The sequence below is a fragment of the Crotalus tigris genome, unplaced genomic scaffold (genome assembly GCF_016545835.1).
Source record: "Crotalus tigris isolate CLP2741 ecotype Arizona unplaced genomic scaffold, ASM1654583v1 scf7180000019363.1367679, whole genome shotgun sequence".
NCBI lineage: Eukaryota > Metazoa > Chordata > Lepidosauria > Squamata > Viperidae > Crotalus > Crotalus tigris.
In genome coordinates, this window is record NW_024097499.1 from 553,579 (window position 1) to 841,936 (window position 288,358).

General features: G+C 41.0%; 5 protein-coding genes and 3 long non-coding RNA genes across 14 annotated transcripts; 4 read left to right on the forward strand and 4 right to left on the reverse strand.

The window, feature by feature from the left end:
- Positions 1–1,414: 1,414 nt before the first annotated feature.
- On the reverse strand, positions 1,415–57,903 carry SLC25A12 (solute carrier family 25 member 12). The gene is made up of 18 exons (XM_039361776.1): positions 57,795–57,903; positions 54,987–55,040; positions 50,033–50,175; positions 45,723–45,838; positions 40,418–40,557; positions 35,369–35,515; positions 33,981–34,119; positions 32,598–32,691; positions 31,581–31,665; positions 25,483–25,567; positions 23,265–23,423; positions 21,469–21,521; positions 21,113–21,193; positions 11,490–11,630; positions 8,751–8,889; positions 5,899–6,057; positions 3,687–3,777; positions 1,415–2,037 (listed from the first exon to the last, which is right to left on the reverse strand). Exons 1-18 carry the CDS (start codon positions 57,804–57,806, stop codon positions 1,848–1,850), a joined length of 2,028 nt encoding a protein of 675 aa, XP_039217710.1. The 5' UTR covers positions 57,807–57,903; the 3' UTR covers positions 1,415–1,847.
- Positions 57,904–61,101: 3,198 nt separating this feature from the next.
- LOC120316334 lies at positions 61,102–71,737 on the reverse strand. Its single transcript, XR_005558928.1, has 3 exons — positions 71,556–71,737; positions 65,143–65,399; positions 61,102–62,332 (listed from the first exon to the last, which is right to left on the reverse strand). It is a non-coding gene; the product is annotated as an uncharacterized LOC120316334 (long non-coding RNA).
- Positions 71,738–71,773: 36 nt separating this feature from the next.
- On the forward strand, positions 71,774–110,691 carry HAT1 (histone acetyltransferase 1). 3 transcript variants are annotated; one of them, XM_039361801.1, is made up of 11 exons: positions 71,774–71,900; positions 75,391–75,462; positions 77,147–77,222; positions 94,135–94,255; positions 98,953–99,132; positions 99,360–99,481; positions 99,985–100,089; positions 100,387–100,493; positions 108,070–108,221; positions 109,869–109,985; positions 110,292–110,691. In XM_039361801.1, exons 1-11 carry the CDS (start codon positions 71,894–71,896, stop codon positions 110,457–110,459), a joined length of 1,227 nt encoding a protein of 408 aa, XP_039217735.1. In that variant the 5' UTR covers positions 71,774–71,893; the 3' UTR covers positions 110,460–110,691. The 3 variants fall into 3 exon arrangements, with proteins under 3 accessions (XP_039217735.1, XP_039217736.1, XP_039217737.1); XM_039361802.1 differs by lacking the exon at positions 71,774–71,900 and adding an exon at positions 71,934–72,012; XM_039361803.1 differs by lacking the exon at positions 71,774–71,900 and adding an exon at positions 72,121–72,333.
- Positions 110,692–121,629: 10,938 nt separating this feature from the next.
- METAP1D (methionyl aminopeptidase type 1D, mitochondrial) lies at positions 121,630–202,606 on the forward strand. 4 transcript variants are annotated; one of them, XM_039361798.1, is made up of 11 exons: positions 121,753–121,842; positions 156,452–156,639; positions 159,711–159,874; positions 162,440–162,589; positions 175,234–175,382; positions 176,189–176,231; positions 182,500–182,663; positions 199,223–199,320; positions 200,762–200,809; positions 202,073–202,151; positions 202,314–202,606. In XM_039361798.1, exons 4-11 carry the CDS (start codon positions 162,485–162,487, stop codon positions 202,390–202,392), a joined length of 765 nt encoding a protein of 254 aa, XP_039217732.1. In that variant the 5' UTR covers positions 121,753–121,842; positions 156,452–156,639; positions 159,711–159,874; positions 162,440–162,484; the 3' UTR covers positions 202,393–202,606. The 4 variants fall into 4 exon arrangements, with proteins under 4 accessions (XP_039217730.1, XP_039217733.1, XP_039217732.1 ...); XM_039361796.1 differs by lacking the exon at positions 156,452–156,639 and having other exon boundaries at positions 121,630–121,842; XM_039361799.1 differs by lacking the exons at positions 156,452–156,639; positions 159,711–159,874 and having other exon boundaries at positions 121,719–121,842.
- Positions 202,607–210,201: 7,595 nt separating this feature from the next.
- Positions 210,202–213,842, forward strand: DLX1 (distal-less homeobox 1). 2 transcript variants are annotated; one of them, XM_039361804.1, is made up of 3 exons: positions 210,202–210,619; positions 211,425–211,624; positions 212,814–213,190. In XM_039361804.1, the coding sequence occupies exons 1-3, from the start codon at positions 210,307–210,309 to the stop codon at positions 213,066–213,068; spliced, it is 768 nt and encodes a 255-aa protein (XP_039217738.1). In that variant the 5' UTR covers positions 210,202–210,306; the 3' UTR covers positions 213,069–213,190. The 2 variants fall into 2 exon arrangements, with proteins under 2 accessions (XP_039217738.1, XP_039217739.1); XM_039361805.1 differs by lacking the exon at positions 211,425–211,624 and having other exon boundaries at positions 212,814–213,842.
- Positions 213,843–227,764: 13,922 nt separating this feature from the next.
- Positions 227,765–230,429, reverse strand: DLX2 (distal-less homeobox 2). Its single transcript, XM_039361806.1, has 3 exons — positions 230,042–230,429; positions 229,545–229,729; positions 227,765–228,448 (listed from the first exon to the last, which is right to left on the reverse strand). The coding sequence occupies exons 1-3, from the start codon at positions 230,427–230,429 to the stop codon at positions 228,047–228,049; spliced, it is 975 nt and encodes a 324-aa protein (XP_039217740.1). The 3' UTR covers positions 227,765–228,046.
- A 29,069-nt stretch (positions 230,430–259,498) lies between these two features.
- LOC120316339 lies at positions 259,499–264,822 on the forward strand. Its single transcript, XR_005558929.1, has 3 exons — positions 259,499–259,589; positions 260,055–260,112; positions 264,660–264,822. It is a non-coding gene; the product is annotated as an uncharacterized LOC120316339 (long non-coding RNA).
- Positions 264,823–268,481: 3,659 nt separating this feature from the next.
- LOC120316340 lies at positions 268,482–277,550 on the reverse strand. The gene is made up of 4 exons (XR_005558930.1): positions 277,304–277,550; positions 272,033–272,258; positions 271,064–271,163; positions 268,482–268,892 (listed from the first exon to the last, which is right to left on the reverse strand). It is a non-coding gene; the product is annotated as an uncharacterized LOC120316340 (long non-coding RNA).
- Positions 277,551–288,358: the final 10,808 nt, after the last annotated feature.

Consider the following 288,358-nt stretch of genomic DNA (forward strand, 5'->3'; position numbering starts at 1 on the left):
TACAGTATTATGAAAAAGTGGGTAAGCCTACCCTCGAAGCTTTTCTATGATTTAATTTTCACAATTGGCTTATCAGCAGTTGGTGCATTTTTCATGGTATTTGGTTAAAAAGTTTGAGGATCTGCTTATCTACAGATCAGAGTATCTGCAAGTATATAAGACATATATGGTGCTTTAAAGAAGCTAAGGGAACAACCTACTATGCATACTCGCAGATATGCCCATTTGCAGATAAGCCCAAACCAATTTTTTTAGTGGATTTTGACCCCTAAAATTCTTCCCTTATTTGCCACTATATATAGAAGGCTGAATATTTCAATCCTATTTCTCCCATCATGGCATCATGAGGCACTCTGCAGTCATCAGTGTCGTTTTAAAAAGTTGCTTACGTCAGAGTAGGACACAGGATGGTCTTGTTCAGATGGCGCCTTTAAAATGATCCGCATAGATACAAAATATTGTCTATAGCGGACACATATTTTAAAAATGATTTTGTAAAGAGTCTTCCATTCATATGGATGTCTTGGAATAGTGATGGATCAGCTTTGTTGCACATATTGGTAACCAGGTTCTCCAGCCGTTGGGAAGTGTTTGAGGTTTTTGCAGACATTTTTGCCTCATTTCCCTATGAGGCTTCCTTAGTGTAACAATTCAGAAGTGGGGGGAGGCAGTGGCCTTACAGTTTGTGCAAGACCTGGACTTGAGGGCAGTTGGTGGTAATTGGAAGTTTCCTTGGAGGTATCTATTAATTGGTTGTTGGAAATGGTGTTTCTATTTTGATGGGTTTATCACATCTGCCTGAGGTCTGGATCAGGCATCTGAGTGAGTATAGATTTTAACCAGCTCTATTGAACTGTTGATGGTTCATTACCTTGGTATTGATCTCCCAAAGATAGAGAACCCGATTCTAAGAAAGTCTTGCATTTTATATCTAGCACTTTCTATTCTAATGTTCACTATTTTTTGAAAGCTATATATGCATATAGGAGCTTATGGTTGTATAGCAGAGTTCCTTTGTAGATAAGCTGCCAGTTAAGAAGGAAATAGTCACATGGGTGCCTTGCCTGAAATTCTGTTGCCCTTGCATATTACCATGGCTTTATCATTAAGTAGCTCTCCTTGCATTCACTTAATTACTGGCAAAACAATAAGACCCCATTTCCGGGTCTTAAAAACATGCTGCATTTTTTCCCCTCAGTCTATAATGGGGAGGCCAGAGACATTACTAATTCTTCAGCTTCTTTGGGTTTTTTTAAAATTGTACACATACGCATATAAGGAAGTTTTTTTAAAAAAAACCCTAAACACCAGAGTATTAGAACATTATTGAGGAGCAACGTTGATAGGTTAATTTTATCTTCTTTAAAACTTAGTCTCTTAAAGATTCAGTATCAAGGAAAAGACACTACGGGGCTCTGGTTTTAAATACATTTTATTGTCACATGATTTTTAGTAAAACACTTTCAAAACAGTCTGTACATTTCAAACTATTTAGAACTGCAATATCTGTTTCTAGAAATGCAACTGCAATTTCAATGCCATAATTATGTCTCTGTACAAAGATGTACAATATGTACAGTAACATGGAGTGCAAGCTGTGCAAAGCCAAAGCCCTGGTTACTAATTCAAGCCATCAGAAGAGGAGAAAAGATCAATGACTTGATCATAAAGCCCCAATCAATCTCCTGTGGGCGAACAACAATTGTATCTTTGTATAGAAAGAAGCAATGATTCAGTGTTCTTTCTCTGTTCAGTAAAATGTCATGCAGCTGGCTGGAGAGCCAAGGACTGTTCTTGGATTTGTCGTCTGCGGCCGCTTTTGCCTGCTGGAAAAGTCAGCTCAGGATTCAAGCTGCTGCTTTGGTTTGCACAGGAGTGGCACTCGCTGCTCGAAATTTTGGAAGAGAAAGCCCAAATTTGTTTTCAATTCCCGCAAAAGTAGCTGTGGCAAGCCGATACCCACCAAGGTGATCAGGATTAACGGGAGGAAGGCCTGAGATTCGAGACTTGGGATGTGGTTCTGAGCCATAGGGCTTGCTAGTAAGAGACAAACAAGCAAACATTAGCCACATTCAGCTACTGTTAGCATAACTGTGTTACAGCATGTTCTGCTTTAATCCTGGTTCACTGACAACAACGGGCTTGGCTCACAAATACTGTATATAGCTAAATAACCATGACTTAGATTCAATCATTTGAATCCATTTTTTGTCACTGCTAAGTTTTATGCTTATGGCTTGTTCACCAGGTATGTACCTGATCACATGCTTATCACCATCCTCTTACATAGCGACTATTGGGGCTAAGGTGTAAGTCCATCCAGGGCCAGGTGATTCTTCCCTTAGGAAATTCATAGCCATGCTAATCTATGTATGATCTGGCCACATGTTAAAAAGTGTTTCTTTTTTCCAAGAAGCACTGTTTTGAACAGATGGTTAACAAGGCCGCAGAGGGTGGCTAAAAGAGTTTTGGCAATCCTAAATCTATATTATAAAGCATATACTTTGGCTTCTATCTAACATACTTCTGATCACTATTTTCTGGGTTTAATCCTGTTTCTCCTTAACTATAGCCTGCGGCTTTAACTTATCTGTGTGTTTGCACGCACACAGAGACATGCATGTGCATTAAAATGAGGGCTGTGCAGTGACTGCTATATTTGATTAGTATCCAACTTGGTAATTAAAAAAAAAATCATCCACCTTCGGACATTCCACACAAGATGTGGAAGTCTACTCGTCATCCCAGACAGTCATCTTTTCTAAACCAAGCCCAAACTGCCTGGGACTTGAAAAAAAGCTCTTTCTTGAGTGGAAGGAACTTTTACCCTCCTATCAATGTACAACACCTTAGTAGGTCCCATCAGGAGAATGCTGGTCTCCCTTTTAGTAACCCAGGCAAGAAAAGCAGGAATAAAATAAGCAAACTTCAATCAATTTCCTTTTCTTTTCTGCAATATCAGGCTGCCTGGAATTCTTATTTTATGTCTTTTGCGCAAAATAGGAATAAAAACATTTTTATTTTATGGAGTCCTTGGTGCTCTCTGAGCTTGTTTGCTTGCAGATGTCTCAATACCCAACTAGGTAACATCATCAGTGTGAGTGAGTGTGGGATTTGCTTCCTTCTTTATATACAGTAGCTTGTCCTGCAAGGTTTTTGGGGTGTGAATTTAGTGCTGGATGTAAATAGCCTTAACCATTTCCTGTGATTAGAAAGTACACTGGGTAGTAGTTACTCTATTTATTACCTTGCTATTTATCCATTTTTGTAAAGATTCTATTTAACTTCCAGTAGCACTGTACAATTAGTGAATTTGAGGATGGAAGTTCTTCAACCATTGTCATTTTACAGTTGTACTTCACAGACACTGTGGACAAAGTTTGACTTGAAATCCTATCCAATCCAGTCCCGTTTGAACCAGCTGATCTGCCATACTATGGCCCCATTCTCATAAAACCATTTCATGAAACTTTAATTGTATACTCTTCGATACGGGTGCTGCTTTCTACGAATGGGAAAGCTCCCTCTGATACAAATTGCTTTTACCTGATATTTTTTGTACTTATAAAAACAAAGAAAGGCAGAAATATTATACAATTTATGGATTTTCATCAGCAAAAAAAAAATGTAATGGGCTGGTACATAAGTCAACCTCGTTTAAAATTTAGATGATCATTTATACTTACATGCCTCCAAAATCCACATAGAGCCAGCGCTGCAGAAGTTCGTAAGTCACTAAAGTAACACCAAACTGGGGTGAGGATCTGAACACTCGGGCTGTTGAAAAGGAAGAGTTCAATGTAACACACATAAAATATACCGAAAACATTATTCCCCTCTCATAAGCACTGTTATGGAGAGCGTAGAAAGAACAAGAAATAACAAGCAAAATAAATATAACAGATGAGAGGGGAGAAAATCTAAATTTAATTTACACGACCACCATTCACAAATACCACTCCATAGTTTTCTGTCCTTGAAACCACAATTGCTGTCACCGTGTCCATAAACCACTTCATGCACTTTTTGTCCTTTAAATTTCTCACTTCTCCCTTTCTCCTAAGAATCACAACTCTATCCACCCATGATTTCACTTTTCCTTCTCATATTTGTTTGACATGCAACTTTTTTTTAATGTTCTCTGTATAACCAGGTCACCTCAACATACTTCTTTTTAAACTGGTCATTCACCTTTTTATTTAATCCACATTCATCAAGCACCCATTCATTTTTACCACTGCTTGTTTATACCCCTACCCACTGCACTCAAGTTGCTTTACATTCTCCTGATCTCCGATCCTCCCTTCTATAAAACAAAATGTTCATAAAAAAAGTCATTTCATTTCTTCTTGCAAAACACTTTCTTTGCAACAGATCACACATCAGCACATCAGCCACTATTTTTACATACATCTGTACATCTGAAAAATTCTCCATCCCATTTCTCTTTTTGGAAAAAAAAATATATAAAAATAAACTCTTCTACTTGCTCTAGATTTGGAGGGTGGGGTTGCCACTTATATATGCTTTGCAATTGTTCAGATCATCTCCCATGTCAAACCCAACTACTTTGGTTTGTGATGCATTAATTCACAGAGACATATTCTGCCTTGCTTCTATCTAACATACAGTGCAAATCATTTGGGCTCCCAGCCAACAACACAATATAAGCTGTTACAAAAATTCAACCACATTCTTGTCCCGAGCCTCTTGTGTCCCTGTAAACATTTCTCTATATTATAAACAAGCAATAGAGTATGACATACATTCGACTTCTTCTCTTTAGAGTCAAATTTCCATGGGCTACTGAAAGGCCAGTAGAATTGGGTTGTCTACATCTCCAGAGAAAGGCTATTACATAGGGCAGGTACTATTCTCGGGAACTATTCTTTTCTTATTTCCTCTCTATAAAGTCCCTGGGGAAAGTGATCCATTGAAACAGCAAAAAAGTCATCAGTATGCTCACTTCTAGCTTTGTATAAGATAACTGAACATATATTTTTCTAAATAAATAAATAAAATGTTGATGATACCCAACTATGCATCTTTGCCCCAGGCAAACTAGGTGATGCTATTGAGGTTCTGTTCCAGTATCCGGAGACTGCGGAGGTTAGGATGGAGAAGAAAGGTTTTCAGCTTAACCTTGGCAATATGGCATTGCTGTGGGTTTTAAGGCCTTCCAAATCCTGTGATTTTCCATTTTTATGTCTGATGGGGATAGCCCTCCTCCAGACAAAATTGGTGCACAGTTTGGGATTCCAGAAGGACTCCCAGTTCCTGTTCAAAGAACAGGTGATAGCTGTAGGGTCTTTGAGCAGGTTGTCTGTACCAGTTACGCTTATTCCTGGATTGGGAGACTTTACTCAGAGTTATTCAAGTCATGGGCATTAAAGACCGGGCTGTGCCTGTGGGCATTGGAGTCAGGAGATTAATCCTGTTGATAGATTTGTTGTTCGGTCTGTGCGGATTAATACAAGTCCCATAATTTTATAAGGTTTCTATTTTCTGGGTTGTGGGGTTTTTTTGTGGGTTTTAATCCTCTGCTGAGGTAGGTAGATGTATTAATTCCTTAATTAATATGACATCCAACGTTATCTAGTAATAGTAAAATCAGTACTAATCAATCAGCATGTCACAAGCACAACTAAAGAAAAATCTGTTCATGGTGTTCTATGAAAACTAGAATCTCTAATCTCTCCTGTAAATCATCACCTTGTTGTCCTCACTCCCACCAATGAGGCTATACATTCAATGTACTGATAAAGATATGAAGATTGATCTAAAGTTGCCAAAGGGGGAAACAGCTGCAAGGCTGCATCCAGTACTCTCACAATTTTAATACCATTCATTAATACAGATGAGTTCTCTACTGATGAGAATGTGAAATCTTTTTCTTGCCTGCAGCTCCCTTCCAAAAAGCAGACGGTCCTTCTTCCCGAAGTATCTTTGCAAAACAATCAATGACTCCACTGTATGTTGTCTGACCAGCACGAGCAGCCACTTGCAGTCTCGTCTTGATGACATCAGCAGGAGTCACCAAGGAAGCAGCAGGCACACCTTGGGGAGAAATGGGCTTCAGCTGAGTCTAAGTACTACTAGAAGTGAGAAATAGTACATAGAAATACCTCCAGGAGAAGTATTGAACTTTTAGAAGAACAGCTTCAGAGTTTCATTCAGAACTGTGACAAAAGAGGAGCTCCCCATAACTTCGTCCAAGAATGATGGGTTTTAAATAGCACTGTACAGGTAGTCCTTGACTTACAACAGTTCACTTAATGGCCATTCAAAATTACATCATTGGAAAAAAGTGACTTATGACCATTTTTCACATTTACAGTTGTTGCAGCATCCCCATGGTCATGTGATCAAAATTCAGATGCTTAACGATTGACTCATTCTTATGACGGTTGCAGTGTCCTGGAGTCATGTGATCCCCTTTTGTGACCTTCGGACAAGCAAAGTCAATGGGGGAGCCAGATTCACTTAACAACCACATCACTAACTTAACAATGGCAGTGATTCATTTAACAATTGTGGCTATATATTTGTTTTCTGAGGTTTTCGCGGGTGTTTGTATGTAGGTCTTTGGTTGTTCGGGTTTTCTCCCGCGTAAAATTGGAAGTGTCTTGGCGACGTTTCGATGAAGTCCCATTCGTCATCTTCAGGCTGGTGTTTTCAGCTTCATGCTTCGAGCAGCAATGTGTGGTCTTAGCTGTTTCTTCCTTTTAACTGCCAGTGGGGGTATGAACTGATTGGGTGGGAGCTTGCTGTGTTCTGATTGGGTGGAGGTGTGTTCTGATTGGTTAGGGGTGTGGCTGTGCTCTGATTGGCTGGGGGGTTGGCTGTGCTCTGATTGGCTGGGGGGTTGGCTGTGCTCTGATTGGCTGGGGGAGTGTTCTGTTTGGTTGTGCTCAGGTTAGTCTGAGTTGCAGAGGGGTTTAAGATTTTGGGCTGCCTTTCTATTTTTTGGCTTCGCATTCGTGGTCGTGCCTCATCTTCATGGAGGGTGTCAGTTTGCTTCATGTATGGATTGGAGGGGTTTAAAGTGGCTAATGATGCAGCTGTGGTCTGGCTTCTGGTTTGTGGTCGTGCCTCATCATCGGTGTAGCTTTGGGTTTGCTTTTTGCGTGGTGTGGTGGTGACATCCTAGGAGCACGAAGCCGAAGACACCAGCCTGAAGATGACGAATGAGACTTCATCGAAACGTCTCCAAGACACTTCCAATTTGACGCGGAAGAAAACCCGAATAACCAAAGACCTACATACAAACACCCGTGAAAACCTCAGAAAACAAATACACACACACACATACATACATATATATATATATACACACACAGTATATATATATATACACAGTATATATATATACATACACACATATATATATATATACACGAAGCACGTAGCTGAAAACATCAGCCTGAAGATGACGAGTGGGACTTCGTCGGGACGTTGCCAAGACACTTCCAATTTGACACGGGAGAAAACCCGAATAATCAAAGACCTACATACAAACACCCGTGAAAACCTCAGAAAACAAATATATATATATATATATACACACACACACACACACACACACACACACACACACACATATATACACACACAGTATATATATATATACACAGTATATATATATATATACACATATATATATATATATACACGAAGCACGTAGCTGAAAACACCAGCCTAAAGATGACGAGTGGGACTTCGTCGGGACGTCGCCAAGACACTTCCAATTTTATGCGGGAGAAAACCCGAACAACCAAAGACCTACATATATATGTATATGTATATATATATGGGGCAAAACTCGCTTAACAAATGTCACACTTAGCAAGAGAAAATTTGAACTCAGTTGAGGTCATAAGTTGAGGACTACCTGTATTCGACAAGGATGAGCCAAAAAAATGTTTGGGCCACATTTCTTCTCCCCCACCCCCACTCTGAATATTTCTTACTACAAATCTGGCAACACAGTAGATTGCACCAATTCTAAAGAACAATTCCTACAAGCAAATGTCAGTCCCCACTTGCTCTCAATCAGTTTGAGTGCTGTATGCACACAGGCTTAGAGAGGAGGAGGTTGCTAGGTAACCATATATGAAACTTAGGGGACCTCACATGATCAACAAGAACTGGCTTAATATATTGTTCCTAACTGAGTGGCAATGCGCCTAAATGAGAGCCGCCAGTGGAATGGAGAGGAGAAACTTCAAATAGATAAATGTCTTTTTTTCCCCACACCAAGATCAAGGACTAATTTCCTTTCCTCTTTTATAGACATATTTTAAGTTTCCCCTTCCAACCAATATGAGCACAGCTTCCCAAAACCGAACTGTAACTGCCTAAATTGGGCCTTTCATTTTGTATACCCTGCCAAAATTAAGAGTTTTGTTCCAAACGTAGGAAAAGACCATAGATTATTCTTACTGCCTTGAAAAACAGTCACCCAAGCTGAGAGCTTTGAAACAAGGACAAGTCCCAGCCAACCCACCAACCCAATTTGACTACATGTTGCTGAGCTGCATTAAGCTGTTTATCCACATTATGCAAATGTAATTAGCCATCATCAAAATTAGGCTACTTCCCACCAGGGATAAAGGTGATCAAATTTGGATTAAGTTAAACACAATAGTATATTAGCTTCCTATACGTGGTCTAATGAATACTAAATGTTGCCAAGAATTTGAATGCAGGGGGTGGGGTGGACTTATTTGCCAATTACTCAACAAAGTTACCTGCAATAGCACCAGCTGTAAGAAGATTAAGCCCTCCCACATGGCCATTTTCATCTGCAAGCATCAGTTTACAATGCGCATAGACAGGAAAATAGATTGCAGAAAAGGGAATGTCTCGGAGAAAACATGCCTTCGCTCCCTGTCATGTGGAAAAGAGAAACAAAGAATGAATCAGTCACGCATACAGGAGGAATTCTCACTGCCTCTGATCACAAGGCAACAGGGCACACAGTGGATATGGGAAGTGCAAATTATTATAGTGCCTAGAATGTGTTGGGCAAAAATGATTTTGTGACACAACAAACCAACCCAATAATCTTAAATCTCCTCCTGCGGAACTAAGAAAGTTCCAAACAACTAAGATAGAAAAATGGTACACCCTCCCCCTCCCCCAAAAGGCTTTGTGCTTCGATTGTGTTGAAACAAGGCAAGGAACGGGAATACCTTCTTGGCTAAAAGAATTTTTAAGGGTATTCTGAGATGGCAGATCTCAAGGATCTTCGGTCATTTGTTGGGTGGAAATAGAAGATGAGAGAAGAACAATTCCATTTTAAGACCAATTGGAGGACAATATAGGCCAGATAGAGGCTACCTTTTGCCACATTCATTCATCCCAAACATGGGCTCTGTTTGACACAGGGACATTTGGGATGAAAACTCTGCTTGAGATCTTCCAATTACCACCACCCGCATCCCATCCATGTACATTGATTGTGTATTATTCTTCTGATGCACTAGAGTCAATCCAAAACTCAACTGGTGGAGAAAGATCTGCAAAGCAGGAACTATGGATGGCTTGGGCCAATACATATTGTTGTTTTTTTTTTTAATCTATGGCCATATCTGTCCTCTTCAAAATCCATTAAGTCAATTAAGAAAGGGGTAGGCTGAGCGGTCCTTGGTGCTCTCTGAGCTTGGTTGTTTTGTTGCAGACATTTCATTACCTAAAACTAGGTAACATCATCAAGTGTAGTGATGATATTATCTAATTTGGGTAATGAAATGTCTGCAAGAAAACAAGCTAAGAGAACATCAAGGACCCCTCATTTCAATCCTGAGCTACAAATATTCTCCTTTATTGATAGGGGTAGGCTGCACATCTGGGAATCTGTGCAACCCTCATTTCAGATAAGCAAAACAGGAATTATTCACATTCTTTGCCTTAAAAAAAAAAAAAAAGCAAACTGCAATGAAATCTTGCTTGAAATTGCCCTTAAGAAAAGAAGAGTCTCTGCGTGAATTTTAAGTTGAAAGGGAAGTGGCTGTGCAATGTTCCTGTGCTCTTGTCACAAAGCCATGAACTAATGTGAGGTTCTATTTTATATAGAACCAACGAATTCTATTTTATAAGAGCACCATAGCTGCTACTATCTGTTGAATTTACATATTAGCCCCTTGCCCTGGTGAAGGGCAAAGGAATACCTCACCCAGTGTAAGAAAACGAATAGCTTTTGCTCCATTACCTCTTATTTACAATGATGGAAATAAGCAGACCTGCAGGGAAAGAATCTTGACTAGCATCTTCCGAAAGAGCAGGGCATCTTGGGTCTGGCTATTTTTTCTTTTTTAACAAAATCCATTCTAGACAAATCCCACCACATAACTCCTAAAAGATTGGAATCTTGCTAAATTCTACTACCATTTTCCTGTCGTCATATTAAGACAAAGAGAGTAGCCCGCTGCGAATGCAACAATAGAGACAGCACAGCTACAATAGAAATGTTCAAATAATTTAGGGCTGCACAACAAATATAAAAGAAAAGCAAAAAGAGTCTTTCTTTCTTTTCTCCCTTCTTCCCCACCCAGAAATGGAAAGCAGCAAAGCAGTGCCAATATTCAGCAGGTCTACAGTATTTTATCCCTGTAACTTTGGGTGAAAGTGCACACGGAATAAAGCAGAGATGACTTTCCACAAAAGCTTTGGCCACCAATATTCAAGTAGTCCTCAACTTACGACCACAATCGAGCCCAGAATTATGGTCCTTCGGCATTGTGGTCATTAAGCGAGCTGGCCACGTAATCCCAATTCTCCCTGTTGTGGTTGTTATGTGGTTGTTATTTGGAGCATATGGTGCCTCAGGGGATAGGCTGAGGCTGAAAAAATCGTAAGTTGAGGAGTACCTGTATAGGTGGATTTTTTCTCTCTCATTTTTGGCAATGGACCCCTGTGCCCAAAGAGAATATTTTTCAAATGTGAAAAGATTCCCCTATACCAGTGGTGGCGAACCTACGGCACGTGTGAAACCTCTCTGTGGGCACGCATGCCATCACCCCAGCCCCACCTCCCCCTGCAGCCCCCTCCTCACCAGCAGCTCCCCCCGGAGGAGAGTCACCCCAAAGCACAGCCCACGCGGAGCAGCGCAGCCAAGGACATGGCAGCTGGGCAGTGGGGACAAGACTCTGCCCTCGTGCCCCATCATGTGCAGTTGATGCTGTGGGGCATGGGCGGAGGGCATGGCCGCCATGGCACTGCTGGGCCACCTAGGTGGTCTGTGGCAGGCCATGGAGGCGGTAAGTAGCCCTGCAGGTGGGTGGGGGCGGGGTGGGGGCAGAGCAGGCAGGACAAGGGTGGGGGAGCAGGTTTTGGGCACTCGGTCTCTAAAATCACTGCCCTATACCCCATCACATATGAAGGTTTCTTTGCGGGGGGGGGGAGAGAGAGAGAATTGTTTCTTTCTGTCAACAGGCTCTCTGGCATATGATAAGAGAGTGAAAAAGCAAAACCAATAAAGAATATACCTTATACAGACCAAAAAGCCCCAAGTCCTTCAGAACGGTGAGGGCGCTAACTCTGGGTCCAGTGGTGATTTCTCCTGCTACCTGCAAGCGAATCTTGACAATCTCCAGTGGGTTCGTGAAGATGACTTGTGAACCTCCTGCCTGCAAAACCGTAAGAAAGGCAGTTCAGCTCAGCTCAGCTTCTTCCCAAGGTCAGCTACTGCCCACCAAGCAGCCAAGCCCGAGCTTTTAGATGCAACGGATTCTGTCAAATACACTAGGAGGAAGTGGCTAGGAATATTGTGTACCTTGTTAACTTGGATGAGAGTCTATAATTCAGAATCAGGCTAATTTTGCAGGACAAATAGGAAAGGAAAAAAAAATCCATCTACATCTCAGATCCCTGTGTTTTTATTTTAAAGAATTGGTTCCATTAACCTGCAGCAGCATTTACACGATTTAGTTATTCCAGCTGATTTATCCCAAATCAACAGTGCAACAAGCTGATAAAATTGCAAAAGCTAAATTGGTCACCACATTATAAATTAAATTAACAGTAACTAGAACGATATGAATTGCATTAGTGGGAGTTTTTTCAATCTGTAACGGTGTTTCTCCATCTTGTCAATTTTTTTTTTTTTTTTTAGCCTTGCAAACATTTATGAATTGGGAGAACAACTTATCAACTGATGTTAATCCAATTACTACTTCATTGCTAATACATGAAAATAACCAAAACAATGCATGGACATCACAAGGTGGAGCATACACAAAGCAAATATAATGGTACAAGGATCAGAGTCATGGCCAGCAGCTAACTATAAACACATCATGAACTTATTGTCCAAAGCACCTGAAGGCAGAACACGAAGCAATGGATGGAAACTAATCAAGGAGAGAAACAACCTAGAAGTATATATTATGTATGGCTGTAGTATTATTATCCTTCTTTATCTTCTTTACTCCTCCTCTTTTTTTTCTTTTTTTTTAATTGAAATTTTTTAAGTTTTACAAAACAATTCCCTTCCCCAAACCCTCCCAACCCTCCCCTACCCTCCCCCGACCTTCCCAGAGCTGAATACAGGCTTAATTAAAAAATTTTTTAAAAATCTTAAGACACATATAAACCATAAGCAAATCTAAATACATTAATTAAACAAATTATAAAATAGTTAACAACAATATATAATAAAATACAAGAAAGAAAAAAAGAAACAGAAAAAGAAAAAATCATATAAACAAGAAAAATAAAAAAAATAAAAAAATGTCTGTACAATATCTTAAATTTTAAATATAAGTTATTCAAAAACCAAATAATATTTTTATATCCAACTTATATTGTATGAAATCTATCCATTTTTTCCATACCAGGAAGTACTTCTCTTGCGGTTGATCTTTCAAGAAAGCTGAAATCTTTGCCATTTCCGCCAAATAAGAAACTTTAAGAAACCACTCTTGCAAAGTAGGCAAAGATTCCTTCTTCCAACATTGCCCTACTAACAACCTGGCCGCTGTGATTAAATTTAACATTAATATAGTCTCTTTACTATCACAATCAGAAACAACAGCTAACAAAAACAATTGTGGGGTAAATTTTATCCTTCTTCTAAAAATTCTTTGAACATCTTGTCAATTTTAAGGCGTGTGGGCTTTCGTTCTCCAGCCAGCAGGTATACATATAATATTGAAGATAAGCCCGAGGCAGGGAGTAAGCAGCAGTATATCGGCTGGATCACAGGCTTAATAAGGGTAGCAAGCCAAGCCTGAGGGCTCTACATGCAGCAGACTCTCTTGCCTGGAGTGGGGAAGAGGGGAAACATTAGATATGTGGCTTACCAGCTATTCCAGTGGGCAGTTTGCTAGATAATGCCAACTTCTCTTTTAGTGCCAGGAAACAAGGATGCAGAAGCAATCACAGCTAGTGTTGAGCAAGCACACAATCGCTAAGTGAGATTTTGATATTTCAGTATCCCACCTCTGTGCTAATACCACTCACCACAAAGGAGAATAGCAATAGCACTTAGACTTATATACTGCTTCCCAGTGCTTTACAGCCCTCTCTAAGCGGTTTATAGTGTCAGCATACTAGGTCCTCATTTTACTGATCTCAGAAGAATGGAAGGCTGAGTTAAACTTTAGCCGTTCAGGATCGAACTTCTTGGCTTTGGGCAGAGTTAGTTTGCACTACTGCATCCTAACCTTGCCCCACCACTTGCAGAATAGCCCAATGTCAACTTTCTGTCCTTCTGGAGCTGGACACAAAAACCATCTCCAGAACATACCAAATTCTTGATACAGTGCTTCAAAATATCGGATGGTTATTTGTCATATTTAAAGCACACTCATCTCTCTCAGACATCATCCAAGGTCATATGAGTGGACTTGCTTTGGACTTTTCCAAATCTGTCATGGAGGTTTCCTCAACCCTCTGGAACCCATGGCACGGAAGAAGGTATCACAGCAGGCTTCACTGCAAAACTGATCTACCAACATTGCCTGTTCTGTAGTTGTCATGACAGATGGAAGATGAAGATGGTAAAAGTGTAGCTTGACTTTTTCCCCAGTATCTAACCAATCCACTTGATAGCTAATGATGAGCTGAATCAAGATGACATTTTGTTATTTTAAATAAGTGGCATGGCTCTTAGGTTTGCCAGTGAAGCTTTTTACCATTTTCCCTGGAAATTCACTGTTTAATAGTGAATAATGGGTGCATCTCCATCATCACATCTGTTACAATAAAAAACAGAAATGTCTGTATGTGTGGGGAGGAGGGGTAGATACAGACAGAAACAAACACACTTTACCAATTTTTTTAGTCTGTACATGACACAAATTTAACAGCTGTCAAGGTTTTTTTAATATTTCATTAGTAGAACAAAGCATTATCCTTTGCAAGATGTTGCTGCATGAGCTATTCCTCATAAGTTGTGCATTTTGAGCCAAGACGCCCACAAAGCTGCATTTCAAATTTTACAGGAAGATTTAATATGACAGAAGCACAGAAACAGACCAGGATGAGATATGTTTAGGCTCTCCCTTGATAAGACTCACTTCTGGCAAAACAGAAAGGCTTTAATAGAGCCTTTTGTTATTTTCTGAAATGTATTCACCAGCTTAAAACTTGTGGTGTTCTAGATGGCCACAATTAGTAAGCATTTTTCTGTTCTGATTGAAAACATTTCTCAACTTCTTTACATTGAAGATTGTTCGAGAGGCAAAACAAATGGCACTTTTGTAGAACTAGGATCTGTTCAATAAGAATCTTTCACTGATCAGACAGAAATTACTGTAATTCTTTACCTCTGATTATTGTCATTTTATTTATACATATATTCTTAATACATGCATATATACATATACGTAGATTAACACATTTTAACAATGACCTGCAGTTTTTAAAACAAGATGCTTAGTTATGTAAAATTAATGAACTGAAAATTCTTACCTAATAAATACAGCCTTATTTAATTCTGCGAGGCCTGTAAATTCCTGCCTATTTACTTTGTGTTTTATTTTGGGGGTTTTGCCTCTTTCTTGTTTTTTTAAAAAAATTATTTTTCCTTCCTAAAAATATTCTGTAATTTTTCTGTCCTCCCCATATCCCCTGGTCCAGCAGGAATAAGAGCTGGCCTGTATAAATGGACAGTCATCCGTTTAAACTGTTGCTAGTCTATATTATTCACACTATGGGCACTGGAATAATATGCCATATTGGTCTCAGCGTGATAAGACATGGCTCCTGCCAATGCTTGAATTAAAAACTGCCTAGGAAGTCTATAGCCTCTGCTTGAGGTCTGTAATAGAAAGCAAGTATGAAGTAAATAACTTCAGAAATAAACCAGCGCTTTCAAATGGGACTTTCTCTATCCTATGCCTAGCCTAAACCTCACTATTTTCACATGAAACACAACTCCTAAACTTGACAGACAACTTTTCAGGCTGCACATGACAAACTCAGTTCTGAATGGAGGTTATTCATACCGCTCAGGCATATGAACAATCCGGCCTTCCTTAGTTAACCTCCGTGTCGTGAAAAATAAAGTCTCCATGAGGAACAAATGACAAAGAACTGGAACTGACAGCAAAGGTTATGAGAGGAGATGCCGCCTGAGATCCACCATAGACACTTCTCGACATGCCAGAGGCTGAAGGAAACGCAGCAGTGACCCTGCAACAGGAGACCTCTTGCCCTTTCCAATTCCACCCCCGAGGCACCAGCCACAAGAGACAGGAGGGTGGACAGTGGGGGGCCTGTTCCCAGTCGCTCCTCTGCTGCTGCTGCTGTTCAGCACAGACCATCCCAGGATAACATATTTTCCCTGCACAGGAAGCAACCCCTTAATACAGACTTCCTTCCAAGGCTTCTAGGTGCTCGACAGTCTCTGCCCGGGCAAAGCCAAGGCTTTTATATCCACTGTCTCCCCCAAGCCCTGAAGTCCCTCTCTCTTTTTTAGAGGCTCAAGTAAAAAAAGGGACAAGGAAACATTTCAGGGCAGAGTCAAGTTGTTTGGAATAGGCAAAAATCTTTGCAGCTACTTGTCTGCATGTCTTGTGAGGCTTTCCGAAATTCGAAACTCAGCAATTTTTTTTTTAATGTTTTAAAAAATCTTCCCTTGCCCGCCCCTTCACCCATGGTACTAAACCAATTTTTTTAAAAAAACACATTATGTTTTAGCTTAAGTGAACCCATTGAATATAACCTTATATGTGTTTTAGCTGTGTTTTTTTTAGTGATGATCATCCCATTAGCTGCTATAATATGGTAATTAATGCTTTTATGAATAAGTAAACTGCATACTGCACATAGATACATGTAAACATAGGTATATATCCTTGCAGAGCATTTTTTTAATATAAAGTAGGATACCCTGCCCAACTTTGTCTATTACCAGCTATAGATCAAGTATGCGTATACACACACACACACACGTCTGTCTATCTATCTATCTATCTATCTATCTATCTATCTATCTATCTATCTCTTATCTATCTCTCTATCTCTCTATCTATCTCTCTGTCTGTCTGACTCTCTGTCTATCTAGATATAGATTATATAGATATATAGATATAGATTATAGATTATAGATATATAGATATAGATAGATATATAGGTCATAGATATAGATAGACAGATAGACAGACAGATAGATAGATAGATAGATAGATAGATAGATAGATAGATAGATAGATAGAGAGATAGAGAGATAGATGCATATATGATATATAGATATAGATAGATATCATCTATCTATTGCAACTTTTTGATTTCTCACTTCTGCCATTTGAGTGCCAGGAGAGAACATTAAACTGGTAACAGGGAAGATGTTCCTTCATGTTTTCCAAGCTCAGCATATCTGCTAAAGGGAGAGAGAACTAAGAAATATCTTAAACTTTTTTGCTGGATTTACAATCCATTCCCAGGTCTGCAAATTATGGCAAATTATGGTGGAAGGAATGGAGAACATGCTTAATACAGGCTTTGCTAAGTGTGAATTATATTGTGGTACAAAATGATATTAACTTAGGAGCCTTGATTATCAGATTTCATTACAAAAAATGAAATTGCTAACATTTGTGACTGAACACAAGGCACAGCAGGGGGGGAAATATCCTAATGAATGCATACCTGAAAACATCTTTAAGCTGTTTTTTTAAATATGAACCCAGTCTAATTTAAATGTGCATATATTTCCATACAAATTACACTGCTTTTAACTGCACAGATTTCTTCACACAACCCCAGCAGACCTTCCCTTCCCCCATTACCCTCAGCAATGCGCCCAGTTGTTAGAGCAGAATTACAAAAGGGGCAAGGGTTAGCAGATGTGCTGAGCTTGGAAAGACTTTTATCTGCAGCATGGAAAGGATTCCGGCATATATGGCAGAGACGTTCAATGGGCCTTCCAGAACAGATGGAGATTCTCTCATAGTAATGAAAGACAGCTTGCTTGTTCTCTTTCCCCCAATTTAGATTTACAAGTGGACAATTAAAAGACTGAAGTATCAACAGAACTGCCACTCATAATCAGGAAAAACAAAAAGCAGTGTTACTTCAAGGCTGTCTTCTTGAATTTGCAGCTGGCAAAAGTCAACAGCTTTCTCATCCAAAATTTAGATAACAAGCCAAAGCAGTATAAGTCCATCCTGCTCAAGTAGAAGTTAATACAGTGGCTACATGAAACCCTCAATGAGTTACTATCTCTAAGATACTTGGAAGGGGCAACACATCCATGTCACCAATTAATTATTTCATTCTGTGGGGATGAAAGAGGACACGTTTGACAACCACTATCCAGGTTTTTAAAGATACAGAGGTTGTACTTAGCAATTGTGTAGGATACAGTCCCACCAAATATTTCAAATAACAAGCAAAGGCTGGGCACGTTTGTAATGTACATTTGAAGAAATAAATGCCAGATAAAGTTCACGGCTGATGTTAAAATGTTCTGCAACCTGCTGGGAAAATCTTGTCCCACTGGAAAAGTTACTGATAAATGATAAAAACCACGATAAACCAAAATACTTGCATTTCCTACAGATTTCAGTAGGACTGAGTTACGTATGTATGTTTAAAAGTCTTTCCCATCCAACTTAGAAAATCTTTCACCAATAGTTGTTTGTGGCTGCTCCTCAAGAACATCTGTCAGGGAAAGCATGACTAAAAAAAGTTAAAGGCTAAAAACATGGCATCAAATATTTTCACTCCCTATTATTACAGAAAAGGATATGTACTTCAAATATGTTAATATTAACGTAAGAAGGTTCCTAGGGTTTTAATGTTTATTTTGTACTACTGTATTTCTTTTGGTTTAAATCACTTTTTGTTGTTGCTGCTCCTTTTGAAATCTGCCATCATAAAACCATTCTCATTTGCACATTAATTGCTATGGTACAAATTACTGCTCAGCCAAAAAAAAAAATTGTTGTAGGTTATAGAAATGAAAGTCTCACTATTAGCAGTGGCCTATTTGTATACTTTCCCCAACTACTCAGAGAAAGAGATTGCTTTATGCAGTATTTTAAATCATGCATATGTGTTTGTCTATATGTGTGTGGTCTACAACCTGCCGATCATTTAATCTGCTTTAATTACATATCTTCAAAAGTTGTAGAATGTTGAGGTCAAGCTATAATCTGATTTGATTCTAATTATTTGTCCAGTTTGTCTTAATTGTAGAACAATCATGGAGTTAATAGTGATATATTCAGACAAAAGTCTCTAACCTTTGTGATTCTCTCAACTACCCAGATTTTAGTGGGGTAATGGGAAAGACCCAGAGGACATAAAAGTCAGCGCATGTTCCAGGTTGACAATAAAACTGTCAATTTCTTCTTGAGAAAATAAACCCTGGAAACCAAACATGTACTTGAACAGATGCTTCAATTAATCTTCTTTCTGCAGTAAAAGCTGTATAAATATAGCTGTTATCCATACCCCATGTTTATTTATTAATCAAATTTATTTATTAATCAAATTTATGTAGCCGCCCATCTCATAAGAAGTGACTCTGGGCAATCTACAGTAAGTAAAAAAGAATACATATATACACACATTAAGAATAGAAAAATCAAAGAATATAATACAATTAAAAATGTATCAGATATTAAATTAAATTGGTTGAATTTAATACAGTTAGAGAAATGGATAAAAATGGAAGAAAAATTCGAGGTGAAAGATAGACAGTTAACAAAATTTGAAATGATTATAAAAGAAAGTGAGGAAAATGAAGAATATATAGGTAAAGGAAGAATTGGGGAAATATACAAAATATTAACTAAACCAGAAGATCAGGCAAAAAGTTGAAAATTAATCTGGGAAACAGATTTAGGAGAAATAAACAATAAAGATTGGAAAAATATTTGGAACAGAAGAATATATAAGAATATGTCAGTTAGAGTTAAGGAAAATGGATATAAAGTGATATGGAGGTGGTACCTAACACCACGTAAATTAAATCAAATAGATGTTAAATATACAAATATTTGCTGGAGGTGCGAGAAAGAGATTGAAACATATAAACATATGTGGTGGGATTGTGATAGCGCACAAAAAATATGGGACATGGTGTTTAAGGAAATTAGAGAACTTTTGAAGGTAAATTTAGATGTGTCACCGAGGATTGCATTACTGCTACTGGTGGAAAAACAAGATATAAATGAAACAAAAAAGGAAATGATTGTAAATTTGATAATGGCAGCTAGATTAGTGATGGTTAAATATTGGAGATGGAATTGGGTTATTCAAAGAAATGAGTGGTATAATGAAATAAGGAATATGGCAACAAATGATAAATTAACAGAAATTAAATTTAAAAAAGGGATGATTAAAGTAAATAATTATAATGAAATATGGGATGATTTTATAAAAACAGTCTTGGTGGAAGGCAAAGGGAATAAACCTGCGCAAGAATATATGCTGTTTTGGAGGGGATAAGGGCACAATTGAAATATATTATATATTGTTAGTTGTTATATGAGAAGGAATATAAGTAATAAAAATGGTCTCCACAGGGGTGGGTGCACTGTAATATTTGTATTTTTATACTGTTTTTTATTTAGACTTATATGTATTATGTTTGTATTATTTGTATTTGAATAAAATTAAAATTAAAATTAAAAAAGAATAGAAAAATCACCATTAAAAATGGAGATGATTAAAACTAAATATATGTAGAGTGGGAGGGTGAGTATAGCTACTTCAATAAGGGACTCATCTAAACAAGTCTATGGTTCCTGGGACTCTTGATAACCTAACCAGGTCTTGAGGGACTTCCAGAACATTAAACGTGATGAAGCCCATCTAATGTCTGGGGTAGGGTGGGGTGAAGAATGTTTCATAAAACAGGTGCCACAGCAAAGAAGGTCTGCCATCTGGGACCCAACAAAGCTAGGACCCTGGCAGATGGTAACTGCAGCATGTCCCTCTTTTCTGGATCTAGTGGGCTGGCGTCCCTCAGATGACACAGTCCTGTCCATGAAGGACGTTAAAAGTTAAAATCAGCACCTTGAATTGGACTTGGAAGCAAACTGGCAACCCACGAGGCTTGCAGGGTAGAAGTATAATATGTACTATCCTAGGAGCACACATAACTGCTCACACTGCTACATTCTGTACTGGTTGAAACTTCTAAATACTCTCCAAGGGCAGCCCTATGTAGAGTGCATTACAATATTACTCTACAATAGAAAGCATTTTCAGATTTCCTGCAGGCACTAGCTAGCCAGACTTACTACCTTTTGAAAGCAAGTAGTATTTATTATAGCAAATGCACGATGGCTGAAGCAGTATTAACTCTGTTGCATAAAAATAGTCCATGAATGACTAGAACAGGCATGTCAAACTTGTGACGTCACATGACTCCGTGCAACGTATCTGGCCGGTTTTGCCATTGCCGGCAATGGGGTGGGTGCAGCTTCCATGTGACACGTCTGGCCCACGGGCCAGCAGTTTGACACCCCTGGACTAGAACCTATCCTATTTAAGCATAATTGTAGCATCAATAGGAAATGCTGATTGGTACATTCTCACCTTGAAACTCTAGCAGTTCTTCCCTTGACTTAATTAATAATTGAATTAAACTGTCACTGTAATACAAACAGAGAGCAGACAGCGGTATCCTTTCTACAACGGTAGTACTTACACAGCCTCCTGCAAAGATCTCTGCGAGCAGTGGAATGGAACCATCTCTCTCTGTGAATTTATCTCTGACAAAGTCATTGACCTAATTAAAAAAAACATACATTTTATACTATTATGCCACTTCCCATAATTTTCACTTCCCATAGTTTTCACTTGCAATTTAATACATTAAGAAGACCTGAAAATCAAAAGCAATTCCTTTCAAAGATAGATGACAATATTTGGGAAATTTCTGCATGTGTATTGCAGAAGTGTAAGCCCCAATGAATTAAACTTCTGAATAAATGTGTATATATACCATAAATCTTTCTGAAAAGAAAAGGGGAAAGGGGTTTGGTTGATCTTTAACAGACTTACTGTAAGCTTTATGGCTTTTTCTGGAGCAACACCGATCAGCTGTGGAAGTAACCCTGCATAAATAAAAAAAGATTTTTCACAATCACTGTACCTAGACCTACATAGATAGCACAAACATTTGGTTTTTCAACACTAATCCATTCACTTCCACATGAAGAATTTCCATGGACAATTATCTTCACAAATATGTTGATATGACTTTTTTTTAATTCTCACTGTACTACATATTGCAAGTCTATTGTTTGTAGGTGAGCAGTTTGATAATCTATTTTCATGACCATCAATTCCTGCTGAAATCAACTGCACTGCTGCCAGAGGATTCCCAAACTGTTTTTGCAATATGTTCTCAGTATACATTACGATCCTCTTCTCAACACAAAAAGACTCCTTGTTAGTTTGACCAATTGGCAATCAATTATTTGGAGACTTCATTAATTCCCATCAAATCATGGGGGTTTTTTTGGCTCGGAAATAGACAGGAACCACAGTGAGTCTGAAGATGCTTGAACAAAGCAGCATTATAAACACAACCAGACAACGTCCTTTCCTGTAACTAATTCATCAGGTGACAATAGTGGGGGCTTGAATCCTGGGAACCAGAAGCCATTATATACAATCCCTGGCATCCCTTTGCTACCCTGAACAATGAGAGATTGGGGGGTTGGGAAAGCTCCAAATCAGCAGAGATCTGCTCACATGAAGTTATTTTGTCCAATTTGGGACTGTAAATAGGAAGAGACAGGAAGCATCTTCCATGAGCAAAACCTATTACGTTTTGGAACTTTGCACGTTTGCTACAGTACCTTCACAGACCAATACAATGTATTAAAAGTCATAAGGTTTTTATGAGTTCATGTCATCATTTGAGAGGACATCTGAGGAAATGAGTTGTAGCACACACACACACACACAAACACACACACACACACAAAATGCCTTTTAATAAAATGTGGGACCAGACTCCATTTGATTTTTTGGGCCACCGCTGACTAACATTCTATAATGTGTACTTTGCAAAAAAGAAACTTTTTACAAATAGAGGACACTTGGCCAAAAAAAAAAAAAAAGCTATATTGCTCATGCTCCCATCCACTCATAAATCAGTTTCTACAGTTGTTTAGTGATGAGGGTGTATATCAGTGGTGGCGAACCTATGGTATGCGTGCCAGAGGCAGCACTCGGAGCTGTCTCTGTGGGCACACGTGCCGTTGCCCCAGCCTCACCTCCCCCCACGATCCCCTCACCAGCAGCCCCCCTGGAGGAGAGTCGCCCCCAAGTGTGGCCCACATGGAGCAGCGCAGCCAAAGACATGGCAGCCAGGCAGCGTAGACAAGACTCTGCCCTCATGCCTCATTGCACACAGTTGATGCTGCGGGGCGCGGGCAGAGGGCATGGTCGCCATGGTGCTGCTGGGCTGCCTGGGCGATCTGCAGCAGGCCCTGAAGGCGGTGACTGGCCCTGTAGGCAGGTGGGGTGGGGGACGGGGCCAGTTTTTGGGCACTGGGTCTCTAAAAGGTTCACCATCACTGCTGTATACAAATGTCACGGCCGCTCAGTGATTTGCAATCTTTGCAAAAGGACTGAGCCCATTAAAATAGGTGGCATCTATTGCTCCATTCCAACTATAGGCTCATCTCCTAACTTCAGCATAGACACTGAGCTACCTCGCAGCCCAGTGGGAGCTCTCCTCATTTCAGGAGACAAGGTCTTCCGAATTTAGAGCATACAAGATGAGGACCATGATACCCTTCAAATCCCCTGCAGGCAAATTTGAAGCACGCCCATTGCTCCCTTACCTCTGTAAAGGCCAAAAAAGCCTTCATAGCGCAAAACCTTCTTAAAACAATCGAAGCTGTTTTTGTACATCAGCTCTCCTACCACCGAGCCAGTGGAGCGCTGGTTCTGCATGCGAGTCTTTACCAAGTCAATAGGATACACAGCAGTAGCTCCCACAGCTGAGAAGAACAACCAAAAAAAGGACTTAATACTTTGATTTCTCATTGTGCACGCCCACAAAAATAGGTCACCGCTGATACTCACCTATGACCTTAGGTAACTGTAATTATGCCAGCCTTTCTCCACCTAGTGTCCAGTTCTTTAAAACTACAAATCCCAACACCCCAAAAATCTCTGGAGAGCATCCGGTTATGGGAGGTTCTTCTGAACCAAGAAGAAAATCCAAGGGGGAAAAAACAGGGAACGTTTAGGAGAGCAGAAGGTGAACTGGCTGTTTCTGAAATCTGCTTCTGAACTATAATCCTAAACATTTTAGATTCAGGTAAATATTCACGTTTTCTATTATATGTTGCTGCTGAGGTCTGACATTAAAATGAGGTTCAGGTGCCATATCTCAGACCAAATTAAGCTTTATTTCTTAAACTTGTGACATGGCAGAGAAAAGAATTTGCTTCTATTTTCTAATTTTGTATGGAGACATTTCTGTTTTGGAGAAAAATTCTCAGGTCAGATGGAAGTCATTTGATGTTAATATTATATGGATTCCTTTTTTCTTCCTTCTTTTTATTTCTGTTTTTCCCCTAAGGTTTTTTTTAAATAACCGTAATGCATATATTAATTTATTGCACTAGCCTTAATGGGTTTTGGTTGTTTGCTCTTACTAATAATACAAATATAAAAGGAAAAAGTGGGAGGGAAGAGCAGATGGAAACTCTGGCTTTATGTCCTGAAGAAGGACAAGTATTTGATCACATTTCTTACTTTCTAAAAAATTAGAAACCCAGTTTGGTGTAGTGGTTAAGACATCAGCCTAGAAACCAGGAGACCTTGAGTTCTATTCCCGCCCTAGTCACAAAGCCAACTGGATTATCTTGGACTAATCGCTTTCTCTCAATGAGGCAATGGCAAACTACTTCTGAAAAAAAAAAAAAACCTTGCCAAGAAAACTACAGGGACTTGTCCAGGCACTCTCTGAGAATCAGATACGATTGAACAGAAGGAAAAGTTTAAGTGGTATATTTGTACATCTTTGAACAAGTATCCCAAATCTGGAACGTCTTGTCACTGGAGGTGAGATCCACAATCACCCTTTTGACCTTTCAGGAGAGGCCTTAAACCTGGCTTCCAAGTTGGCTTGGGGCCCCATTGGGAGGGGTGGTTTTTGCTGGAGGAGATTGGTGGAGTGATAGATAAAAAAGCCCATGCCTGTACTCTTCATGCTTTTGATCTTTAGTCTTCATTTAATTGTTGCTAATTTTAATGCTTTTACATTTGTAAGTCTGTAAGCTCCATAAATCACTCAGAATTACTTCAGATAGTGAGATGGGTGGCATATAAATTGAATAAATAAATACATAAATCACTCTTTTTGAAGATTTGGGGCCTTTTGTACCTATAATGGGGATTGAAATGATGTCACTAAATTTCCAGGATGTTTCCACTTCTCTTATTATCTGTGTCATAACTATCACAAATACTTTTTTATAATAAGAGATTAAGATGCCATGTTTTCCCTTTGAAAATCGAGTAGCAGTTCTACCAAAATTTAATTTAAAAATGAGTCTGAAACTGCACCTGAGAAGATTCCTTAAGTCATTTCACAAGTTTGGCTTCAAAAACAGTCAGGAGCCAGATCTACTAAAGCAACAGTCTTGATACATTAAAAAAGAAAGAAAGGAAACGAAAGAAAGAACAATTTAGACTTCCGTTTAGAGCAGTAGTGGCGCAGTGGTTAGAATGCGGTATTGCAGGCAAACTCTGCATTGCACATCCTGGAGTTCGATCCTGACCAGCTCAAGGTTGATTCAGCTTTCCATCCTTCCAAGGTTACTAAAATGAGGACCCAGATTGTTGAGGGAAATATGCTGACTCTATAAATTGCTTAGAGAAGGCTGTAAAGCACTGTGAAGCGGTATATAAGTCTAAATGCTATTGCTATTTATACTTTTACCAACCTGGGAGAACAACCAACTCTGTCTCAACAGATCTACAACTACACTAGCCAGATAATATTACAACAGTCCTGTCTTGAAACATTCACAGTCACATGTTACTTACCTCCAGCAATTGAGCCCAAAGTGAATCTGTAAGCTGACTCAGCTACCTGGAGCCAGATAGGCCTGCCCAGATTACCGTAAGATTGCTGTGTGTGAAGAAGAGAATGGGACAGAAACAGAGAGAGCAAAGAAGGAAGGAGTAGGGGAAAGGAGAAGGCAAAGGTAAATAAGAGTCATATACGAAATTGGTCAGAAACTAATTCACGGCTAAAACCTGAGCAATGGTAAATATATTTTTTAAAAAATCCACTGAAATAATTGCCTTTCTTTTAAGATACAGCATTCAACCACAGCTTTATTTTTCCATGGCAAAAGTAGTACCTTTCAGAGATATAATCCTGGTCGGGATTAAGAAACAGGCACATAGTTAAAATAGTTCTTGCTCTAAAATTTGCTCTACTCCAGCTGCTATTTTGTAAAAGAAAAATGAAATACATGTTATAGACCAGACGTGTCAAACTTGTGACGTCACGTGATGTCGTGCAACGTATCGGGACTGTTTTGCCATTGCCGGCAATGGGGTGGGCGCAGCTTCTGTGTGACGCATCCGACCTGCGGGCCGGCAGTTTGACACCCCTGTTATAGACGATAGTCTGATCAACATTAAATCAAATTTGCTTCAAAAGAAGGCCTTTTTAAATATAGGCTCTGATGAAAACAACAAATAAAGATCCTTCCAAACAGGTTTGTTCCCCCTTCCTGTGATAATCTTAGTCATCTATTTTGTGAAAAAAAAAAGTGTCAACAGTTTAATAGTTGACAACAGTCAAGGAATGTGTGAACATAAAGTTCTGGGTACCTTGCATCCTTTCACATTCAAGCTGAGTTAAACCCTTGGTATTCCTAAGGAAAGAATTCAAAATCTCACATGATACTATCAGTAGCAAAGTCTTCATCTCAAGACCTCCCATATGCTATGATACTTGTGTAGAATTCCTACACCCGGCAGCCACTCCACAAGAAAAGTAGACTATTTGCCTCACTGGAGGGGCCACTCTTTCAAGCAGGAAGATTCTAGGCAATCATCTGGATTCAAAGCAAATGTGATGCCTGTTAGGAACAATGTATAGTTGTGCTAATATGCCAGAAAAGAAGTACTGTAATCTATAAGCTACTTAAGTTACGATGAACATACGAAGAACACTGAGAAATGAAGAATCGTAAAGAAGTGGGTTAAGAGGCTAGACTTGGAGCAGTGAGATCCAAGTTCAAATCCATCCTCAGCCACGGAAAAGTCCTGTTCTAAAGGTCTAAAGTTACCCTTCCTTAGCCCAATCACTCTCACAGGTAGTGGTTCTGGAATAAAATTGAGGGCCATCATGTAAAGCAGCATTTCTCAATCTGGGTATCTTTAAGATAGGTGGACTTCATGCTGACTGGTGAATTCTGAGAATTGAAGGCCACCTATTTTAAAGTCACCAAGCTTGAGAAGCACTGGTCTGGAGAAAAGGCATGATAGAAATGCAATGACAGAAATAATTTTAAAAAATATATATGCCATACTCTTTTCCTACCAAAACCTTGGCTCATTTCAATAGCTCTTTGGGCCTGTTCAAAATAAATCCAAAGTATTTAGAATTAGTGGCTGGGAACCAACAATCTTTACAACAGTGGAAAGGAAGAGGAAACCCTAAATGTAAGATATTTTTTTTTTCTGATTTCTCCTTTCAGTTGCAGCTTTCTCCACCTGATCCTTGTTCTCAGTGCAGCCTCTATTCCTAAGGCTACCATTCAGGCAATAAGAAGTTATAACAATGCAGATACTCTTTTTTCTTCTGATGGAAATATAACTTACAACCTATTTATGAAGATGCTTACTACATCCCATGGATTGCCTGCATTCAGATAGAAGATGCAAATTAGTAAAATTAATGCTATGGCTTTCAGAGCATGAATATTTATAAATAGGAAAATGACTGTCACAAGCATTTCTCCACAAAGCACCCGCCCATGGATATTAAGCAGCAAGACAAAGACATTTTTCCAGTGATCATATCAGCAGCCAATGTGATCGAAAGACTAGCTCCTATTCTTTTTTTGCTTGTAAAATAGGCAGAAAGAGTAAGTTAATAAAAAGTGGAGAATGCATCATGGATAGGCAGATTCAGACTGCATCCTGCTTCCTATTTTTTTGTCCAAAAGCCATGCCACAGAGTGCAGATGGTGTGCCTCAGAACAGAGGTCCTCCACAAGGCCTGCTCCCCCTTGCATTGCAGCCTGGGCCTATCCAAGAAGCAGCCAGGAATGCTATGACGCTGACATAAAGCCCACACATGGGTCTTTCCTGAAAAAGGCAGAACACAACAGAAATGAGAGGTCCTTGGTGCTCTCTGAGCTTGGTTGTTTTCTTGAAGACATTTCATTATCCAACTAGGTAACATAATCAGTGCTAATCACAAACAACAAATAATACAAATAACCTCCTTTATTGGTACAGCAGAAATATGCTGGGGTTCATTCCATCTCAACTTGAGATTGCAGTTTCTAGCAACCCCAGGCCACACTGGGAAACTCTGAATGATGTCTCTGCTGCCTACTGCAATTCAGTCATAATTAGACTTGGGGGGCTCTGCCTCCATTGGTTAGCATGACTATAAATCCTCAGTCCATCCCTTGCTTTTGGGTGACTGTGTGGTTCAAATCCAATGCAACTCCTTCTAGCAAGAACAAGCAAAGAAGGGGATGAACATCTAACTTTCCTTATCTGGTTTTATTTTCAGCAAGAATATATTTAAGATCAAATCCAATAGCAACATGGCAGAGAACTCAGAAAGGGTGCTTTGCAACCACATGTCTCTCAGAGAAGAAGATCTCAAAATAAGGACAGTACATGGCTAAGCCATGAACTGAAGCCATGTTGTCCAGAGGTACGTCGCTCCACAAAGCAGAATTAATTCCCTCTTCACTAAATGTTTGGTGTAAACTTTGCATTTGTATCAAATGAATTCTATAAAAATTAACGAAAACGGATCACTTCTTTGTCTTGTTTTTTTGTTGTTCTTAAATGTGTTGATTTTGCATAAATGGCAAAAGACTGCATTTTACCTACTCATTCACTGGAAGTATTAATTGTAATCTCTACATTCTCGCATTAGGTATTCTTCCTACAGACAACAGAGGTGATGTTAGTCCTTTTCTGACTATCTACTGGCTGCTTCCAGAGTGACCTGTTAATGGAGAAAGTTCAATATAATCATTTCAAAGGGTATCCAGACATATTCCCTGCCTTTAGTTATCAACCCGTATTATTTCCATCAATGTCCTTTGTGGCTTGGTAGAGATAATTTGTTTAGGCAGAAGGACCCAGAGTAGAAAAATAAACCTCAAAAATAGATATTCAATGCTAGAGTAAAACTGGATGGGTGGAGGTGAGGGGAAAGCTTAAATGTGAATAGTCACATTGATCAGTTCCCCTATATGTTTGCACTCCTCTGAATCCCTCAGTTGTGAACAGGATTTACAGTGAAATATGCACCTTTCTAGGGTACAGTACTGGGATTTTCAGCATTTTGAAACGATGTAAATTTGCCTTGAAACTACCTTTTTCATCTCTTCCCTGTATCTTTTCATCTTTCATCTTTAAAACAAAAACATTTTCCTGATATTACAAGTATGAACCTATCTACTAATAAAAACTGCTTCTTAGCAATATTCCTTTACACTGTGATGGTATGGAGGAAAAGTAATATGGTAGCGGTTTATTAAGAGAATGACCTTATGCAGTTGTTTTAAAGGTTTTAGTGGAAGAGCCGAGGTGGCGCAGCAGTTAGAGTGCAGTACTGCAGGCCACTTTAGCTGACTGTGTTCAGCAGGTCAGCGGTTCAAATCTCACCGGCTCAAGGTTGACTCAGCCTTCCGAGGTAGGTAAAATGAGGACCCAGATTGTTGGGGGCAATGTAAATATATATATACATTGCTTACTGGTGTACGCCGCTTAGAGTGTGCTTGCACTTAAAAGCGGTATATAAGTCTCATAAATAAATAAATAAATAAATCCCAATATGTATCACTTTCATAGGAGGAATTGGCAAGCTGAATTTCCAAATTTCCATTTAATATTACTTTTAAAAGTGCAATATTAAAAGAGGTGAATAAAACAAACATAATCAAAATAAATCCCAATATGATCTGTCTATTAGCAGCATTTACATTAAATCATCCTGAGTCAGAGCCAAGCAATGTTGAATCTTTTACTGAATTCAGTAAATTAATACAGACACCCAATTTTTATATAATTTTTCATCTCAAAAGGACAAGTAGAACACAGAACATACATTTCTATTCATTTTAATACAACCAATTTAAGCGGTGTTTTCCCACAATCCAGTTTAAATAATAAACGTGTAGCATTGCTATGGCAACAAGTTTAAAAAAAAAAAAAGCCAGCAAGCAACCTAAGTAAAATTCAATAAGACAGTCTAACTAAATTGTCCTGGTCAATCTCCATGATAATTAGTCTAACAAATCTTTCATATGTTGATTGTTAAAATATAATAATTGAATGGCATTATTGGCCAACAAAAGAAATATACTGAAATATTAGAGGCAAGTTAATTTTGAAAATGAGTTTTAATACAAATAGATAATGCAGTCATTTACAAACAGAGAAATTGGCATAACACAGACTCATAAAAATAATTCCACTAGCCTGTGTTTTCTTCCAGAACAAATCACACTCTGGCAGTTTGATTATATACTGCGAGCACTGAGATTTATTCCTTTTAAATGATCATCTCAGAGGTATTTCTTTTATTAGGAAATATTGGTTTTAAGAAATATAAAAACACAAGCTTTTGTGTGCACAGTTGTCAGAGGTCAGGCAGAAACACAATTGCTTATTTTTATGATAAAGAGCAACTTCCTTGAAAATTTGGGTTTGGGACTTAGAGGCACTTTCATCCCCAGAGAGTTGTCTACATCCCCCTGTAGGCAGCTACCACACCTCCAAGTTCTTTAAAAAAAATTAAGACTAGTAGAAGAATTGTTTAGAGAGCTCCTTAAAAGAATGGATCAGAGGCATCAGTTTTGCTTACATCATCCACCACTTCAGTCAACCCCTCACTACTACTACTACTACTACTACTACTACTACTACTACTACTATTATTATTATTATTATTATTATTATTGATCATCGCACAGTCAGCCAGATGTTCAGACTGGATTTGGCATTTTGTCTACCTATCGAGTCCTTACCCAGGACTTGGGATAGGCAGATGTGGATGTTTGATGGTATTACAGGTATCGTCGCAGGATGGAAGCGGTTCCTAATAAGGCCGCCTTTTGCAATTGACTAATAGCGAATTTGTCAATGCCAATGGTGTTCAAGTGGTGCTCCAGTTGTTTTGGGATTGCACCCAAGGAGCCTATGACTATTGGTACTACCCTTGCTTGCTTTTGCCACAGTCTTTCTATTTCTATTTGTAGGTCTTTGTATTTTGTTATCTTCTCCAGTTCTTTCTCTTCTATTCTGCTATCTCCAGGCACTGCCACGTCCACTATCCAGACTTTTTTGTCTTTCTTATCGACAATTGTTAAGTCTGGGGTGTTATGTTGCAGGTGCTTGTCTGTTTGAATTCTGAAGTCCCAGAGCAGTTTAATTTTACCGTTTTCTATGACTTTCTCTATTTTATGATCCCACCAGTTTTTGCTTACAGGCAACTGATATTTTTTGCAGATCTTCCAATGCACCATTGTTGCTACTTTGTCATGCCCCTGCTTGTAGTCAATCTGTGCAATCTTCTTGCAACAGCTTACCAGGTGGTCCACTGTTTCTTCAGCTTCTTTGCATAGGCAGCACTTACTGTCTGTTGCTGTCTTCTATTATTATTATTATTATTATTATTATTATTATTATTATTATTATTATTATTTGGAGCACTATGAAAAACATTTCAGTAGGTAAGTTGAGACATTTTTTTGGGGGGGGGGGAAACACCAGAGACTTGTGAATCAGTGAAATGTGCACCTTTTCAACAAACATCAATATAAATGTCACATAAATCTTTAAATGAAAAGTGTTTAACTTAATCTCAGGAGTCTTAACTTCCAACCATTTATTGGAATTGAAAGACTTAGCTTTTCTCTGAGATCACCTACCTGTCTCTGCAGTTCCGCCAGATTGTAAGGTAGGGCTCCTTCAGCCAAGGGTGCAATTCTCTCAATATCTGCCAGTGTCAATCGTCTACATACAAGTGCATGGAAAAGAGATCACTGTTAAAGAGAATTGTAAATAAAAACTACAATATATTCATTCCAGCACTCAGAAAACCATTACTTCAATGATATGTAAGAGTTTTCCTTCTATCTATCTGTCTTTCCTGTATAGAGAGCCTCTTATATGACAGCAATATTAAGATATGCATTTATTGCCTGTAATTCATAACTAAAAAAAAATTATAATTCCAATCTAACTGATGTTCTCTCTCAATGACTAATCTGCCATGGCTATATACCAAAACATGGAAGCCTATGTTGAAGTATCCCCTACTTAGCGAAAGGTATAAATATTCTGTATTAAACTTGTGGTGCCTGCTCTCAGACATGCTCATAGAAACCCTAAAAAACTCTCAAAATTCAACAACTTCCCACAAAGCCTTACAAGATGGTGCAAAATCCAGTTCCTGTGATATCAAGGATAATACAGAAGATGTTGATTATGCCGTAAAGCTATCTCTCAACCTGATTCCTATATTTCTTCCATAATTCCCAACCAGTATGGTCTTTGGCCAATTGTGTAGCATAAAACATCTGAAGGGTATAAAGTTAGGGGAAAGTGCTGTGAAGAATACAGTGGGACATCAGATCTCTAATTTTTAATATTAGACAGTCAAACAGCTGGTTTACAAAAGAAAAAAAATTGCCAGCAAAAAAAGAGTTTGGGGGATAGTAAAGGTTTAATTTTTCATGCATGTAATGTAAATGAATCAGAACACAGACTGAATATCCATATTGCTCTCCTTTAACATGGGGGAAGGAAGTAGGAAACTAGGTATGTTCTTGTGTATTCTTGTTCTCTTGCCAAATTACATGTACTCTGGCTGACATCCAACTTCTCAACATTTCACCATTCTGTACTACCATTCTATTTTCTTTAAAAAAAAAGTTCAAGATTACCCAGTAGCATTATACAAGTCAGCCAGCTGGTAGAGAATATCAATTTCCAAAGGTGTAACTTGTCCAAATTTGATGGCAGACTGAGAGAATTCCTCTGTTTTCAAAATATTTTCAAAAAGAGAGAGAAAGAATCAATTATTCATTATTTTTAATGCACAATCTGGCCTTTATCGCTTAGAAATTCTTGGAATTGTCCTTCAAGCACATCTAGAGGCTATCAGATTGGGAAAGCTTGATCTTTACCATTTGGCATACAAATTTATACATCAAATACAACATTTACAAAATGAGTCAACTAAATAAGCATTGAATCTTTTACAAAAGGGCAGTCTTGAAACCCTGAATAAAACTGACTCAGTGGTTTACAATATTCAGAAGCAGAAAACTAGCACTGCCAAAGAGACAGGATCTCGACTCAGTCAGAGAAAGAAAAGAATATAATGTAATCCCATTCAGGTATACTATACTAAGTGCCATGTGGCAAAATAAGGAAGCACAAGTTTAAATAGAAGTCTCACAGAATATCTGAAACAATCAAATTCATTTAGGTTTCACATCCCTTCATTCTAAAAATGCAAATGTGGAACTTTCTATCTAGTAGCATGCAGTATTATTCAACATTTGGCTTTGGCTTGCATAAAAGTCAATTGAGATTGTCCTTCAAGGACAAAGGAAGGAAATTTGTCAGGTGTCAAAATTTGTAACAGCCAGACATTATCCTACAACAAGAAAGCTTTCAAAGGAGCATGCCCAGGATTTAACCAACAACATTATGACATCACCGAAAGGAGACAGTCATTTTCAGCCTAGTATATGGTAGGGTTAAGGGTGAATTAAATAGTACCCATAACCCCCCCCCCCAAGTCTTGCAAAAACAAAACAAAAACAAGCAATAACTATTGTGAAAATTCTAAAGATGCTTAGGAGCCTAACTGAGGCCCAAAAGATCTGTATCATCTCTCAAACTTATATGCAACCCCAAAGTGTTTCCCAAAGTTCCAGCCAACTTAAAATACTTAAAAGATGGAACTTTATTCTGCCAGACACACTAACTGTTTGGGGTGCAACCGCCAAATCAAGTGGAGTCCCTGTACAACCTTGATTTGGCTCTTTGGCATCTCAGATAGAGGTCTTTCTGCATTAACAGAAAGTTGATTATCTTAATCCCATCCCCATCTTTCTCCATAAACATTAAAAGGCCAAAAATTTGGGAATGCCCACTCCAGCAAAACTCTACAGGAGACTTACAGTTTCGTTGGGAGACTATTTATCCACCATCCCTGACCTCAGGGGTTTGGAGTTAAAGATAGGATGCTCCAGCTTTGTTTCCTATGTAACATTAAGTATTAGTAATCTAAAAAATAATGAAATTGACTCCTTTACCTTTTGTGACTTCTACATCTTTTCTAGTGCCTGCTAGGAGACTGTATATCTTTCGAACAAGTTCCATGTTGTTCAGCAGAGCATTAAAAGCATTAAAATAGGAAAAGCTGACTTGATGAGAGACAGATCCACCTGCAGCCTTGAAGAAAGCAAAACACAGTAAGTCACATGGAGAAAATAGTCATGACTTTTAGGATTCCTCCCTACATGTCAATTCCCAAATAAGCAGGGAATGAAAAGACTAGAAATACTGTGACAAAAGCAAATTTCATAGATTTACATATTTATTAACAGACCTAGAAAGTGCTAAGATATACAAGGAGTTTCAATTAAAGGAATTTTTGCCACTGAAAACTGGGCAAATGAAAGCCCTCACCCCCAAATTCTTGGATAATTAAAAATTGGAATAGATATCTAAACCAACTCTCAGAGGGTGCAGAATACATCTGCATATTATTGTGCCCCAAGAATATCTCTGTATTACATATGCAGAATAGTGAGGAAAAAGTTCTTTAATCCTTAACTATAGGAGAAGGGCAGGCAGAGTTGGAGGGCGGAGTTAAACCGATCATCAGTTTAGAATCTTTGTATTGCCATAAGAGACCCAAGTCCAGACCCCCTTGAATTCCTTTGGCCCTTTTCTAGCACCAATTTAGTGCTGACTTTTAGTTGGCTAGATTCTTATGTACAGAAACTAACAATAAGTATTTCTGAGCTACAATTCAACCTATGGCTCTGATCCTTTGAGCCGGACACTAATGTTTACACCAGTTTGGAGAATGTGTGGAACTTTTGTATTCCCAGAAAAGTCCAGCACCCATCCATTCCACTCAGTCAGCTTGGTAATTGGGAGGGATTCTTCAAAAGTATCTAGAAAGTCATTGAACTTCCTTTCCAGTTTAAATGTGCTAGTCTTCAGCTCAAGGGTCTGACGTTAACTGATGATGTTTTAACATAACAGTTGTCATAAAAGCCATATAAACATATGTTAAGAAACATGAAGAGGAGGATTTGGATGGATGATTGATCCCCAGTCTGAAAATTTTTAAATGAAACAATTTTAGTAGTGAAATTATATACCAGCTTTCACGTTTCATAGGGGTATTAACACTTCAAAAATAATGGAAGACTCTAAAATGCTAGCTTTATTTTAATTGTACCAAATTCTAACTGAAAGAATTGATTCATCCACCACCAAGTACTGGAAGAATTACCATGCTCCTATTTTCTGATTCTGCAAATGGGTGTCAGCATTGTTAAGATGACCTTATTAAAACAATCCTAGTAGGGCTAAAATAATGTTGCATCAGTGACAGATTCCTCTCTATTTCCAGAGACAAAGATGACAATCTGAGCAACAGCTGATCCAGAGATTGACGGCTACTTACTGAGACTAGGTTTTCTTCCACAAAAGGAGTAAGCATGTGTGGACGGATAGTAACCATGATCTCGCTGAAATCCAGGCCGGTGATCAAGCCAGATTTGTTTTTGTCTTTCAGCGCAAATGCTTGCCGTGCGTGTTCTGACTGCAGCTCCTAAAATCATATTATAAGGGATAACGCTTGGTAAATCTTACTCTGAAAACCTATGTGAATAATGCATAGAATCCCCACTGAATCCATCTTTCCTCTGGCAACTGCATCCTTGCATTCTTCAAAAAAGTACCACTAAAGCTAACATTAGAAAGCTACACGTATGGAGTTCATTATTTGTTGTCATGTTGTAAGGATAGCAAGACTATTAACGACCTTGAATAACTCAAATCTGCAATGAGATTGGCAAGCCTTCCTCAGCCTATTCATATTTTCTAATCCATGTTTCTGGTCCACATGTGGGTGAGACTGGCTTTGAATAATTCTTAGTAAAGCTTCAGAAAGTAATGGAGCAAATTTCTATATTTTTCTAGAAATATAGTTTCAAGTTCCTTAAAACAGTTGTTCTCAAAGATATTGATTGACCGCTTAAAATGTTATACAATAATAAGCAATCCTTTGCAAAGTGATCTGATTTATAAATTTTGCAGAATTCATTTTTTTTCTGGGCATAGTTTGTCCAGATGTGAATTCTTTATACATTTCCTATACAAAATGTCAATGCTTCAAACAAAGCAAACCATTAAAGATATACCTAAGTAGCCAAAAGACTGATCATGCCAAATCACTTACTGTAAAGTTTTTCTTCCCCTCCTATCACTCTGATAAGTGGTCTAAAACTCTTAAACATGTACATGACAAATTAAGCATGTTAAATTCAACGCTCATAAAAAAGACATTAGATCAGTATGCAACCACAACAGTGAGTTTCTCGCGTGGATCATGATGTGGAAATAATTGTAAAGTGTTTTGGATTAGGGTACCATAAAAACACTTTGTCCCTGCCAGAGCACAACTAAATGCATCAGCAGAACAGTTTGCATCTACATATCAACACCTGTATTTCCAGACACCTCTACTAAAAATTGCTACAATGATGGAGACTTCCGGTTTTGTGCCATAGTGCAGGGCCGTGGAATTTGCGGATCTCTGCTCTCCATGGCTAGTTTCATCCCGCCAGGATACCCTAAATGGGTCAAAAGTCACCCCAATCATAGAATAATGGCAATCACAGAATAATGGCAGTCAATCCATTCAATCCAGGGGAAGTCCTCTAACCTGACAGGAGAAAGGCTAGCTGCATACCAGTGTCTAGCCCAAGCTACTTACAGCCGAAGTCCAAGAGCATGATCTAGAACAGCGGTGAACAGCATGTTTGGAATTGGTGAGAGTATTATCTTCTCTCTTCTATTTTGTAACTGATTCCTTGGAAAAAATCCCCAAAGTAAGAAATCCTCCGAAAGTGAAGGGAGGGAACTACACCCCCACTCCTCCATAGATGGAAGCAGTGAATTAATTTTTAAGGGGGAAAGAAATATGTTGAAATGAAATGTATAATACTACAGTCTGGATAAATCTAGAAACTAAGAAAATTATTAAGATTTTACACCCTAAAGAGTCCTGATGAAATTATATATATAAATAATAATAATTTTTTATTTGAAGAAGCTGGAAAACTAACAACTACTGACATCTAGTGGAGAATCAGAGTATAGAACATCAACAAGACTGATTCAGAAATTGGCAAGATGCCCAGAAACAAAGAATAATCTGTTCCCTTGAACTTTAATAACTCTCAAGAAGACAGCTGGGAACAAAGAAAGAAAACATACTGACCCAGCCATAAGATTAAAAATTGTCTCCAAAAAAAGAAATACTCTGACCTCTGTTTAAGCCCAAGAATTATTTAAAGAAAAAGAAAAACTTTGACTCTTGGCTAATCTCTCAGGGGGGAATTTACAGGAAGGACTCAAGGGGGCTAAATATACTGGATTGCAATTCTGACTGGTTGATAACTGACACCTGAATAGAAAAACTGTTATAAAATACTGCTTTCACTGATACCTTGACAATTGGAAACACATTAGATTACAAAAACCATATATAAAGATAAGAACTATATAAGATTGGGTTCTTTGGATTCTGATATTGGCTGGTTTGACAAGACTAATCATAGAGACTATGGCACTGATGAAAGATTATTTGGAGGGGGGAGACAATATGGATATTGTATACTTACCAAAAAACGACAGGAAACCACATCTAATATCTACTCCTGAAAGATCTAGCCTGGAATATCAGACATATTGTCTTGGAATATTCCAAGACAAGACAAATACTTGCCAGGATGAAATGTATGCAATACTATGACAGATACAAATGACAACCGATTTAAACCATGAGGAGACCAAAAACAACTTTGATGACATAAATGAGCACATCTCCAATCTAAACTTACAATCAAAAAACTCTCAGAAAATGATGATAAAGAATGAATAAACAAATCAGATAATAGAAGAAAATGACTTAAACAACGGAGCTACAAATGAAGAGAATTACATCTTAACACAAACAGGAAAAAATATACAAGATTTTGCCATAACAATAAAAATATTTGTCACGACATCAAAATAAACCCGAGGTCAAGAAAGAAGATTTAACAAAATGGACTATAGAATTGCCAGGAGAATCATTAGAGTTTGGGAGACAAAAAGCACATATCCTATGCAATTTGTCCTCCTCACTCCTAACAATACCCACAGGAACTTCCTGGCAAGCGAAATATATTAACTTGGAAAGCTACTTGGCAAAAGAAGAAGGCCAGAGTTAGTTTCAAAAGATTTGATTCACCTTACCAGAAGGAACACTACATGAACAAACACCTGTTTGAATATGGTTAAAAGAACAAATAATTTTGGATATAAAGGGGCTCTATAGTTAAGAGGGATAAGAGATATAAGTAGTATAGTATTTTTTACAATATATGAAATGTAAAAATATTGGGATGATATATGTAAATGAAAAATTTGAAATTTAAAGGTAATTAATTTGAAGAGAACTAGGACTAAGGAATGACCAAAATATTGAGGGAAAATTAAGCTTAAACAAGAATTTTTGAAAACAGGATATATAGTGAATGATGAAGATGTTATATGTAGATGTTATAAAATAGATAAGTAGTATAGTATCCTTATAACACATGAAATATGAAAATATTGGGATGATGTATGTAAATGGAAAGCTTGGATATTTAGATAAAATCATTGAGAAAATTATGACTGATAAAGATGGTTTAAATATTAAGAGGAAATTAAGCTTAAATAAGAATTATGAAAATACGATACATGATGAACTAATAAGATGATTTTTATAAATACAATACAAGTTGATTAGAAAAAATGTCATATGGACGTTATTATTATTTGTACAAACATGAAAAAAATGCCTATATTTAGTCATTTATGCATTGAAAATATTAAGAATTATACTGTTTTAAGGTTGATGAAGGAGAATACTATCGGAAGAAGGGAAGATCAAAGAAATATACTACTAATTCACTAATTATGGAATTATAAAAATTAATCATCATTGACTGTTAGTTAATTATTATTGATTTTTTTTTAAATATATGAACCAAGACAACACGCTGTTCACTAGGCACTAGGGATTGCGATTGTAAAATCAATAAAATATATTTAAAAAATAAAATAAAAATTGCTACAATGGTATTTTGATTAGCAAGTCTTTTAACATAATGCAGCCCGATTTACTGCAAGACCTACAGTAGCAATAAAGCTCAAGGGAGAGGATTTATCTTACAGATAGATGATCAGATAAAATGTAAGTAGGTTGCAATTATTTGCGAATTCAAATAATGTGATACTCCATTGAGTGCATTATACAAGTCACATTTACTGGGGGGCAAAATTCAGTTAATGCGAGGCTAGCATGTGCACAGTTGTCGTTGGGGTTTTAGATGCTAATTGTTGTGTGTCCAAACTGGAGACAAGGAAGGTTCCATTTGAGGAAAGTTCAAGACAGAAGAGGCTCACTTTGAAGAATTATAGCAGAATACAAGAGATAGCCGATATGCTTGGGTATGGGTTTATCCTCTTCTACTGTTATGTGGGATTTTACCAATAAACATATACATTTTGCCTATTTCCATCCAGCTGGAACCAATTACCTTCTTTTCCATAGAAAAACACTTTGAATAGTGTGAATTTGAATAATGGAATCTTTTCATAAAATTAACAGGTATGGGTAGTCTTCAATTAATGACAGTTATTGAGACAGAATTTCTGTTGCTAAGCAATGTGGTCGTAAAACACATCATGTGGGGGGAGGACGAGGCTTTGCACTATGACACTGAGGTGACCGGCCATGGAGCAGACCTCGAGGTGACTCTCCTCGGCAGAAGTGAGGAACCAGGGCAGAAGAGGTCCAGGGCCAAAATCAGCTGAGACTGTCAAGTGCCTACATTTTCATCATATGACAGGGGAGGAGCTACAACGGCTGTAATTTTGAGGACCCAACCTAATTACCATTCATTTGGTGCTGTCCTAACAACTGCTGAACAAATGGTTGTTAAGTGAGAAGTAGCTGTAATCAAGACTACCTATATGCAAATCTAATCTGATCAATTCATTTTAATGTAACTTTTACATCCATACCAACAAGAGAAGGCAACCTATTAAGTAATAAAAACATTTTAAAACCATCTCAAATGAGAATCTGCAAGTCCAGCAGTCTCAAAAATATTTTTCAAAATTAATGTGATCGTCCAAAATCCATTTTATTATCTAAGAAAAATGTTAGCAACTCACAATGTTTAGCTGCAATTTATATCTATATGATAGGCAGACAGACAGGAATAGATAGATAGACTGCACACACTTAATAAAAAAGATAATTCATAGCTTATTCACTATGAAGGAAGTTTTCTATTTGCATTAAAATGTAAAATACTGAAAACTGAAATAGCAATGCATTTTATTACTATTTTGCAAACATGTGCTCAACAAACATACATTATGTTACAGAGAAAAATGAATAAAAACTGACCTGCAAAAACTGAGTGAATTCTGAGTATGTCAGATGTTTCTTTCTATTATGTCCAAAGTGCAATCGAATGAATTCACAATCCCAGTTAAAAGGGATGTGGTGATGAATAATGGTCTGTCCAAATATTTCTTTTACATTTTCTTTAAAAAGAAGAAAAATGTTAGAAAGTAAAATGTCAGTCCTGCTTTACTTTAACAAAAAATGAAATTACTTTTCAAGAGCTCTTGAGTTTGTTTTTAACATATAGGTTAGAAAGCTATTTTTGCAGCACAAAAACTTTATATAGAATCTTTCCAAATTCCACTTCTGTGTTTATATTATGCAGATTCATGAGAAGCATGATTTTTCCTTGTTCAACTTTAATTAAGGAGCAATTTATTTTGTTCATTAGAAATACCTGGTGCTTTGCATGCTGATATAAAATCAGTGTTGTTTTTTCTTGATTCTCCAACTTGTCAAATTAAGACCTTATTGAAAAGCGATGAACACCCATATTTTTGTATACCACAATATTTTCCAGGCTATGCATGCTGTGATTGAGAGTTGATTATCATATTCACGCTTGTGCAAATGCCACTATTATGTATACGTATAAGAAACTTACGGCAAATCGTGTCATTAACAGTATGAAAAATACATCAACTATTTCAATATGATTGCTCTAAAAATGATTGTGACAGAATGTATACAAAAATTCAAATTATACTAATATTTAAAGTATCCCATTACTGGACCTATTTTGCCTTGGACAGTGAGATGGGTGGCACATAAATTTAATAAATAAATATTTGCTAAATAACATTTTTCTGCCCTGGAAAGTATGTTGGGATCTCACTCTTCAGGTGAAATCTTAATTATATCTGATCCAAGATATTTTCTCTTCCTGAAGGTGCCTATCAAAGCATCTTGCTGGGAATGGATTTGGGATTAGGGAGATTAGTCTCTATAAATACAGTAAATGGAGAATGGACTACATACAGTTGTTTTGTGTTGAAAAGGGATGTATAGGAGCTAGAAACTATTTTATTTCTGATATACTTCCATGCTAATCTCACATTAAGCTACCATTGATGTTATGTGCTCAATGAGCTTCATTATCTCACCTAAGGTTTCATAAGGGAAGATTCTTACCCCTTCATGAAAGGGACCAACACTTATCCTTAATAATAATAATAAAGTTGGAAGGGTCATCTAGCCCAACCCCCTGCTCAGGGAGGAAACCCTATACCATTTCAGATAAATGGCTGTCCAGTCTCTTCTTAAAAACTTCCAGTGTTTGAGCATTCACCACTTTTGGAGGCAGGTTGTTCCACTGGTTAATTGTTCTAACTGTCAGGAAGTTTCTCCTTAGTTCTAGGTTGCTTCTCTTCTTGATTAGTTTCCATCCATTGCTTCTTGTCCTGCCTTCAGATGCTTTGGAGAATAGCTTGACTCCCTCGTCTTTGTGGCAGCCCCTGAGATATTGGAACACTGCTATCATGTTCCCCCTCGTCCTTCTCTTCGTTAAACTAGACATACCCAATTCCAGCAACCGTTCCTTATATGTTTTAGCCTCCAGACCCCTAATTATCTTTGTTGCCCTTCTCTGTACTCTTTCTAGAGTCTCAACATCTTTTTTAAATTGTGGTGACCAAAACTAGATGCAGTATTCCAAGTGTGGCCTTACTAAAACTACACAAGTGACAGTACAGAAACCTCAACGTGGTCTTCTAAGCATTACACTTTTAAGGGTTTTTCTCCATCTTTTAAAATATTAAACCCTGGAGTCCTCCAATGAAACTGGAGTCATTGTATACACTGAACTTCATAAAACCTTACAGGTCTTCTGAGATTTAACTTTTCAAAGGATTAACCTGCAAGTTTATTCATTCTCTAAGTGACCTGCCCAAACCAACTCATGAGCACAAATATCTGAAATTCCTACTTAAAATCACAGCTACCTATTTATGTTCCCAATGGAACTCTGTTCAAAACAGCCACAATAGTCATAAAATCACGAGAACAGGATCAGAATGGAAATCACTATGAAAATGTTAAGAACTATTGGAGCCTCTTTACTGAATATACTTCACCACACTCTGTTGATAGATGATGATATGTGCAATTGCTTTATTTTATTCAATTTGAAAAATATACTGCATGCAAACAGTATAAACTTAACTGTATGCTCAAATTAAGACTGATGCCTATTAACAGGATACAGCCGTGCCCTCTTTTGGCAAAAATACAGAAATGGTTCACTTGCCCAGGAATAAAAAGGCTGCATAGTGGTTCACACAATCATAAAACAAAAAAGTTGGGGAGAAGCAGGGATCCTGGAGTGCACCAAAAAGAGATATCCATAAGTGTGTTGAATGTCATAGTGACAATTTCTTTTTTTTTTTAGCTAGCTCAGAGATACTTCTTGTTCTTTGCAATTTTATGTCCAACTGACTGCAATTTCCTCAGAACCTTTTCTTCATACTTTATAAAGCATAATTTGAATTATAATTTCAAGTTGTCTTGCGATACTCTATGCTTCTAAACAGTACACTGGGGCTTGACTCAACTTGTATTTTCTTCAGTGAGGAAAAAAGACTAGAAGCATTTGAGACTAGAAGTATTTGAAATGTGGATTTACAGGCAGCTGTTACATATAAGCTGGGCTGACAAGATCAGAAATGAGGAGGTGATAAGCCAACTGGGAAAGCCAAAGGAAATCATCAAAACCATTAAAAAACGGAAGTTAGAATATCTCAGACATGTGATGCGACACCCCCAAAAATACGGCATATTCCATTTAATCCTCCAGGGAAAGATTGAAGGCAAATGAGGTCTAGGCAGAAGAAATCTAAGGGACTGGTTTGGACAAAACTCAGCAGCACTTTTTCGTGCAGCTGCTGATAAAAACAGGATTGCCAATATGATTGCTAACATCCGATAAGGGATATGGCAGAAGAAGAAGAAGAAGAAGAAGAAGAAGAAGAAGAAGAAGAAGAAGAAGAAGAAGAAGAAGAAGAAGAAGAAGAAGAAGAAGAAGAAGAAGAAGAAGAAGAAGAAGAAGAAGAAGAAGAAGAAGAAGAAGAAGAAGAAGAAGAAGAAGAAGAAGAAGAAGAAGAAGAAGAAAAAAAAATGGAATGTAAGATGTACTACAACTATAATCCTGTCTCAAGAAACAAATAAGCTAAATGAGAAGAAACCTGTCATTGTTTTTACAGGTCACCTCATGAATTGGCAAACAAATAAGGGGGAAATATCTCAAATTCTTCATCAACCTGGCTGGATTATTTTTAATCCACAAGCCATGTTTATTTGATTGAAGCAGCCCATTCCCAAATATACATTCGAAACTAAAGCTTCTGAGGGCCTACTTGGAAAAGGAACACATACTGCTTCATATACTCAACAATGCTCCCGCCATTTCATTGTCTTCAAACAATAAAGGTAGGAATTATATATAATATAGAAGTATGTATACTTTCCCAGCAAATTATCTCCAGCAAAGTTGCCGTTTCATCCTGAAAGCCCTAGATAATACTGCAACATTCTGAATAGCATTCACTTCATTATTCTAGCGTTTTACAGAATGGACAATGCTTTCAATCAAAGTGAGTCAGTTTTGAAGTCAACTCAAACTACATTGTTTTCTGCAAAGTTACCAAGAGTAGTAGAAATCTAGTAGAGATTTAAGGGATGCCTGGTATTTTAATAGTTTCTAATATTTAACGAACCAAATTACACCTCTCTTATTCTCTTTTAATGTCAGACTTCTCTGTTTTATATAAATTCCATTCCTAGAAAAGAAAAGGAATTATTTTACTATGGTAATTCCAAAGCTACTATAGTACTCCTGTATCTCACATCAGAGTTTCTCAATGTTGGCCACTTGAACATGTGTGGACTTCAACTTTCATGCTGGTTGAGGGATTTTGGTAACTGAAGTCTAAACACCTTCAAGTTACCAATGTTGAGAACCACTTTCTTAGATGTACCGCCCAGACGTCTAATCTCATAGCCTTTTAATGTGGTGAGACAACAACTCCTAAATCCAATCCTGTGATTCTAGGAACTGTACATTTGATCCATTTAAAAATTTGATAAGGCTTGTTTTGTTGTAACAGAGCAACTAATTAGTATGGAATTCTTCAGTAAGGGAAATCTGAAACTCGTGCAGACAGCAACAATTTCAGGAAAAATCAGTAGAAAGCATATCAAATACATTGTTAAACTAATTTTTCTATTTGGCATATTTAATTAGGAAAGCAAGCATGTGCACAATTCAATCTACTTAGTACTAGCATGTGAACACAATTTTTGTTCTATATGCATAGGGACTTAGTCTGATCTCTACAATATGATTAAGTTGCATTGTATGCAAAAAGAACTGGAAAGGAAGAGACACACATAGACCTCCCATTCCTGGTGATTCCCAGCTGTGTTATGCCAATTAGACAGGGTAAATGGGACTGGTTCTTTTTACACACATATAAAATGTTCAGAGGGGACTATTAATACAGAAAATAAGTGACTTACATCCTCAAGCATAAAGTGTGGTACCTTTAACAGAAAACATTGGATAATGCCATTAATTTAATTACATTATAGGCCTATCAAAGCCATTAACATTCAATGTTTACCATCATAAAATTCTAGCCAGGAACAAAGCGATCTGAGGGCTGATTTTGGTATTAATAAATACATAAGAGAACAAGTGTAAAATGTAAACAAAACAGAAACAAGTCAGGAAACTCCATACTAGCAAAATATCCAGAAGGAAACTTGACACGTTAACTTGCAAAGTTTTGAAAATGCAGGTCACTCTTACTTCTTGCCTTATTTTTAAGCATATTTCTTTCCTTTCTTCCAATTTAAAGCAACAAAAAGACACATTCTTTTTTCCTTACACATGGACTCATCAGTACTATGACTGAGGTCATGACAATGGAATGCTGGGGAATATATTTCTAGGACCTTTTACATAGCAGGACAGTAAATAAGATCTCACATCAAACAGCTGATGTTTTGGCAAAAAAAATGAGTTGATAATGAGGCTTTCAAGTGTTATTCTGGAAACTCAGGGAAACCTTGAAGCTAGATTGGCCCAAAGACAAGCTTTGCACCAGTTATTTTAGGAATGTTCATGCACTGCAGTTAAACAATTATGCTGTGTGGTTTTAGAATGACTTTACATAGGTCCAGCACTTTAATCTACAAAGAAATATGCAGTTTGTCCTACAATGTTTATTTTGAGATTTCTGAAATAAAAACTCAAAATATTCTCTTTTCCCATGGCATAAATAATATTTAGCTCTAGATAAGCTCTTACCAAAGGTCACTTCGCCATTGCCACTCTTGTCAAACAACTGGAAAGCAACAATGAACATTGCATCTGGTGTGCATAAAACTGACTCAAATGCCAAGAACTCTTGGAAAGAAATTAACCTGTGAATCAAAAATCACAAATTTTAGTTCGGAAGGAGATGCAAAACTAGGGTAGAAAATATTACAAAAGGTTCAGTTATGAAACAATCAAATCTAATCAAATCTAGATGCTGGGCAAAATGCAGCAAATCCTAGGAAACTCAGACTCTAAGCAATTAATCAGAAGCAGGAAAACTCTCTTTCTGGTATGCTTTTAAAAAGGGACAAGGCAAATTCCACTTTGGCTTTGATCTTCCTTCCCTTTTACCAGGTAAGGAACACATCCCAACCTGGAAAAAGGCTAGAAAATCATTAAAAAATGACCATTTACTGAAAAATATGGAACTGGATGCACATTACCGTCCTTTTAAAATTTATGTTATGGATTGATCTGAGCTGGGGTTATTTGGGTCTTTAGTCCTCCAGTATTTTGTTTTGAATTTTGTGTTTGTCTAGATGCATATTTCTCCTGGAAATTTAGATATTAAGGTCTCCAGGATTCATTGTACTTTCCCTTTTGTTTTCTTCAATTACCTTCAATTCTGAATTAGCTTTTTAATCTTAATCTATATAATAAACAGCACACATCTTTCTATGAACTCAGCAGTGTTATTCCTTATACAAATTGGCCTATATCACAGTTCTCAGCCACTCCACTTACTATATAAAACAGAAAATAGAAAGGATAAGTAAAGATGTTCAGAGAACTTTACTAGCCTATAGAAGGTGGGGATCTCCTTTACATTTGCAATACAGCCAGAGACAAATCAAATAAAAAAAGTAACAAAGAACAGAAGTTCCCAACCTGAATCCCTAGAGCAGTGATGGCAAACCTTTTAGAGACCGAGTGCCCAAACTGCAACCCAAAACCCACTTATTTATTGCCTGGTGCCAGGTGGGCGTGGCCTACTGGGTGGGTGTGGGTGTGGTGGTCATGGCAGACTGGGTGGGTGTGGCCAAGGTAGGTGTGGTCACCTCAAAGTTGCTCGTGGGGAGGGATGCCTGTGGGGGCCGGGCAAGGTTGGGGGAGATCCAGGGGGTCTCTGGGAGGTGGGGTGGTGGGTAGGAGGCTCATCCTGCGGAGTGAGGCGAGTGGGGGTGAGTGGAGGTGCCATTATCTCAGGGCAAGACAAGGCAGGGGCCAAGGCAGCTGCTGCCTGACACCATCGGCCCCCGCATACAGAGGCCAGCGAGTGCATGGGGGCCGACAGTGTCCGTCAGCAGCCACAGCCTGCTAGCCCCTCAACTGGCACACACTGGGGCTCTGCAGCCCACCACCAGCAGTTCAGAGAAGTGCCCATAGAGAGGCCTCTGAGTGCCACCTCTGGCACGCGTGCCATAGGTTCGCCACCACTGCCCTAGAGACAACCCAAAGTCTCAGATACAGCCTTCAGGGACTTCCAAAAGTTATCCCCAAAATGTAATATTCATGTCACAGGAGAAAAATGAATAAATGCATAATTTTTCATATTAAATTTAAATAAGATCATATCAAACTTAGTTTTTGTTCTATCACCAATGACTATTTTGGGGATGTAACTACCAATATGTTAATAAAAGATGAAATGCAACTTCCTGCCTCTCAAAAATGCACTTCTCTTCTACAGCAACATTCACAGCCCCAGTAAGAAGATCTAAGAGGAAAAGCCAGCATGTCCTTTTATTGCAATGATATAAGGCTTGATTTCTGGCATGGTTAGAAATTAACACACCTATTTGGCAACTTATAGCTACTTATGCTTAATGAATAATAATAATAATAGTGCCAATAGTAATAGGCGCCTTGGGTGCAATCCCCAAACAACTGGAGCACCACTTGAACACCATTGGCATTGACAAATTTGCCATTAGTCAATTGCAAAAGGTGGCCTTACTAGGAATTGCTTCCATCCTGCGACGATACCTGTAATGCCATCAAACATCCACATCTGCCTATCCCAGGTCCTTGGTAAGGACTTGACAGGTAGACAAAAATGCCAAATCCAGTCTGAACATTTGGTTGATTGTGCGATGATCCACAATAATAATAATAATAATAATACCATCAAACATCCACATCTGCCTATCCCAGGTCCTGGGTAAGGACTCGATAGGTAGACAAAATGCCAAATCCAGTCTGAACATCTGGCTGACTGTGCGATGATCGATAATAATAATAATAAAAAATTCTATATTGTAATAACAATAAAGAAAGAATACTTTGTAATAATAGCAAAGGTTATATCTGCCCACCAAATAACCCTAAGGAATTTAAGAGGCTTTTAATTTGACAAAAAATAAAATTTAGATATTTATTCTGCCAGCCACCCACAAAAAAGGCTGCATTTACTTTTGAAAGTAACCTTTAATTGCCTCTATATCACAGTCCTCCAATGACATTAGTGGCCTTTGCACCCCACTGTGTTTAATTCTTGAATATTGACCAGAAACATCTGCCCTTCTCTAAAATAAAATTGGAGATCCAAAGAAAACAAAATGAGAAAAGGACGCCTGCTGAGCTGCTCTAAAACTGTGTGAGTTAAAAGGTTACGTCTGAAGAGAATGGATAATCTGTAAATTAGTTTCCACAAGCAATTTAAACTATAAAAATATTGTTGGCAAGAAATATTTAAAAGAAGCATTAACTTTGATTTGGCAAACAGTTTTCTTGCCATGTATAATAACATTTGTGATTCAGACTCCAGAAGCTTAGCTTGTCAAATTATCTTTTTAATGCCCAGAAATGTTATGGTATCACTAAAATATGCAAGGTTTTGGTAATCTCACTCTGAGGCTTGTAAAAGAATACCAAAATCCAATAAGATGTCTTAAGATGTCAGTCGTCTTACAGTCTGTTAAGATTTGGACATTTTAAAAAATTTTTTTTTAATGTAAATTCTTTTTAACTTAACTGGAGAGGAGACTCAGGGACACTGTTTAAGGGTGATATACTGTCCCAACACCTGCCGACACTGTATAGTTGATCCCTCCCTTAGAAACTACTACTGTATAACACATTATTATTTAGTCTATTTTTTCCTATATTCATATGTCTGCTCACAGAAACAACAAACACAGTATGGTTTCTCATTTATTAAGGAAGCAATCCAAAGATGCTATCTGTATACATAATTTAGACCAGGGGTCCCCAACCTACGGGCTGTGTCCTGGTAATGGGCTGTGGCCTACTGGCCACTGGACCATGGGACAGACTGGTCAGTGTGCACACATGTGCGCGCGCGCACACACACACACACACACACACACACACACACTAGCACCACAGCCACGGGTGCGAAAACAGGACGCCGCAACGTGGGCTACAAAAACGGGACGCCACCATGCCATGGGGCATGAAAGCAGGATGCCGACACACCACAGGGTGCAAAAATGGGCCACCGCCACACCTTGGGGCACAAAAATGGGCCGCCACCGTGCCATGGGGCATGAAATGGGCTGCCACTGCACAAAAACAAGACATGAAAACGTCGCTGCGCTGAGCAAGAATGGGGCAAGGCTAGTGAGTGTGACGCCAGTGCTAGCCCCATCCATTTGTGTTGCGCACATGCTTGTGGCCCCGTGCGCATGCGTGTAAAATGCTTCCTCCTCCCTTTCCCTCCAGTCTGCCAACCGAGAAAATTGGTGACCTCTGATTTAGACCATAGCATCTAATGGCCTAATCTTCATTTTTTAAATGATTCATTTATTAGATTGATTGATACCTGGCTCTTCAAGCAGTGTGTATGTACCTATCTTCTCCCATATTTCCCCCCAACAATTCTGTGAGACGGGCTGGTCTAAGACAGAAAGACTAGAATGAAGTCACCCAGGGAACTTCTGTGGCTGAGGTTGGTCTAGAACAGGCATGTCCAGCTCACGGCCCATGGGTTGCATGCAGTCCTGGATAGCTACTAGATTGTAACTTTTAATATTACTATGTGATTTTTATCAATAGCTACTATACTATATATGTTATATGTGGACCAAGGCAATTCCTCTTCTTCAATGTAGCCCAGGCAAGCCAAAATTCTCTCCTGTCCCAGTTCAACCCCTTAACCATTATAGCTGAAAAGACTGTTTTGAAAACTAAATAACAGTTTCGTAAACCAACTGAAGCTGCTGTAACATAAAATTAAAAAGAAAGTGATAACCTTTACATGGCTCTCATTTTTGGATTGCAATTTAAAATGGCATCATTGCCTATCAAAGGTTACAATCAAGTGGTAGATTGCTCACCCATCTTTTGTCTGATCTGCTACTCCTGCCAATAAATCCACTGTTTTAGGATTATAATGAGGTTCGGTGTACAGTCCTAGGTATCGCCGCACAAAATCTTCAGGTGTCATGTAACGTTCTCCACTTTGTTCAACAGTGGCATACTAAAGACAAAAGCAAGTAGAATTATTGTATATTTTGTCAGCATCTGCAACAGAATTGTTAATACCACAGGGCTGTTGTTAACGTTATGCAAACTGCTTTAACCTCTCTCTCTTTTTAAAATTATTGGATAAAAATCAGTGCTGCAATGATCAGAAAGCAAGCTTTCCCTTTTCTTCTCCAGGCGATGAAGTGATAGAAGAGATGTCTAGAGTACTGCAGGAGGATGGTAAAGAGTAAGTCTGAATAAATCAAAGACTACAGATTCCAGTTGGATTAAAATAAAGTAAGAATGTCATAAAAAACAAAAATAAAGCAAATCTGTACAATCTAGCACTCTGAAATACAGTATTGTAAACTGTTTTGCATATAAGGGACAGAAATTAAAACTGAGGTGGACCATAGAAAATGGACCACATACATTAAGAATGAAAAAAAATACTTCAACTTCAGGTTCAAACCAGTTTCAACTAAAATAACTTACTGGCTTCCACACAAAATCAAATTCTTTCCTATCAAGTTCTTGTTTGCATGGAAGAGAATGCGTGCAAAAGTTGTCCTCTTTCAGATATTGTTGCGAATATCTGAAAGAAATCTAAATAATGTTGGCAAGAAGTGGAATTTACCATATCTGTTGGCCTGAATAGGAACCAAACAAATGTTCACATTTTCTTAAGCAGTCTCTAAAAGTTGAAATAATCATTCCCCATCAAAATGAAGATTCCTGATAGAAAATAGAATTCTTGAAGTGTCTAGACAAATGAATATACTAAGGAAATTTATGTTCTGGAAAAAAAATCCATGTAAATAAAAAGTCAAGCAATCCAAACTATACAGAATAAGTCACATAAACCAAGAAAATAAACCAAGTGAAATTTTTTACAGTTTATTCTGCTGCTGAGGCCCAAATCACAAAGCATTTGGATTATTTATAGTCTACTACAAATTGCTGACAGAATAGTTTAAAAAGTTGTATATTATATTCAAAAACATACACATGCATACCACTGCCATACCAGCTATACTAAAATCCTGCAGATCTGCATGCAATCCATAGATGTCACACACAGAGTTCATTTTGTTTTACATGATGTTATCATTTGGGAACTTTCTAGAAAAAAAATGTCTTTATTGGAGACGCACAAACATAGGTTCCAAGATTTGATTGTAATAGGCCAGGCCAGACCAGAGAGGTTCCAGGACCTCCTTATTTTTTATCCAGCAGTTAGAGAAAGATAATATAGCTATGTGCCAGCTTTATCAGGGCAGACATGCACTTTCATTTGCCCACTTCAAGCCTCCCTAATTGTTTCATTTTCTTTTTTAGATGAAACTCACTCCCTTTCTAGGCAAGCAAACTAAATAGCAAAAATCCTAGAGCACAGGAAAACTACCAAAGCTGATATAGTTCCCATCTTCAAAAAAGGAAAAAAAAACGAATCCAGGAAATTATAGACCTATCAGCCTGACCTCATACCTGAGAAGATTCTGGAAAAAATAATCAAGCAGCGAATCAGTAAAACCTAGAGACAAACAAAGTCATTACCAAAAGCCAACATGGGTTTGTCAAAAAACAGATCATGTCAGACCAATCTTATTGCATTCTTTGACCAGGTGACAAAATTAGTGGACCAGAGGAATGCTGTGGATATAATTTACTTGGACGTCAGTAAGGCATTTGATAAAGTAGATCACAACTTACTACTAGATAAGATGGGATAAGATAAAATGTGGATTAGACAGCATCTCCACCAGATGGATTTGTAACTCACTGACCAACTTCACTCAACATGTAGCCCTCAATGGAACTACATCTACATGGAGGGAAGCATGCAGTGGGGACCCCAAGGCTCTCTTTTAGGCCTAGTACTCTTCAACATCTTCATCAATGATTTGGACGAGGGGATAGATGGGGAACTCATCATATTTGCAGATGATACCAAGCTGGCAGGAATAGCCAACACTGCAGAAGATAAGCTTAAGATACAGAAGGATCTCGACAGACTTGAGGATAGGGCACTATCTAACAAAATGAAATTCAATGGTGAAAAAAGTAAGGTTCTACATTTAGGCATGAAAAAACAAATGCACACGTACAGTATAGGTGTTACCTTGCTCAATAGTAGTAACTGTGAGAGGGATCTTGGAGTCCTAGTGGACAATCACTTAAATATGAGCCAGCAGTGTGCTGCAGCTGCCAAAAGAGCCAACATAGTTCTAGGCTACATTAACAGAGGGATAGAATCAAGATCACGTGAAGTGTTAATACCACTTTACAGTGCCATGGTAAGGCCACACTTGGAATACTGCATCCAGTTGTGGTCACCACGATATAAAAAAAGATGTTGAGACTCTAGAAAGACTGCAGAGAAGAACAACAAAGATGATCAAGGGACTGGAGGCTAAAACCTAAAGAACAGATGCTGGAATTGGGTATGTCTAGTTTAATGAAAAGAAGGACTAGGGGTGACATGATAACAGTGTTCCAATATCTCAGGGGTTGCCACAAAGAAGAGGAAGTCAAGCTATTCTCCAAAGCACCTAAGGGCAGGACAAGAAGCAATGGATGGAAACTAATCAAGGAGAGAAGCAACCTAAAATTAAATGAAATTTCCTGACAGAATAATTAATCAGTGGAATAACCTGCCTCCAGAAGTTGTGAATACTCCAACGCCAGAAGTTTTTAAGAAGAGATTGGACAACCATTTGTCTGGAATGGTATAGGGTTTCCTGCCTGAGCAGGGGGTTGGACTAGAAGACCCCCAAAGTCCCTTCCAACTCTGTTATTCTATTCTATTCTAGCTGTCTAGACTCACATTTGTTCTCAAAAGCATTTAAGGAACCATTTTTGTGTAAAATACTGTATGATGTTTGTACTTCATTTAAACAGGTTTTTCCTCAGTATGATGAAGAGAGGCTATAGAAAATTCTTGGGTTAACAGAGACATTTTGTTACTCATTGAACCCTGCATATTAATAAATTATAAAAGGAACAAACAATGCCATCCAAAATGGGGGGAAAATCCACAGTTTTATGATGGAATACATAGTTAATTATAATTCAGTTAACAAATAATTAAATATTCAGTGTTTGGATTCTCATTGTTTTCTCACATACTAAGATCTTATTTATTAATATGCACATTTACTTACTAAATTGAGGCATTTCTTTATTAATATGCATGTTTACTTACTGAATTGATGCATTGTATTTTATTGGTGTTTTTATTGGTTACTGCCCAGAGTCACTGTAAAGAGTTGAATGGCCCTACATAATTAATAATGTACATATATACAGGCTGTTTCATTTCCATAGACTACAGCTTGAAAAATATCACACAATATGGTGAAGGCTAATAAAGAACAAGAATATTAGTCAGCTAACGTACCACCTACTACAATCAGGGGAGATATGGTATCTGAGATCTTCCTTTCCCTGCTTTCTGAAACTCCCCAAAATGGTCCCATGGAAATTTGTGGCCAAACATAAAAATAATGCCTAAAATAAGTATGCTAAACAGAAGTGCATTTAATGCACATGTTTTGGTTAAAACTTCCAAAATGAAAACATCTGCCCCGAGTGAAGCAGAGGGAGAATTGAGAGGAGCTACTAATAATAAAGAAATCTACTGACCTACAAAATGAAGATAGCACTGTTGAATTAGACCAAAGGTTTATCAAGGTTAATGTCCTATTTCACAGTGGCCAACCAGATGCATTTGGAACCAGCTCTAGAGTTAATCATATTACAGTATTGATAAACTCTGGGAGCTGAAGTTATTTATTAGTAGCTCTGTTGAAGTACTAATAAACCACAAATCTAGTTTTTTCTCTTGATACACTACAGCTCTAGAGGCTGTCCCCTATTATAAGGCATTCTCGCTTTTCACTGCTTCACAGCTGCTTTTCTTATCATTTATTCTCCATATTTTTACATACAGAAATATAATGGCCTTGAAAATAACCACAAGTTGGTTTCAGGTTGTTTTTGAAGGACTGGATTATGAAAACCCTGGCAGTACTGAAGCACCCAGAGAACAGGAAAATATGAATTGAAACAAAACAGAATAGCACTGGAGAGGGAAAAAAGATGGTCTGCAGATAAACCGGAAAAGGTACATTCCAAAAAGGGTCTGGGTAAACATGTGAACTTTGAAAACAGAGAAAAAGATAAATGGGGACATGTTGAATTTGGTTAAATGCAAAAGACAAGAAAGATAATTAATGAACAGAAATGGATTTGACATTTTACAGACATGACAAGTCAGGTATAAAAGAAAGCACTGTGTTAAAATGTAGTGTAATATTTTTCTCATGTTAATTCTGTGGTGCTCCCCATCTGAATTAGTAAAAAGCTAGACCCTGTATTTACTTTACCACTGTAGATCAGGGATAGAGAGAAGACGTATGTCTGCAGTCCCCATAATGCTCTAGAAAAAAACCCTCCTGATCATTTTGTCTCAGTCCTGTCTAGACAGGAAAGACAGACAAATATTCTTGCTGGATGCTCCCAAAAGAAGTTAATCCCAATGATATCTAATTGATACTTCCAGTATCAAATTGAGCAGAATACCTAATTAAAGCTCTTTCTGCATTATCCTTTTGCAGAAAATATATTTTCTGCCATGCCACCAGAAAACAGCACATAACAAAAGGTAAAAATATAGAAACCTGCAAACATCAAACATTCCATACATCTGATGGAACAGATTATATTCTAAGAAAAGTTATAAAATGCTTAAGGACTACTAGAAATCTCTGTTATTTCTGTTATCCAGAGCTATCACAGCTCCCTTAGGAAAATATTACTCACCTGCAAAAATATGTTACGCAGCTCATTTGGATCTGCTCTTTTGGTTATCTGCACCTATAAAGACAATATCGAAAAAAATTAAGTTCACTGGTCAAGTTACTCAACAATCAAGGAGGAAAGCCTCTCATTGTACTCTTTGATAAAGGTTGTTGTTGTTGTTAGTTGCGAAGTCGCGACCCCATGGACAACGTTCCTCCAGGTCTTCCTGTCCTCTACCATTTTTTGGAGTCCATTTACGCTCACGCCTACTGCTTCAGTGACTCCATCCATGATAAAGGTAGCAAGTCTCTTATTTAAATGATAAAATGTTTACAATACTGTATTTACATACAGTTTTGTTTTATTTAACTTAAAGCAAATGAGGCGCTCGTATGATTGTCAAACTTGCCAAGAAAAGAACAGATCGTGTAAAAAAAGAAAAATAACAGAATTAACAGGATGCTTCTTGATGTCCTTCTTGATGCTACCAGTCAAACCACATTGCATTACTATTCTGTCTTTCCCTGTTGAATGGATTTTGTGGAAGAAAGAAAAATACAACAGAACCGTGAAAAACCAAGAAAGATATGAGAGTAACATCTGGCCTGCAATATAAAATTCTATGAACAAAGTAAGACTTTGGTATGATGGTCTCATGTGAAATTATCAAAATGTTCTAAACAGAAGGGCAACGACAACAGAGTAAACTCAAACATGATATTGTAGGTGCCAGAAAGTACAAGCAGGCATATACAAATAAATTAATCCCATTCCTGTTCCAAGAAGCAAGATCATATAACCTCTGCAATACAGCATGAATAAGAGAATAACTATGTTACTATGCATATGGATATTTTTTCTAGATGGACTCCAATTGAATAACCTAAAAATCTATAAAATAATCTTACACAGTCTCTTGCACTGGCCACCTACAAATATTGGGGAGAAGAGAGCATCAAAATATCCATATTTGTTATAATTAGTGACTATTTCAATCCTACTAAATCTTTTTTCAGAATCCCCTTTCTGTTCAGAATCACTTACATGTGGTTCTTACATTACTGTTACGTTATTCTTTATCAAGTGAGTGTCCTCCAACATGTGTTGAACTACAGGTCCCAGAATTCCTAGCTACATTGGCAAAGAATGATCTAATGATCTAGGCATCCCTCCAAAAACCAATCAAAGCACAGAGTAGGACTCTTGAAAAAACAGGGGTAGATATTCTAAGTTGAATTCTCACCTTCTTCTACATTAAATTGGAATATAAGATGGTTGTTTGTTGGGTTCCACATCCAAGAAATGTAACATAGCTAGCATGTATGTAGACTGTGAAAAATCAGATTTGTTTCTCTTACAGACTATCCAAACCTAAATCACTTAATGAGCACCTCTACTTTTACAGACCAAAGACTACATCTGTGTATTATATAAAATAATTAACTTTTTCCCAAATAATCCATACTTCAGCATTCCAACGGTCACTAAATCAGATTAGAGCACTATCCCACCATGCCCACAAATCAAAGACTGTGTAGATAGAATGTGTTGTGTGCTAGAAGAACCTGGATTCAAACTCAGGTGTATGCAGAGGCAGCTTTTAAAGACTCCTCCCCAAATTTCTGCTAAAAATCTCTTCCAGTTTGGGAGATTGGATACTGAGCTAGATGAACCACAACTACTTAAGTCAGTGATGGCGAACCTTTTAGACACCAAGTGCCCAAACTGCAACCCAAAACCCACTTATGCATCATCGGGTACCGGGTGGGTGTGGCCCATTTACTGGGCGTGGCCCATTGGCTGGGCATGGCTGCGGTGGTAATGGCAGACTGGGTGGGACTAAAAAGTTCAATCAATCAATTCCAACTTTGCAAGATATTTTTTCCCGCGAGAAGTTGAAATTGACTGATTGATTGAACTTTTTTTTTTTTTGCACACTGCGGCGGAGGCCTAAAGCGAAAAGGTTTTATAAAACCCAGCTGAAGGCCTAGGACTGGGGCAACAGTGCGCGTGCCCCCAGAGAGGGCTCTGAGTGCCACCTCTGGCACCCGTGCCATAGGTTTGCCACCACTGACTTAAGTGATCCCAATGTCAACTATTAACACCCCAGCAAAAGGCAAAATTCTTCTCTGAGGTTCTCAGAGAATCCAGGGGCGGCAGGGAGAAAATACTCCACCTTCAATGGTTTCAGACGGATTTGATCTTCATTACTTGCCGCTAAGTAATCGGGAATAACATATATACTGTATTCATCAGAGTTACTAAAACCAGGCAGCAACTACGTTTAGCTTAGATATATTTGGCATTTGGAGAAACCAGGTTGAGGAAAGCAAACCCAAATCATCCGGAGTTTATGCTTATCCAACGCGCCCTCCACCAGACCTCTACGATAACCTTCCCCAACTTGGGACTCTCCATATATGCTAGACTTCAACTCCCAGCCTCAGGGACGAGCCTACTTTGACCAAAATTCCCGGAAGACACCGGTCGAGGAAGGCTGTCGTATAGCTGCCCCTTCCTCGGCTCCACCGGCTGGAGTTTTCTTCGAGAGCCCCCCCCCTCCCTCTTTAGGGTCATTTTTTAATGTCCGGTTTTTGACAGAATCCGCCGTCGTCCCTCTAAAATCATTCCCGTTCCCGCTGCCCCTCGCGGTGCCCCCTCCCCCGGGGGAGGGTCGAAGCCTACTCAGGGGGCTGGCAGGACGGAGCCTCCTGTGCCCCCTCCCCGAAAGGCGCAGAGTGGCCCTGAACAACATTGCCCGTCCGTTCTGGAAGAAGCCAGCCGGCTTCTTAAGCAACAAGCAGAGAAGGAGAAGGGAAGGAGAGTCACCTTGACCGCCATGCTGCGCTCGGGAAAGCGGATGGAGAAGGAGGGAGGAGGAGGAGGAGCCTCTCGACGGCGCTGTCAAGCTGCGGAGCGCGCCGCCGCTGTCGCCGCCCGCCTACCCCAGCCGACCCTCTGCGAAGGAGGCCCCTCCGCTAAGTTTGGGCTCCGAGCTTGTCCCGGGCTGACCCCGGCCGCGGCACTCCGTGGCCGGAACGGGCTTGGTTCTAGAATCCCGGCGTCCTGGACGCTCCCGCGTTCTCACGAGCCGGCTTTGCCTTGTGGCCGGCGGGGAGCGAAAAGCCAACGTCCTCTGCGCTACGTTTGCTCCGCGTTCCCAAAACGCAGAAGCCCGCCGAGGCTAGCAAGTCGCTTAGCCTCCCGTAGTGCCACCTGGGCCCGGAGAGTAAGTTGTAAGTCCGATTGCGTGGGAATGCAGTTGGCACGCCGAGCCTTCATGACCAGTGGCGGTTTGTTCCTCTTGCATTCTGGCTTCCCCCGAACTTCGTGGCTGATAGAGAAATCAGCTTCGCTTGAAGGAATGTGGCTTTCATCGAAGGGGACGCTCTAGTAAAACCGCATGGCCGTGGATGAAAATACAGTTGCCAGGGTTATTGATCGTCGGGGCTCTTACGTTTAAAATGCTCATTTCAGGAAAACAACCTAGTGAAATTATTGTACCAGGTTTAAATAGGTCGTATTCAAAGGCAGAACTACTACACACAGAAGGTTAAAGATCAGTTCAGAAAAGCAAAAGTGGGATGGTCCTTCTCCTGTTCATAAAATTAAAATTTACCTCTGTTGAAAAATGCATCATTTTTTATTTTTAATATGGTAAAAATAAAGCTCTTTGGAGGTCCTCCGTAACTTTTGAAAGTGCAGAGGGTCCAGAGAGAAAAAAATTAAGAAACATTGAGCTAGCTAGAATATCAGCCAGGAGCTTATCCCCTATCTGAGATCTAGCAAATCTTTGCAGAGGCTTAGATATTTCATATTAAGACCAGTAATTAAAATATTCCATTTCCATTGCTTGAGAGCGATTCCAACTGATAAGTCATAGATGCTTTTTCCACCTGCATCTAAAAATGTACAAATATTCCCTGCTTCCAACATCTTTACTCTCTCATGTTCCAATGACAACAACAACAACAATAGAGTTGGGAAGGGCTTTGGAGGTCATCTAGTCCAACCCCCTGCTCAGGCAGGAAACCCTTTACCATTTCAAACAAATGGCTGTCCAGTCTCTTCTTTAAAACTTCCAGTGTTGGAGCATTCACCACTTATGGATGCAGGTTGCTCCATTAGTTAATTGTTCTGTCAGGAAGTTTCCCCCAGTGGCTGTTGGCTACCTCAGGCAGATGCAGCACACCTCTTCCCCTCTCATCCTCAGGTGCTTTCTTCCAATGTTGTTCCATTTTTCTCCTCCATTTGCAAAGAAGTGCAGAGGTGCTAAGTTTTGAATGAGTCATGCTCTCTTGAAAACAAGTGACAATGGTTTCATGAAAGCTTCAACTTCTGCAAACATGCTGAGCAGCTGTTTGGTGGGCTTCCCATGCGCACAGCATCCTGGTGAATCTGCTGGATAGTTCAGTTGACTTGCTGATGAGCACAGTTTTGAAAGAACTGCCCTTTCATGCCGTTGAAAGGTATGGCGAGGCTGTGAATTAGAATCTAGCTAGCCTGCTTTGCCATCTAAGGCTTCTCATCAGTTCTGCAAACCCTCTGGAGAGCTGTTCAGTGGGCTTGTTGGGGCTCTCACACATCAAAAGTAATAATTTGATAGTTATTACCAAAATAAGGAAAAGATAGGAGCAGCATCTCTAGCCCAAAGAAGAATCATTTCCAGCATGGAAAAGTGGGAGAAAGACACCCAGGAAACTTGAACATTGTTACACAGCAATGCCTATTTTTTTTTATCATTTCTGTAGCTTCATGGGTTTGCTACAGTAAATCTGTCTTGAGCCTTTGTGTCCTGAGAAATATATTGTTACCACATTTTACTTTGTTAATTGAACCAAGTACAGTAATCCAGCAACCTTTTTACTCTCTCTTCACAGGATGCAAACTTGGGAGTTTTCTTGATGCAGACCATAGCAACTGACTTTGTTGTCATGAAATTGACTGCTTCAGCACTGAAACTAGGTTTATTTATTTTAGAAAATTTATATACTGTAGCCACCTACTCGCTCATGACGACTCTAGGCAGATTACAAACAGTAAAAACACACAAACACACACACACAAAACAATTAACACCACACCCCACCCTCAGCAACAGCACATAATTAAATAAGCCATTTGATGGGCTTTGTTGCACTCTGGGTTTCCCAGGCCCGCTGCAAAACCAGGCCTTCAGGGCCTTCTGAAAGACTGTCAAAATGGGCGCCAGTCTAATTTCTGTGGGGATGAGGTTCCAAAGGGAAACAGCCCCATGGAGAAGGCCCTTCTTCTGGGTCCCGCTAGATGTACCTCCTTAGGGGATGGGACACTCAACATTTCATGCCTCCCCGCTCTAGTGGGTCGGGTGGATGTGACCAGCTAGAGACGGTCCCTCAGATGCAAGAGCAAGCCTCAGATCTGGTTTGTAAAAGTCTAAAAGACTAATATATGGAAGCAAAGATAATACAGGAAATTCCAATGTACTAGTTAGTCTAATCATTATATGGGCTTTTGAGCAACCCTTAGGCTGTTGCCCCAAATGACCATATGATGCAAATAATGAACCAACCAGCACACCAAATAGGACAGATTCACCAATTGCCAGGTTTTGCATAACTTCCTGTAGCTATGTTGCTTTGATCTTAGGATTTCTTGCCAGACATAACTTATGATGTTCCAAAGGCTATCACATAAGGCCTTTAACCCTTTATGAGAAATATTCCCCAGAATATCAGTTTTCTGAATTTTATTACTAACATGTATTATTGTACTTGTAACTTTAATGAAAAAGATTTCAGCCATGGATCCACTACAAACTACTGTAGCTGATTGGTTGTGAAATAGGGAGTGGGGCTTGAGATAGCAAGCACCTTTAGTTTGGCCAGCCAACTGTTGATCAAGATGGGTTGGTGAGGATCAGACAGCAAGCAGGTTCTGGTCACTTGAGTGATGCAAACATGAAAAAACTACAAAATATTGGGAAAGTTCTGATGGAGAAGCACTCATTTGTGGCCCACAAATGAGAATCACTAAGCTAAAACTATCAGATCTGGATGGCAAAAGTCTAAAAGACTAATATATGGGAACAAAGATCATACAGGACATTCCAACATACTAGTTAGTCTAGTCATTATATGGGTTTTTGTGGCCCAAACCTTGTTGCCTTAATTTAACTCAGTCTTAGAAAAAGTCCCATTTTTATATAAATTTCTTAGGATCTCTGGTTACAAATGCCCTGGCTTCTAAAACAGCATACATCTGTCAAGTGCTCATATCTCCTTCGTTATCGAAGCTCATTAATTCTGCTAGATCATTGGAAAGTAAGTAGGTGATGAATGGAAAGTTCTGAACTGTACAAAAAACAAGATCAACCATAGTTTGCGGCTTTCAATCTTCAATCCTAAGGATTGGACTGGGAGAAGACTTTTACAATTTTAAAACAACCTTATATAATTTTAAATAAATACATATTTTCAATCAATGTTTTCAATCAATTCAATGTTATATAGAGAAAGCATATTAAAAGTTGAAGCAAGAAATCAATAATTTGAGAATATTTAGCATTTTTGAAAGTGAGATTTGATATGTTACCAAATCAAAATCTACAAGGCAGATTGAAAACTATTCCATATTTTTTTAAAAAAAAATCTGTATCCCTGTGAAGCAGGAGCAATTTAAAAATGGTATCTGTGTACTTTTGTACTGTAATTTGTATATAGTTTTAAATACTATGTATCAGTTCAGATAGCAATTATTTCTACTTGTTCTTTATCTTTCATCAGATAAAGATGAGCACAACATGATGAAAGTTGGTGTTATATTCCATAATGTCAAAGAGAACAATGACTAAAGCTGTTATAGTGTACATTAGTAGATTATACATTTATTTTTTAAAATAAGTGTTTATTAATGAGTGGTGAGGAGCTGTTTTTAGTTTGTTAAGATGGCTAGCTTTTGATTGTAATAGTTGACTTGAACTATACATATCCATGGGTATAACAGGAATTATTTTCAGAACTTAATAGGCAGAATAATGGTGCAGACAAGACTATGAGCCCTTATGGTGCAGTGGTTAGAACGCAGTATTTCAGGCTAACTCTGTCCACTGCCAGGAGTTCGATCCCGACTGGCTCAAGATTAACTCAGCATTCCATCTTTCTGAGGTTGGTAAAATGAGGAATCAAATTGTTGGAGGCAATGTGTTGATGTTGTAAACCACTCTGAGAGTGGTATAAAGCACTATGGAACAGTATGTAAGTCTAAGTGCTATTGTTGATGCTAAGTGCTATTGTTTGGGATGAGGTCTCAAACCATTGAGGGATGAAATTACTCTCTGGGGAAGAACTACAGATGTTTGCTTCAATCCTCCAAATTTCATCATGGATCTGAGAAGAAAAAAAAAAAACCTTTTTGAAGTCTGGAGAGATTCTGATGATTAGCATTCAACCTTTTCAAACCTATGGCACTTAATCCATGTCCACTCAATAAACAGTCCTCTTTTATAGCCATTAATTAAATCATGAAAGTTGTATAAAAGAAATCATGTATTCCATATTATGATGATCAGGCTAACTATTTCTTTTTCTGTGATTACTGTAATTATTAGACTGTAATTATTAGACTCAATACACTCTAAAGAATTTCTGTGGTTCATAAAAGCACATCATCCCTTTATTTTGCATATCCCTTTACTTTGTCTAAGACACTAGATTAGGCCTCCAGTCCTGACTCTCTACAGCAATTCAGCCAGCAGATTTTGGCTATTGCAATATGGATAGTTTTGAATATATTGGGAGGAATAGTATCAAAATAGCATGTATATTATTTTTAAAAATATTGAACTTAAACATATTCTGAATTCTGCTCTATGTATATTTAAAACCTCAAGTCAAAATTGTAGTCACGTTTAAATAAACATTTATACAGTAATGAAATTTAAATACAGAATTAGCATAATGTTATACCTTCAACTGCATTTCCCAATTTACTTCCCATTATTGTTCACTTGTATCTTTTCCATTAAAGAGCTATGCATTCCATATTCATAAATTTGTTACTGAAATATTCACATCATTATATCTCCATTCGTTATTTCTTCTTGAATTCTGTTACTTGTGATTGGCATATTATCCTAAAACATCAGATGTCTTTATTTCACTGGATTGGAAATTTAGTATGAAGATGAAGTTTAAGTCATTTCAACTGTTTAACATGCACTTTAAACACTAATTTATCAAAATGATCCCATCCCTGTGATACATTTGTTCAAGAGCCAAAATAACTGAACTGGAGCAAGTATAGTAATTGTAGAATCTGACTGGTTTCCTTAAGTATGTTGCCATTGTATATAAAGTGATGTGAAGAACTGGAGATGTCTGACCTTTAAGTTATAGATAGTCCTTGACTTACAACAATTCATTTAGTGACTGTTGAAAGTTACAACAGCAATGAAAAAAGTGGCTTATGACTGTTTTTCGCACTTACAGCTATTGTAGCATTCCCATAGTCATGTGCTCAACTGACTATGGCAGTGGTTCTCAACCTTTCTAATGCCATGACCCCATAATACAGTTCCCCATGTTGTGGTGACCCCCAAGTGGGTGTGGCCACCAATAAGAGGGAGTAGGACAGCAAGGGAAAAGGGAAAAAAATGGCGGACAGCGTGGTTTGGCGACCCCCGTGAAATGGTCATTCGACCCCAAATGGGGTCCCGACCCACAGGTTGAGAACCACTGGACTATGGGGATGTTACAAATGGCTTATGGCAGTGTCCTGGGCTCATACGATCCCCTTTTGAGACATTCTGACAAGCAAAGTCAATGGGGAAGCCAGAGTCACTTAACAATCGTGTTACTAACTTAATCACTGCAGTGGTTCACTTAATAGTTATGGCAAGGAAGGTCATAAAATGGGGCAAAACTCACTTAACATCTGTCTTGCCTAGGAACTGAAATATTGGGCTCAATTGTGTTAAGTCGAGGACTATCTGTATAAAAGCCTTGTGCTGAGACAAGGTATCCTTACGTTACAGAATAGCTTGTAATGAGTGGAGAGTTTTCATACCTCAATTAAGCTATATATAAACAGGGATGATTGTGTTTGCATGACATTATTAGGCTAAACCAGTGCTTCTCAAATAGTGGGGCGCGCCCCCCAGGGGGGGCGCGAGGCTCCGTAAAGGGGGGCTCGTTTGACCTCAGCAAATACTGTCATATTGGATTTCTAGATCGGATCATCCAACTCACTCGCAAGCGGCAGCCCAACGTGGAGGACAACATGACTGCCAACGCACGTGACACATGCAAAGGACCCGATTGGATAGACATGATGCTCTATCCTGATTGGCCAAACCCACCCGTGTGACTTTTAGACCCGGAAATCGGTCCTCTGTACAGAAAAAATTTTTTTACAGTTGCGCGGGGGGTGCGAAATGTTTTCTTCTTCCTAGGGGGGCATGACAGAAAATAATTGAGAAGCACTGGGCTAAACTAACAAAAATGGATCATGGGGATCGTGCCAATGGCTGATTCTACCACTTACATGGTAAGTGAGGGGACAGATTAAAACTGCACATGCCTGTTTTATACCCTCTGAATACCCTGTTGTTTTACAACCTTAACATAACTTTTTATTCATCCACTACCAGCCAACTACCACTATTAAAGTCAGAAGTAATCCAACTTTTGTGGAGAAGTAATCTCCACAGAAACCAGGCACCATGGCTTGGCCCTTTCCATATTCTGTCCTTTTGTGTGTGCGAGAAAGGAGATTTATTTATTCTCAAAAGCAAAGAGGTTTTGGGGGGGGGTAGGCTACAGAGAAAATGGGGCACAGAACCTTGGTTTGGGCTTGGGGGGGCATGCTTTGTGTACATGCTGGTTCTAATGTGTGTCAAAGGGTAATTGTCCTTCCTGTGCAGATTGAGGTACTCCTACCCAGGGCTTTTGATCCTGAGGTGCATGTTAGGGTGTTGCCCTGAGGATGTGTGTTGTCCAGAAAGGAAGATCACCCTCAGATATGTAGATTCCTTGTGTGGAATTCTATTAAACTGATGTACTGGAATTACTTGAGCGACATCCCATACTCCATTTTATTTATTACACTTATATACCATTCATCTCACCCAGAGGTGACTTTCAACAAGATAATACATTAAATACTAACATAATAAATATTAACGTGAAAATTGACTTACAATTAGCAAGGATGGCAAGGAAGGGAGCAAGATGCAAATGGGAGGGAGATGGAATCTTATCTCAGTCAATTAACCTCCTTCAGAATGGCATGCCCCCATTGGAGCCAAAGGCCAATTGTCAGGTTTTCAAGCCCTTTCAGAAGGCCAAAAGGATGGAAGAAAAAGTTGTTCTTCTGGATCCCAGCAGCAGGAATTCCTTGACCAGCAGGGTATGCAGTATGTCCCTTCTGCTGGCATGGATGATTGGGCCAGTCCTCCTAGAACAAGGAGAATACACTGAAAGTAAGATCTCTACGAGATCCCATTTTCAAACAATGGACTTTCAGCAATAAAAAAAAAGATTTCTTAGTCTCACTTGAGAAAAGATTTATTTATTCAGAAGCTTTGTTTGGCCCGGACTTTCTCTGCTTTTAGAAAATCTATAGAAATGCATTTCTTTATACATTGAACATTTTGGCTGTACATTGAATTGAAATAAGTCAAATACTGAGCCCATTGCCAGAAGATCCAAAAGGATATAAAGAAAAATCCCTTAGACTTTACTTGTCCAGAAATTGTTAAATACATAGAGACAATCAATATATAGAGACAATCATCCTTATCAAAATATCTTGTTGAGTGATTTAAGAATCTTTCCATTTGTATTACCCAGATGAAAGAGAATACTAAGATAGTGATGAAAATGCCCTTAGGTTTGTGGGGAAGAATCAGTGTGGTGAGAATGAAGAGCGCATTAAAACTCATACATATTTGGAGAGCAATACCTGTGATGGTTCCACTTCCATCTTCTACCTTGTTCCATCCAGGTTCAAGACCGATCACAAGAATTAGAACAAGGGTAAGCTTCACAAAAACTCATGCAACATTAAATCAGGGAGGTGAAATTTAATTCTTGCCTTGATTTTTACATTCTCTATGCTCCCAGCTCAGAGAACATACAAACTGATTCCCTATCATGCAGAGCCTGTATAATTTTGTCTTGCGGGGAGGGGGGGGGAATGTCTATTTAAGATGCAGTCTAAAAAAACAAAAATAGTCTTTTGAAGCAATTTGGTGTATTATAAAAATAATATTTACAAACTATGCATCAGAAGACTTGTGTTATTTCCCACTCTAGTTAGCCTCTTTCACTTTTCAGTTCTGCTTGTTTGCCACCTCAGCCCTGGCAATAGATTCCAATGAGTTAATTCTTTGCCACTGGCCATGCAGAGAGTAATTTAGCATTTTCTGTTTATGTCTGCTATGCTCTTAGCTCAAGATGAGATTTGGGTGGTTTGTCCCTTTCTACCAGAATTCCTTGCTACTGGCTATTGCAAATAGTCTGCTCTCCTATTATATCTACCAACCCTTGCATATTCCCTTCCTTCACCAAGAGTAAGTCCAGAGGAGATTATCTAAGGCCATTTTTTACTTCTCGCTTTCTACCACTCTTTATGACCAATAGCTGTTGGTAGTTCTGGCTGTTTTCAGTGGCTGCCTGATTTTGTGGCTGTTCCTGCACAGGATCAGCAGTTGGTTCTTGTTTATTGCTGTTCTCTTCCTGTCTCAGCTTTTTGGATACCAAATCAAGTTGAAGTCTTCTCCCAACCTCTCCCCACAAGTAATTCCTAGAGCTGGTCCATGAAGTTTTAACCAGTCTCGGCTTTGGTCGGCTTCAGCTCTTTAGCACTGCTTCAGCCTAAACGATCCATCATGTGTCTTAGCTGCTGCCTCAATGCTCAGCTGTAGAATTTTCTATAGGAATGAGATTTGTCCATCTCTGAACTCTACAACATAAACCTATGCCAGGGGTAGGCAACCTTGGCTCTTTTATGACTCGTGGACTTCAACGCCCAGAATTCCTGAGCAGGCCATGTTGAGGGGAAAGGGAGAGTTTTCCAAGCTGAGCCATGCTGGCTCAGGAATTCTGGGAGTTGAAGTCCACGAGTCATAAAAGAGCCAAGGTTGCCTATCCCTGACCTATGCATATCTTCCTGTGGATCTGTAACTCCCTGGAATTTTCTTTTTCAAACCATTCTTCAAATCTTTATACACCAATACTATGCCATCATTTCAGCTCTTCCCTGACTATAAGAGAGTCAGCCTTTAAAAACTCTCATATATGCTGGCCTGTGTGCAACCCGAGACCACGTGCTTTGTGCAGAACTGCCCAGGTATTTCCAGTTAGAAACGTTGACATAAATTTAGTCCTTATGAAATGCCCGCAGCCATGATTGTGCAACTACAGTATTTTTCCACTTCTCATCCTATATTAACCTCAACTATTGACACTTTGGGGGCAGGGAAGCACTTTTTTTTTTTACTTTTATAAACAAGTGGACTTGCAGCAACAAAATCCACTATATGGGGTTGAGGATATGATTTTTCAGGAGAACATTCTTACTTCCTTCTTTTCTTGGGGCAGGGGGAAACTGCATTGAAATGGCTCTCTCTCTATATATTCCTCCTTCCTGCAGGAAAGAAGAGTTATATTGTCTTTTGACAATAAAACTGTTGGTCATTTTGGATTTTTTCAAACAAGCACCTTTTGCTCCAACATTTTTGGTAGCCTTTCAACAGAGATTTTAGAGACATAAAATCTTACCTCTCTTCTTGTCATTTGCTAATATCCTAAGTCTTTAACAATGGACCCATTGTTACATCCTATGATTTCTCTAAACTTATGGTAGCACAACAACATCTCAAAAAAAAGGGCTGTTTTTGTTCTCTCCACTAATCCTTCCAGAAAATTTATTGTTCTCTTTCTCACAACAGTTTAAGAGAATCATAAGGGAAATGGATCACTTTCCATTCAGGAAGCTGCCAAAATTGCTACACATTACTAAGGTGACCAACCGTCCTCCTTTAGGGAGGACAGTCCTCCTTTTGTAAGTTCTGTCCTCCCTCGAAAAGTGTCCTCCTTCATGTCCTCCTTTTCGATATTTGAAGACTAATCTGCAGGGCTTTTTTTTTTTTCCATAGAACACTCAGAATGGTGTTCCGGCACCTTTTTTTTGATGTTTTTTTTTCCAACTTTTGCATGAGCTGTGCTACTCCCACTATTGGCTTTTGAAAGCTAATAGGAATTGCTGCTGAGCACGCCAAAACACCCGGCTGGCAAACTTTGAACATGCAAGTTGTCTGTATTATTGTTGCAATGAATAAAATGTTTCTTTTATTTACAATATTTTTTTCTTCAATTTATTTGTGTCCTCCTTTTCATTGTAAAAAAGTTGGTCACCTTAACACAGTGGTTCTCAACCTTTTTAATGCCGCGACCCCCAACCGGTCGTAAGTTGAGGACTACTCAACTGGTGCAGCACCGTTTGCAGAATGGGACTTTTGGTGGGCTCAGCAGGGCAGAGACAGCCTGGACAATTCCTATTGGCTTTTGAAAGCCAATAGAATTAGAATCTATTCAAGAGAGTCTATTCTATTGGCTTTCAAAAGCCAATAGAATAAAAGGGAGTAGCACAGCTAAGGAAAAGGGGGGGAAAATGGCGGACTGCGTTGTTTGGTGACCCCCGTGAAATGGTCGTTCGACCCCAAATGGGGTCCCGACCCACAGGTTGAGAACCACTGCCTTAACATTACTTCAAAAAAAAAAATCCTATTTATGTTAAAGAAAATATATTTGCATTCCTTGAAGCTGATTGTGACCCAAGAATCTGTTAAGGGCTAAGCCACTCAGGATTGTTTGAACCACAAGATAGGTGGCAAATAAAATTGATAAATAAATAAAAAATAAAAAGTTATATTCTGGTCTCAGCAAGGAAACCAGGATGACTAGATAGCAATGGATAGTTTGCAACTCTTCAGTTCTAACTGAATTCTAATTCCTGCTCTGAATTCTTACTCTGCTCTGAGTAGCAATTTAATGGCTGGCTGATATTTGCTTAAAACAGGGGTTCCCAACCAGGGGTGCTCGCACCCCCTGGGGATGTGAGACAATATTCCAGGGGGTGCAAAAACTTGGATTTTCAAAATTATAGTGTATATACATAACTCGTTGCCGTTATTTCAAACTTTTGTAAGGGGTGCAAGAATATCTCAGAAGCGTTTTAGGGGTGCGGGGTATAGAAAACATTGGGAGCCGCTGGCTTAAAAGGATCCTTGAAGTTAGCTTTCAACTGTTACAAAATTAGCACCTTTGCCCAAATCAGGATTAGCCTTAATCAAAGGTTATCTACTTTGCAACTTACTCAGTCTTATACAGTCATTAGGCTTATCACAAATCCTATCCAAATCTGATCTCTTGAGAAATTCTTATCTCAGGGAGATATATAGCTTACCATAAAGAAAGCAGTAAATTTGACTCTTCCTCTTCATTTGTCCACAAAAATATTTCTGTCCACCACTGAATTTCATACAGCACTTGATTATGTTCATTCATTTTGGTTGCCTTGTGCTCCTTCCCCCCCCCCCCAATGTACTGGGGTTACAAATAATGGTTATCTTTGCAGATTTCTGTACCCACACCATAATCACAACAAGGATTTCATATCATTCAATTACAGTAGGGAGGAGACTTTTTAGACATGAGATTTTAACTTAATTGTAGGCAAAAAAGGAATAAAAGCTGTAAATTTGCTGACATTCTTGTATGTATTTCTCTGGCAACAAAGCAAACTTTTGATATCAAGAGGGCTGTAGGAGTAAGAGTGGTAACTGCTCTGGTAGCAGCTGCAAAATAAGCTTGTGCTCCCACAGTTGGTGATTCACCTCTTATGGAGTTAGCTGATTTTATATTCTTTTTTGAGTTAATTGATTCATGGTCTGAGCTATGGTAGTTGGTTCACTTTGACAGCTTTCTAATATTGATGCTTACAACTTAGTCAACAGTTAATAATAGTTCCCAGAAAGCTGGTAGCCATTATTCACATTCTAAAGTCATATTTGAGTAGTAGGGAAAGATAAGGACTATCAAAATGACAGGGTCATTAAGAAGACTTTGGCACAATTTCACAGAGATTTGACTCAGCATGACTTGGCTAGGCTCTAGGTTCATATTCAGCTTAATGCTCTCCAACATTTGGCAATGTTAGATAAGAATCTTTATTACATTGTAAACAGGAGTCACTAAAACAACTGGTTGTTTTCTATGAACATGAAAGTTTAATTCCGGCCTTTGTTTCTCCTGCCCTTGCACAGTTTATCAGACTATTCATCCTATGCTTCTTAGACTCAAAGCTGGGTGACTATGGATTGCTGACATAATTAACAACTTCTCTCTGAGGAATTCTGGATGTTGACACCTGCAGCTGGGTATCTCCAGCCAGCATCCAATGAAACATATATTTTACTCTTCACACGTGCAGGAGTATGAGCCACTAAAATGAGTTAAATGTTCCAAAAACTGCACTTAATGGCATAGGAAAGCACAGCTGGGCATTATCAAGAGCAATATGGAGAGCAACAACCCCTCACCAGTTGATGTCTCATTATAGGTAGTCCTCAACCTATGACCACCATTGAGCCCAACATTTCTGTTGCTAAGTGAGACATTTGTTAAATGAGTTTTGCCCCATTTTATGATCTTTCTTGCCAGTTGTTAAGTGAATCACTGCAGTTGATAAATTAGTAACATTGTGTTTAAATGAATTTGGCTTTCCCAATGACTTTGTTTGTCAGAATGTCACAAAAGGAGATCACATGACTCCAGGACACTGTAACCTCATAAATATGAATCAGTTGTTACACATCTGAATTTTGATCGTGTGACCATGGGGACGATGCAATGGTTGCAAATGTGAAAATTGGTCATAAGTTACTTTTTTTCAGTGCCGTTGTAACTTCAAATGGTCCCTAAACGAACTGTTCCAAGTTGAGGACTGTCTATACAGAGTATGTGAAGCAAAGTTCTTTGAGCAACTATTAAGCAGTCAGTTAAGTTAAATAACCAGGAAATGAGGACCACTCTTGTGGGATTAATTGCATAAATATGCCCATAGACATGCTCCCACAAAGTCCTTGAGATACCAAAATGGACTGCTCCAGACACGGAACACATTCATCAGCCATTTGGACAGGCTCTGATAAGAACAGGGGAAACAGGATACATGAATCATCACCCACCTGCATAGCCTTTCATCTGGAGAGTGTCTGTTATGTGATACATTGTAACCACCCCTACATACGTCTTTTGATTACGCTGTGTGATGTAAAAACTATAGTAGCAATAAAATAGGGTGTTGGAGTCAGCTCTGGGTTCCTATCCCGAGATACCTGCCTGCGTGTCTCATTCTCCATGGGAGACCACCACACACTCTGAGTGTACATAAATATATATGTATGCATAGATATAGCATTACTTCTTTTTGCAATTTGTGTTACAGAATTTTTAGCTCACCCAAACTTTACGGTATAATATAACAAGCCGTAACTACAGGGACATAAAAGCAGAATGAGAAGTACAAAAAATGAAAAGTTCTCACGCAGGAAATGTCCTCGGAAAAAGACTGGATCAAGATCAAAAAGACTGGATCAAAGACTGAAAAATGAAGGATCAAGTTGGGCGGACCTCTTCCGACACCCACCCAAGTCTTAAAGGAAGGTCAGCAATAACGGGAGGGGGTGGCATTTCCAAACTGCGCATGCGTATGGGGGAAAAAACCCCGAGGACGTCGCTCCCGTCTCTTCAGCGCAGAACGAGCGGAAGGGCAATTCCTTCCCCTGAGCACGTCATTTCCGGCGTGTGGGCGCGCGGCTTGATTCGCTCGGTTTGGCTGGGTCTGTTGGCTTCGCTGGCGCCGAGGCCGCCGCCGTTTGGGAAATGGCGGGTAAGGAGAGGACCCTCCGGGCACACAAACGGGGGCGGATTGGAGACCTCGGTCTCTGGTGTCCGCTCTGCGCACTCTCGGCGAGGGAGGTTTCTTAGTCAGAGTCTGGCAGGTGATGAGCGGGAAGCCCACCCTGTTTCCGACTCTTACCTACAGTCCCGGGAAGCTCAGTCTAATATATCCCTGCTGGGCGGGAAAAGTGTCTCCTGTATCTCGCTCTTTCTGCCGCGGAGAGGGGAAGGAGAACCGTCCCCCGCTGATGGAAATGGGCAATGCTTGACTTTCCCTCCAATTCGTGGCTGTTTCTCAACTCGCTTTGAAGATCGTTGACTGACGGATAGTTCACAGACGGCTCGGAGGAGAAAGGGGGTGCGCTAGTCCTTCAGGGTTCTTCCCCTGGAGTGGACCCGTGGGTAGGAGGAGAGGTTGATTGGTACGGTAGTATTTTCCCGCTAGAAGAGAATTAGGTCGCGTGGTTAATGGCAAAGCAGAGGTCCTCAAACTCTTCCGCTCATCGACCCCTTCATGAAGTTTCCGATTGTAGCGTCGACTTCCATGTATTGATTATGTGAAAATAATTTAACATATATCACTTGAATAGTTGTATGAATACTTACAACATCAACCCTTTGGATTGTTCCCTTGGGGATTGATGTTGACCACTTTGGAGAACCCTGGTGTAAACTACTAGATATTATAGCCCCTTACCTTTTAAGCTGTTGCAGAATAGTAGGTTTAGCCAATATGGGCAACCATGGTGTGACTATCATATCATTATCCTAAACAAAGAGGGTTCTCCAAGTAAATATCTGCACTAAATGTGAATATCATGTTTGAAAATATTGGAGCATATTACTCTACAACACAGCTTTTCCCAAACTGGTGCTCTCACAATCTGTTATGTCAGTTGACAGTCTGAATGTCATTAAATTGAGAGAAAAAACTAGTCAAAAACAAACATCCCAGTGCCTCTGTGTAATTTGGGAAACTACTGTTCCTCAAAACAGTAGTAATTCACCTGCTTATGTTCTTTGAAACTTATTATATTATGTTCCAGTATTAAGCATATGTTTTTGTCTCTTTTTGGAATGGAAAAGCTTATAGAATCTGTGATAATTCTAAGATACGGGCTTTTACATATCTATAGATAATTCGAGATTTTAGAGCAGAAAATTGTAGTCTTCCTTAGAATGTTGACCTCTTGAGTGTTGCAAAGTTCCTGCAGCCAGGAATTAATGAGTGATGAGAACATTGGGTTATATAACACTGAAACACTGATTTTGCACATCTGCCTTGTTTCTATCTTCATTCTTACAGGGAGGAAGAAAACGCTGAAAAAAATACTGATTAAAGCTAAAAATGTAACTTGCAGTGATGTGGATCTTTCCAGATATTTTGAGCTGTTGCAGCATCTTGTCAGCTAGTCTCTATACCTGCTAGTCAGAATGGGAGTTGTAGGCCAAAGCCTCTGAGAAATCCACGGTGCAGAAAGTTGCTCTGAAACACAAATAACTTCTGGCATAGGTGAAGTTATGGCAAATGTCACAAACCTGAATAAGGCTATACTCCAAAATTCTATGTGTTCACAAGGCTAAGTCCAATGTGTAGTGGTTTGTGTATCTTTGCTGTAAGTTTTCAAGCAGATACTAGATAGCCATATTTCTGGAATAGTTTAGTAAATTTCTGTTTGGACTAGAGAAATTTGGACTAGAGAGCCTTCAAGGTTTTGTCTAATTCATATATTCTATGATTTAATCACTTTTAAAAGTTTTAGGATGCCAGCCACTGTTGTAATAATTTGAACTAATATGTATAGGTTCTGAAGCAATTCATGCCTCTTTCATTCATTAATTGTGTGAAAGGATCTTTGCATAATTATCAGAAAATAGGATTACACTGCCATCCTTTTCTATCAGTCTTAGATGTAATATTAGTCTTCCTTTGAGTTCAGTATATTAGAGAAGTGTCTTTGCTAAATCTCAGAATAGCATCTGCTCATGTTGCATAGGAACAAGATAGCATACAACTAGAAGACATTATCACAGGTCTACGTGGTCATAGGTTGAGGGTCAGTATTGTGCGTCTATTTCTTAATTGCCACAAATGTTGTGTTCAAGCAGTTTTTCTTAAGCTATTTTGGAGGATCCCAAAAGTGACATGGATCTTTCCAGATGTTTGTTGGTATGGGTTATATTTATTGATATTTACCATATTAACTTAAAATTGACACATTCTTACAATATTTATTGTGTATCAAAATAACAGTATTAAACCAATTAACAAATACTTTCATAAAAACTATTCTAATAAATTAAAAATAGTAATGAGAAAAGTGCTATTGTTTTACATTTTTACATATGTAAAATAATATCTGACAAATAATTTTGAATTTGCAGAATCATGACATAATTTTGGGGGTACTCTCAGCGAGCCTAGGATCATACTCTTAAGAAACACTGCTTTAAGATGCAGTAGCTATTTTGTCAGTCCTTGAAAATAGATCATATTCTTTATTGCATAATATATTATGGTTGTGAATAACTAAATATCCAGAAAAAATACCAGGATGAGATTTGTTCAAATATATTTATGTCAATTTTCCAACCTAATATAGGATGAATTATAAATAAATCTGTTAGATGAGTATATAAATAGTTTAGTTTTCAGGTGCCTAAGTTACTTTATTCCACTGTGGAATAAAGCAGCAGTAGAACAGACTTGTGATTGTTGAGGTTGAAATTCTGAGTTAATTGGGCAAAATGAAGTGGTTTTCAGAGTCTAGGCACAGGATTTCTAATAACCAAGGAAGACGATGTACTGTACTAAAATCTTCTAATAATGGACTATGTTTTTCCCCTTGAGAAAGAAGACATTTCACTTCTGATCCAAGAAACTTAATCAGTTCTGGCTGGATGTGGGGGAAGGTGATGGAAGGATTAGTTCTGACAATAATTCCTTCCATTCTCCCCATCCCATCCCCTAACCATCCAGCCAGAACTGATGAAGCTTCTTGGATGAGAAGCGAAATATCGTCTTCTTCCTCAAGGGGAAAAAACAGTCCAGTTGCCTTTTGAAAAAGCATTTTTGAGACAGCCATGATCTGGATGACTGAGAATCTCAATAGACACTCTTAAAACAATACCCACTTTTGGAATGCAGTCTTTAATATGTTGTGTATAACCCTCAAGCCAATAGAAAGTGCATACATTCACAGCAAGAAATTGGATGCCTGAAAGAAAACAAGAATCCACTTGGTTAGGCATATTTTCTGGACCACACATTTTATTTCTGTTGGGCAAATGGCCTAATACAAACATGACATATAAATTACAAGATCATAGTGAAGAATTGTGTTTGTTAGACTATCTTTTGAGGTGCTTGTTTCCTTCCTTAATATCTTTGCTTTTATTTAAAATATATGTGAGCTAAAATATTTTGTTTAAATGCTTTTATATTGTGGCAAAAACTGATTTAAAATTCTTTTCCCTAGGTCTCTCTGCTATGGAAAAGAAATTGGCTGAGTTCAAGTGTAATACAAATGAAGCAATTCATCTAAAATTAGGTAAAATTTTAAAATATAGCTCTGATGTAACCCACTATTTCAGAAGTTTTGCTAAACAAAATGTATTTTTAAAGACTAGCAAAGTAACAGTAGCCTTTCATGTATATACTGGTATGGAAGAGCCGAGGTGGCACAGCAGTTAGAGTGCAGTACTGCAGGCCACTTTAGCTGACTGTGTTCAGCAGGTAGCAGTTCGAATCTCACCGGCTCAAGGTTGACTCAGCCTTCCATCCTTCCGAGGTAGGTAAAATGAGGACCCAGATTGTTGGGGGCAATGTAAATATATATATATACATTGCTTACTGGTGTACACCGCTTAGAAAGTGCTCGCACTTAAAGCGGTATATAAGTCTCATAAATAAATAAATAAATAAATGTGCATGCATCTTTATAGAATTAATGTAACAGTAGAATAATACGGTTCCTTTCACTTTTTAATGATTTGTAGCATATCTCTTGCTATGAGCTGAATATATTTAAATTGAAATTTATTTTGAGAGTATTGAACAGAAAGTAGGTATTTTCCATCAGATGGGTGTTAGAACTGGGCTTAAATATCACGTCAGCTCAAAATCATCTTCTGGAAAGTTGGTTAATTAGCAAAGGTAGAAATGTAAGATTTATTGCACAGTCTTCTGCTAACAACAGCCTCATTTTGGAATTGCTGATATTTTAAACATTTCCTTAGTCTTGTATAGGAAGTTCTCACTTATCAGTAGTATCAGGAACTCCATTGCTAAACTTCACAATCAGAATCCTGAGTGAATGTCACAAATGGTTATCATATTACTGTGGGACACAGTGAGCATAATAACTGTGAGCTTGTTGCTCAGTGCTGGAATATAAAGCTTATCATAAGTGCCCCTCGTTCAGCAGTGTCATAACTTCAAATGGTTACTGAACAAGTAGATGTTAAACAAGGACTACCTGTATTCAGTTGATTTGTGTACACATTTTTGCTTTTTGATATGGAAGTGGCAATGTGTGAAGAAGCCTTAGGAATTTAAGACTCTTTAAGTGATAAAACATAAAAGTACTGTGGAGAAAATAATGGAAAATAGATTCTCTTCCCTATCACTACATTCTGAATTAGAAATTGTACAGGATCTAATTATTTAATGAACTATATCTACAGTAGAGTCTTAAACTGGTTTTCTGTAACAAAGAAAACCTTGCTGTGACATGCATTAGAAACTGAAGAAAACATGAATTTATTAGGGCATGAGCAATTCTATGTTCCCAAAATGCATGGCTAAAGCAACATAGAAGGTTTTTGACTTACCTCTTCCAAGGTGTTCTCTTGGTGGTAACAGAAAGCTCTGCTTGCATTAGAATGTATACTCTGCCAGTAGTGGGATCAGACAAAATATATTTTAATGTTCTAGTGAGGAATGCTGGACTTTTACAGGTTCCTAGATTATCACAATTCCACTGTAATAATGCCAACTGAAGTGGTTGACTCCATCCTATTAGAAGTGGGTTCCAGGTGAGTGAGTGTAAGAGTTGAAAAATATCGGCTCAGTAGTAGGTAAGATTTCAGACATGGTGGCGTAGCCTCACTAGATGCACAGATACTCCTTTTTTTATACTGCTCTTCCCCATTGATACAATTTCTATAAATTAACCAAAATATGTTGGCAGACCACTACCAACTATTCAAATGCAAACAACTTTTTCTCATCAGTCCGCTTCCCAGAGGATTTGGAAGATGATAGTACAACATTTCATCCGGAGTTCAGCCATCAAGTCTTTGGGGATGAGTAAGTGATATAAGATATTATAAAAATAGTTTTAGAAGATTGGATTTTGTACCAATGCCATAAAATTTAACAGTATTTTTTATTAAATTGCATGCAGCTCTTTCAATAAATATGTGGATCTATAAATATTTTTGCCATATAATTAGCTGAGGTCAAGATCTATAGAACAATTGGCATTGCTTTTGTGTTATGTTATTTTCTAAAGTAACAGATTTTAATTTCAATTTATTGAATATTTTAATTAGAATGATAAAAATAATATAAACTAAATTCAGAAAGAAAGCAAAGTAAAAAAGAGTAAAGTGTAAAGAAGAAAGCAAAAGAAAAATATGACTTCTATATGTGTGTGTGTGTATATTTCCAATCTTCACAAATATTTTTTATAATCTTACTGTTTTTTAAGAAAAAAGATACAAAACACAAAAATACTTAAACAAATGCTTAAAAATATGTGAAAAAATCCATAAGAAAAATGTAAAGTATAATATCTTGTTACAGTAAACAGTTACAATTCTATATTCATACATACACACACACACCTATATACACTTGCAAGTAATAAAATACTAGAATTGGATGGATTCTCTAGAGCGATATAACATTTATAGATCTTTTGGTGGGAAAACGATCAATTGTACCATGAGATATTTGATAAGGAATATTATAAGAGCATGTAATCAGGCTTATATTACAGTTATACTTAAGAGCATACCTAATGTGCTAATTGTCATTCAAAGTCATTGATTAATGTTGACACAAAGGTCTTAACAGCAGTGTTAGCAAATAGATTAGAGCAATTGTTACCATTCGTTCTTAAAAATGATCAAGTAGGGTTTATGGTAATTTGTAGATTTGAATATAGGTAGTCCTCAACTTACGACCACAGTGGAGCCCAAATTCATGGGGATGCTGCAAACGTCGTAACTGAAAAACTGTCACAAATCACATTTTTCAGTGCTGTTGTAACTTTGAACGGTCACTAAGTGAACTGTTGTAAGTCTAGGAGTACCAGTGGCCAATTTGTAATCCTGTCATTATATGTGAAAAAGCTTTGACCAAATATATAGATAATAAATGTTTGCTGTGTTAAATAGTTTGGGATTTCCTTTAAAATTCTTAAAATGGATCAAAATATTATATGAGTCAGCCACATCTAAAGTAAAGATTAATGGTGTCTGGTAGCGGGCTGCATAGCCCGCTATGAATACCAGGCTGGCTCTCCAGCAGCAGCACTGCACCAGCACCGGCAGCACACAGAGTCGGGGAGCACGTGATGCGGACTGCTGGAGAGCAGGTCGCCACTGGTCATCTCATTAGCCCCCTCACAGATCTTGTCCTTGGCTCACAGGTAGAGTGTATTCCGCTCGCACACCTAGGTATCTGCCACGGCTACCAGCCGCTCACGCAGGTCCATTAGGCCACTGCCCAGAGCTGCAGTCCCGCCCAGCACGAAGGAGTCAAAGTGGTCAGCTAGGAAGCCCCGAGTGGCCGTGGCACCGATGGGGATCTGGCTTTCCCTGCTCAGGGTGGCCTTTTGCTTGCTAGGCATGGGTGTGTTCTACCACCTCTAGTCCAGTTTCCTAGCCGGCCACTTTGCCTCCTTCGTGCTGGGCGGGCCTATAACTCTGAGTGGCGGCATCAGCCTAATGGACCTGCACAAGCTGCTGGTGGTGATTTTCCGAGGTGGGGCCAAGGTGTATCGGGTGCGCGTGGGGAACAGGCTCCATGTGCAGACCAAGGGCAAGATCTGGGAGGGGGCCAGGGAGATGACCAGCAGTGACCTGCTCTCCAACCGCAAGCAAAAAGAGATGGGACGGAATAGATACGTCCGGCGGTCTGCATCACGTGCCCCCTCCCCTACTCTGCCTGCTGCTGAGGGCTGGCCTGGTATTTACAGCAGGCTGCAGAGCCCCAGTGTGCTGCAGTCATGGCGCCGGCAGGCTGTGGCTGCTGATGAACTCCAATCGGCCCTCATGCGCTCGCTGGCCTCTATGTGCGGGGGCCGATAGTGTCAGGCCTGCCCCCTGCCTGTTCTCGCCTCACCTCACCCCACAGGTTGAACCTCCTGCCCACCTCCCCACCTGCCAGAGACCCTCTGGATCTCCCGCAACCCTGCCCAGTCCCCACAGGCATCCCCCCCACGATCAACGTCAAGCTGGCCATGCCCACCCAGTTAGCTGGCCCCCCTGAGAGCACCACAGTGCTAATACAGCCCTCAATGACATTGAGTTTGATTTAGAGGAACTAAACAAGGATGTCCACTTTTACCTTTTTTATTATTTGTGTAGACTATTGGCTTGTGTTATTAGACAACAAAGAAAATGTATGGATAATTTTACTTAATTTAATTGAACATAAATTGATTTTATTTGTAGATGGCATTCTTCTGTTTATTTCTAAACCTTACATTATATTGCTATGTTAATGCAAATGATAAATAAAATAGCAGGATATTCCATCAAGTGGTTTAAATCGGAGGTGATGCCAGTAGGTGAAAATCTGATTACCCATCCATTTAAGGAATATCAGTTTCATATTTGTATCAAAACCATTAAATATTTAGGCATAGGTATAGAGAAAAATATAATTCCTATATATAAAGATTTCTTCAGATATGGGTAAGTGGGAATCATTTAAACCTCACTCTTTAGCTGAATAGTCTCAAAATAAATATTCCCGTATTAATTTATATTCTGGGAGGAATTCCTGCTCAAATATGACTTGTTTCTCATCTGTCATTTCTTCATAAGCATATTTTTAACACTACCCATAGAAGCAGACGTTGTTGATATTGTGGCTACTAATTTGTGGCCCCATTCTTTAAATATCTTCTTTAGTACTTAAAATATAACAGTATTTTGTGTCATTTTATAAATCCCAGTACTGATCAAAACCAAAAACAAATTTATACTTTCCCCTCTTTTTGGCCTGGAATCTTTAATCCTCTCTTGTGTCCAATTTCTAAAAACATAAAGTCTCCAATCTCTGTTATGAAATATAATAAACAAAATACTTTTATTTCTCATGGAAATATGTTTATTTTATATAGTTGGTTTCAAAAATCTTACACTAAAAGTTTCAATATTCCAAATTTACCTGGCCCCTTAACTTGCTTCTACTGTAGTATAACTTTCTTAGATCAAAATCTTCTTTACTTTTTGCCATTCATTTTAAATTCTTTAAACTCTTTACTTGTTAATTTCTCTTTTGTTCAGAAATGAAGATAGACTCACCAAATGGCTTTTCAAACATGTTCTAAAGATCTCTAACAGCTTTAAGATGATTAATAGGCAATTTCTGAAAGTGATTTGAAAGCAAGATTAGCAAACCTAGTGTACTTTAAAAGGTTCCATATAAGTGTGAGCTTGATAACTCATCTCTTTATCTCCCGTTGTTTGACTCTTTGTTCTAGAGTTTCCTCATGAGGAGCAACAGTGTAGAGCACATGTGGGTGATCTCCTGTCCTTTCCTTGTCCAATCAATCAGAATAGATTCTGGAAGGGGCCTTGGAGGTTTTCTAATCCAACCCCCCGCTCCCCCCCCCGCTCAAGCAGGAGACCGTATACCAGCAATGGCAAACCTTTTAGAGACTGAGTGCCCAAACTGCAACCCAAAACCCACTTTTTATCGCAAAGTGCCAACATAGCAATTTAACCTGAATACTGGTAAAATAACTCAAACATTAACATATTTTGTCTTAAAAAAAAAACACAATAACAGAGCTTTCAATGATACAAACAACTTTTTATTGAAAGGTAAAAGTTTGCATTTAGCATGCTTTTGAACAATTAATGTAATTTTTGCTGTTATATGCATGCTGATAATTTGTCTAATCTTGGCTCATACTTTGTAAGTTTGAGAGCAACACATGCAGCACTCAGGTCACCTGTTAGTTCTGTTACTGGTGTCAGATTTGATATAATTCATAAGATGATCCAAACAAGATAAGGAAAGCAATCCCAAGTGTTTTCATTGACTTAAAATTATTTGGCAGAGAATTCCACACTTTAAGGATTTCATTTTCAGAACTAACTGTGCTGTCCTATCTTCTCAAGTGTTTCACGCAGGTCACAGAATTTATTTTTCCAGATAGAGCTTTCTTGAAATTCTAATAGCTCTATTTCCAGATTTCCTAAATCTAACCAGTGTAAGCAGGAAAGATCAAGTTCTTCGAATTTGGTTTTATCTGGAGAAATAAGAAAATTCAGGGTTGTCCCCGTCTTACGGAACTGTAAAAATCTGTTACTAAAATTTACTTTTGCAGCTGCTACAATGCTAGAAAATTCCTTGTAGATTTCCTGATGGCTTGTAGGATTGTCTGCAAATGTTGTAGAATTTTCTAAATGCATTTTTAGATTTGGAAAATATTTCAGCTGGCCACTTTCAAGGTCTTTCAAAAACCTGCAGTTTTCTCTCAAATGTTTTGATATCACAAAACATCCTTTCTGCTCTTTTCCCTACACCTTGTAGTTGTTTGTTCAGTACATTGAATTGTACTGTAAAATCTGTAAAAAAAACAGATTGGTAACCCATGCCATATCAGTGAGCTGTGGATATTTTTGCCCTTTTTCATTCATTAAACAACCTAATTTCATCCAAGCAGGCTATAAATCTCTCCAGGACTCATCCACCGAACATTATTATACATAAGTAAACAATCATACTGTGCTTGAACCTCCTCAAAAGTGCTTGAAACTGTCGAAAACTGTCAAATTTTTTGCTGCTTTCCCTGGCACAGAGCTTCTTGATGTATAATACAGTGGAACTGAATGATTTGATGTTTTGTTTCTTTAATAAAGAACTGTATGAAACCAGATGTTGCCCTCACCGTAGAAGGTGCCCCATCACTAGTAATTGAAACCACTTTTTCTGGTCTTATGTCTTGTGGCAAAAAAGCCTCCATCACAACATTGTAGATATCTATCCCTTGTGTTCTTTCAGGCAAAGATACCAGTTTCACCAGCTCTTCTCTCATGATGTCACCAACAGCATAACACAAAATTACTGCTGGTCTTGCATGATTCTGTGCTTTCGTCCAAGCACACGGAGTAACAGGCTGCCTTTTGTAAGTCAGTGGTGAGCTGCTGACTAACATCACTTGCCATGCTCTGGACTCGATCTTTAACAGTATTTCTGCTAAGTGGCATCTCAGAGATGCATTGAATAATTTTATCCTTATTTGGGAAACCATGAAAAAGAGACAATATGGCCGTTTTGATAATATCCTCATCAGAGAGGGGCTTACCATGTTTTGCTATGCACAGTGAAATTTGAAAACTGGCAGCTGTCAGATGATTTGTTCTAGAAAGATAGTTGCAAAACCTAAGATACTGGGAATGATATTTCCTCAATTTCCCTTCAAGAAACTCTTTTCTTTCAGTTTCATCAAGTTTGGCAACACTTTTGTGGTTGGTATCAAAGTGCCGTCTGACACTTGATGTGCGATACAAAACACTTTCATTACACAGAATACATAACACTTTCCCATTGCGTTCAATCACTCCAAATGACTCTGTCCAGGCCTCTTGGAATAATCTTCCATTATCTGTTTTTGCTTTTTTTGCCATACTCATTTTGGGTGTTCAAGATGGAGCCTAAAAAAAAAACACAAAATTAAAAAAACATGAAGCACCCAATACAAATCTATCCCTATACCAAAAATAGCTAACACTATTAGTTAACATTAAAGAAATTGATATTCCCTGAATCAACAATCTACGGCAGTGATTGGGTGGCTGGCTGGCTGTATGAGTGGCTGGAACATAGGAACATAAGAAGAGTCCACTGGATCAGGCCAATGGCGCATCTAGTCCAGCTCTGTATCTCACAGTGGCCCACATCTATAATAAGGAGGTAGCACATACCCATCAGGGCTAGTAACCCATGATGGACTTTTCCTCCAGAAATTTGTCCAATCCCCTCCTGCTTGTGCGTGAATCAAACAAGCCACCAGAAACGTTACAGTAGTCAACAAGGGTTTATTGCTCTATGTTGAAAACAAAGTCAGCTCTGGGAAACTCCCCGTCCCAGTGTCCTAAATACAACCCGTCACCACACCCACCGCGCACACCCCAATTATCCCAATTACCCCCGTAGATTACAACCCCACCCACACCACACCCTGTCTCCCCATCTGTCGTCCATCGGTTCCATAGCATAGCGGCACAACCGCGCCTCCGTCCCGCCCCGTCTTCCCAGCGACCACGTCTTGTCAGACCCAGCGTTATAGTTCATCTACAGGTCAGCGTGTCCGTCCCGTATAGTCCCGGTATATCCTGTTCTATCGTTCTCCATACTAATTGGTCACGTGGTCCGCTCGTCACTGTGGAGGCGCCGGCAGCATCCCGGTAACGGCGCCGTTGATTCAGCTTACACAGGACTGCTTGGAGGAGCATGTACCGTTCAACGTCTGTAAGAAGGCCGGACTCTGGACCACATACAGGTAGGACTCACGCTGGGTCTGACATTCGGCTCCCCCTCACCACAGGGCCCTCTGAAATGGAATGTAAGAAGTTACGTATATCATCTAACCCATCCAGGGATTGTTATCTATCCCCCCTTTTCCTTGGCCTGTGCGGCCATGTCTTGTGATACCGACGGGTGAGGGCAGGGGCAAAGACATCCTCCCCCCGCACCCAGGAAGCATCAGATAAGGGGTACCCCTTCCATAATACCAGACAATACACGTTACCCCTCCGCCACCGTGAGTCTAGTATGTCTTGTATTTCATACCGTCCCGGAGTGATGGGTCCTGGAGGGTTTTTGTGGGTGTCCCCCTTTACAAGCTTCAACAAACTCACGTGGAAGACCGGGTGTATCTTACCAAATATTTCCGGCAATTGAAGTTGCACCGTAACAGGATTGATGATACGTACTATGCGGAAGGGCCCAATGTATTTTGGCGCTAGCTTCTTGCATGGTACCTGTAACTTAATATACTTGGTTGATAAGTATACCTGGTCACCCACTCGTAATTGAATTGGCATTCTACGACCCTTGTCAGCCTGATCTTTTGCTGCCTTTTCCGCTTGCTGCAATGCATGTTTTACTGTACCCCATACTTGACCTGCACGGGACAACCAATCCCCAGGTTGTTGGTCCAGGGCTTCCTGCGACCCGCCCCCGGGCAATGGAACTGGGTCGTACCCGTAAATTACTTGAAAGGGGGTTAGTCCGGTGCTTTTATGCACTGCGTTGTTATAAGCTAACTCTGCGAATGGCACGAAATCTATCCAATCCGACTGCTGGTAAGATACATAAGATCGTAGATATCGTGCAATTGCTGCGTTGGCCCGTTCCGCCGCCCCGTTGGTACAAGGATGGTATGCGGAGCTCAGTCCCTGTGTGGTTCCGATGCTTGCGAGGAATCGACGCCAGAATTGGGCCGTGAATTGAACGCCTCGGTCTGAAATAATTCGACGGGGCGCTCCATGTAGTCGATAAATGTGTTGCACAAACAATTTTGCTAACCTTCTTGCGGACGGCAGTCCCTTGCAGAGGGTAAAGTGCGCCTGCTTCGAGAATAGGTCAACTACCGTCCATATGACCGTGTAACCCCTGACGTTCGGCAACTCAACGATGAAATCCATCCCAATGTCCTGCCAGGGCCGAACTGGGTTAGATACCGATTGTAGCAATCCCATTGGTCTCTTCGGTACCACTTTCGCCTGTGCGCAAATATGACATTCCTTGACATACCGCTCAATGTCTTTCCTCAAGCTCGGCCACCAGAACCGGCGTCTCGCCAGGTGTAGCGTCTTTACAAATCCAAAATGACCTGCCACCTTGGAGTCGTGGCATTGGTGGTATACCCGATGACGCAACTCCTGAGGGATATATAACCTATTCCTATACCAGGCCAATCCATTACGATGGGTTAACAATCCGGGATTCGCCTGTAGCCAAGGATCAGTCAACAATACGGACTTCAGTTCCTCCTCAAACGTTACTACTTTTGCGCACCCATCCACCTGTGCGGAATCCATACTACATGGCGGCATAATAGCCTGGACCACCTGTTCCTTTTTACTATCGTATTGCGGTAGTCGGGAGAGTGCGTCTGCTAGGAAATTCTTTCCTCCAGGCACGACTTTCAGGTGAAATCTGAAACGCTGAAAATACTGCGCCCATTGAACGTGTTTCGGCGCCAATCTCCTTGGAGTCTGGAGGACCGTTAGGTTCTGGTGGTCCGTCCACACCTCGAAGGGGTACTGTGCACCCTCCAACAAATGGCGCCAGGTGGACAATGCCCATTTTACTGCAAATGCCTCCTTCTCCCACACCGCCCACCGTCGTTCTGTGTCGGTGAATTTTTTGGAGGTGTATGCGCACGGTTGTAGTTCACCTTGCTCATTACGTTGCATCAAGAGTGCTCCGACGGCCACATCACTGGCGTCGGCCTGTACAACGAATGGCCTACTCGGGTCAGGGTGTATTAACACCGGTTCCTCTGCAAATAGTCGTTTTAGAGACTCAAAGGCCTGTTGACAGGCCACAGTCCAATCTAATGATTGTTTCGGGTGGGGTTTTCCAGTTGTATTTTTGGTGCGTAATAATTGAGTTAACGGTAGGGCCACGTCAGCGAAAGAGGGGATGAATTGTCGGTAGAAATTGGCAAACCCCAAGAATCTCTGTAGTTGACGACGGGTTCTCGGGGCCTGCCATTCTAATACACTGCATACTTTACTAGGGTCCATTTCTATCCCCGCTGCTGACACTCTGAATCCTAAATAATCAATGCAATCTTTGTGGAACTCGCACTTTGATAATTTACAGTATAGGTTGGCATCCAATAATTTTCCCAATACCGTCCGTACTAATTGTACATGGTCCTCTAACGTCTGTGGGTAGATGAGTATGTCATCCAGATATACAAGAACGCCTCTATATAGATGGTCATGCAACACTTCGTTGATCAGCTGCATAAATACAGCTGGCGCTCCTTGTAATCCGAAAGGCATCACCTTGAATTGATAACTGCCCAGTGGACAGTTAAACGCTGTTTTCCACTCATCCCCTTCTCTAATTCGTACCCTGTAGTATGCCTCACGGAGGTCTAGTTTTGTAAAGATTTTCCCGGCCGCCAAATGGGCAAGGAGGTCTTTCATAAGTGGCAGGGGATATACTTGTTCTATACACACAGCGTTCAGACCTCGAAAGTCTACACATAACCTTAACCCCCCGTCCTTTTTCCCCTGGAATATGACGGGGGCCGCTATCTTCGAACGTGCTGGCTCTATAAAGCCCCTAGCCAGGTTTTTATCAATGTATTTCCTCATCTCCTGCAATTCTGCGAATGTCATAGGGTACATCCTGGGTTTGGGTAGCTTGGCACCAGGAACAAGTTCGATGGCACAATCTGTCGGTCTGTGAGGTGGCAAACTGTCACACTCCTGCTCGCTGAACACCGCCGCGAGATCATCATATACCTGTGGGTACTGGACCTCACCCCTCTCCTGCACCGTTTTTGAGGCGTTCAATTTCCTATCCCTATCCTGGTCATACGGGGCCCGTGGTTGGGGACCCACTGCAAGCCTTAGATGCCGAGAGCCATCCGTCCACCAGATGGTTGGTGTCCACTTATCCATCCACGCCAATCCAAGAATAACAGATTCGGACATAGTAGGAACGACTATAAATCTTATAATTTCCCAATGACCCCCTATATCCATTCTGACAGGTTCTGTCACCAATGTGGTTGGGGCCCCTCCTAACAAAGAGCCATCCACCTGCTCGAAGCGAATTGGAGACTTTAGTCGGGCCACCCTAATCCGCATCTGTTGCACTACTCCCTTACTGATTAGGCACCTGGTGCACCCTGTGTCTAGTAATGCCGGAAAGGGCATCGACTCACCAGTAACCGGGCTTGTCAACATGATCGGGATGGTGAAGGGGACGATGGGTTCACTCACCATTGGATCCTCCACCGACCCTTCCTCCTCGTATTCCTGCAATATAGGGGACGCATCATCAGGGGGTTGCTGGATGGGCGTCTGTCCCAGTTGGTAGGCAACCCGTGACTTCTCTGCTGTTCTCTTTGGTGTGGCGCCTGGTGTACCAATCGCCGTTGGTGTACCTATTGGCTTGGGTATTCCACACTCCGCAGCCCGGTGGCCCGGCCGGTTGCAGCGGAAGCATCTGAAGATGGGCCTTGGACGTACCGTACCCGGCACGGCCTGCATGGCGCCATCCACGGGCTGGTCCTGAGTCCGGCGGGGTCTATCCCCACGCCCTCCGGGACGATCCCGCAACCCAATGTCCAACTCTACTGCTGCCCTAAACCAATCAGCCAGACGCCCCACCACCCCCCTGACTATACATGCTTGACGTATGGTGGTATCCAGGCCAGTGCGGAAGTGGTGAATTAGCAAGCTGTCTGGCCACGACCTAAGTCTCCCTGCCACCCTTTGGAACTCGCGAATGTATTCCTGCACTGGTCTACCCTTTTGCTGCAAACCCACTAACTGGGCCTCTGCCCGTTGTAGGCGTGTTGGGTCCTCAAACCTCATTTTCAGTGCATCGAGGAAAAGGCCCACGTCGGCTAGCTCCCTAGCCTGGTCGCTATATAGGTCTGCGGCCCAAGCAGCGGCCTCTCCTTGCAAGCTCCCGGTTACCGCGACCACCATTGCCCAATTGGACGAGTACAGGGTTGTATAACGGTCCAGATGGTTAAGTAGGTGGCTAAGGAATACTGCCAGGCGATCCGGATCTCCGTCGAATGTGAGTGAAATCGGTGGAGGATTCCATATCATATGCTGAGGCCATGGGGCCGACACCTGGCCACCATACGGGGCCGTCTCTGGATGCGCCATAGGACGGGATCCTGCTCCCAGGGATCCCGCCCCGTCCCCATCAGGACCTTCCGGTTGAGCCCGCACTCCCCGTGTATCCAGTCCATACCGTGGGCGCTCGGTTCCGGTTTGCCTTGCCACTGGGTCCCGGAGTGTAAAGCGACCACCTGGCTGTAGTTTAAACTCTGGGCTTGATAATTGGAAATGGGACACATAAGTTGGGCTGTCCTTAGCAGGGCTGCGGATGGTAGCTGGATAAATACGTTCCCCGAATTGTTCCCTAAGAACCTCTAACGTATATTGTCCTGGGGCTGTGGAACAGCTCCAGTCCTCTTCATCATCTCCGGTCATCCGGCATTCCCTCCAGCCGGTGAAACTGGGTGCCAATCGCCGTCCCCTACCATCCTCCGGGAGGCCTGAGGCTGAACTGAGCCACCACTCGCCGTCTGCCGACGTTGGTCTGCGCTGCCTGGTCCCTAGCTCCGCAGCCGCAGGGATGCGTCCCCTCTCCTTCGGGCGCACCGCTGGCTGCTCCTCCCCCCCGACTCCGGCATCCGGGCTCTCCAGCTGCTCGTCGGCCTCCGTAGGCTCCTCGCCAACAACCGGGTCCTCTCCCTGTGTCCCCTCGGCCATAGCTCCGCAGTACCAGCTGGCCGCGAAGTGAGTGTGAGAGCTGACTTAATGTAAGAACGTCCTGCTTGTGCGTGAATCAAACAAGCCACCAGGAACGTTGCAGTAGTCAACAAGGGTTTATTGCTCTATGTTGAAAACAAAGTCAGCTCTGGGAAACTCCCCGTCCCAGTGTCCTAAATACAACCCGTCACCACACCCACCGCGCACGCCCCAATTATCCCAATTACCCCCGTAGATTACAACCCCACCCACACCACACCCTGTCTCCCCATCTGTCGTCCATCGGTTCCATAGCATAGCGGCACAACCGCGCCTCCGTCCCGCCCCATCTTCCCAGCGACCACGTCTTGTCAGACCCAGCGTTATAGTTCATCTACAGGTCAGCGTGTCCGTCCCATATAGTCCCGGTATATCCTGTTCTATCGTTCTCCATACTAATTGGTCACGTGGTCCGCTCGTCACTGTGGAGGCGCCGGCAGCATCCCGGTAACGGCGCCGTTGATTCAGCTTACACAGGACTGCTTGGAGGAGCATGTACCGTTCAACGTCTGTAAGAAGGCCGGACTCTGGACCACACACAGGTAGGACTCATGCTGGGTCTGACAGCATCTAGGCTAGATGCCATCGCCACATCCTGTGGCAAGGAGGTCCACAAATTAATTACATGCTGTGTAAGTGGATGTTCCTCTTTTATTGAGCAGGGGGAGAGTAACTGGTCCTCTGCACCCCAGCAGTGTCTTTTCTGGTGGCTGTCTGCTGGTGTTCTTTTGCTTCTTTTTACATTGTGAGCCCCTTAGGGAGAGGGAGCAGTTAGAAAAGTGAAATATAAATACTGTCAATAATAGTAATACTGTGCAAGATTGCATTTATTGTTTTATTAAGCCAGCAGTTTCCTAGTTGGATGGCTGCATCATGCTATATTTCAGAGGCCCTGAAACTTTTTAAACGGGGCCAGTTCATTGTTCCTCAGACTATTGGGGGGGGGGCAGACTATAGTTTGAAAAAATTAATGATTATAGAACAATGTAAAACCAAGAATAAAATGAAAAAATGAAACAAGAAAAATGAATTGGTTAATTATTTGAATGAGTTTCTAAGCGAAGAAAATATACAAGAGGATACTTTTTAAAATTTCTAAGAGGGAAGTGGAATGTATTTTAAGTTTTTATTAAAAAATATCTGAATTAATTGTTTGTCTATATTTGAATATTTTATTCTGGGTTCATTTTTTTACTTGCACTGAAAGAATTCTTATGCACATTGCACGTATCCTATTTGTAGTGCAAAAAAAACAGGACAAAACAATACAATATTTAAAATGAAGAATAATTTTAAAAACATGAGCCAGGGCTTTTCAACTTTTTCAGAAATTGTACTACTTTTAGGACATGACAATATTCGAGTACCACCAGTGCTTACCAAGATGTCAAAAACTTGATGACTAAAAAAAAGAGGGGGATTTTGAGTTTTATTGGTTAGATCATTTGTTGTTATAGAAATGGCTAGTTTATAATATTATGGAAAAGTAAAAAGTTGAGGTTCATTGTTAATGCTTCCTTCTACTCCTGCAACAGAGAAAGTTAGAAGTCAGTGCCTTTTCTTTTTCCCTTCTCCTCCTCACTTTTCCCTTTTTCTCACACCCTTCGCTAGCAAAAGCCCCCCCCCTCACACTTTGCTCATAAAAGCCTCCACTCACTCTCACTCACTCCTCCGTCTCTTTCAAAGGCACCTTGTCGGTCTCTCCCTCACTCACTCCGTCTCTTTCAAAGGCCTCTTGCTCGCTCGCTCACTTGCCCTGTCGCTTCCAAATGCCACTTGCTCACTCACTCGTTCACTTAATGCCCCATCACTTTCAAACGCCACTTGCTCGCTCGCTCACTCTCTCACTCACTGCCCCAGAGGGGAGCAGCCCAGCTCTGCGTCTCTCTGACTTTCTAGTAACGAACTCTGGAGAACTCTGTGCTGGGGCGACAGCGTGCATGCCCACAGAGAGGGCTCTGAGTGCCCCCTCTGGCACACCTGTTATAGGTTCGCCACCACTGCCCTATACTATTTCAGACTGCTGGCTGTCCAGTCTTTTCTTAAAAACCTCTAGTGATGAAACAGCTACAAAGTCTAAAGGCAAGCTATTCCACTGGTTAATTATCCTCACTGTTAGGAAGTTTCTCCTTAATTCTAGGTTGCTTCTGTCCTTGATTAGTTTCTATCCATTGTTTCTTGTCTTGCCTTCTGGTGCTTTAGAAAATAAATTGACCCTCTCTTCTTTGTGGCAGCCCCTCAAATATTGGAATACTGCTATCATGTCATTCTAGTCCTTCTTCCCTCTAGACTGGCCATACTCAATTCCTGCAACTGTTCTTCATATATTTTGTCTCCAGGCCCTTAATCATTTTAGTTGCTCTTCTTTGCACTTTTTCCAGAGTCTCAACATCTTTTTTGTAATGTGGTGACCAAAACTGGATGCAGTAGTCCAGGTGTGGTCTTTCTAAGGATTTATAAAGAGGTACTAATATTTCATGTGATTTTGATTCTATACCTCTGTTTATACAACCAAGAATTGTATTAGCTTTTTTGGCTGCACATGCACACTGCTGACTCATGTTTAAGTGATCGTCCACTAGGACTCCAAGGTCCCTCTCATGGTTACTGTTCTTGAGCCAAGTTTTACCTAATCTGTATTTGTACCTTTGGTTTTTCCTGCCTATGTGTAAAACCTTGCTTTTCTCCACATTAAATTTCATCTTGTTGGATAGGGCCCGTTGTTCAAGTCTGTCAAGATATTTTTGGATCCTGAGCTTGTCTTCTGTGGTGTTGGCTATTCCTGCCAGCTTAGCGTCATCTGCAAATTTGATGAGTTCGCCTTTTATTCCCTCATCTAAGTCATTTATGAAGAAATTGAAGACGGAATCTTGTGGTACCCCACTGCTTTCTTCTCTCCATGTAGATGTAGTACCATTAAGGACTAGTTGAGTACAATTTGTCAGCCATCTATTTAGTGGTAATGCTGTCTATCCCACATTTTTCTAGTTTACCAAGAAGTAGGTTGTGGTCAAATGCCTTGCTGAACTCAAAGTATGATACGTCCACAGCATTTCATTGGTCGACTAATTTAGTCACTTTGTCAAAGAATGAAATAAGATTGGTTTGGCATGATCTATTTTTTACTAGTGCTGGCTACTAGTTATAACTTTATTTGTTTCTAGATGCTCACAGATCTGGTTTTTTTATTATTATTATTTTTTCCCGTATCTTCCCAGGTACTGATGTTGGGCTGATTGGTCTGTAGTTTCCTATGCCTGGTTTGTTTGTTTGTTTCCTTTTTTGAAGATGGGAACCACATCAGCTCTTTTCCAATCCTCTGGCAGTTTCCCAGTACTCCTGGATTATTTAAAGATATAGTACAAGTATAGTTCTGAGATAATATCTGCCAGAACTATACTTGGGATCCATCCATCAAGTACTGGTGATTTATATCAATCAAGATCAGATAGGTGTTCTCTTACCATTTTCTTGCTTATTTTAATTTTTATTTCTAGTTTGTCTTTTACAGTACATTTTTGGTACGTTGGGCTATAATTTATTTTTGTGTGAAGATTGATGCAAAGAATGAGTTAAGCAGCTGTTTTTTCCCTACTGCCGGTTACTTCCTTGCCATCTTCTCTCTTTAGTGGACTGACTGTTTCCTTGACTTTTTTCTTGTTATTTATATTGTATGTGGAAAGAAACTTTTTTTGATTATCTTTGACTTTTGCTGCAAGTCTTCGTTCATTCTGAGCCTTTGCTTTCCTGATATCTTTGCAGATTCGGGCTATCTGCTGATGTTCTGCCTTAATTATGTGTCCCTCTTTTCATTTTTTTGTACTTGTCCTTTTTGTCTTTCAGTTTATCAGAGAGATCGTTGCACATTACAGTGCTTTTGGAGGTTCCCTAAAGTGTAGAACTAGATTTGTCATATGAAATAATAAGCTGCTATTTTAGAAATATGAACCTTAATGTCTTTTGGGTATGTGGTTCTTTAGCTCTGATTAAAGCTAGAGCTTAATTGTTATGAATGTCATGGCACTCAATTTTTCTTTATTGTTTAAACTTTTATGCCAACATACTCTATTTCACTCCAAGAAGTTAACAACAATAACAAAAATTCTTCAATGTAGTTTAAACATCCATGGTAAACAGGAACACAATTACTTTAAATTAAGTTTAAAATAAAGATAAAAATGAGCAGCACCAATGTTAACAAATTAACAAGTCTACCTTTTGGTATGTGTGTGTGTGCGTCTGTGTGTGGAGAAATTATACCAGGAGGTGTATGATGCAATATTGGAAACTACTGAATTTCTGGATGAATGAATTAAAGTTGAATCCAAACAAGACTGGGTAATTATTGTCCATCACATGGTCTGACATCTCCAGTGTTGTCTAACAGTATCATTGTCCATGAAGATACAAGTTTGCAATTTGATTCTGCTGGATGGGGCTTTCACCCAACTTCATCTGGTGCATTAATTGCTATCTTACCTAAATTTAAGGACTTTGCAATAGGGCTTACACCCTCATTTTCACTTGCTTAAATTAATACAATGTGCTATATATGATTGCCTGTGAACACCACCCAGAAACTTCAGAATGCAACAGCAGCCTAACTACTAGCTAGCCTGTATCAATTATAAGCACATTACACCTGTGTTCTAGGCCCCACACTGGCTTGCTGTTGACTTTAAAGTTCTATTTTTGACCTTTTAAATCCTGGACTTGGGTCTACTATAAAGTATCTTCAGGACTATTTTCAATCTGCTACAACTTTTGTAAATTGCTTAACCTGAATATTTGGAATATTTGACTTTGATTGCTGCCATCCATTTATTTATAAGTTTTTAAATTATTTTTGTAATTGTTTTTATGTATTATATATTATATGTGTATTTCATTGATTTTTATGCTATAATATTACAGCATAATAATATGTTTTATTGCTAATGCCTGAATACATTGGGGAAGCTTATAAAATAATACTAAAAGATTTTTCTCCGGGTACTCATGGCAAATGAATTATAATTTCAATGAGAAATAATATCTTTGTGATTGTGTTGGCACATCTCAGCAGTGATTTGTTCTGTGTTTCTAGCTGAATTGTTTTAGGTGAATAAATCAAATTAGAAACAATTAGTTGTCAATTGCATCCAAGTGACTTGGAATGATATATAAATATTAATGGTTTTCAGGGTTATTCTTGGTTCATTTTTATACTCTACCAAATCCAGTAATAAATCCCCAGAGGTACAAAGCAAGAACAACTAAAATTGAAATAATGAAATCAGAAGTTGGCCAAACAACTCAATTTCTCATCTACAAGATGGTCTTGCTCAAGAAACTATAATTAATTAAAACAAATTATGGATTACTGTGATGTATGATCATTGTCTTAGGAATTGACTAGTTTTCAACTGTAGACGGGTATTTCAGTAATTGAATTTGTGTTTCTCCTACAGTGAGGTTGCCTTTGGTTACAAGGGACTGAAGATTCTTTTGTACTACGTCGCTGGTAACTTGTCAACACTCTTTCGCATTGATTATACATCAAAAGTTAATGAGAATTTTGAGTGTGTGGAGGTAAAATCAAATATTCAGATGTCATCTAAACTCGCTAAGGTTGCTTCTCTTCAACTTTTTATGCTCACATGTTTATTTTCAAATTCCTTCACTACCATATAATCCATATACATTGTATTGATTGTGGTTTAATCAGGCTCTTTTGCTTAATTTTAAAATGTGATTTGAAATGTGTACAATAATTTTCCATTGTAACGACTCTGAACACAGTAACTAAAATGAGTAGAGCTATTGAACATTTTTTTTCTGCTTAAAAGCATGTTTTATATATTTTATTATTGTCCTCAGAATAATGTTTAATGAGTATTGTAAACAAGCTTTCTATGAATTTGTCATCCTTTATACAAGTAAATTGCATACGCATCAGAAGTCTAACATTATTTCATGCTTCAGGTATAAACCGCTGAAGAAATTCTCACTTATATGGTTGTATTTATCTGTATCTAGTAGTTTGAAATAGAACTGATGTAAAACTATAATTTGTCTGCTCTCATGGGCCACTTCAGAATTACCACATGGCAGCTCTAAATATAAGAAATTCTATTTTATATTGCTGGTCATTTCTGAGTATTGTGAGAATGTGATAATGCTAGGTTTAAGGTAGGAAGCTACAGCTCTCTTTTCATCAGGACCAAAACATTGTTGCTTTTCAGCATTTGATATTGGTATTCTTAATCATCAGAACTAAAGTAGACTGTTGGTTGGGCTCAAGAATTCAAACTGTTTCTCAGGAATCCTTTTACTTATGTGCTGGTACTCTTTTTTTTACTTTTGAGTACCAAAACTAGGAAGATGGATAGAATGCCCTTGGAATGCTTTCCATATTGCAGAGTAATTTAGATATATTTTTGTTTATATTTTGATATTTTTTGACATTGAAAATTAAGATAAAGGTAGATTATAGATTTAGGCTAACAATATGTGAAAAAAACCCTGAGCCGTAAATATATTATTTTATTTTTTAATGTGGGGGAGGGGAGTTGTGGAATTATGCTAATAAAATATTACCTCAGTGTTTACATTGAATCTGCTTTTACTTGTCCACAATTTTGGCAACCCAGACCAGTTGGTTCAGTTGATGCAAAAAAATGATAGGCTGTTAACCAGCACACAAGACCAGAAACATTAGCCTGAGTTATTGACAATGGCTTGTTTTTATGGCATTTTACCTATATTAATAGTTGGCTTGAGCGCCTTGTGAATAAAAAAATGGGATATAAATCAAAAGGAAGAACTATCTTTTTTTAGATCAATGCTGACTTTCATGAGCCTAATGATAGGATGTTTAACATGGTGGGATAAAAATGTATTACAGAATAATGCTACATTAAAAATAGCTAGGTTTTATTTCTTGGCCTTCTGTTTTTATTATAATAGTTTATAAGAGTTACGTTGGCAACTGTAGCACAGTTAAAGGCAGCCTTCTTGTATTTTTACAAACATAGATTTAGTTTAGAAAAAAATGTCTTTTAGCCTTGTTCAGACTACTTTAATCAGTTCCATAAGATGAAAGCAAATTTGTAGAACTGTGAACCTTAATTACACAACAACATCTTAGAAATATAAAGTTGATATATGAATGTTAATAGCATCCAGGGGTTAAGAATGAAGTATGCAATGGCTGAACTCTATCCATACTCTGCATCCCAAAATATAGCTAATAGTGAAGTATTATTCCTTTGCAGGTGCATTGCTTCTACTTAGGGGGATAACAGTTGAAAGGACTGCCATTAGCAGTGTGTTGTATTAGCCTTTTGTAGTGTATTTTGTCCTAAGCATCTTAATTTCCCAGTTTTGAATGCTAAGTAGCAAAGGTCTTGGTTTAGAATTAATACTCATCATGCATGTAAGCGGTGTGAAAGAGCTGCTTAGTAAGTTAACACAAAGTGTTCTTGTGTCAATCCTTATGGAAATAGATACAATACAAACATTACAGCTGAACTCATGACAAACTCCATTAAGTAAAAACCTGGGCTCATTGTTCAGAGCATGGTTTGAATAGAATGTAAGCTCATTTTGTTGAACGTAATGTCAGGCTTTTAGGAGTTGTATTGAGGGGGAAGGGTTTTGTTAAGTTGAGACCAATTCATTAAGTTTTATTGCCTGGTGAGAAGCAGCAATACATTATTATTAAACTTCATCAGATATTCATGGCTAAAGAGAAGTAGTAAATGTATTCAATCAAATGGCCGTTTGGGGGCCTGAAAAGGATTATGATGTCTGCTCAGCTGATAGTCTATCACATTTACTTTGACTATTTAATAAGGCTACTCTTAATTCAGTTTTTGCTTATAAAATGTGTACTGTTTTTCTCATCCTTTGGTTAAATTAGATTTAAAAATAAGTTCTCTACTTATAGTTGTTTGCAGTCATTAAATTGCTAAAGTAATTTGAGGTAGGATAGTATTTTCTGGCCTTTCTTGATATTTGCGTGATTGGATTTTTCTTCAGTTGATCTTCATACTGGGGCTGTCAAGCCCTAATTTGTTTGGGTTGCTTTTGTTTAGCTTCAAGGATATAAGAATGGATGGAATATGCACTGCTCAGAAATAGCAATCATATGGAGGGTGTGTCTTTTTAAATTTTCTTTTATTTACTGGATAGTCACATAGTGCTGGCCAAGTGCACAACATAATCCCATGCCATTAGTTTTCTTCCCACTGCTGCACTCAAGCTCTCAAAATATTGGTCATGCTTTTGTAAATAATCATTATATTAGTAAAAATATACAGATAGCCTCGACTTACAACAGTTCATTTAGTGACCATTCAAAGTAACAAGAATACTGAAAAAAGTGATTCATGACCATATTTCACATGATTGTTGCAGCATCCCCACGATCACGTGATCAAAATTCAGATGCTTGGCAACTGGTTCGTATTTATGACCGTTGCAGTGTCTCGGGGTCATGTGATCACCTTTTGCAATCTTCTGACAAGCAAAGGAAATGGGAAAGCCAGGTTCATTTAACAATCTTGTTACTAACTTAACAACTACAGTGATTCACTTAACAACTGTGGCAAGAAAGGTCATAAAAATGAGGCAAAATTCACTTAACAATCGTCTCACTTAGCAATATAAATTTGGGACTCAGTTGTGGTTATATGTTGAGGACTATCTGTACTGGGAATAGGAAATATTGTGTCAGGTGAAATATTTTTCTGAAAATAAAAATGCATATGTACTCTTCAAAATCAGTATTTTTTAAAAAAAGAAAATCCCTTTTCTGTAATTTATGCTTTCTCTTGGTCTTTTTTATTATGACTTTGATTTATAGGTAGTCCTTAACTTACAACCATAATTGAACCCGAAATTTAGGTCATAAGTTGTTATGATAGTTAAGTGAAATGCCCACATGACTGCCTTGCTCAAGGACAGCAATCCTGGCTCTCACCATTGCAATTGTTAAGCAGACACAGCAACAGAACAGCAGCTCCCATTCTTACACAAAAGAGAACTGCAGACCTGGGCTGGAGAAAAGAAGCTTAGATCTTTGTGATCAAAGCTTCTTTTCTCTAGCCCAGCAGTACAATTCCCTTTCCTTTTGTGGGCAGAAGGGAACTTCGCCCCAAATTCCAAGCATAATTTTGTCACAAAACATCTGCAGCATTGGGCATTTGGAGCCAACCCCACAAATGAGAGGGAGCTGCCTCATTTCTGAGAATTGGGTGCAAACACCCTGTGCTGCAAATGCTCCATGCCAAAATCCTGTTTGGATTTCAGCCTGGGCTTTTTCAGCCAGTTTTCCTGAAAGCAAAACTACTTGGCAGACAGACTCCACCTTGTGTCAGGTGAAAACGATCCCAGCAGGCAGCACTCTTACTCTCAAAAGAGGCTGGATGAAAAAGTTCCTTAGTGTCCCCAGTGTCCTTGATAGTAAAACCACTGCTTGGCAAAGAGACTCTTCTCTGCACAGGATGAAACCCATCTGTCAAACCCCGCTATTGCTCTCAAGGAGGCTGGGTGAAAAAAACCTCCTGAAATCCAAGCTTGGATTTTGTGACAGACCTGTTTCAGCCAGCCCCCAGAAACCAGAGGGAGTCCTCTTGACAGACAGCAACAGCTTGCAATCTTACCTGCTGGCTTCCCCATTGACTTTCTGGGGAAGCCAGCAGGGAGGCAGGGATGGTGCTCCACATGGCGATCACATGATTGCAGGGTGCTTGGCAACCTGCCTTAAGTGCAAACAAGTTACTAAGTGCCCAGATTGCAATCATGGGACAGCATGGGTGATGCAGTAGCCATAAAATTTGGGCATGGGTCGTAAATCTGTTCAGCTCCATCATAATTTTGAATGGTCACCGAACAAAAAGTGCTTAAGCAAGGACTACCTGTTTGATTTCTTAATTATTTTTAAGAAGAAATATTGTCCAAGTATCACCATTTTCTTTTATGAATAGCTGACACCTATTTCTGTTTGTATTTTGAAGAAATCATTTCATCTATTTTACTACAATCCCCTATCCTCCAGTAACCAAAATGCAAAATAGCTAGGGTTGGGCCTTTTTTGTTTCTCATCTTTTTGAAAGCAGAACTAAGAGTTTCCCTTAGTGAAAACTAAGTAGGAAGAATACAGCAACTTTCTGATGAATTTTAGAGGGATTCCTTCAAGGGGTAGATATGAATAATATTAGTTTACATTTAACCTTCCAGTAACTGAGCTTATATTCTCATTTCTTTTCCTTCTTTGTTTTCAGGCAGATGATGTGGAAAGTAAAATTAGAGAAATTATTCCACCAGGCTTTAGCAGAAGTGTAGATGACTTTGTATCTTTGCTGGAAAAAGAAGTTAACTTTAAGCCATTTGGGATATTACTGCATACATATTCTTTGCATAGTGAAGAAGCAGGTGAAGACATAACATATCAAATATACAAGGTAAAAAAATAAAGACACGTTTTGCCCAAAGTGACCAATTTTCATGACAACTTTTAAATGACATTCAGTTAATTGCTTGTGATATATGTAAAAAAAAAACTTATTTGGGGGTCATATCACTTTTTTGCACTCCTAGTTGCCTGCCAAAGAATCTGAATATACCCTTCTAAGAGCTGTTTTCACTTCTGTGAAGAGTTTCACCTGACTTCTTCTAGCTTTTTCCCTAGGCTGACATGACATGCCCAGGCTTTCGAGAGTATCATGAAAGGCTTCAGACCTTCTTGATGTGGTTTATTGAAACAGCGAGCTTTATTGACGTGGATGATGAAAGATGGAACTACTTTCTAGTGTAGGTACAATTCTAAAGCAATAGTGGACCTTATTACCTCTATAAAGGCTGCATTTTAATTGTGGCTGGCCAATTATTGGGACGGTATAATGATACTTTTTCTCAGGACAGGAAAAACTATTGTTTATCAAGCTGGAGTTTGCATCCATTATGTTTTGCAAGACCTTGAGAATAGAGCCAAATTAAATGCTGTTGTCCATTGGAGCTCTGAATGTAGGGCTTAAACAGTAAAATGAGCTTTGCCTGTGTTTTCTTTTACTTGCCACCTATTCATCGTTATAATAGGCAAGTGTGGGGAAGTGCTGTAAAGAGGTCTGATTTATCCAAGTTGCTGCACGCCAATTAAGTGAATTGTACATTCAGAACATAGCAGGTGTACCCATTGGGCCCTCACAGAGTAGCTTGCTGACACTGAAAATTCAGTCACAGAATAGAAAAGAAAATGGACACTGCATGGGAGCGCGACTGTAATTGACCTGCTTGGCTTTCTGTTTTATCTGCAGATTTGAGAAGTATAATAAGGACGGAGCGACACTCTCTGCGACTGTAGGCTATATGACAGTCTATAATTACTATGTGTACCCAGACAAAACCCGGCCACGTGTAAGGTAATTGGAAGCATAACACGTGCCTTGCCTTTTATTTCAGCAAGAGAGGACTGTTGAAATTCCCAATAATAGTTGATGATGGTTTTAATTTTGGGAGGGGGGGTTATTCTTTTATTCAAGATTTTGGTTAGCTTTGCGTTTTTAAAAATGTTGTTCTTTGCATCTAAAGTGGGAAAGAATCTCAGAGTTAACTTGTATATGAAGCCCTATATGTATATATATAGCAAATCATTATAAATAAGTTTCAAAAGTAAAATGTACAGCTTTTAGTTACCTTTTTTTTCCTTCTTCCTGTAGCCAAATGCTGATATTGCCTCCGTTCCAAGGAGAAGGCCATGGAGCTCGGCTATTAGAAACTGTCCATAGATACTACATGTCATCTCCTACAGTGCTTGATATAACAGGTATGTGAAATGAATCTTTATTGAAGCTTTTGAAATTCATCTGTCAAAATGAAGTGAACTTTCAAAGTTCAACTAAACAGAGGTCAAGATAATACTATCCTTTCTTACCTAAGAACTCCGTACAATATAACTCTTCGAATACTTTTCTTACTGAGAAGAGTGCATCATGAAAATCCATCCCTTTTGCTCAAGGATTACCAGATAATTAGGCATTTTGGTTGCAAAGCACATAGTTGGCTTGACAAGGAATCTAAGTTGTTGTAGGGAGGTTTAATTGCCTGGGAGAGATTGTTTTCTTGAGGCAAAGTGTTAAATCAAAAATTACTCTTATGGATATTATTTCTCTTACTCATAGAGTTGTGTTTAGAGATTAGGTGTATATGTGTATTTGTTTCTGATAAATATCAGGAATATCATGAGGTGATATTCAGGAAAGATAAAACATTTCTACTATTTTTATCCAAAACGTAAGAGGGGAAGCAATCTTTATTGACTCTTGCCCCTTTACTTCACTGTCTGAAGCAGTCACTCCACATCAAAGAAATCATAGGGAATAAGGGAATGTGGTAGAAATTGTTTCATCCTCATTTCAATCAAGAAAATATATAGTTTGAGCAGAAAACTCTAATACAGCTGCCCCCAACATTTTGGGCACCAAGGACTGATTCTGTGAAGAGAGGTTTTCCCACGGATCAGAGGGGGCCTGGTTTCTCATGCTGCCTGCATCCCGTGGAGTGGGCTTTTCTTGTTTGCACGGACCGGAGGTTGGGGACCCATGCTCTGTGCTTCCATGGAGGTTAGTCTCCAAGCTATTGTTTTCTGATGCAGCGTAAAGAAGACTACCGCCTAGTACAAGAGTTCCCCAACTTTTCAGGATTGGCAGCCCAGAGCGGGGGGGAGGGTGAAGTAGGGATGGTTTTGTGAGGGGTGAACGCATGCGTATGTGCACAAACACCCATTGTGCAAGTGGGGCCGCAAACACCACAATGCTCGCATCAACACTTGTGCGAATGGGGCCATGAGTTCGGGTGCAAACACCTGTGATGCTCGCAGCAATCTCACGTGAATGGGGCCACGAATGCCTGCAACGCTTGCACGAGTTGGGCCAAAAACACCCACGACGCTTGCCCAAATGGGGCCACGAATGCCCACGTGCGCATGTCCACACCGGCCAGCCACTCACGCAACCCAGTGGCCAATAGGCCATGGCCCACAAGTTGGGGACCCCTGCTCCATACATATATAATAAAAGAGTATGATATGTTAGCAAAATAAATATAAATTATATTTACATAGATCCATAGGTTCATTTTATTTATTTATTTGTGCCTATCTCGCTGCATGACTACTCTTATCTCCTTGCCAGTTATTCTTTGTGCTGCAGATTTTGCCATATTTCATATCTTTTTATAAGTCCCTGTCTTTTAGAAGAAGCCATTAGAAGGGGACAGTCATAAAACTTATTTTAAATGTTTATGATCCAAGGCCCTTTTGTGAAAGGGGCAATGATTAAACCTCTTTGGTATCCTGTATGTTAGTTCATTTGAACTCATATTTGTTCCTGTGCTATATTGAAAGCGTGACATGGTCTTTATAAGTGGTTTTTGTATACTTTCATGTTTTGTGTTTCTTAAACCAAAATTGATATACTTTCACAAACCACTTTTCAAAACCCACAGGGCCATTCTTGTATTATAATGTAGGGGTGTGCCATGCTTTGGATTCAAAGGCAAAAGGGTGTTTTGGAGTGAGCAGGGTTCTTATATAGCACTCGTCTGCAACTCAAAGCAGCTGTGTCTCTTTCTGGGATTGCATGTCTGCTCCCCGCAGCTGCTGAAAAGTCTTGGGAAAAGATATATTTGGTTTTAGGGGTTGCAGGTGGTACAGGTGGTACATTGGTTCCTCTGCATGCTCCAAGTCACCTTTTTGCCTTTCAGTCTGAAGTATCATGCAACCTTATTATAATGTGTATTTTAACATATTCTTTACAAATCAGTGAAGGATTATATTTGATGGCAGGATAGTGGTGGGGAAAGAAATGCTGGTAGCATTAAGTGTATTGGAAGCAAATTACTACCATGTAAATCTTTAGTCACATTATGTGCCTTTTATGCAGTTGAATGAATGTGCTTAGAAAATCTAAACCTGTGACATTTGTATATTGCATCTAAACTGTACGACAATTTTCTAAATTTTAAAAATTGCTTCCCATTTGATGGTGGCATGATAAAAACACAGAAAGATTCATGTACCGTTAAATAATGTAATTAATTTAGACATATACCTGAATGGCTAACGCGTTTCTGTACTTGAACGTCAGTCTCATTTATAAAAGCCATATAACATTGCACATGATACCATTTTATCACCCTACACACATACACATACACACACACACACACACACACACACACACACACTGCCCTAGCTGGTGCCTATCAGCCCTCCAGGGTAAACCAGACAGGAAACACAACTAAGTGTACTAAATCTATTTTAACGAAGTCTTATCATAAGACTACATTAACAGAATTGTGTAAGTCTGAAGTTACAAACTTTCACTTGCCCCTTTTAGGATGTTTCTTTCCTAAGTTTCTTTCTCTGGGTGTTAAGTGACTATAGGCTTCTTTTTCTCCTGTCTGATTGTTCCCTAGCCATCATCTCTTTCCCTTGTCCCTCAAGGTCATCCACACATCCCATACCATTTACTAAAGATAATGTAAATGTCAATTTTAAAAATTCTGTCTGAATTTTTTTTATACATATTTACTGTGTTACTTACAGTACATAGAAATGGAACTGCCAGTACAATACTGTAGCAGACAAAACAGGGCTCTTGCCTCATTTCGTGGAGCGTGATGCGTATTTTCTTCAGTAAAAGTACTCTAAAACAGATTAAATTGCCCTGTAGAATAATTTGCTAGGGAACATGCTGTTTTTGACTAGGAGCTTGAAATGGAGAGATGGATCTCTGTTTTTCATCTATTTCTCACTGCTGCTGTTAAAAGACAACTGGGTTTGACAAATGAGAACAGGATAGAAAATTATGAAAGTGAGATGATATTGAAAGTTATCACGTGGTTATATAAAAATGCATCAAACTAAAGAAGATACCCAAGCTAGTTGCATTTGTAAAGTAGTTATTGATAATAAGCTGGTTAACCTTTTGATTAAATTCTAGCAGTTTGAGGGAACAATTTTTTTATTGAGAGCTTCAACACACGATATATAACATAGTTTTGATATAAGGAAAGAACCACCTGAGCAAACTAAAATTCTCTTGAGTTTGACTTGTAGCGAGAATGGTGGTATCTGGCATTATTACACAAACAAATCCTCCTTTTTTTTTTCCTCATTCATGTTCGAATCTGTATTGGTACCCCTCAATCTTTTGAAAGTACAGGCACGAAGAGGAATGTGTTGGCGCTTCTGTATATTATTCTGTCAACAGAATTGCACCATTTCATACAGCCTAGCTTCCTTAACTTAATAGTATCAAAAGAGATAAATTCCTGACATTAATGCTTAGCGAAGAAAATGGTTTTATTACTTAGCATTGTTACTATCCTGGAAAGTTCTTGGTAATGCTTTGTCACAAGGGCTTCCTGTAGATTCTCAAGATTTTACATATGAACTCGTTATAAACTATTTCAGGTTATTTTTTTCTTTTATTCAAAAAGCCAGACATAAAGCAAGCAAGTTATTTTTGTTAAGAATCTAGTCTTGATTTCCTAATTGCATTCCTTTGTAGATTTAGCAAATTTATTTACATCCAGAAATGTTAAACTTGGACTCTCCCACCTGTGCTTTTCTTTTAAAAAGTATAAATTTTATGAAGATTTTAACATAGCTAATAGATAAACACGAAAATATATAAATAAGTTAGAAAAAAGAAGAAAGTTAAAAGAAAAAGTTTAAAAAACAGCACAGGTAGAAAAAGAAAAGGGATAATCAAAGAAGCAATTTCCAATCTTTTTTGTAGCAGCTATAAGCTTAATTATCATTACTCCCTCTTTAAAATTACATTACAAAAATCCCTCTGTTCCATACTCAACCCTTTTTTTTTTTTTAATCAACAAACGCAGAAATCACCATTTCATTCTTTTTTTCATTTTCAGGGAAAAAAAGCCCATAAAAGGTTTCCAGTTTTGTATAAAATTACTTCTTTTATCCCTGGCCAGATAAATCAGTTTAGCCATTTCTGCTAATCCACCTCCTCTTTTCCATTTCTAGATAAACATAGCTGGTTGAGGTTCTGAACTGCAGAGTGACCTAATCTTTTCTCTCTGCTTAATATTATGTGACATAAGTATTTTCTGTCTGGAATGCATATGAACTCTATAATGTTGACTTAATATATATGAGCACTGCTTACTTCATAATTTAGAATTTAGGACAGTCTTACAAATACTGGGAGCAATTTTCCCTCTGTGAGTCTGGCTGCCAGCTGGTTCTACTCTAGTTGGTAAAACCTTTGATCTTCCATGCTCTTCCCATCTGCCTGTACAACTACATCCTGCAACACTACCCTCCTCTTTGGATCTTCAGCATTCTTCTCTGGATTTATCTTCAAATCAACAAGGCTTCAATGTAACTACTACCCAATTTAAGTCAGGTTTCACAGCTCACTTTTTGTTTTGTTTTTTAATTTAACCTCATTTATCTTTCAAGTTCTTCTCCAGTTCTTACATTTTTAAAATAATGCATCTACTGCCAGTCTAGGATCTGTGGCCCTTCCCTCTTTCCCCTGTGGGAACATTTCTTGTATAAAAACTAAATCCCTCTTTTCCCATCTTTTCCTTATCAGCAAAACTAGCACAAAGTGTTTATTTGAATACATGAATAGGCAGCAGAAAGCTATAGCTAAATTCAGGCCATTGCACATTTCTTATATTCATTCTCTGGTCCCAGTGCCCTCATGGCTTCTGAAACTTTGGATGCAATGAACATACATGAGAGGTCTTTACTGAGACCAAACATCTTTTTACACAAAAATAATTTTGGAGCAAAGAATGGAGTATTCCATATTAGTTAGTGGCTTCAGTTTTTAAAAAATATTAGATATATTTATTATGCCTTAGTGAATTATATTGTGTAATTTTGCCTCTTTTGATTCAGTTAATTTAAACTGGCAAATTTAATTAAATCAACATAATAGAATTGATCAAACCATAAACACTTTTTATAACAATCCAAGCTTAATATTCATCTCATTGTTCATAGACGGAGAGAATCCAGAATTGGGAGATACTGTATAATTTAACAAAAAATTAAAAAATGTATTAATTGGATTGATTTGGGTAATCCTGGTATGAGATGGGATAAACTTTATAAGGATGAGTAAAAATCTCTTCCACTGAAGCATGACAAGCTTGATCATAGTGCCTTTAAGTAAAATCCTATGTGGGAGGAAACAAAAATATATTAGGGAAAAGTGCTTCTTTACCACAAGGAATTACAGTGGCCTATTAAATCAACCTGGGAGAAATAAAAAAAAATATTCAAAATTCATGGCTTTCATTATCAAATATGGATGTATACATATATATGTATGAAAAGTTAAATATGCAAAGATAAGACTCTGGGGGTTGGTGAGATATAGACTAGAAATTCATTTAATGTTCCAGTGTTTAGAATAATCTTGAAAACATTTATTTAAAAATGTTTTAATGGTTAAGATCATTGTCATTTGCAGATGCCTAAGAATGACACTTAAGTATTATGATACATTGTTTTATTGATTGTGCTTGTGTTTATATTGCAAATCATTATGAGTCTTTGCGAGTGTAGTAGTATAAGCATGATGGATATATATGTGTGTTTGCGTTACATTTAGCGAACTAAAATGTAGGAAGTAGATGTGATGCATGTAGAATGAAATGGAATATTATTGTATCTGAGTCATTATTGGAATATTCAGAAGAGAAAAATGGGAGCTAGTTTTTACAATCTATGGTGTTTGAAATGTGTTGTATGAATTTACATTCAAAGTGTTCTTTGTTTTGGAGCAGGGCAGTACCAGGGTTGGATATGTGCTTGCAGGACTCAGAATAGATTTTGAGGAGGGTTAAGTATGTTGCAAAGAGTTAACGTTTTGAAGTGAGGTTAGGAACTCTTCCATTGTGCTGGGAACTGGGGAATAGTGGAGCTGTCCTGGCCCTTCTTAATACAGGGAACCAGAGTGTTATGGTGGTTCTTCTCCTTTCTCCAAGGCCATAGGGAAAAGAGGTTGAGCCTGAAGCCTCTGCTCTGTGGGGTTCCTTAGGACTGTACATTCTCTATCCCTAACAGCTAAACGAAGCTACTAGATGAGGTCATCCATTGAGACAAAGTATAGTATCACCAGTATGCTGCTGAGTCTGGAGTTGCTAGTGTCTGAAGGCTGTGAAGGCCTGGATGGAGAAGAACAGGCTCCAGCTCAGTTTGGCATAACTGGGTAGCTATGGGGAGGGTTGGATTTAGAAACTTTCCATCATTTCCTCGGAAAGAACTGGTGTGCAGTTTGGAGGTCTTATTGAGATAATTGTTCTGCTCAAAGAGCAACTGGTAGCTGTGGCCAGGAAAGGCCTTGCACAGCTTTCTATAGATTTACAGGTGGTTCTTGTTTAATCATTCAATGACCATTTGAACTTGGTACTGAATGGCACTGAACAAGTGGCAGTTACAATTGGTCCTCATATTTATGGCTGTCATAACTTCCCATGGTCATGTGTTCATGATTTACAACCTTTCCTGCTGGCTTCCAACAAGCCGAGTCAATGGGGAAGCTGGCAGAAAGTCACATAAGGGGTTCTTACTTAATGACAGCAACCAGGACTGCCAGAACTGCCACCGCTAAACAGTGTGGTCACGTGCTGTTGTTGTTTTTCAACTCATAACCACATCTCTTAATGGAATTTCTGGTCCCAATTAGCTTCATTAAGGAAAACTACCGGTATTTGAACTTATTAGCTGCCCAATTCTAATGGGCTTTCTGTATGAGGAAGCACTGCTCCTCCCATTTGTATTACTGTAATATACTCTACTTGGGTCTGCCCTTGAAAAATATTCAGAAGATGCAACTTGCCCTGAATGCAGCAGGATGCAGCATTTCAGCAATTCCAGGTATTTCCTAATACATTCTTGCCTGCTATTTGAGCTGCAGTAGTTTCCAGTGGGTTCCAGATGCACCAGCTTCCACTGAACTTCCAAGTGCAGTTCAAAGAGCTCATTATTGCCTGTAAAGCCTTAGAAGGCATAGGACCAGGTTACTTGCAAGTCCACTAATCTCCAATTGCTTGTGCTTGTGGTTTGTTCTTGTGTTGTTCCACCTGCTCGCTGGAACAATACCAACCCCCACCACTTTCATAAAGCAACGAAGGTATTTTGGGTATTTGAATGAGAATGTTAAGCAAGCCTGTTGGTAGATATGCTGGATATTTTTTTTTAGTGACAGCAGCTATGGAATATTTTCAGGCCTGGGTATGGATATATTGATAACCGTGGATGTTTCTTTAACTATTTTGAATGGTCTTGTAGTATTAATTCATAAAGGGAAACTTCTGGTTACAAATCTAGCCTCTGTCTTTTTTTCTTTTAGCTGAAGATCCATCTGAAAGCTATGTGAAATTGCGAGATTTTGTATTAGTAAAATTGTGTCAAGATTTACCCCGCTTTTCTCCAGAGAATCTTAAGCAAGGCTTCAGTCAAGATATGGTAATAGAAGCTCAACAGAAGCTGAAAGTAAATAAGGTATTGATAATATTTTAAATGTATCCAGTACTGACATTTTGCAAATTGGTGTCCTATTTGAAGAAATATTCTATATCCAACATGAGACTTTGCTAAATAAGATTTTATTTATTTGCAGCTGCAGAGAATGTAGAATGATAGAGCTATAGGCAATCCTTGACTTATGATGGCAATTGGCATCAGAATTTCTGTTGCTAAGCTTGATGTCATCACTAGGGACAGCAATCCTTACAGTCCCAGTTGCCCCTGTTACATTATCATTAGACAAGGCAACTTCCTGCCTGCTTCCCATAACCAAAGTCAATGGGGAAGCTGGCAGGAAGTTGCATGTCCCAGATTAGCAAGCTGGGGGAGATAATGAGATGCGGGGAGGGTCAGGGTGGGTTCACAAGAGTCACAGGTCAGGAAAGGTACATGAGGGGGTATGCAAGAGTCATGGCCCGAGTCAGTGAGAGCATGAGGAAGGCGTGACAAGGGCTGGGAAAAGTGCATGGGGCTTATGATTGCAGCGCAAGTGCAGAGGATCTGCAGAAAGGTGAGCAGGTGGGGGATACCTATCCCGTTGAGTTGTGACTTTCCCTGATTGATAGCTTTCCAATTGACTTTTTGAGTAAGCCAGCAGGGAAGATTGCAAATGGTGATCATGTGATTGTAGAGCACTGCAATTGGTTGTGTGAACTGCTTGCCAAGTGCCCAGATTGCAATCACATGACCATAGGGGTGCTAGGATGGTCAGAATTCTGAGGACTGGTTATAGCTATCATTTTTCAGTGCTGTTGTGACTTTGAATGGTCACTGAACAAATGGCTCTGGGTCTAGGACTTCTGTAAAGTGCCTTAGATGAAACATTTCATTTACAGAAGGACTACATTGAAACTAAAACTATAGATAATAGTTATTATTTTGAAAACTATTTAGTATAATACAGCTTCTTTTACTGATAGATTCTGCAAACCCCATATGTTTTAAGGTAGCTTTTTGAATTTTTAGACAATGTTTCTAGGTCAAGATATTATTTTTCAAGCTCATGATAATATTGTATTGGTTACCAACAGTCAATTTCAAATTGTTGTTGAGATCTGACTTTTATATAGCTATTCAATAAAATCTTTGAGGAATTTAGGACACCAATTTTCTAAGGAGAAAAGGTTCAGAAGACTCAACTATTTGAAACTTACAGATTGCAAAATGAAAATAAATATTTTGCCTAGAATGAAAATGTGAGAGTAAATTGTAACATACACCTCATCCGTTCTCCCAGAATTATTTATTTGCATATTAGAATTTTATGTGCCACTTTTCGATCCAGACTTTAGTGTGGATGGTCTGCCATGTTTTCACAATTTATATCTGTTGCTGAGGTTAGATTTTGATATGTTTGAGTTTTATATATTAATCATACTGTTTTAAACCACCTGGAGTTATGTAGGTTAGGTAGTACATAAGTGGTATAAATGAATAAGATTTGAGAAAGCTAGGTCCTTGAAAAAGGAGGATAGATTAAAGGTAATATGATGAATTGTACAGTGACTGCTGAAATTTAAGGAATGGAAACAGTAGTCAAGAAGAAAAGATAGTAGGCAAGATTTTTAACTTTGCACATTGGGAGCAATAATTCCAACTCTTTTTATATGTTTTTCTTTTTAGCAACATACACGGCGAGTTTATGAAATTCTCCGGTTACATGCAACAGACATGAGTAATGCAGAACAATCCAGAAGTTATAGATTGGATGTAAAAAGAAGATTGATGGGCCCATATAAGGTGGCTTTTCTATCATTTTTTTTAAATTTGAATTTATTATGAAAGGAAAGAGTTAATGAACACTTTGTCTACCATTTAGACTTTCCCAAATGCCAACTTCCTTTCCTTCTTTTTATTTTGTCTGAATATCCCTTCTCCAAGTTCTTCTAGCTTTCTGCTTCCATTCTTAGTAAGGAAATCTCCAGTTAACCTTTAATGTATTTTAGTAGGATACAAATCTATCATTTCATCACAGTGCCAATGAACTTGCTGGAGGTGGTGAAATATGGTAATGTTCTTCATATGTGTAAATCCTTTGTTTTCTAGAAAAAGCAGAGAGAGATTGCCAAGATGAGAAGATGTTTAAGACCAGAAGAGTTGACCAATCAATTGAACCAAATAGACATAAATTTACAACATAAACAATTGGAAGAGACGTTCCAGCAACTTATTTCAGATTATCGACGAGTCCTAGAACGACTTGCTCAGTCCTGAGGATTCTCTATAAGAAACACACAAACTTCTGCCTATTGCATTGTGAAATATATTCATGATCACTGCTCCACTGCAAAATTTCATGTGACATTTTAATCACTTTCAAAATGACTGTGGTTTTCTGTATTTTGGATTTTTTATATTTTTGTGTTGTAGATTCTAAAAAAACCAGTGCCTCATTCTGCTGGTACTTTGCTGAAATAAAGAAAGTAGATTACAAGCTTTAGCAAAACTGGTCTGAATCCTGCATAGTATGTGTAAGATCTAGCTCACCAATTGAGATGATGCAACAAGATACCAAAGTACAATGGCATATATATTAATACTCTGTGAAACTATGCTCAGTAATAATGAGTAAAACAAAACATGGCTTGCATCAGAAATTGGATCCCATTAATGGAAAGTGGATTTATTTATTTAAAACACTTATATAACGCTTCAAATTAAAAATATGAAAGCAGTTAACAATTACATTTAAATAATAAATAAAGGATAAGCTAATATCAGCTATGAATCTTTTTTTCATTAAACAATCAAGTCTGATTTGGACCAATCCTGCCCTATATAAATTATCAGACTTTGGTTCATCTTATCATAGTGAAATTCTCTCTATACAAATTCCAGAGACAGACTGCACCCCTGCTGAAAAGAAGTACTCACCAATCTCTGTAAATATATATATATATTACCTGCCTATCAGCTCTAGTTAATAAATTATTTCTCTAATAATTGTTTCTCCAGCACTGGAGATGGATAATCCACTAATGGGTTAACTTAATCCTCCTGCCCAATCAGATCAAGTCAGCCAAACTTGCCACGCCTGTCCTGGGCCTGTTTTCCCAGTCTCGACTTGATCTTGCCCATGAACAGACGTACAGGTTTGGCTCACAGACAGATAGTTACCTATTAGTGGATTATCCATTAAACTTTATTAACTATTAGATTGCTAAAATCCCTTTGACTTTAGTCCCCTGAGTAGCGTTGGGACCAGCGCTCCTCTAGAGGACTATTCCTTTACTGATTCCTATTGGGATTCAGTTTTTCAAACGGAGGACTCCATTTTCTATCCAAATTCCCCCCCCCATTCCCTCTTCTGGGAAAGGGGGTGTTTTTTTTCTGTCTTCCTTCCAGTGCAGCGCCCTTCCAAAATTCCCCCCCATTCCCACCAACTCTCCTCCGGTGTCGGAGCTTGCGGCTGCAGCTCTGACAGCCTTAAAAAGCCTGGCTTGACTCGTCGAGGCTGCAGGGGCCTTGGATTGTCTTGGTGCGTTTCCGATCATTCCGGAGGTTTGCAGATTCGCTCTAAACGCCAACAATCAGCTGGGCAGGGTGTTTTTGGCCCTGTCTCCCCCCGAGAAGTGCATGACAGGCTGGGTGAGTTCCGATTGTTTCGGAACCGGAGGGAGTGACCGAGCTGAGTCGCAGCCGCCATTTTGCAACCGCGTGGTCACAAAGCCTTGCTGACTGCAAGGGAAGGTGGGGTGGTGAAAAAGGACCTTTCCACCTATTTCAGCAGTGATTAGTTAATGGCACTTTCTGTCTCAGCCCCTGGGTTCTCATCTGCCCTAAGTGAAGGCCTAGATCTGCACAGGGGCCCCGCAGTCCACGGCTGCCATTTTGGAAGCTTCAGCTTTCTCCCAAAGCCGCCATTTTAGAGCACTCTAGTCTTCCGATTAAGGCCTCACTGAGGCCTCCTTTGGCAAGGGCCTTTCCCAGGTCATAACAGCCAAGGTTTGCCTGGAGGGGGGAATAAATTCTCTCAGGTCATCCTTGGAGATTCCCTTTGTGGCATTTGGAATTTATCCTTTTATCCTTGGCATAGGCCCAAGAGTTTTTATTGGACCTTCTGGTGTCTCAAGTTCTGGTCACCTCTTGGCTTGCTGATCACTACAGTAGTTCCTAGCCTCTGACACTGTACTGTTGCCACCTTTTTATATTACTGGCCTGGCAACACAGCAAGCCTCACTAGCAGGCCGCAATCCACTTTCCGGTGGAAGTCATAGCGGCTGCAAGTAGAACTGGTTTTTTGGATACCACTGGTTCGGTGACTGGGGGGGGGGTAGGGCAGCCTAATTCCAGTCTTTGCCCTACACCTTTATCAGCCAATTGATCCCTTTCCCAGGTGCGCCTTCTCGCACACCTGAAGATTTCACACCAGCATGGAGGATAACACGGCTTCCCAATCCAGGGCTGCCTCTCCTTCCTCTTCAGTCCGGAAAAGGCACAGATCTCCTACCCAAGAGGCTGCTGGTAGGATCGCAGCCAAGGTCAAACCCAAGGCTGCCTCTGGGGGGGGGGGAACCTCCAAATTGGCTGAAAAACAGGCCAGCAGGAGACACCAGGCATTGGAAAAAGAGTTTTCAAAGGCTCAAAAACAGGCCAGGGCTGAGACTACTCAGACTGAGTCCACCTTTTTTTATTTGCCTCTAGGTCTTTCTTCTCAGGAAGTCTGGGCACCGGCAGAACCTTCCATCTCTTATGGCCAAGCCGATGTGGAACCTGAGGCACATACATTCAGGTCTCCTACTACCTGACGGGCCCTGCAGGCCCCGGAAGCCACCTTTACGCCCACGGCCGCAGGGATTAGAGGGGAGGAATCGCCCCTTCCATCCTTGGACGATAGGATCCAGTTCCTGGTGGCTCAAGTGGTGGAGCGGGCCCTTGCGGTCAGGACTCCATTGGTGCCCAGAGCGGAATCCTCGCTTTCCCGTCCTCTCTCATCCAGTGCATCACAGTTCTCGTGACCCTCCTTCCCATTCTTCCTTTAGTGGGGTCTCATTAACCCCGGAGCAGGATCAGGCACTTGACGCCTCGTGGTCAGAGAAGGAGGAACTGGCACCGGATCCACCCCCGTTCGGCAGCCTATTTAATCCATCCCTTTTTCTACCCCTGCTTCGCAAGGCTAGCTCTGCAGCACACGTGGGACCTGACTGGTCCGCTCCAGCGGCTTCTACAATAGATTCAGAGGCAGACCGCGTCTTCGTTGAACCAGTGGTCACTCAGCACCATGTTCCATGTCCAGCTTTGTTCCTCAATGCAGTTAAGAAACAATGGGCTTCCCCGGGTACCTTCCCTCTTCCAGGTGGGAATGATAAGAAGTTGTTTAGCATGGCCTCAGAATTAGATGAGGCATTGAATGTTCCCACAATGGATGAGCCTGTTCTCCCCTTCCACTATTTCGGGGGATATGGCTGAGGCTTTAAAGTCTGAGGAATGCAGATCGGAAATGGCATTTAGAAGGTCACACCAGGCGGTGGTGTGATCTATCAGGGCTTCCACTTCAGCCTCCTTCACTAGATCCGCCCTTATCTGGCTTCATCAGCTTCAGGCCAGAATTTCCCCGGACGATGTCCGCACACATCAGGACCTGAGCAAGCTAATGGCCGCGATGGAGTACGCCTCTGATGCGACTCTACACATTGCTCAGTTTTCCTCCAGATCCTTGGTGTCCAACGTGACAGCCTGCCGCATGCTCTGGCTAAGACACTGGCAGGCAGATACCAAGTCCAAGGGGTGTTTAGCTGTAGTCCCATACCAAGGTAGCAAATTATTTGGGGATGCCTTAGCTCCGTTTCTGATGGAGAATAAAGATAAAAAGAAAATTCTGGCCCACCTTACTAAGAGGTCTGACAGGAGGACTACTCCTTACACTCGTAGGCAGTTATTTCGGTCTACCACTGCTCCTCCAACCATTCAGTCTTCTCAGCCCTTTACTCCCAGGCAGGACCGGTCAGTTGACAGACTGGCCCCAAGGCCCAGACAGCAGTTCCATTCCAAACGGCCCTTTTGAGGAGGGGGACGTCCCTTCTGCAGGAAATTACTCCCCAGTGGATCCTCCCATAGGGGGAAGGCTTTCCCTCTTTGTTACTCAATGGGAGGTCACCATCACAGACGCCTGGGTCCTGGAAACCATTCGTCACAGCCTGTCTCTGGAATTCATTTCCAGTCCACCAAGAAGGTTCATTTCTTGTTCCCAACCAAAAATGTCTCTAAGGAAAGGTCTCATGCACGAGGCCATCCGTCACTTATTGGACATAAGGGCCATAGAACCAGTGCCTGCGGCCCAACAGGGTCGTGGATTTTACTCCATTCTCTTTGTGGTCCCCAAGACCTCGGGAGGATGGAGGGCAATCTTAGACCTAAAACGCCTGAACCTTTATCTGGCATACCGAAGGTTCAAAATGCAAACACTTCAGTCCATCCTAGGCAGCATCCGAATAGGGGAATTTCTCATTTCCGTGGACCTCACGGAGGCATACCTTCACATCCCCATCATTCCCGGCCACCACCATTTTCTCAGGTTCAATTACATGGGGCATCATTATCAGTACAGGGCACTTCCATTCGGGCTGTCGTCAGCCCCAAGGGTCTTTTCCAAGGTTCTGGCAGTTCTTGCGGCATACCTGAGATTGATACCAGTTCGGGTGCAATGCTACCTGGACGATATCTTAATATAGTTGTCCTCTCCCCGAGGGGCTCTGACAGACCTGAGACTGGTGATCGAGGTCCTCCAGAGTCACGGCTTTTCGGTCAACTTCAGGAAAAGTCAGACAGTTCCATCGACCAGAGTGCTCCACTTAGGGGCCATAATAGACATAGTAGAGTGCCAGGTTTATCTGTCCCAGGAACGCAGGGACAGTATACGGGAACTGATTCTCAAGGTCTGCAGAGAAAAGACTCTGTCACCTGCCGGTCTTTCCCAGCTTCTGGGAAAAATGGTATCTTGTATCTCGATCATTCCCTGGGCCAGGTTACACTCGCGGTCCCTCCAATGGTTTCTGCTTCCCTATCAGAAGCAGGGGACCAGCACTTCCACCCGAGAAGTATGGATTCCACCACAGGTCCTACATTCACTCAGATGGTGGTTCTCTCCAGCCATGACCAGAGAGTCTCTTTTCAAGGAGCCGGGTCGGCTCATGATCACGACGACGCCAGCCTGTTCAGCTGGGGAGCACACTATCAGACACAATGGGCCCAAGGATGGTGGTCTCAGTCAGATGTGAGACACAATATCAATTGGCTGGAACTCAGGGCCATACATCTAGCCCTTCGCCACTTTCGCCACAGCATAGCGAAGCAACATGTGCTTGTCCTGACAGACAACGTGGCGGCAAAGGCCCATGTGAACTGGCAGGGGGGCACCCAATCCCGTGCGCTCCTGACCAAGGCCCAGAAACTGGAATCCTGAGCAGAAACCAACCTCACCTCGATCAGGGCAGACCACATCTCGGGGGAAGCAAACAAGAGGGCAGACTTCCTGAGCAGGTCAAGGGTAGACCACTCGGAATGGCATCTGCACCCAAGTTATTCAGGGAAATCACCCACAGATTCGGTCTTCCCATCATAGATCTGTTTGTCTCCCAGACAAACACGCAACTCCCGCAGTTCTTTTTGCGCTTCCCAGTTCAGGGGGCAGAGGGAGTGGATGCCCTTCGGGTTCCATGGCCGGATGGCCTCCTCTATGTTTTTTCCCCTCTCCCCCTTCTCCCAGTGGTCATCCGCAAGCTCCTGCAGGAGAGGGCAGAGGTTCTCTTGGTAGCCCCCTTCAGGCCGCAGAGACCTTGGTTCGCCGACCTTGTTGGTCTTTCCTTGTCGCGACCTTGGAAAAATCCTCCAGACTGAGTGTCACTGACCCAGGGGGATCTGATTCACCCGGACCCTCAATGGCTTCAGTTAGCCGTTTGGCACTTGAGCGCTGGCTCCTATCCCAGGAGTCCTGTTCGCCAGGGGTCATTGACATAATTCAGGCTTCCCATAGGCCGGCTACCAACCACATCTATGAGGCCACGTGGTGGAACTTTTGTCGGTGGTGTTCCACCCATCAACTACCCTTATCAGGATTGACCGTCCCTCACATATTGGATTATTTGCTGTAGGGGCTGAATAAAGGTCTGGTGCCTAACACCTTGCACAGACAGGTGGCAGCCCTTTCTACCTTGATTTCTTGCAATACTGTTAACTCTCTGGGTCAACATCCCTTGTTCCATTCTTTCCTCAAGGGTGCTACCAATACCAGGCCACCTGTAGTCCACAGGTATCCCTCGTGGGAATTGCCTCGGGTCCTTCAGGCTCTTACAAAGGCTCCTTTTGAACTCCTCAGTTCGTGCGACATGAGATCCTTATCCCTTAAGGTTGCTTTCTTGGTGGCTATTACTTCAGCCTGGCATATTTCTGAGATGGCAGCTCTCTCAGTCAGGGAGGATCTGTGTGTCTTTCACCAGGATCGGGTCACCCTTCGTTTAGACCCCACCTTTGTCCCCAAAGTTAATTCTCTTTCATAGGGCCCAGGATATTGTCCTTCCTGATTTCTGTCCTAATCCTTTCCACGATCTGGAATGTCAATGGCATTCACTGGACGTCCATCGGGCTCTCCATTATTATATCAAATGGACGGCTGCCTTCCGCAGCTCTGAGGCACTTTTTGTCTCCTTCCACCCTTCTTCTAAGGGTTGGAAGGTTTCGGCCTCCACGATCGGCCAGTGGATAAGAGCTTGCATTGCAGGGGCGTACCAGTCCAATTCCTTGCTGGTTCCACATCATGTCACAGCCCACTCTACGCACAGTGCGGCCACTTCTGTGACTTGGGCCATGCAGGCTTCCATCAAGGAAGTCTGTAGGGCGGCCACGTGGTCTTCCCCTTCGCCTTTTATACGGCATTATAAACTGGACAGGTACGCATCCACCGAGGCATCCTTTGGCAGGAGGGTTCTCTAGCAGGTGGTGTCTCGTGACACGGTTCCAAACTTGCCCGCTTCCCTCCCGTAGGACAAGTGGGCATTGGTGTGTCCCATTAGTGGATTATCCATCTCCAGTGCTGGAGAAGGGGCGTTGCCTTACCTGAACGCCTTTTCTCAGCACAGAAATGGATAATCCTCACCTAACCATTCAGGTCATTAGGCCTAGGGTCAGTTTCTGTGAGCCAACATGTCCTGCTATCAGTCATTAGCTACGCCCTCATCGAGACTGGGAAAACAGGCCCAGGACAGGCGTGGCAAGTTTGGCTGACTTGATCTGATTGGGCAGGAGGATTAAGTTAACCCATCAGTGGATTATCCATCTCCATGCTGAGAAAAGGCATTCAGGTAAGACAACGCCCCTTCTCTAATGTCATGGTTTGGAATAACAGTGAATCTTTCCAAGTGTGGCTGTTTGTCAAAGTCATACCAACGGCATAATATCAGATAGGCCAGGAAATCCCAAAGGACTCAAGAACAATAAAAATTGCAAGCCCTCTCTTGTCTTTGAGAATATTAGGATTCATGATCCAAATCACTAAAATCTGCAGTATTTCACAACATAATACTTATGGGTTGACTATCATGCAGAACTTTAGATGCAACATAGAAAGGCATGGTGGGGAATTTAAAGACTAAAACCTAGTCATTCTAATGGATCTAATGCCTAAAAGTATAAATTATTATGAATTGGTGTACCAAACTGAATAAAATTAGCACCTAACTACATTTAATGACAGTTACTGACCATTTGTGGCTGAAGTTCACAGATCACAGATAGTATTACAATTTTATTACTTTCCATGAGTTAAATCCATGAGATTTGGTATAAATATGAACTGCATTTGGGAACTAAAATTCTGTTAACAGTATTTATAAATACATCCCATGAGAGGGCAGCAGATTCTGCTTGACCTTCTATGTCAAATCCTTGTCTTAAAGTTAATTTAGCTTGAAAAATGGTAGATTAGCAGAACTGGAAAAACCATAATTTAATTTCGTTTGGATTGCTTTTTACCCAGGAGTATTTGAAATTATCTGCCAATGTTAGGTGGACCAGTCTAATACAATTGCAGAATAATGTCATCCAGTAAGTAAAAATATTTATCCAGGTTTACTGGATAATCAGATGTATTGACTCCTGCTTTCTGCCAAAGTACTGCATTCAAGATGCAGCAGATAACTTGGAAAATTATTTGGGATTCTCTAGGTAACCATATTGTTACATGGTCCTAATTCCATATAGCTACTGTGCTCAAACTTTAGCTGCAACCAATTTTAATGCAGCAAATGTAAACCCTCATGAAAAAAGAATAGCTGAATCTGGATGTTCTCAATAAATTAATACTTCCAAATTGTATTTTTTTTCAACAAATCCAATTTTCAGAAGGAACAGTAAGGGGGAATTATATTTCTGCTGGTATTGAAGCAACCAAATGCTACACAAACTATTTAAAAATTCAATGGAGGTAATTATTCTCTTGTTTAATTAGGGCTGTCCAAACTTGTCTTTCCCAGCATTTGTATAAGACATCAAACTAGATGTAGTAACAACACAGCTATTTGTTTAATCTCATATTTGTTACCTGTAATCATATAGAAAACAGGAGTCAAGTTATAGAAGCAGAAAGGTATAAATGACAAGGGTAGAACTAAGCTCTAATTTTATTAGTGGGTGGGGGACATTGAGCTTTTATCAGAATCAGCTGATTAACAAGCTATTAGCTACAAACTTAGTATCTTTCTGGTCTCAATTCAAAATGTGGCAATTAATATACTTAAACTCATTTGTAATTTGGTTGGTAATTTGACAACAGAGACCCTTTTCAGATGCCTCATCTTCCTAGTAAGATCCCTCAGAGTAGCAGGAATGACACTTTCTTGGTTGTAGCCATATGATTGTGGAACTTCACCCTCAAGAACGGGTCTTCAGACTCAGCGTGCTGGCTGAGGAATTCTGGGAGTTGAAGTCCACAAGTCATAAAAGGACCAAGTTTGAAGGTCCCTGCTCAAGAGCAAGAGCTTAAATTCAGATACTCTTAAAAAAAGTTTATAGACCTGCCGATGGTCTGTAATTCAATGTATTTTAATTATTTCTGCTCTCCTGGTATTAGTAAATTTGTGGCAGCTTACTTCTACACAAATACATATGGTACTTTAATCTCTGTAATAACATTTTGCATTTTATCATTTGCTTTGCATTCTTTATCACCCAGAAAGATGGAATACACAACATTAATAAATGCAACTTCAAAATTTCTGTGGCAATGACAGGAGAATGTACAGAAATACATCATGCAGTGATAATTGGCAAAGTGCAACTACCTGGACTAGCTCTGTTTTATTGGCAAGGATTTTTGGAAGTGGTTTGCTGTTGCCTGATACCTATAGCTCTGATTGTTCAGGATTACTCAGCTGGCATGCCTCCTGTTTCTAGTCATGATGCCTTAGCCCAGACATGTCAAACACAAGGCCCGGGGGCCGGATGCGGCCCGCAAAGTGGTTTCATGTAGCCTGCGAAGCCATCCTGGAAACTGAGAGAACGGCCCCCGCTGCCTTGGCCCTGGCCCAGGCCGGCTGGGAGCCAATGTACAATTTTGTGGTGACCATCTATGCTGAAACGCATTCAATCTTAGCTCCACAAGGCCGTCTAGAAACAGCGAGGAACCAGCCCCTGCCGTGTTGGCCCCGCCCCCTGGGTGCATGCTGGGGAGGTGACACCCTTTGAGAGGAATGAAGAAATGGACCATGCCCTGGCGCTTGCCCCGGTCCCACCCCTTTCTGCCAGAGACCCTCAGATCTGTCTCAGTCCTGCCCAGGCCCCCACAGGCACCCTTGACACGAATGATGTAGAGCTGGTCATGCCCACCCAGTAGGCCACACCCACTCCATCCATGCCCACCCAGTAGGCTGCACCCACCCTAGCCACACACACCCAGCCCCCCCAAGGGCAACCGCAATGCTGATGCGGCCCTCAAGGAAATTGAGTTTGACACCCCTGCCTTAGCCACTACACTAAACTGGCTCTTAAATCAATCAGTCAATAATCGTGATCATCATGTATTTGGAACACCAGTACTACAGGTAGTCCCTAACTTACGACTGCAACTGAGCCCAAAATTTGCTAAGCGAGACATTTGTTACATGTATTTTGCCCCATTTTATGACCTTTCTTGCCACAGTTGTTAAGTGAATCACTGTAGTTGTAAAGTTAGTGACACAGTTAAGTGAATCTGGCTTCCCCAATGACTTGGTTTATCAGAAGGTCGCAAAAGGGGATCACTTGACCCGGGGACCTTGCAACCATTATAAATATGAATCAATTGCCAAGCATCTTAATTCTGATCACATGACCGTGTGGATGCTGCAATGTTCATAAGTGTGAAAAACGGTCATAAGTCACTTTTTCAGTGCTGTTGTAACTGGTCACTAAATGAACTGTTGTAAATCGAGGACTACTTGTATATTATATGGGGGAAAATACAGCAGTCCCAGATATTTACAGGCAGTCAACTGGGACTGCTCGGAGCCATATGGTTAAACATTTAGTGAAAAAAAATCAGCAGCATATTTTCACTTTACTCGTTGCCTTTTTGGGGGGAGGGGGCTCCACATCCCATTTGTGGATAAAAAGATGAAGAATTTCAAGGGGTGCCCGAAGCGAGGCAGGTGGCTGAGTCCCCAGTGAGGGTGATTTGGGGCGGGCGAGAGCAGGCTAAGGAGAAGCCCATCCAGAGCGGCAGCTGCACATTTTGTGCCTTCATAATTAGAAAGGATTGAGCCGTCACAATAGAACTCTTAAAAGATGTAGTTGAGACGTATCTCGGCTTGCAGATATGGTTTGTATTGGCACTCTTTCCCCCCCCCCCCGCTGTTCAAAAAAGGCCCTGATTTGTCCTAACAAACCAAGAGTATTGAAACATTTCAAGGTTTCCTGCAAGGAGAAAAAGATATCCAAGCATCTTTTTCTACATCGCCCAAGGGATGCTGCTGGCTTGCACTACAGCAGCACGACAGCCCGCAAACCCTTTTTTCTTTAGGCAGTCAGGAGTTTATGTGCGTTTTTCCAGCAGGAATCTTGACGGAAAGGGGAAGAATACATTTCAGAGTTGGTAACAATGTTCCCGTATATACAGGAACTCAAGATTGTCTTTTCTCTGCAGGGAAGCATCCTGCTATCGCAGTTAACTTCTCTCCTCTTCGTCTATGGAGATTTTCAATCATCCAGGTTATGGTTGTCCCAAAGGACTACCTGAGTATAAATAGCTGATTTTTTTCAAAAGGCAACTGGACTTTCTTGGGTTTTCCTTGAAGAAGAAGCTTCTTCAGATCTTCTGAAAAGCGGAAATGCCTTCACCCAAGAAAAGTCCAAGTTGCCTTTTGAAAAAAAAAAAAAACCCCTTCGCGCTCTTTACTCATCAAGCAATCGTGAAAGTTAAGACGAGCAACAGCCGGGGAAGGGGCGCGGCTTCCTCTCGGCACCTCCCCTTTCCCTTCGCGCGCGCATTTTGCTCCCTTCGCTAAATTGCTGTCGTCTCCCGGCTCAGTTGCGGACATGGGTGGGAGTGTAACACTGCTCCCACGTGACTGACGTTTATGCAAAATGGCGGCGCCCAGGGGTGCTGTTGGTGTGCTGCGGCTGTTCATGGGTAAGTGCAATCTGTGACTGTCTCAGAACTGACTGTGAAAAGCGATTTCACACGCGAGGAAAGCGGATGCCTAGTTTGCACGCCTGAAAACTGACTTCCGCCCTGAGTTATAATAGCTTTTCTGTCTAGCAGGAAGGACCCGATTAAGTTTTTCTCCTTTATTTAGTAATGCTATTATTTTAGAGAAACTCGGGTTAGAATTTCCAAGTTTACTAATTTTCAGGAAAAAAATCCAAAGCCATTACAACAAAAGGAACAGTGATGTACTCTCCCCACGATGAGAATTTTGCTTTAAATTTGCTGCTGTAATTATATCTTAAGCATGCTTTCTTGTTACTTGTAGTCCATTCTGACTGTAGAAATTATTGTATATGGACGAAAGTTTCCTGTAACTTCATAAACGTTAAATGCTTTAATCTGAAATGAAGTTTGCAAATGAAGTTTGCAAATCTTGATCAGTGTCTGGTTATTTAAAGTTTGAGTGATCGACGAGATATATCAATGGGATACATGTTGTTGCATCGACAGAATTTATGTTTAGTATAAATAGCTGATTTTCGAAATTTAAACAGGATTGGAGTTGGTTAATTGAAGGAAGAACCATCAGGGAAGAAGGCTGTGACAAACTGCTTCCATATTGCTGCCAAAAATCCCACATGAAATACTGTATCTATGAAATCAACAGGAGTCAGATATGACTTGTAGGAGGGGTTGCCTTCATAGACTTGTGTAATTTATTCTTGGACTTCCATTAATGACTTATTGTTAGATAAGTATAGGTTTGGAATGGCAATTGCAGCTAATGTGTCTCTTTGATCACAAAGTCTAACTTTTGTTGGATTGAAAGCTATGGATTGTAGTAGTTTGAAAGAGGAGACTTCTGATGAACTTGGATACTTTTTCTTTAAGAAAGCAAATGTGAATATAAATTTAAAGCAATTCATAAGTTGTCTGTCTAAACTCTGGCATAGCCTGTCTACAGGAATATGATTGATTGCACTATTGGAGTAGATTGTAAATGTTCTGATTATGCATTGGAACAATTTTCAAGGATTAATAATTTCCTTAGAATAATATTCTAATTGCTTAATAACAAAAATCAGGATAATACTGTCTGAAATGTATCTTAATGGTCATGAGAGACTGCAATATCCTTATATGCACTGATTTGCTGATTTTAAAAAGCGAAATTATTATGAAGTAGGCACTCTTTCCATCTTTGGATAAGTGGCTCTCAATCTTTTAAAATATTCAGTTTCTAATAAAAGCCTGATTTATATCTGGAATTCAAAAACAAATAGGAAGGTTATAGTTGTATTTGTGTCTCCTTGAAAGTGCACATGTTGACCTGTAAACAAAATGTGTTTACAAGTAGTCATTTGATAGATCACTTCTTGCTTTTGGGTTCATGCTAGTAAAAGTATGTTTATTTCTGTTGCTGCAAAAAAAAAGAGCTACCAAGTGATGGTTAATATGCTAGTATGTATTTCTAGCCCATGTTAACTAGTTGTGTACCCATATTAGAGCATAGAATATAGAATCACAGGGTTTGATGGGATCTTGGTTTTCCAGTCCAACCCTCTGTTCTAGGCAGGACATCTTATACTATCCTGGTCAAATGGTGGTCCAGTCTATTTTTGAAAACCTCCAGTGAAGGAGTACCCACAAATCTGGGAAGCAAGCTATTCCATTGATTAATTGTTCCCACTGTCAGGAAAGCTCTCCTAAGTTGTATAGAATTTCTGTCACATCCCAGAATAAAAATGCAAGGTAGAATTTAACTTTTGACAACTTATACCTACATACCCATAATATAGATTGAATTTTTTGTTATGTATTCTGTACTCTTAAACTGGGAAAATAGAATGACTCTGATGAACTGATAATTAATTATAACAATTAACAACAACAATAAACAAGAGAATAGGAATATTGGCCTAACTGTGAAATCGTGCCATCCAACATTAAAAGAGAAAGAGAAATAAAGCTGCAATAACATTGGAGTATTTCATTTGTATTTATACAAATGAAGTGAAAAGGATGGAATTCAGCTAGTGTGTTCCATCAGCTGTGTCTTTTTGTTAGCAGAAAGAGGTAGAGAACAAAATAATGTTTAACAATTCTCATTTCTCCAGAGTATTCTATTGCTCCCCAGTTTGTCCAGAGTACAGGTAGTTCTTGCCTGGTGATCACAGTTGGCACCAGCAACTTGGTCAGTAAGTGCCATGGTTACTAAGTAGAAAATCACATGATGCAGCAGGCTTAGGACCTTAGATTAGGGGTCCCCCAGCCCCTGGGCCATGGCCCACTACCACTATTCAGAACCAGGCCACACGAGTGGCTCGCTGGCGCGCATATACACAGCACAAACTCACACAAGTCGAGCTGCATGTGTGCATGCGGCAGGTTGCTGCTCACGTGGCCCGATACCCCTTTCTCTCCACAGCAGGGCTGCCAAGCCGCAAAGGTTGGGGGCCACTGCCTTAGATTGCTTTAAGTGGAGACAATGTTTAGTTAAACGTTTCTCAATTTGACCATGATAATAGATTCAAGGCAGTGAAAAGAAAACACTGCATGCATTGTATAATTACCAAATTCCTGCCATAAAATAGAGTGGAATGTGTGACCTAGATGGCTTCAAAAGGAATTAAATGAAGCTACCAGTAGGAATCAGAGCCCTTTTGGTGTAATGGTTAAGGCACCAGGCTAGAAATGGGAGACCATGCGTTCTGGTGCTACCTTTGGCCCAAGACTAGCTGGATGACCATGAGTTAGCCAGAACAAGTAAAAGATCTTTAATTCCCTAGCAATAGGTGCATCATGCAACAGTAAGAAAAAAATAACAGCAGCCTTGATAACTAGACCAATTCCCCCACCCCACCCAAAATCCATCCCATTTAGCTCATAACCTTGTGCATGTTATATTCAGGATACTGTACTTTTGGTTCTCATGAAGAGAAGATAGTTTTTTTTTGTTACCTTTTATTTCACTTTTTTCTCCAGCTTTGCAGTTCTTGTCCATTTGTACAAGCCGATCTTGAAGATCCTATTGATGTATTCATAGTCTTGGAGAACCTAGCTCTGTGACAAATATTTGAAACATATCCCTTATTCAGTTTTAGTTATCTCATGGTGAACTGTGAACCTAATTTCTGAATTAACCACAAATAAAACAAATTCTGAAGGTAGAGGCAGAATAGTTAGAAAGCAAAATAGTGAGGCTTCAGTTTGGCTTAATGGAAGTATTTTAGGACAGTTTGCCTTGTTGAAATAAGGAAAGCGTGCAGGAAGCTTTGATTCTGCACAAAGTTTTATTCATTTGCCATCCTTTAAGTCAGTGATGGCAAACCTTTTAGAGACCGAGTGCCCAAACTGCAACCCAAAACCCACTTATTTATTGCTGGGTGCCAGGTGGGCGTGGCCCACTGGGTGGGCATGGCTGTGGTGGTCATGGCAGACTGGGTGGGTGTGGCCATGGTGGGCATGGTCACCTCAATGTTGCCTGTGGGGAGGGATGCTTGTGGGGTGCCAGGCAGGGTTGGAAGAGATCCAGGGGGTCTCTGGCAGGTGGGGTGGTGGGTAGGAGGCTCGTCCTGCGAGGTGAGGCGAGGCAGGGTGGGGGTGCCATTATCTCAGGGCAAGGCAAGGCAGGGGCCGGGGCAGCTACCGCCTGACACCATCGTCCCCCACACACAGAGGCCAGTGAGCACATGGAGGCCAACAGTGTCTGTCAGCAGCCACAGCCTGCCAGCCCTTCGACTGGCACATTTTGGGGCTCCACAGCCCACCACCAGCAGTTCAGAGAAGTGCCCACAGAGAGGGCTCTGAGTGCCGCCTCTGGCACGTGTGCCATAGGTTCGCCACCACTGCTTTAAGTGGTTCCTCCCATTTCCTTTTTCCTTTTTCTTTAAAATAATTGTGTGTGCAAGACAGTCTCTTCAGAGTGGATTTGTTCGATTCATATATTCAAGAGCAATCCTAAACTTGCCCAATAAATATAATTTAAGGATTGCATCATGCAGTCTATTAATTGCATCATGCAGTCTATTAAGAATTGACAACACAATCCTATATATGTCTACCCTGAAGCTAATCCTGTTGAACTAAGTAGGCTTCTTCCCATAGGTCAATATGGCTAGAGCCTAAAAAGATATATATATTTGCATATGAATCAAACAATCCTTTTTGCTTTGTGGGATTTCTGTTCACTTTGGTGGGAGGTAACTGGATAAATTTGCCCTCTTCAAACTCATAATTTTCTGTGCTGCAGGATACTATTTGCTCAAAAGTGGAAAGCAATGGAAGTACCGAGTGGGGAAGCACTAATAAAGAAAATTACGTATTGCGCAGAACTAGATAGGATAACTAAAAGATTAAAAAATCAGGAAGAAACAGAATTTTATCAAATATGGAATAAATTTTATAGATGGAAAAAAATGGAGGTCACAGTAAAGAGGTAAACTGAGATAGAGACTAGAAATGTATAGTTGTATATAGGTATATTATATGTAATTAATGTACAATATGGACTGAAATGTCAGTCAAAGACGATTTACCATGTTCAATGTTTTTAATCCTTTTTTTTCTTTGTACTTAATAAAAATAAAAAAATAATTTTCTATGCTGCAGTTAGGAGATGGAATGTTCTGATATTTTGGAAAAGAGGTGAAGAAACTGAAACGTTTCTTAACCATAAATTGAATCCATTCATTATTAACCCTGCATTCTCCCATGCATTGACTTAAATAAATGTACTGAGGGTAGATGTGTAAAACAAAGAAAATCTGCTCAAATTCTCCTATGGATGTTGAAGACCATAGGTTGTAGCCTTTTATAATTTTCCTATAATTTATGGCCTATATATACTCTTGGTATTCATTAAAATGAAAAGTAGTAAATATATAGTTTACTGAAGATTCCTGTTATTACAGGATATTATGTGATAATAACCTGTTCCTTTGACTGTCAGTTCATATCATTTAGTTTAATACCAAGGCTAAGAATAGCCTTCCAGAACCCTTATATTGGAATGGAAGTCTGAAAGTTGTAATTCCGTTCATTCTACTAATGCAGAAAAATTGAATAATCTTTCTACATAAAATATAAATACCAATATCTGCCCCCACCCCATCCCGAAGTAAGAGATTATAGGATCATAAAAAGAAAAATATTCTATTTCTTTTATTTCACTTTTTATGTGTTTTATCCTTATGCTTTGATATCATAAAAAGTTAGGAGGCAACATGTAGGAATTCTAGTTCATTTAAAAGATCTGGTCCTCCTAAAGATTGACATTTCTTTCAATGGTGTTACAATCTTCTGAATAAGATTTGGCCACCAATGGACAATCTTCTGAATAAGATTTGGCCACCAATTTGCCACAACTCTTTGAGTTTACAATATAGTAGAAACCCAGAATCTAGTAAAGCAGCTAATCTCTATTTTTTTTACTTTGGAGGAACCCTTGAAATAATTTTCAGATCTCAAGGAACCTCTGCAAAAAAGCATGAAAAGTTCACAAAATAATTTACTTCTAACCTATATATTGTTTTACAACTTTTACAAGACCAGCAAGCTAACTAACATTGTGTGGTATACAAAGTTAAAAAAAACCAACAACTTTTTTTTCCATCAGAGTCTATCACAGAACCAGGGCTTCGGCACAACACCAGAAAGCTTCCCTAGAGTTTGGAATTAAAATAATATATGGAAGCCCATGTAAGAATGATCTTTCATTAATAGTACTGATGTACAGGGAGTCACTTTGTTGCTGCTATTAAACATTTTGGAACATTAAACTATTAAACATTTTGGAATAAAAAAAAAAGATCTTATCTCTATCCTCTGCTCATCATGTCATAATCAAAAATTATAAATAAGTCATCCTCCGGTGTTATTCAGTTGGTGCCAAACTTGATATTTGTTTGTAAGAAAGTTGAAAGAAAGTCTGCTCAGACTTCATAGTATATTCTGCTGTACGGGAATTTCTTATTTAAGCAGGTGGAATAAATTTCAAAATTAAAACATGCTGTTCCTGGTTACAGGTAGTCCTCAACTTACGACCACAATTGAGCCCAATTTTTCTGTTAAGTGAGTTTTGCCCCATTTTATGATCTTTCTGTGTCTTCTAGTTACTGCATGCTGTGGAAAGAAGACCTTTAGTTAAAGCAGTGTAATAATTTCATTTGTTATCAGTTACAAGCTTCTGACAGGCTTTCTGATCACAACTGTTATCTGGTGGCGCCTAATTTTTCATCAGTGTTAGACAGGCAGACTAGCTGGATCTGAGCCCAACTTTATCATTCTAAGTTGTGAACGTGATCCCTTGTGTTAAGGAATTCAGGGGTGAATATTGGAAATCACAGGGGAGTTGAAAGAAAACTGTTCAAGGCTCAGCTCTCATTTTCATCCTTCTCTTTATGGTTGTTATACGATTCTGAGTTATGGTACAGAATGAAATTCTGTGTCAGTAAAGGTGTCAGTAAAATCTCTTATGTAAAATAAGCACAACCCATTAAATACTCACCGAGTCTTGATTGCTGTTTAGAGATGAACTGACAACAGTGACTAAAGAAAGTAGAGCTTATTTGTGTCAAAAACAATTAATGATAACACTAACGGAATAATTTTATTCCATCCATTTACATGACTCTTGTTCCTTTTGAAATTAAGCTGGGCTATTTTAAAATAAAAATGGTAATGGTAGCTATGCATATTTCAAAGTTGAGGAGCAGTTGTATGGTTCTTAAATTACACATTGAGCAATGAAGCCAAGTAGGATAATCTATAATAGAAGAAGATGTGAATACATTTGGATGCATCATACCTGAAGGCTTTCATACATGATTATTATCTTGATGTTGCTGTAGTTATACTTTTTCTTGGTTCAAGGAAATTGTCTGAAATATCTTTCAAAAAACAGCAGAAACAACAAATGCATATCTAAATTAGAAATAATAGCAGAAACAATATCAAAAAATGACAAAGAATGAACAACCGCTTAGAGAGGCTATAAAGCACTGTGAAGTGGTATATAAGACCAAGTGCTATTGTTACCTACTAACAAATGGTTCCAGATATGACTAGTCACAAGAACTATTAAGTATAGAACTTAACACTCATTATAGATACTCATTATTTGCAGTTGTCAAGCTATGAACCCGACTGCCTTTAGGACCGCTGCGTGCCTTTAGTTTGCCTACAGAGCAGGGAGGAGAAATGGGGAAAGAGTGGAATCCACAGGTGGTTTATCATCATGAGAAAGCTAGAGAAGTGAAAGTTCTGTTTTGGCTCAACATCTATTGGAGAATGTGACCTGACCGATCAGAGGAGAGAGGAGGAGAGTTATTCTTTTAATTAATCGCTTCCTGCCTTTTCGTTAGAGCCAGCTTTCGCCTTCTAACTTGCTGCTATGATTCAGCCCAATTAAAGATAATATTAGAGGACTTTTTGGCTCTGGTGTGTTTCTTGGTGGGGATTTCAGGCAGAGGTTCACCCAATGTTTTTCATCACTAGAAATAATGAGTATCCATTGTCTACCATGGGTGTTTTCTGTACTATCCAACAGTTCCTGTGACTGGCCATATCTGGAACCATTTATTAGTAGGTAGCAATAGCACTTAGATGTATATACCAGGGCTTTTCAACCAGTGGTACAGGTACCACCTGTGGTACATTGGCACCTGGCAGGTGGTACGCAACCATCCCAGAAAAGTGGTAGTGGGGGAGGGGAATGAGCTGAACCGGTGGCAGCACTGCACAAGCCTGAGCAAGAGATGGCTGGAGCTGCAGGGCTGTCAGGGCTCAGCAGAAGCGCCAGGATCAGCGCTTCTTCTTGACTGTCAGGGCGCAGTGGAAGCATCAGGATCAGCGCCAGGCTCCAGCTGGAGCTCGGCGCTGATCCAGGCGCTTCTGCTGAGCCCAGAAGAAGCGCCGATTAACTGGAATGTTGCAGCATCTCCAGGGTCTTGTGATTTACATTCACATGCTTGGCAACTGATTCATATTTATGACAATCACAGTGTCCCAGGGTCATGTGAAGTGACCAAAACCTGCTGTAACCACCCAGCAGACGGGGAGAATAAAAACCAAACACCCCCCACCCCGCCCCTGCTGCTAATCCTCAACAGAAATGCTCACAACAATGAAAACCTCAAACAGGAGGAAGAGCACTGCCGGGTGGGCAGGCAAGTGTCTTGCTCGGCTGTGGCTTGGGGGCACTTTTTTCAGTGCCATTGTAACTTCGAATAGTCACTAAGCAAACTATTGTAAGTCCAGGACTACCTGTACTTCATCACTTTTTTCTTCTTTTCTTTTTTTCGGTCATCAGGTTTTTGACACCTTGCTAGGCGACTGGTGGTACTCGGATATTGCCATATCCTAAAAGTGGTACAGTGGGTGAAAAGACTGAAAAGCCCTGGTATATACCACTTCACAGTACTTTACAGCCCTCTCTAAGCAGTTTACAGAGTCAATCTATGGCCCCCAACAACCTGGATCCTCATTTTACCAACCTCGAGCCTGGTGAGATTCGTACTGCCAAATTGCAGGCAGCTGGCAGGCAGCAGAAGTAGCTTGCAGTACAGTACTGCATTCTAACCATTGCGCCACCACAGATTATTGTGCCATGTCTGGATGCACTTGAGAAAAAAAACCCAGCAGAATGCTGCATTGCATAGTTCAGACCAGAGACCCCCAACCTTTTGGGCACCAGGGACCGGTTCCGTGGAGAGAGGTTTTTCCGCAGACCAGAGGGTGCATGGTTTTGTGTGCTGCCTGTATCCCGTGGATGGGGCTTTGCTTGTTTGTGCAGACCGGTTGCTGCCATGCAACGGTACTGGTCCACGGACCGGAGGTTGGGGACTCCTGGTTCAGACAACAGGTTGACTAAAATGGAGTTGCATCCAGGTTCACAAAGCGGTGATGAGACAGGAAAACCTTCATTAGCATTAGGTTATCTTTTTTTTTTTAGTAAGGTATTAATATATGGTTTCTGGTGAGCTGCCTTGACTGAGAATGTGCCAGTAGTTTATTTAATGAGCAAGAAATTTAAGGTTCTGTATGTTAAAAATCCAACCTGTATCTCATCCAGGAGTGTCAAGTTGTCTGTTCTTGGGTCATAATGTAATAATGGAAGGTCAGATGAAATTCATAAACAAAAATACTTTCATTCAATTGCTTATTAGTTGCAGGGATCCCATATTTCTTCTCTGTGTTTTTCAGAATCTTGCTAGCCACATAGAAAAGGGCTTCTCATCTTTTTAATATTTTTTTTCTTTCTGAAATTACTATGTTTGGGCTGCAGTTTTAATTATTGAAAAAAATATACAATTAAGCAGGAAATTGACCGAAAGCAAAACACCTTTCAGCCACATGCAGACTTCATGTACTTAAGAATTAAAAAAAAATGACGTGGCTGTAGGCCAGTCTGCTTTGTTTGCAAGTAAACCCACCTACCCGGAAAAAAGTATAAATAAATTGTAAATTGATGTGGTCAAGAACATCCTGGAGAGTTAAAGTGGGTGGCAAGGAGCTTCTGAGGCAGCCCCATGTAGAGCAAATTGCAGTAATCTAAGTGACAAGGTTTTTGTCACTTTGCCAGGGTTTTCTTCTCCAGGAAAAGGTACAAAAGCCTCAGCAGCTGAAGCTGGGTACAGGTCCTCTAGCCCAGTAGTAACCATGGATCTAGATAACCCCCAAGTTGGAGATCTGCTGCTTCAGAGCCAGTATTGTCTTTGCAGAGCTACCAAGCCAGATAGTTTTTGCTGGGAATTCAATTCAAGATATAAAGTTAGGATTTCTGCCCCATCAAGGCTTGACCTGGATAGAAATATATTTAGCTATCCTTGCCTTATTGATGACACCTCCTCCTGAACTGATCGATTACTTTATTCAGTGGCTTCATATGAATGTTAAATAGTAAGGCAGAGCCAGAAGAGATCTATAGCATTCCACGTTGCAGTAGCCAATTACTCTCCAATTATCACTGACTGGAACCATCTACTCACTACTAGGTACAAAACAATCCACCCAGTTCTCAGCCTGCGGTGGGGGGGGGAGGGAGGGCAGGAGAGGAGCCAGAAAGATACTATTGTCCATAGTACTGAATATCACTGAAAGATTTCACAGAACAGGAGGGATAGACTCTTATTGAAGCTTTGTTTCATCCATCCTAGTCTAGTGCAACCATTACAGGGTCTGTATCATGTCTAGATCTGAATACTGACTGAAAGGAAGTTAGGAACCCAAATAAACCACTTCCACGATGCTTTGCAATTGGGAAATCACTTTTTTTAGAACCTTCCCTAGAGGAAGAAGTTAGTTGATTAATGAATAATAATTGTTGAACCTGACTGGTCCAGAAAGGCTTCTGGACCCCACTACCCTGAACAAACCAGGGAAAATGGGTCCAGTTCACAAATGGCACTCATACTGCCCAACATCCTTTCTATTTTCATAGAACAAGAGAAATCCCACCAATATCACAGGGTTCTTTCTTGATTCTGCCCATGGAGAATCAAGATTTGAGTTATTCTATCAGCAAAAAATTGATCCAAATTTTCACAGCAACCCGTTACCACCTGGTTTGCTGGTTTTGGGCCCTTACAAGGGGAACAGTATATTTATTATACTTGAAATAATTTTGTTCCAAGAATGTATTTTTGTAAATACTGGGTTATTTATATCAGAGGCCCCCAACCTTTTAGGCACCAGGGACCAGTTCTGTGGAGAAAAGTTTTTCCACAGACTGGAGGAGGCATGGTTTTTAGTGCTACCTGCGTTCCGTGAATGTGGCTTTGCTTGTTTGCACAGACTGGTTGCTAAAATGCAGGACAGGGGATCGGGGACCCCTGATTTATGTCATCCACACATGCAAAGAACTGCCACTATTCTCCATCTACCAAGTGTGCATAAAACTCATTTAGATAAGTGGCACTTACATCATCAAGCAGCCTTTGCATGATACACTGACTTTCCTAGGAGCAAAGATAGGAGATTTCACAAATAATATATTAAATTGAGAAACATACAGATGAAGAATGTATTGGAATAATGCAAAAGTAGTATTGTGGTTGCTATTTACTTATTGAAACTCCCATGTACAGCAATATCATCTTGTTTAAGTTGATGTCTCTTGGGATTTAGGACATGGCTATGAAGTTGGTACCCACTATAATAATGACATTGTAGTTAATACTTTTAGACAGATGTTTGCATCAAGTTACTGATGTTTATAACTGATGTATTTCAGACAAAAGTGAAATTTTTCATCAAAATTGATGTGAATTAAAATCATGGTGAAAAAGAAAAACTTGCTATACGTGTCAACAACTCATTGATATATTATTAAAAGTAATTTCAATTTTAAGCTGGTCAAAGGCACAGTAGCTGAGAATGTATATAATTTATTTAGATTTATATCCTGCCTTTAATTTGCACAATTCAAGGAGGTGTACATAGTGCTCAGAACTTCCAAGAAGTATCACGGTGGGGAAGAATACATTATCCCTCATATCTAATATAATCTACACAAGCCTAGCCTTTATCTTTGGAGTTGTGTCTATTCCCCTAGCCTGTAGCTACTAATAAGAATAAAAATAGCTAATCCTCCATGATGATACCTCATTTTGAAAATTCAACTAGTGTAAGTGGGTAGTTCTGCAGAAAGCTGATATATTTTGATTGATATATTACATTTATTAGTAAATTGGAATGAAAGCTGTAGCCTTTGAATTACCAAAAACTAGAAATAGTTCACCACCCATTTCCTTCAAAGATGTAATTCAGCCTTCCCCAACCTGATCTTGTCAAGATGTGCTTTGCCACAAGTGCCATATGTTGTGTTATTCCTCCATTAATATGTTCTCCTTTACGTAGCATTGGTGGCCCTTTTCATATTAATGGCTGTAAACATTCATCCTAGCCATTTAAATCCTAAAATTCCCTAGTGCAACCTAATCTAAGAGATCCCAGAGTTCTCCACAGGGACCTGCCATCATGGAAATCCTCTATTAGAAATTAGAACGGCCAGATATCAAGCTGTTAGAACAGTGAAAATCCCAACCGTTTTAATCTTAGGTCTCATTTTACTTGCCATCACATCATCTTCTGAAACCAACATTTGTTTTGAACCGAAAGGATCTGATATTAATCAGTGACTGCAGTTCACTTTTTATTTCTTACTAAAAGAGTCTCCATTTGCACTTCTACTCCATTGTCATTCAGTCCTTTTATCTTGCCTTTGCTATAAAGCAACACACTTATTTGAACCATAAGAAAACCACTGGAATGAAGTAAACTGTCCATAGAATATCCATAGAATAAAGATCAAATTATTACCTCAGGAAAATACTTCAAAATAAGTTGGTCACAGATGCTAGAAGTTTTTTTTTTCTGAAAGAAACTGCATTTGGAAAGGCTAGTGTAATTTTAGATACTTCGTATACTTTAGCTTACCAATAACCAGCATGTTGCAGTGATTAAATTGCTGGTCTAGGAGAGAGAACCAGGTTCAAATCCTTTGTAGGACTGAATAGCCAATCATTCTCTTTGAGCCCTAACCAACATCAAGCTCTGGGACAAACCAGCTGAAAAAACAAGCCCCTCCTCAGATCATATATTGATAGGCTGCATTGTAAGAAAATGTAGGACAAGTGCTGAGAACAGCAACAAAACATATTTAATATTTGATTAAACTTTCAATTTATAATCATATATCTTTACATATTGAATCTGAAAATCATGGTATTGGCTTTGAAATTTACAATGCTGAAGGAAACAGCTGTCCTTTTAGAGACATACCCATAAATGTCCTGAACATTTACATGGGAAACTTTCCATCAAGATGAATGAAACATCCCGTAGTAATGTTATGTTTCTGATTTCTATTTCCATTCAGATTCAACAATACACCTCTCTGTGAAATAGACAAATTGATTGAATAAGGAAACTCCTTTCCCTAAGGATGCTATGACATACAGGTAGTCCTCGACTTATAACCCATTCATTTCATGACCGTTCAAAGTTACAACAGCTGTGAAAAAAGTGACTTATGACTGTTTTTCATATTTACAACCATTGCACCATCTCCATGGTCATGTGATCAAAATTTGGACGGTTGGCAACTGGTTCATATTTATCACGGTTGCAGTGTCCCATGGTCATGTGATCAATTTTTGCAACTTCCTGACGAACAAAGTCAATGGGGAAGCCAGATTCACTCAACAACTGTGTTATTAACTTAACAACTGCCGTGATTCACTTAACAGCTATGGCAAGAAAGGTCATAAAATGGGGCAAAATTCACTTAACTATCTCGCTTAGTGAGAGAAATTTTGGGCTCAGTTGTGGCCATACGTCGAGGATTACCTGTAGTAATTACACAAAGTGCATATATTGTGTCTTTAGACTTCCTTTTTAGGATGTTGAGTGGTTACATTGCCAGGAAAACAAATTGCAAAAAGTTTCCCTAAGATCCAAAATTGTGTGATGCTAAACATTAGTTGCTGAAATCCTGAACCATGGAAGGGAGGGAGGGAGGGAGGGAAAGAAAAAGAAAGAAAAAGAAAAAGAAAGAAAGAAGACAACCAGCAGCAAAGTGAATGGACTAAGTTACAACGGTGATGAGCACACTGTTGGAAGACCTGAAAGAATGAGTTAGGGATAGATTGACATGGAGAAAACCCATGTGGTCGCTAGGAGTTAAAACCAACTTCATGGCACGTAATAAATCAGTAAATCAAAGGAGACAGCGTTGTTTTCATAATATTTGGAATAAAGACAAACATCTAAAACCCCAGACAAAGTTCCAGGTGGCTACTTATAGTCCAGGAAACATGTTTATTATTGTGGACAAAATTGAGTGCTGTTGTCTTAGAGCCTTGTATATGCAAACTGCTGCAAATGAACAGTGTAATTAAGACCAGGGACTTGTTTCTGCACGCTGTCACCTTCCTTTTGAACAACGTCAGACTATAAAGTTGCTCTTTTGTGAACCACCCATGTCTTCCAGAAGGCTGACTAATGCAACAGTGGATAAAAACTGCATTAATGCTTTAACTCAGTGGTTCTCAACCTTTTTAATGCCGCAACCCCCAACCGGTCGTAAGTCGAGGACTACTCAACTGGTGCAGCACCGTTTGCAGAATGGAACTTTTGGCGGGCTCAGCAGGGCAGAAACAGCCTGGACAATTCCTATTGGCTTTTGAAAGCCAATAGAATTAGACTCTATTCAAGAGAGTCTATTCTATTGGTTTTCAAAAGCCAATAGAATAAAAGGGAGTAGCACAGCTAAGGAAAAGGGGGAAAAAATGGTGGACAGTGTTGTTTGGCGACCCCCGTGAAATGGTCGTTCGACCCCAAATGGGGTCCCGACCCACAGATTGAGAACCACTGCTTTAACTAGTCAACCTGTAAACTTTGAATAAAATTGTGGTGGTTGAATTCACAGATAAAGCTAAACCAGAAGGTTTCTGGATACTACTGGAATATGCTCCCTTTCTGGTTCTGTATTGTACTGTTTTTTTACCCACATTATTATTCTCTTTTCTTTGGTGACCCTAGTATAAAGTTATTGGAAGGCGAGCGTGTACATTTTGGGGCAAAAGAACAAGTAGAAACAAATGAGTTGTCAATTTCTTTGTTTATTACCATGGTAAAGATAGGTCTCACAGCAGTTGTGCCCACTTTTGCTTCTAACCATGACCCCTTTTCTCCTTTTAATTTTCCTAGAGAAATACCTCTTCACAAAATAGATGCTATTATGGATATAGCTACCATTTCATTCAGCTAATGTGTTTGCCCATTGTGATGAACATGATTTGTCTAACAATGCTTTACTATTAAAAAAATACATTTGTCTAAGTGCATTAATAAACCTTTATTATTTCCATAAATATTGTCCAAGCCTAAATGGTTCTTGTAGATATTCTTAGATAAAAGTGATCGGATTCAACCAGTTCTTTTCTCCTGGAAATGTGCTTACCTGTTCTGAAAAAAAGAAAGACAAAGATGAGCTGGAGTGCTAGAGAACTTTCTAAGGGATCGATATTTAGGCAGGTTATACTTAAAAAGCCCCAGTGAAATAAAAAGAACAAAACGCACAATCGGAGAAAAAAAATATCACACCAAAACAAACCAATAGGGCAGCAGTCTCCAATCTTTCCAATTCGGCTGACCAGTGGCGTCTGGGGGGTGGGTAGAGAAGGGATGGTTTTGCATGCATGCAGCTTACACAAATGCAGCTTTGTGCACACACATGCTTGCTCACCCACTACTTCCATGGCCCAGTTCTGAACGTGCTGCAGCCTGGCAGAGAGCCGCCAACCAGGGGTTGGGGACCCCAGCAATAAGGGTCTCAACAACTACTCTACCCCCAGAGCCTGGCAGAACAGACATGTTTTCAAGGATTTTCAGAGTATTTATCAGAGTGAGAACCATACAGATCTTGGAAGGGATGCCGTTGTAATGGAGAAGGTGCACTTCTTAAGCCTGATAGACAAATGGTTTAACTGAAGGGGCCTGAAATGCACCTGCTTTGTCTACTTTTCCTGGGAAGACAAAAAAAAACTGTTGGAGAAAAACAGACCTTAATGCCATGAAGGGTTTTTTGGGTAACCAGCACAAAAGTCTATTCAGTCTAGCATTATGTTCCAGACTGATTAACACTGGCCAGTGACAACTACACAAACAATACGTTTTGTGCTCTGCTGGAAATATTATGCAAAACAGGAGGTGCAGAACCTAAGGCAGCGGTTCTCAACCTATGGATCGTGACCCCATTTGGGGTCAATCGACCATTTCACAGGGGTCGCCAAGCAAGGCTGTCCGCCATTTTTTTCCCCCTTTTCTGGCGGGTGCCTTACCTCCCTTGGGCTGGGCCAGCTGGTGGCCCAGGCGGTGGTCGGCCTGCTTCGTCTCTGCCACTTGCCAGCTACGCCTTGGCCAGCGCAGGGGGCGGCACCACGCATGCGCGGCACTCCCGGGCAGGGAAAGTCCTCGACTTACGACCGGTTGGGTAGTCCTCGACTTACGACCAGTTTAGTCCTCAGCTTACGACCGGTTTAGTCCTCGACCTACGACCGGTTTAGTCCTCGACTTACGACCGGTTGGGGGGGGGGTCGCGGCATTAAAAAGGTTGAGAACCACTGACCTAAGGGAAGATTCTGTATGCTGCAACAAACACAGAACCACGTTGACGGTTGGTCCTGTTACTAAAGTTCATTCTTTGGCAGGAACAAATGGCCTCTTTGACTGTTTCTCACTCGTTTCTGCCTATGAAAATTAGTTTATATCGTTTGTATTGAGTGGCAATAGATTTTCCCTGAAGCATGCCCCAGTCTCCGTCTAACACAGAAAGCAGACTTATTCTGTGGAGGAGAGGTAATGCAAAGAAGCATATTAAATGCATGCTGTTTTGGTGCTGCGGTCCTTTATTTCTAATATATCTGTTTTGAATAGAAAGGTGTTCTGAAATAGGGCCCTCAGAGAAGCCTGTTGAATAGATGATTAATTGCCTACCTGCTGATTAAAAAATTGGAGCTGCTGAATCTATCTAAGCTACTTTCCATGGTTGTTATAATACATGGCAGCAAAACACCAGCTGTTTTTTTTCTCTCTCTTTAAAATATGAGTTGTGGACACCTGTTCTCTGCCCATCCCATTGTTTAGTCACTAGGTTCTTCTATCCCTTGTGCTCTGGCACTTAGAAGCTTGCTGCTTGCTCTAAAAACAAATGTACAATGTGGATGTGCATATGTATTGTGGTAATCTGCAGGTGCTAATTTCAGACTTCATTGTCCCTACACAAATAAATCTGAGTAGACTTTCTTCACACTGGTTATCCTATCCTTGCCTCTTTTCTCTTCTTAAAGAGAAGAGGCATGTAGAACAGTACAATACTTGACTTCCAACAGTCCATTTAGTTCAAAGTTACAATGCTCCTGAAAAAAGTGACTTAGGACCATTTTTCACACTTACGATGGTTGCAGCATCCCCATGACCACATGATCAAAATTCAGATGCTTGGCAACTGACTCGTATTTATGATGTTTGCAGTGCCTTGGGGTCATGTGATCAGCTTTTGCAACCTTCTGATAAGCAAAGTTAATGGAGAAACCCAATTCACTTAACCATGTTACTAAGTTAACAACTGCCGTGATTTACTTAACTGTGGCAAGAAAGGTTGTAAGATGGGGCAAAATTCACTTAAGAAATGTTTCACTTAGCAACATAAATTTTGGGCTCAGTTGTGGTCATAAGTTAAGGACTACCTGTATCAGAGCTTAGAACTCTTATCTCTCCTAATCTGATCCCTGGGTATCTCTTGCTTAATGGAAATTTGTGCTCAGGCAGCAAGTGAGAATATGGTTGCTGCAGATCTCTGTAATAGTTGTATTTTGGATGGTCAGGAAACACCATGGCTCCAAAAATATTACAAAAATAGGATAATTTGGCCTTGCTGTCCTTTTTCGACTATAAAAATCCAACAGATTCTAAGAAAATATTGGCAAGGTAAATGTCTTTTTGTAATTCCACAGCTACAGTAAGTTTTGTAACTCTAGGTGACTACACAGAAGAAAGAAACCAGTTTTCCACTTATACCTGTTACTGTTCAACAAAGACCTTTCAACCAGTTTGAGTTTAAGTGGCCAGTTTGCCATCTTAATCAAAAAAGTGAAATGTCACCAGGGGGTGACACGTCTGATCAGGTTTGGACTATTTTAACAGGTTTGTTGCATGACTGCAAAATAACGAGATCAGGTCAGCCCAATCGCTTCTCTGCCAAAACAATATCCCATGGTAGCTTTTCAGTGTTAGCAATTGTGTGAAATCTCCCATCAGAATCCTTTGTGTGCTTTTATAGAGATGTGAGGTCTTCTATTTCTGTCTCATTTCTACCCAGGCAAGTGTCCTTCAACAGCTCGTTCATCACCAGTTAACCTAGCAGGGGTTGTGATCAAATGTCATCATTCCATGCCATTGCACCCAGTGATTTGATGCAATTTATTTTTTATGACTCTATGTGGAGTTTTGAGGCTGCTTCAGAGTAGGAAAAAAAACATGATGGGTGAGATAATGTAGCAAAATCCTTGTGCTATAGTTCACATGGATTGACGTACACAGTTCTCTGCTCATCCCATTGCCAGGGCAGAGAGTAGCATTCAGACATTTGGAAGATAGCACATATCTTTGTTTTACCTCAGTTAATACAAGAATATCCTATAGTTCAATCTTACAGGATATGTTTTGCGTACAGAGGTGTTCAGTTCCTCAAGTTCAGTTCCTAGCTTCTCCAAGTCAAGGGATCAAGAAGCAGATGATAGCAAAGTTCTTAGCCTGGGGCCCTGGAGAATTGCTGCCAGTCAAAGTAAATTACTCTTTTCCTGCATGGGGCCCCTCACAACTCCCATATCTTCATTCAGCATAATCAATAGATGATGAAACCCAACATACCTAGAGAGACTAGGTTGAGAAAGACTGGAGAAGGCAATTACAGGTGAAGTAGGCAAACAGGGTTATCACACAGCATGGCCCTGGTTGAATACATCTCTGGAGGCTCGGTTCGCATAAAACATAAAACTATAAAGCACGATTTACAAATCATAGTGGCTGACTTCACCCATTATGTTAAGCCTAAGCTATATATATTATGGTTTAACACATTAAGTTATTAGGTGTGAAATAGATTCCTTACACTCTTGGGTTTGAGAGCCATTGCACAGAAACTGTGTAATACAGAACTTATGAAATGTTATGTATGTCTCTATGAATCAAGTAGTTCCAGTAACTCAGTAGTGAAATCAAAGTGATCAATGACCTCTGTCGTGAAGTGAAATTTGTACTGAGTTGTGAAATGTGGTGTGTTTCAACCAATCCTGAAAACAAAAAAGAAGGTATGTGCATATTAATGCACTAGACTAGATAATGAAAGTGGTAATACAAAGGAGGAAAAAGGGCACTGCTGTTTGTATGGTTGTAAGGGGGAAAACAAGACTCCAAGTGTTTTGAACAAAGCCTACTAACCGGATTAAAATATGCAAGTCCCTTGGACACCAAAGAGAAAATCTTGAGATGTCTGGATTAGAGATAACAACAGGGAGGACTGAAAGAATCAGTTTGTGAGTGCTGGATACTTCTTAATTTGTTTTCAAGGCTGTTTTTATGTGCTTTGAACAGCTCACTGCATGCTCAGTCCATGCTCAGAAGACGTTCACTTCTGCACACTAAAATTTATTTACAGATTACAATGTCCTGACAATTTGCTATGTATAAAAATTGGCCTTACACATGACAGTCTCTTAATTTGAGAATGGAAGCTGTGGCCTTGACACTTTCTGGGAACCACTCAGCCCTGCCTTATTTTCTTCAGTTACAACCTGAATTCTTATCAATAAATGCCTGTGTTTATTTTTCTCTACTCTATGTTTTTCACTGAGGCAAATTTCCTTTCAGGACCAAAGCAAACAGTGGACCTGTGTGTATGTATGTCCGTGTTTGTGTGAACACGTGTGTGCTGATAATCCATTGAAACTACCAATCATAGTGGAAATTTAGTCCCTCAAGTGTGAACACAAACACCTCCTTTTTTATTTTTCATTTGCCTAGGATTTGGAAGTAGCATGTATGAGTGGTTTTTAAATACAACTTTCATCTTTTCAGCACTTTTTACATTAACTGTTTGAATGATTAATGTTAATAAGAAAATACTCTTGACCCATTTAACATTGGAGAATATCCAATGTTCAGCTGAAAAATGAAATACACACCAAACATTAAATATTAAGCTTTCAGGCTAGTGAGCTACAAATACATTTTAAATTATGAAATAATTATATAGCATTTAGCAGTAATAATAGTATAAAATATTACTCAACCATGTTTATTGTCATTATCAAGGGCTATATGCTAAAAATACTATTATTAATTTAGTTACAATGGATAAATCACAGCATAATCCCATATGTGTCTCCTGAGAAATAAGTCACTTAGCTTTTCTTTCTCCTTCTGCTTTTTGTAAAAAATTGTGATGAAAATTCATTTGTGATAAACCAACATTTTGCTGTTAATATTTCATATATCATTTTGTGTTCTACTTTAACATAGTAATATTAATTTGTGAGAATAAAATGTATTGATTGTTTTTCATAACACACAGTTTATCTTTAATTTTAAAAGGCAAATTATCAATAATTGAAATGGGAAAAAATCATTGTCAGCAGCAGTTAGGAAACAAAAGAAAACAGTCAGAGCCTTTAAAATAAAACCCAAAAATTTTATAAAGAGGGACATAATTTGCAGCTTTTTAAAATAAACGTAAAGTTAAGAATGCCAAACTTATTCTGTGGGGTTTCTGTGGTTACCCACCTTTTAACAGATTTGTAAGATGTGTAAGGGATTTATATAATTATTCGTTTCTCGTTTGTTATATTGGAGACCTTGTGTTCAGTTTGCATCTAATATAGTTTCCTTCCCATGCTTGGCTTTATGTATATTTTATCTTATATGATTGACAGTGATTGAGCAATCTTTATGGAGTGCTTGCTTTTTATCTATCATAAATGATGCATGTTGATAGTGTTGAAAAAGTAAACAATTTTACTTGGTTCACAATTTTCAATAAACATGGATTCTTTTTATGCAAGAAAGAAGAAAAAATGTATAGCTTGTTCTTTAATTTTTGTCTGCTTCAAACAGGTTTGTAACCCAGTCTGTTAAATGTATTCATCTAATCAAATGCCACACACGTATGGATAAATATTTCTAGATACCCAAAAATGAAACACTTTAATGGTGGTATGACATGAAAACAAACACTGACAATAAATGCACCACACTTTAGTCCCTATTGGACTTTTGCCTGGTACATTTTCCTTACACAATATGTTATTTGTGATAACAAAAATATATTTTCAAACTCCATCTGCATCTTAAAAATGTCTGACAACCTGTTGGTTTCACCCACTACATCCCTGTCCACCCACGACCCTGTTAGTTTGCACACCCCAAAAGAAACATAAATGTCTTTGTTCAAATTTTATGAAAAATACTTTAATTTTGCAGTGGAATCAGAGTTATCTAAAATATACCCCTTTTCATGGGCATGCTGAGGAATTTATACCTGTAACTTGCATTTGTAAATTCTTTCTCGATAGGAGGTTAGCCCCATAATGTATAAAACAATGTTTTCTGATGCTTCAACTGCTGCTTATAAAACAAGATAATGCAGGTAATTAACCAAACCTGACACAGAGGAGGAAACACTCACTGCTAGATGTCATTTCAAACCAAGCAGCATTTTATTAAATGCTTTCTTTCAGATTTCAACTACTCTTACTGCAGTTGCTCAGGTGTATTGAAATTAGAATCACAAAGTTGCACTTGTGGAATTGCAATATGCTTTATTTGGTGTTAAGAATGCCAACAATCACTTGACTATGGAAAGTCAAAAAAAAAATTCACCTACATCTGCAGCACCCACTTACAGTTTTGTTCCTCGGTGACTTTTGTAAAGGAGATAATATATTCATTAAAGGTGTTTTAGGAGAGTACAGTGTTATGAACTAACCTTAAAACAATGGCATTGAAGTGATTACTCCCTTAACCCTTCCTGTCCCTCTATTTGTATGTGTTAGCATGCTGGACCACAAGACTAATGTGTACTTTACACATAGCAACAGTTTTTGTAGATACAATTCTTTTTGCTGTTTTCATTTTTACAAAAGATAATAGGATTTTTTTTTCTAGGTAAACTGTATGGATATCTGCAAATGTGCATTAATATGTTCCCAGTGGGCAGTTAGGATCCTGTTATTTTCCTTAACATCAGTTTATTAGGAAGCTTGTGGAAATAATTTAAAAATCTAAATATTAAACCTGATGAGCAATAGTTCCCTCTTACAATTGACAGAGAGGTTTATGGGTTTTGTAATAGTGACAGTGGAAATTTTTGCTTGCTATCATGGTGTATGGACTTTAAATCCTTTAATGCATTAAACAAAGGAACAATTTGTATCTTCTCACAAATACGTTAAAGTTTTCCCATTTTAAGTGACATGCTGGCAGTTTGATAGGGCTGTTTTGACTAGTTTTTTTTTTTTTTTTTAAGTTGAAATTTCCCAGATGCCACTAGCTTGTTTGAGACTTTATTCCCTTGGTTAATAACCATGTGTGAACCTTTTTTTAAAAAAAAAATAAATGCTGTGTCCAGCCTTTGGAACCAGTGTTTCATTTATCAGTGCTGCTGCCTTATTCTGCATAAGACTAAAATTGGCTATTTATGTAATCTGGGCAGGGGAAAGGAATATGGAGATTGCTGCTTTCTTAGGAATCTTTTTGCTATGCTGAAAGTAAAGATATATATCTTTCATCAAAGAAATACCAGTGGTGTTTTTAAAAAATGTTAAGAATCTCAGTTTTTAAAAATAGAAAGCTCTTCACATCTAGTCATGGTTTTATTAATAGACAATGGAATCCCTTTGGTGAATGCATGAATGATGGAGGCTCATAAAAGCTTTGCTATGGTTATTGTCCTCCCCCCCCCGTACTAGAGCATTTTGTTTAATGGAGCATTAATTTAACTAATCTTACTGTCTTTTCAAAAAACAAAGCACAAAATTCTGAACAACTGCTAGAGCAATCATGGGGGGGGGGAAGAGTTCTGAATTTGTTTTTAAGGGTGTAAAATGAGATGTCTTCTGTCTTCCAGGCTTGTTAAAGTTGCACAGTATCAATTGCCATTGATAAAAAGCGGCTCCAAGCCAACTTCCTGAGGGGGCTCTGAGGAAGGGTCATAATTTGTCATGACCCAGGCACGATTACTTGAATGTTGTTATTATTGGAGTAGAGGACCCTTAGGCTGTCATCCTTCCTGTTCAGCAGCCTTCCCCAACCTAGTGCTCTCCAGATGTGTAGCTCCAGAATTCAACCCCCATCACTCCTATGTCTTAGCTGGAAATGCAGGATTTTGTGTTCTACACATCTAGAGAGCACATAATTAGGATAAATATACATATATATTTACATTTACATAGGAGTTTGATTCTCTAGCATGTTCCAATTTTCTGCTTTCCTACTTTTTTTCTGCATGGCACAGGGAATTGCAAAAAAAACAACTCAACAACGTTCTCAGACTTCATGCTTTCTGAAGAATGTTAAACAGTGGACTGAGGAAATTAAAATAAGCTGTATCATAACTGAAAATGTCAAGATGACATGTAGTTAGTACATAACCACAAGGGAAATTTTGTACATTAAGCGTAGCCCGACGACTTTTGAAGATATTAAAAAAAACCTATTTGTTCGCTGAGAAGAATCCTTGTTCAATTTGAAACTGTCATGGAGTCTAATAAGTTCTGAATTAAACTTTGATAGCTGCCTCAATTTATGTGGTCATAAAAGTACTGCTAGACAAGATTAGTGATCCATTATACACTGTGGGTGGTCAGCCAGCAACATGAGAGCCACATGTGCTACAGGAGCAGAAATATATTGCGTGCTTAGACTGGTACAAGGAGGCTTATGGTTCTGACTCTGAAATCACAAGGCCTATGCTCCTGCATCCTCTCTAGCTTTCTTCTTTCTTTCTTTCTTTCTTTCTTTCTTTCTTTCTTTCTTTCTTTCTTTCTTTCTTTCTTTCTTTCTTTCTTTTTTCTTTTGGCTTTGCCACACTGTACAATCAGGAAGGCATTCATGTCTATGCCCTCAGTGCTAGAGACATGGCTTTTCATGCTTGGGATTTGCCCAATATTTGACTGCAGTTGATCTGCCTATTCCAGACACCTTAGTAAAATATTTGAAGAAATAATATCTTCCCCATTTTTCATGTTGCCATGCCCTAAAACTGGGATAGAAGTTAACTCCCAAATTTCTCATTATAATGCTTATTGGAGACTGTGACTGAGACTTGTTCATTGATGTTGAAATAGTGTCACATTCCAGGGAACCATCAAGAAACTATCAATGTCCAGGATCAAGTACAAAGATGCAATAGTAATAGAGAATATCCTTTGTTCACCACATATCAAACAGCCACACTCCTCCTAATCTTTTCAATCTGACAGCTCCCAAGTATGTCAGATTGCATCTTATCATCACTGTGAATGGCCATTCCACATATTTGAAGACAACAGTCTGAAGAAAGTTGTCCTAGACTTTAAAACCATTTGCTTGAGAATCCTTGTAGTTATCCAATAATACATTGAATAATGCTAAACTTGACAAACCCTTTCAATTTATATGAAAATAAACCTAGGCCAGTCACTTTTTTCCACTTCCACTTGTATTTTAAATAATTTACTTTAAAATGCATTATCCATCCAGTTTGAACTATTGACTTTTGAATTAATAATTAGTGGGTAATGCAGCAGTATAATAAAACTGCTGCTTTGCATATGTATTTCAAATCACTATTTTTGTGGCCATGTTGGTGTGCCATTACTTTTTATTCCATTTCTATTAAGTGACATTTATCCTGCCTAGCCATAATGGCCATTCTGATGGTAGAAAATAGCAGGTAGGTTATGTATATGGTATGTATAGAATAGAATGTATATATTGCATTGTATGTAGTGTGTATTATGAAGCCTGTGTTCAGTTTTTGTGGCTAAGTAGGCTATGCAATTTTGCCTATCTGACTTGAGAGAAGAAAACAAGAACTATCTAGCAGCTATCCGAGCAAAACTATAACCCATTTTCTAGAGCTATCAAATATACATCGTCTATGTAATTTATGTTTTGATACTGTCAAACCTTGATTTTAAGTTTTCTTGAATGATGAGAAACATTTTATTTTACAGAGAAACTAAAAGTGTTTCTAAGGCACTACTGGGTGGAAGTTAATCCTGGCTTGAGGTGAATTGTTTTCAAGGGAAGAAATTAATTCAGCTTGTTAACTCCCATATTTATTCTCGCAAAATGGTATAAAACTAAACCATCTTTTCTTTAGTTCCATTTATTTAAAATTTGTAAAAACAAATTACAAATCCTTCAAAATAAATGTTTTATTCAAATCTAATCTCCATTTTTTAATATTATCAATAAAATAGTTCCCAGATGCTTAGCTTCTTGGCTTCTCTTCACAGGTGTTTTTTCTGAAAGAAATGCCTGATAGATGGTTAAAATAATTATAAATCTCCCTCAGGTACTAGATAAGTTTATATATACCTCCCAAATTGATTTTTTTTCTTTTTTCCAATGTTTGCTTCTGTGTTGTTTTCTTATCATTCTGTTCTTTTTAATCCAATATTTGCTAGACTCCTGCTTCAATTAATTTAAAAATAAGAAAAAGGAAAGGGTATGAACATTAGAAATTGCTTGCTTCCATTTAACAATACCCTAGCTAGCAGTTCCATAGAACTGAAAACTGAAGAACAGGTAGTCTTTGACTTATTACCAAAGTTGGGACTTCTGTCACTCAGTGGTGTAGTTATTGAGTCACGCCTAATTTTATGACCTTTTTTGTTGCAGTCGTTAAGTGAATCCAGTTTCTTCCATTGACTTAGCTTGTCAGAAGCCACCTGGGAAGGTCACAAATGGCAATCATGTGGCCCACGAGACATTGCAACCATCATTAATACATACCAGTTGCCAAGTGCCTAAATTTTGATCTTGGCAGTAAATGCAAGGACCAAGCGTAGGTCACTTTTTTCAGTGCCATTATAATTTTGAATGGCCATTAAACAATTGGTCATAAGTTGAGGACTACCTGTAGCTCTTTCTTTTTGTAATTGTGGTAGGCAGATTCTTCAAACTGTGTCTTGCTTCTCGATGGGACAATCATAGGTAATATTTGGTATGGGTGGGAGGTGTATTTTCACAGCTTTTCCTAGTTCTCTAAAAGGAGCAGAATCCAGGATAACATGTGCACATGTTACGAGTGCAGTGGTTGAAACTGAGACTTCTTTTTGATAGCCAAGCCTTTTTTATCAGCACAGTCACTATATCAAATTAATAATATGCCATTCAGGTCAGCATCTATTTTTGTTTTGATCTACAAGGGAGGAGACATCTTTCCGTCTATAGAGAAAGAGGCATTTTTGACCCCTGTTTAGGATGGGTTTGCGATTGGCTGGCATAATCTGGCCTAATATAATTATGTTTTTGGCTCCTCCTCCTTTTGTCCAGAATTCCAAGTTCTTTTGGGGAGGAGGAAATCTGCCTGTCTGTCTACCTACCTACCTACCTAATTACCTACCTACCTAGAGTTGAAAGGGTTCCACAAACTTCCTTGCAATTGGAAATCCCAGTGAGGAAGTTTCTTCCTGATTAGGGATGGGGCGTTTGGAACACACTTTCAGCCTCCTTCCCCCGTCCTAGCCAATGTGAACTGCACCAGCTGTATCAGGGCAGCCCTTTTCCAGATTCATAACGCTTGCCTATCTTTCCTCCAGTTGAATAAAATACCTAACAAATAAATATCTAATGGGTGAGCTTTGGCATAATTTATAGTTTTGGAAGTAGTAGGCAGTAATTCTGTCTATACCCAGAATTAATGCAGGGTCTAGTATTAGCTGGACACTGGGGAAAGTACTTTTTGATTATAACCCTGGGGATTCATTGGTGGCCCTCAAATCCCCAACCCCAAAGTTGGGAGGTCCCAAATATTTGGGACTGCGAGGTGGGGTTTTAGCTTTTCATTACTTCTTGAACAAAAATAAAGAGCATAATCATAATAACTGTGAACCATTCCTCAATCTGACCTGGGCTTTCCCCCCCCCCATTTTGGGTGTTAAGGCCTCCTTTTTGCTTCCGAAACCCCAAAAGTTTAGTTGATACAGTTGGTATTTGCTCTTGGGAATCATACAGCTAACTGTGACCTTCTCCACACATCTTTAACTATGCTGTGCTTTACTTTTATTTTTAGTTAGAAATTAACGCCCGATATAGTGAGCAATGTCTGCCCCACTGGCATCCAGCATGCTCAGGTGCTGCTCTTGGGCCTGTTCCCCATGCTCAAATTGCCATCCATGCTCTGGAACATCCCATGGCAGCGTCTAGGTCTTATGGCAAAAAAGATCAAGACTATTGAACCCAGAGCACCATTGTTCTTAAAACATCTGTCAAGGTGTGCATCCCTACAGGAGACCTACTTCTATGGTCCTGAGTATCACAGCCCTACTCCTTCTCCTTTATGGCTCCCAATTCACCAGTGTGGGCAAACAAAATGGGAAGATTGAAGAAAGGCCTTGAATTATTTCCTTCTGGACAGCTATAATTACAGTGACTGTACATCCCTTATTATAAAGGACAGTCCTTTATACCAGAAACATGTCCTTTAATTTTATTTAATGCAATTATTTCTCTCCTTGATTTTCCTCTTGAATTTTCCTTTGTGAAATCAAAGTTATAAACATAAACAATAGTTTATTTTCATCTTTTAGATTTGCCCCTTTTTCAAGTTTGTCCCTTATTTTTTTCCCAAGAAGAATGGACACAGTAGCTATAATATAGAGGACCAAAAGGGAAAGATTAAACAAATACACAGTCATTGTTAGTGACAAGGACACGGCTTAAATTCTTCTTTTTTTAAGTCTATGGGGACAGCTATTTGTAAGGCAAAGATGAGATTGGCATCTTGCCCAGTGGCCTCCCACTCAAAAGCCAATGCCTTCAGAAACATTTTTGACTAATGTATAAGTTCTGTGTATATCTTCTGCAAAATTAAAAAACGGAAGGCATGAAAGTGGTTTTAAGGATTCTGAATATTTTTTTTCTTAATACAGATGCATGAGAGAAGTAGGGTAGGTGGGGAGGATTCCTGCCTGCTGGATCAGTCCTAAGAGAGGAGAAGAAGAAATGCAGAATTATCTTCCTTGAGGGCTAAACATTTCTTGCAAGAATCTGTCCATAGCATGCTATTTGGCCATGGAGAAGAGTGCAAAGCATCTGGAGAAAAGGAGACTTTCTTTACCAGCTTGTTTCCTGCAAGTTAAATTGGAAGACCTTGTCTGTGCAAATAGATTTCAAAATAGAGCCTGCCCTTTGACTGTGTCTGTAATTGCACAGCTCACACAGTGTTTTATTTGGCTGCCAAAGTAGTTAACCCCTATAACTTAAAGGCTATGGATGGCGTGACCAGCACGGGTGTGCAGACATGAGCATGTGAATGCCTTGTTGTTTAAATAAGCCTGCTTATGCCAGACTCTTCTTATAAATCTGGGGGTTGGGGTCACATACACACACACACACACACACACACACACACACACACGTTTAAGGTAAAGATAAAACTTTTGGGTATGCAGATAATGAGATTTTAGTAGCTAACTTTCAAGGAAGAAAAAAGTTTTTTCATTTCTTTGATGTAACCAACATCTGTCAACAGGGTAAATTTGCTTTTAATTTCGAGAGCTCTTGTGCTTCCTTCTATGTCCAATCATTTTAAGCTTCTGCCTGAGGCACTCCCTGTGTTGTTCTTTTCTTCTACCAATGCGCAGGTTATTGCATGTGAAATGTGAGCCTCACTTCTCTTGCACAGGTTACAAAGAGTTGCAGATAGCTTTTATCATTTATATGGGGTGGCTTTCAAGCATATGTGCATTAATCCTTCTCTTCTATTTACACAGGTCCTTATGTCACTGAGCATTTTAGGACTTTCCTTCATAAAATTTATATTGTTTCTTATTTGTTGCAAGATTTGGTAACTTTTTTTAAAAAAAAACTTGAATAGCTTACCAATTAAAAATGTACATGTTCCAATTTAATTTGTTAGACTCCATAGTCATTCTACCTTCTTTTTTGAAATTTAAAACTGTCATACCTGTTGCAAATGATTTTATTTTTTATATAGAGAGAATTAATCAGGAAACCAGATTAAACGTGTGTGGGTAAATGTTAACTATGTCAGCATGATAGTTGTAGATAAACCAAGTAATTTTATGCTTGACTTGCTCATCCAGTAATCAATTGCTTATCTTGAATAGCTTGTTGGCCATTGTTCTGAATATCATTTCAGTTATTTATTTGTGATTTGGTACATGGTTGAGGTTTGCAACTTATACTAATATAGTTTAGCATTTTGAAGAGTTCAATTTTTTGCATTTGAATATATGTGGGTGGGCATAAATGGGTAGATACTGAAATAGACACATAAATTATATAAAATTTATGTTCCTGTCATTACACTGAGAATCTACAGTAACCTTTTAGCATGTTGATTGAAGTTTAAACAAGTTTTTAAATCGCTTGATGAAACATGAGAGAATTTTTACTAATGTATGTTGGAAATTATGTGGTTTTCTGATTCTTATAGCTCTTTAAAATATAAAGCAATTATTGTTGCTACTATTAAATTGATTGGGGTGTGTTCAGAATGAATCTTGTTGACCAGAAGAAAAATCATATGTGAATTACTAAAATCTCCTTAATTAAGGGTCATTATGGAATACACATAAAAATCTTACTACTAAGTAGTGAAATGGGAGCATTTCATTATATACTTTAACACGCGTGAACCGATAACAATTAAAATAAACGTAGAGTAAAAAAAGGATAATAAATCTGAGGCATACTTTAATTAAAAATATTTTTATTTTTATGTTTATTATCAGACCATTTCTGTGTACATCTTTAGTTAAGAGAAATTATTATCTAGTACATTTTTCATGAAGCTTGAGGGGAGTGAAATAATAAAGATGAAGCCTGCTAATTAACTATTGTTTAATATCATAAAGATATACCAAGAGCTATCGAATTTACAGAAGGCACAAACACATTTTTTCTGATTTATTATTTCAGCAGTAAAGAAATGCTGATAGGGTTTTTTTTAATTTCAAACATATTCTAAATATTTTGTTTAATTCACCAGAATCTGCCGTGACTTGCTGTTCCTAAAATAAGATGGTAAATAATCAACACAGCACTACATTTTTTTCAAAGGAAACATTAAACTGGTAAAATATTTTAAAACTAAAATGTTACATAGTCTTTCTGAAAATTAAAAAATTCTAAAGAAAAAGGTGTACAATTTCTAAAACAATGTTTCATCCACTTAGAGAAATGTAGTTAAGTATTGTATTTAATGCATGAAAAAGATATTAGATATTGTGGGTTTTATTTGACATAATTTGACAACTGCAATTTTTATAAAGTAGGAGACAGAGAATTATGAATTGGACTGAAGTATGCAATCAGTAATTGAAGAAGTCAGTATGGCAAATCGTTGTGAAACTTGGCAGATTTGAAGTTTAAAACAACATTCTTTGTTAAAGAAAAAAATTCTAGCCCAATTAAATTTTCAGTTTCTCTGAAAAGCTCTCCTCGGGATGATTTTCCTCGATCAGCTTTTTTAATTATGTTTTCTAATGCAAAGTTTTATGTTAACACAGGGAAAAAAGATTAATTTTATACAGTTTAGATTGCATTAGATTACATAGTGCTTTCTTATACCGTATGCCTTGTTGCCAATGGTTGCATTCCATGGTTTAAATCATGCAAAGCAGGTTTCCATTTATGCCTAAACAGCTGCTGTAAAATCCTCTGAGAGAGAAAAAAACAGAGCTTTGTAAGATGTTTTTTCCGCTTGCAATTAAAAGCAAGGAAAAATCCCTTGCTACAGCTCTTGGCAGTCACAAGAGGGAGCTGGGGACTTGATCCACATCTAGAGCCCAAGAAACCTATCTCTTATCGATACCCACCTGATAAGATCTGCCAAAGCAAATGGATGCAACCCCTTTGGACCGTCCTGATTATAATCCTGTTTTCTTCTACTTTTACGCAGCAATTCATAAAATTTGGCTTTATGTGCAGTGTGTTTTAAATTCTGTCTTACAAGTAACAACCACACAACAGGAACAGTTCCCTGTGTTCTGCTCTCATTTGATTACATGCTTTTAAAAATGTATTTCTTGGGATTTCAATGAGAAATAGAAGAAAATGTGGCCATTGTCAAGAGGAGTGATGGGAAATCTGGATTCTCTTGGATTCTGTTTTCCATTAAGTCTAGAAAGCCAGGTCTTAAGGTTGGTACCACAGTTAGATTCACATAAATCCTTTGATACCCATTGAACCTGCTGTCCCTCTCTAGTAAAAAAAAAAATGTTCCTGAAATTTTACCAAGTTTCCAGTGGCCTTCTGAAGAAAAGAAGAGGATGGAAAGAAGACCAAAAAGGAAGGGCAAGGAAAGTGGCAGGATGAGAAAAGGAGAGTGTGCTCCCAGTAAAAATAAAACAATTTAATGAAAGGAGGAGGCGAGGCTGGTGCAAAGCATCATCAGCTTTCCATATGGCCCAGATTGCACACTGCATTACTTTTGTGCATTTTCCTTCCCTTGTCTCTTTTCCACTCTAAGTCCTCTTGTTAAAATTTTTGTGGTAACAAAATTGATGGGAAAGGAGTTGGTATCCTCTAGAGAATTACAAATAATAGGCATTTTTTTTTTCTCAGCTCTGTCCCATGACATTCCATGAAGTACGCCAGCTACATAAGACATGGCTATTTTAGAATCTCCCAGAAGAAGAACCTATCTATTCACTTACAGAGAGAATAGGGCAACTCTCTCAAAGTTTTTTATTAGTTGTATATTTCCCAATCCATGATAGATAATTGTTAGTAGTGCCGAGTGCCTAATACCCCCTAAAAGGTTGGAGAGTGCTGGAGATGATAGACATTGGAGTTCAACATCTGGAAAGTTGCAGATTTTCTATCCTTAATCAGGAATCATCTTAGCTTGCTTGAGAAATAAAACTATAAACTTTGTTTTATCATACTCATCTTTATAGAACAGTGGTTCTCAACCTTTTTAATGCCGCGACCCCCCAACCGGTCGTAAGTTGAGGACTACTCAACCGGTTGTAAGTCGAGGACTACTCAACTGGTGCAGCACCGTTTGCAGAATGGGACTTTTGGTGGGCTTAGCAGGGCAGAGACAGCCTGGACAATTCCTATTGGCTTTTGAAAGCCAATAGAATTAGACTCTATTCAAGAGAGCCTATTCTATTGGCTTTCAAAGCCAATAGAATAAAAGGGAGTAGCACAGCTAAGGAAAAGGGGAAAAAATTGGCGGACTGTGTTGTTTGGCAACCCCTGTGAAATGGTCGTTCGACCCCAAATGGGGTCCCGACCCACAGGTTGAGAACTACTGTTATAGAAAGTTAGGCTATAGAGATCTATGTCTGATGAGAAATTTAAATCCTTAATGGGAATAATTCTGAATTGTGATGTTTCATGAAACTGCATATCACTAAATTCAAAAGAATGCTGGTTTACTTCCCCCCCCCCCAAATATCTATCCAGTCAGTAAGGGTGTTTTGACTGAAACTTACTTTTTAGATAAGGAAACTGATCAGTGGATTAATTTGGCATGATTTACAGCACAATGTAATTTCATACATATTTTTATAGAAAAAGTACCATCCATTGGTTCAGTGGATCTTATTTAGTTTTTATATAATTTATTTGCTCTTGCTGTATTGAGTAACTATAGCTCTTCATATGGATCTCCAAAATGTTTAGCAGGTGTAATGAATGATTAGTTTTTGCTGTATGTTCTAATGATAGCCAAGAAATATAGTTGACTCAACTTGCAATAGCAGTTACTTTTATGCTGATAATGCATTTGTGTCAGCATAATCATTGTACTGAAGAAACTTTGCTGAGATGCAGTGTGAAGTGTCTTTCAAAAAACCTGAGCAATATTGATCTCTTGGAGCAGGAGAACCTGACAACTAAGAAAATCTGGGTTATCTCTATTCCAAGAAATCCATAGTAACTCACCACTTTTCCAATTTGTTCCCTGATCAATACTTTGGTATTGATCTCCTGAAACCAGGAAAGCCTGTATATAAGTATGTAAAAATGGTGGTGGTTATAAACAGGGCTTGGAAATAATAACTGAGTTCATTGCTCTGTCCTGAGAATGTGCCAGTGCGCTAGTGAAAAGTTTGGTAATGAATAGAGCTTTCAGTATCCAGAATGTATTGACATTTATTAAGAAGCGAGAAAGGAGAATAAATCTCAACCATCTTAGATGCTTAATAGATGCTTAGATGCTTAGAAGGGAGAATGTAAACAGGATTTCACTTTGGGGGGGGTTGGGTTTAGAGGTATAGCTTAACCCTACTTATAATTAGCAGAATATCCAAAATGATCAGATGATGCAAAAAAATTGACTTTATAGAACGCATATGCATTATTTAATTGGTTTTAATTTATTTTTTATTTTTACACACCTGGTATTAGTTTATTAGCTTACAGTATTTTTATTTTAATATTATGGACCTGAGAATGAATGTAATTGTAACACAGGACGGAAGAGAGGATGTAGTTGTAACAGCAAGAGTGAAAGATGGCCTTAGAAGAGGCATGAAAGCATGTTAGAGCTGGCTTCAGTAACTCATATGGGAGATAGCCGAGCAATGTTTTTTGGTATGAGTTTTATAAAACTGCAAGGATTACATTTTTACTTCCAGAGTATCTTAGCCAATAGGACCTGATAAATGGCTTGAATATGTACAGAAAAGAGATGTTGAATCAAATATTGGATCTAAGATTGAGAATTAGTAGTATTTTGTGCAATCACAGAAAAATCTGTTGAGGAAGAAAGTTAAAGATATCCCTTATTTACAGGTTTGAATTTGGGGTGTTAAGAGGATTGTGATCAAAAGGCCATTTTATAAAGAAACATAAAGGAGAAGAATGGGAGTTAATTTATGGTATTTATGTTACATGAGGTAGTGTGCACTTTGAAAAATGAAGAGAAAAAGTCAGACGAGAAATAGGTGATGTTTGCAAGAGAATGGAAAAAGCACGCTATTATAAAAATAATACAAATGCTTTTTTATCAAGTTGGAGTAGGTAATTAAAAAGCTTCAAGTTTTCTTGAATTAAGCCTGGGTCCTCATTATTACACGGATATGTCCAAATCATATTTTGTACAATAGTAGGTAATTGAGTTGCCATTGCCTTCTTCACTATTTAGTTAATTTGCTTTGTAATTGACTGCTGTTTAGAAAAAAATGTGTTGTTCTCCACCAAAATTGTGGCTTCTGCTGCATGATGCAGTGATCAAAGAATGCATCCTCACAGTGAGTCTGGCTGTCTAATAGTCCAAGTGGGGGTCCCCAATACAGTTTTTGCTCCAATCCATGCACAGGACAAGATATTTTATTTCCTAGTTGGGAGAAGAATGTACAAAGTCTGCACAAAGAAATAATTAGAAAACCATTTCTAAAATGAAGGAAAAAGAAAAACCAAGGGATGCTAAGTTTGAATTTTCCTCTTCCTCCAATGCTTCTGCCATTTTGTCCATTGAAAGGAGCATATTGGGCTCAGGAGGCCATTGTACTTTCCATCCCTGTCATACTTTTGATCCATGAGATCTACCGGAGAAAATGCCATTTGTGCTGCTCTGCTGATCAGTGTTGTCATTCGTATTGCTTGAGCTGATATATGTCACTTCCACAGCTGCAGAGTTATTTACCAAGAAGGAAATGAGTCTCTGCAGATTTTAGTCTCTGTTAGTTATTGCTAGTCTCCATTTTGAGGCCATGAGGCAACACTGTCCAAAGAAGTTTCTGCGGTCGTGTGCCCAACATGATGTCACGGAGTGCTGTTTCCTCTCCATCAAAGTGGTACCTATTTATCTACTTGCATTTGCTTGCTTTTGAACTGCTAGGTGAAGACGGGCGTTCATCCCGCCGCATGACAATCAGGTCTTGAACCCGGGCTGTGGGCTTTTCAGCTGACAAGCCCAGCATCTTAACCACTGAGCCATCAGGTCGCCATCTACCAATGAGAGATTGCATGTATTCAATTGACACTCTGTGAAATGCTCGAGATATACGTTTTCATGAATCTGTTCAGGTATCTTTCACATACATTTGTCATTTATATCTTTACAAACTTAGGAATAGTGTACTGACTTGTAGAAACCAAGAGTAAAGTTCTTTTCCTTGTTACCAGAGAATGTTCCTTAATATTTCCATCTTGCTTGAAAGATTTGGGTTTAAGCGCCATACAATCCATTTTCTGCCCCATTAGTCTAGTCATATACTAGACCTGTGGAATAATGGAGAAAAGAAAGTTGCCTGTAATATGTTGATCCTTGGTCATCCCTTGAGGTGCTATACAAACCTAAGCCATTTTCATTTACTTGCCTGGAAAGAACATTATGAACCCTGCAGAAAGTCTTAAAATGGCAGCTCCTATTCAGCCTTGCCTTTTGTTCAGCATTTTTTGGGCTCCTGAAAGGAGTGTCCCACTGCTCCAATTATAATAAATGGGTATATTTCATGTATTCTGTATTTCATGTGTTCTGTGGAATACTAGAAAGAGGAGGGAGCATAAAAGAAGCCAAATATTTTATAAATGTAAAGGGAAAATGTCTCTAAAGCTACAAAGGAGAGAAATTAGTAGGATTGAAAAACTACTATCCGCAAAGAAATCTATGTTTTTTTTCTCAAAATTCTAAAATATATTTTGAAACATTTTAAGGAAATCACTGCATTGGACATGAAGATGCATATAACACGACTCTGGGGTTTGGATGTTCAAAAGGGCAATTGTGGAGCTGATATATCCCAGAAACTTCCCTTCTTGTCTGCCAGGCTCCATGCCCCACATGATTTTATTCTGGGTTATTTTTATTACTTTAATTTAAAAAACTAAAATAAAAATCCACCATGTTTTAAAGTAAAGCTCCAACCATGAGGATAATCTTTATGTCTAAGAATGTTTCTGTGCCCCTGTATCTAGCCCTAAGGTAGGCTTTGAAAATAAAACACTATGGGGTTATCACCACTGCTTTCTTTGGAATTATGCCCATCTGCCCAGAAGAAAAGGAAATAAACTGAGACAGGATGGGAAGGAAGAAGCCTTGTTTGTTTGCCTTTCATAAATGAGTAGGTATTTGTATTTGTATTTAGTCACACTAAATAGTAGCTCTTTGGTCAGTGTGCCTATAACATATGAGGATACCTATAATTTGCTTGCTCGAAGAGGTTGGGGTTCCCTGTTGTAGAATTTAGCCTGGATATAGATACATGACGAATCATAGCTTTTGCATTGTTTTTTAATCAATTTCTCTACCTTGATGAAATCCTGCAATTCAGGATGCAAATCATGGGAAATTCATCTTATTTTATACTGATTCTGCAAATATCCAGTATTCTGGTTAAAATTTGAATTCAGTGAGATTTGTAAATGGACTTAAGATAATTCACAACTTTAAATAATGATAATTATTTGGCTTACTGATTAATTAGCTTATCTTTGATTGTAATTGTGCAGTTTTCCTTCTTATTTTTGGCAAGTAATCTATGTCTTTCTTCTGGCATATCCAGATTCTGATTAATTTGCTTAGCATAGCTCACCTTATAGGGAGGCAGAGGAGGTGGTGATAGCTGCCTTTGATACTATCACTATATAGTGTTTGTAATTTGTAGAGCCAGTTTGGTATAATGATTAATGCACCAGGCTAGACACTGAGGAACTGAGTTCCAGTCCTGCCTGAGGCATGAAGTCAGCTGGGTGACTTGGGACAGTCACTCTCTCAGCCTTAGGAAGCAGGCAAGGGCAAATCAAATCTGACATCTTGCCAAGGAAACTGGAGGGACTGCTTGTCAATGCTGACTCAGGCATAACAAAGTATTTTTATCTTCAACATGGAACAGCGGTGAGATTTTCAGAGCCAAGATTTCTTGAGAGACGTTTCCTTGACTTTACCCTTCAGACAGTAAAATATTTTGGGCCGCTCACTCCTGCTGTTCGTTATCGTAACAAATACACCTGTATTAATTCCATCATTGCTATCCTTTTGCCTGACTCCCCTCTTCATGTTTTTCCCTACAGTATTGCGCTATTTCTATCATTTCATAATAGCAAAGAGGCTTAGATTCAAAGATGTCTTTGGCTTGCACAAAGCAGCCTCACTCCCTATTTTGTTGCAGCCCCCTTTGCTCCTCTATCTTGCTGCTAAGGATGTATCAATTGCCCAAGCAGAATTTTATGTGTTTGTTGTGAAATCTAATTTATTATTGGTGTTCTTTTCTGTAATATTATACTGTGCGTGCTGTGCAGGCATTTTGAGAATGATGGCTACATGAAGTAGAACTAGTAATTACACCAAAAAAAAACCCATTCAGAATGCTAATAGAAAGAGTCTATCTTTTTATTTTAGAGGTAAAATTTAAATGAAACCTTTTTTATTATTGGTATGGGAAAAAATCTAATATATTTGCTGGAGAAAAGAAAAGAAAGAGGAAGGAAGGAAGGAAGGAAGGAAGGAAGGAAGGAAGGAAGGAAGGAAGGAAGGAAGGAGTGGGAATAGATGTCATTAAAAGACAAGATTCTCCTTTGAATTAAGCTTGGCTCATGCTTTCTGCATCGAGTTTCTCCAAGTATAGTTTTTCAGCTTCTCAATCCTGAAATTTTCTGTTGCTCTCCCATCCAAATGCTAACCAAATCTGACCATGCTTAGCATTTTTTAGCCAACATTGTATAATTGGTTTTTTTTCCCCCTTAGGGGATACTTTTACTCACAATAGATAGTATTTATTCTCCCTTTATAATACACTAAATAAACTAGCTTTCTTAAGCCTGCTGTATATATATTAGAAAGATGTGATGTATCTTAGCTCCTCCCAAGTTTTCACTGGAATTTAATATGATGTGGTTGATGGTAAGCCATGATCCTCTTTTGGACATGTTAATTGATTAAAAATAAAAGATAAGTCTTGTTTTGAGCCACATTAGATCTTAATGTCATATCAAGCAATCATGTTCTCTGAGTGTGCACATGGTATATTTGCGAGGGTAGAACAAAGCCAAACTTTCTTTAAAAAAAGTATTAATGTTATCATTAATATGATTACATGGTAATAAATGGTAATTTATTCCATTGATGCAGATACTGTACCATATATATTTATCCATAGGCCATGTGACTGGCTGTCAGCGTGTTTTCTACTCATCAGTTAATCATATCTACTTATACCGGTCAAGCATTCATCAAAGAAGATATCTTTTTTGCCACAGACAGAAAAATGCTTATCAGGTAGTTTGGCCAGCTGATGTGTCTCCTGCTCATCCAGTTCCTAAGGTACTATCATTTCTATTGTACTATTGCACCTTTCATCAGTCAATATAGAGAATTATTAAATGAATAATCAAGTACATCCCAACAACTGCAGTTTGAATCATGGTTTTGTTACCAGGGCTGGAATTTGATACCAGAATATAAGTGCACAAAGTAGCATTCAGTCAATTTCTCAGCTAGTCTCAGTCTGATACTCCTGCTGCTGCTAAGTCCCAATGTGACTTTTTTTGGTTAGCCTCTTGTTTATAAAATGATGAAATTGGTTATATAATCATGTAAATAGGGATTGGCCATATATCACCAATTCTCTTTATATCCATTTTTAAATTAGCAAATCCAAAAACAGTTCTTCCTCTCTTTGTTGAGTAGCATGCTGCCAGCTAACAACGTTCATATTAAAAAATTGTTCAATTGTCATGATATGTATCTTAACAAATTAATTATTATTATACTGCTTAAAGCAAGTAATAGAAAAATGGTCACATAGTACAATATGTTTCAAATAACTGGCATATTTCATTGTTTAATCCTTGAGTCAGACAGATTCTTAGAAAATGAATGGTGATGTTGTTTTTGTTTCATGTTCATTAACAATTTTTGAATTGTGGTGGCTTTAATTATTGAAATTACTTCGTAATTTGTAAACTATTACTTTCAAAATATTGGAAATATCTTTGTATGTATTAATGTGTGTGTGTGTGTGTGTGTGTGTGTGTGTGTGTGTGTGTGTGTGTGTGTGTGTGTCTGGGTATAGACCTTGTTGTAAACTTCTTTGAGTGAAGTTTGATCCCTGAGGACAACATGGATAGATTCTTATTATTTTCTTTGCAGTAAGCTGATGAAAGTGATCTGCCACTGCCATCTTCTCATTTATTTTAACAATTTCTAAGACTTGTCTAAAGCCTGGGGTGCTGGATTTTTTTCAGGTTGGAGGGGTTGTGAGATTAGGGATGGTTTGCCTCTCAGAGGATTCTGGTACTGCTGAACTAGAAAGGTGAAAAAAAGTCTCCTGCCTGCCTAGGTATTGAATGCTGTAGTGCAGTGGTTCTCAACCTTTTTAATACCGCGACCCCCAACCTATCGTAAGTCGAGAACTACCCAACTGGTCGTAAGTCGAGGACTACCCAACCAGTCATAAGTTGAGGACTTTCCCTGCCCGGGAGCGCCGCGCATGCGTGGTGCCGCCCCCTGCGCCGGCTGAGGTGTAGCTTGCAAGTGGCAGAGATGGCGCAGGCCGACCACCGGCTGGGCTACCAGCTGGCCCAGCCCAAGGGAGGTAAGGCACCCGCTGGGCCCCACGCGCGCCAACAACCCTCCCTGCACCGGCCGGCCTCCCACCTCCCACCCCTGGCCCTCTTTTACTTACATTTTTAGTAGTTGCTCAGCAGGGAGGGGTGGAAACTTCCAGACAGCTCGCCTTCTCTGCAGACAACTTGCAGCACTGTTTGCAGAATGGGACTTTTGGTGGGCTCAGCGGGGCAGAGACAGCCTGGACAATTCCTATTGGCTTTTGAAAGCCAATAGAATTAAACTCTATTCAAGAGAGTCTATTCTATTGGCTTTCAAAAGCCAATAGAATAAAAGGGAGTAGCACAGCTAAGGAAAAGGGGGAAAAATGGCGGACTGCGTTGTTTGGCGATCCCCGTGAAATGGTCGTTTGACCCCAAATGGGGTCCCGACCCACAGGTTGAGAACCGCTGCTGTAGTGCCATTATGGTACGGGCATTACACTTAGCCTAGGTTGGATAGGGTAGAGGAGAGCCACTCAGTCACGGAAGCACCTAATGATTTGGGGGTTTGTTCACCATCTTAAACTCCTGAAGAAAAAGAAGGATGGAAATCTATCTCACAAATAAATAAATGAATGAATAAAATACCAGCCAGTGTTGAGGTCTAATGTCTTTCATGTTAGAAACATAACACATCAGGAGTATTTATATTTAAAAATTATACACACACGTACGCACACATACACACACGCGCACACACAACAGAGAGAGAGACATGAAGACACATATCCATATACACAGACCTATAGACACACTTTATGTTATACCTGTGCAAGAGTATGGAATAATTTTGAATAACTGCTACCATTGATAATTCTCCTCTACAGAGTCAGAGTTCTTATCCACTTTTATGGGATTCGGGATTTAGACTTTTTCCTTCCATTCATATATCAGTTCAGAACTCTGTGAAGTTACCTGGCTTATTTTGAAAATGTGGATTTTTTCTTTTTTTTTCTTTTTTTTTTCTTTTTTTAAAAAAAGGGCAAACTAGAAGTGAGAGTGCCATTAGGAATCTTTGGTCTGAGTGAAAAGCTGCTGTGATACCCTGAATTTCTGTGCTGTAGGGCTAACAGGCTCTGCAAGTAACAAACACTGTGAAGTTCAAAAGGGCAGTGGGACAAATACTGGGGCAGGCTTCAGGGTTTGCCCTGATGGCTTAGGAAGGTCACTCAGATAACCAATAAGACAGGCTGAAGGGGGGGGGGAGCTGTATCTGAGAAAATGATCCCATTGTCATGCTCCATGTTCTGATTTTCGTTTTTGTTCCTTCATTTCCAAGCATATAAAGCAGCCAGACTATGTGACGACAGGCATTTTGCCTGACATGGGAGATGAAATAGACCTTAAGAATGAAGATCAGATTCAACGGCTTTGTCAGGCTTGTCAGCTGGCCCGTCATGTCCTGCTTCTGGCTGTGAGGAGTGTAAAGGTAACACAAGCTTGGCAGCTCCTGGCTTTGCTTTTTGAAATTTCATAACATTTCCTTTTACATATATGCATTTCACAGTTATTTATTGTACATTATAAACTCTGTAGACTGATTACAATAGAATTCCTACTTTTCACATGCGTCCTTCAACAAACCAGCTTGATTATTCGTAAGCTGCCCTCCTTGATCCATCTTCCCCCCCATCTGTATCCATACCAAACCACCAAAATCTAATTCCAATATATGCCTTGAAAATTAAGCAGTTTCTTTTCAAGTATTTATTTTATTTGGCTTGTATGTTTGGAATTTTTAAATTTCTGTCTTTCACCCTGTGGAAGACCAGAAGGAGACAATGATTTGTGCCTATGAGAAATACAGAAATTCTGCTGCCTTGACTATTGTAAAAAAAAGGAGAATAAGAGCTTGTCTTTATAAACTGAACAATTAAAAGCACATGATTAAACTCTGGATTTGCTCTGCTCAAAGCTGAGTAGAGTTTATTATGTATCTGAAGCTTTCTAAAATCCTTGTGGTTTTAATAGTCAGAGTTTGGGGTCCAATTCTTTTGACTAAATGTATCAGCAATTTATGTTACTTATCTCTGTGTGAAGGCAGATGAGCATCTCCATTGTTTGGTCATAGGCAAATTCCTGGTTCAAACTTGCTGATGTTCAGCTGTATAGGTATTACATTTGATTGATTTGTACAGTACAAGTAGTCCTCAACATACAACCACAGCTGAGCCCAAAATTTCTGTTGCTAAGCAAGTTGTTAAGTCAGTTTATGACCTTTCTTGCCAAAGTTCTTAAGTGAATCATCACAGTTGTTAAGTTAGTAACACGCTTGTTAAGTGAATCCGGTTTCCCCATTGACTTTGCTTGTCAGAAGATCACAAAAGGTGATCGCAGGAGCCCAGGACACTGCAACCCTCATAAATACGTATCAGCTGCCAAGTGTTCACATTTTAATCATGTGACCGTGGGGATGCTGCAATGGACATAAGTTTGAAAAATGGTCGTAAGTCACTGTTTTAAGTGCCACTGTAACTTTGAAGGGACACTAAAGAAATGGTTGTAAGTTGAGAACTACCTGTATTGTTTTTCTAGATATTTTTCTGTCTTCCTTTTCTTCTAAACCAGTGGTTCTCAACTTTTTAATGCCGTGACCCCAACCGGCCGTAAGTCGAGGACTACCCACCCGGTCGTAAGTTGAGGACTTTCTCTGCCTGGGAGCGCCGTGCATGCGTGGTGCCACCCCCTGCGCCGGCCGAAGCGTAGCTGGCAAGCAGCAGAAACGGAGCAGGCCGACCAACGGCTGGGCTACCAGCTGGCCCACCCCAAGGGAGTTAAGGCATCCGCCAGACCCCACATGTGCCAGCAACCCTCCCTGCGCCCACTAGCCTCCCACCTCCCACCCCTGGTCCTCTTTTACTTACATTTTTAGTAATTGCTCAGCAGGGAGGGGTGGAAACTTCCAGACAGCTCATTTTCGCTGCAGACAACTTGCAGCAGCGTTTGCAGAATGGGACTTTTGGTGGGCTCCGCAGGGCAGAGACAGCCTGGACAATTCCTATTGGCTTTTGAAAGCCAATAGAATTAGACTCTATTCAAGAGAGTCTATTCTATTGGCTTTCAAAAGCCAATAGAATAAAAGGGAATAGTACAGCTAAGGAAAAGGGGAAAAAATGGCAGACTGCGTTGTTTGGTGACCCCCATGAAATGGTCGTTCGACCCCAAATAGGGTCGCGACCCACAGGTTGAGAACCGCTGTTCTAAACATATTCTGGATTTGTAACTTGTTTGTAAACCATACCATGGCACAATGTCTATACCATTTATTACGCTAAATCTATAAGGAAACATGCAGTCCCAGTGGGGGGAAAATCGTATTTTAAAACAACACACATTTTTTAAAAGTATGGTTACTTAGTGCATTTACATTCCACATTTTCCCAGATTTTCCAAAACACATATAGGAGGTCTTCTCTCCTTTTACCTCCACAACAATCCTGTGTGGTAGGCTTGACTGAAAGAGGGGGACTAACTCAAATTCATCCAACGAGCCCCATATCCTAGCGAAGAGCTGAACCTGTCCAATACTTAACTACTTTTCCACATATATTGGTGGTAATATTGTGGCAATAATTTAAAATCATGTATTTTAGCTCTTTTAAAGGAGATTTGGGGGCAGAGAAAGAAGCCCTACATGCTCCCTTCAGCACTATTGGCCAGATTAATATCTCATTCCTAAACTGAGGATACTCTTTCAAAATTATAAACTGAGGAATGCACAACAAGGTATATAACTATATGTACTATAACTATATATACTCAAGGACCAAAAAGCCACCTAGCCCTAACCCCAAGGTTTGTAATTTTAACATGATGACAAATTTTAAATGATGAATTTTGCAGCTCATCTTTGCACGAAATGGACAGAAAAAGAACTTCTGTAGTGGAAAGGGGCTCTGCTTGTATTAATCAAAAATTTGCGAAGTTCCTTTCATACAATCCAAATGGCAAATACGATTGTGTTTGAGCTTTGCTGACCTATCCTTTAGGCATAAAATATTATCAATAAATTAACTGGGACTATCTAGCCAGAGAAGGGGGCAGAGATGGAAAACAGAAATGGAGGGCAGTGTAGAAAAAAAATGAATTAGAATGAACAGCCTGAGCCTGCCGAGATGTAAATGTAACCTAAAGAAGTTTCTAGTGAAGATGAAAGGAAAATAAGGGCTAGAATAGAGAACAAAAGAAAAAGAAGAATCAGATGGCTGAAATCACAAGCACTTGAATATGTCAAGCAGCTAGATTAAGGACCAAAACGAAAGGTACAAGATATGAATGATGAAGCCCAAGAAAAATATTGCAGTAATGGGGATGAGGCTTCATAAGGTTTTAGCTATGTCACAAGAAAGGTAAGGACCAATTTTTCCAATGTTCCAAAGATGAAAACAAAGTTTGAATGAGAGACTGGCTGGATAGAAAAATTAAGATGAGAATTGGATGTTCATAGATGTTATTGACTTGAATAGGTGAAGAATCTTAAGAATGAAAGTATGGTAAGATTAGATGGAAAAAGCAAAAGAATAAACATACCAGTAATGTTCAGATGCTGTGATAAACATCTTCAGAAAAAAAACAATAGACAAGGCCAAACTTACAAAGGAAATTAAAAAATTATTGAAATCAAAAGAGGAGGGGAAAAATCTAATGTAAGGAAGCGATATAGAAAAGTAAGAAGAGTCAAGAATTTGAGTTCAACCGAGGAAAAGAAATATATGAAGTAGTTAATGGACAATTATAAGCTGACATTTTAAAATGTGTGTTTTAAACCAATAAACATAAATAAAAATAAATTCAAACAAGAGGAATAAACGAGAAATTAAAAAGAAAAATTGCAACAAGAAGTCATAGAAAGTTTTGCATAGAAGCATTGATATGGTGGATGTCGTTCCATTGGGAGATGTGTGCCATAGACAATCCTACACCTTGGCAATTTTGTCTGGCCTTGGAAACTACACAAGGTTTACTAATGTTAATGCTTGGATGGAAGACCATCAAGGAATTCCAGACTATAAGCTAGAAGAGAAAGTTTTTGAAAAGAATATCTCAGAAGAAGGCAAGGGCAAACTTTCCCTTATATATATTGTTACCAAGAAAACTGCATAGATGAATCGATTGGTAACCAGACATAGAGCTGGACTCAGAGATGTCTTTATTTTTTATTTAAATGGAATGGAATCATACAACAGCCCACATGATGTTAAAAACATTTAAGAAGTGGAAAGAAGAACAGTGAAAAATAGGACCTTATTACAGAAAGGATAAACAATTTTAAATGAGTAGAGCAGACATGTCAAACACAAGGCCCGGGACCCAGATGCAGCCCGCGAAGTGGTTTCATTTGGCCCGAGAAGCCATCCTGGAAACAGTGAGGGAACGGCCCCCGCTGCTTTGACCCTGGCCCAGGCCGGCCGAGAGCCAATGTGCAATTTTGTGGTGGCCATCTATGCTGAAACACATTCAGTCTTAGCTCCACAAGGCTGTCTGAAAACAGCAAGGGACTGGCCCCTGCCGCTGTTGGCCCCGCCCCCTGGGTGCATGCTGGGGAGGTGTCACCCTTTGTGAGGAATGAAGAAATGGACCTTGGTGCTTGCCCCGGTCCCACCCCCTTCTGCCAGAGACCCTCAGATCTGTCCCACTCCTACCCAGGCCCCCACAGGCACCCTTGACGCGAATGATGTAGAGCTGGCCATGCCCACCCAGTAGGCCACACCCACTCCAGCCACACCCACCTAGTAGGCCACACCCACCCTGGCCACACCCACCCAGCCCCCTGAGGGCAACCGCAGTGCTGATGCAGCCCTCAATGAAATTGAGTTTGACACCCCTGGAGTAGAGTATTAACATAAGATCAATCTAGAAGACTGCAGAAAGGAAAGGCTTTCTTAAATGATAGTTCAGACAACCAAACGAAGAGAAAGGAGGTGTGTGTTTATATAATACGATAGAATAAAGAACAGATGAATAGGTACTTGATATAGGGGTGAGGAATGGGAACAACAATAAAATAATATTGGATATTTCATTCTGCTGGTTCCTGTTCAGTATTTACATTTCACCACCCATACCTTTTTACACGATAATGAATAAGTGGTAAGTTATTCAGACAGACTGATTTGTATCCCTTGTTTCCCACTTTTCTTTTCCATCATTTCATACCTCTGCTTCTTGGTAGCTTGTATACCGAAGGGGGGACTTTGATGATTCTTGAAAAATATGCTCTGTACTTCTGCAGACTTCAGGATTTCCTCAAGCATGCCGAGATCCCCCTCTGGTTTCTCTGCAAACTAATTTTGCCTCCATTTTTCTTGGCAGTGAGTTTTCTATTAGAGAGAATGGTATCCAGCAAGAACTGCATGAAATAATACAAAATGGAATAAAGAGGGGGGGAAAGGAACACTAAAAAGAGAACAATTTAACCCTTTCCCCATACTTCATTTTCTCTAAAAAGCTGCCCCATCTGAACTGTTGCTTGACCTATCAGTAAAAGCATTCTTCTAGTTAGGAAGAACTTTTTTTAAAAAAAAAAATGATGGCTTTAAAACCATCTGATAAATTTATAAACTAGACAGTTTCTTCAAAGTTTTTATAGGGCTCACTGATTTTTAAAATACACGATACTGTACATTGAAAATTGAAAACTCTTTCCTTTTAAGATCATTTTTGAGTCACTACTAGACACAGGAACTGAACTTTCTTCTTTAGAATCCAAACCTGAAATGTTCATATTAGATCTTGCTGAGTTCTCTATGTCAAGCTGCTGTTGAATCTAATATTATTTAACATGTTAATCTAATGCAGCCAAAGTTTTGATGCAAAAGCCAGGGATTCTGTATGAAAAAAAAATACAACAAAAGCAGTTGATCAAAATCAACTAATGTTACTTTCGCTTCTTTAAAATGAAATATACACATTTGCTAATATTGCATTGAACAAATAATGCAATATTAAACTGAATTTAAATTTCATATATTATTCTGGTTCCAGGGCAAATGTGCAAGGTTTAGGAGAATGTTTTAGTATTTCAGTTCATAAATCTTCGATTCTAAAATAGTCTGCTTTTAATAAAACAAAGAATTCCATTTGCAACAAAACTTGTAAGGTCCGAAGATTTAATCTATACTGTACATATCTTGCCCCCAATGGTAAATGGATACTTTAACATTGCTTTGCTGTTGCAATTTCCATACAAAATCCATTGAGAAATATTTCATTGTATTGCCAGCCATTTCTTTAAAAAAATCACTTGAATTATTTAAATTTGAACTTATTTAAAATTGAATATGATTTTTCTTTGTAAAATATCTAAGAGTTTATAACAGAAAGTGAGTTTGTGTGTATGCATTTGTTTACTACATAGACCAAGACCTTTTGAAATTGCAGAAGAAAAAAAAAGAGAAAGGGAAAAATGTATAAAAGAAAGGAAAAGGTGGGATACAGAATTTGACCATGAGTAGAGTTAAAATGGAGGAAAAAAATAATAAAGCAAACTGAAAAATATGAATCTAATTTTAAAGGTGCATGGACTATAACCTAAAGGAGGGATCACATCCCTCCCATTTCAGCCACAAAAACAGTTTCCACAGTGACAGACAAACATGCCATTGGATTCCATTCTAAACCCCGAATGTTAAGGAGCATGTTAATGGAAGATATATATTGAACAACGGTGTTTTAGAAGATAGGATGATTTCTTCGATATGTATTTATCAAGAAATCCAACTGTGTTCTTTAATGTAATTGTTGAATCTGATAAAGGAGAAATCATGATGATAAGTGACTTTAACAGAATATGTTATGCTGCTAAAGCCGGTAAATATATTTAAAAAAAAAAGTTTGGAAAAGTTCCATTTCATCGAATTACTATGTGTCTATTTCCCTCAGATTATACATCATACATACACAGGAATATATTTGCTTCTGATAGCTCCTACAACCTAATATGATTCTATGATAATATATGAGATTTATTCTAGCAATAGAAAAGTTGAATAAATCTCATATATTATCATATTACACCTCCTTAATTTTGTGAATCAAAATCCAAGATTCAGCCTTTATACAAAATGTGAATTATTGAGAGAATGTTTTTTATCAATATGTGATACCATATAAGTTGATCAACATGCAATCCTGGGTATATATAAAGCTTATATATGACATTTCTTTTGACTAAAAGAAATACAGTATCAAAGATAGTTGTAATAAAATAGCTATAATGAAAGAGTTTTGAGATAGAACATATGTTTGAATCTTTAAAAACAAAAAAAGTAGAAAATTGTGAAGTTCATAAAAGCAAAGTTCTTGAGGATTACCAGATATATCTAGAGGAGAAAATGTAAGATGAATTGTTCGATACAAATTGTATTATGTAACAAATCAGCAAAAGAAGAGGTTCATTTCATCAATATTATTTTAATGTAGTCTAATGCAAACTTAATAAATTCATAGCCTCTTTGAGGAATAATGCATCATATGATGTGTGAAATAAAATAACTGTTTTCTTTAAAATATCAACATTAAGAAAACTAAAAAAAAAATCCTCAAAAAGAAAAGATTAAACAGTAAGAGCTTAACCTAAAATAAAATTCCTGGTCTTTATAGTTTTCAAACTAAATTTGGTAAATATAGATGCTTTACTCTGTGATTACAATTGAATCATGTGCAGAATGAGAAAAAAATAGAACTAGGTGTATATCAAAAAAGGACCCTAATTTACCACAAAGATTTTAAAACATAATTGTTACATGCATACAACATTAATTTGAAGACTTAGTAGAATTAACTATTATTTCTAGAGCAGTTAATTCTGCTATGTCCAGCTAATGTCATTTAAAGTAGATTAACGAGAACCGTGGTGGCACAGTGGTTAGAATGCAGTACTTCAGGCTAACTCACTGCTCAGTCCAGGAGTTCGATTCTGAATGACTCAGAGTTGACTCAGCCTTCCATCCTTCCAAAGTTGATAAAATGAGGACCCGGATTGTTGGGGGGCAATATGCTGACTCTGTAAAAACCGCTTAGAGAGGGCTGTAAAGCACTGTGAAGCAATATATAAATCTAAGCGCTATTACTATTGTATTATATATCAGTTCTTCCCTTTAAAAAAATGCCACAGGAAGATTCCTTATATTTTCCATTCCATGGTTGGAGACAAGTCTTCAAACTCAAAGGGAAAAATCAGGTCTTGGATATGCTTCTATAGCTGGGTTCTGCCAAAATCGGATAATCTCAGCTCTTGAAATAGGGTTGGGTTGGCAACAGGAACTTGGATCCAAAGTATTCCTAAAGTATCCCACCTACAGTAAAATGTCCCTGCTGGGGATATTTAAGAGAGTAGGCATATTTAAAACAAATTTCAATTTGATCTATACTTTTCCATCCCATTCCTCACAGTGAGAAAAAAGTGGAGATAGCGATCCCTTCCAAGAAGAGTAGATGTTTTTATATCTACTTTGCCAGTTTGCACCTATCAGTGGATTTTTCAGAGTAGCCCAACTTTTAGAATTTCTTTTAATTATGCAGACCATCTGTGCTGGAAAAACTCATGGCTTTTTTTAAAAAACTAAATCTTCCTTCCTAAGAAGGCTTTTGATAGACCTGAATGATAAATATGTTTACCTTCCACAAATTTATTATACTAAACTGTTCTTTAATTGTGCAAGGTCACTACAATATTGCTAATGTTATTTCCAGTCCTTTTCCTAACGTTCTCTAGTGTGGAATCTGCCTTTTTTCATAGCTGCTGCAGCTTGAGTTCACATTTTCATGATCCTAATATTTTGTTCTTGCTTAGTTACACACATCTCAGACCACCATCAGTTTATATGTAAAGTTAGGACTATTTGCCCCTGCATGCCTTATTTTGCCTACATGTTTAAAACTGAACCACATTTGCCTCTCAATGTTGATTCACCAGTTTGAAGAGATTCCTCTGGAGCGCTTTATGGTTGTGTTTGGTTTTTACCACCCTGATTGATTTGTTATAATTTGGAAACTGGTCTTGCTCAAGACTTCCTCCTTTCCAGTCAAGATCTGTTTATGAACAAATTAAGAAGCACAGCTCCCCATACAGCTACTTGAGGCATTCTGTTTTTTTCTTTCTTCCTGTAAGAAAATTGGCCATCTACTGCTATTTTTTGTTTTCTGCTTTTAGCCAATTGGCAGCCTATAAAAGGGCAGATTCTTTTATTGTATGATTGCTAAGTTTACTCAAAAACTTAGTTCCTAGTTTTTACTCAAAGACTTTTGGTGGGGATGTTTGTTCTAAGTCGAAAGCCACTTGGTAAAATTATTAGAGAGGATCATATTATTAAACTATATTAAATAACATCTATTATATGCAGGTGGCTAAATGAAGACTTAGCATTTTATGACATCATGTAAAATTGCAGGTTATAAATTAAACAGAACCAAGATGAAATTAATGGAAATAAATATTTAAGACTGTGACAATGGAAAAATATTCAAATTGAATAACCTGAAATGATCAAGCAAGCCTGAAATATTCAGAATTACAAACTCTAAATTAAGCACAGCTATAGGGGAAAATGCACACACACACACACACACACACACACACACACACACACACACAAATTGAACAGTGCTTGACTTCACAGTGTTGTTTGATTAAAAATGATATAACCGTAAAAATATTCCAAGTGAGATACCTTTAAAGACCTGGCATTCTGGCAAAAAGATTAACTGGTTTTGTATTATCAGATAATAAATTGAGATAGAACTTGCAATACAGTAAAGACTGAAACCTGAAGACTCATGTTAGATGCAAATATTATACAACATGATTCGGTAATGACATAATGGTAGTAATAAGGGCGATCACTTAAAACCAAGGACATGCAATTCTTGTCAGCCCAGAATTTCATTTACCTTTTGATGGTATTCCAGGGATCACATTTTAACAAATGGACAGAGCCAGAAAAAACAGTACATTACCAATAAAGGAGAATATTTGTAGCTGAGGGTTGAAATGAGGGGTCCTTAGTGCTCTATGAGCTTGGTTATTTTCTTGCAAACTTTTCATTATATCAAATAATGTAAACTAGGTAATATCAGTACTAGTCAGTGCTAGACTAGGTAATATCAGTACTAGTCAGTGCTAGACTAGCACTAATGATATTACCTAGTTTGGGTAATGAAACATCTGCAAGAAAACAATCAAGCTCAGAGTGCACATTTGATAAAAAGAAACTTAAATTACTTTTGAAGCACCCATTCTTACCTTAATTAGTTTGATGTCAACTTTTAGAGAGACTCTACTAAGACTTGGGCTGGGGGAATGGCAAAATTATCTTAAGATATTAAATTGCATATCCTCTTCCCAAGTATAATAAATATTGGAATGAAATAGTTGTGTGTGTGTGTGTGTGTGTGTGTGTGTGAGTGTGTGTAATCTTATAATGACTCTTTCAAATAGTGACTCTTTAAGATTAGTATTAAATACATTTTTAAAAAATGAACTTTAGAAGTAAAAATGTTTAAATGTCTGTTATTAAACATGCCTGTCTATTTTGGACAAAAGCAATTACAATATTACTTTAGTATATTAATGGAAATTAATATTTACAAGTGTCAAACTCTATTTGGGTTGCTTTTAAAAAGAATTAGTAAATCCATGATGTGTAGTGTATAAAAATGTTACTTATGTAATCATATTTGCATATATAAGTGAAGATTGGTTAAATAGGCTTTTTATCTAAAATCCATGTTATTTTTTCAGTGAGATGCGTATCAGTCAGTGAAAACTAATTTTGAGGGCTGCAGAATTAATCACAATTAATCACAGGAAAATTCAGAAAAATGCTACTAATTATATGTATGGATTAGTAAATTGCAGCAAACAATGCAATTACAGAAAATCAGGCAGATTGGCACTAGTAAAATCCAAGATTTTTGAGCAAATAGAATCTATATATTGAATATTATACTGATTATTCAAGGAAATTAATGACTAATAATGTTTCCATATTTCTCAATTAACTATTTTCACAGAATTTTAATGAAATATTAAGATGCATTTTCATTTTATTACTATATAAGAATGGATAAATTGGTTTTGCACATTATTTGTATACTGAAATGATTAGTATCATTTTCTTTTCTTTATTACAGTTTTACTATTGCTTACTCAGTGGTTTTATTTCAACAATAGCTAAAAATACCCTAAAAAAAATATACATATAGACTGACACACTCATAAAATGTTAATTAAATATGTACAAGGGACATAATTGGAGAATTAATTAGCAACCATATATACCAATAGACAGCAATTTTGTTGCCTTGTTTATTTAGAGGTTGCATCTTAGCTGGAAAGCACTGAGGGCACGGCCCATCTCTGGAATTAATGGGATTCTTACTGTGAAAGAGACGTAATAGATTTAAATTGCTGAAGTCCATCATGTTTTTTACCCAAACTTTGTTATCCAAGTTTGATGAGATAACAATTTATCTCTTTGTTTCTCCCTGTCTTTAGTCACAATATCTATTTTAATGAAAAATGGAATTCCGCAATAGTTTTATGCTTCTAATTCCTAATTATTTTGCTGCATTGCAAGTAACTGCACATCTTTGCAAAGTAAGAAAGCTACTGATAATTTATACCCATAATAATTCTTTTGTTAAAGTATCATATTCATGGGCTTATAGCTCATTCAAATCACAGCCAATTTTCGCAGGAACACTCAAAGCCACTTCTTGACAATGAGAGAGGTTTTTCTACTAAATTTCAAAGTTCAGCCCTACCTATTTCCTATCTTGGCATTGTTCCAGGAAAAGGAGTTGCAATGATAATATTTAAAGTATATTTTCCCATATTTTACTTATATTCAAACATGATATGGACCTTTGTTGCAAACTCTTACCAGAAATAATCAATTCCGGTATGACTCAACATCTAGAAAATTTGAGCTGCAAAATGAATGTTTCTGGAAATGATAGGTATCTAAAATTGGAGTGCTGGATTGGAAATGCTAATACAGGAATAATGGCATTGTAGTCACTGCTGCTTACATTGATATAGACACTGCTTCCAAGGATAGGTTGAAATATTAAAATAGGATGGCAATTCTAAAGGCAGGGAATAATACAGTCAGCAATGCACAGTGTAAAATCATGTTGATTGTGGGAAAAATAAAATTATTTTGCCTATGTTGCTGAGAAGAAGATGGTTGTATGGAGAATGCAGATGTGGTTAAAATAACCATACTGTTTTCCTGTATTTATATAGCAATCTCAACAAACATACACACGGGATTTTAGAACATCAGATGAGCAAAAAGGCAGGGCCTGATACCAAGTAATTGCATTTCTCTGATGCTTGACAGTGGACTGGGAATGCAAGAGAGGATTATGTGGACAGAATTTACTTAAACCATGTGAACAAGGACAAAGTGGGTTATTTCCTAGGACTCCCAACTTTTGTATAGCAAAGGATTTATTTTCCCAAGAGTGATGCCTTTCTTGTTCTGTATGGGAGCCTCCAAGAAGTCTGACTGCAGCATGATAGAATATGCCATTTGCACTATCCATTTCTTCCATTTTCAGGTCAGAGTTACAGCTGGAGCAGGATGCAGAGGCAGTGTTCCCTAAAAAGACCTCGAAGCAATGGAATAGTGTTTGACATCTCAAATCTTCCCTGCAGCTAAAAAACTAATACTTTATGTTGAATGGAGAAGTTTCAAAATAGGTAGTTGTTTACTTGAGGCAAGATCTTTATTTAGAGGAGCAGTCACATATGCAACCCATCATCTGCCATAAGAAGTGGTAGAATGTATTTGACTGTACTTTTCTGATTTTCTGCTTCACATATAAATCAGATCAAAGGAAGCTTGGAGAGGCAACCTTGCCTGTTAGTAGTATTTGGGAAGGGGATGGATGGGGGTCCTAGAGATGCCCCAATGCTTCCTAGAAGAATGCATTGATACTAAGCCATTCTATCGAAATGGAGTGTGCATTTAAAAAATTTAAAAAAATGCTTTAGCCATGTTTGTTTAATATGGAGACTGCACTATGCACTTAATTCAGCACAAATTTGAAATTGTGATCTTTCAGGTTGGCATGACTACAGAAGAAATAGATTATTTGGTTCACCATGAAATAATCAAGCATAATGGTTACCCGTCACCTCTAGGATTTAAAGGTTTTCCAAAATCTGTTTGTACTTCAGTAAACAACGTGGTAAGCCATGGAATTCCTGACAGGTATTCATGTTTTTGTTATTGCAAATTAAGATTATGTGGCTACTCATGTCTTTTTTCCTCGTGACACACTCATAACATAGTATCCACTCAGCCTACTTAATATGCCACATTACAGATCATTACATATTCCATGTGGTTTGCATGGAAGTTCTCCTTTAATCCAAATGAATGGAGATGAATACAGCAGCCGGGTTCGGTCACTGTATTTTATTAAAACCAAGTATCACCGGTTGCTGTGCGGTAAGAAAATGATGTTGGCACTTATCAAAGGAGGATAATAATAATAAAAGCAAAGATTATTGCTTCGCCATCTCTTTTCCCAGCATGGTATAGCACCTCAGTCTGGGATATATAATCAAAAACAGAAAAGTCACTCAACAGAAAAATTATACTAATTTTCTGGAAATCTAAAGGTGGAGTGTGTGTGTTAATTATACATGAATATGTTGCTAATTATTAATGAATATTACCTGTTCAGAAAATAAGAGGTGCCAAATGTCAGTCTTTCCATGATGATAAGATAATCATAATGGTGATTTTTGTTCCTTTGCTTTATATTATGGATTCTTTCTTTTATTTAAATTATTGTTTAGAGTTAATTTGAACTGGTAGGAATCTCAATATTAAAAGTAGTTATCTCCTTTGCCTCTTTCCATTCTACTTGACAATTATATTGATACTTTTCATGTAGCTTTGAGGTATATGGGATAAAGTGTATTTGTTTTGTTACTCTGTCTTAACTAAGATTTGCCTGTCATCATTAAATGTATCTTTTTTTTCCCCTTTACCTTCTGATTATGCTTAAGCCGCCCTCTCCAGGATGGCGATATTATTAACATTGATGTCACAGTAAGTAATTTGTTTATTATTATTATTCCTTTGGATCGACTTTAAAAATGTATAACCACAGTAGGAAGAACACTAAATTACAAATGTGCAAGGGTGAGCTTGACAGTTTTACTCCAAAGCTAAGGCGAGAGCAGTTAGTTTCCTCTTTTGTTGTTATTGTTTTTTTCCTCTCCATGCTTATTCTAACTAGACCTAGGCTTGACTTGAATTTAGGGCTGGAATCAGATTCACTGAGATCAGTGTTGGCCTAAGTGAAATGTCAGCCCAATCCTGCTATGTGTCATGTTTTTGAGAAGATGTAATTGTTATTGATCCACTGTGTAGTTAATGCAGAGCGCCCCAGTACTGGGGCAGCAGCTGAAGGCAGATATGTATGAGATGAGCTAACATGAAGAAAGACGGCATTTTTCCTTCGCTCTGCCAAGATTGATCTTCCTCTTCCTGCTGATTTTGAGTGGGGCCTGTCATTATCTTACTCTGTCATTAGAAGCTACATTGGCCTGTGTGTCAGTCTATTTGGACAGCAACCCTTTGGCTGGCTGTGTTCCCTACATTTATTAAAATCCTCAAAGGCAGCGTTGTGTTCTGTTTGTGGCGTAAGAGCCTTGAACTCTTTACTCATGAATGCACAACCTGATCCACAGCCTACTTAATCCAAAGTACTTGGGTATTCCCGTGGGATTGATTCCATTTCAACCCAATTCCTTGACTTAGCTGGCTTGTAGAACCCACTGGGTGCACAAAGTATATACGTGGACTTAAAATATGGACAAAAACAAACATTTGCTATTATTCAAAATAAAATGTAGTGATATATGAGCAAAAAAAAAACATAAAGGGTTTTTTGTCCTCATTTGCATATCTTTAGAAAAATATTTCAAAAAATGTTATGAACATATTTTTCTTCAACTCCTGAAATTTTGAATATATTTTCCCCAGAATGTTGAAGATTGAAATCCTATGTGAATTGAACTTATAAACGTTACAGCAACAAATGCTTCCTTGATTTTAATAATGGTTTTAGTTTTATCCCATCCTACAATATCTGTCTTTTCAACTGTCTTTGTTTTTTTTTATCATAATCATTGCTTTCTCAGTGTTTGCTTCTTTGTCTCAGAGTCAGCTAATGGTGACTTTTAGAATATTGATCTAAAATGTCCATTCAGTTTGTCTCTGTATGTGTAACTTATGAATTGTAGCCATGGCCTGTACTTTTGATTATGGTTTAGATAAGATAGTTAGATTGTTATATTATAGTAAGTATTAATTTGTGATTGGGTGCAAAATTCTGTGTTCTGATCCTCAGAATATTTTTTTTTCTCTCCAAACAAACTGATCCATCCATTCTTATTCTTCAGTAGTGTATCTTCCAGGAACTGTTTCCTGCTTTTCTGTTTCGAGCCCATTTTGTTTCATTCAGAATATCAGAAACCCCTTCTCCTAGAAGATTGCTTTTCATAAAATTATAACCACCACAAAAATAGCCAGATTGACCAATTCTGGGAGAAAAACAATATTTTCTGGGGAATACAAGAATGTTCTATAACCAGAATGTCAAATTTTGTATGTCCCTTTTTGTGTTTCTAGTTATTTGATTAAACATGCCTACCATAATCCATACAACACTAACAATTTTAATATCAACTTTTTAAGTGATTCAATATATATATATATATATATATATATATATATATATATATATATATATATATGTCTTTGGTTGTTCGGGTTTTCTCCCGCGTAAAATTGGAAGTGTCTTGGCGACGTTTCGACTTTGTCGAAACGTCGCCAAGACACTTCCAATTTTACGCGGGAGAAAACCCGAACACCCAAAGACCTACATACAAACACAAAACCTCAAAAAATATATATATATATATATATATATATATATATATGTATATATATATATATATATATATATATATATATATATATATATATAAAAACCTTAACAAGTTACAAGGTGACCTGATAAAGGAGAATGGGGGGGGGAGCTAAAATCAGCTCCCACCAAAATATACATTCTCAGAAAACTAAACTCTCAGTCCAGCCTTAACACATTTAGAAGATACTGGGAAAGCAAAGCAAGATAAAGAAACATGTTTGTGAAATACTGCCTCTTTGTTTTCTCAAAATCCCCATTGTCTTTGTAGTCCTGTCTCATCATCTCATGTATCCCATTGCCTGCCTTATTGACTTCATCAGATACATGATGTACTATATACAGTCAAATACTTGTGGTTTATAGCTAATCAAATACCTTGCTGCTTGCAAAATGTACTCTAGTTTGTTAAATCTTTAAAGAGGGCTGTAGTCCCTTCTGTCTTTAGACCTGTTTTTGCTTCCAGCATTGCCACCACTAAACCAGGTTTTGCTTCAGTCTAATTATGTCCTGGTCTCCAATTCAAATATATTCTTGAGAAAATTTTCCTACACCCAATTTCTCCAATAGAGTATAATCAAGCTTATACAAAGCTATTTCATCCTGCTAAGCATGCATCTTTCACCTGACAGGGTAGGGGCGATTTGGAGTAGAAAGATTTGGAGTAGAAAAAAATGAAGAGTGAGTAAGAAAGAAACATTTTGTTCCTCACCCAATCATGGCCACCTACACTGTGCATACATTTGAGGGATCCGAATCTTACTTTATGAAAACAGCTTTTCTACACATTGATGTGAAATGTGTCCTTCTCCCAGGAATACCTAAGTTTTCCAGGTGCCTTTGATGGGATAATGTCAAGTGTATTAGGGCACCAACTGGGGAATTTCATAAACAGTGGCATAGGCAACCTGATGCTCTCCAGATGTTTTGACTCCTATAAGCTCTGATCATTCATCATGCTGACTATATCTTGTGGGAACTATAATCCAAAACACCTTCAGGACATCAGCCGGTATGCATTAGGGCTATGCATATATGGCCTTTTTTAGACTTCAGCTTTCAAAACTTGGAGGGAGTCCTGGGGCCTCCAGCTGTGCATTGCTGGTCCAGATGTTTGTTGTTCATTTATTTATACATCCAGTGATTTGCACATTCTCCCATGGGCTTGTTGCCTAAGGATTTTTCTCTTTAAAGCTTGAACACCCCATTCTCAGACATTTCCTGTAGTTGTCATAGTGCACATAGTGGGTCACTACAGCTGTTTGCATGATGAAAGCTACAGGAACTATCTAAAAATAGAAAGTTCAGCATCTCTCCAGATCTCGCTAGGTAATCTATTCCGCTTCCTACCTGTGATTGCTGCTTCCTGTGTATGTTCACTGTTTCTTGGTTTTTTTTTGAATTAGCCATTTAATTTCAATAGCACCTATATCCCAAAGGTGCTTTTCAAAAGGCAACTCGCCTTTCTTGGTTTTTTTTTTCCCTTGAAAACATTTCACTTCTCATCCAACTCAGTCATCCGACTGAGTCAGAAGTGAAGAAGCTTCTTAGATGAGAAACAAAACATTTTCAAAGAGAAAAAAATCAAGGAAGTCCAGTTGCCTTTTGAAAAACACCTTTGGGACAACCATAGATAATAGCACCTATGCTTGCAGTGGAAACTAGAATCTTTTGAGACTGCATGTACCAGATTTTGACCACTTCTTCACTCATTGGATACCAGTTTCTCCCTGCTTTGGGATCTTCTACCCATTGTTTCCTAGCAATAATATGTGAATTCTACTGAATGCAGTGCCACTTACTTTTGAGTAAACATAGTGTGAAACTGAGAGCAAGAGTCAAATTACACAATGCATTCAGTATATGAATGCTGCTCTCTTAATGTTTTTGTTTCACCCAGATGAAGACCATAGTATGCAATGAGTTGAAGTTTAATCCCTTTCTGTATGTGACTGTTCCCCTCTGTTTAAAACAAAAAACAAAAAATATGCCTGGATATGCTGCAGCTGAATAAGAAAATACAAAAAAAAAAAGGAAGAACTTTGGCATGCACTTCAGCCCACATTTACTTGCTTCATTCTCACTAAATTCTAGTTAAAAGAACATTTCAAATATTTCCTTATCAGAAAATCTTTGCTGTTACAGTAAAATGATGGCAAGTTAAACATCCAAGAAAAACCACTTCTACAATCATTGTTTATCCTTTTTGTATAATGACTGAAAAGATTGCTGCTCTGTAATAATTTGTTGGATTTAATGAATTTGAGGAAGCATTATTTGATCTTTCCAAATGGCATAACTAAGCCATTTTATAGGTAGAAAAAACTATTATGAACCAAAAAAGGACAATTACAGTAGATGACATTTTAGAATAATTTGTTTGTGATTGTACACAAGATAAAATGATTAAATAATCTATCCAATGTAAATTCTCTTCTGTAACTGCAGATTTTTAAAGAATAATGAACTAAAGTTCACTTATTTTTGAAAAAATAGAGAGTACTTAAAACATGTTTTAGACGCTTCATTCACCTGAGCTTCGTATATTGTTTAAAGAATTAGAGAAACCAATTAGTTTTCTTCAGTGGCCATCAACCCATTACAGCTCTTAACCAATAATGATCACACAGTTAGTCTATACATTAATAGACAATCATAATTTAGCAAATAATAATTATTCTTATGACCAAATTTTATGTATATTTACTTGAGAATCTGTCTCTCTGTATAAAAGGAGTATTTTAATGGAAGCTGGTGTAGAATATCATAGATTTTTGCATGGGGTTGTGTTTAGTAGCTTTCATTAATTTAAAAAGAAATATTTGAGAAATCAAGAGGCAGCCAAAACAATGCTTCTTAGCTACACTTTTATTGATCAGTTATTTCAATGTAGTCTTTAATTCCAGATGTAAAGCTTTACAGTGGTTAGCACTAAAATACTCATCTGTTGAGGAATTTATAAAACACTGTAACATAAAATCTTTCAGTTACTGAAAGTTCCACTTCCATAAAATCACAATGACAAGAGAAATATTTTTTTTTTGTTTGAGAACATTGTTTCCTGTTGCATGAAAATCCATGTCTGGACTTATGGAAGATTATCAAATAATCTTTTTTAAAAAAATATCAAATGACAATAAGCAGTTGTAAATGCTGGCTTAGATTTGAATTAATAGAATCCAAAGGTATTGAAAGCATAGTTGTTCATACCAATAATAACTGAGCCTAGTTCTCAAATACAGTATTTCTTAATTTTAAGACCATTTGTAGGAGGGATTCCATTATTCTCAAATGACTGTTAAATATGAAAGTACCATTATGACAGTTTGTCATTTTGCTTAATTATACCAATGCACATATTACATACATTTCCATGAATGTGGCAAAATTAAACACAAATGTCACTGCCTCACCCAAATTAATTGTTATGCAGCAGAATTATCCTTTATTTGGGGGAAATGTTTGGATGCAAATTTGGTCTGTTGCATCCAAAGTCTGCTGTGGGAGTCCATTAAACAGAGGCTTGACTGCATAAGAATAAATAAGTACTCTCTGCTGTTCTGCATAATTATTTGCTTTTTATTTATTTTGCACATGTGCTAAAGCAAATGACAAGTGTAGTTCATGATAGACTTTTAAAGAAAACTTGTAACCTGTTCCATAGGACATCAGTACTACCTACTGCACCTTTTAACATTTTCTTGAAAGTTAGGCCTGTTGTTGTCTATTCTTTATTGGCTTACTTTATATTCTCTGTCATAAACAGATCTAATCTGACATAACAGATAATAGGAGAACGTTCACACAAGAATCATGAGATTAAAATGTATGTGTACATTCAGTCACTCCTCAGTAAATGAGGAAAGGATCTCAACTGAAAATTATGGGTGACATATAAATGTCTCTTCTTACACCGATGACCAGCTGTGGCTAAAACAGTAGGTGATGCTTCCCATTCCCTACTTTATTCTTCCTTCTTACTGGAGAATTTGTCCATAGTCAAATCTTTTTCTCAATTTTAATTTTTCACTGTGAGATCCTATGGACATCAGTGGGACTTGCATAACTTAATTGTACAGAACTGCAGCCTTAATTTGAAATTGTTGCTTTCGTGGCTTGCATCTTGGAAAGAAACCTATACTTCCAATGTTTTTGTGATGCTGACTGTCTTCACAGCTTCTTGTATGATCAGAGTTATAGAGAAAATTTACTATTGCTTCCCCCCCCTTTTTTTTCTCAAAAGCCTATTCCCTGTTTGATTGGGGTTTTTTGGTTTTGCAAATTAAAGTGAACTGCCCCTGACACCCAAGGTGTATCCTAGTTAAGCTTCCATCTGAGAGCCACTGAAAAAGCGTTTCTTTTTACATTTTTGCATCTGTTTAGGTGTACCTCAACGGCTACCATGGTGATACATCCGAAACACTGTTAGTGGGGAATGTGGATAAGGCTGGTCAAAAGTTAGTGGAGGTTGCTAGGAAATGCAGAGATGAAGGAATTGCAGTTTGCAGACCCGGGGCTCCTTTCTCCATAATTGGAAACACAATCAGGTAAGCCTTATGCTGAGAAGTAATGAGAAAGCTGCCCAAATAGGACAAAGGCTATTGGTGGCTTGGTTTAAAGCTGATGGCATGTTTTATGATTCAGAACCATCATTTCAGTCTGATATCACTATGTGTGAACTCCATTGTTCCCCAGGGTGGTAAGAAAGGATTTTAAATGGTAAATTATGCAAGGCCAGGTCAGGAAAACTATCTGGAAAAAAAAGAAGTAAAAAATGTTTCTAAATGTGACTGCACTCGCCCTTTCCCCAATATAATCACTAGCAGTTTGCACTGCCTTAATACAATATGGCTGTATTAAGGTTTATGTAAGTTCATCTGTTTCTTGCATGATAACAAATAGTGCCAGTAAGGTGTTTGCTAATGTGATGAAGGACTTGAAAATGTATCCTTTATGCCAAAAACATGAGTGTAAAAAAATGATGGCTCCTTTGGGGCATTTCTTTCTCCTGGCCTTGATACCGCTGTATTGGCCTAGCGTGTTCATCTTGATTAAAATATATTAACCAGGTTTTTCATAGCTTCTGCATGGATCTTTTTTTTTTTTAAGAATCCATCTTGTTTTTGCCTGTGTTTACTAATGCTATTAGGAGAGGCATATAAGTATCTTAAGGCTATAAAACATGCATTGCTCAGCATCCTGAGAATATGCTATTTTTATACTCCCCCCTCCCCCAAATGCTTTACAAAAAATAAGAAAAGAGAGCAGCAAAATATCAGTTTGATGTATTTATAGCTTTAAAAATATTGTAACCGAGTCTGAATCAAACTTTAGTAAAACCACTTTGGGTTATATCCGAGAAGCTTTTATTGAAGACTTTGTATAAAATTGTGTTTTTGACAGTTTTAAATTATAGGCTAATTAGCCTGGGGAAAAAGGATAGTGTCTTTTCTGTTCTTTCATAGGAAATGTTGAATCAGACCCCTACTGGGAAAAGAAATTTAATGCATATCTCACTATCTTACTGTCCATGAATATAATAGAAGTGAATTCAAAATGCAGTTTTATTTTTGCAAATGGGATGAGTCGATGGATGCACCTCCGTATTTTTGAACACCTAGAGTTCAACAAATTTACTGGTGGTACGCTTGCATTTTAACAAAATTTATGCTTGAGTCGAAGGGGGCAGAGAAGACAAGATTCTTATTCAAGCGTTCTCTCGAGCACGGCATTCATGGCAGTGTCTAAAGGGCATGTCAGCCTTTGATTCTCTCTGAGAGGTAATTATCCTTTTCCTGTCACAGAACAACAAATGATAGCTAACTACAGAGGCACATTTGCAGTAGTCACATTCATCAACTGTAGGGGAAAAAAATTCAATTTAATTGTGCAACACAGCTGCACACAGGCTTTTTGAGCATTTGTGTTGTTCTCCCTGTCTTGCTATTCCTTCCTACCAGATCTATTTTTTAAACTTTTTTCCCCTCCTTGCTTTTTTCTCCCTTCCCCCTCCTCTTTATTTTATTTTTTTTATTTTTTTGTCTCTTCTTCCATTTTTACTCTCTGTACTTTCTTGTTAAAGTAATTTTCCTTTGTGACTCTCATTCTTTTTCCCCCCCATTGAAGGCTATGAATGTAGAAAATTATCACAATTACTCATATAATTGAGCCTCTTTGTAGCAAGTGCAACTCCAGTAGCCTTTCTCCATCATGAAAATGGTTTCATTATAGGGTTTTTCATATTCTCTGACACCATCTACCCAAAGGAACAGGCGTGCAGATGAGATGTGCTAGGAATAGGGTAGATCAGGAAGGTCACAGTGGGAATAATTAGCTCTGCTATGGAAAGAGCATCTAGGCCTTTTACTGCTACATAAATGTACTGTCCATGGCTTTTAGGCACAAAAAAACTTACTAACAAATGGAGCTCCCGCCTACTACTTTGAAAAAAAGATTTGTATCAACACTACAATTTTCCATCATTAAGACTAATAACACAGAGCCTCGTATACATCAAGGGGAATAAAAAGAAAAATCTCACATTCAAGTGGCGACTGGGTGCTGACCTTTGTTCCCCTTTTTTGTGTACGACTTAACTCTTTACAAAAAAGAGCCACACGCCACACCAACAGGCAGGTGAACTCCAGCCAGTGCTGGCGAAGTGCTGTGTTCAACTTGAAAAACCGGGAGAAAGCTCCTTGTTGGATAATGTGTTTCATTAGATTCACTCCATTAATTCTGGCTACATTAAAAGTGAGACACAGAAGGATCACAACTGAAAGTAGCTTTAATCTTCCCCTTCCTTCCTTCCTTCCTTCCTTCCTTCCTTCCTTCCTTCCTTCCTTCCTTCCTTCCTTCCTTCCTTCTTCTCCCTCACTTTTCTTTTACAGTGTTGATGCAGAGATCAGTATTTTCACAGCATGGAAATATGTATGCAAAGCTCTGTTGAAAAGCAAATTAAACCAGATTGATCCATAGTCACAATTGCAGACAGAATAACAAATCACAATCAACTCGCTCCCCCCTTCCTCCTTTAATATTTCCTTTTGAATTTATATATGCTAGTGTTATTTAAGTCTTCATGCCACTAAAGATTTTTCTGACCTAAGCTGTCATATATCTCTGAGCTTTGATACTTTTAAACTAGCATTAAAAATGTATAAAATTTTCATCATGTTTATGGTGATACTTATTAAGATCTAATTGTATGTCTTCTATCTGCCATGTGTTCAGAATGTTTGTAGATTTTTTTATAGACACCATCCTATATATTAATATATAGGATTGATGTGACTATGGTCTGAATTCCAGAATATCCTGTAATTTAATCTTAAAGGCTCATGGCTTAATTTGGGCTAGATTCAATCAAACGAATGAAAATATTTATGAAATGTATATTGTACATTAGTCAATTCTTAGTGAAAAATCAAGCTGCTTTTGTTCAAATCCCTTACATTGCTCACCAAAATTCAAATGGAAAGTACTGTGATCATAACTACATAGGAATGTTCTTTACATATAACGTAGCCTTTTTAATATGATTATTACAATCATATCAATTACAGTTTTTAAAATAGAGAATCTGGATCTCTGAAAATGACTTATAGAACCAAACAAATATAAGCATAGTTAAATCAAGACAGTTTTAATTCTGTTGTTAACATTATTGAGATAAGAGTATCAATAAATGGTTTCTAAATGTTTTAAATTATAAATACAATGTTTTGATATTACCTTAGAACAATACAAAAGCAGGGTTTTTTTAAAAAAAGAAATCTGTTTCTATCAGATTATGCACATTTAAACAATAAGTGGCTCAGGCAAAATAAGTCATTTTAATGTCATCAGTGATAGATTTTCTTTGACAGCTACTGTAAATTACAATTACACTCCTTCTCCTTTGAAAGTAAGCATTGCAATAAATTATCTTTTATTTCAGTCCATCAAGACTGCCTTTCAGAAATGAAACACCTCAAATAAAAGTTCAGCAGTAGTGTAAGAAAAATATAGTAATTTGTGTTAGTTTGAAACCAAAAATGTACCTTTCTTTATAAAGAAAGTCCACAATTGTGGGTTTTCAAAAATATGGTTAATTATACCTCATCATCCGTTGTCATTAGAGGGAATCCCTGAAATTGTACATTCCATTAGTCTAGGATATTTATAGAAGGAATACCTTAAACTCCCCCCAACAGACAGTTGGGTAAGTCAGTACAATACTATTGGTCAAATTAACATAAACTAACCTTTGTTTAAATAGCTTTAAAAATTAGATTATATCTGCATTGCTATTTGTGCTGTTGAGTTGTAGAGCTAAACCAAGGCAGCTACTGAGAATATGTGATCCTGGGGCCCTTCAAATGCTAAGAGCTAGATCTTCATGTATTGATCCGTTTACCTGTACATTGAGGCTTTCCTGTCCTGCCCATCTCCCCTCTAAGTGGTCCCAGAACCCTTCAAGGAATCATTTGAAGCTATATGGACAACCTCTGTTTCTAGATGCCACTAATACTGCATCTAGTTTTGGTCACCACGATGTAAAAAAGATGTTGAGACTCTAGAAAGAGTACAGAGAAGAGCAACAAAGATGATTAGGGGACTGGAGGTTAAAACATATGAGGAACGGTTGCTGGAATTGAGTATGTCTAGTGTAACGAAGAGAAGGACGAGGGGGGACATGATAGAGATGTTCCAATATCTCAGGGGCTGCCACAAAGAAGAGGGAGTCAGGCTATTCTCCAAAGCGCCTGAGGGCAGGACAAGAAGCAACGGATGGAAACTAATCAAGGAGAGAAGCAACCTAGAACTAAGAAGAAACTTCCTGACAGTTAGAACAATTAACCAATGGAACAACCTGCCTCCAGAAGCGGTGAAAGCTCCAACACTGGAAGTTTTTAAGAAGAAACTGGACAGCCATTTGTCCAAAATGGTATAGGGTTTCCTGCCTGCCTGAGCAGGGGGTTGGACTAGATGACCTCCAAGTTCCCTTCCAACATTATTATTATTATTATTATTATTATTAGTAGTAGTAGTAGTAGTAGTAGTAGTAGTAGTAGAAATTAGCATTTGATTCCATCATATAGATGATAACCATGACTTGGTCTCCTTCCACTCTCCTGGAGTGGCTTTCATTTTTCTCCCTCTTGATATTAAATCACTTAAAAGGAGTGTAGTTTTAAATCTGATAGTTATCATCGTCTTCAAATTTTTCCCTAAAGTAGTTTGCTATTAGTTGAAACAAGCAGATCTTTTGTTCCTCAGAGAAATACATACAAAATCTAAAGAAAAAAATCTGTAAACTCATCTTTCAGACCAGAATGTGGATTAAAAAAGGAGCTTGATTCCAGCCATGGGAAATAGATGTCTATGTGTAGAAATACCAGTTCAGTACTATATTTTCATGGGTTTTTTTCTTGCACCACAGTAACCTAGCTCTTACAAAGGAAGAGGATATTGGTTCACATGGGGAAACCTGAACAGCATCAACTAGTCAGATTTTTTTAATTGTGGATTCATTGAGGTAGTTGGTTTCATGAACGTAATTATATTTTTAATACATTGTAATCATGTAAGCTCAATTCAGGTATTGTTAACATGAGCTATTTTTCATTAAGAGTATACCCATTTATTTACTTTTATTAAAAATATTTGTAGACCGTCCATTATCCAGGGGATCTTGTGACAGGTTGAAATTTGGCATGTGACAGATAATGCACTGTTTAAGCTAGAACAAAGATTGCAAGATAACTGTACTGCGGATTTGCAATGCCACTGTGTTTTCATGCATGCCTCTAATTGTTTCTTTACCTGTACTGACAGTCTAATGCTAACAAAGCTTTGGCTTGACCTGTTATTTTGGTATGCAGAAGGCTATTAAAATCTTTCAGAAAAGCAAATCCACTGTGAACTTGTGTGAGATAGTACTGTTGTATGAGGAAGTTCCAAGGTATGCCTTGTTGAATTGGTCCTTTGTCACCAATTTAAAAAAATCAGATGGCTCAAATCAATTTCCTAAATGCTCATCCATATGTCCTAGTTGCCATGATATTAAGATATCTCACTGTTTGCAAAGGTCATGACCTCACCATGGTGCTTCCATCTTGTTGACAACCCACTGAAGCCAATCCGTGGCATTTGATTTGAAAGTGGTGTTTTCCCTGCTGTAGAAGAACTCTCTAGTATGGATAGAGGAAGTCAACAGCAAGCTGGAGTCCATTTGGCCTGTAGTATGACTTCTAGTCTGGTTGAAGGGCTCCTCGCCATTTTTTGTGAAGTCTGATATGGGACTATTAATCTCATCCATGATCAACAGGTTTACCAGGAACTCAATATTCCCATCAGTAAGCAAAAACGAGAAAGGCAGATCTTTGACTAGCAAATTGTTCCCCCAATGGGCAGGTGAGGTGAGGGGCAAGTAGAAAGGAGCGAACAGGGCATCCTGATCATATTCTAGCCAGGATCTGGAAATAAGTCGTGCTGAACTCAGGAGAGCTCAATCTGAATCTATATCTATACTAAATGATCTTTATGGTGGGATTTACTGAACTCAAAGTTTTACTGGATTCAGAGAAAGAGAGAAAGACACACATCCTAAAATACTCTTCCCTTTCCCCTTCCAATAAACACAAATGGGATGTTCCATTGGTTGCATTCCTTGAAATTTGACTGCTCTATCCAGGTATATTGATTTGGAAGTAAGTCCCACATCTTTAGTAGAGGCATTTCCTAAAGCAGGTGTGCAAAGAGGCAGCAAGAATAATTATTTGGAGGGGGTAGTGGACAATTTTCCAAATAGGAAGGCTACTTTCAGTTGGAAGGAGGGAGTTGTGCTATCCAGCTCTGCCCCATCATATGTTCGGGGGAGTGGCTCATTCATTTTCCCATTGGTAAGTATTACTGGGTGGGAGGAGAAAGGATGACGACTTCCACCAATCACTGCCCTGAAACTACTGCATGTTACAGTGCATATAGTAGCCTCTTCCCATGTATATCAACTCGCCTCCTTATATCTGGCAGAGAAGGCATGCTGCAAACATCTTCTACCACAGACTTACATTTGGTAGGTCCTAGGTGGCAAGCCTTCTCTGCCGTGCACCCATCTTAGGGAACATGAAATTAGACTAGCTCCATCTCTTGTTCAGAAGTCCCTCAAGACCTGGTTATGTCATCAGGCTTGGGGCTTCTGGAGAATTGGAGATATATCTCAGTGACTCCACTATTGAGAGGTATATATTCATTTTCTGCTTGGCATTTGTATATTTTCAATGTTAATTAACTTCCATTTTTTAATGTTGGTTTGTTATACTTTTTAAATGCTTATTTTTATGTATCTATTGTTTTCTATTTGATTGTTGTATGCTGCCCAGAGTCACTTCTCATGAGATGGGATGCTATATAAATTTGATTAATAAATAAATAAATGAACATTTGACTGACCCCAGGGCCAAGGCACAGTGTCTGTAGGCTGTGGGGCAGTGTTTTTCAATCAGCATGCTTTCCTCCTGACATAAGGATGGAAGAAAAACACATTAAAGCAAATGTGGAGAAGAGCTTGTTATCTCTTCTCCCTTTTCAGTACCCAGTTGGAAGGACACTATAGTTATCATCTATAAGTCACACACTATGCCACAATATTATTAGGCCATATGATTTGGTTCATGCATCACACTAGGTAATAAACTATGTTTTACAAATCACCATAGCTGGATTTACGCCATACAGTAAACCAAAGCAAGAAAACATTATGCCTTAGTGTAGTGTGTGGCCCCCATCAGAGAGCCCGATTTGGGTTTTCCAAGAGTGCAAGCCACGTCTGCCCTTCTTTAATTAACTTTTTCAGAAATAGCTGCTTTGTACTTCAACTGCCAAAAAATAACAGAGGTAATTGGGGGATTTCTTAAATCTTAAAATACTTCAGTTAGACTTTATTTCACTTCAAGCGCAACATCTCTTCCCCCAAGGTGAAGTAATCGTCGCTCCCTCTTTGAGCTTTCTTATCTCTGTGAGTTCTACTGAAATACAGAATCATGGGGTGGGAAGAGACCTTAGAGGTCTTCTAGTCCGGCCTCCAGTAGTGGAAACCAAGAGAATCCTCCATTTTCTGCAGACATGCTATCCCTTGCCTGCCATTTGAGCTATCAATACTAGCGTTTTGAAAAGAAAAGAAAAAAAACAAACAAACTTTTTCTCTAAAGAGTTTATAAAGAGTATTCACACTACCAGTTTTTTTCCCCTTAGATCAGTGTTTCTCAACCTTGACAATTTTAAGGCATGTGGACTTCAACTCCCAGAATTCCACAGCCAGCAATGCTGGCTGTGGAATTCTGGGAGTTGAAATCCACATGCCTTAAAATTGTCAAGGTTGAGAAACACTGCCTTAGATCTTAAGTGAGGTGGGAAATGCATTCCCTCCCTTTGGGCAACTTGCACTGGGCTGAGCTCAACACAAGGGAAGTGGGACAGCATCTAATCAATAGAGGTGCTTCCTACTCAGTGCAAGCATCATAGGCAAGATCTCCTTTCACAGTGTGACAAGATCTTATGTGCTCAGAGTTGCACAGAGGGCAACAAAAAGACCAGGGTTTCGATGCCACTTTTGCTAAATAACAGTTTGTTATTATTGCAAACAATAGATTCTTGCAGCATACCGAGTCATAATGGTTTCCCCCCCCCTTTAATTTGGGTTAGTCTGTGCTGGGAATATATCCATTGTGGTTGTAAACCCAACTTATCATGGCCTCATCCAAAAACCCAACCTAAATATTACTTTGAAAGTAATTTGGCCCGGACAGCCTGAAATATGCTGATTTTGATATTGGTCATTAATGAATAATAACCTTTCCACAGACCTTTATTTTTATATTAGGTTTAGCCACTGTAGAAACAAAACCTCAGGTGGGAGGGGCAGCAGAAATGTTGACTAAGCTACCAGAGTAGGATAAGCAAATATATTAAGGAAAACCCAAATCATATGCAATGTAAGGAAATTATTATTATAGTTGCATAGCCAGGTAATAATTTCCATTTATTATTTATGGATCATTGTAACTTATTATTTAAACTTGCTTGCCACCTGACTCTCAAGGATTCTGGGCAACTCAAAACCATCAATGAAATTATAGTAAAATCAGTAAAAAAAAAAAAAAGATAAAAGATGGCCTTACAGTTATGTAATCTTACTCTGTGTGGAGTCAGTGCTTAATAAGCATTGAAGACAAATAAATGCAAAGCTGCTCCTGTACTATTTTGTCTATGTGCATCACATTTTTTTCTGTGTTGAAAATGTTGAAAACAGCCTTTGTCTTCAATACTGCCAATAAAATGCAGCAACAGAAAGCTAGATACTTCGATCAGCTTGATCCAGTTCAGTTGAAATGTTTGTTACTTTACACCTTATTGACCCAACTAAGAAAAATAGAAATGATTTGTTTAAATCCAAGTGTTCTAAATTTACTGATTTGGCAGAAGCTTGAATAAAGTGCTGGAACTGAATTGGTGCAAACCACCATAATAGAAAACTTTACTATCGTCTTTCAAGCTGATAAAGATGATGATCCTAGTTCCAGTTGCTGGCATTTGGGGCTGTGTAACATTTTTGTAAAATAGTAAGCCAAATAAGAGGAATTTGTCCTCTTCAATCAGGTGTAATTTGCAGTACAGTAAAACAGCATGAGACTGCGCTTAGGCAGATACCCATCTATTGTTAGAATAGATGCTCAATAAGGTACATCATGCAGAAGTACACTACACTGCCACTCTGATTATTTATACATTAGCCCCAGCTTGCTGCTGATCCACAAAAAAGAAGGGGGAGCCTGACTTGCAACAGATTTTATCTCCCATCCTGATGGTGTACTGGAAGGCCTTAAAAGTCTGGCTATTCTCCCAGGCCTTGAGGTAGAATGGGTGGCACCTCTTATGGTTAGCTGTGCTTGACATAATGCTGTAGCCTATGCTTAGGGACGCGTGGAATTTTCTGTCTTCGTTCCCTTTACTGTATTTTTACCTGGTGGTATTTTTTATCTTGCCTTCTTTTTATTGTGAGCCACCCAGAGTCATTTTTAAATCAGGCAGTGCCAAAATCAGATGAAGTACATAAATACTGCTCTTCACAGTCATTTCCCTCCCTCCTGCCCCCATCCTGTTAATCTCTCAATATTTTGGACTACAAGATCCATAACTGTCAATGCAACATTACCGTGTAAAATGGGAGAAACTGCTATCATAAATGGACAGGCCTTTAACGCTGAATTTGTGCTACTGATCGCCTATGAATCTTGTTCCTGTTGCCCTGGAGTCAAAAGGCTTCTCTGACAAATTTTTCAGCAGAAAATATTGAGAACGAGGAAAGGAACAGTGTCACCAAATATCTACAAAATGATAACCACAAATCAAATGATGTTAAAGCCGTGGACATTTTTTTAAACGTATGGAAGGGTTTTGTTTCGTTTTTTGATGTTCTCATTGTTCATTCTTAAGCCCAATTTCCTTTCTCAGTCGCACACAGGCACATACATCACTACCTTACCCAACACTTCATCACCATCTCAATGTAGCCCCATGAAATAGGTCTCCTCCACTGGCAGTGTAGCTTTTTGTGCTCCCAATATGCACAGGCATTTGTTTTGGGTATTCGGTTGTGCAAAGCATTCAGAGAGATGCATCACAAAAAACGGTCTGAGTGTGAGCAAAGGCTCAGGGTATTGTTTCAGAGGCAGGAAGGAAAACAGCTGTGCATGCTGGGGCAGTTGCATGTGAAGATGGGTTGGGGGAGCCCACAAAACCACAGCTGAGCTTTCTGGAGGAGGCAGTTGCCCCAGTGCTTCAAGAAGAGGGCAATTTACTCTCATTAAATGATTTTTGGAAAATGCGCCCTTGAATCATTTGCCAAGAGAAACACCAACAAAGGGATTCAACAAAAGTCAGTCCAGAGGACTTGTTTCAGTGAAACAAAGACATACAAAGTTTTATAGCCAACAAATGCTGTGCACACATGTTGTATGTGACATGTTTATTTATTCAGTTTCTATAGCTGCCCATCTCAAGCAAGTGACAATCCTAAAACAATTAAAAACAGTTACAAAATAATAGAAAATTAACCAGGTATTCCTAGACTTACAACCATTTGTTTAGTGACCCTTCTAAGTTACAATGGCACTGAAAAAAAAGTGACTTGTGACTGTTTTTCACAGCATCCCCATGGTCACGTGATCAAAATTTGAACACCTGACAATTTATTTATGACAGTTGCAGTGTCCTGGGGTCATGTGATCACTTTTTGTGGCCTTCTGACAAGCAAAGTCAATGGGAAAGCCAGATTCACTTAGCAACCAAGTGACTAACTTAACAATTGCTGTGATTCACTTACAACTATGGCAAGAAAAGTTGTAAAATGGGGCAAAACTCACTTAACAACTGTCTTGCTTAGCAACAGAAATGTTGGGCTCAATAGACTATCTGTATATATGGCAGCTGAGAAAAAAAAATCATACATATCAATACAGCCAGGAAATGGGGCCCTTCACACATACAGGGCTCCAAGCCCAGGCACAAATCGAGGTCTTTTAAGACCTTACGAATGGCCAGCAAGATTAGGGTCATCTCAACCCATAAGAGAGAATCTTTCAGAGCACAAGGGCTACATTAGAGAAGGCACATTTCCTATTCCTCGCCGGTCAACTTTCCATGTTATGAGTGCTTCATTATTCCAAATTAAAGAACCATGTTTTTCTCTAATACATTTAAGTGTCCTGTACTTGATTTGACAAATTCTTCGTATTTCTACAGATTGGCTTTCACATTTTTGGTAAGTCATCAGCTGGAGGCTTTTAGCCAAATAATTGGCGGAGAAATTTAAATTGATATTTACATTTTTCTGTGAAATTCAGTCCTACTCACTAAGACCTCTGTTTCCTTGGCTTCTAGGTTTAATCTCTCTACAACAGCCTTGTCACTTCATTCTGCTCTATAATTTACATGAAGTTTGGGATGTTATTTTGCCTCCTTTCTCTTTAGGGTCTTCTTTCACGTATTATTTCCTTGGCTTCCTGTTCTTCAGTTCCTTTCCTACGTTTTCAGACTATCTAAATCTACAGATAGATTTTTCTCTCATACTACTCATATCTTCTCCTTAACATCCAGGTTGTTGCCCCAGATTCCTTGCCCCAGGTTCTATGTCTCCTATTTTCTTGGTTCTCTTCCTGCTTTTCCAATGGCCATGCAAAGCTATTCCTCTCCATGAGAGATTTATTCTACTCAGAGAATTATCCTTTATTTCCTTCAATGTAATAAGATTGTACATACGGACAGCTCTGATGTGACAAGTTTAGTTTGTAAAGGCTAAATTAAATTCATTATTTAATTAATTTTAAAGGCCAGAAACACAATGTAAAGCAGATTTATATGTATATCAAACCATATTGGGTCAGATCTTTAGACCCAATGTAGGAGTTTAAATTGCTCTTGGTGAAGTGTGCTTACATTTCGCCTCAAGTCAATCTTACACAATAGTACATCCAATGGCGATACTCAATGACTACAGGATTCCCACTGATCTAAAATGGGCACTAGATTTCAGACACGTATTAGAAACCGCATCCAAATAAATGGAATTGCTTTGATTATAGTGGTGGTTATATAAACCGCTTAAAACCTTCATACTGTCAACTAGGAATGTTCTATTTGTCAACTAGGAATGTGCAAATCATGCAATATCTTATTTGAACTAGTTTGGCGGCAATTAATTAGAAAGGATGATTCAGTCAAAGCTTTGAATAGAAGCTTGGCGTAACTATAATAACATCTCTCTCTCAGCGACTGATTTATTGCAGAGATGGGAGAAATCCAGGTCCCAGGATTTCCGTGTTTTAATTTCAACTCCAAAACTAAAGGCAGCTTAGTATAAAGCTATACAGTTAGGATTAAAGAATTTGGAAGTCAAAAACTTGCTTTGAGTATCCTACTTCTACCTTAGAATTTTTTTTCTTAAAAAAAAAAGCACTTTAGTGCTGCAAAATAATAGGTATGAATAAACCCAAATAAAAAATTAATCCAATTACTTTGGCACTAGCAAACTTGGAAGAAAAAGTATAGAACTATAAAAAGGCTGTTGCTGCATTGTTCAAGAAACAGACTCATTATTTTCTCTTTAGCCTGTTCATTTTTATGTACCAATGTGGACACTGTTAATTTTCTGGCTTCTTTTCATTCTCATTTTTCCTGGGGACTCCAATTAAACCTTTCAAATCCTATCAAGACTGATTTTCTACCCATCTTTTAACTTCCATGTTCCTGCTTCTTTGTGTCATTACTTAACTCCCTGCGAGTAGTTAGGTGATCCATAAAGACATTTCAGCTATCATGCATTTGAGATCTATACTCTGTTGTGCACCAGAATCACGCAAAATACTGTAATGGCTAAAGATTTTTGTTGGTAGTGTTGGTAGGCAAGCAGTAGCTAATCTATAGAACCTGTTCAGAAAAATCCATTCAAGGTGTTATCTGTGAACATAATGAAAAGTTATTGACCTACTTCTCCACTTTGCAATAGTTGGGAGTCTTCTGTATCCTGGTAGCACTTGATTGTGGCCATGCACTCGTGAGCATTGGGGCAAAAGGGCATGGCCTGATGTGATGTGTAAAATAAATGGGAGAAAAGAAACCAATTCCTCGCCTTTACAGACACACAGGTCTTTGAAACAGAAAAGACTATTCACTTTTTTAAATACGAGTTCTCACAATACCTCCAAATTGTAATTTTGTTGAGCTAACACTATCTCATGCCAACAGAACTCCATCAACAGCCATAATTATATATATAGCATTGTAAGACTGCTGTTTTTCATGCATATCAATTCTGGACTCAATTCATGAGTGCCAGTGGTCACAGCCATCTCTATCATGTTCCTGTGGAAGTGTACAGTATGTCCAAACAGAGGCCTTTATTTAATGAAAGAATTGGAGCAATAAGGCCTTTCAACTGCCTTTCCTTTTCCGTGACCGACTTTCAGTGACTATGGCATTGTTAAAGAATATTTGCCTTGAATATTCTAGAAAATATTCTAGAAAATATGGTTTCAGTCTTCAAAGGTGGAAGTTGGGAATTTGGGATGCGAAAGTATATGTTGCATCAATTTTTCCTACAATGCCTCTAAAAAGGAACTAAAATGAGGCCACCAAGCAATAACAAATGTGTCACTGTATATGCACTCCTATGCATACCTAGAGAACTGAAAGAGGTCCTCTCTTTGTTGTTGTTGTTTTAACAAAGACAAGTCCAAAGAGGATTAAGCCCAGTTAGCAGCATTAGGAGCCACCATATGCTGAGTGAATTGAAAAATACAAAGACAATGGGAATTGTGGAGTCCAGGGGCTCCATGGTTCAATCCTGAGCTATGTATGTTTTCTTATACTGGAACAGTGGGAACTGAATTAGCTTGAACCCTTAACAGTTTATTAACCCAGAGGAAGACACATCCCGTTAGTGATGATGAAGTTGTATTGCAGGGATAGGCAGCAGAGTGCCATCCAGTTGTTTTCAACTATTCCTCCTACTGTTCTTTGCTATTAATCAGACTGACTGGCAGTGATTGAATTTGATCAAAACATTTGGTGTTCCTTACCCCAATATGCTGCAACATTTGTTTGTGGTCTAATCTCAAGTTGCTAAACTATGGTGTTTTCACTTGCAAGATTCACACTCATGGTTAGCAAATTTTGCCCTCATTCCTACTATGCTTTCAACATATTATATTGGACAAAAAGTTCGCCCTAATTTAACTAATATAAAAGATCAATCTAGTACCCCATGCCTAATTCTTTTATAATGTTCATTATATTTAAAGCTGTGGGGCTGTGATGGCTCAGCAGTTAAAGATGATGAGCTTGTCTTCTGGAAAGCTGACAGCCTAGGTTCAAGACCCAAGCACCGTACCACGGGGGGGGGGCTCCCTTGTCCCAGCTCCTGCCAACCTAGCAGTTTGAAAGCATTCAAATGTGAGTAGATAAATAGGTACCACTTCGGTGGGAAGGTAACAGCATTCTGTGCACCTTAGCGTATAGTCATGGACAACGGACAACGCTGGCTCTCTCAGCTAAGAAACAGAGATGAGCACCACCCTCTAGACCAGTGGTTCTCAACCTGTGGGTCGGGACCCCATTTGGGGTCGAACGACCATTTCATGGGGTCGCCAAACGACACAGTCCGCCATTTTTTTCCCCTTTTCCTTAGCTGTGCTACTCCCTTTTATTCTATTGGCTTTTGAAAGCCAATAGAATAGACTCTCTTGAATAGAGTCTAATTCTATTGGCTTTCAAAAGCCAATAGGAATTGTCCAGGCTGTCTCTGCCCTGTTGAGCCTGCCAAAAGTCCCATTCTGCAAACGGTGCTGCACCAGTTGAGTAGTCCTCGATTTACGACCGGTTGGGGATCGCGGCATTAAAAAGGTTGAGAACCACTGCTCTAGAGTCAGACACAACTGGACAGGGACTTTTACTTTATATTTAAAGCCACACGCACATAAAGCTATTAACAGATCCTTAACCTTTGCAAACATATGCTAATGTGGCTCAGTGCTACCTTTTAAAATATTTTATGTTAAAACACCATGGTTAAGGCTGACCGCAATAAATTGCCAGGCTTTAGGTTCCAATGTAATCCAGTAGAGAGGGCAACATGCGTTTTTTATTTAAGTGCATGAAACGGCATTTGAGAAAAGTTGCCTGTCATCTCTATTGTACTACCTATAGTGGTCTGGGAATGCCTTTAAAGGAAAATGCCCCAATCTTCGGGTTTCTGAGTTTCTTCTGAATGAAAAGCAACAGTTACCCAGTTCTGCAAATTCTGGAGGATCCTACTGGAGATAAAACCAACTCCACTCAACTAAAGGGAACCATGGCTGTGATTCTGTTTAAGACCAGAGATGAGCCTATCAATTTGGGGGTTTCGTATTGGGTCTTTCTCACTTTTGCAAATAGATTGCTTGCTTCATCAAACATAAGGACTTGTTTTTAAAGAAATCTGAATTAAACGTGTATGAGTTTTGAAAACCATTTCTCCAAGTGTGCATTTTTCTTTCCTGTAATGCAGTGTATTTTGCCTATTTTGCTTATTTTTATTTATTTATATCCTGCCTTTATTATTTTTACCAATAACTCAAAGTGGTGAACGTATCCAATATATCTTCCTCCTTCTATTTTCCCCACAACAACAACTCTGTGAAGCGGGTGGGGCTGAGAGAGAGTGACTGGCCAGGGTGACCCAGCTGGCTTTCATGGCTAAGGCGGGACTAGAACTCACCATCTCCAGCTTTCTAGCCTGGTGCCTGAACCACTTGACCATGCTGACTTTAATATATGCATTTTGTGTAATCTTTTCCCTAATGTATTTTTTAATTGTTGAGGTGTATTGTAAGTTCAAAAGACTGCAAATTTTGAACTGTGGCAAAATTTTGGTCCAAATAATGCTTTGAAACTGTAGGTAAGTAGGTAAGTTCATAGTCAAATACAAACTAAACAAATTCTGTCCTATCTCTATTTAAGGCAGGATTATAGAAAGCACTAAACAAGAATTGGAAGCACTACGGCTGCAAAATCTTCCTCTTATAAATGCTTGTATGCCTAAAATGCACAATTTTGGATACAGATTCCCAGCTTTACAAATAATGAAAGTACTGATCTAATGCTTGGTGGATTTAAAGTAATTCTAACTTTATAATCCTCTGTCAGTTCCTGGACAAATGTAATTGTTTTCTAAAGTTCCTGATTTTTAGAGCCAGGATAACACTCCAAAAGACAGAATTATCTTTGTAAAGCTCTTAATACTTTCCTAGCTCTTGATGGAGATCCTCATTCATAACATTCCTCATTCCCTTTTCCCTTTTTATTACAGAGACTGAACAGCAGGGTATTCTGCCATTTCAGAAATGAAATGAAGTCTTGAGTTTTAGGGAAATACGAGATGCGCTTTTCTGACGCAAAGTGGTAGTGTCAGGATTCTTGGCTGTGTTCTTTTGTGAAAACATGATAATGATGATATCTTTAACGAAATGTATTCTTTTGAATTTGGAAATTGTTTCTTATATTAAACATTTCTGTGTTTTTTCTAAAGCAACATTGCACATCAAAATGGTTTTCAAGTCTGCCCTTACATTGGTGGTCATGGGATAGGAACGAACTTACATAGTAATCCTGAAGTTTGGCAACATGGTAAGAGGGTCCCTCCTTAATTTTTCCATGGTCCTTTGAATACCTTACATTATATTTGCATCAACCACAAAAGGTTGTGTGCTCCTGCCAGTACATAAAACTTTTGGCAAGTGATTTTGTCACTTCTTAGAAATAATTGTCCCTTTGCTTACTCAATGGAACTAAAGGATTTTAAGGGAAAATTCACATGAACAAATCAGAAAGATGATCAAACAGAACCACTATCCTAACATATTCCAGAATTGTGGGAGTCATTTTTCTTTCCACGCTAATTCAAACTGCTCACCATTGGTGCTAAGCCTCTAAGGTCTTCTGGTTTGTTTGCGTGACAAATACAAATAAGGTTTTGGCGTTCCTGCTCATCATGATAAATCATAGTATGTTGAACTAGTTCTAGTGATCAGATTTTTGGTAAACACTAATCTTATGACAAGATTTCTACTGTAATAAACTACTGCAGTGCTTAAAACTAAGGTTTGTACCTTGCATTAAGCCAAACTAAATCACATGTGACTTCATGAAGCCTTGTGCAGACTAGTGCCTTCCAAGAATATTGGAATTGCCCATCTCCAGGAGACAGGTTGGAAAAAGATAGCTTTCTACAATACATGGCCCCAATTGGTATCTACAGCAATTGACTTGAGGCCATTAACTTTAGACGGTTAATGGAAGGAAGAGGGTACACTATAGGATTGACTCTCCTCTGAGACGTGGCTTTTGTGCAAAGAGCAGTATGGGAAAACAGAATCAGACACTCTAGTTTCCATTTGATACTGAATGCCACACATTTCTTTTGTCAGAAATCTGTCTTCAGAGTTTTGTGGATTACTTTTTCACATTAAAAATGTAGGTATTGCTAAAAGAAAGCTCTTGACAATAATCCCTCAGAACCCCCAGATTTTTTCCCACATTGGGGATTGGAACAGAAGCAGCATTTGGGCCTAATCTGAAATTGTTAACTAAAAACTGAGGGGAGGGGGTAGAGGGAGAATATTAGCATCTTTTCACTTCTACTTGGAAGTAACTTGTGTTATTTATGCTCAAGTAATGATACTGAGGAATCCAGGTGTGAAGTCTGGACTCCACTCTCTGTGTAAAATAGTCATTCGCCTAGATCTCCTTTTGTTTGTTTGTCTCCCCAAGCTTATAGGGTAATTTTAATTTAAAATCTGAACTCAGTATTTCTTTCCTTTGATAGTTTTTCATTCCAACTAGATGAATACTTAGGTTAGGGTTAGCCTCAAATTGACCAGTCCCGTCTCTGAAATCAGACAAATTGGCCAGTACTGTCTTCTGAATTCAGAATAATCTAGGACAGATGAGAAGCTTTGCAGGGCAAAGATGGGCTTAAACTAGAGATTGGATCTATCTGAGGGAAACACAATTTCTAGCAAAAGATCATCTTTTTATTTACCTGGGTAATTTCTCTTTTATTTTGCAGCCAACGAAAATGACACATTAATGGAGAAGGGAATGGCATTCACAATAGGTTTGTTATGGTTTGTATTAAATCTGTGGCAATATCTTCAGGCTGTCTTACTGCTCAATTGGATTTCCTTTCTCCAGAGTCATTAGGACTGCTATTCTTTTAACAGAACAATACCCAAGCACCTCTATTTGAATCTTTAATGTCTTAGTATAGTTATTCTAAATCAGTGTTTCTCAACCTTGACAATTTTAAGGCATGTGGACTTCAACTCCCAGAATTCCACAGCCAGCATTGCTGGCTGTGGAATTCTGGGAGTTGAAGTCCACATGCCTTAAAATTGTCAAGGTTGAGAAACACTGTTCTAAAGTCATTGGATACACGGTTTCTATTTGGATTTTCGTGATAGTATTGGCATTTTGTTAGTTTTGATTTTTTTTAAAAAAAATTATCACTGACTTCTGATTTTATTATATATTTTATTTATTAAATTGACATGCTGCCCATCTCTCTATCCAGAGATGAGATGGCTTTATTACCTGAGATAGTTTTCATGGGCTGATTTGCCCAGAGCATGACCAAGCCTAGCCTTGGTTTGGAAGCTTCAGGCAAGGGGGAATTTGAGAGCTGACAATTCCTCCGTCCATCCTAAGGATAGATTTAGATTGTGTCATGACAGCCCAGTGGATTTTGGGAGGAAGGGAAGCTGAGCTCACAGTAAGAGATCAGTTTGAAGACTGATTCCCCCCCCCCCCCCAAATAACAGATTAACCACCCAACTCTCTGGAAACAATTATGCCCCTTTATTGGAACGCAGGAGCTGCCCTTCTGTCATTTTGGCTGAGTAGCCAGTCAGCAGCCCTCACCTGGGAGATTGAACATACGAAATACCAATCATCAACAGCTTATCAGGGGGTGGAAGGAGAGGGGGAAAAAAATGTATTCCTCGCTCACGGCATGCCTAAATGGTACAGCAATTAAGGGGAAATAAGAAAATTGTTGTTTTGCTGATTTAATGAACATTTTAAAACCTGCTTTTAAAAAAATCAAATATTTCCATCCTGCCTGCTCTTTGAAGGAAAGTGGCTAGGGGTTTTGGTTGTTATGATCCATGAGGATCTTAATTAAAGCCTGATTAAAGTGCCCTTCTCCCACCTTTTGAAAAAGGGACGCATCCAGGTTCTAGCTTGATGGTTCCTTGCTGCTTTCTTTTTGCGATTGGAAAGATGGTTTATCTGGACAAACTGGCAAACTTGAGGGTTAGGAAGGACAAGCTTGCGGAATCACTATCACAATACTGATTTCATTCTCTGTTTGTTGCATCAGAGCCCGTAATAATGGAAGGAATGATTGAATGTTATCTCCTGGATGATGATTGGACTCTGATAAGTGCAGACCTCAAAAGGTAGTACAGGACCTTTCCTGTTGTCATTTTAATTCTCAGTTTAATTTATAATTCCCTAATTGGAAGTTCTGTTGGATCTCATACATTTTTCCTTCAAGATGGATTTCTTAGGCTCCAGGACCACCCTGTCCTCAAGCTCACTGCTTCTTGCCTCTCTTTCAGATCAGCCGTGTTTGAGCACACCATTGTCATTACAGACAAAGGAGCAGAAATCCTGACCCTCCTGGCTAAGGAAACTTAAGAGCCACCAGCTGGCAGGAGAACCTTTTCCTGTGGTGCTTGGGGGGGGGGGAACCTGGCCACGGAAGCACTGTATCAACCCATTTATTTATTTAGGGGAGCTGCTTTCTGCAGGATCCTCAAAGGACAGTGATGTAAAACGGGATAATCTTTAAACAAAGCATGTAACCCTACTCCACAACTATACAAAAAATATAATCCCCCCCTTTCCTAAATAAAATAAAATAAAATGAGGGTGTGTTTCTTCCTCCCCTCCCCTTGTTTTTGTTTCTTATGCTTTGTTTCGAGGCTGTTCCTGGTCCCTGTGGCAGTGCCCACATGTTTACATAGTCAAATGGGTTTTCAAAGACCTGGAAATAACAAGCAAAGCAAAAGGGCAAACTTTATTTCTTGCGGCTTTGCAGCCACTTACATCTTTAGCAGCCATTCAAGCTCTCTGTATATCAGACCCAACCACCCCTCCCTTTGCCAAAAAGAAAAAGTGGTTTTTTACTGTGTTACTGTTACTCATAATTATTCTGAGGATGACATTATTATTGCTTGAGGGTGATCTTGCCTAAACTGGTGCCCCTTTTCCCCAGGACTCCAGCCTGACCGAGGCCTGCATCTTCACTGCCTCTTTACTGCAGAGGTATTGCTTGATCGGAGGAGTCTTGCCCCAAATCCCAAGGCAAACCTCCCAAGGAAAGGAGAAGTTTGAAATCCTGGCAATTAAGGGCTTCCTTATGGGGGGGGCACCTGAATGCCTAGAAGGAAGCCTCTCTCTCTCTCCCTCTCTCTCTCTCTCCCCCTCCCCTCCTCCCTCTCTCTCACACACACACAGACACACACCTCTCTAACCCGTGGGTTAAGGGCCTTCCAGGCTAGCTGCTGGAAACCTCCAGGTATTGTGGGCCAAGCCAGAGGGTTCTCCCCCCCCCCCCGCACAAACTTGAAGCAGGATCAGCTAAGCTAAAGCCGAACCTCAACGAGGGAAGAGGCTGGGGGGGGGAAGGAAAGTTGCGGGGGGGGGAAGGCGAGCGAAACGCCCCCTTGCTGGAAAAGCTCCTGGCCGGGACGGAGAGGACGCAGCTGCCCATGCAAAGGAGCTCCTTGGATAGGACAAACAGGCGCGAGCTGGGAAGGGAGGAAGAAGGGAATCTCCTGACTGGACTCGGCGGCGTCAGTCACCTGAAATTCACTTTGCGTGTTAGTGCCCCGGGGGGTAACAATCACGCTAAGGCCCGGAGCTCATTCCCCCCCCCCACCACCACCGCCGACCCACGCAAGCAAAAGTTACGGTACTCGGCTTCACATCGAGAGTAATCTACGTTTCCCAGTTTTCCTCTAGTAGCCTAAGCCAAACTATGAAACCTGGCCAGGGTGGCTTCGTCAGCGGGAACCGCAAAAGCAAACGGTGGAATGACGGACGCCCTCCCCCCCCCCCAATTGGCTTCATTCAGAAAAACACGTTAAAGCAGATTTCGACGAGCTCGTTAGCGAAGTGGTGGGTTGTTTTTTTCTTTCCCGCCCCCCTTTCGGCGCACTCCAAAAGGTAGCGTTAGCGGGAGGGCCGCTCGCTTAGTTTTGTGTTGAGTTTTTAATAAAAATTATCCGATTGTTCTCCGGTAATAGATTGTTTTCGAGCGCTGGCCGTTGTGGAATTAAAATTTGGTAACGTGTACTCGGGTAAGAGAAAGGCTCTGGGACAGAAGTCAGATTTTGGTGAGAGCCTAGGAACAGGCAATTTGACGAGAAGCCATGGTTGAGTAAAAAAAAAAAAATTGTCTGGATTCACACAAGTCTCTTTAAGGCACAAATCCTAGTTTACGAATGGCGGAGATCTGACGACCACTTCGTAAACAGCGAGGCCTCCTTGCTTATAAAGGAGTGGCAGATCGCTGCTCCAATATTAAAAGGAGTGGGGGGGGGGTTTCACCATGCTTTGAAGGACAGTAGATCATAGTTTGCCACATCTGGCGCTCCGTTGTCCTTCACCAATATGTGGCTGTGTATGATGGAACGAGCCTGGAAGGAATCAGAGCACCGGTGTGGAAGACCCACCTTTCGGGCTGGATTCTCACAATAGCTCGATTGGATGGTTGACATGAAACACCTCGCGTGAACTAGTTGCAAAACTGGATGAGGACGGGAGCTTATCCTTCTCCAGGCAAACCCAACTCGTTTGGTTAGTTTTCGTGCGAACTCAGAAAAAAGAATGAATTCAGCAACCAAATTAAGCTGGATTAATTAAGTTGGATACTTCGGCAAATTTGATTCCCTCACTTCTCGGATAACTCAAGGGGGTGGAGGAAGGTGGAGAGACAGACGCCCCCGCGCTTTAAGCAACAGAGGATCTGATTTGGGAATGGTCGGGTCACGAACTAGCAGGTCAGCCCAGTCAATTAAGCGAAGAAAGCCTAAACCCGTTTGCCATAAAGGACCTGGGTTGATGAAGAAGGCCCCAAGTTCATGGCACCTGCCTTTACATTTCGTGGACTCTTTTTTTTTTTTTTTTTGAGTTCAGAAGAGCATCAATCGGCTCTTCGCGAGTTTGGATATTTCCCAGGTCGCCTTTCTTTCTACTAAAGGGCGTAAGCGGAGGACACCAGCTCCGGCAACCTATAGTTCATGGCGCTGCTATCCACTAGCTCCCAACTATAATAAATGCATGAGGCTTTAAGGTGACACAAGACTCTTTGATTGTGTTGTTTTCTTGGAGATTCCTCTGGGAACTTCCTCTCCCCCCCCCCCGCGCACTTGGAGTTACACAGAACATTAAACCACCACACCAGCCCTTGGGTTTGGGATTAACCTGTGCTTATAAACCATGTTCTATGATTTCACTAGTGTATGAGACCAGGCATTGTGGGTTTATGCAATAAAGTATTGATGAAACCAAATCAAGGCTTAGCAGACTATGCCAATGTGTACATGGCATTAGGCTTGTTTGTGAAAAATAGAACTACATCTGGCCTTCCACGTTGGGTTGGAGTAAAAAAATATAATCTCACAGGCTTTGAGTAGTAGCCCAAGACTTTCTCCTAAGTAAGTAACACTTCTGAAGTGTCCAGCGACTTGGAGGTAGACAACACTGTGCTTCCTACTTATTTCAGTGGAAGAACTAAGGTTTGATTATGGGATGTAAAAGTCACAAACCTCTACGTATCTTGTCCAGTCAGTGCTATAGAACCCAGAGATTTACAACTGAGTAGCTATGCCTAGGCTTAAGGGTACATCTTCTGTACTGGGCCAGTATCTCTCTCTCTGTTTAATTGCAGCCTTCCCAGAGGGTTACTCCCCCCTCAGGTTAATTTTATTAGGACTGCAGGATTTTACCAACTGCTGTGGTAACAAGCTGTTTGCCTAGCAATTAGACTGAGATAGCAGCATTTATGATACACATTTATAATCCTAATGATTAAGGTGATTGCAGAAAGGTTTATTTGTATGTGTGTGTGAGAGAGATAGAGAGAGAGAGAAAGAGTGAGGGAGAAAGAGTCGTTGCTGTTATTGGGACAGTGAAAAGAATGGCAAAGTTTGGAAAGTTCTGTGCTTGACTGGCACTTCCCTCCCTCCTCCACCCCCCTGCTGGATCTGAACACAAAGTTGGTGGGTTTCTAGATAAAACAACTCTTTTCCTTCCCTGTCCTCTTGTCCCTCCAGGAACATCTCTCAAGCATTTCCACTTCAGGGACTTCAGAGCCCCAACCTCACAAAACTACTTTGACCCAATTATTTAATAATGTCCGTTTGCTCCGATCATAAGCAGGTGCAGAAAACAAGCAAAATCCCCGCGCTATCAAGTGGGAAGCGCATTTTCTGTCGCTCCCCCCACTCCCCGCAGGCACACCCTGTCCTCCACACGTGCAATCTCTACACGTGTTTTCTCAGAAGTCCTTTGGGATGAACGGACCGGAGTTCTCCAGGAGAGACTTAAATCTCAACGAAGTTAAGCTTTGGGGCGATCGGAATCCTTCGGTTTGTGGTTTCGGTCAGCCACAGCGTCCGGGGAGGGGGGGGGCGGACGAGGAAAGGGGGCAGCCCCCGTAGGGCCCCGGGTACTCCTTTAAGAAGTGACCATTTTCGTCCGCCCAGTATAACAGCCAGAAGTGGACAGGCTTTATTAGAATTAGAATTACCAGACCTGATTAAATGGTTGGCCCGTTGATGGATTCGCCCCCCCCCCTTGAATTTCAAACAAATTCTAACACAGAGGTCGACGGAAAGGACCACCCTATAGGTTTCGACCTCAAAGTAGGTCTGGCTGAGTTCAGCTGGGTTACTTCAGTGTAAAGGGCCCAACCGATGTCGCCGCGTGAGCACAGAAAACGAATTCTTACGCAAAGCAAAGGGACTTCCCGCCAGAGAATTCCGTGATTCAGACCGGCGCGTTCATGCGAAATAAAGAACCAGTGCAGATTTCCAGCGCGTGTGAGAGAAATGCAATAGTTCCCCCCCCGCCCCCCTCAGCTTCCCTTCAATCCGCTTGGCAAGGCCGGTGCAAAACTTAACCCTCCTCTAAGGGGTCTCTGGCAACCCGACCAGGCGCTTCGCCCAAAAACTCTTTCTCTCGCAGGAAGAAAATCTGCAGGCCCGAGACCGATGCTTTTTGCAGGGACCCAAGAACCGCCCAACTTTTAAACAGATTTTTTTTTTTTTTTTTTGCTCAGCGCACCACCACCGGCTAGGCTGAGTTCATCTCCACCGCAGTTGAAAAAGCCTCAATGAGGACTAGGAGAGTGAGACCGAACTCCAATGCCATTCCATCCAAGAAGGACCTGGACGCCGAGCTGAGAGGCAACTTGCCCCCTCCTCCCCCTCCAGCCACTTGCAAACTTTCTCCCAGTTCGGAAACACTTTCGTGGAACTTCAAAAAACCCGAACTGAGGCATGATTCCCGTCCGTTCTCCTTTCCCCGGGCCCACTCCGCTCCCCTCTCCCACCCGAGCCAGACCTGTCTTGGTGGCCACCACACTTACGCGCTCCGGGTCCAGGTGAGGAAAAGCGGGCGGGGCGGGCTGAGTCGCCAGGTGCGTTGCGGTGGGCACCGAGGCCGCCGCTCTTCCCCGGCGCGGCTGGGGGGGGACGGGAAGCAAGAAGGGGCTCCCAGCCTCGGAAAGAGTCCCAGGGAGGCAGACGGCCCCGCTTTAGCCCCACTGTCCAGAGCCCGTCGGAAGTGGACGCTATGGGTGCCGGTGGGCCGTTATGGGATGGTCTCTCGCTTCTCTCTCTGCCCGCCACCGTCGCCTTCTAGCTCGCGGCAAGCTCAGGAGCTGCTGCAGCCAGCCAGCCAGCCAGCCAGCCAGCCCGCGGGGAAGGGAGGCCTCCCCCGTTAATATCTATAACGCCACCCGCAATGCAATTTGTCTGAATGTTCGTTTTTACTGGTGATCTCCCTTTGCCAAAAAAAAAAAAAAAAAAGTGGGCTTGATTACAGAGCTGGGGTTCCGTGCGCGCCCTCGACGCGCCGAGGTGGAACCGAGCGGGGCAGGCGGGGAAGGGAGAAGTGGGAGCTTGGGCCAAAGAGGAGCGCGTGCGTGTCTCGGGGGGCTCGTGCGTGCACGTGGGGGTAAGTGAGTGTGCGTGTCATATATATATATATATATATATATATATATATATACACACACACACACACACACACACACACACACACACACACACACACACATATATTTCCCCCCCACTCCGGTTGTTTAAACACGCCAAAGGCTTCGCGCGTCGCCATTAATGTTAAATATATGGATAATTATGCGTATGAGAATTAAGCATCAGTGTTATGCTAATGGGGGCGCCTTCAGCTGTGGATCAGAGCACTTGAGACTAGCATTTAATCAAGTGAATCAGTAACTAATACAGCTGCACGTGTGAACTTTCCGCAAGATCAGCCCTCTTCCCACCCTTAACCCGCCCCCTCCCCCAGGATGGCACGCTCCGCCCGGCATCTCAATCTACAAACAGAGAGAGAGAGAGAGATCGTGAAATGAGGAAAGAAATAATTAGCCGCCGATGCTTTCTAATTATTAGACCTCAGAAAGTCAGTGGAGATTGCACCCTGGAGGCCTAGCCCGGCGACAGCGTGGACACTATTTTGCTACTCTGCTCAACTAGAGACAATCGAAGGAAGGAGGGAAGGAAGGAAGGAAGGAAGGAAGGAAGGAAGGAAGGAAGGAAGGAAGGAAGGAAGGAAGGAAGGAAGGAAGGAAGGAAGGAATTTGTAGGAACAGATCAGGTCATGTCAGCCCGCAGCCCCCGCAGGCCCCCCCCCCCGTTTCTGTGCGACTTGAATTCGAAAGTAGTCCTGTTGTTTTCACAGAGGCCGGGGGAGACTTATTTCCCCCCCCCCTTTCCAAGCTCAGGCTGCTCAGACAAACTCGCAGAAAAGCAAACGTGCCCATTATTTAGAATTTATCACCAACGGCAGGTTTTCCTTCTTAATCGCCCGCCCCCTAGTACTTTATAGGTTGAATTCTGAAAAACCGTCCAGGGCAACCACTATTCAGAAAATTAATCTGCAACTAACCTGCTGCTCAGGGGAGTTAGACCCAGCAGCTTTCCCGCGGTTCCCTCACCTCTCTTGAGGACTTCAACTTTAAAGAAACTTTAAAGGGCGGCCAGGTCTACAGTGTAATTGATTTTGAATGGGGTCGCAAGGAGTAAATTTCACGGGCCGAGGCGCTGACTCTAAAGTGGGCATCCCCTCCTACATTTGGGCTAGTCTAACCGAGTCCAGCTTAGTTCACCCCCTTCAGACTGGCCGGCGTCGCGACCAACTTGATGCGGCGTGAAGTGCTTAAATGACCTGACCTGACCCCACGCGTGACATTGCTTGTCGAGAGTGGAAGCGCGGTCCCGTCGCCCCTCTTGCGCTCGGCTTTCGCTTCGGATCACTCCAGCTCTCTTCTTCCGTGGCCCTTCCGTGGGGCTTGGCGGTCCTCCCGCTCCCCCGGCCCCTCTCGCGCACAAAAACGCAGCCCGGGGAAAACCTGCTCCGCGAATTGCGCGCGCCTGCAAGGAGGGGCCTGGCCGGCCTCGCCCCATCACACCCATCACACCTGCCAACTGCGCTCACCCCTCCGCTTTGCGGCTTAGACTAGGACCGGCCCGCAACCGGTGGCCGCTCCGAGGCTCCATGAAGCAGTTCCACCCACCTACCTACCCCACACCTGAAAGGCTGCAGGGCAGGAGGCAGGCAAAGCCGGAGAAGTTGGGGTGGGGGCCCTGGGGGAGGAGTGGGAGACCCTTGTGCTTCTTGTCCAGCTTACACACAGTTGCTGTGGAGTTAGTCACGAGTCACACCGAGAGGGGTACCCAGAAAAGTCAAGCAGAGCCGGGGGAGGGGGGGGGCTGGATGGAGCCGGGATTCCGTCCTCTCCATCGGAGAAGAGGACGGCCGGAGAGGGCCCGCTTCCTGGTTGGCGACCTTTTCCTGTCTTCTCCCCCGCACCCTTGGCGGAGAGGGGGGGAGGGAGAGAAGAAGGCGGCTGGAAGGGTCCCACGGCCGCGTCTCCTCCACCCCAGGCGAAGTCCGTCTCTCGCTCGCCCGGTCCAGCCGGCGAGCCCCTAAAAGCGTCTCGGGCCAATCGCGAGCGCTTCTGCCAGACGGCGGGCCAATCAGCTCGGCGAGCTCATGCATATTCATGCCGTTTGGCTGAGTCAAAGCTTTTAGGCGAGTTTGTGTAGAATCCCCCCAGCATCTCATGCCTTAGAGACACTTTTTTTTTCAAAGAGCCAAACTCCATTTTCTTATGAATGGAAAGTGAAAAGCCCCGGGCCTCTTAAATTGGGTCCCGAGAACGCGAGGCCGGGAGAGCCCCCCCCCCAAGACGAGGGAGCGAGAGAGAGAGAGAGAAAGAGCGAGAGCGAGAGAAAGGGAGAGCGAGAGCAAGCGAGGCAGGGAGAGCGAGAGAGACACCCGAGTCAGCGGCGAGCAATGACCATGACCACCATGCCAGAGAGCCTAAATAGCCCCGTCTCAGGCAAGGCGGTCTTCATGGAGTTTGGCCCGCCCGGGCAGCAAATGCCTCCGTCGCCCATGGCCCACGGCCACTACTCCATGCACTGTTTACACTCGGCCGGCCATTCGCAGCCGGACAGCTCGTACAGCGCCGCGTCCTCCTTCTCCAGACCGCTGGGCTACCCCTATGTCAACTCGGTCAGCAGCCACTCGGGCAACCCTTACATGAGCTCGGTGCAGTCCTACCCCAACAGCACCAGCTTGGCTCAGACTCGGTTAGAGGAGACAGGTACGTGCCATTTGCCGGCGAGAGGGGGGAGGGCAGGGCAGGGAGGGGAGGGGGTCGGTAGGGAGGGAGGGGGGGCAAGGGGAGGGGAGGGAGAAGCCCTAAATGGACCCCCCCGAAAAATACCGAGACGGGGAAGAGAAACAAAAAGAAATGCAGCCAAACTGAAGGTGAGGGGGGGGGGTTAAGATTTTTCTCCCCTGGTTTTTGCCCCAACTACCCCTCAAGGGAACAGCCTAGTTTCCAAGACCTCTGGAGTTTGCACACAAAGCCACACCAGGCCCGGCTGGCAAAACCCCGAAAGCATTTCCTCTGCACTCTTCCAACTCTTCTCCCCCACCCCCCCACCCCGATGTGCGCCTATTAGGCTCGGCAATTATTTATTGCGTCGCGCTATAAACAATGTATGCAATTAAGGGTAATTAAACCTAAAGTGCCGCCGCCTGTAAAAATAGAAAAAAAAACTTTTCCTCTTCCCCCCCCCTCTCCCCCTCTTCCCCTTCCCCACGGGCGATGGAACTCTGGGGCTGCCAACAACCACCCTTTCTCCTCTGCACAACAGCCGCCTCGTCTCCGCCCGGCTTCGGGGGGCTGCCGGGGGGGCTTGGGGGCTCATTAAGCGTGACTGACTGGAGGGCGGAGGAGGGAGCCTGACACCGAAGGGCCCTTGGAGGCCAGCCGGGGCCGGGGCCAAACCTCTGACCCGGATTGACCGCGAGCTGCGTGGCTGGTGCTGATCCTCGCCCCTCCGCCTGGCTGGCGAGGCGTCCGCGTATCTCTCACGGGCCTCTCTTGTCGCTTCTTCCAGGGACCGAGGCAGAGAAAAGCACCGTAGTGGAAGGCGGCGAAGTGCGCTTTAACGGCAAAGGGAAAAAAATCCGGAAGCCCCGGACGATTTACTCCAGCTTGCAGCTCCAGGCTTTGAACCGGCGCTTCCAACAGACCCAGTACCTGGCTTTGCCGGAAAGAGCCGAGCTGGCCGCCTCCTTGGGCCTCACCCAGACTCAGGTAGGCAGAGAAGGGCCGTTTCCCCCTCCTCATCCCGGCCCTGGGACGCCCTCCTTTCCCCAGGCTTCGTGCTTTTCCCATCCCAGCTTCCTTCGGGCAAGGAATAGCGGAGCGTTTCGGGGGGCCGGTCGAGCTGAAGGAAAAGTTCCCCCAAAGGATTCCCTCCTCTCTATCGCATGCCTGGATGAATCTATCTCCCCAAATCTGGGAAAGCGCCCTAAAAACACGTTAACTGAAACAGAGTTGTTTTTTACTTTACGGCGCTTTTCTTGTTCTTGAGCTGGACTGTTATGGAGCCTTGGACGAGCTTTCCTTCTCCTCTTTCCAAAGGCGCCTTTTGCTCTGTAAGGCGGGTCTCTCACTCTCCCCAAAGAAGGCCCGAGGAAGCAGAGGCTTTGAGGTTCGAGTTTCTCAGGGTCCAGAAATTTCCTTTCAGGTCGGGGGAGAAACCCAGGCCAGACCCCTAAACAACCCTGCTCCCTTTCCAGAAATCCGATCCAAAGAAAACCCACCTATCCTGCCATTCTTATCTCTCCCCTCCCCTCTCCCCTTTCTACATGGAAGCTTCAAACCCCGACATTAAAAACAAAACAAAACCCCCGGGATTTTTTTTTTTAAATAGACTTTTATAGTCTTTCTTTGGCCCGGGCCCTTTTCGATTTAGAAATTGGGAGTGCTTGGAGTTTGCTGCCTCGGGCATGGCTAGTCTCTCTCTCCTTGGCCCCCATTCCGAGGTCTTCGGCATCGCGGCACCCTGATTCTTGGCCACGTGTGGACGGGGCAAACAAAATTATTGGCTTTTCCTCCCCCCCCCGGTCCTTGGACACTTAGCAAGGGGGGGAGTTAAAAACGACCGGGTTAGTCTCAGAACAGCAGCCGACTCGCTTTCCTTCCCCCCCCCCCCATTAAAGTAGGGAGAAAAACTCGGAACGCGCCTCAGTTCCCAGCGATGCGCCTCCGACCTTTTTGTTGTCCGGGGTCGCAGCCAAGCGCTGCCTGGCGCCTTGGGGGCCGAGGCCGGATTCCTCGGAGGAATGGGGTCTGTGTGGGGGGGGGGAGAGAGAGAGCGATGAGGGAGCGCCTTGCTTGGGCCGAGGGCGGCTTGGGCAGGGAGAGCTTAACTTTGCGGTGTGTTTTGAACCTTTCATCTCCTGGGGCGGGCGGTGTGTGTGTGGGGGAAAATATGCAGGTCAAGATCTGGTTCCAGAACAAGCGCTCCAAATTCAAGAAGCTAATGAAGCAAGGAGGAGCCGCCTTGGAAAGCAGCGCGTTGGCCAACGGGAGGTCGCTGTCGGCCAGCTCTCCGCCCGGGCCGCCGGTCTGGAATACCACCTCGTCGTCGGGTAAGAGCTCCACGGGCACCCCGGGCACCTACATCCCCAGCTACACGTCTTGGTACCCTTCGGCCCACCAGGAGACTATGCAGCAGCCTCAGTTGATGTGAGGAGGAGCCAAGGGTTGGCCGGCTCCGGTTTGTGTTGTTTTTTTTGGTTGTTTTTTTTTTTGCTTTTGGCTTTTGTGTTTGTTTTTGTTTTTTTTTTGTTTTTTTTTTTTTGTTTTACTTTTGCAACGTTGAACCGATAAGCCGATCGCCCCGACGGCTGGAACCACCGAACGAACAAAAACAAGAACGATAAAAAAAAAAAGCAGCAAAGGCACCCTGTTTGGTCTTGGGGGAAATCGCACCGCGGAAGGAAGGAAGGAAGCCGCCTCCGTCCCCCTACCCAGAAGCCTGAGCCAGCCGGAGCGTCCCTGGGCCGCCGACGGTTTTGGGTCTCAGCTCCCGAGACAAGCACAGATGCCAGGCGGGGCTGGTTCCCACTGCAGACAGCTGACGCGGCGGCCCCAGATAGTCCCCCAGCCACGCCGGACGACAGCCTGCCAGCAGCAGGAGCAGCAGCGCGGAATCCGGCCCTGGACATGGGTGGACCATCAGGACTCCAGCAACAACGAATCCGTTTTTCCGAGGAAGGGAGGGGGAGCAGGGTCCTCTCTCTTGTCTGTCTTTCTGTCCTGTCCAAATGAGACTTGGCCATTCCCTTCACCTCACCCTTCCTTTCTGGGCTTCGCCAAGGAACAACAAAAAACCCCCTTCCTTCCTTCCTTCCTTCCTTCCTTCCTTCCTTCCTTCCTTCCTTCCTTCCTTTTTTTTCCCTTCTCAGTGTTCGTTGTAGTCCTCTCGGTGTACATTTTTTTTTCTCTGTCGAATGGGAAAGGGGATTTTTTAAATTATTTATTATTTATTGACTTAAAACTGCCACTATGAGAGTCCTAAACATTTTTTAAAATAAACTGATGGGCGGATCTGTTTTGCAAAAGTGATGCTGTGTTCAGGCCATTTGTTTAAAAACCAACCCGCACACACTGAAGAGATTGGCTCGTTATGACTGCTGCTTGTTTTTGTTTTTCTATTTGGGGCATGTGCACATTGGATCGAAGGAAAGCAATCGGATTTGGACTGCAAACACATTTGCAGAAAACTAGCAGTCCTTTGGCTTTAAAAAAAAAAAAAAAAAGCCGACCGGGTTTATTTCTCAGATTCATTTTCACCGATCTCAACTAAATGGTATGAAAGGTAAAATGGGTTGTGATCCACAAAATCTGACGTGGTGAAAGTGGTGAAAACATGTCATATAATTTTATTTTAATGTTAATTTGTTTATTGCTCAAAAAGGATAACAACAGTAGTTTTGAAAGACATGTGTGTGGGAGGGATATAATCTCTTTCCAAGGCTGGAAAACTGGTAAACTACAATCTTAAGCACTTTATTTGACAGGGCATTATAGAATTTGACGGCATTTATAGGGATGGATGTATCGCTGGCCTTCCTTTAAGGAGGAGGGGGGGCAAGTTTGGCAAAAAAAGAAAACACAACATAATTTGCTTTAGAGGCCAGCTCAAGTTAAGTTGGTGATTGCGTTACTTTTCCAGAAGCAATGTAAGCGCGCCTGGGTGGGGGAAACACGAGGAAAAACTAATTTGTCCTTAGGCTGTTTAAAACCTTAACTTTTTGATTCACTTTTCCACTCACGCATCAGCCTTTTTTGCCTGCCCTCCCCGCACACATATTCGAGTCCAAAAACTAACGCCTGTCCATATATCTCACTAATTAATAGCATTGCTTAGTACTTTGGGCTTTTAACAAATGCTTCTGGTTCCTCTCTTGCTTTCTTCTTCCTCCACAGGCCCATTTAGTTGGCTATAAAAAATACCTTTTAAAAAAAAATAAAACCAGAAATCTTTAAGGAATTTGCTTGGGGCAAAACAGAAGCAAAGCAATCGTGGGGAGAAATTCTCTCCCGTGATATGATAACCTGGAAGTCTGCTGTTATTTCAGAGGTTCATTACTAGTCTGGTTTTATAATGAGGATGGCCTTACATTGCTTTATTGGGGGGAAGTGGGAAAGAAAACAAGACTCCTCCTTACCCAGAAAGGAATCCCACCTACCCCAAAAGCACTCCCGCACCACAGTAGCTGCAAAAGCATTTTGAAATAATGCAAAAGCATTTATAAAGATGCTCAATGGTGATGGTCGTGCTTAGTCTTAACCCTGACCTAAGCGGGAAGGACTGGAGTCTTTGAAGACTTTGAAGGACTGGAGTCTTTCCCCCACGGGCCTACTATGTATGACTCTCCTCAGTACTCCAAGGGGGAGGGGTGCATCTGGCGGCTCCGAGTCTGGATCTAGGTCTGGATTTGGGGTGAGGGTGTGGGAAGGGACAGCCTGAAAGAATATGTCCTTGGTACCCAGAAAAAGAGATGGAGGGCTCTAAAGGAAGGGAAATAATAACAATAACAATAACAAGTATTTGATCATGATGGTGTTGTTGTTGTTGTTATCCTTAACTTAGCGTCCATAAAAAGCTACAATGGCCTGCTCGGAGTTTACTCTTCCTTGGAGTCCAGGCCAGTCAACGGCCACTGATCCTGATTCAGCGGTAGGTCTGCCAGGAGATCTCAATGGATTTAATATTAGCTTCCCACCCACCCATCCATCCCGTCCCTCCCCCACCCGGGAGCCGGGGCAAATGGCCTTCGGCAGGAAAGGTGGTCTAAAGAAGCGTCTCAGGAGCTGACAGACAAAAAAGCCGGGCCAGATCGCAAATGGAATGGAGAAAGGAAAGCTGCGCGGCCCACACGTGTTGGGGCCAAGCAAGCAGCCCAGGCACTCATTCCCGGTGCCTCCCGCTCTTTGGGGGCCTAGCATTCGCCCACGAAGCCATCCGAGCCCCTCACAACTGCCCGGTGCCTCCCCTTCTCTTCTGCAGTATGCCAAAGCTCCAACCTCACCCAGCCTGGAAGTGGCTCCAGCGGTTTGGAAACAATTCGGTTCCTTGGAAAGGCTGGGGATTTGCAGGCAAGGAAAAGCAACCGGCAGCTCCTTTCCCCGTGGCAGGAACTGCGCCTTGCTCTAATAAACGCGAAGAGAATTTGTGTGGGTAACAGGAGGGGCAGCAAGATAAGGAACTCTGGAGAAAGACTGGGGGTTGGAACTTGGGGTCTGCTTTCTTTTCTGCTTGCCTGTTTATCAGTTAAGTTTTGTGGGATGGAACGGACTCTAGGGAGAACCGGTTTAGAATAACTTGGATATCTTTGCCTCTTATGTTTTCAGCGTCTTGGCGGATTTCAGAGAACTGAGAATTTCCTTCCTTCCTTCCTTCCTTCCTTCCTTCCTTCCTTCCTTCCTTCCTTCCTTCCTTCCTTCCTTCCTTCCTTCCTTCCTTCCTTCCTTCCTTCCTTCCTTCCTTCCTTCCTTCCTTCCTTCCCCACTGAAAGGAAATGGGCAAACAAGATTTCAGAGTTAAAGCAGAATCTCTCCCAAGGGAGAGATTGTTCCGTGAAATCTCAGTTGTCAGCTCGGTACAAACCCAAAAAGCTGATAGCCGTTTTGCTCCGAGGAAGGACCTTTCGGTCCCTGGAGCTAAGACAGCGAGGCTTAAAACCAGCCCTCAGGTTGAGCCTGAGCGCAAACGAATTCCCCGGGGCGAACCCCGCTGGCAAAGATCAGGACGACCTACCGGGCGGCCGGGCGGGTCGAAGGAAAGCTCGTCAGATCTCGGCTGGGATCAGAGCTCCCGGCCCCGATGCCAGCTCGAACCAGCACGATTAGGGGGCTCGGAGCTACAGAAAGCCGCCCTTGGCTGCCTTCCGGCTGAGGTGCGCATCCACTGTCAAGTTTCTTCTGGGGTGGGAGAGAAGCCGGAGGAGAGGAGAGGCTAAAGTGGGTGTGGATCGGGCGGGGGGTGGGGAGTGGCTTTCCAGGAGGCTGCTCGAGGGAAGGAAGCGGGTGAGAAATTGTATCGATTTTTGTTTTGACACGCACCCATTTTTCAATTCTGGGCGATGAGTGATCGGATGATGGGGCTCCGGCTAATGCACTTCCTTGCGAGAGAGAAGCGCAGGCGAGGAGGAAAAGGCGCAAGAGCGCAGGGCCGAGCGGAGCCGGGCCTGCGCCTCCGAGGAGAGGCCGCGGCCTCCGTGTAACCTCTGGCGGTGAGGAAGCAGAATTTGTCCGGGGAGTTTTTTGCAAGCTTGGGACAGCCGGAGGTAAATAGCTGGAATGTGGTTGCGGCAACACGGGATTGCCAGGATGGCCCTTCCAGCAGGAAGGCCTCGACTCCACTCTGAGGCAAGGCGAGAATCCAAACCATGTGAAAGGGCACGCGAGAAGGCCCCGCGGTCAAGCAATCTCGCCCTGGAACCTTCTCGAACGCCTCGGCTTCCCTTAATTCAATCAAGTCGAGCTAACCCGTCCAAATGGAGAAATTATTAGTTTTGTCCCGACGAAGGCGGGCTTGAGTTACGGCCGTGCCGTTTGCAAATGCTAATCTCGCCGCAGACCTCATTAATTCTGCCTTATCCCTGACAAGTAGTTCATCAAATATCTGATTCGAAATTCATCATAATGAGGATATTAATTAAACTCTGAATCATCCGAAGGGGCTTCTATTGAAACAATACCTCATTACAATGATTAAAAACTGATGCCGAGTACTACGCCTTTTTCAACCGCGGTCTCTTCGCAAACAACACAGCCCCACCGGATAAAGCTGTCAATGGTAAAACGCAATTTAAGAATAGGTAATTTCTCTCCCGCATAGGGAGGGGGGGGGGAGAAAGCTTCTGCCTCTCATTTCCCAACACTTCTGCAGTAGGTTACACACAGCTTAATGATAATCAGAATGACTCCTTTTCTCCTAAAAAAGACCCCAAAGTGCGCGTGCAGCTGCAAAACCCAAGAGGGTCAGCATCATTTCACTGTATTCTCTTCTTGATTACAAGCCGAGCCCATCAAACACAACATAATTACAGTAATTTCAGGTTTATTTATTCTAATGCAGTTTCCCCATCTCTCTGGTAATTATGAGCAATTTTTTCGCCCGGGGAATCTTTTTGCATTAACAAAAGAGATAACGCACTGAAAGCCAAATTTGCTGTGCTTTGAGAATGGGGGGAATAAGGGAGGAGAGAAAGGCACAGAGAGAGGGAGAGAGAAAGAGAGAGAGAGAGAGAAATGAAATCTGCGCGAACTGCCATCTCTCTCTCGCTCGCTCTCTCTCTCTATACTGGGGCGCGCCAAATTGCTTGCAGGTGTAAGGCGCAGGGCTGTCAAAAGGAATGGGGCCTTTCGCATGAGCAAATGCGCAATGTTGAAGTAATGAAGACAGACTCCCGCGAGATGGGCAAACAGACCCCTCTTTAATACGTCCCAAAGCCCCCCAAATCAAATCTCATTCCTCTCTGCCTCTTAAAAGACCTTCTCCTTAGCTGGGAGATGCGTCGCCCTCCCCCAGCAAAGGCAGCTGCGTCCTGCATTTCGAAATTTAAGGAACCCGTCCAGATGACATCCATCTGCCTCCTTCCAGTTGTCCCACCCTATCTCGCCTCGCGAACACCCGAACGGCTTTCTCTAGTTGCCTTCTTCGCCATTGTTTTTTTTCTTTCTTTCTTTCTCATTTCTCGGAAGGGGTAGTGGAGAACGTTATTTCCCCTGCCCGCAATCTTTCCCCAAGTCTGCAACTGTCCCCAGATGTGTGTCTATGTACGTGAGTGTCTATCGCTGTCTCTGGATACAGGTATCACATCATGCGCATGCACAAAGCCACGCGAGTTCCCCTCCCCCCCCTTTTAGGCATGGTCAATTAAAGTTACAAGACAAAGCTCTTTAGATCAGCGCAGATCAAAGATGAACGAAAGGGCAATCAAGAAATAAACGGACTTCCTCATTCCTAGGCTCGCCTTACATTTTTCTCCGCTTTACATCCTGCCCTTATTTTCTCTCCCCCCCCGCCCCCCATTAAAATCAGGTAGGGCAAAGGCGGGGTCGGCAAATCATTGGTCCCCCAGGTCAGCTGCACTAGCCCCAGAGCTTCACTTAGTCGCACCCTCCTCTCTTCTTTCCCTCTCTTCCTCTCCCCCCCCCACCTTCCCCCATACCTACAGCTTAGTTCACAGGCGACGCTATTACCGTACAGAACAGCACAAACCCCAAGTGGGCTTCGTTTGACAGGATGAACAACTAAGCGGTACTAAGCCGGGTGTACCCCTCCCTATTTTCCCTCCTTCGCTATAAACTTCTAGAGATGGAACAACGGCAGTCCTCGCCTCCCCAATCTTGCACATCCCCAGCGCTCTCTCTCTCTCTCTCTCTCTCTCTCTCTCTCTCTCTCTCTCTCTCTCTCTCTCTCTAACGTACACATTTCATTCGCACACATTGAATAATCCCGACCATCGACAAGAAGTTTCGATCGCAGAATTAGCAGGCACGGAACGAACCGCGTTCCTTTTCCGTTCTCCTCTCCTTAAAGGGAAAATCGAGCGTCAAAATGCATACATAAAAGACAAGGGAGAAGAGACACTGCCCCCCCCACCCCACCCCGCGGCTTGCCCACCACCTTTGCTTACCTCTTAGCCGTCAATGTTCACGCAATCCCGACCCAGTTCATTCGCTTTCAAGGGTTCAAGGTTCGATGCAGCCAATTGCTGCGGGGAAAAAGTTGGGAAGAGACTGGAAAATAGAGGGCTGGGTTCGGGGGTGTGGGTGTGAGAAATAGCCCGGCCACAGGAATAAGTATCCAGAGAACCCCCGGGAAAAAAGTGGGCTCGAGGGTCGTTGGAAACTGCCGCTGAGCGCAGGAGGCTTTTCGCAGCCCGGCTCTTGCAGAATATCACTGAAATTTTCTGCTATATAGCCTCTGTCTTTATAGCTGATGGGAAAAAAATTGCAGATTATTAGCATAAATGTTTACTCTTCATTACGCTGATGACATTGTGCACTCGAGATCTTGGTAATCTTTGGGAAAATTATGAGTAATTTTTAAAAATTTTAAAGCAGCAGCAGTTACCGTGCAATTCAGGCTAATTCTGCGTAGGCTCCGAACGGATATAATTATCGAGGAGTCAAGATGTTATGCTAAAAACTATGCATTGATATTCCCATTTATTATGTACATACAATTTTGACAATGTTGATGCTTGAAATAGCAGGAAATTGTCTTGCGCAAAAATTACAGTCCATATTAGGACATGTGAAATTGCGAAGAATTATATAGTAATTGCAGGCTTTCAGATGGGAGAGCCAGAATGCTCAAACTAGTGCAAATGTGGATAAAATTACAGATCAGAGCAAAAATTAGGGGAAAAGGGGGTCTGGGATTTTTCAAGTTGGCTATAGGATTCCGGAAGTGTCTAATGCCACATGATTGCTTCAGCTTTAGGGGAGATATTCATACCTCAAATAGCTCTTTGGCCAGAGCGGCTTTAATTGAATTTCTTGGGTGTTCTATCTCTGCCCCCCCTTTTAATAAGGCTAAATTAGCAAATTGCCTACCGAATGGCAATTTTTTTAACTAGGTCCTCCCCCCCATGTCCCCCCAACCACCGTTTTTCAGAGGAAAATTACTCCCTTTAAGGAAGTTGCATTCCAGGGTAACCTCCGCCGCCCCCCCCCCCCGAAAATGTGTGGGGAGAAATTTAATTACATTGCTTTAACACCCCCCCCCACCCGCTCCTCTTTCTCCTCCCCGTTCGCTGGAGGGCCAATGTAAGCAGCAGTCATGGGAGTCTGTTCTCAAGCGGGTATTGTGGCGAGGCAGGGCAGAGGGAACGGGAGGAGATGGCCCCCTTCGGTAGCCCCCGGGAAATGGGGTACAGCTAAAAACAACCGGAGGTGATGGGGGGAGTGGGAATCAGCAGAAAGTCAGGTGGTCCGATCTCTCTAGAAAAAGAAATGTGGCAGCGGGTGGGTGGCTGGGTGGTTGCGAGAGGTTCGACAAGGCCGACCTCGTTCTCCTGTTTTCCCAGCCCCACTGGGCTGCAAAAGGCCGGAGAGCTGGTGATGAAAATAAAGCCCCTTGTGACACCTCAGCTGTCCCGGGCTGCCTGTCCCTCCTCCCTCTTCCAGGATGAGTCTTTGAAGAAAAGCATGGTAGGCTTCTTCAGCGCCTGCGAGGTTCTTCCTATCTGCGGCGCGCGGGGGGGGGGGGAGAGAAATCGTTTAAAGACAAATAAACGAAGCCACAACGGGGGCGAAAGGTCTGAAAGGGCGCCATTGTGCTGAGGCATCTCTCTCCCGGACTGAATTCTACCAGGTTCCTCCCCAACCTCTTTGATTTTAAAAACCAGGGTGGGGAAAAGAGGTTGCCGGCATATGGACATAAAAACATCTATTTTGTGTCCTCAGTGTATTTTGGAGCCAATAACAGCAACAACAACAACAATGCAATAGGATATAATACAATGCAGTGTAGCCCAATACAGCAGAAAAGGAAGAATGGGTGGTTGGATTCGTAATGCCAAGCGGATCGAAATGACCCTCTAAGATGGTAGGAACTTGACGTGCAAATGCCCACATCTATCTAAATATCGTTTTCAGATTTCGGATCTCTCTTCCGGTCTCAATCTTCAGTGTCTCTCTGCCTCCTGGAGCTCCCGAGGGAACGGCTCGAAAGCGGGAGATTTTTGCTATCCCGGAAGCCATGGGATGATTTCTTCTGAGGCAGATCGGGACCAGGACCCAGACTTGTCTACAGTCTGACTTCTTGGTAGAGAGAGGAAAAGTTCCCTGGCTACAGATTGCTACTTGACTCTTTACTTCCTTTGCCCAAGTGCTGATATGCAATGGTCTCTTCTTTGGTCTCCAACCTATAATAATAATACCCCAGGTATCTGAATTCCTTGGGAAGGACTCAAAATGGATAAAAATGCCAGTCTAACCATCTGGCTGAGTGTGCAACTAACCATAATGTCACATTGCAGTACTGATATTTCCCTTGCAGGTATTGACAAGCAAAGCTATGGCACAGAATTTTTTCATACAGACACACATCCCAAATTATTTACATTTGTCAATCAATTAAGCTTCTTAATATTATGCGCACTGTCTTTAGATCAGGAGCTACATAGATTCCTTCCTCCCTCCCTCCCTCCCTCCCTCCCTCCAATATACTGGCCAAGTGAGTCATTTCTAAAAGCTATGATCTAGCTTTCTTGGGCATCTGGATCTAAGAACATTCATTTCAGATAGTTCATCTTCTGACTTAACTCCTTCAGTCAGCTTTCTCCAGCTTCCAAGGCATCTCATCCATAGAAAATCTCATTGAGGAAGATTAAGCTTTATTTCCGGGGTGGTGGTAGGAATGCATAGCCAAAATGTCGTTGTGAACACCATCTCTCCCTCCCTCCCTCCCCCCCCCTCTCTCACACACACAATGTTCTCTCATTTCCAGGCTATATATTATTTTATTATTTTAAATCTTAAATCACCCCCCTGCCTCCCCCCCCCGTTTTGCAGAAAAGCAGAATAAAACCTTGCAAAATAACTGGGTTTGTCTAATTAGCCTTTTGGAAATCTTTTATTTACCAAACATGTCCTGGTGCTGAGATCAGGGTCATGGGTAGGATCAGACATCTTTTGCCCATATCTAGGGAACCAAGTCAGGCTCCTATTATTTTGGTGTGCCTGTGTGTTCAGGGGCTCATTGCGTTGTTTAATTGAGCAATGTTACCAAGTGAGTAGTAATTTAACAGATCATATTCTCAATTTACAAAGCAGACTTAAATACAATGTTAATTCCCCCCCCCCTCCAATTTACAGGGGTTGATCCCTCAGGATGAGTGCACTCTGGGCCTACTAGTGTGTAGTAAGTGATGTAGGATCTTTGGTGACTCGCGGCCAGGCACTCTTCCTAGGCCAAACTACCGCATAAGGTTGTTGCTTTGAAGAAACGTTGGATCGAGGAAGCACAATGCACGCCGTCCTGCCTTCCTGTTTGACAAAGCACGGTAAAAATTTTAAATAATCACAAGAGTACGAACAGCATCTAGCCAAGAATACGTGGCGGGGCTTGGAGGGGGGAGGGAGGAGGCCAGTTTTTCGGACGCACGTGGGTGGAAGCGCTTGCAAGGAAGCCTTCGGGCCACGCTCCGTCCGGCGCGCAGCTGGGGCGACTGGTGCGCGCGCGCGCCCCGAGCCCTCTCGGCCCCCCCCCCTTCCCTGGTAAGAAGCGGCTAATGGGCGCTCACCACATGGGTGCGTTCACCCACCGCCGGGGAAGGGCTAACGACCTCTTGGTCCCTGTGGAGGCCGCCGAAGTTCCTCGTTTCCCGTTTCCATTTTTCATCAGGCGGCGTCCGCCACAGAGGAAGTGTGTGTGTGTGTGGGGGGGGGGAGGTTGCTCCTCGGAAGGATCAGAGGCCCCGTTGTCTCGCAGGGGAGCCGGGCTGTGTGGGAAAGTCTCGCCAGCGCCGCGCCTTAGGCGGCCGGGGAGCTTCGCTCAGGCCCCGCCCTCGGGTTTCTCCCGCCCAGGCTCCGGAGCGCCGATTCTCCCACGCTCTCCTCCCCCACCCCACCCCGCTCCGCGCCCTCGTTCGCTTCCTCCAGCTGCCCCCTTCCCTCTCTCGCCCGCTCCCTCCCGCCGCGTCTCGCCTTCTTCCCGAGGCCTCCCGCCTTCTTTGTTCTTCGCTTGGCCCTTCTTGAGATGGGCGCCGCGCGAGGCTCGCTTCAAGGCAAACGGGAGCGGGGGTGGGGGGGAAGGGAGAGAGGCGGCAGGAGGGGAGGGATTGTGCGCGCGGTTGGTTCGCCGGAGTTTCTCTGTGTGTGTGTCATTTTCCCGCCTTCGCCGTCTAGATTGGGGGGGGGGTGTCCGGAGGGGATACAAGATATGGCGCCCTTCGAGGGAAGCTGAGCTTTAGGGCGCAGGAGCTAGAGGCGCGCACCATTTCTCTGGAAACCCAAGGCGCCCTCGCTTCGGCTCGAAACTTACTGAAGGGTGGCCATTTTTTTTCCCCTCCTTCTTAAGCTTGACTTTTTATTTATTTATTTATTTACTTCCTGCAAGATGGGCCTGAGTAGGCCTGACCCTGCTTCCTTCGCCCGGGTGGTTTTTCGCCTGATAGCTTCACAAAGTTGGTAGGCGGGAACGCTGCTGTTGTGTTTTTGGCTGTGATTTTTTTTTTTTTTTTTTTTTACAAAGCCAAAGCCGCGACGGGGCTTCTGATTGGGGCGGAAGGGAACAACACCGCCCACACCCCGCTATCTTCCGGAGTTTGTCCGCCTGTTTGTTCCGCTCCCCCCACCCCCACCGCTTTCTCGTGCCCGAGGCCGGTTGCGTGATTGCAACTCAGGCTGCACATTCACCGCCTCCGGGCGCGTTGAGGTTTATGCCTCTTAATCATCCCCTTTGGCAGCACATTCATCTCTTCCCTCCCCCCGCCTTTTTCCCACCCGCCACCCTGGGATGGTGCGAGCTGTGGACAGCCTGGCGATTCACCCCCTGCGCTCCCCGTGGCGCGTCTGGAGGACAAGAGAGCCTCTGCTGAAAAGGGCGCCTCGGCCTGGCCCCGGGCTGGCAGCCAAGCTTTGGCTCCTTCGCCAGGCTCCTGTCACCTTCCGGGCATCTGCTTAGGTGGACTCCTATCTTCTCTCTCGTTCGAGGACAGATCTGCCCAAACAGCACCTTCCTAAGATGTTAACAGAGGAACGGAGGAGGTGGCAGCTTCTTAATCTTTCTACTGACGCCCCGCCGCTGGCATTGCTGGAGGAGGAAGAGGCCCTTTGTCCGGGCAGGAAAATAAAAAATCTTTAGGAGGCTTTTAATCATTTCCAGAGAGGCTAAGTCCCCCGAACCACCTTGGCAAAAGCCGGGCAGTAAAAAGAAATTATGGAGAGACAGAGACTTATACAACAGGATTCCTAAATTTGCCTTTAAAAGGGGGGGGGAGTCTTCCACCTAATGCTTTTCTTACATCTTAAACTCCAATATTCTTTATTCTATCTGTTGCTGGGGATTATAGGAATCGAAGTTTAATACCCAGAAAAGGTACTAGCAGGGGAAAAAGTTTACACTGAATGAAATCCTTGTTCCTGCTCCTATGCAGGCTCTCAAATCGATCATGCCTATCATCAGGAAAAAGAAGAGGGACATTTTTCTCTTCAAAACTGAAGCAACACAGCCAGGGGTAGTTGTGGGGAACTGGAACACCAGTTTAAAGGCTTTCAGAATGTCATATTTATGGCTACAGAAGCGGCAGAGAAACAGGAAATCTATTGACATGCCTAGTTCGTATATTTAGGGTCAATGATCAGATTTGTCATTGAAACCAAGCAGATGGGCTATTTGTCAAGAGCGCAGCAAGTAATTTTACATGTAAGTCTGGATTTCATTCTTAACAATTATTTGAAATATTAAGAAATAAGTACTAAATACACGTCCAAAGGGTCAACTTACAGCTATAAAATGTAAGGGAAGGGGTCATAATCATAAAGAAAGAAAGGAGGCCACCTGAAGAAGCATCTTCCCCAGTAGACCCCAGCATAACCAGTAAAATATTTCTTAAGACCTTAAGAACCTGAAAGAGATTCGCACTTGATTTGAGGGCTCAGACTGGACACGCAGCAGCCTGTATTGTGAAGGGAAGGCAGGGAGAAGCATCCCTTGGCCTCTCCTGCCGAACAGTGAGCCAAAACAAGCTCTTTGGTGTTAGCTTTCCGATTGTCCCAGCATCCAACAAACTGAGATTCATTGTGGCATAAATAGTAACAATTTGTGAGGCTTTGTGGGGAGAGAAGGGGAGACAAATACTAATATACTGTATTGCCTTTAAAGACTGTATAGCTGTGTGCTGGATTTGGAATACAAGTGCAGTGAGTAGTGTATTATCAGCAGTAGAAGAGTGTCACCCTCATCTAGGGAAAGCCTGTGAATTGGGAGAAAAAAAAAATATAAATAACCAGACAGGAAGCCAAAATGGGGCAACTGCTTCCCAGATCTGCTGCAGCCCAGCATCCTGTGTCTCTCTGGGTGCGCCGCGGGCTAAGGGGAGGTGTCACATTTGTTCATAAAGAAAACCTCCCGCAAAGCCAGCCGCCGCCTAATTCCTCGAGGTTTGCTGGTGGAGACGGCCAAGCGCCCAAACAGGCCAAGCCGAAGGTTATGCGGGACTCCCTTCTCTTTGCTGCTGGGGCCCCGGGGGAGGGGGGGGAGGCTGATCATCACGAGGGAGGCCGGTTCCCAGCAGCAGCTTCAGGAGCCGCCGTCACGCCGTCGGGATTGTAGCGCGGGAAGCCGCCAGGAGCCTGTCCGGCTTGCCTCCACGTCTAGTGGCGCCAGATCGCAGTGGGGTGGGGCCGAGTCTAGGCGAGCGAGAAGGAGCGCTGAGTGATTCAGGCTGGGCTGCCGAGGGAAGGCTGCCGCGGTCCTCTTGCCTCGGGGCGTGTGTGTGTGTGTGTGTGTGTGTGTGTGTGTGTGTGTATACGTACGTTTGTGTGCGCGCGGGACAATGCCGCCGGCAGTCGGCGCGACCCCGGCTGAGCTCCTCTGAAAATGTGCCCTCGCGGCTCTTAAATACCCTTCAGGAATGAATGCCTGACGCCGCCGTTCAACAAGTGCAGCGCTGGAGAAGCCCGAAGGCCGCTCAGGATCAGCCCCTCGGAGTCAGAAGGGAGAGCCCAGAGAATAGACAAAGTGCGCCCTTCTGCCTGAAGGGACGATTAGTTCCACGACAGGAGCTAATTGGCGGGTGGCAGGAAGAACTAGATTTCATTCTGGGAAAGAGACAGGAAGAAAAATAGGCGCCTCCAGCTTCAGCAGGAGAGATAGAGGGGGGGGGGCTTCTCCCTCAGCACGGAGTCTGCCCAAGTTGAAAACCTCAGAAGACAGAAAAACGACTCTCCAAGAAAACTACGGATGGAATCCAATACGGTGCAAACAATAATTTATTTAAATAATCTCTTCATATTGTAAAAGTAACATTGAGTGATTTTTTTTGTTTGGTTTTTGTAATAAATAACCAAGAACATACATTAAAAAAAACGTTTTAAAGGTTTTTTTAAACTACGAATTGGGAAAATTCAGTAGCTCGTACTTTGTGGTAATGAAGATGAAAAGAATAAAACAGAATAACAAAGAAACGTATGGAAGCTGCCTGGAGAGAAAAGAGGGAAAAATGATCGGTTCACAAAACATGAACAAATGTAGCCTGTCCCATAAAACTGCCCTTCCTCTTTTTTAAGGCAAAGAAGTTGGGGACAATTAGCACAAACAACTCTATTACAAACATATATATATGTATGTATGTATATATTTATATCTTTTTCTTGCGAAGAAAAAGTCCTGCAAACATTAAAAAAAGATAATTTAAACACAGCTGGGTTTCTTTTTCCATTTTAAATATCTACATATAAAAATTATTTATCTTTTTTCCCCCCCAACATCAAAATGAGGTCATCTGCAAAGGCACCTATAAAAACGTATAAAAAAATAAACAAAATTAAATAAGAAATTTTGCACTAGCGATTGGATGAAAAAATGGGAGAAAAGTTGATCTGTGCTCGCCGTGTGCACAGTCTTATTTGCTGCAGACTTAGGCGGGGTGCGGAGAAGGTAAAAGCTGGTGGAAAAAAGGGGCTGGTATAAAAGATTAGGTCGAGGTGATGGGGCGGGTGGTCAGCAAACCCCGGAGGAGAAAAACAATCATTGAGAGCTTTTGACCAAGGGTGTGGACCACAGCTTGGCCCGGATTTCACGCTTGTCAATAAGAACGTTGTCAGCGGCTTTAAGAGTCACCGACTGGGTGAGTCTCATTCTAAGCCGAGGTTTTTTTTGGGGGGGGGGGGAAGAAGGGGAACTAGATTCTGATTGAGTCCAAAAACTTCAGGGGTTATCGCTGAAGTTTCAAGGCGCTTGTCCCGTTTGGCCCCACCAAGTCGGGCGGGCGCCGCGGCTGAGATGTTTTCGGGTGGGGAAGGAATTGCGGACCCTTTCCCAAAGCACCGGGGCTGTGTGTGTGTGTGTGCGTGCGTGTGTGTGTGTGTGTGTGTGCGTGTAGGGGATACACCTCTGCCCACCGGAACAGAAAAAAAAGGCTTCCTTCTCCACCCTGGACAGTCCCTCGGAGAGTAGATGGGTGCACGGGCTGGGGGTTAGAATATAGTCCCTGCGCTGACGGCCGCGCCGTGGTGATGGGCATGGTGAAGGTGGGGGTGATGCTGGTGAGACTGCCCTTGCTGCAGGATCGGGGAGGCTCCTGGCAGGTGGGAAGCCGCCGCGCCGGACGCCTGGTGATACCACGAGTAGTTACCCAGGAAAGCGGCGGCTCCGCTGGGGGTGCCGGGGCTCGAGCCGCCGCTGCCCCCGCCGCCGCCGCCGCCGCCGTTACTCATTCGCTGCGGGTGGGGAGCAAAGTCCCAGGCTAGGGTGGCTGAAGCAGGAGGCGAGGCGCAAGGAGGAGAGGGGCTGCCGACGCGCTGCTGGTCTCCCGGGATTTCCCCGCTTTTCCACATCTTCTTGAACTTGGATCTGCGGTTCTGAAACCAGATCTTCACCTTGCCAAAGAGAAAGAGGGAAAAAGCGGGGATGAGCGGGAGGCATTAACAGCCCAGGCGTTTTCTATCTATTCACAAATACACATAAATGCCCACAACAATTGCCCGTCTCCCCTGCAGGTCGTTCAACTTCCAGGGTTCTCCCACCCCGCCGGCCGTGCTCTGAGTACCGGTATTTAAGGGAGGGTACCAAATTCCCGGGTTTTTTGTTTTTTTTTGCTAGCGGTTCACACGGCCTACCTGATTTGTTGTTTCTGCCAGGCTGGAAGAATTGTCGACCCCAAGATCTGTGGCTAAGAGGTCCCCAAAACAGACTTTTGAGGGCCAGGGAAACTCACAGGTCAGTTGGGAGCAGTCAGAAGAGGTTACAACAGGGCAAGGAGTTTGATCAAGGGACGTTTGATCAGGAAAGGTCTCCTATTATTTTGAATTAGTGAATTCTTTGCATGGCGAAGGGACAATACTGCTGGGATGTTCCCCAAAAATACCTGAGGCCGCCAATGTAGAGAATCTGCCCAGATAAGACAGTGTGAAGAATGATGGCTCTCCAGCATCTTCCAAAGGCATAAATTGAGATTTAGGTCCAAGAACCTGCTTTTCTTGCTGAGTCGGCATGCCTTTCTTTCTGGGTTTTTATTCCTGGCTGACCTCCCCATTTTTAATAAAAAATGTCATGGGACTGGATCCAACTACGGATCAAGAAAGAACTGGAAAGGGGGAGGACAGGTTGTCTGGGCTGAAAGAAAATGTGAGGGTCACATTTAATTTCAAATAAGAGTTGATGAAAGATCCTGGCATTAAGTTGCCCTGATATTAGAGCACTTTTGCCTCCATCAGTCTGCACAAAAAGGGAGATGGGAGATCCCACCTGGTGCTCTTAGCGTTGTCTTCAATCAAGACTCCTAATCTGTTTGTTAACTCCATTGCTGGATTGGCACAATGCCTTGGACCATAAATCGACCACATTAGCTGGACTTGAGCAAGCTGCACTCACACAGAACTAGCCAAGATCAAAACTTGCATCCAACTTGACACGCAAGCATAGGTACTTCACTGATCTGGTTAAGGAAATTGCTCCCTTCTGGTGTCTTCTTACCTGAGTTTGGGTGAGGCCTAGTGAAGCTGCCAACTCAGCTCTCTCAGGCAGTGCCAGATATTGGGTCTTCTGGAAGCGTCTCTGTAGGGCTGCCAACTGAAAACTGGAATAAATGGTTCTCGGCTTTCGCACTTTCTTTGGCTTCCCATTAACTATTCGGATCTCCGGCTCGCCCTCTTCTTTTTCTGTGGCAAGAAAGGAAAATGAGTGAATAATCTGATTCCAGCAATATACGCCCCAGTTTTTTGGGGGAGGGGATGAGCTCTGGAGCCTCCATGAAATACGGTTACAGTGCCTTGCTCTGCAAAGATGGGTCAAAAGATCCCAGTGCCACAATGCCATGCAGGAGCTATTTGGGCAAGCTCTCTCTCCTCCGCCCCCCCATTCCTAACTAAATAATTCAGCCTTAATAAATCAGAAGGAAAAAAAAGGGGAGAACACCACATTTTGTTAGGAACTCCCACCCCCCCCATCTCCTCTGCGCCCAAGAGTCTTACCCGGGTCATTGTTGATTGGGGGCGTCCTTGTCCCATAGGTTGCATAGGAGCTATAGGAGGTGGAATATCCCAGATCATAACTCCCGGCTTTGGTGGAGTAGGGCACTGCGCCGATGCCATTAGGGTGGTACTGGTAAGAGCCCATCTGGGCGTAGGGCGACCCACTGCTTCCGTTGCTACTTGCGCCGCCTCCTCCTCCTCCTCCTCCACCGCTGTGCTGTTGCTGGTTTGTGTAGTAGCTGCTGTCCGTGGCGGTTGACACAGGCAGAGTGGGAGATTCCTGGGGCTTATGCAAGCTGTGGTGCTGCTGCTGCTGCTGCTGGTAACTGCTGGAGGTAATCTGGTTTGAATGCATATCTGAAACAAGGCTGTCAAAGACGCCAGTCATCCTGGTCCTCTATCCCCGCCCCTCTCCCTCCCGCCCTCCCTCCGTCGCTCGCTCGCTCCCACCCTCGCTCGCTCGCTCGCTCGCTCCAAGAGCACAGGATCGCGAGCAGCAGGGAGGGAAACTAACTCGGAGTTTCCTATCCGCCACAGGCCGAGCCGCAAAGTCTTGCCCTCTTTTCCCTTCGTTGGGGGTGGTGGTGGTGGTGGTGGTGGGGGGGGGGTTTCCAAGGAAAAAAAAGAGGCGAGATCACTGGAGATCCCTAGGGCTGGCCGCCGCCGGCACCGCCTGAGTTGCGGGAGGAAGAGGGCAGAAAGTTGCCATCGCCGTCCGGCTCGGCTCCAAACTTTTGCGCTTCTGAAAAGGCAGAGGCGATCCACCCCGGGCAGCAGATCGCACCAATGCTCAGCCCCGGCTCCCCAGCAGCGCCTTTACGATTGTCTGCGGCTCGTGGATGCTGCCAGGTGGGCATTTAACACCAGTCACATGAGCGCGGGCTACGTCACCTAGCAACAGCCAATCGGGGCCTTCCTTCTCGTTGTCTTCTTTCTCTTTTCTTTCCCTCGGCCCTCCCGCCTCCCTGCCTCCTCCTCGCTTCTAATCTTCGGATCCCCGGGGCGGTGGAGGCGCCTCGCAGATGACACGCGCTGGGAAGGGAGGGGAAAGCGGCGCGGGTGGGGGATGGGTGGGGTGGGGGAAATACCGAGAGAGAGAGAGAGGGGGGGGGGACGCTCCGGGGAAAGGGAGGCTTAATTAACCCGAAAAGGAAGCGCATTGTTTTGGCTCCTTTTGCTGAGTTGCGTTTGAAAGCTTGCACGGTTTGGTTTCGAAGAGATGAGCGAGTCAGGTCAGATCCAAGCCCAAGGACTGAAGTTTAGTTTGGAGGAAAGCGGCTCCTTAGCTGAGGATCCCGTTTGCAACCTGGCCGCCGAGATCCCCGGCGAGCTCGCCAGCCGTCGCCCAACCCGTGTTACTCCAGCTTGCACACGTGCGAGGAAAAGGTCGTTGGGACGTCTCTTTTGTCGTGCTGCTTCTCTTAGACCGAGGATGCTAGCCCCAGTGCGTGATAATATGATGAAGTCTCCTAAACTGAACTCAAGGTGCTCGGGAGAAAAGGGGATTGCAAAGCACGACCCTGGGTTTTTTTTTTGCCCGTTTTGGAAACGACCCCCCTCTCTAAGATCTTAGTTTTTTTATTTCCTTTTCGTCAGGCAAACTTCAGTATGGCCGTGAAGACTCTCAGTCTTTCAAGTCGCGGTCGTCCCAAAGGTGTTTTTCAAAAAGCAACAGGACTTTGTTTTTTTTTTTTTAAATAAATTTCCTCTTGAAAACATTTCGCTTCTCGAGAAGAGAAACGTTTTCAAAGGAAAAAAACAAAAACAAAACCCCACACCCAGTTGCTTATTGAAAAAAACACCTTTGGGATAAACTTCAGTAGCTGCGGCTTTGATCCCACTCCTCCCCGCCGAACACCCAGCCCTACCCCGTTTCTTCCCAAACCACAACCTGCAACGCGGCGGGCGGGTGGGTGGGGAAGGCGGGGTTTTAAGCCTTGTGTAGAAGATTGGGGTGATGTTTGGGGAGAGGAAAGGCAAGTGCTTACAAAACGAAAGGAAGATCAGAGTCGCCTACAGTAATCCAGGCTTCACCTACCTGGCGCCCTCCAGAAATCTTGGTTTAGATCTCTCATCATCCCAGGTAACGTGGCCCATCCTCCCGGGGAAGAATAGGGCTTTCAGTCAAACGCTTCTTATGGCGCGCGGGGGTGGGTGGGGGAGTTAGTCGGGGTTTAACGCCCCCCCTCGGTTGTCCCCACTTTAAGGAAACGCTGACTCGAAAGGGTGACTGCTTTCTTGGCCTTACCGTTTAGCGCCACTTAGCGGACGACTGTTGCTACTGAAGACCGGAGGAGACCGGGTAATCGCACCTAGGCGCCAGGCTCTTCAATCACCGAGCCCAGCAAAACAGTAATTAAAAGCCACAACACTGAGCCAGCGCACATCCTCTGAAATCCTCAGAAGAAAGAGACATACCTGTGCGGGAGAACCAACTTGTTGCAACAGCTGCTAACGGAGAAAGCAAGTTAGCCTGTAAGAAATTAAAACAGCATCAAATCTACCTCCCTTTCCCCTCCCCCCCCCCGTCTCTTATCACATCCACCTTTTGTTTAAAAGTGAGTTTGCCACCATCAGCCCTGTGGCAATGCTGGGCATCCTGAAGGATCCTGTAGTGAAGTCAAATGCTTCCCATTGTCAGTGGAAAGAATACTGGTTTGGGTAGGTAGCTTTCTTAGAGGCTTTTTGTTTGATTTTTGGCCACTTCTTTCTCACACAACTCTTTGTAGAAAGAGAATACTATTTGGAAAAGATGGGTGGGAGGGGAATGATGTGGTTTAGAAAGAAATCCCCCCCCCCCCACGGTTGGCTAGGGCAATTGGATGATTTTTCCAGGACCATCTTGCTTTATTGCAAGTTACTGGGAAAGCTAGCAACAAAGCTTGGGAGTTGTTCTTCAGCTGTCACATCCTCTCCTTGGTACAATGTTGATCTTAAAAGCAGGGTTTTGAATTCCTCCTTAATTTTGCTGACTTCCCTGCCCCACTCACCTAACCTGCTTCATACTAGCTGCACTCCCTCCAAGCCAGTATCTCATTTCAGCTTTCCTGACTGCATCTCATCTCCCCAGCTTGTTTTGAGCCAGTTCTTGCTCTTCTTCCCTCCCTGTTGACTCAGACTTGGTCCTCAGGCTCAGGAGACGCCTTTTGACTGCAGATGCAAAGTGCACCAGGAAGTTTGGACTAAACAGCAACCAGAAAAGGTTGATCTGAAGGAGAAAAACATGTTTAGTGACCCCAAAACTTCAGGAAAAGAGTTAACCTACCTGACGCCAATCATTACTTCATTTAGGACCTTTAGATGCAAGAACAAAAAGTTAATTTATAATATTTTTTTATATCAAACTGGAAGGAAAAGTGGCCTAAAATGTTATCTTGGACATAACATAACATAGAGCAACTATTGATGCAGGTTAAAAATGGGAACATTTTAAATGTACAGGAAATATTAAAATAATCTAATAATAACATGAACAGAATGTAATGGCAAGGAAAAACATTTCCTGGTCTATTTCCACAAAAGATCAAGGGAAAAGTGGATAAAGATTGAACCTGGCAATGGCTTACAATTGGAACATTAAAAAAAAGAAACTGAAGGCTTGATTTTGGCTGCACAAGAGCACAACTGAACAATCATAAAATGATTTAAAACGCAAAGAAGCAAAAGAAATAGCAGTCCATATATTCAGCTTGCCCAATATTGCACAAAAGGGTTATAAACAATGACACAACAAGGTCATCAAAATAATTCACTGGAACATCTGTAAAAAATACCATGGAGCAGTAATGAAAAATTAGTGGGAACATATAGCTGAAAAATTAAAATATTGTGGGATTTCTAAATACAGACTGATAAAGGTTTGACTCATAGCACACTAGATACAACTGTAATTGAAAAGAAAAAGTGTGGATAATTGATGTGGTAATACCAGGGGAACAGTAGAATAGAAGATAAAGAATTGCAGAAGATCACAAAATATCAAGATCTGTATTTTAAATTGGAATTATTATGGCATAAAATGGCCATTGAGTGCTTATCAGCACACTCAGTGCAATACTAAAAAAAAAAAATCTTAGAAGGCACTTAGAAAATCTGTGCATTGACAACATTTTCATCTGTCAAGTTAAAAGGCTACATGTTTTGGATCTGCACATATGCTGTACCAACGCATCACAACATCCAGGTTCTTGGGAAGAGTTCAGTATTCAAGGCCACCTAAAGAACTGGCAGCTGTGACTTCACATTTTTGTGTACATAATAATATACATAAGTCTTACCTTGTGGGTGATATTAGGTCTTCTAATATTGCTGCCTGAGTAGGTCTGGGGACACAGTGGTATCTTCTTCAATTATAGTGTCTGGTTCCCATGTCCCACAGTTCATATGATCTGTTGCTATTGCTGAGTAGCTTTTTTTTTTTTTTGGTGCGTGTGGGGGCTATAAACAAGTGTAGCCCTATCATTCAGGCCTTACAAAACAGACATGTAATTGTCCAGGATGGGCTGCAGGTCATTGATGATATGTCTGACTGCGTTTTAGTTGAAGAGTGACAAGCGATATTCTGTTTTCTTTCCTGATTATTTTCTTTAGATCTTTCATAAATACCAGTGAGCCCTCTTTTTTTTTTTTAAAAAAAAAATATTGTTGAGTAGATGCCGTACTTTGAGAAATGTCTGATTTAAATCCTTAACTTGTGAGTCTGACAAGTCTGAACAGATTTGGTTGTTATATGTGGGATGTCAGTAGAAGATGAATTCTTGTGTATTTCGAGCAAAAAGGTACAAGAATCTAGTCTGGTGTTGTTATTTCCTTTCTGTGTATGCCATGGCAGTTTCTAGGAAGCGACCCATTTGCATGATTTAATTCAAACCTAAGTTGATTGTATGGTAAAATTTATTGAATTCCAAGTAGAATTTTGCTAGGATTTTGTCTCCATGTGTCTAGTTTTATTTTTATTTAAAATGCCGTAGTGTTGTTCAGATGGAGAAGTTGTGGAGAATAGGAACTATATGGAAACATGGTCATATTTCAGGTTTAAGGTGTGATGTTTGTATGCAGTCACGTACATATTCATAGGAATGTTAACTGATCTGAAGTCATTTTATTTGCCTCTTGCGGGTAATTACAAAGATATGAAGGCTTAATATATGGGGACAATGAAAAATGAAAATCCTAATGGTTTTTAATTTATCTTTCTGGGATAGGTTTCTATAAAAGGACTCAGCATCTGTGGCAGTTGGAAAGTTGTTTCTTGAGAGATTACCAGTTCAGTTGCCTTTTCTTGGAAAATAATTTATATTCTGTCACTTGTAATAGAAGAGCAACATTCTATTGTCTCTTCTCCCTTGGGCAGTGTCCTGAAGAACAAAGAATTTCAAAGGCAGATTAGAATCCAAAATGTCTGAGTGACAATTCATAAAGATTTTTAATTTTACTTAATTTGTGTTCAGTAGGACAAAGCCCTTTATTTAAGGGCAATTGACCATGGCAGACTAAGCTGTTGCTGGCTTTTCCTTAAGCCAATCCACGTTGCAGTGGTTTGGCAATGGGGTTGGGTTGGTGTTTATTCTGGACTATGGCCACAAGAGGTTCTCATTGGCCATCCCCCTCTATCTTCCACATGGAGAAGGTAATCCCCTTCCCCAGCTAGCTCATGGGTGGGCAGGTCTACCTGTGCCCACCTGCCTTCTCTTTTCAGGGATTGCTGTCCCTTTGCTAGTCTCCTTTCTTTTCTTTTGCTTTTACAGATGGTTATATGCATGGATGTCTTCCCACCACTTTCCTACATTCTCTCCTTTGACACTAGCACAGCCACCTTTTTTCTCTTTTTGCTGTAATGATTAAAGCAAAACAAGAGCATGCCTTCGTTCCCTCATTGCACCAAGAAATTTGGTGGCAACGGGGAAAAAAACGATGTTCTACGTTCACACAAGCAAAGGGATTAGTTGACTGTAGATCCAGCCTTCATGCCATTATGCCTGCACTGTAATTTAAAGGTTGTTTTTACAGCTATATAGGACAGTGGTTGGTATTGCAGGCGAGTGCTGAGAACGTCATTAGACTAGAAGGAAGCAGGTAAATCAACCACTCCGAAGGTCAGGAGAGAAGACAGCTCAGGATAGAAAAAGTACTGTTGAAGGAGAGCTTCAAAACATGACCAGGGGTGCTTTTGCAGTGGGCTGCCTGTGGATAGAAGGCTATGCTGTCTCTTTCTATATTCAAGACATTGTGAATGGCCAGGACAGGCAACAAGGCAAGCACAAGCCCAGTTGTGGCTTACACAAATTAATCAGTTCTGAGCATTTCAAGGATATCTGATATCCCCGAACAATGCCTTTTGTGAATGGCCACACTACTTATTGCATTTATTTATTAGATTTTTAAAGATAAAGATTTCCCTCATCCAGTCATATGCGACTCTAGGGGGTGGTGCTGATCTCCGTTTCTTAGCTGAGGAAGCCAGCATTGTCCAAAGATATTTCCACGGTCATGTGGCCAGCAGGACTGCATGCCGCAGCGCAGCACGTGTGGTGAAACATGGAACGCTGTTACCTTCTCACTGAAGTGGTATCTATTTATCTACTTGCATTTTCATGCTTTTGAACTACTAGATGGGCAAGGAGCTGGGCAAGAATGGGAGCTTCAGATTTTTATCTAGATCTTAGCTTTAGATTATTTTAGCTTTAAATTAGATTTTTATCTCACTTTTATTACTTTATAAGTAACTCATAATTCTCCTTCTTCTTCCTGTTTCCCCCCGCAACAACAATCCTGCGAGGTGGGCTGGGCTGCTGCATTGTATGCTTATATATACTTGGAAAGATTATTGCGAACAAATTATTTAATTAATATTTAACCTTTCCTAAAGATGAGTCTCTAGAACAGTGGTTCTCAACCTGTGGGTCGGGACCCCATTTGGGGTTGAATGACCATTTCACAGGGGTCACCAAACCATGCTGTCCACCATTTTTTTCCCTTTTCCCTAACTGTCCTACTCCCTCTTATTGGTGGCCACACCCACTTGGGGGTCACCACAACATGGGGAACTGTATTATGGGGTCACAGCATTAGAAAGGTTGAGAATCACTGCTCTAGAAGTTATTGCTCTTGAATTTCAGGTACATCCTACGTTTAGATCAGTGGTTCTCAACCTGTGGGTCGGGACCCCATTTGGGGTCGAACGACCATTTCACGGGGGTCGCCAAACAATGCAGTCCGCCATTTTTTTCCCCTTTTCCTTAGCTGTGCTATTCCCTTTTATTCTATTGGCTTTTGAAAGCCAATAGAATAGACTCTCTTGAATAGAGGCTGGAATTGTCCAGGCTGTCTCTGCCCTGCTAAGCCTGCCAAAAGTCCCATTCTGCAAACGGTGCTGCACCAGTTGAGTAGTCCTCGACTTACGACCGGTTGAGTAGTCCTCGACTTATGACCGGTTGGGGGTCGCGGCATTAAAAAGGTTGAGAATCACTGGTTTAGATATGATCTGCAACCCCACGATTGCTTGCTTGATTTCTGTAATCCTATTTTAGGCACTGGCTACATGTATCCTCTGTATAAGTCACTGACGCAGGCAGTATAATCTATTAGTAGAGGAAGGAAAGGCAATACTTATGCAAATCGCTAATCTTGGGGAAGAAAATGGGTCACGTGCCATCCATTTTGAAGTAGTGATTCTAATTATTCTTGAGATACTAAACTACACACTGCAAATCTAGTGTACAGTTACTGAAAGGTCAGTGGATTATTCTGGCAATTCATTGTGCTGTTTGTTTGTCATTTAAAGGCAAGCAGGAATAAAATGGAGTGAGGTGTTGTGCCTAGGGTCAATTATATATTTTTTTCTGTTACTGCTCAGCACTTTTTGACTCAAACCGAATGTTGACTAAACATAGGCTTATGATTGCTTGTTGTGAGTGGTGTGCTTTCTTGCTACAGCAATTTGGAGCAGTTCAAAAATATTTGAAAGAATGTGAGCAGAAAATAGTTCCTTTAGACTGCAAAAGAAATGGTAAAAATCTTTAGGTTAGATTTGAACTGGGTGTAAAAAACAGATCCAGTTCTGAATTTCTGAATACTCAGCATTAATGCTGAATACAGAAAAGAAAGACGTGAGGGGTTTTTTTTTGTTTTTTTTTTTTACATTTCCAGGAACTCAGTATTGCCAGGAGAAAAAGGGGCCTACCGGCAGTTTTTCCAGATACATTTCATATTCTTCAAAAATACTCTACCTTTGAACCAAAATAATTTGACCCGTTTGGAATTTAGACTGATTCATTCTGTCTGGGGCAAGTTTATTTTATTTTCAGTATGTGAATTTTTTTTTTTTAAGTGCTGATATCACCACCACAACGGCAATTAGCTAGCAAGAAAGCTGCCAACATCTTTCAGTCTCTTTACCCGCCTCTCCACCTCCACTGACTATTCACCACCAAGAAAGCAATCAGTATTCATTCAAAGCAACATCCAGGCAGGCTGGCTAAGTTGTTTACAAGCCAGCTGCTCATGAGTCATACATGTGTGTTTAGGAGCCTGTATCTAGCATCCTTCACCAGGGCATAATACTTGGCATCAGTTGTTTTTACACTGCTAGTGTGTGTGTGTGTGTGTATGTGTGTGTGTGGTTCCTTCACTATTTATTGCATAGTTAATCTAGTCTGGACTAGTAATCCATTAGTGGCATTGCCTGGAAGAAATCTGGAGGGTGGTCTGTTGTGATGGGAAGATAATCTTAGCAAGTTATTGAGAAAAACAAAAACAAAGATAAGAGGAGTGTTGAACAGGGAACAAGTTCATCCATCTGTGGTCAGTATTTGGTAAAGTAGCAACACAATAAGGTTTGCAATTTCGTCCAGGCGCTTTTAGTTATTGAATGGCTTTGAAACAAATAAGAATAAAATGATATTTGCAAAGAGTAGAGCAGATGATATCCGCCATTACTGCGCCGGAGCTGAAGATGGGTGGGGACTGGAGCCGGGCTGACGGCGGCGTTCGGGCCTGTCAACGAGTTCGGAAGGGAGCCCGGGCTCGGGCGGAGCGGGCGGAGGAGCTTCCGGGTAGCTTCCCGGGCGGAGGAAAACTTCTCGGCCTTCGCCAAGGAGGGGGGCGGGGCGTGCCTCGTCCGGGGCTTTTCCAGCTGCCGCTGCCCCGCCTTTCCCTGCCCAGCCCAGCGTTTTTACCCTCATGGCTTTGTTTCCACTGAAGCTTGGTCTGGTTAGCCAGTTTTCTAACTGGGTTTGTGCAGGGCTTTTGTCTGTCGCCTCGGCCGCTTTGCTGTGCCTGGAGGCCGCCACCGCCTCGTCCCCGCTGCCCGGCATATCCCGCGTCCCGCATGGCGGCGACCCACAGCCTGACTTTCTGCCACTGGAGAGTGTCGGCCTGCTCCACCAGCAGCCACGCCCCCCCCCGTGGCGGCGGGCCTCGCCGCAGCAGCCCGCCTGGGCAATCCGGCCCAGCGCTCAGCCAACCCTCGCTGCCCCGTGTGTGGCTTCCTTTTCCTTTTCCGCTATCATTGCCGCCGCCGCCTCGTCGTTTTCCTCAGGCTCTGCGGCGGGGCCTTCTCCAGTGACCTAGGTTCCCCGCATGACTTCGCCCGTTGCCTTGGCGGCAATTGCCACCGTTGCGGTGACAGCCAGCAACAACTTGGAGAAGTTGATCCAGCTCTTTGAGGAGCATAAGGCCAAGTACGGTCTGCCCCAAGACAAGTACCTAATGATCATCTAGCCGGTCACATTGGACCAGCCTGGGACACAGAGGGGCAATACTACTTTTTAGAGAATGTTTGTTGTGGGTGTGAGTATGCATGTAGATGAATGGTGGCCCTGTTATATATAAATTTTAGGGCGTATGAATGCGAAAATTTTTACTTTCTATGTATATAATTTGAGTGTGAATGTGTATTGGGTGTTTGGGGTATGAGAATGGTGGAGTCGGGAGTGGAGCCTGGTACCCCCTCTGCTGAGTGCAATAGCAAAAGTAGGGGGGGCAGGACTTACCCTTGGGCTTGGTTTGTATGGAAAGCGAGTCCGGTCAGGAAGGGAGAAGGCTGGTGAGGGTGGGGGTATTCCAGGGAAGGGAGAAAGTCGGAGCATCCCGGTCATGACTGGGATGGGCAGATATGGCGGGAGCCGAGGGGCAGGCCATCTTTGGGGAACGAGGACTCGCTATGTTAGAGTGATTCCTTGTTCCGGCCCCTCAAAAAGCTCATCCTGTAGTACTGGTGACAGGGGAGTACAGGGCCCTAATTGTAGGCTGCTGTTGCTTAATGCCAGGTCCGTTGTCAGCAAAGCCCCCCTTGTCTGTGATTTAATATTGGACAGCGGGGCGGACCTGGCATGTATAACCGAAACCTGGCTGGGCCCTGAGGGGGGTGTTTCCCTCTTGGAGATGTGCCCGGACGGGTTTGTGGTGCTTCATCAGCCTCGACATCAGGGCAGGGGTGGGGGAGTGGCAGTCATCGCTCGGAAGTCCTTGAGCCCTTGTGGGATTCCTGCCCCGGAGGTTGTTGGGTGTGAGTCCCTCCTATTGAAGTTGGGTTCACGGGTTCAGTTGGGCTTGCTGCTGACGTACCTACCTCCCAGCTGCGTTGCAACAGCCCTGCCTGCGTTGCTGGAGTCAGTAGCCGGGTTGACGGTGGAGTTCCCCAGACTTATAGTACTGGGGGACTTTAACTTGCCATCACTCGGCGATCGCTCAGAGGCGGCACAGGAGTTCATGGCTTCCATGGCAACCATGGACCTGACTCAGGTAATTCAGGATCCAACTCATAGGGGTAGTCACACACTCGACCTTGTGTTTCTCTCGGGGCAATGGAGACATGATCTGGAATTAAGGGGAATAGAGATCTCGCCCTTGTCATGGACAGATCATTTCCTATTGAGGCTGGACTTCAGAGCATCACTCCCCCATCGCAGGGAGAGGGAGCCGACTAGGTGGTTCCGCCCCAGGTGCCTAATGGACCCAGATCGGTTCCAGGAGGAGCTTGGGGAAATACCTGACTCCCTTGTCCACAACTCGTCCGGGTCCCTGGTTGCGGCCTGGAATGAGGCGGCGTCCGGGGCCCTGGATCGAATTGCGCCTTTGCAACCTCTCTGTGGTGGTGGTCCCCGGAGGGCGCCTTGGTTTACTGAGGAGTTCCGGGAGATGAAGCGCCACAAGAGATGTCTAGAGCGACGTTGGAGGGCCAGTAACTCTGAATCTGACCGATCACTATTAAGAGCCTATCTTAGGACTTATTTAGTGGCTATAAGGGCGGCAAAGCGTGTTCACTTTTCCTCACTTATTGCGTCCGCAGAATCTCGCCCGGCCGCCTTGTTTAGAGTGACCCGCTCCCTTCTTAAAGTGGAAGAGGCGGAGGAACCCTTGCAGGGGAGAGCTGAGGAGTTTGTTCAGTTTCTGTCGGACAAAATCGCTCAGATTCAGAGAGACCTGGACTCCGACTGGGCAGTGCCAGCCGAGTTGCCAGGGGCTGGTCTTAGTCATGTTATCTGGAGCGAGTTTGAGCCTGTGACCCCTGATGAAGTGGACAAGGCCATGAGGGCAATGAATGCCGCCACCTGTTTATTGGACCCGTGCCCCTCCTGGCTGGTTTCTGCCAGTAGGGAGGTGACACGAGGCTGGCTCCAGGCGATAATCAACACCTCCTTGATGGAGGGGTCTTTCCCGCAACCTTTAAAGGAAGCGGTGGTGAGGCCCCTCCTCAAGAAGCCTTCCCTGGACCCAGCTGTTTTGAAGAACTTTCGTCCCGTCTCCAACCTCCCCTTTGTGGGGAAGGTTGTAGAGAAGATGGTGGCATCTCAACTCTTGCGATCCTTGGATGAAACCAATTATCTGGACCCTTTTCAATCTGGTTTCAGGCCCGGCTACAGCACTGAGACTGCTTTGGTCGCACTGACCGATGACCTCTGGTGAGCCCGGGATAGGGGTTATTCCTCTATTCTGGTGCTTCTTGACCTCTCAGCGGCTTTCGATACCATTGACCATGGTATCCTTCTGTGTCGTCTCGGAGAGGTGGGGGTGGGCGGCACCGTATTGCGGTGGTTCTCCTACCTCTCTGACAGGTCGCAGTCGGTGTTGGCGGGCGGACAGAGATTGACCCCTAGGCGCCTCGATTATGGGGTGCCTCAGGGCTCGGTCCTGTCCCCCCTCCTTTTTAACATCTACATGAAACCGCTGGGTGAGATCATTCGGTGACACGGGGTGAGGTATCATCAGTACGCGGATGATACCCAATTGTATATCTCCACCCCGTGTCCTTTCAGTGAAGCAGTCGACGTGATGTGCCGGTGCCTGGAAGATGTGAGGGTCTGGATGGGGGTGAACAGGCTTAGACTCAACCCTGACAAGACCGAGTGGCTCTGGGTCTTGCCTCCCAAAGGCCAACTGGATGGTCCATCTTTAGTCCTGGGGGGGGGCAAATTTACCTCCCTCAGTGCAGGCACGCAACTTGGGTGTCCTCCTGGACTCACAGCTAAATCTGGAACAACATCTATCGGCTGTGGCCAGGGGGACCTTTGCACAGGTTCGCCTAGTGCACCAGTTGCGGCCTTATTTGGACCGGGAGGCTTTACTCACAGTCACTCATGCCCTTGTCACCTCAAGACTGGATTACTGTAACGCGCTCTACATGGGGCTACCCTTGAAGGGCGTTCGGAGGCTGCAGTTGGTTCAGAACGCAGCTGCGAGAGTGATTGTGGGCGCGCCAAGGTACACCCACATGTCACCTATCCTCCGTGAGCTGCACTGGCTTCCTGTGGGTCTCCGGACGCAATTCAAGGTGTTGGTTATCACCTTCAAAGCCCTTCATGGCATAGGGCCAGGTTACTTACAGGACCGCATTCTGCCGCACAGCTCCCAGAGACCGGTGAGGTCCCATAGATTGGGCCTCCTTCGGGTCCCGTCGGCCAGACAATGTTGGCTGGCGGGCCCCCGGGGAAGGGCCTTTTCTGTGGTGGCTCCGACCTGGTGGAATCAACTTCCCCCCGAGGTTCGAACTACTCCCACCCTGCCGGCCTTTAAGAAAGCCGTTAAAACTCTCCTGTTCCGGCAGGCCTGGGCCTGATGTCCCCGGGGGGCCCGGATATGATCGGACTCGCGGTATGACTGTATCATTTTATTGTTTTACGACTGTTTTAACTTTGTACGCCGCCCTGAGTCCTTCGGGATTGGGTGGCATATAAATATTTGTAAATAAATAAATAAATAAATGTGTCTGAAAATTTCACGAGAAAGAAGAAAGAAATCAAGATCAGGAGAAAGAAAATAAAATTTGGGCAATAAATTAAAAATGGTCCTGTTATCAACCCTCTAGAGTAGTGTTTCTCAACCCTAGCAACTTCAAAATATGTGGATTTCAACGCCATCAATTCTTCAGCCAACATGTTTTGAAGGTGGCAAGGTTGAGAAATTCTACTCTAGAAACATAGCTCAATAACTCAACACCGATTTCTTAAATCCCTGGTATGTCCGAGTATTTTTAATGGAATAATAGCAGAGAGTGAAATGGAAAGCCGTGGGATGTATAGTTCCTCCCTCTCTCCTACAGTACCTCATCCCCACGAGATAAAACAGAAGCTGACACTGTATTAGTTTTTGTGGGAATTGATGGGTAAATCTGGGATAAATTAAGAATATGTTGGTGTTGAGATAAGTGGAACTCCAGTTCCATAGAATCATAGAGTGCCCACTGGTTCAAGCTCTGCTTTTAAACCATCCATAAATGGCGATCTCCGGTTTCGAAGTAATCAAACTAACCACCAGGAGTCACTGTTGGCTCATGTAATCAAATCCGGCATGACATTTATCCAAAGGAACAAAGTGTTTCCTGTGAATTCCTAGACAGGAATTTCTTATGTGCTCTGATTACCATCTAGTCTACAGTACTGTCTCTTGTGATAGCATCTAATAATGGAAGGAACATATCTTTCAAAGATTCTCACACCCTCTCTCCCTCCACAATTCAGTGGATGTGTGTGTGTGTGGGGGAAAATAATTTTGAATGAAATTATTATTATTTGCATGCAGCTGGCGTGGAAGTTTGCCCGACAGCGAAACTTTGCTATTTCAGTTCCTTGGGTAGTTCAAAGCCTGGGATGTCTACGAAAATTTCTTTTTAGTCTTTTATACTTTATATTCAAACTGCAGAGGGGAAGAATAAGAATAAAGCCAATGTCTTGTGATTTGGAGGTATTATTATTAATAATAATATATATTAATTATGTATTGGTCAGATGTAAAGGTAGACCTACAGTATGAGGTTTAAATCAGATCTACTTATTAAATTGGGTTTAACTTAAAGGTAAATTAAAAGTAATCTGTTCACTGACAAAGTTTCAACTTTAATTTGTTTCAAGTCAATATCCATATTAAACTCCAAATGTAAATTTTGCCACCTTGTTTGACAACTTCTTAAAAATAATTCAATCTCTTACGGGCAACCAAATTTTGTTTTATTGGGCCAATTTCATTCCACATAGAAAGCTGACATTTCGACTCATTAAACTAAATGGGTATGCCAGTGGTAAATATCCCAAAAGATTAATAAAATGCATTCTTGTAATTTAAAGCCACACAGTGCATGGTAACATTAATAGTATTAACTTACCTTGAACAAAATCCTAGTCTTTTAGATACACTAAAAATTGAAGGGGTTTTTTTTTCAACTACAAAGGTAAACCTTGTAGGGTAGGCAAGGCGGGTTGTATGACGTGTGAGTTCCAGCACCTTTTTTTTTTTTTTTTAACAAAAAAAGCACTGTGAATACCCAAAACTGAAATAGCTACTTCTGAAGTGGGGTAATTAGTGCAAACAGCTATTCAATTATTATAAAAGAGAAAAAAAAGCTTGGTCAATATAGTCAGAAGCAGCCAGTTTGCACCACTTCGGCAGAACCGGTAGCTAATTTTTTGTTGCCTAAGGCCAGAATGGACTTCTGGAAGCCGTATCCACATAGAGAACCAGTTGTTCACATATTTGAATCCCACCACTGAGAAGCAGCATATGGAAATTGGGGAATTAATACTCAGTTTAAGCTCAGTTTTCTAAACTTCACACTGCTGTGGCCTTTTGCCTAGCAAAACAACATACAACGATCTATCCAGATATTTTAATCATATTAATTTTGTACCTAGGAAATGTGGGTGTATAAAGTGTGTCTGATCTTGTCTCGACTACCTTGCCTCATTTAGGATGTCTTAACTATGGAGCCTCCAGTGAAAGGGAAGAAACTTCATGAGGCAGCGCACGGGTGTGTGTGTGAGCGCGCGCGCGCACACACACACACACACACACTTTTCTTCTTCAGGCTGAACAAATCCAATTCCTTCAACTGTTTCTCATAGGACTTGCTTTCCAGTCCTCTTTCATTTTGGTAGCCTGCACTCCCCCCCCCTCCAGTTTTATCCAGTTTGTCAATTTTGTTTTCAGACTGTGGTGTCATAACACTTCAAATGAATCCTGACCAAGGCAGAAGAAAGTGGGACAATTATTTCCCACGATCTGGACTCTATATTCTGTCTTGTTAATGCACTCCAAAATGGCATTCGCCTCTTGATTATTTGTTTATTATTTTTACCAACAGCTCAAGGTGGCAAACATATAAACACAATATCCTCCTCCTATTTTCCCCCACAACAATCTTGTGAGGTGGATTGGGCTGAGAGAGAACTACTGATGCCAAAATCACCTAGCTCTTTCATGGCTATGGCGGGACTTGAACTCACAGTTTCCCGCTTTCTAGCCTGGTGCCTTAATTGTTAGACCAAACTTCTCAGCAGCTGGATCACATTTAACTTGTGGGTGAGAAGGACATCCAGAGCCTTTTCATGTAAACTACTGCCAAGCCGGTCTCCTCATCCTCTACTTGTGCCTTACATTTTCCCTGTATAGAATGTTACATTTCTTCCTGTTTGTTTTAGTTCACTGTTGTCATCCCTCCAGAGTAGGCAAGACAGGAAACATGATTACATGAGTTAATTCTACTTTACTGTAAGGTTACATTAACAGCCTTCTCGCTGCCATCTTGAATTGCTTTATCCATTAGGATGGGTCCTTTCTAAGTTTGTTCCTTTGACCCTTTTAAGCCATATGGGGCTCCCTCTTCTCTTGTCTGCTTGTCTCCTACGCAACATCGCTTCCTTTTGTCTCCCTCCTTACATTCTATTACAATAATTTAGATCTGTCTAGAATCTGAGTAATACCACTGTATGTACTGTAGTATACAGTGTACAGCTGAGGAAAATGTCACCCAGCTTGAGACAATAATCTACTAAAGACTACTTTATTCATCTTCAGCTAATTGCCACTGGTCAAAATGCAGTCTGCGGGATCCAGGCCTATAGGTGGCCTAAATGGAATGGAATAGAGTAGAGTAGAGTGGAGTAGAGCAGAGCTGGAAGGGACCTTCTAGTCTAGCCCTCTGCTCAAGCAGGAGAACCTATACCATTTCAGACAGGTGATTGTCTAGACTCTAGTCTCTTCTTAAAAATTCCCAGTGATGAAGCACCCACAATTTCTGGAGGCAAGCTGTTCCACTGGTTGATTGTCCTCACTGTCAGAAGTTTCTCTTTAATTCCAGGTCGCTTCTCTCCTTGATCAGTTTCCAACCATTGTTTCTCGTCCTTCCCTCTGGTGCTTTGGTGAACAACGTGACCCTCTCTTCCTTGTGGCAGCCCCTCAGATACTGGAATATTGCTTTCATGTCTCCCCTATTTCTTCTTTTCTTTAGACTAGCCAAACCTAAGTCCCGCAGCCGTTCTTTGTATGTTTTAGTCTCCAGGCCTTTGATCATCTTAGTTGCTCTTCTCTGAATTTTTTTCCAAACTCTCAACATCTTTTTTGTGATATAGTGACCAAAATTGGCTGCAGTATTCCAGGTGTGCTCTTACTAGGGTTTTATAAAGCGGTACTAATACTTTGTGTAATCTTGATTCTATGTCTCTGTTTATACAACCCAGGATTGTATTAACTTTTTTGGTTGCTGCTGCACACTGCTGGCTCATAGCCAAATGATCGTCCACTAGGACTCCAAGGTCCCTCTCACAGTTACTGTTATTAAGCCAGGTCTCACCCAATCTGTACTTGTACCTTTGACTTTTTCCTGCCTAAATGTAAACCTTTTCTCCACACTGAAACTCATTTTGTTGGATAGGGCCCATTGTTCAAGTTTGTCTCGTTCTTTTTGGATCCTGAGTTTGTCTTCTGGGGTGTTGGCTACTCCTGTCAGTTTGGTGTCATCTACAAATTTGATGAGTTCCCCTTCTAGAGCTTTGGGTATAATCTCTATATCTGCTCCAGCAGTTGCTGCTGAGTTATTACATATATGCGAAGTAATTGTGCTTATATTAAATGGAGTTTCTGTTAACTCAAAGTGAATTTTTGTATTTTTGTATGTTTCTTCAGCCCCTTCTTTATCCTAACTCTACCCAGTTTTTGACATGTGGTCCAAAGAATTAGGCTTTTATATATGGGCTGCAAAAATCTGGATGACCTCTAGAGAGCAGAGTCTTTTTGCTGCTATGGGCAGCCAGGTTTTTATGGACAGATACAGTTGTGCTAGCTAGTATGTCAATCGTTCAAATACAATCCCTAACATGAAAAACTTTTTTTGGCTTTTTTTTTTAATAAACCTTCTAAAACATTATAATTAATATTCCTTTAAAAAAAAACATAGTACCAGTTTGCGGTATTGTATGTAAATTTAAATAGCAACATAACGATGATATTATTACCATATAGAGTGCTATAAAAAATAAACTATTGTAAAAGCTGAAAAGTTTTAGAAGTATCATTGCGTAATAGATGATTGAGCATAATGATTTTATTATGAGTTCATATTTTTTTAAAAAAATGTATTACCAATCATTTAAAAATAAGAATTACTCCAATATGTCAATTTCTCATGAGAAGAAAAAGCCAACAAGACCGAGAAATATCTAGCTGCTTTCAGGGCAGGAAAAGCAACCAAATTCCTACTATAATTAGTACCAAGAATTTGCCATGACTTCAAAGGTATTTGCTTAGCTCACAATGGTGCATATTCAGTATTGTTTCCATTCCAGTGCATAACTGAGGTTAATGGATAAGCCCAATCAGATTATTTAACATCAGGAAAATTAAAACCACCATCATCACAATGAAGACACAACTAAGAAGGAGATCTTAAGTATATGCTCCTTCTATAAAAACTTAACCATTAATTTATCAATCAATTTAAAATATTTATGTGGAACCAACATAGGCATTGTTCTCAGATGTGTATCGGACTTGATACAAAATTCATCATCACATTAATTCTTACCCACAAATTAAGGGTATTTTAATCTGTCTCTTAGTACATTCCTTCTTCTGGATGATACATTTTGAAATGTTTAGATTGATTAAATTGGATGTTTTTCTAGGGATAATAGTCCCCAGGTATTTAATAACTTTCGGACATTATGCAAAACTGTTTTTTCTCTAGTTTTTTGGAACCTTCTTGGCAGTTGGAATAGTATTTCATTATTATATATTAGATAGTTACTATATAATTGTACAGCTTCTACAAATTCAGGTAATGATTGTTGTTAGTCATTAAAAACTCATTGTTTTCTATATATAATTAGTATATACAGAGATGTAACAGCTATAGAAATAAATAAACTCTATAGAAATCTAAGGTTCTGCAATACATGAATTCCTGATATTTATTATAAATCACTTTGAGATTTTTAAATTAAAAGGCAGGCCATAGATATTATAAACAAAAAAACAAACACGTGTACTACTGAAGTAAGAATTTAGCAGGCCGATTAGAAAAAAAAATCAACCCTGTTGGCATACTGTTTTCAAAGGTTCAAAACTGATTTCTTTGCTCCAGCAAGCTTTAATAATTGTAACTGAAGAGTTATTTTTCTTCCGTTCAATCACATCTGATTCTCAGAGACTGCCTGGACAAGTCACTGCACTTTTCTTGGCAAGGTTTTTCAGAACTTGTCTACCCTTACATCCTTCCCAGGGCTAAGAGGGAGTGATTAGCCTAAGGTCACTCAGCTGGCTTTGTGTTTAAGATGGGATTAGAACTCACAGGCTCCCAGTTTTACCCTGATGCTGTAACCACTACACCAAACTGATTCTCTAATTTGAGATAAGTTTATTTACAGGCTTTTTTTGTCATAAAATGCCCAGAACGGAGTTCCGGCACCTTTTTTGAATGGAACCTTGTAGGGTAGGCAAGGTGGGTTGTATGACGTGTGTGAGTTCCGACACTTTTTTTTTTTTTTTACAAAAAAAGCATTGTTTATTTATATTTTTGAACTTTGATGACATGAATAAACAGATTAATTCAACCTTCTTGGTGTAGGCTCACATGGCAACGTCATCCTTTAAAGCAGGGGTCCTCAACCCCCAGTCCGTGGACTGGTACCGGGCCGCAGCCTGTCAGCAACCTGTCTGCACAAACAAGCAAAGCCCCATCTGCGGGATGCAGGCAGCACACAAAACCATGCACACTCCGGTCCGTGGAAAAACCTTTCTCCACGGAACTGGTCCCTGGTGCCCAAAAGGTTGGGGGCCTCTGCTTTAAAGGTAATTGAAAAGTTCCTTTTGTAACATATAAATATGCTGGTTGGTTTATTTTCTGCTGGCAAAGTACTTCATAAATGAAAAAAATCTGAATTGGAAAAAATTTACTGGGGAAAAAACCCTGTGCTGCTTCTGCTGAATGTTCACAACTATATGCTTCTTTTAGGTTGCTTTGTATCAGGATGTGCAAAAAAAAAAAAAAAAAAAAAAAAAAAAAAATGCAAGTGAAAGATAATTCCAGAGAAAGATAAGTCAGGCTTCATAAAATTATGAATAATTATATGAAGGAGAAACAAACTCCACCTTATCCAATCCATATTGCCCAAAGGTATATAGTGAAACATATATGTGAGATAGAAAAAGAAAACCCCATGTCATTTTCAAGAATTGCACAATTTCATTTCAGTTTATATACATTTTAACCTGTAATTCAGTGAGCAGCTTTGCTGCTCTAGGCCAGGGCCTACATTCAGCCTTAGCATAAAGCTTGGCCCTGTACACATTTGCCAGAAGGCAAACAAATCTCGTGATAAAAGTCCTCCTCATTGCTTCAAAAGCCATTTGTTTATTTATTCATTAAATTTATATGCCACCTGTTATGTCCCGAGCCTTGCAAACGGGCTCGGGGCGTTTGCAGGCAGTCCCGGGCAGGTGCAAGCTGCCTGGGACCAGACAGGCTGTCGCCAGCGCCTGTGCGCATGCACGGGTGCTGGCGCGGGAAAAGTAACACATTGACCCGGGAATTGCCTATATAAGAGGCTGGGAGCTTTTGGGCGTTGCTGAAGCCTTCACCTGTAAGCTGAACACAGAATAAAAGGAAACCTGAGAACTACAACTGCTTCTCGTGTCTGCTTTTTGCCAAGGACTCAACACTGGCGACGAGGGTGGGATGCCTTACATCGCCTGGAAAGGAAGAGGTGTAAGCTTACCCAAGTGAGTCCTGAGCGGCGGAACGGCGTTGACTCGGCAGCTACCCGCCAATCCAGTGCGCATTCGGGGGTAGGCTGGCTGATAGACCCGTCTCCTGAAGATGGCAAAGATTGGAAGGCTTTCGGAGTTCGACGTCTCATATCCAGAGCGGTGGGAGTCCTACGTAGCCAGGGTAGAAAATTACCTCAAGGTGAACCAAGTGAGGGAAGATAGCTTGAAAGCTGCCACCCTGCTTTGTGTCTGCGGTCAAGACGCCTTTGAAGTCGCAGAGAACCTTGCAGCACCTGTCCCATTAGAGTCTGTCAGCTACGCAGATCTAAAGAAGCTATTGAAGGAGCACTTCCAGCCCAAGATGTCCGTCATCGCATGGCGCCACACCTTCGAGCAGAGGGATCAACGATCCGGAGAGTCGGCCAAAGAATACATCGCCGCATTGAGGAAGGCCGCCAAACACTGCGAGTTCAAGGACCTCGAAGAACGACTGAGGGACCGATTCGTGTGCGGCTTAAGGCATCAAGATCTACAACAGAGGCTTTTCGCCAAAGAAGACTTGTCCTTCCAAGATGCCTTAAGAGAGGTCACCTCAGAAGAAGCAGCAGGCGGCGCCGTCAAAAACATGCGGCCGATCAGGAACAGTCCAGATGTTGCATCCATGCACCAAGAGGACGTCCAAGGGAACTCCGAGGAGGATCCGGACGAGGAAGTCGACCGTCTCCACCCCATGAAGGAAGGGAATCAGAAAGGAAGCTCTGCAGCTCCCCTCAAGTGCATTGGCTGTGGAGGTCGCCACAGGAGAACCGACTGCAAGTTCCGCTCCGCTATCTGCCGGGCGTGCGGGAAACAAGGACATATTGCAGCTGTGTGTCTGGGCCGACGAAAGGTACAACCTCAGGAAGAACTGCGCCTGAAAGGTACCAGGGTCCCCAGCCAGAATAGGGTAGGTTTTTGCGCTTCGCGAAGAAGCATCTTCAGGACAGGCACACACAAGCCCATCAAGAAAAAGCTGTCACTCAAGGTGAAGCTACAAGGGGTTCCATTAACTATGGAACTAGACACGGGGTCTGCCCTTTCAATCATATCCTTACATACATTTAGGAAGATTTGTTCCGGCAGTGGAACTCAGGCTAAATTAAGGCCTTCTGACATTGTGTTAACAGACTTTCAAAATTCGAGAGTGTGTGTTAAGGGGGAGGCCACCCTTAACGTACAGTATAAGAATTTTGAAGGTCCACTAGACCTATTAGTAGTAGGGGGTGAACGAACGAGTCTCATAGGACTCGATTGGTTTGAAGCCTTGGGGATACACGTCACGGGGCTCAACAGCTTACAAACACTCGACCTACAGGAAGTCTGCAAAGAATTTGCAGATGTCTTCAGCCCCCAGCTGGGCACATTCAAGGGACCCCCTGTGTCCTTAAAACTAGACCCCACTGTCACTCCCATTAGAATTAAAGCAAGAAGGGTCCCTTTTGCTTTAAAGAGTAAAATTGACACTGAGTTAGACAAACTGATCCAACAGGGAATCCTAGAACCTGTTGATTCCAGCCCTTGGGAGACCCCCATTGTCACGCCTCTAAAGGCAAATGGGGACATTCGCATTTGTGCTGACTACAAATGCACTCTTAATAAGGCATTGCAGCAACATGCCTATCCTGTTCCTGTGGTCAGTCATATTCTGGCCTCCCTCAAGGGGGGGCGCGTTTTTGCAAAGCTTGACCTAGCTCAAGCGTATCAACAGCTGCCTGTTGATGATGATGCTGCTATAGCTCAGACTATTGTGACCCACAGGAGAGCCTTTAAGGTAAAAAGGCTACAGTTTGGAGTGAATGTCGCTCCTGGGATTTTCCAAAGCGTAATGGAAAACACACTACGGGGCATACCGGGGGTTTGCCCCTACTTTGATGATGTCTTAATTGCAGGAGACTCCACACACATTCTAGCTGAAAGGCTAAGGGCTGTTCTGTTAAGGTTCAGGAAAACAGGCCTCAAGCTCAAAAAAGACAAATGCAAAATTGGGGTGCCTTCTACTGAATTTCTGGGATTCAAAATTGATGCTGCTGAGATTTACCCTGCTGAATCCAAACTAACTGCCATTTTAGAAGCACTTAGGCCAAAGTCTAAGGCCGAACTTCAGGCCTTTCTGGGCCTCCTGAATTTCTACAATTCCTTTCTTCCACATAAAGCTAGTGTAGCTGAGCCTCTTCACAGGCTATTAGACAAACAAGCAGTGTGGCAGTGGTCACAAACACATGAGGCTAGTTTCAATGAGGTCAAGGCCTTACTCACTTCTAACAGTGTACTTGCACACTTCAATGAGTCCCTTCCTGTGTGCATCGCTTGTGATGCTTCCCCTTACGGGGTAGGAGCCGTCCTGAGCCACCTCAGGTCTGATGGAACTCAGGTTCCTGTTGCATATTACTCCAGAACACTGTCTTCTGCTGAGCGCAACTACGCTCAGATAGACAGGGAGGCTCTGGCTGTTGTTGCTGGAATTAAAAAATTCCATGATTTCTTGTATGGCAGGCATTTCACGGTCTTCACTGACCATAAGCCTCTGCTGGGACTGTTTACCACACGTAAACAAACTCCCCAAATCATTTCCCCTAGAATGCTTAGGTGATCTATTTTTCTGTCTGCATATGATTTTTCCTTACTCCACAAGCCTGGGAAAGAAATGGGCCATGCTGATGGCCTCAGTAGATTGCCCCTGCCAGTAGTAGAAGCTGACCCTGCGCCAGCTGTCAACATTCTATCCATCCAAGCCTTGCCCGAGTCCCCTCTGAATGCCAGGGATGTCGCCGCTGAAACAGGCACAGATCACACACTTTCACGTGTCCGTTCTTGGGTTTTGTCTGCATGGCCTGAGCACTGCCCTAGTCCTGAGTTTCAGAGTTTCTGGTCCAAAAGGAACGAGTTGTCCACTTCTCAGGGTTGTCTGCTTTGGGGAAACAGAGTTGTCATTCCCACCTCAATGAGGACTAGGATCTTAGAGTCCCTCCACGAGGGTCATCCTGGCATTGTTCGCATGAAGGCCCTTGCGCGCAGCCACTTGTGGTGGCCTGGTTTAGATAAGGACATTGAGGCTAAGGTGCATGCATGCCACCTGTGCCAGCGCTCTCGCCCAGAGATGCCCCAAGCTCCTGTGCATAGATGGGAGGATACACAGTCCCCATGGTCTAGGGTACACATTGACTACGCAGGGCCCTTTCAGGGCCAGTTCTTCTTGGTCCTCGTTGACAGTCATTCAAAATGGCTTGAGGTTGTACCTGTCTCATCCACCACCACTGCAAAGACTATTCAGGTACTGAGGGGGATTTTTGCTGCACACGGGCTCCCAGATGTCATCGTGTCTGACAACTGCCCTCAATTTACTTCCTCCGAATTCCAAGCTTTCTTACAGGCTAACATGATTCGTCATGCCACATCTGCACCCTTCCACCCGTCCACCAACGGTATGGCTAAACGCATGGTCCGCATCACAAAGGATGCCTTGAAAAGACTCACCTATGTGGACTGGCATCACAGGTTGGCTGACTTTCTCCTTTCTTACCGCACCACACCGTCCACTTCTACAGGGAGAAGCCCAGCTGAACTTCGCTGGGGGCGCAAACTTACTACGAAGCTTGACCGGTTGCATCCGGACAGACTGCCTTCATCTACCTCACATCCTAGGGCACCTAGACAACTACTTGTGGGTGCCCCGGTTTGGACTCGCAATTACGGGCCTGGTCATACATGGGTCCCCGCTTCTATTTCCAGGGTCACAGGTCCTCTATCCTACGAGGTAGCCCTGGACAACGGTCGTGTCCTGCGTCGGCACATCGACCAACTCCGCCCTAGGCGGGATCTTTCAGATGAGACTCCTGGGTCTTTTCCAGGGGGGAGGGGGACCCTTTAGAGCAAAGGGAGGGGCACAAGCTGCTGCCCACCTCCAATGATGGAGCCACAAACGGCCCATTCCAAGATTCCGCGAGTGCCCCAAACAGGAATTCTAAGAGCCTATCCAACTACCAGGCATTCACGCCTACTCCAGCCAGGGAGTCACCCCGGGGGTACAATCACTATTCACCTGCACAGCACAGTACTCCAGTCAGGGAGGATACCCGGGAGCATCCCAATAAATCATACCCCGCAAGAGAGCTGGCACATAATCCCCAGAGTTGGCCTGACCTTACCCCAAGTCCTACAGGGGGTCAAACATACAGGGAGGTGGTCGAGGAACCAAGTCCCGACCGCAACACCTCTAGCCCAAATCAGGGAGTAACTGAGTTTTGGGAAGGTACAGAAACCCACACGAGCCCGGACACAGAACGGGGTTTAGGGAATGGACAGCCTCCTGACAGGTCTTGGACGGACCTAGGAGGTTCTACAGAGACGCCCAGCAGTGGCTATCACTTCAAGGGGCCCGAGGGCCTACAGCTAGGCAGGTCAACCAGGTCACAAAGTGACAGAAGCCCTGGCCTGACGAGCCCGGTGGGCGAGCAAGCAGGCCAGGCATTGGGGCACAGTCCTTGGAAGGCACCAAGGCATGATAAGGAGAACAGGCTCATGTCTCCCCTCAGTCAGGGAACACCTGTCAGAAACCCAGAGCTGAGAAGGTCACAGAGAGCAAGGAAATCTCCTAAATACTTAGAGGATTACATAACATTGCTGGCCAAACAAAAGCCAGTAAACAGTAGGAGCACTGGGGAGTAGAACACTGCATCAAGAAATAATTGTATGTTGGTAGTAGTCTTAGCCCGGGGGAAAGGGGTGTTATGTCCCGAGCCTTGCAAACGGGCTCGGGGCGTTTGCAGGCAGTCCCGGGCAGGTGCAAGCTGCCCGGGACCAGACAGGCTGTCGCCAGCGCCTGTGCGCATGCGCGGGTGCTGGCACGGGAAAAGTAACACATTGACCCGGGAATTGCCTATATAAGAGGCTGGGAGCTTTTGGGCGTTGCTGAAGCCTTCACCTGTAAGCTGAACACAGAATAAAAGGAAACCTGAGAACTACAACTGCTTCTCGTGTCTGCTTTTCGCCAAGGACTCAACACCACCCATCTCAAGCTATTCTGGGCAGCTTACAATAATATTTATTACTTTAATTATCGTATAATTTTACAATAATATTTATTACTTTAATTATCATATAATTTTAAAACACAATACAAAACAATGAGAACATTAAAAACATTGAACGTTAAAATTTACACATTAAAAATAATAAAAGATTATATGAAAAAGGACTGGTATGTAAACCGGGTAGAGGTGAGATTTTTGTCTAATCTACTTAAACCAGCTCAGGGGATGCAAATTTTTTCATGGGCAAGAGGTAGTGCCATCAAGCAATGTGGTCTTGTTGTTAGTTGCGAAGTTGTGTCCGACCCATCGCGACCCCATGGACAACGTTCCTCCAGGCCTTCCTGTCCTCTGCCATCTTCTGGAGTCCATTTAAGCTCACGCCTACTGCTTCAGTGACTCCATCCAGCCACCTTATTCTCTGTCGTCCCCTTCTTCTATTGCCCTCAATCTTTCCCAGCATTAGGCTCTTCTCCAGTGAGTCCTCATTAGGTGGCCAAAGTACTTGAGTTTCAACTTCAGGATTTGGTCTTCTAAAGAACAGTCAGAGTTGATCTCCTCTAGGACTGACTGGTTTGATTGCCTTGCAGTCCAGGGGACTCGCAGGAGTCTTCTCCAGCACCATAGTTCAAAGGCCTCAATTCCAATGTGGTCTAGAGGTACTATATACCCTTTACCAACATTGGGCTATACCCATTATGTTACATTGGTGTATGATCATCATAAAGATTTGTTTTGATTTGATGCTCATTATGTGAATGGGCAAACTTTGTCACAGCAGCCAATCACACCTCTCCTGGCAGGGCAAGCTACTGTATATAAACAGGGGGCAATCTCCATACTCATTCACATTGATGGTGTTATCTAGTTGGGTAATGCAATATCTGCAAGCAAGCAAGCAAGCAAGCTGAGAGAGCACCAAGGACTCTATAGTTCAACCCTGAGCTACATTCTCTTCTATTGATACCTACTATAGATTGCCACCCTGTTGATATGATGTTAATTCTATTCTGATAGAAACAGTACTATACTGATTGGAAACAAGAGCTTTCTGACTGATATTAACTGTTATCAAAAGACTACAAGTGAATCTGAGGCTGCTTAAGACAACAGCTTCAACAGATTGTTGCTGTAATGATCTGGGATTACAAGATACAGGATGGCCAAATTTAATTTATTCCTTTCTGATCCCAGGTAGTTCTTTTGAAATGCAAAAGGGAGCCTGTCTGCAATAACATGTAAGTAAGATTGTAACACGGTCACACCGAGTTTGATAAATAATTTAATAAGCCCACTTCTGTTTTGTACCTCAGATGACTATCTATAATTATTGCTGAAGCCAAAACACTACAGTGGACTTGGCTTATTTTTCAGAGGTTATTTTTTTTAAAAAAACCACTCTCCTATTTTCTTCTCACATCAGAGGAAAGTGATGTATATAACGTTAGAACTAATCTGCAGATTATTGTATGATACACCAAAGCCAGGTGTTTTTTGCTTTGCTTTTCTTAGAGGTCAGCACATGATGCTGTGGTAAAGGGATCTGAAAAAAAAAAAGGTGATGCCATTTTAAATTTCATGACAACACCCAAAGAATGGACAAAGATTATCACTACATTTGAGAGCATGTTTTGTGGGTATTTCTTCTGCTTTCCTAATAATTATAGTGACATTATCATCATAGGCCCACTGCTTTTTTCTATAGTAAAGAAAGTTATGTTTCTGGCACAGATAGTTTCATTTAATTTCTTCCTTACTTCAAAGTTTTCATACATTGTCTTTCAACATACAGTTTTTCAAGCAGCATCCATCGGAAAATTGATCCATTGTTAAAACATTTTTATTCTATTTTTTTTCATGTTATTTTGTTGTAATCCTTAAACAAAATGCCTTTAATTTGACGTGTTTGGAAATTTATTCAAAGGAAATCCCACTGAGTTCAGTTAGGCTTACTCTTAGATAAAATGGTTCTAATCTTGTATTTTATTTATTTATTTGATTTCTATCCCCCCCCCTCGTCTCAGCAAAGAGTCTAGATGGCTCACAATTCAAAAATTGTAGTCTTAATTGGACAGAAAATATCTGAAAGTTGAGATTCTTAAAGATTTGTTTGTTGGTGGTGTAGAAAAACAGGAGTAAAGATCCCCCCCCAGTGATTTTATTGCTTCGCGGGGTCCATAGTGCCTGTAGGAGAATAGGTGATTTATTGTCACACCTTACTAACATCACATTGATTACCAGGTAAAGGTAACTGTTCTTAGAGTTGATGAAAATAGAATAGTCTCTTACCACGGAGATATGGCACTAATATAATTCTCGCCAATGGTGAACTGAAATAATGGGATGAAGACACACAAACAGGAGGAGAAAGAGCTACAGTCTAGACCAGGGGTCTTCAAACTTGGCCCTTTTATGATTTGTGGACTTTAACTCCCAGAATTCCTCAGCCAGCATGCCTGGCTGAGGAATTCTGGGAGTTGAAGTCCACAAGTCATAAAAGAGCCAAGTTTGAAGCCCCTGACCTAGACAAAGGTCTGATAAGAGAAATCCAAAGGAGGGATGGGGATGGAGAAAGCATCTTAGAAGGGACCCTTCCTAGTTCTCTGGAAAGTAAAGGCAGGGGAAGGGTTTGTGCTTTCAGATTTACAAGATTCTTTTACTCTAACCTTGCAATAAATGTAGTTTAGTACTCAGGGATTTGGTTTCTTGACGGAATTACTTGAGGGGCTAACGAAAAGGTCAGTTCTTATGTAAGAAATTCAAGTATTGAGCAATAGCCAAATTTGGCCACAGGTCTGGGCCAAAAATCTCTGGATGGCCATTAGATGGCAGAAAAGATACGTTGTTTTTGCTATTTCCATTTGATAGTTTTAATCAAGGAAATTCTGTGATTGGACAGAGCATTTTTTTTTTTTTTTTTGAAGAGGGCGATTGATTCCCAAATATTTCGTAGGCACAGAAGGTCGCTTATATAAAGGAGAAATTTGGAAAGGGAAGGAAGAGTGTCGAGATGGAGCTTCACAGATTAGGATATGGCTTTTGAGACCTCTGAATTATAGATAGAGATGTTCTTTATGAAATGCAGAGAAAGATGGGTGGCCTCCCTTTGACTCTCAAGGCTGATTTCATATGTGACAGAATCAGAATGACAAAAGCAGCACCACAGCATTGCTTTGCAAGGAAGGCACGTTGAAAAGTAAGGTGGTTGTGACATATTATCGTTAGACTTTTTTTAAATTCCATCTTTTTTATAAATCAGTCAAGATGGTGAATGTGCTTGCATATTTTCTCAACAACAACCTTGTCAGGTGGGTTGGACTTGCCCAAAGTGACTTGGCCAAAGTCATCCAGCTGCCTTTCGTGTCTAAGGGAGGCCTACAATTCACAGGCCCCTGGTTTCTAACCCAGCACCTGAACCATTACATCAGATTGGCTGTCGGGATGTAACAATCCAGTGCCCTTTTGCCCCCTACTGTTGTGTGTCTTCACATCTACATTTTTGTGTGATAAACTGCTGAATTGCTTCACGTACTGTAAGAATGTTACACCCCACCGCTCTTTTAATTAAGAGGCAGAGAATGCACCCCACAACTTGACATCGTGTTGAACTTTTTCTTAGCTTTCTCTCTGGGCGTCTTATATCATGTTTCTTTTTGTCAATTGCAGTTTCCACGGGCTACTAATTAATAGTTCTTTGAATTACAGAGCGCTGTAGTTAAACAAAGAAAGTGAGAGGAAACTTAGCAGATTGTTTAGGCATTTTCAAAGTGAGGATAGGACAGCTGGTGGGGAAAAATAATTGGAAAGGTTAATAGGGTAGGTAGGGCACCTGTATCAAGCTGAAATTTATTTAAAATTATGAATTGTATTTTAGATATCACAATGCAAGTTCTGCCTTTCAGATCCTGCATGCAATGGGATGCAAGTATAAATAAAGGTGGTATGACATCATGGCACCTATTTCATCAATTGCTCTTCTTGGATGAGATGTTCATGTGGGCGCCCACGTGAGTATCTAGGCGGGTACAGAAAATAAAGGATCAGTTAAACATGCAGGGTGGCTTTGGCCTTTAACAATGTAATAATTGTTTGAAATTCAGGTGTTTGGCAACCATGATGCACTTAACAACTGTTGTAATTCACTGAACAACCACGATAAAGAGTTAATAAAATCAGGCACGATTCACTTAGCAACAGAAATGCTTGTCCCAGTTGTGGTCGTAAGTCAAGGACTACCTGTAATTAAAGATGAAAGTGAAAGCTTTCACTAAAAAACAGGGCACATCCTAGTTTGAGTTTTCCTCACCTTATGCTGAAGGTTCCTTTGCCTTGAGATTATAAATCCTATTTCCAAACAGCTGACCATGATCTATACTTAGCCATTCTTGATAACCTATTTCATAGGGAGGCACTGGGCAAGGAAAACTGTGCTGTATCTTAAGATTTCTAATGCCGTTTCTATTATTTGTTAGATTCCTTGGTTATATATGAGAAGAAGATCAATGCTGAACTTTCTATACTTCTTGACAGGTGTGTATAAAGCAAAGATTGAATGCAAATTAGTAGTGGTTTATTGCTGAGTTGAGGAATATAATGGAATAATGTTCCAGAGGTGGCTAGGTTAAACAGAGGAAAACAGAGCAGGCAGAGCAGAGCAGAGCAGAACAGAACAGAACAGAACAGAATAGAATAGAATTCTTTATTGGCCAAGTGTGATTGGATACACAAGGAATTTCTCTCTGGTGCATAAGCCCACAGTGTACATATAAACAGCAAGTCATAGATCATAGTTACAATCATTAATCATAAGTTACAAACAACAATTGATAAATCATAAGAAACCAATAGGAATAGGAGAGCATAGTAGGAAATATGAGAAGATGAGAAAAGATGAGAAATGAGACAATGCTATGGGAATTATGTTCAGCAGAGTGATGGCGTGGGGAAAAAACTATCTTTGTGTCTAGTTGTTTTGGCAGTTGTTTTACCATATAAATATATCGTAGCTCTCAACTTACGACCAGTTGCCTAGCAACATTTCAAACTTATGACAAATCTCCCCAAATATACTTACAACCCAGTTCCAAAGTTCCAACAGCTACTTCCTCTGCAGTTGCATGACCAAGTTTCAAGTACTCGGCAACTGGCCAGCATTTACAGCCATTTGCAGCATTCTGGCGTCATGTGACTGTGATTTATGATGGTTTTGCCAAATTTACTTGGCATTTACTTCCAATTTTTGCCAAAAGTGCCCAATACTGAACAAAGGGTTTGCTTAATAACTGCGATGTTCATTTTATGACCACAATGCTCATTTAATGATTGCCACAAAAAAGGTTGTAAAATTGGATTGGTCACGTGATGACCTGCTTTACGGCCACCATGATGTATGGCCGTAATAGGCAAGGTAATATTTTGAGGACTACCTGTACTTTGGAGCAGAGAGTTTGTAATAAATATTATGGATTTGTATTACTCTTCCTTTGCATTTTGGAAACTTTGCTGATGTTAGGAAAGAGTGTTCACTGAACTGTCAGGCTGAGCAGAAAAGCAGCTAGTTTATCGTGGTTTAGGCAATATCATCAACATAATAATGGATTCTGATTAGTTTTAAATATGTCCACTTGGTTGCAGTAGAACTTCAGATACACTCTAAAACTTTCATTTCTACTCTAGTTATAAGGCTGGGTGTCAAGGACTGAGACATCATTCTCCATCTCAGCAGAATTTAACCCAGTCTTTTCCAATATGGGACACATCAAATACATTGATTTTCAACTTCCATAATTCATAGTTTATAGAGGATTAGATTATGGAGGGTGAAGTTCAAACTTTCTGATAGATGCCTAAAGTCTGATGTAGTTTGTTTCACTGGAAATATCTCTAAATGTAAGAGTCACAACTGTAGGAATGACAATGTAATGTTGTCCCCCAGCTTGCTTTTTTTAATGTAAACAATTCATTGATTGGGACAAGTGGGAAAAAAAAAGCAGAAAAAAGGCTTCTAATAGACAAAATGATTTCAGGAAAATCTGGGTCAATATTTTCAAATCAGACTGATTAAAAACAATAACCTTTACCCCAATATAAATCATATGAGGAGTTTCCTGGATAAAATGCAAACATTTACTTTAAAATGTTAATTTTGTTGCGAGTTACACAATGGCAATAAAGATATTCTATTCTATTCTAAAATATAGTTCTGCTCTATTAACGAATTACTGAATTCCTTTTGGAATTGATTTTGAAGGATGATGGGGTACCTTGGCAGATTCCCCCAGCATGCTCTTGTGACCCAAAAACATAATATATAATTTGTCAAAGCATAGCAAGTCACTTTTCTAAAATGTATTTTGTAGTGGACAGTGTTCAGGGCTCAAATCCTTAAGGGAAGGAGGACAGGGCTGCCTTCAGAGTTTGAGAATAGGGGAGCAGTGTTAATGAAACCTCTCCATGGCAAGTCACAACTCTTGGCAGCTGATCTCTCCAGTTTATAAAAAAAGCCTTGGCTTTCAAATCAGAGCAATCTTTGTGTTGCTGCCAACATACTTTATGGGCCTGTAAAGCTTCCAAAGAGGAAAAAGTAGTATGAAATAGTAGGCTTTAGAGTTGGGGAATCAAGCTTGAGCATTTCTTTTCCAGGCTAGCAGACCTACAGGAGACAAAGTCATCAAAGACATTGCTTCTTTTTACCAGATGTTCCCAAATGTCTTCAGTTTTTTCTTGGAGAAACTCTCTTTCTGCTGACGCTGGTAGTTTTTCCCTGCAGTCCCTGGTGCTATGAAGTCCTTCTTTATTGCATGCTTTAAAATGATGTTATTTTTTTTTTTTTAAAAAAATATCTTAAACTGCTTATGGTTAGAATAATTCCCCCCTCCATATTTTTAATCTGATCAATAAACACTTGGCACTGCAGCAGATTTATAATATCCGAGTGGGAACCCAGGGCTAAAAAGGTTCTAAGCATTTCTCCAAACTCTAGTTTGTGGACCCCAGAGGATCTCGAGATTATATCATCCATATCTGATAGCAAAAATTACCATTTTTCCCCTTTTTTTGCAAAAACGACAAAAGTCACGGTGGAGAATGTGAGAAGGTGATGAACTATCACTTTGAAACCCATCCTCACATTTACAACCTTTGTAGATCTGCAAAGCAAAGGGAAGCTCTACAGCAGTGGTGGCGAACCTATGGCACGGGTGCCAGAGGCAGCACTCAGAGCCCTCTCTGTGGGCACACGTGCCGTCGCCCCAGTCCTAGGCCTTCAGCTGGGTTTTATAAAACCTTTTCGCTTTAGGCCTCCGCTGCCGTGTGCAAAAAAAAAATGGTTCAATCAATCAGTCAATTTCAACTTCTCGCGGGGAAAAAAATATCTTGCAAAGTTGGAATTGATTGATTGAACTTTTTAGTCCCACCCAGTCTGCCATTACCACTGCAGCCACACCCACCCAATGGGCCACACCCACCCAATTGGCCACACCCAGCCCATGGGCCACACCCACCTGGCACCCGATGATGCATAAGTGGGTTTTGGGTTGCAGTTTGGGCACTCGGTCTCTAAAAGGTTTGCCATCACTGCTCTACAGTCACAGTTTCATTTAGTGCAGTGGTTCTCAACCTTTTTAATGCCGCGATCCCCAACCGGTCGTAAGTCAAGGACTACTCAACCGGTCGTAAGTCGAGGACGACTCAACTGGTGCAGCCCCGTTTGCAGAATGGGAGTTTTGGTGGGCTCAGCAGGGCAGAGACAGCCTGGACAATTCCTATTGGCTTTTGAAAGCCAATAGAATTAGACTCTATTCAAGAGAGTCTATTCTATTGGCTTTCAAAAGCCAATAGAATCAAAGGGAGTAGCACAGCTAAGGAAAAGAGGGGGGGAAAAATGGCGGACTGCGTTGTTTGGCGACCCCCGTGAAATGGTCGTTCGACCCCAAATGGGGTCCCGACCCACAGGTTGAGAACCACTGATTTAGTGATTGCTACACTTAATCACTGAATTATCAGTTCCAGTTGTGATCCTTATACAAGGGCTACCTGTACTAAGGAGGAATATGTATCGAACATAGTGGGACCAATGAATGAACATGTCTAGGATTATGCAGTGCGTAAGTTCAATAGTTCTTCCATCTGCATATTGACTGACACAGGGCACAGAATATATGGGACTAGGAATAGACCGTAGTTTCTTAAAGAGAGTGACTCTTGCTTTACTAATGCACCTCACTTTAGAAGCGATTGTAAATGCTAAGTGTATTATTAACATAGGATATAAAGTGAAAAGCTCTCCAGAGTTGTTCCATTAGATCAGGGGTGTCAAACTGCCGGCCTGCGGGCTGGATGCCTCATAGCAAAACCGCACCTACCCCATTGCCGGCAATGGCAAAAAAATCACGATACGTTACGACACATCACATGACGTTGCGAGCTTGACACCCTGCATTAGATTTTTTTAAAAAAAGTTTTACAAATTTAATACAATATAACCCAAACCCCTCCCACCCCTTCCCCCCTCCCCCACTTCCCAGAGCTGATTAAAGGGTAACAAATAAACAATCATAATCTAACAAACATTACCCGACTATACTATCAATCAATCTATAACATACTTTAACTCCTTTTCAAAACAAATGTTAACTAATTAAAAACAAAAATAATAATATAATTAAACCATAACACTAAAAATAATATAAATTCAACCATATTAAACTATTAATAATAATCTAAAATCTACCCATAAGCAAGATAATACTTTTCAGTCTCATATTTCTTTTGAATATAATCAATCCATCTTCTCCAGACCGAAATATATTTTTCTTGTGAATGGTCCTTCAAATAGGCGGAGATTTTCTCCATTTCTGCTAAATTAGACACCTTAAGTATCCATTCTTCCAAAGTAGGCAATGAGTTTTTCTTCCAATATTGCCCCACCAATAATCTTGCAGCTGTTATAAGAACCCTGCATTAGATTTTTGTGCTTGTGATGAAAAAAGCTTACATGTGCTTTCACCAATATATTGCTGAATTACTGGGGAGGAAATATATACTGACGAATTTCTGCCATTTCCTTTTAAATATAGGCGACAACTCAAGGAATGGCATCAATAATTGGAGGGAGGAAGGATTGGTATAAGCCTTCTCTCCAGAAATATTTTTTTTAAAGGACTGAATAGAAAGGCCTTAAGCTTGATGGAACACTTGCATGAAGATGTGAAGCAAAGGATCTTTAGCACTGTCAATCAACAGGGAAGAAAAGTCTACCACATTTATCAGCTGAGAAGAATCAGGACCATCCATTGGATTGCTGCCTAGATTTATTTAAGTCTATACACAAGAATCTAATCAACTAAAGTTCAACACTAAATTGGCACCACATAAGGGTCAACAGAATTCAGAAGAAGTTGGATTTGGACCACTTCTGGGAATGCAAGGATTCTTAAGTCAGGGGTCTCCAGACTTGGCAAATTTAAGGCTTGTGGATTTCAACTTCCAGAATTTCTCAGCTGGCTGGGAGTTGAAGTCCACAAGTCCAAAATTTGCCAAGTTTGGCAGTCCCTGCTCTAAGCTGATGTCACACTTAACCCTCCACCCTTCCCTCCCTCCCGGTTCTGCTTGCTCTTCTCCAACACACATTGAGCTAAGGAAATAACTGACAATTGCTGGCAAGGAGCAGGTCATGAAGAAAAAAGATTGATTGCAACCAAATGCAATCTTGGAGGAAAACTGAAATTGTGGAAACCACAACAGTCCCATATCCCAATACTGTGAAATTAATGTACAAAATAAATGTAAATTATTAAATCAATAAATAAAGGTAATGTCTGAAATGAAATAAGTTATCTGAATTTTTTTAATTGTTTCTTTTTTTTTTTAAAGAAATCATTCCACTGTATCAAACAATTTCAAGTCAGCCAAAGAATTTCCACTTGGTCAAAATAATCGTTTATTGTCATTAATTATAATTTCCGCTTCTTGCCCAAGTTCTCTACATTTTGCCTTTGTTTGCTCATCAGGGCCCTGCTCTCTCCCTTTGTCACCCGTGTGATGTGAGAGTTTTCAGGTCTGATTCTAGCAGACTCTTTGCACAGCTTCCTTAAATATCCAAAGTGAATGCTGAACAAAAGCTATTCTGAGGATACCTGCAGTCCTTAATGCATATTTGGGGAATACCCACGATGAACATTTTTAGGATAATACATGCATATGCATGATATGCATCCCAGAAATGTATTAGCTGATGTCCTATAAAATAGGAGAAGAGGGCTGAATGGGAAGAAAAAAATGTGCAGTTTCTAATTAAACTCAGTAATACAGGGAAACTGCATTTGTACCTTGAGGTCTAGCTTATGCTACTGCATATTAGGTCATTCTTACTTGAGTTCAACCTTTGATTTCCTTGGTTTTACTGAAATCCCCCCCCCATTTATATTTTCCCCAACAAGGCTCAATTTGTACAATCAGCACAATGACTCCATTGTAAACCTCCTACGTGTTGTCACAGAAGAAAAGTCAGAAAGAAAAGAATGAGTCTGCAAGAATGTTACCCTTCAATCTATTAAGTGCCACTTCCTTGGGAATGTAATTGTAGGCTGCAGGTACAGTAGGTAGAGAAAATTGCCTATTCCAATTTTCCTTGAAGGGATGATTTTGCACTGTTTCTATCAATGGAGATAAAAAGAGTGTTCCTAGGGCAGTATTTCCCAAACTTGACAATTTTAAGGCATGAGGACTTCAACTCCCAGAATTGAAGTCCACATGCCTTAAAATTGTCAAGTTTGGGAAACACTGCCCTAGGGGAAAGGTTACTGGGAAGCAAGAATGAGCATTCCTCTGCACAAAGTAAATAATACTCTATTTGTTTCTATTTCCACAAAGGATACACCTTGGACTCTGATCCCCAAACAGCTAAAGCCAAAAAGAGGCAGAACTATAGATAGGCAAGGCCATCAAATTTGCCTGCCAGGGTGGTGATGGGATTATAATGAAAGGACGGGGAACATGTCATTCTCCAGATGACATTGAACTCTATCAACTCTAGACGGTTGTAACCAATGAACAGGGATGATGGGAAACGAAGTTTAACAAATCTAGAAATCAACACATTGTCTACCTTTGTCCTTTGAGGTAGGGATTTACCACTTAATATACTCACACATAGCATGTGCTACTGTGATAGAAAAGCTAGTCCAAAAGCAACAATTACTGAAATACAATAGAAAAGGCCCCAAGCCTGGCAATGACAATATCGAGACCACCAGGAAATTTCAAGATTATAGGTTAGATCAGGCAGTTAAAAAAAAATCTGAAAGAGGCTAATGGCAAATGTACGTGTTCTAGAATAATTTTCCAGGATGCTCCTGCAAACTCCATTTGGTTTCAAGGAAACTACATGTTCACAAATGTGTCCATGAAGTTACCAGGAGTCATGTTCAATGTAAAGGAGACCTTAACCATTTTCATTAAAATAGTCAAATCGTATCAAATCAACTCACTGGAAAGACCCACTTAGTTGGACTCTGTTCTGTGAAAATCTGCATTCACTTGATTTACACAAATAATAACGCAACCAGCACAGCAAGATTCCAGAAGGAGATAAAAATTCCATTGTGACCTTTTGTTACCACCATCTGCATTTTCTCTTCAGCTTTCTGATGCTTGTCGTAATTACTGTACTGTGTAATCATTGCTTCTTTGCAAACTATGTTACTGTTACTGTGTTGAAAGATGTAAGCATTTTTAAAGAGAAGTTTTGTCCCTGTCTCCAAGCAGTTCTGCAGAGGGCTCTCCTCTGGAACATCATCAGAGTAAGTTGTAACATAGTCTAAAAATGGCTGAGAGGAAATCAGAATGACTTCTGTTTCCTGACACAGCTGTTCCATGTTCCACAATTTAGATCATGACATTTCTTTTTAAGGGAGATTGGGGAGACAAGATTAAACTGCCACATAGCCTAATTTTGTTCTCTTGTTCTTCATAGCACTTCCTCATTGGACAGTCTATAGTTCAACAAAGGACCTTGAGTAGAGGTGCGCCATAAAGAAAACATTGGAGGAGTTATGTATTGGTAGAACAATGCGCTGTTAGAAATAAATTGTTACAATGCTCTTACACTTCTCCAACTTGATTTCCTCCAGGTACAGTTTATAACTAGCAGACTGCTTCGGAATTGGCTGTTTTCTTGAATGTCCTTGATTGAACAGCTGTTGCTCTCTTTTCTATGGCAGCAAGATGGAGGATCACAAGCCTTATAGCAGTGATGGCGAACCTTTTAGAGACCAAGTGCCCCAAACCCGCTCCCTGCCCCGCTCCGCCTCCCACCCTGCCTGCTCCATCCCTGCCCGCCCCCTGCTCCACCCACCCACAGGCCCATGCACTACCTCAATGGCCCGCTGTAGCAGACCACCCAGGCAGCCCTGCAGCACCATGGCAGCCACGCCTTCCGCCCACACCCACAGCATCATCTGCACGCTATGGAGCTCAAGGGCGGAGTCTTGTCCCTGCTGCCCGGCTATGTCCTTGGCTGCGCTGCTCCGTGCAGGCCGCGCCTGGGGGCGATTCTCCTCCAGGTGGGCTGCTGGAGAGGAGGGGGCTGCAGGGGGAGGCGGGGCTGGGGCGATGGCACGTGTGCCCACAGAGAGGGCTCCGAATGCCGCCCCTGGCACACGTGCCATAGGTTCACCACCACTGCCCTATAGCCTGATCTAGGTTTATTAGAGGAGGCTTATTTAGCAATATTGCAACTTTAGAATTTATTTTTTTTTATTTTGCATCTGGCCACCCATCTCACCAAGTGACTCTGAGTGGTGAACAACATTTTTTAAAAATAAAAGCAATTAAAATAACACAACATTAAAATACATAGTGGCTGTAGGTAAACCACCCATCATCATAATGACTACATTAAGCATGAAAAGGGTCCTGCACACAGTGGAGTCAGTTCAACCATGGGGCAGAATGAACTAATTCCCAGATAGTGAATATGGGGCATTAGTAAAGGGTAGCTAATTAGCAATTAGTTATTATGTTATTTTACACCAAGGATTTTTTTTTAAAAAAAGACATTTGTGGGTTGGGTTTTTTTCTTTTTTTAATAACTTGATCATTATGCAATTTGACTTGGGTGGAACAAAATCTCTTGGACCAAGCTTTCACATGCATAAACGTCTTAAATGTTAAATCTGCCAGTTAAAACAAATCAGATTAATTGTGTATATTCACGACTAACAATTTATCAGGTGGAGACATTTCTTTTTCTGGCTCCTCGTGTAGCTTACACAGGCCTCTGATTTTGCTGATGGGAGAAAGTAGAGACCCTAGAAGGAAAATAAAGCATGGAATGTTGCAGATCAGAAAACAAAACTTATGCTTTCATTATAATGAATTCAAAATAAATACTTTCTCAGTGCTGAAGGGTCAGGTTAAAAAAATGCATATGAAACATACTCTTTCTTTTAAGTGTTGTAGAATGGGACTGCTTAAATCTCAAAATGATAATTTTACATTATAAGCTTGGTCCAAATATTTTACAATTACTATTATTTGTTCTTACCACCCTATGAAATAAGTTAGCACTAATTTGTAGTTGCAGTGAAATTTGGGCAAGAGGTAAAAAAAAAACCAAGCTTGCCCAAAGCTATCTAGAGCAGCGGTTCTCAACCTTTGTGTGACGGCGACCCCCGTCACACGGATGTGCCGCCCCTGCGCATGCGTGGCGCCACCCCATGCGTGCTGCGCATGCACGGCACCACCCCATGCATGGCGCGCATGCGTGCCGCCCCCATGTGCGGTGCGCATGTGTGCCGCCGCCCCCTGAGGGGGAAAAATGGCGGATCGTGTTGTTTGGCGACCCCCGTTAAATGGTCGTTTGACTCCAAATGGGGTCGTGACCCATAGGTTGAGAACCGCTGATCTAGAGTCTCTGTTCCATTCTGGCCTAGCCAATATGTACCCTGAAGTATAGCATTTCTGTAGGCTTTAGATGTGCTATTCATGACATAATTTTTGGGTGTGTTAACAGGGCAAGGCAACTAAGTGAATAGACAGCTTGAGGCATATAATTTTCAGCTTCAGCTCAATGTGACTTTCAAAGTTGGGGATTAACAACTTCTTATTTTTTTCTTATAACACAGGTTTCTTCCAGTTTGATGAGGTGCATAGAAAAGTAGATTGACTTCCAAGGTAATATCTAGGTAAGGGAGCCACTTGGCATAGAAGATTTTGCTTGGGATAAAAGTGCACTTCGGTTGCAGCTGGCTAAAATGTGTCAAACTTAACTCTACTATACTTACAATCAGTGGTTTATGAGCTGTGAATATTGGTAAGGCTAATAATCTCAGTCTATGCCTTAGGTTTACTACTAAAATGTAATGTGAGAGCATTGATTGACTAAGGCCATGATGGATAGTAGAGATCTATACTCATGGGACCATCTGCCATTGGTCCTTGGGCATGCTGATCCTTGGGCAATCCTTGTGATTACAAATATAACAGAAGTAAATGGTAAAGAGCATGAATTAACAAATAAAGGAAAAATGTGAGAGAATGTGAAAATGTGAACGGGAAGTATCACTGGAGCAGGAGGGGGGAATTGGCAAGATGATAGATGGAGTTGCACAATGCAAACCTCATTCTAATTAATGTATGAAGAACCAAGGGAGTTGTGCATGAAAAGGAAAATGGAAGGAATGATCGCAAACTTAAGCAAAATGAAAAACTAAAGAAAGTAGTCATATTTGAGTCAGAAGGTACAAAGAAATAAATTGAATGCAGTGAAAATGCTTAAGAATTGTCTGTGGTAAAAAAGATCAAGAATAAATGAATGAATGAGTGAATGAAAGAATGAATGAGTGCTGAATTAACGTGGATTGGCCAGGAACACCTTGAATTGTTTCATTACATATTTTATTACATACATTCATTATATCTATGTGATGAAACAATTCAATACATTTCTTTTATCCTGGTCACTCAGTTTTATGGTCAATGGTTAGTGGTCCACAATCCACTAATCCACTAATTAATGTCATGGTTGAATGACATTGATGAGTTCCTCAGAAAAAGAGAGGTGGCAAATTTAAAGGACAAAAGGCAACAAACATGAAATTGTTATGGTTACTGTTTCTTGGGAAGATGAATATGAGTACAGACTCTGGAACCAAATACCCCAATTCCCATGGACTCAAGATCTTTTGAGCTGTGACTGCTTAAATCTTTAGTATATAGTCAAATGTAATGCCTGTGAATAATGGTCTTTAATAAATTTCTATTATATATTTGGTTCACAGTATACTTTTTTTTTAAAATGTGACATTGTGTTTTACCAATACTGCACACTCATACTATCTTTGCCATATTTCAGTTTTCAGAATTCTTTGGAGTTTAGCAGGAATAATTAAAATTACATGTTTGCAATAATTATAGTCTAAAATGCAGATTTACTTTGCAACTTAATTTTATCCCTAAATGGTTGAAATGAAAGTCTTACCTTGGTCTCAGGAGTGAATAGGTACTGGACAAACTTAAGTCACAATGTAAAAACTTATCATTCCAAAAACCTCTAGATTTCTTGTTTCGCCAAAGGGCACCTATGCAAGACATGTGGGTACAATTCCATGAGGTCAAGGGCAATGAAGTGAATAGCAGCCTCTAGCCATTAACATGAGCATTTAGAGATTTGCAGATCAGCCTCTGGCTAACTGTATCTTTTTTCTATAAAATCCTTGATGATACATGATTCATCATCGGACATGAATCACTACTGATATTGGGCGTGAAAAGTGAGCTGGCTGTATTTTACCAGTAATAGCAAGATCTAATCACGAAATAGTCCTTGCTATCTCTGTTTCTACTCAAAGGAGGCCTTGAACAACCAGCTCTGTAACATTTAACTAAGACTGTGACTACTCAACTGCCTTAAAAGTAACATGGCCAATTGTCAAAATGGCGTGGCCTGATGGGAAAGACCTTTGGGTGATTTCAACAGATACAAAAGTACAAAATGGCTCAAATGAAAATTGCAATGCACTTCTTTTGGCTTCTGGAACGTACTTTTCCTATTATTGGATTATGTATCAATGAAGGCTTTTCTCTGCCGCTTCTTTGTTGACCTGAAGCAGGGGTTGCCGAAAATGCTTCAGTTGCAGATATTATGTGTACTTATCATATTTTGGATACTTTATGCCTAGATCCTACTCTCTGCAGAAGTCTGCAATGTTGGGAAAGGTGGTTAGAGAGAGAGAAAAAGAAGTTAATAAGCAGCAAGGTAGATGGATTCAGCTACAGCAGCAATGGGTGCACCCTTAGAAAATCTGAAAGGCCTGGTTGGAGACAGATTGTCCTGCAGAGAATGTATCTATAAGGATGCTAAGAGTCAACCCAACACAATAACACATAATTAATCAATATATGTTGACTGCTCATCTTGTTATTTAACTCATACAAGTTCTTAACAAACCTGGTTTTCCATTTTCTCCTCTTGTTCTTCAGTGTTTACATGTCGTGCTTAAGAACTAATTGTTGAACAAGCTGTAATGGCCTATCAGTTTATGAAATGGATCCATTTTTTCTACCAAGCAGGAACATTTGTTGGACAGAAGGTTGGCAAGATATGGGAACCTGGTTTGAAGAAGCCAATCTTCACACAGGAAATGGGCAGAAGAGGACCCCTTTGGGTTTCACACCTAAGGGATGCACCAGAAATCAGGCAGTTATATTTATACAATTGACTGCAGGAAACAAAAATAACAGAATTGCTGATTGGTTACTTTTATGTATTCGGTTCTTAGGCATTAGACGAAGACACATGATGAACAAGTAATCTCTTTATTGATTTTCTCCTTACAACCAAGCAAGAACCAAAAGGCACGCAGGCCTTTTATAGAGTCCTGAACCTGGACGGTATCAGCCAATAAGAAGCTGGCTGTTTTTGCGCCTTACGCACGCGCACAAGACTGGCAAGAGCCAGTCTGGTCCTGGGCAGCTTTTGGTCTGCCCGAGACTGTTTGCAACATTTCTGAGCCTGCTGAATACTTCAGCAGGCTCAGGACACAACACCTCTCCCCCCTAGATAAAACACACCTTAGCTGTACACACAGTTACATTTGTTCAAGGGGCAGGGAATAGTGGAGTTACAATGGCCTGCACACAGGCAGAGCACGTGTACACAATAATTATTTTAACTAAACAAAAATACACCCACAATCATATATTGTAGCTAACACTCTGTACTGAGTGTTAGTCAGCATCCTGTTCCAGACCAGCAAGGTTCCCTTTGCATTGACAGAAACCTCACATAGTCTCCAAGATGTTTGGGTGGGCACTTGGCCTGCTGTGACCTTCTAATGGCCAGTGAGTGTGCCTGGCCTACCTGCTCCCTTGCCAGGCTAGGCAGACCAGGACTTTTGTGCCCCAAGGACCCAGGTGACCCACCCAGCTGCTGACTGGCTGGATTCTCTGAATCCAAGCCAGAGTTCCTTGGGGGGGTAGAATTCTCCAAGTCCAATGGAGGGGTGGAATTCCCCAAGTCCACAATGGACCTCTCTTGGGAGCACTGTCCCTCGAGCCCAAAACCAGCAGCTGGAGTGGCTTGAGTGACGGAAGTGCCCCAGTACCCCATAGCCCCCGTATATGTGCCGGAGATGCCAGAGTCATGGCAAATCCCCTTTCTGGAGACTTCCTGTTCAGAGCAATAGCTGAACTGTATGAATGCCCCTGGTGAAATTCCCTGTCTGGGGCTGTAGTTGAATTGTGTGGATACCCCCGGTGCGACTCCCTGTCTGGAGCAATAACTGATGTGCGGGATGACCCCCTTCATGGAGAATTCCAGTTTGGAACACTTGCGGAACCTTAAGATGACCCCTGAAGAGCCTCAGCGACAGTCTCAGCAGTTTGTGAGACACTACTAGAACTGGGAAACTGTGAACCAGAATGCCGATTATGGTCCTCCCCACCCCCCAGAGCAGAGCCAGGAGCGGAAGTGTGGCTGTTCAGCCTCCAGCGCAGTTGATCAATGTGTCTGCGGATGACACATCCATCATCTAAGGCCACTTCATATGACAGCAGCCCAGAGACCTTGCATACTACTGCTGTGACCTAGAGATGTCCAGGCCCATAGTTTCTTGCCCAGACTGGATTGCCCACCTGAAGTCTCCTAGGTGCCCATGGCTGTGACACCTGTGAAGCCACCCGGTCTGGGTTCAACCTGTCCAGTTTGGTGATGAGGCGGCGATCCCAGAGGAGTTCTGCTGAGCTCTTCCCTGTGGCTGTGCAAGGTGTGGTGCAGTGTGCAAGAAGGAAATCTGCTAACCTGTGATGCCAGTTACTTGAGAACATCTTTGGTAGTGCGCACCATCCTCTCTGCTTGGCCGTTGGAAGATGGATGGAAGAGAGCAGACATCGCAAGCCAGATCAAGTTGTTTTGAAGAAAAGTCTGGAACTCAAAAGAGGTAAATTGGGGGCCATTATCTGAAACCAGGACATCTGGAAGTCTATGTGAGGTGAAAATTCCTGTCAACATCTGGATGGTCCTGGCAGTAGTAGTGGAAGAAACAGGAACAACCTCTAGCCACTTGGAATGGCTGTCAATGAGGAGAAGGAAGAATTGCCCCTGAAAGGGCCCAGTGTAATCTATATGTACCCTTGACCAAGGGGTTTGTGTTTCCTCCCACCTATGTACTGGGGCCTGAGGCATTTCAGGCTGTGACTGTTGGCATACTTGGCACCCATGCACCTGGGCCTCAATGTCTTTATCGAGCCCAGGCCACCAGAGATGGCTGCGTGCAAATGCTTTCATCCTTACTATTCCTGGATGTCCCTCATGCAGAGAGAGCAAGACTCTAGACCTCAATGAGGCTGGGATGACTACCCTACTATCCCATAACAGGCACCCTTTGAATGTAGAAAGCTCGTGCTTCCTTTGCCAGAAGCTTTGAAATTCCGTATTTGGACATGTGTCAGGCCATCCTGACAAGACCCATGTCAGCACGCGTGTGAGCGTGTGATCAGTGGCAGTTTCTGCAGCCACGTCCCTAGCATTGAGGGGAGATTCAGGCAACTCCTGAATGGAAAGAATGATAATAGCAGGAGCAGGATCTGCATCTATTTGTTTGAGAGGTAATCTGCTGAGGCCGTCTGCATGGTCCATCTCTTTTCCAAGTTTGTGAATGAGTGTATAATCATATGCTGACAGGAAAATTGACCACCTCAGCATACGTGGAGAAATAATGTGTGGTGTTTGTTTGTTAGTTGTAAACAAACCCAGCAGAGGCTTATGGTATGTGTAGACCGTGAAGTGGTGGCCATATAAGAAATCATGGAATTTCTTTATGCCAGCTACTATCTCTGTCAATCTGAGTGTAATTCTGCTCTGCAGATGACAGAGTCCTTGAGTAGTAGGCTACAGGGACTTGTGTCCCATCAGCCTTCAGTTGGCTAAGTACTGCTCCCACCCCATAAGGAGATGCATTGCATGCAATGCACACAGGCAATTGCTCATTGAAATGCGCTAATACAGCATTTGAAGAGAGCAAGGCCATAACCTCATTGAAACTCCTTTCATGGACTTTAGTCCACTGCCATGGAGCCTGCTTATCTAAGAGCCAGTGTAACGGCTCTGCCACTGCAGCCTTATGTGCGAGAAATGCGTGATAGAAATTTAAGAGCCCCAAGAAAGCTTGCAGCTCACTCTTGGACTTGGGACTTGGGGCCTGCTGAATCGCTTGAAGCTTGGATTCAGCAGGGTGGATGCCTTGAGCATCAATTCTGAAGCCTAAGAAGTCAGTGGAAGTGACTCCTATTTTGCATTTGTCTTGCTTCAATTTAAGGCCTGCTTGGCAGAAATGAAGCAAGACAGCCCTTAATCTTTCTGCTAGATTTTGAGATGACTCCCCAGGAATGAGGACATCATTGAAGTAGGGACAGACCCCAGGAATACCACGAAGTGTGCGTTCCGTGACACTTTGAAATATGCCAGGGGCTACATTAACCCCAAACTGCAGTCTTTTAACCTTAAAGGCCCCTCTATGTGTTACGATTGTTTGGGCCTCTGCAGTTGCCTCATCAATAGTTAGCTGTTGAGAAGCCTGTGCCAAATCAAGTTTTACAAAAAGGCGCCCCCCTTTGAGGGAGGCCAGAATGTGGCTTACCACAGGCACTGGATATGCATGCTGTTGCAACGCTTTATTCAGTGTGCATTTATAGTCTACGCATATGCGGACTTCTCCATTAGCCTTTAAAGGCATTACAATGGGGGTTTCCCATGGACTAGAGTCCACAGGTTCTAAGATGCCCTGCTGGAGCAGCTTGTCCAGTTCTGCATATATCTTGCTTTTGAGGGCAAAAGGCACCCTTCTAGGCTTGATCCTGATGGGCGTGATAGTTGGGTCTAAACGTAATGCAATGGGAGGCCCCTTGTAGGAGCCAAGCTCTGAGATAAACACATCAGCAAACTCCTTGCAGACTTCTGCAAGGCCCAACGTTTGCAGGCTGTGAAGCCCAGTCACTTGAATTCTCAGGGCCTCAAACCAATCGAGTCCAATAAGACTTTTGCGTTCACCCCCAGCTACCACCACATCTAGGAGGCCCTCAAAAGCCTCCCCTTTCACACTTTGGAATTCTGGAAGTCAGTGAGGATTAAATTTAATGGCCTGAGTTTGACCTGAAGGCCACTACTGCTGCAAATCTTTTTGAAGGTGTCAAGTGAAATGATTGATAAAGCGGACCCTGTGTCCAACTCCATCGATAAGGGAACCCCTTGCAACTTCACGTCAATGTGAAGTTTTTTCTTAAGGGCCTTGTGTGTCCCTGTCCTCAAAATACTCCTGTGCGATGGGCAGAAACCCACCCTGTGTTAGCTGGGGACCCTAGTACCTTTCTGAAGCAACTCTTCCCGAGGTTGGATCTTCTGGTGATCCAAACAAATGGCCGAGCAGAATCTGCAGTCAGCTCGCTTGTGGCATCCTCTACACCCGAAGTACTGAGGAGATGCTGGGGCCTTGTCTGGACACACCTTCGGCCTTCTTTCTGCTGGCTGGTGAAGTCTGTCCACCTCCTCTTCAGGAACCGCTTCTGAATCTTCTCGAGCGTCCTCTTGATGGACGGTCATGGTGGCTGGAGGGTTCCTGGTGAACCGCAAAGCCTTCACAGTACCGCGTGCTGCTTCTTCAGCTGCAACCTCTCTTAAGGCATCTTGAAACAATACTTCTTCTTTTACGAAGATCTTCTGTTGCAGTTTTCAACTTCGTAGGCCACACATGAAACGATCTCGCAGCCTCTCTTCCAGGTTCTTTAACTCACAAGGCCTGGCTGCTTGTCTTAAGGCAGTGATGAAGTCCGCAGCAGATTCACCCGGCCTCTGGTCTCTCTGCTCAAACACGTGCCTCCAAGCGATGACAGACAATTTAGGCTGGAAATGTTCCTACAGCATCTTCTTCAAGTCAGCGTACGTTACTGACTCCAGAAGTGGAGGGGCCACCAGATTTTCAGCAATGTCGAATACTTCCTGACCACAGGCGCACAGAAGAGTTGCCGCTTTCAGGTTGTCTTCCCTGATTTGATTCACTCTAAAGTAGTTCTTCATCCTTGCTATGTATGAATTCCATCTCTCTGGGTGGGAGATATCAAAATCCATCAAGCGGCCAATTTTCGACATCGTAAACATTTACTGCCTTTGCTAATTGCTTCCTCTGCAAGCTAGTATTTAGGGAAAGGGTCCTTTTGCTGAGCTTACCTCCAGCGATGCTATACTGGCAGGCTGAGTCGCGAATGCAGGACACCGTCTTCCCAGTCTTCAGGACTTTCTCAGTGAGTCCTATTTGTTTCTTTTGCTTGCAGGGATCCCACCTTTGTCGCCAGTTTTATGTATTCGGTTCCTAGGCATTCAACGAAGACACATGATGAACAAGTAATCTCTTTATTGATCTTCTCCTTACAATCAAGCAAGAGCCAAAAGGCACACAGGCCTTTTATAGAGTCCTGAACCCGGACAGTGTCAGCCAATTAGAAGCTGGTTGTTTTCATGCCTTGCGCATGTGCTCAAGGCTGTCGACAGCCAGTCTGGTCCTGGGCAACTTTTGGTCTGCCCGGGACCGTTTGCAACATTTCTGAGCCTGCTGAATACCTCAGCAGGTTCAGGACACAACAGTTACAAAGTTACATGACAGTGCACAAAGCAAAGCCACCCCATAATACCCCATTAATTATTTAGTTCTATTCATTATTATATAAGCTGGCTACCTATCAGTATGTTTTTTACTATGCTGATGATAAAGTTTGCTAACCTCTCAAGTCTTGTCCAGACAGCCCCTAACGACTGTTTAAGCTAAATATCACGTCACTTTCCTTGATTCCAGGAACAGGTTTGCTTGCAAAGTATGAGTGTCAAAGCCACAACATATCAGCTAGTCTATATAGGAGACACTTGTGGTCAATCTATAGAATGTTTGTGGTCAACCCCTCTAGCTGAGAGATATTAAAGAGATACGGTACTTCTTCAGGCAGACAAAAGCACAAATAAGCTAATTGCTCTATCCAAAGTTAATTCATAACTGACCAAAGCCTCTAATTATTCATAAACAAGCAAATAAACATCCAGACCCTCAGGCTGAAGGATTGTCACAGCTATAAGTAAAAACTAGGCGAATTTCCACTAAATGCATTTCTACGCTTTTAGAAATATAGCCATAGGAGAGAGGATGTTTTTTCAATCCTTTGGTTCATAGACAAGATTTCAATAAAGGAGAATATTTGTAGCTCAGGGTTGAAATGAGAGGTCCTTGGTGCTCTCTGAGCTTGCTTGTTTTCTTGCAGATGTTTCATTTCCCAAACTAGCTAACATCATCAGTGCTAGAGACAAGATTGCATCAAGAGCGTTGGATTTTCAGACCCATGAGCAGTAAGACTGGAATCATATCATAGGAGTATTTCATTACTTCTGTTGGCTTTCATTCAAAGCTCTGGTTCTTTAACTCTTTATGGCTGACTACAGAGAATCCCAAAGACTGTGCCCAAGCCATAAGATCATCCTCTGAGGGTTTCCCTAATGAGGTATGAAAATTACCAACGAAAGGGTTTCTTTTAAGCAGTGACCCCATCTTATGGAGTAACCATTCACCTGTTTAACAAAGCAAGGAATTTGTCTCTCTAATGTTTAAGTTGAATGAGTTCATTTTCCATAATGCCATTAAACTGGAACAGTTCCATAATTGTAACATTCCTTGTGCCAGAATTATCTAGGTAGGCACTAACGTGGTTACGCTATGAAGGGATAAAAAAAGACACTTTGCCTTCATCTGCTCAACTTCCATGGTTATCCAGTTTGTATTTCAATGTGTAATAATTTCACAAAATATTGGTTAGTGCTATCTTTAGATGATGGTGAAGGTTTGGAACAGATAGGAAGCAGCAGGTGAAGCTAGGCATAATCATATCAAATACCTGCACAATTAGCACAGGTGCCCCCTAGGGCTGTGTGCTCTCTCCATTACTCTTTTCTCTCTATAGCAGGGGTGTCAAACTGGCGGCCCACGGGCTGAATGCATCATAGCATAACTGCACACACCCCATTGCCGGCAATGGCAAAAAAGTCACGATACGTCGCGACATGTCACTTGATGTTGCAAGTTTGACACCTCTGCTCTATATCAACCACTGCATTTTCAAAGGATCCCTCTGTTAAAGTACTGAAGTTTGCAGATGACACAACAGTGATTGATCTCATTTGAGACTATGATGAATCTGCATACAGATGGGAAGTTGAACCAACTGGCCTCGTGGGGTGGCCGGAACAATCTTGAATAGAACACACTCAGAACGGTAGAGATGATAGCAGATTTTAGAAGAAGCCCTCCTATTCTACCACCTTTTACAATACTAGACAACATAATACTAACAGTTAGAGACTTTCAAGTTTTTAGGTTCTATGACAATCTGCCTCCAGAAGTTGGAACAACCTTCCTCCAGAAGTTGTGAATGCTGCAACACTGGAAGTTTTTAAGAAAAGACTGGACAACCATTTGTCTGAAATGGTATAGGGTTTCCTGACTGAAGACCTCCAAGATCTCCTCCAAAACAATAACAATAACAACAACAATATCATCATCATCATCATCATCATCTCAGGACTTAAAATGGACACCTAACATAAAAAATATCATCAAAAAAGCACAACAAAGAATGTTCTTCCTGTGCCAACTTAGAAAACTCAGACTTCCCAAGGAGCTGCTGACACAATTCTATAAAAGAATTATTGAGCCTGCCATTTGCACCTCTATAACTATCTGGTTTGGCACAGCATCCAAACAAGACAGACACAGACTTCGATGGACAGTTACAACTACAGAAAAAATAATTGCAACCAGCCTGCCTTCCACTGAGGACCTGTATAATGCATGAGCCAGAAAGAAGGCTGTGAAAATATCTACAAACCCCTCACATCCTGGACATAAACTGTTTCAACTTCTTCCCTTGATGCTATAGGCACTGCACGCCAAAACAACTGGACACAGAGATAGTTTCCCCCTCATGCTATCAATCTGTTAAACAACTAATTCCCACAACACTGTCTATGCCCCAGATGTCAAACCACCTAGTAGGGCTGTATTACTTATTATCTTTGTCATCTATCCTATTACCTATTTCCTTAGATTCTTATGACTATAACTTGTTGTATCTCATGATTTATGTGGTTTGCTTTTATTTAGTATCTTATTATGATTTATTTCGATTGTTTTGGTATCCTATGACTATCACTGAGTGTTGTATCTATGATTTATGATTATATTTTATGATTAAGATGATCACTTGTTGTTTGTATGTACATTGAGAGCTTATGTACCGGAGACAAATTCCTTGTAGGAGTCCAATCATACTTGGCCATTAAAGAATTCTATTCTATTTATTAATCTTTTTGCTGCCACCATCACCTTTTTGGAACTGGATTGCAGAAAAGCAAACTCTATGCTAAACCAGAAGTTTGAAAAATAAGAAACAAATAGGTTAGAAATCGTTGAGCAGCAAGACATTTAGTTTTTATAGTAATCCATGTTCTAATTAAAAGGACAAGATCCAGGCAAGAGTAAAGCTGTTGCTGCCCTGAATTCCTACATGGGAAGAATCCTTCATAGGCAGACAGTTTCATCTCCCTTTTCAAGAGGTGAGAATTCTTCTCAGACAGCAGTCACTGACAGCTAGCTGGCACAACGTGGTATATCGTAACCTTGAATGCCTGATTTGCTGAGGCCAAACACCCATTTCTAATTAAAGAAGAAACAGAATTGCAGACTTTGCCTCTCTGATTTCTCTTTGTAGTTTCTTTTTTAAGCAGTAACAATGAAACTGAATTTGGGCAGCTGGACTGCAAATAACGCACTTAGTTTTCCTGTCGCCTAAGGAACTGCCTTCCTGTTCTAGATGTGTCTTTTGGAGATTGGCCTTCAAATATGTCAGCCAGGAAGTCTGATTCAGAGTCCCCTTTGCAACAGACACCTGATAGAGGAACAAAATGATGAGTCACATTTCCCAGTTTGTGGGCAAAGCAGTGGTTGCTTGCGCTCCTGCCAAAGGCAGTGATGCTGGTCGACACAGGCTGCTTTGCAAATACATGTTCCTTGGTGCATTCTTATCATATTCCTCCCAGTGCCTGGGAGTGTTGCAATAACATGCCTGTGTGGGCACACCCTTCAGCACTCCTTGCTTCAATTCAGAGTCATGGTTTCTAGTTAATGGTAGCCATGCATTTGCTTCTTAGCTAGATCCTATCTGAACATGAAACCAATGTGAAATAATGCAGAATTTAACTTTAAGAATTAAACATTATAGTGTTCTGCATGATTTTTCCTCCTCCATTACAGGCAGTCCTCAACTTGCAACAGTTCATTTAGTGACCGTTGGAAGTTACAGAGGCCCTGAAAAAAAGTGACATATATCCATTTTTCACACTTATGACTATTGTTCCATCCCCATGGTCACATGATTTACATTCGGAAGCTTGACAGCTGACTCTCATTTATGACGGTCGCAGTGTCCCAGAGTCATGTGATCCCATTTTGCAAACTTCTGACAGGCAAAGTCAATGGGGAATCCAGATTCACTTAATAGCTGTGTTGCTAATTTAAGAACTGCAGTGATTCACTTAACAAATGTGGTGAGAAAAGTTGTAAAATGGGGCAAAACTCACTTAATAAGTTTCTCACTTAACAACATAAATTTTGGGCTCAACTATGGTCATTGAGGACTATCTGTAGTTTATAAAATGTCAGTCAATCGCTTTGCACAGTCTACAGGAACTGCGATCCTCAAGAGATCACCCATAGGCACCAAAGCGCTTAGATGTCTCTCTCCTACTCTTTCTGCCATGTTTTGGGTTTAGGTCTTTATTTTTTAAAACAAATTACAGGGAATGGCTAACAAACTGAAAGCCAAGCAGCAGCCTCTTATTTAATTTTAACATTAAATAACATCTCATTTCCGTATTATTTAATAGAAAGTATAAGGAACGGTTGCTGGAATTGAGTATGTTTAGTTTAATGAAGAGAAGGACGAGGGGGGACATGATAGCTGTGTTCCAATATCTCAGGGGCTGCCACAAAGAAGAGGGAGTCAAGCTATTCTCCAAAGCGCCTGAAGACAGGACAAGAAGCAATGGATGGAAACTAATCAAGAAGAGAAGCAACCTAGAACTAAGGAGAAACTTCCTGACGGTTAGAACAATTAACCAGTGGAACAACCTGCCTCCAGAAGCAGTGAATGCTCCAACACTGGAAGTTTTTAAGAAGAGACTAGACAGCCATTTGTCTGAAATGATATACGGTTTCCTGCCTGAGTAGGGGGTTGGACTAGATGACCTCCAAGATCCCTTTCAACATTATTATTATTATTATTATTATTATTATTATTATTATTATTATTGTTATTGCTATTATTTCAAAAAATGCTGTGGGTCTCAGCTATAGAACACTGCAGCTCAGTACTTTATCAGGAAGTGTGTTTATCTTTAGGGGGGGAAATAAGTAAGCTGAATATGGTGAATCTTGGGAAAACAGATGGGGCGCTAGGAGTAACCTCACTAATGTGCCCTTTAATTAATGGAAATATGACTGGGCACATATAGCAAGCAGCTGGTGAGAATGCCCCCTGGCTATTTTCAGAATCACAAATGTGCCCAATAGCCTTTTAGAATGAAATGGCAAGAACTCAGACAAGAAACCACAACTAGGAGCAATATCCGGACAATTTAGATGGGGATTAAAATCTTTTATTTAGATGGGGATTAATCTCTATTATGCCAGGAACTCCATACTATATGTGAGTTGGTAGCTATTTTCTCATCAATGAATGAAATCATAGCTGTGAAAGGAACCAGTCAGAGCATAATGTCCAGCCTGTTGCTCAGTGCAGGAATCCAGATTCGATCTTGGACAAATGACTGTCATTGGGTAGACTTTGTGATGCAATAAGGCAAACCAAGGACAGCTAGCTCCACTCCTACAACATAAGGCAGGGGTCTTCAAACTTGGCCCTTTTATGACTTGTGGACTTCAACTCCCAGAATTCCTTAGGCCAGGCACACTGGCTGAGGAATTCTGGGAGTTGAAGTCCACAAATCATAAAACAGCCAAGTTTGAAGACCCCTGACATAAGGCAATACTGATCAGCACAAAGAAGCATTTTCATGCAAAGCATATTCATCCCCATCCTATGTTACCAGTGCCAAACATGGAAACTTACAATAAAACATAAACAAAAGTTGGTCACCATGGAAATGAGATGTTAGAGGAAAGCTGCTGGAGTGACCAGAAGAGATAAAATCAGAAATGAGATCATAAGAGAAAAAAATTGGCATAGAACCAATCCTAAATTACATACAGAAACAGCAAATAAAGTGGTTTGCTCACCTGGAGAGGATGTCTTGGGATTCCATACTGTACAAGGCATATATATAAAAAAAAAAAAACAGGAGAAGGTCAAAGAACATGAGACAGACCCAGAAGAAGATGGCGAGACAACATTAAAGACTCACTACAATAGCATCAAATAACCATTGTTGAGGATGCCAGAACCAGAACTCTGTATTTTCCTTGACACCTGAAGCTATAAAAGAGGAAGAGAAGAAGGAGGTGGACGAGGATGAAGAGAACAAAAACAATGGGTAGAAATAAGCACTATCTACCATTGACATACAACTCCTCTATTTTTGTTTGTTCAATTTCTGTGGCCGTTCATCTCAGTCAATGACTCTGGCCGGTGTACAATTCAGAAAATATATTACAATTTAAAAATAAAAATATATTTTTTAAAACAATAAAAAGAGTAAAACCAGTAAAAAAAATCAAAAACATCTAGTTCAGTGGTTCTCAACCTTTTTAATGCCGCGACCCCCAACCGGTCGTAAGTCGAAGACTACTCGACTGGTGCAGCACCGTTTGCAGACTGGGGCTTTTGGCGGGCTCAGCAGGGCAGAGACAGCCTGGACAATTCCTATTGGCTTTGGAAAGCCAATAGAATTAGACTCTATTCAAGAGAGTCTCTTCTATTGCTTTCCAAAGCCAACAGAATAAAAGGGAGTAGCACAGCTAAGGAAAAGGGGGGAAAAAATGGCGGACGGCGTTGTTTGGCGACCCCCGTGAAATGGTCGTTTGACCCCAAATAGGGTCCCAACCCACAGGTTGAGAACCACTGATCTAGTTCAACATACACAAGAGTAATATATTTAACCAGTTAGCAATACAACCAGGAAAGGGTTTTTAACACATTCAGCACCCCAGACTCAGGAACATAGACAGGTTTTTAGGGCCTTATGAAAAACTAACAGAATTGGGGCCATTCTGATCTCCAGTAGGAAGATATTCCATAGGGCAGGGGCCACTGTAGAAAAAGCTTGCCTTCTGGTTCCTGCCAGTCTTTGGCTGATGGGATCTGCAGCATGCCCATTCTGCTTGCTCTGATTGGATGGATTCTTGGAAACAAGTGATCCCTCAGGTACCCTGGTAAAGGGTGTGACTGGTACCATTTACTACCCATTTGGAGTCTCTGGGTAGTCTTCACAGGCAGCCCCATGCAGAGTGTGTTATAGTAGTCCAACCTGGAGACATGAGTTACTGTGAGCAGGTCCTCCGATTCAGATATGGGTGTAACTAGCACATCATCCAGAAGTGTGCAAAAGCCTTCCTAAGCACGGCTGCCACATGCTCTTGGAGCCATGAGTCCAGGAGGACCCCCAGAATGTGCAGAGAGAGAGAGAGAGAGAGAGAGAGAGAGAGAGAGAGAGAGAGAGAGAGAGAGAGAGAGAGAGAGAGAGATTTCTGTAAGAAATTCCACACTATTTTGAAAATCATCTAGACTTATGATCTTTGTGTAGCAGTGCAGCCTAATCCCCAAGTTCATGGGACGATCTCACTGGGATTCTGAGATCAGAGTGAGGAGTGATATTAAGCTCAAATCTGGACAGCGGAGATGGGAAGGAGTGAGATTTCCAGGTTTCCAGTTGCAAACTTTACCGGCAAAATTATGGACGATTTTCTTTCCACTGCAGTGTCGAAACAACAACAACCACAAAAAGTTATGTGCCTTGTCTGGTAGAGCAGGAGTGGCACAACTGATTTTAAATATTTTGTCGATGCTGAGAATCATCTTGAAGATCTAGTATTATTTAGGCTACCTGCCGAATAATCAACCCTTCTACAGGCCAGACATTATTGCTTGGTGTATAAGAAATGAAGAGCAATCACCTTCCTGAAATATTAGGATTTTCTTTGTTTTAGAGGATGCATTCAGTTATGTAATTCACTACCCCTCCCTCAAGCCACAAACTGGAAATCAAGAAATTGTTTCCAGCAATTGTGTCCTTTTTAACTTTCCTCAGAACCTGAAGGGCTCTAAACCTTGTACTGTTGTATCTTCATTTATGATGCTTCCCTCTAATTGAATACACAGGATGTAAAAACAATTATTGGTGTGACTCCATGTGGGTGCATGGGTGTGTCTATAATCTGTCATCTCTGCCAAATATGGATGCTAGAACTGAAACAACATTTGAAAAAAAATAATTAAAAAAAAGTTAGTTAAACCCAGGAACGAAACAACATAATAAATAGACAGTCCAAATCACCCTCATCTTTCTTTGTCCAAAGATTTTTTCTTTTCAGATTTTATGATTAATAAAATTTTTCTTCTATATCAATGATGGTGAACCTTTTAGAGACTGAGTGCCCAAAAACTGGCCCCGCTCTTGCCCCACCCTCTGCCCTGCCCCGCTCCACCCCCTGCCCCGCCCCCACTCCGCCCCACCCTGCCTGCCTGCAGGGCCACTCACCGCCTGCAGGGCCCGCTGCAGATCGCCCAGGCAGCCCAGCAGCACCATGGCAGCCACGCCCTCTGCCCGCGCCCTGCAGCATCAACTGTGCATGTTGGGTGTGAGGGCAGAATCTTGTCTATGTTGCCTGGCTGCCATGTCCTTGGCTGCGCTGCTCCGCGTGGGCTATGCTCGGGGGTGATTCTCCTCCAGGGAGGTTGCTGGTGAGGAGGGGGGTTGCAGGCAGAGGCAAGGCTGGGGCAATGGCACATGTGCCCACAGAGAGGGCGCTGAGTGCCGCCTCTAGCACACGTGCCACAGGTTCGCCACCACTGTTCTATATCTTTACTGATAACTGATAAATTAAGATTTGCAGCTTGGTCAGAGGCTTGTAACAACAGTGCAAACACCAAGAATACAGATATTTATTTCCCCTCGAAGATAGAAGGAAATTCCACTTCTGGAACTTAGATGGGCTCTCCTTGCAACACAATGTTCCAAGATGGAATTTTGCTTCCAAGACTCCAGTTTCTGCCTTCTGTTCCTTTCTTTACCTTTTCTTCTACCTCCTCAAGGGCCAGTCTGCCTTTCACTGATAGCAATCCTGTTCTGCCTTTCCTAGGGCTGTTTTCCTTTCCAACCCCCTCTCCCGTGTTGGACCTTTTCAATGGAGAGGGGGGGGGCATTTTTAATACTTCTGCAACCTTCAGCATTTCCTGAGTTATCAAAGGACTCCTTTTGCCAATAAATATATACTCAGTGCTCTTTTGGCTCTGCAAGGTGTGACACAGCCTAGATGTCAGAAATAAAGGGGTGACTTCAATATATATGCTGGCTTTTTACAGTCATGTGATCTGTGAAGGTTGGTTGGTTGTTTGGGTTGGGTTTTTATTTTTTTTGCTACTTTGTGCAACTTTGATTTTTATAGTAATAGCTGGTTGGGTTCAGCTCTGCAGCACATAATAATAATCAGTGTGGGATGGCTGAATGAATCAAACATAAGCTAAAAGAAATATTTAACAAATTATAAAAGCAAGGAGTGTGGGAGAATCGGCTATTGCCCCCCCCCATACTAATGAAAGCATGGGAATCTAATTTAGCTTTTCATTCACTACATTGTGGCCAATAATGGCTGCATAAACCCTGCAAATATTTGAAAGCCAGTTGAATCCTAGGCTTTAATGCACATGGAAGGGCCAATGTTTTTAAGAAGCTGAATTTAGTATGGGAAAAATAATTGTTATGCAAGTGAGCATGCAGTATTTCTTTGGCATTAATACTGAGGCTGGTCAAAAAGATTTAGTTGGTTTTTGAACTCGTTGGATCACATACGAGCTTGTACAGTTTGTGATGTGTCTTGCTGGAAAAATGGCAATCTATCTTCTGCTTCTAATGTCATTAATAATATGAGCTAAGCTTTGAGAGAGGAAGGATGTAAAATTTCTGTCCTGGTGAGGTAGCTGCCTTACAAAGAGATTTTTTAACAGCTGTTTTATGTTTATATTACATATTATAATATATAATACAATACATTCTATTCTATTCTATTCTATTCTATTCTATTCTATTCTATTCTATTCTATTCTATTCATTACCTTGAATGCCTCCTCCCCTGTCATTTCAGTTGAGCACTTCAGTCTCACCATATGTGATATGAATTGTGGGGAAATATCCATCTATATGTTTTCCACACTGTTACATTTCAATATGTTTACTTTTTTTAGCAGCTTAATTAAACAATACATTTTGACTAGCCTATATGTGCCAACACGGGCATCAGTAGTGATAATATGCCAACACTTGGTGATGGGGGTGAGTAGATGCATGGGGGGAGCTAATGCAACTAAGTGCAAGGAACCAGCAAACTGGGAAAGTGCATTAATGAATGCCTAGCATGTATCAGCCAGACAATCCTTTCCATTATCCTCAGCACATATTAATTGGGCCTGAGTGAAGTGAATCGGCAGTGTTGGCCCCTTATTAAATAGTTAAATTGCATCCTGTGTGACAAAAGGAAATTGAATACATTTATGCGGAATATTCATGGTTGAATTCATGGTTAATTTTATCCAGGCTATGCTTTAACTTAAAAAAAAATGAGAAATTTATGACTACTTTGCTACTTTTCTCCTTTTTTATAAATAAAACTGATATATTTTCCCCGTAATTGGCTTTTGACTTTATTTATTTATTTTCCATCCTTAACATTTTTACAAACAACTCAAGGCAGCAAAGATACCTACCACTCGTTCCTTCTCCTGGTTTTTCCATCACTACAACCCTGGGAAGTGGGTTGGGCTGGGAGAGAGAATGACTGGCTCTTGCCTTTTATAATGAATGCTAGGGGTGGGGTAGGAAGGAAACCTATGCAGTGCATTAACATAGGCACAGTGTTTGTCTCTGTGTCATAACTGAAGCAGGATCTTTCTCTGTATCGTCTCATTAGAAGAGAGCAGTGAAATTAAATGTGTTGGAGATTTATGGGTACGGAAGACG

Bases quoted from the DNA above. Each gene is read 5' to 3' on its own strand.
- DLX1 (XM_039361804.1), top strand. From the start codon at position 210,307: ATGACCATGACCACCATGCCAGAGAGCCTAAATAGCCCCGTCTCAGGC. The intron at 210,620-211,424 runs GTACGTGCCATT...CGCTTCTTCCAG, and splicing joins GACTCGGTTAGAGGAGACAG to GGACCGAGGCAGAGAAAAGC. The intron at 211,625-212,813 runs GTAGGCAGAGAA...GAAAATATGCAG, and splicing joins TGGGCCTCACCCAGACTCAG to GTCAAGATCTGGTTCCAGAA.
- SLC25A12 (XM_039361776.1), bottom strand. The intron at 25,568-31,580 runs GTAGGTGATCTC...CTTCACACACAG, and splicing joins TGGCGGAACTGCAGAGACAG to CAATCTTACGGTAATCTGGG. The intron at 6,058-8,750 runs GTAACTTTGTTG...TTTCTCCCCAAG, and splicing joins TACAGCTGGTGCTATTGCAG to GTGTGCCTGCTGCTTCCTTG.
- HAT1 (XM_039361801.1), top strand. The intron at 99,482-99,984 runs GTAGGTACAATT...TTTTATCTGCAG, and splicing joins AGATGGAACTACTTTCTAGT to ATTTGAGAAGTATAATAAGG. The intron at 108,222-109,868 runs GTATTGATAATA...TTTTCTTTTTAG, and splicing joins AGAAGCTGAAAGTAAATAAG to CAACATACACGGCGAGTTTA.
- METAP1D (XM_039361796.1), top strand. From the start codon at position 121,797: ATGGCGGCGCCCAGGGGTGCTGTTGGTGTGCTGCGGCTGTTCATGG. The intron at 159,875-162,439 runs GTACTATCATTT...TTCATTTCCAAG, and splicing joins CTGCTCATCCAGTTCCTAAG to CATATAAAGCAGCCAGACTA. The intron at 182,664-199,222 runs GTAAGCCTTATG...TTTTTTCTAAAG, and splicing joins ATAATTGGAAACACAATCAG to CAACATTGCACATCAAAATG.
- DLX2 (XM_039361806.1), bottom strand. From the start codon at position 230,429: ATGACTGGCGTCTTTGACAGCCTTGTTTCAGATATGCATTCAAACCAG. The intron at 229,730-230,041 runs GTAAGACTCTTG...TTCTTGCCACAG, and splicing joins CCCAATCAACAATGACCCGG to AAAAAGAAGAGGGCGAGCCG. The intron at 228,449-229,544 runs GTAAGAAGACAC...CTCTTTGGCAAG, and splicing joins TAGGCCTCACCCAAACTCAG to GTGAAGATCTGGTTTCAGAA.